At 42.9% G+C, this 202,934-nt stretch overlaps 3 protein-coding genes across 5 annotated transcripts; 1 reads left to right on the forward strand and 2 right to left on the reverse strand.

Moving 5' to 3' along the window:
* Nucleotides 1-27,729: 27,729 nt before the first annotated feature.
* Nucleotides 27,730-194,439, reverse strand: STK38L (serine/threonine kinase 38 like). 3 transcript variants are annotated; one of them, XM_074937138.1, is made up of 14 exons: nucleotides 194,339-194,439; nucleotides 54,277-54,421; nucleotides 52,158-52,209; nucleotides 49,693-49,815; nucleotides 49,166-49,249; nucleotides 41,637-41,760; nucleotides 40,911-41,065; nucleotides 39,851-39,953; nucleotides 38,940-39,001; nucleotides 36,931-37,048; nucleotides 36,344-36,467; nucleotides 33,059-33,154; nucleotides 32,022-32,113; nucleotides 27,730-30,430 (listed from the first exon to the last, which is right to left on the reverse strand). In XM_074937138.1, the coding sequence occupies exons 2-14, from the start codon at nucleotides 54,408-54,410 to the stop codon at nucleotides 30,303-30,305; spliced, it is 1,395 nt and encodes a 464-aa protein (XP_074793239.1). In that variant the 5' UTR covers nucleotides 54,411-54,421; nucleotides 194,339-194,439; the 3' UTR covers nucleotides 27,730-30,302. The 3 variants fall into 3 exon arrangements, with proteins under 3 accessions (XP_074793239.1, XP_074793230.1, XP_074793219.1); XM_074937129.1 differs by lacking the exon at nucleotides 194,339-194,439 and adding an exon at nucleotides 87,684-87,833; XM_074937118.1 differs by lacking the exon at nucleotides 194,339-194,439 and adding an exon at nucleotides 54,593-54,677.
* On the forward strand, nucleotides 155,177-157,755 carry LOC141976261 (phospholipase A and acyltransferase 3-like). Its single transcript, XM_074937164.1, has 3 exons — nucleotides 155,177-155,291; nucleotides 156,780-157,042; nucleotides 157,684-157,755. Exons 1-3 carry the CDS (start codon nucleotides 155,192-155,194, stop codon nucleotides 157,753-157,755), a joined length of 435 nt encoding a protein of 144 aa, XP_074793265.1. The 5' UTR covers nucleotides 155,177-155,191.
* On the reverse strand, nucleotides 185,767-198,314 carry MED21 (mediator complex subunit 21). The gene is made up of 4 exons (XM_074937150.1): nucleotides 198,011-198,314; nucleotides 196,734-196,848; nucleotides 194,339-194,439; nucleotides 185,767-190,478 (listed from the first exon to the last, which is right to left on the reverse strand). The coding sequence occupies exons 1-4, from the start codon at nucleotides 198,050-198,052 to the stop codon at nucleotides 190,302-190,304; spliced, it is 435 nt and encodes a 144-aa protein (XP_074793251.1). The 5' UTR covers nucleotides 198,053-198,314; the 3' UTR covers nucleotides 185,767-190,301.
* Nucleotides 198,315-202,934: the final 4,620 nt, after the last annotated feature.

Here is a 202,934-nt window from a genome sequence, read left to right on the forward strand (position 1 = left end):
CTGGGTCTGGTTCAAACGCATGCTGTTGGGCAGGGCATGGTGTCATAGGAGTCAAGTCTGTTGTTTGCTTTGTGACCCTAGGCAAGTCACTATCGTTACTCTGCCTCAGTTTTCCTAGTTGTAAAATGGTGATAATGATACTGTGTAAAGTGCTTCACAGGATCCAGGTCCATTTCATCCTTAGATCTTGAAGTACTGAGCATCCTTAATGCCCACTAAAATCACTGGGAATTGGGGAAATTCCACAACTTATCCGAATGGACTCTCACTCAAGCTTCCTTGGCTGTGCAACTTCCTGCACTGAGGTTGTTTGCACTTCTACCTATTATTCACACAAGAGGCAATTTACAGGTGTCAGCTCAGCTGGTGTCACCCGACATGCCTTTCTCAGAAATATGGCTGGAGTCCAAAGATTCATGTTCAAATCACAATACCACACTCTTTCCTTGTATGGAGTTTTGCACTAAGTACTCAACACTGTTCATTTTTGTGGTTTCACATGAACAGTCAGGAAAAAGACATGACAACTTTCTTAGTGAAAATCACATGTTAAAGATGTGTAATTGTTTCCTCCTCTTCAGTTTTGTTTGAATTCATGCTGGTCAGCCTTCCAATCACTTTAGCTGTGGGGAGTCCGAGACCTTTTGTTCCACTCACAGGAGAGAGGCAGAGAGAGTGAGAGTCTTTTTGCTGCATTAGATGGAAGAGTAGCTGTAACACCTCCCTAGGTCACGTGTACCTGGAGCTTTCATTGCATAAAACCCTCATAGACTCTGTACTCTGTCAGGAAGTGAGAGCAGGGTTCCCTGGAAAACGGTTGGGTGAAAACTTCTGGTCCTAGACCCTCCTTACAACTTAAGCCCTACTTTAATGCCCGATCCTCCAAACGCTCATATGTATAACTGTATATAGAATTGGACCCTAAGCAGTCAAACCAAGATGTAAGTGGTGAAGATGGCCTTGTATGGGCCTCAGTCCTAGGATAAATTGTGCACATTATGTCAATGTCTGCTGTGTGGATTCATAAAGTATTTTACCATATCCAGTAACAAACACATTTCGCATGTGAAAACTCTGGCCAGTACCATTCAAAATTTTTAAAAGTAACCTTATTTCTCTTATTCATTGTAAAGACTTATCAGTCTTTTACAAATGGGTTTTGCTTCATGCAGAATGCCAGCATCAGGTGTTGTTCCAACAATTAGATTCACATTAACATTATGAAGTTTTGCACAGGAATATTGTCTTTCCCCAACTTCAGCCTTATGTGAAAGAATTAATGAGTACAGGGCAACTAATATAATAATTACACTTTCACGCAACTATCATATACCACCAATTCATTCTGTGTGTTAAATCTGAAACAAAAATATAAGTAATTGCCAATCAATTTATAGTGTTATTAGCTAGGTCTTTGCCCTTTAAAAATAAAAATGACAATTAATTCCATCAGGCAATTTAAAATCTGCTCTTTTGGACAGATCCTCTCAATTATTAATTATTATTTTTCATTTGTATTGCAGTAGCACATAGATGCACCAGCTGAAATTGGGACCCATTGTGCTAGGTGCTGTACATACACATAGTAATTGGAGAAACCATAGAAACATAGGACTGGAAGGGACCTCAAGAGGCCATCAAATACATCCCCCTGTGCTGAGGCAGTTCTTACTCTGAAAAGTTTACAAGCTAAGTGAACAAGACTAACAAAACATAGGAGAAAGAAAGCATGGGGGGCTGAGGCACAGAGAGATTAAGTGATTTGTCAAAGGTCATACAAGAAGTCTGGAAAAACCAGGAATTAAACCCAGATAACGCCAGTCTCAGTCCACTGTCTTAATTATATCACTGTACTTCAGCTACTTGCAGGTATGTTTATGGAGCTTTTGGAACTGAAATAACTGTGTGATTAGTGCACCTTCAAGGTCTGGAATATTCCAAGCCGGCAGAGTTTCAGAGAGTGGGCAATCAGTTGTACCTGGAGCAGGCTGGAAACAAAATCCAAAATGAAGTGGGGCTGGATGTTGTTTATAAATAAAGGACCCATTGCTACGATTATTATTTAATTTTTCTTGCTGTTGTTGTCCAGATATAAAGCCACGGTATTTAAACAGAGCATGATTGGTTTATTAGGATCTGGAGACATAACAAAGGAAAAACAACATTACATTTAAAATACAGGAGGAAATATTCCACTGCCTAGAATCACAAAGTGAAAAGGGAAATGTGAAAAACAGAAAAGGTGTATTTACTTCCAACTAAAGCAGTATACATTACTTATATAAGTACTCTCTCAATTAACTATTAACCCTCAAGAAGCTGAGGACACACACTCAGGTGTGCATGCATGCTAGTAGTTTGTCTGGTACACTGGAAAATGAAAGCATGACAAGGGTTTAAACAAAAGCAGTACTTAAACTTGCTATTGAAGGAATAAATGAGCAAAGAGATTTCTCAGAAAAGGCCATTTGCTTCAAAGGATAGTCTTAAGCAATAGATGACTGGTGGGGTTATGGCTGTCTCTGTCATTTTATAAGCACCTCACAGCTGGTGGCAGTTCTGGTGATTAAATCTTTCCTTTCTATTTGTGCAGTCACAATCAAGAGACTACGCCTGGCTCTCTTAAAAGGCAACTTTCTAAATTAAAGAAAATTACACAACCCTACAAAGGGCTCTCATTGTAGCTTTGCAGCTGATGCTGGAAGGCAGTGTCACATGTAGAAAAGAGAAAACAGCAATGTCTGTATTTGCTATGTAACTGAGGGTGGCCTTTTGGTACGCTGGGAAGCCCACACTCTGAAACAGAATTCTTGCCCTCTCTCCCTGCTTCCATATTTTCCTTTTTAACAACCCCTTTTAAGAAAACAGTTTTGAAAGTTTGGTGTGAAATGCCACTTCCTAAGTTTTACTTTAGAATCTTGGGCTGCCAGACTATTGCTTGTTTGTTCATCTTCACTGCTGCAATAATTTGCTCTTTCATCGTATCTTTCATCGCTGGCTATCAAAATACTTTGCCAGCATTAATGAAACAACCGTGTAAGTAAGTAAGTATTAATTAAGCCATCTATAAAATGAATACAATTAGGTGGAGAATGAATTATTTCCCTGGATCTGTGTGCAAAGCTAACCCCACCCCTCCAGATCAGTGACACCAGAATAAGGTGTGCACTGAGAGTGGAGAATCAAGTGGCGATCACGTTCTGGAAGTTTGCAATGCCAGAGTTCTGTCAGTCAGTTGGGAGTTGGAAAATCCACAGTGGGAGCCATTGTCTTCCAAGTGTGCAAGGGCATTAAGCATATCCTGCTGCACAGAACTGCGACACTCAGTAATCTGTAGGGAATAATGGGTGGATCTGCAGCAATGGACTTTCTGAACTGCAGTGGGACAATAGATGGCATATTCCTATTCTGTCCCATGCTTCAGGGGGATGTGGGGTCCAGGGTGGCCTGGTGCAGGGTTGCTTGCTGCTGCTGGTGCCAGGCCACCTGCTAGCCCCCCAGGCCACCCTGGACCCCACATCTCCCTGAAGCACGGGGTCTCTGCTTGGACCCGTTCTGGGCACCACCAAAAATTATACAAACCTGGCACCCATACTCGTCTGCAAGGTTAGGGGCCCCTCTTGGACAGAAGGTCCTGTCCAAGGCCCTGAGTCAGTTTAAATCCAGACTTTTTATAGCAAAAGCCCTTTCTCTCTTGGTCTCTGGAAAACCCAGTTTGAATCAGAACATACAAACAGTACATACAGGATTAGTATCTAAGTGATTCACCTTAATCACTGCCCATTGTTTTTGATTCCTGGAGGAGTTGAGGTACCCTCCCCGCCCAGAGTTGCATGCAACGTCTGGCCCACGTGTTACATAAACCATTTATAAACTTAATAGAGTCTGTTCTCGAAAGATATTGCATGGATTGCAATATCTGTCACAGGTGTAGGTGTACCTATGGTTCTCCTAGTTTTGCCCTGGCATGGAGTGATAGGGGTAAGGATTCATATCATTCTGCCACTTATGTTAGGCGATATAGGGAGCAGCAGCCATGGAGTTTTCCATGGATCAGAAGGCTGCTGTGAGTGGGATTTCTCAGCATATAGCTTGATAATGCTCTAACATCTGCGTACATTGCCTGAGCAAGCTCATGATATCCTGATGCACTTCCCAATGCACCTCTTGGTCTCTTTGCCTCTCCTGCTGCAATCACTCTCTCCATTGTTGGCCCTTCCTCATGTGACCTCTCCATAGAATCATAGAATCATAGAATATCAGGGTTGGAAGGGACCCCAGAAGGTCATCTAGTCCAACACCCTGCTCGAAGCAGGACCAATTCCCAGTTAAATCATCCCAGCCAGGGCTTTGTCAAGCCTGACCTTAAAAACCTCTAAGGAAGGAGATTCTACCACCTCCCTAGGTAACGCATTCCAGTGTTTCACCACCCTCTTAGTGAAAAAGTTTTTCCTAATATCCAATCTAAACCTCCCCCATTGCAACTTGAGACCATTACTCCTCGTTCTGTCATCTGCTACCATTGAGAACAGTCTAGAGCCATCCTCTTTGGAACCCCCTTTCAGGTAGTTGAAAGCAGCTATCAAATCCCCCCTCATTCTTCTCTTCTGCAGACTAAACAATCCCAGCTCCCTCAGCCTCTCCTCATAAGTCATGTGCTCTAGACCCCTAATCATTTTTGTTGCCCTTCGCTGGACTCTCTCCAATTTATCCACATCCTTCTTGTAGTGTGGGGCCCAAAACTGGACACAGTACTCCAGATGAGGCCTCACCAGTGTCGAATAGAGGGGAACGATCACGTCCCTCGATCTGCTCGCTATGCCCCTACTTATACATCCCAAAATGCCATTGGCCTTCTTGGCAACAAGGGCACACTGTTGACTCATATCCAGCTTCTCGTCCACTGTCACCCCTAGGTCCTTTTCCGCAGAACTGCTGCCTAGCCATTTGGTCCCTAGTCTGTAGTGGTGCATTGGATTCTTCCATCCTAAGTGCAGGACCCTGCACTTATCCTTATTGAACCTCATCAGATTTCTTTTGGCCCAATCCTCCAATTTGTCTAGGTCCTTCTGTATCCTATCCCTCCCCTCCAGCGTATCTACCACTCCTCCCAGTTTAGTATCATCTGCAAATTTGCTGAGAGTGCAATCCACACCATCCTCCAGATCATTTATGAAGATATTGAACAAAACCGGCCCCAGGACCGACCCCTGGGGCACTCCACTTGACACCGGCTGCCAACTAGACATGGAGCCATTTATCACTACCCGTTGAGCCCGACAATCTAGCCAGCTTTCTACCCACCTTATAGTGCATTCATCTAGCCCATACTTCCTTAACTTGCTGACAAGAATACTGTGGGAGACAGTGTCAAAAGCTTTGCTAAAGTCAAGAAACAATACATCCACTGCTTTCCCTTCATCCACAGAACCAGTAATCTCATCATAAAAGGCGATTAGATTAGTCAGGCATGACCTTCCCTTGGTGAATCCATGCTGACTGTTCCTGATCACTTTCCTCTCATGTAAGTGCTTCAGGATTGATTCTTTGAGGACCTGCTCCATGATTTTTCCAGGGACTGAGGTGAGGCTGACTGGCCTGTAGTTCCCAGGATCCTCCTTCTTCCCTTTTTTAAAGATTGGCACTACATTAGCCTTTTTCCAGTCATCCGGGACTTCCCCCGTTCGCCACGAGTTTTCAAAGATAATGGCCAAGGGCTCTGCAATCACAGCCGCCAATTCCTTCAGCACTTGTGTTCATGGTCAGCAGCTGTGGAGGACTGAAATATCTTCTCCGACATATCCTCCCCTGTCTTCATTCTTTTCCTGATGAGGATCATATGTTTGGCAGGTGTGGAGGAGGTACCTCTAAAGGCCACCACAGTAGAGGTTGCTATTTAAAACAGAATAATACAGGATTAGATTTACAGTTCCAATGGAAAGGGAAAGATAAGTCTTGAAACTCCCTTACATTATTCCCATAAATAACTTTAATAAGAAATGCTAAGTGTCACTTTTGCTTTGGAGCACCTTGTTACAGCATCACTCTGCAGCAAAAGTCATGGTGAATATGACCTAGCAGAGGCAGAGGGCTGGTGTCTGTTGCATGGAAGGTTTAGACACTGGGTGCCTCTGGGTTTGAGTATAGGGAAAGTGAAGTGCATATTGCCAATATTTTCATAGGCAGTGGTGATTTTGGCTGATATCTGACTCTTGAGGGTGACAAAGGCACAGAGAACCCCACTGCTACTGATGTCCAGAAGCTCCCGGGCTGATATGCTGCTAGTCAGTTTACTGCAATAGTGCCCACTGAACTCTCACTGAATGGTGTGGGAGGGTTTACTCTTCCAGGGGAAGAAACAAGGCCACCATCCCTAGAAATGTTCAGGAGAAAATTGCAGAGTATCTCCATAAAATTTTAATTGAGATTGCTCAAGAGGAGAAAAGGGACACGCCTATTCAGATAAACAGAGTACTCTATGTGGCCCCCACTGCCTAGCCCAACAAGCCAAAGAAATGAAAAGTGGATGCCACCTCTATCTCTTTCTTCTCCCTTTTATCCAAGCGCAGTACACTGATCTGATGTGGATTGTGAAATCGGATTCTTGGAATTTATTTTCTAAAATTTTACAAATATAATGTGAGCAATCAAAAACCAGTGCTTTGGTTCTCTAAATGCGCAGATGGGATGGACACCATTTTTAAATGGTGAGGGACAGAGAGAGATGAGGTTTCAGGCAATGAAAAAGCAAAACATGCTTATAACGAATAATACATGTACGAACTTACTTGCGCTCCCTTCCCCTTCATCAGTGGGCTTATCAGCACACACCTGGCTTGACTCCAGTGGCATTTCAAGCAGCTCCTGGTTTATTATATGGTTTGTGTCTCCCTCCGGGTCTCCCCCACACCGTTGCTGTATACCTCCATGTCAGGCTCCTGTGAAGCGTCCACAGTCGTAGGCAGGGTGCTGGTGGGGTTACCAGTGATGAGCTGGCAAAAGCTGAAGAACCAGTTCCTTCAGTCGCTCCAGGTCTTTGGCGGCACTTCAGCGGCAGGTCCTTCAGTCGCTCCGGGTCTTTGGCGGCACTGAAGGACCTGCCGCCGAAGTGCCGCCGAAGACCCGGGGCGAGTGAAGTTCCTACCACCGAAGTGCTGCTGAAGACCTGGAGCACCGCTGGGTGAGTACAAATTTAAAAGGAATTCTCAGGGGAGCCTCCCCAGCCGAGAGCTCAGGCGGGCCGGACAGGACAATCCCGCGGGCCGGATGTGGCCTGCGGGCTGGAGTTTGCCCACCCCTTTAACAACTGGTTCTAAACCGGCTTCAAAATTTAACCACCGGTTCGCGCGAACCGGTGCGAACTGGCTCCGGCTCACCACTGGGGGTCACTGCCAAGTATGGCATCCAGTTTGTTATAGAAGCTCTGTGAGGTGACTCTAGATCTGTTGTTGCCCTCTCTCGCCTTCTGATAGGCCTGCCAAAGTGCCTTTCATGCAGCACTGCTTTTCGTCCCTGTCATACCCCGGTTTCAGCATCCCCTGTTCAATCCACATGGAGATCTCTCTATATTTTTGGCTGTTCCTTACCTGTGCTTGCACAGTCTCTTCTCCCCACAGGCTGAGGAGATCCAAGACTACTTGGATCAAGACTACTCCAGGCAGCACATGCAGTAACTCTCTGTGTATGTGAAGCCAGCCTGGTCAGATGCTCACAAAAGGTGGGCTAGTAGTTGTGCTTGCCAAGGTGAGCAATCAGGAAAAGGCATTTCAAAAATATACTGGAGATTCTAAAGGGGGTAGGGGCAGGTTTATGGAGTCTGTGAACCCTGGGCAGTAGAGTTCAAAATTATTACCGGAGCGACCACTGTTGCAGGGGCAGTGGCATTGTGAGACAGCTGCTGGAGGACAGTTAGGGTTGACACAGGTAATGCAGTGGCTGTTCACACTGCATCGATGTAAATAGATTGACTGTGCCTCTGCATCGTTCAAGGAGGTGGTGTTATTGTGTCAAGGTAATGGGGTGCTTACATTGGTGGGAGGCAAATTTAGGTAGACACATGCATAACTAGGTTGAAACAAGTTGACTTAGGTCAACCTAACTTTGTAGTGTAGACCAAGCCTAAGCCAGTAGCAGAGTTAGAAAAGAACCAAGGAGCCTTCACTCCAAGACCTGTGCTCTAAGCACTAGACAGGACTCCCTCTAATCTTTGAGGATTACAAGGCCCAAAGAAAATCCTGTACCTTAAATCTGTCCCTATCCTAAAATGTGTGTGGGGGGGGAGGCAATAATAGCCCTTCTGACACAAGAGCATTGAAAGCTCTTCTGAATGTCTTGTTTTTCCTTTCAAATTGCCAGTTTTTGCTAAGCTAGGCAGCACAAAAATCAGAGGAGAGGTAAATAGTGGTCCAAATTTTTGGTAATCATTTTATACTGGTGTAACTGCGTGTAAGTTGTTGTAATTTACATATCAAGGGAAGGGTGTAAAGGCACAACTGCAGCAACAAAAGCAAACGCTAGGAAGGTGAAAGACTGCATCTCTATTTTGTCTTGTCTACACACAGTTTTTGTATTGATTTAATTATATCAGTTTAGAAACCAATATATTTAAAGCTGTGCACCTCTTCATGTGGATGCCGTGATACGGGTATAAAGGTACCTTAGAGCGGTATAGCTTATTCACTTAAATGTATCCAAATACGCTACACCAATATAAGCATTTTTATACTGGTATATCTGTGTCACACTAGGGGGTCACACCAACTTAATCGTATCAGTTTCTAAACCAATAAATTACATTGGTACAAAAACCTGTTTAGCCCAGTCCTAACACGCTCTTGTTGTTTGCAACCACACCCTTCTTACTCATGCACTCTGTGGTACCCTTAACCATGGAGCTCCTTCTACCTCCTCAAAGTTTAAGTTACAATAAATTTGATTCCCACCATCTTACTGGTGTATAATTTACACCGCCATTTGTCATCCAGCAGTTTGGGCAAAGAAGCTTAGGATGCAGATCGTAGTTGTGAGCCACTCTGATCCTAAATGTAACCAAAAAGCTGTAGGAGTGGCCAGCAAATAGTAATAAAAAGCTGCTGTCTTCTAGGAATTCTTTACAATTAACGTTTATTATTTATTATTATTATTATTCATATCACACAATAGGCTGGGAAAAATCTTCTAATCATTTGTTATTTCAGTTTCGTTGTCCTACAAGAGAGCATGGTTGTCCCAATTTTCAGAGTAAATTTTCTGTAAATTAAAATGAAATATTATTTCTGCTGTGAATGGCTAACTTGGCAATTCTCTACATTCTGCTTTTTCTGTGAGCTCAATCGTTGAAATGTGGGTAAAGGTTCACAAAATGCTACATAAGCTGTAACAATGAACGGGAGACAAAGACTGAATTAGTTCAAACAAAGACGCCTATTGATATAACTGAAGGAGTGTGAAGCATCTCCAGCTGACTTCAACTAGATTTCTTTTTCCCCCAATAAAAATTAAAGTAATTAGCATCATTAATACCATCCAAGAGATTGTCTGATAGAGGGCCAGGGAGAATTAGAGGGGCAGAGGCGTTTATTATGGAGGGGAAAAGGGATATTGTTAAAATGAAAGCCTACTTAATACTTTACATTTCAAATGCTTTAACTATTTTTCCTTCTTTTCTGTATCTTTAATAAAAGGTTTAAAAGACTTTTAATGGTGTGCTTGCATGGAACTTAGCAGACCGAGGTTTCTGTATTCCAAAAGCCCAAACCTTGTTTTGTGTTGTACAGTGATAGGGTTCTATTAAAATCATTAATTATCTCGGCTCATTTATTCCATTGAAATTAACACAAACAATGTGTTCATTTGTGATTCTGGAATTTTTTTTATGAATGTTAATTTCAGGATAGATATTGATGCTTAATGACATGTACTAAAGCCAGTGCATACAAAGCCATACAAAAATATTAGTGAGTGTCTGATGGTCACATTCAAAATTGTTTGTTTCATATAATGGGCACAAAGGTCCTGATTCAAGAAAGTATGAATAAGACTGAAGCACATGCTTGACATTCAGCACATATTTATGTACAGTTCTGAAAATGGGTGGACGTAAGCATGTACTTAAGTGTTTTCATAAATTGGAACCAAAATGAATCCATGTGGCAAAGCTACATTGGTATATCTGTATAAATGACAGATACTAAATCAGTAGAGTTTGGAATATTGGAACAAGTCTCAGAGGTGCCTGGGTTGAGCAGCAGTCTGCCAATCAGTTGATCAAATGAGTGTAATTTGGCTGTAGAACAGGATGCATAAAGTTATTAAGGAATTTAAGGTGTTTAATGGACTAGGATGTCTCAAGGATATAATATGTCACATTGATCTAGAAGCCAGTATGCCTCTAAAATACAGGCACCACAAAGTCTCATTAGCACTGAAAAATAAAGTAAAAGCTAATTATTATCAGACGGTAAAATTAGATGATATTGGGAGAATACAGACACCAACCATCAGTGTAGTCATTGTAATAAAACCCAACAAGTATCTGTAATAAACCCAAAAGATCTGAACCAGGGCATCAAATACAAGCGCTACTTCCACAAGAGCAGTCAGTCTGTACTTCAAAATGTAAGAGTATTTTCAGTTTTGAATACAAGCCAAAGACTGATTCATTAAACAAAACGTTTAACGTATATTATCTGCATTTGTTTTTGTTTTTTTAATGGTGCAACAGCAGCCACCGGAGTGTGTGTATACTAACCATTGGCATGCAATAGGGATATACTTTTTTGTAACTCTTACTTGTCGTGAGACTTAGGTCAAAGAATAAAATCAGTCTCTTACCAATACTCCTGTGTGTCACACTCACTTTTTATTACTATTTTAACCTTCTATTGTGTAAACCTCTCCCTTGCTTGATGCCGTGTGTCATAAATATAAAGGGAAGGGTAAACACATTTAAATCTGAATCTGAATGCTTTTTCATTGTTCAAAAGATCAAACTTCTTAAAAAAACCAAACACACACCTTTGTCTCCAGGCAAATAGACAGAAAACCCGTCTAGTTGCTCTTAGGTAAAACAACTTCAGGTCTGTGAAGACTTGTGAATTTCCCTGCAGGAGATTAACTACCCTGCCTTTAGGTAGAGAAAACTCAAGCTCACAAAAGACAATTCCCTTTTGTCTCTGCTCTGGCCCCCAAGCAAAGAAAAAAACCCTCTAACTGCTTTCAGCTTAAAACCTGCTTTCCAGCAGCCCAAAGGAAAAAAAAATATTTCCTTTTCAAATCTGTGCTTCTGGTTCAAAAAATCTCAAATTGATCTCAAAATGATTTCAAGTTAATCCCACCACTCTGCCACCATGTCAAGGTTCCTTCCCCACTCTGAACTCTAGGGTACAGATGTGGGGACCTACATGAAAACCTCCTAAGCTTACTTTTACCAGTTTAGGTTAAAACTTCCCCAAGGTATAAACTATTTTACCTTTTGCCCTTGGACTTTATCGCTGCCACCACCAAACGTCTAACCAGTATATAATTGGGAAAGAGCCCATTTGGAAACGTCTTTCCCCCCAAAATCCTCCCAAACCTTACACCCCCTTTCCTAAAAAGAAAAGGAGTACTTGTGGAACCTTAGAGACTAACCAATTTATTTGAGCATGAGCTTTCGTGAGCTACAGCTCACTTCATCAGATGCATACTGTGGAAATTGCAGAAGACATTATATACACAGACACCATGAAACAATACCTCCTCCCACCGGTAATAGCTTATCTAAAGTGATCATCAAGTTGGGCCATTTCCAGCACAAATCCAGGTTTTCTCACCCTCCGGCCCCCCGCACACAAACTCACTCTCTTGCTGGTAATAGCCCATCCAAAGTGACCACTCTCTTCACAATGTGTATGATAATCAAGGTGGGCCATTTCCTGCAGAAATCCAGGTTCTCTCACCCCCTCACCCCCCTCCAAAAACCACACACACAAACTCACTCTCCTGCTGGTAATAGCCTATCCAAAGTGACCACTCTCCTTACAACGTGCATGAAAATCAAGGTGGGCCATTTCCAGCACAAATCCAGGTTTTCTCACACCCCCCCCCAACACACACACAAACTCACTCTCCTGCTGGCAATAGCTCATCCAAACTGACCACTCTCCCCACAATGTGCATGACAATCAAGGTGGGCCACTTCCAGCATAAATCCAAGTTTAACCAGAACGTCTGGGGGGGGAGTGGGGTAGGAAAAAACAAGGGGAAATAGGCTACCTTGCATAATGACTTAGCCACTCCCAGTCTCTATTTAAGCCTAAATTAATAGTATCCAATTTGCAAATGAATTCCAATTTAGCAGTTTCTCGCTGGACTCTGGATTTGAAGTTTTTTTGTTGTAAGATAGCGACCTTCATGTCTGTGATTGCGTGACCAGAGAGATTGAAGTGTTCTCCGACTGGTTTATGAATGTTATAATTCTTGACATCTGATTTGTGTCCATTTATTCTTTTACGTAGAGACTGTCCAGTTTGACCAATGTACATGGCAGAGGGGCATTGCTGGCACATGATGGCATATATCACATTGGTGGATGTGCAGGTGAACGAGCCTCTGATAGTGTGGCTGATGTTATTAGGCCCTGTGATGGTGTCCCCTGAATAGATATGTGGGCACGGTTGGCAACGGGCTTTGTTGCAAGGATAGGTTCCAGGGTTAGTGGTTCTGTTGTGTGGTATGTGGTTGTTGGTGAGTATTCGCTTCAGGTTGGGGGGCTGTCTGTAGGCAAGGACTGGCCTGTCTCCCAAGATTTGTGAGAGTGTTGGGTCATCCTTCAGGATAGGTTGTAGATCCTTAATAATGCGTTGGAGGGGTTTTAGTTGGGGGCTGAAGGTGACGGCTAGTAGCGTTCTGTTATTTTCTTTGTTAGGCCTGTCCTGTAGTAGGTGACTTCTGGGAACTCTTCTGGCTCTATCAATCTGTTTCTTCACTTCCGCAGGTGGGTATTGTAGTTGTAAGAATGCTTGATAGAGATCTTGTAGGTGTTTGTCTCTGTCTGAGGGGTTGGAGCAAATGCGGTTGTATCGCAGAGCTTGGCTGTAGACGATGGATCGTGTGGTGTGGTCAGGGTGAAAGCTGGAGGCATGTAGGTAGGAATAGCGGTCAGTAGGTTTCCGGTATAGAGTGGTGTTTATGTGACCATCGTTTATTAGCGCTGTAGTGTCCAGGAAGTGGATCTCTTGTGTGGACTGGACCAGGCTGAGGTTGATGGTGGGATGGAAATTGTTGAAATCATGGTGGAATTCCTCAAGGGCTTCTTTTCCATGGGTCCAGATGAAGATGTCATCAATATAGCGCAAGTAGAGTAGGGGCGTTAGGGGACGAGAGCTGAGGAAGCGTTGTTCTAAATCAGCCATAAAAATGTTGGCATACTGTGGGGCCATGCGGGTACCCATAGCAGTGCCGCTGATCTGAAGGTATACATTGTCCCCAAATGTAAAATAGTTATGGGTAAGGACAAAGTCACAAAGTTCAGCCACCAGGTTAGCCGTGACATTATCGGGGATAGTGTTCTTGACGGCTTGTAGTCCATCTTTGTGTGGAATGTTGGTGTAGAGGGCTTCTACATCCATAGTGGCCAGGATGGTGTTATCAGGAAGATCACCGATGGATTGTAGTTTCCTCAGGAAGTCAGTGGTGTCTCGTAGGTAGCTGGGAGTGCTGGGAGTGTAGGGCCTGAGGAGGGAGTCTACATAGCCAGACAATCCTGCTGTCAGGGTGCCAATGCCTGAGATGATGGGGCGCCCAGGATTTCCAGGTTTATGGATCTTGGGTAGTAGATAGAATATCCCAGGTCGGGGTTCCAGGGGTGTGTCTGTGCAGATTTGATCTTGTGCTTTTTCAGGAAGTTTCTTGAGCAAATGCTGTAGTTGCTTTTGGTAACTCTCAGTGGGATCATAGGGTAATGGCTTGTAGAAAGTGGTGTTGGAGAGCTGCCGAGCAGCCTCTTGTTCATATTCCGACCTATTTATGATGACAACATGGGGAAGGTTTGATAAAAATCCTCACCAATTTGCGTAGGTGAACGCAGACCCAAACCCTTGGATCTTAAGAACAATGAAAAAGCATTCAGATTCTTAAAAGAAGAATTTTAATAGAAGAAAAAGTACAAAGAATCACCTCTGTAAAATCAGGATGGTAAATACCTTACAGGGTAATCAGATTCAAAACATAGAGAATCCCTCTAGGCAAAACCTTAAGTTACAAAAAGACACAAAAACAAGAATCTACATTCCATTCAGCACAGCTTATTTTCTCAGCCATTTAAAGGAATCAGAATCGAACGCATATCTAGCTAGATTACTTACTAAGTTCTAAGACTCCATTCCTGTTCTGTTCCCGGCAAAAGCATCACACAGCCAGAGAGAGAGGCTTTGTTTCTCCCTCCCCCCAACTTTTGAAAGTATCTTGTCTCCTCATTGGTCATTTTGGTCAGGTGCCAGGGAGGTTATCCTAGCTTCTTAACCCTTTACAGGTGAAAGGGTTTTTCCTCTGGCCAGGAGGGATTTTAAATGTGTTTACCCTTCCCTTTATATTTATGACACTGTGTGTCTCAGCATTCAGAGTCTATGCATAGAAACAGAAAGCACTGCATGGTAAATAAGGAAAATCATCATCCCAATACTGTTTATGCCACTTGTTTCCCCATTTAAATGTGTTCATAAGTGGGGGTTGGTTTTCTGGCTGGCCAAGAGTGGCTAGTTCTGAATATAGGAGAGTGAGCCTGGTCCAGTGGTGCAGCAGGAGACCAGTTTATATAAAGAGACAATCATTTTTATTTAGATGCGCTGGATCTTGCGTGCTCTGTCTTTTTAGCTGAGCACATTTCTCTGCTTAAGCACTAGGGCATCTTGAATACAGCTTACAAGTACAATACAGGAGGTGATACCTTATGTAAGCAACAAGCAACTTCTGTTTTACAAATGGCTTACACAAGCTTCTCTTGTTGTTAAAAAAAAAAAGCCCAAAGCCTAGAGCTGTTAAGTCGCAGTGTGCCACTGAGCATAAAAGTATCCATATTACTAGTTATTTACGTAGGTCTCACAGTGTTTGAACAACAATATATGTTAGCTCTTAGGGCAAGAAGAGGGTCCTGTTAAGTTCTGCCTAGCACACAACCCCAGGAGAGTGTACATTCTAGCTTGAGGAGACATACCCACCCTGCCTCTGACTGAGCTACTATGCTAAAAACAGAGATGGAGCCATGGTGTCCCAAGCAGGAGGTGCTAGCCACCTGAGTACATACCTCCAGTCTCAGATGGGATCGTATTCGGGCGACAGACCCCTCTAACCATTCCCATTGCTGAGGCTATGCCTCTATCTTTATCATGCTAGCTCAATTAGAGCTATTGTGAATATATCTCCTTGAGCTGGAATTTGCACCTCCAGCTCAAAGAGTAGGCAGGGCTGTCCCCAATGGGGAGCTGGAGCAGGTTCACACCGGTTCGCGCAAACCAGTTGTTAAATTTAGAAGCCGGTTTAGAACCGGTTGTTAAAGGGTCGGGCAAACTCCAGCCTGCGGAGGGAGACTCCCCCTGAGAAGCCCTTTTTACTCACCCGGCTGCGCTCCGGGTCTTCAGCGGCACTTCAGCGGCAGGTCCCTGAGTGCCGCCGAAGACCCGGAGCGAGTGAAGGACGTGCCACTAAAGTGCCACTGAAGACCCGGAGTGACTGAAGGAACCGGTTCTTCAGATTTTGGCAGCTCATCACTGGCGGTCCCAACCCATACGCAAAATACGCAGCTGCATAGGGCACTAGGAAATTTGAGGCACCACATTTCCTGGTGCCCTGTACAGCTGCATGCTGCTCCAGCCCCTGCCCCGCCTCTTCCCCATGGCCCCTGCCTCTTCCCACCCCTGCTCTGCCCCAGCCCCGCCCCCACTCCACCCCTTCCCCAAAGCCCCCACCCCTGCTCTGCCCCCGCCCTGCCCCCACTGCCCTGAGGACTGCAGCAGGGCTGGACCTGCAGTCACCGGTGGTGGGAAGTGCAGTGACCCGGCCACAGCTGCGCCGCCGGTGAGTGCTGGGGCGTGGTTCCCCCTTACCCCCCAAGTCAGCCCCGCCCCCCCGCGGAGGCCTGGGGCCCCACACACACACCTTATGGGGGGGAGGGAGGGGTTGCGTAGGGCCCCAGAATAGCTAGGGATGGCCCTGAGGGTAGGCATACCCAAAGATGGCTGTACACCACCTTTGTGCTCCCCTGATCCTGTGATTAGTTTAGACAGCTACATGAGATTTATTAAAATATAGGCCGTCAGCTCTGATCTTCTGTAGAAAAAAACATTAAAAAAACACCTTAAGGTCAGGGGCAAGTTCTCTGTGTAAGATGCATATAGCAAAAATAAACCTGTTAAAAACTCTTATCCCTGATGAAAAATTCCTAGAGTATATATGTATACTGAAAACAAAACAAAATAAAACAAAAATAGTAATCCACCACACCAGCATGCCGGCTTTTACAGCAAGGAGAGTTCTGCTGCCGGGACCTTGACGTTTTGTGCATGAAGTCAGACTAGATCATCATAATGACGCCTTCTGGCTTGGAAATCCATGAATCTCTGATAAATTCCTTGCAGGCTGAAAGAAGATGAGCCTGGAAAAGGAGTTTTCCACCCCCATTCCCTCCCCGTCATCTACATTTTGGATGCTATTAGATCAGCTGCTCGATTTGTTATTTTCTAACAAAACAATCACCGAGTGTCAAATTTTCAGTGACATAGGAGCACAATTGACTCGGTACTCCTAAATCAGGTAGGTGCTTTTGAAACCCTAAAGCCCCTCAATTTTCTGGTGCCATTTTGATTTAAAAACAAAGTAAATGTTACACTTTAGTATTATGGAATAGCTTCTCATTCTGGGCAGAAATGGAAGTTTTCTGAATGCCTGTCGCCAGACAAAAGAACCTAATGTCTCTGCATCTGTTGAACTGCATTGAACCAGTTCAAGCAGCAGCCAAGCTGTTATGTGCAGCGCAGCTAGGTTCAGGTGCAGAAGCCTGCTGTGGTTCTGTGAAAGCAGGTCCGGCCAGAGAGGTAGCTGCAGCGGAGCCACCACCGAGAGGTCCAGCAGTGTGCCAAACGCGCGTTGGCGAGGCCACACCGGAGCTATCAGGATTACTCTCACCTTGTCCTGCTGGAACTTCATAAGGACTCTGTGGTTTAATGGCACTGGTGGGAAGGCATACAGTACAGCCCCCGACCACGGGAGCACAAAGGTGTCGGACAAGAAGCCCCTGTTGACCCCGTGAATCGAGCAGAATATGTGCCACTTCCTGTTCTGCCTGGATGCGAACAAGTCCACCTGGGGAGTTCCCCACCTCTGGAAGTTCACGCTGACCACCTCTGGGTAGAGTGACCACTCGTGGCAAGATGAGAAGGTCCTGCTGAAGTGATCTGTCAACATGTTCCTGGCCTTTGGAAGGTACGCTGAAGTCCCACAGCCAGAGAGATACTTGGCAGAAGGCTGACGACCAGGCTCTGCCTTGCTTGTTGATATAAAACATTGCAGAGGTATTGTCCATCAGGATCTGGACCACCTTGCCCTTCAGATGAGGCAGGAAAGCCTGGCAGGCCAAGTGAACCATTCTGAGCTCTCTGACATTTATGTGGAATGAGCAATGGTCTTGTGACAAACAACCTTGCATGCTGAAATCACCCGGGTAGCCTCCCCAACCCAAATCTGAGGCATTGAAGACCAAGGTCACAGACAGGGATGTGGCCGTGAAGGGGACTCCCTTAAACACCGATTCGGGGTTCAGCAACCATTGCAGGTATGACCATGCATGATCCGGCCATCTGACTACGCAGTCCAGGTCGTGCTTGTTGGGGATATAGACCGACGTCAGCCATGCCTACAGGGGTCTGAGGTGGAGCCGCACATGCCACACCACAAAAGTACAGGCTGCCATGTGGCCCAACAATCTCAGGCACGTGTGAGTGGTGGTGAGAGGGTGGGCCCTCACATGCGAGATCAGGTCGAACATAGCTCGGAAAGAGGCTCTGGGAGGAAGGCTCTGGCCTGCATGGAGTCGAGTACCATTCCAATGAACTCTATCTGTTGCAACAGTGTCAGTGTCAATTTCTTTTTGTTTATCAACAGACCCAGATTATGACAGGTGGAATGTAGCAGATCGAGGCTCCTTTGCACCTGGTCCCAAGATCGTCCCTTGATGAGCCAGTTATCGAGGTACAGCTAGACCTGAACCCCTTAATGTCTCAGGTAAGTGTCTACTGGCGCCATACACTTGTAAATACTCTCGGGGACGATGAGAGTCCAAAGTGTAATGGCGTGAATTGGAAATGGCATTGGCCCACCACAAAATGGAGGAACTGTCTGTGTCCTTGGCAGATGGAGATATGACAGTATGCATCCTTCAAGTCAAGGGCAATGTACCAGTCTCCTGGATCCAGGGAGGGGATGATGGAGACTAAGGAGACCATGTGAAACTTCAACTTCTTGAGATATTTGTTGAGGCATCACAGGTCCAGAATGGGTCTTAGGCTCGCTTTCGGGATTAGGAAATAGCAGTAGTTGAACCCTTTCCCCCTCATTCCTTGAGGGACCTCCTCTACCGCCCCCAGCTGTAGGAGGTTCTCCACCTCCTGAATGAGGAGTTGCTCATGAGAAGGGTCCCTGAAGAGGGAAGGGGAAGAGGGGTGGGGGTGGGGTGCTGAGAGGGGTGTAGCCCAAGGATATTATACTGAGAACCCAACAGTCCAAGGTTACTCGTGACAATGCCGACCGGAAGGGGCCCAGGCGGTTGAGGAAAGAATAGGAAGGTGGATCCTGGGATCTGACTGGGGTGCCGACCTTGAGCGCACCATCAGAACGCCTGCATCTGGCCCCCTTGTTGTCTTGCAGGGCTGGACTGTGCAGGTGAATGAGAGGAAGAAGGCTGACAGCGTTTAAACCCTCTGTCTCTTTCTTTCCTCCTGTAGGCACTTTGTCGAGGAGGCCTCCAGGACCTAGGTGGTGGAGGGGGCTGGAATTGTTTTCTTGCCATCTGTGCCATGTGGAGGCCCAGAGAGCGCAGAGTGGCTCTGGAGTCTTTGAGGCCATCCCTCAAAGACTCCCATCAGCTCTGAGAAGAGCCCAGTGCCCTCAAACAGAAGGTCCTGGATGAAGGACAACATTTCCTGGGACAGACCCAAGGATTTTAGCCAAGAGCTGCGCCTCATTACCACAGCCAAGGCAACGACTCTGGCAGATGAATTGGCAGAGTCCCAGGCCATCTGGAGGTAACCTCTTGCCACTGCCTTGCCCTCCTCTAGTATTGTGGCAAACTCCTGGCTGAGGTCCTGTGGCAAAGCCTCCTTAAACTTGTTGAGGGAGTCCCTCAGATTAAAGTTATATTTCTCCAGCCAGGGCTGGTGGTTGGAAACCCGGAACTGGAGACTGGTCATCGAATAAATTTTCCTTCCAAAAAGGGCCAGTCTCTTGGCATCCTTATCCTTATGTGTGGCGCTTGCCTGACCCTGCCTGTCCCTTTCATTGGCTGCAGATACAAGCAGTGACCGAGGGGGCAGTGTGTATAAAGGTATTAAAATCCCTTAGTAGGGACATAATATTTCTTTTCTGCCCATTTGGAGGTTGGCAGCATAGATGAGGGGGTTTGCCATAGCACCTTAGCAATCTTAAGAACCCCCTCATGGACTGGCAGCATGACCCGTTCTGGGGTTGCAGCCGATAGCATGTCGAAGAGGATGTCTGACTGCTCTGCCAGCTCCTCAGCCTCCAGTCTCAGGTTGGAAGACACCTTCTTGAGCAGGGCTTGGGGCTTCTTAAAGTCACCTGGAAGACTGGAATGGGAGGAGTCTGCCACCACCTACTCTAGCAACAAAGATAACAATGGCACCACGGGGGAGGAGACAGAGCACTTTCCCCCTCTGGGGATGGCTCCCTCGGCATTGGCACCTGCTCCTCCAACCCCACGTCAGAGTCCGCACCATGTTCTGAGTCTGGTATTGGCGATGCAGGGGGGTCGCTTGTCTGAAGCAGCTAGGGAGGAGTGGTGCAAATAAGGCACCAGCATCATAGACACACCCCCATGGGTTCCAATAAGGCTGCAGGTGCTGTGCTGGTCTACGGAGGTGAAGGAGATCAGTGCTTTCTCGGCGATGGTCTAAACTTCTGCTTCGACTCAGACCAATCACCTTCTGGGGACCAGGGTGGGGCTGTGGAGGCTTGTGTGTGGTGGCTCACTTTCGGTGTTGGGGACCGGTGCCTGGAAGGCGGCAACCAACAACCCTTCCAAGGAACTGCGACGGGGACTGCTGCCGTGGCGATGAGCAGTGCCGCACCGGCGGAGACTGATGTGTTGAGGGCTGTTTGGGGGATGGGGACCTGTGCTGGGGCATTCGCTGGCGGGAGGCATGCTGGTGCTGGAAATACGGAGGCTGGTGCCTTGAATCGGGCGATCCGTGCCACATTAGTGGAGACCACAAATGCGATGCTGGGGATCTGGGCCATCTGGTAGGTGACAGAGGCTTTGGGGTCGGGGTTTGTGGCTGCGGAGACAGGGAACTACGCCTCTGCTCTGGGGACCAGCAGTGCTCCATTGTCCTTTGAGGTAGCCCCATGGCTGGCTTGCCCTTGGATTGAGGGGCCATAGTCACATCTGCTGCCAGCATAGGTGGTACCGGAAGCCCCATTAGGTCCCTAGCTGCCTGGAAGGCCTCGGGCGTCGAAGGCACTAGTAGGTGCTGGGGTCCCATACCGCTCCCAGGACTTGGATCTCTGGGTGGGCTAGGGGGCCGGCCGGAGCGGTACCCCCTTGTAGCTCCAGGACAGGCTTATGGCCTGAACTGGATCCTTGGTCAACACACCCTTCCCCTCCTTGTTCGGTGCCAGGGTGTCGCTTTGCTTCTTCTGTCGTTTCTTGGGCACCAGCAAGGTGGAATGGTGTCAGGAGGACCCCGCTGCCGGCAGAGCGCGCCGCACCAGTGCCGAGGTATTAGGCGCAAAGTAGGAGCAGGAAGGCTCCTGTGCCAGGCAAAGTGCAGCCTCCATGAGGAGGGCCTTTAGGCGGATGTCCCACTCTTTCCAAGTCCTGGGCCAAAAGTTTTTACAGATTCTGCACTTCTCCTTTATGTGCGACTCTCCCAAGCAGAGGCGACTCGTGGTAGGTGCACGGAGGGCCAAATGACTCTCCTCAGGGTCAACTACCCCCCAGCAGGCAGCCCTGGCAGGGAGAGGAAGGGGCGGGGCCAGAGCTGGAAGGGAAGAGGCCAGGCCGGAGTCTCTTCCAGCCACGCGGCCTGGGATGCTGCCTGGTGCAGCATAGCGTCCAAGCTGCCTGGGAGAGTGCCTGGCTGTGGCAGCAGAGGGCTACCCCCTGCCCAGGCTCCACTTCTGGGGACAACGGCTGAGTGAACCAGAGCGCCCCCCCCCGGTCATGCTCAGAGTCGTCTCCTGTTCCCGGAAGTTGAGTCTGAGCAGGGAGCGAGCCACCACTGCTCCCTGCCCACGCTCCGCTTCTGGGGACAGGAGCCGACTCTGAGCATGCTGGGAAGAGGGCGGGGTGGGGGGGTCTGACTCGCTCAGCCGCTGTCCCGAACATGCCGGGGGGGGGCGGTGCAGTGGGAGGACACCGCCCCCCCACCGCAGGTAACATGTGGTGGGGAGGGGACGGGGAGAGCGCGGGGCCCTGCACTGGGGGCGGGAAGGAATCACTTGCCTTCCCCTTTAGCTGGTGCCCCCCCACCAGTATGGGGAGCCACCAGTCACCTGCTCCCAAGCGCTTTAAGGAGATGTTCTGGAGGTCGCTAACAGGCAAAGGCCTGCTGCAGGTGAGCAGGGTTTGAACCCCGGGGAATGGGGCATGCCCTGTCCTAGGGCAAAGTCCCAGTTGGGACTCTAACTTAGTAACAAACACTTTTAACCATTAATCACTAACTAAGTACTAACAATTATATACAAAGAGACAGCCAATGGGCTGTTAGAAGATACCGCTATCCACTTGTGAAGCAAGAGAAAGGCGCTCTGACCAGCCGTCACGGGTGATAAGAAGGAACTGAGAGGGCATAAGGCTGGCGGCGCCTCATATACTGGCACGAGTGCGGCACTCCAGAGGGCGCCACAGCCAGCCCTACGGATACCCCTAAGGCAAAAAATTCCAACAACTGTGCGTGTGGGAGTGCGCACACCTAGAACGGAATCGACATGAGCAAGCACTCGAAGAAGAATTGTTACCTATGGTAGAGTCTCCAGGACTTTTCAGTGTTAGTACCCTCATTTTAACATGTTGGACAGGCATGAAGTAGAGGCATAAAAATTCAAGGCAGCTCAAACAGCTGCCAATAAATCTATTTGAGAGACAAGAGGAAGGAGGTGATATCTTTTATTGGCCCAACTTTTGCTGGTGAGAGACAAGCTTTTGAACTTACACAGAGCTTCAGGTCTGGGAAATGTACACCCAGTGGCACAGCTAACTACAAGGTGGAATAGATTGTTTAGCATAAATAGTTAACACATATTTCAAGGGACCATTCATGGTGAAGTGGCCCTGTAACTCCCCTCCAGTCACTGGGAGAGGGGAAAGGTGGCTGGGGGAGGGGTTGTTAGTGGGTTATAGATTGTAATAGTAATTTATGGTTTAAATCCATTGTCTCTATTCAGTCCTTGATTTTCAGGGTCTCTAATATCCTGAGACTGACATGGCTACAACCCTGCATACAATAAATCCATTGTCATTTTAAAAAAATTGTTTAACTTGTGCTCAATGGGCCGGATCCTCAGCTAGCGTTAGAATAGAATAGCTCCATTAAGGGCTCTATGCCTATATACACCAGCTGAGGGACTGTCCCAGTTTGTTCAGTATTCATTGCACAGGAAGTTTTGAAATTGCAGGTCTTACTGAAATACCTACTGGTTAGTCTGAGTCACAAGTGACTTCACTGTTTCCTTCTTTTAACACCAGCAGATTAGTTCAGACTCCACATTAATATAACATTAGGTTCAACACTGTTCGAGCAAAATTATTTTATATCAAGCCCTGAATCCCTGAGCTAGTAACAGGGAAAAACTAGCAGCAGGCTTCTAATTAGTTCAATTTAAATAATAATAGGATATTTTGTAATGTATCCAATGTGGGGTTTTTTTTAAGTAAATAAAATTTTCTCTTGGTATTAAAGTACTGTGTAACTGTCTCATTTTTCATAGATCAAGCAAAAATGAACCTCAGAAAATGCCCACTTGCTACTGCTTTTCAGCTGGTGGAACTAAATAAACCTCACAGCTCTTAGATCTCATTTTAATGTGAAAATTTAGTATACAGCAAGCGTAGGACTAATAGTGCCTACTCACCTGTAATCAGGGGCAGGGCCGGCGCTAGGATTTTTGCCACCCCAAGCAAAAAAGATTTTGGCTGTCCCCACTTTTTTTCGTGCCCCCCCCATCCTCCGGCTCTGCCCCAACTCCACCCTTTCCCCAAGTCTTGTAGCCAGTTTACTGAAATACTGTATTTTGTACACATGAATAACATGGCTAATATTTTCAAAACTGCAGAAAACAGCCGGAGGGCAGGTAATGAGGAGGTGCTCCCTCATTACTTTTAGCCCACTGGTTAGCGTATTCACCTGGATGTGGGAGACCCCCAATCCTAGTCCCCTTGCCACTTGAGGGAGAGTCATTGGAGAGAGAGAGAAGAGTGGCATGTGAATGGCTCTGTAGCCTTGTGGTTAGAGCACTTGCACATAATGTAGGAGACCCAGGATCCAGTCCCTCTGCTCCAATGGCTCTAGTCTATTTGCAACAGCTTCAATAGGAGACTGAGGGGAGCCATACATCAGACTATCCCATAGCCCAGTGAGGGCACTCATCTGAGAGGTGGCAGATCCCTGTTCAAAACCCTTCTCCCCCTCAGGTGCAGGGGGACTCGAATCAGGGGTCTCTCATATCCCAGGTGAGTACCCTAACCACTGGGCTAAAAGTTTAGAGGGAGGTCCCACCCACCAGCTTCTTGCAGAGGTGCCTAACTCCAAAGAGAAGCTCCTGGTTGAGAATTGCAAGCAAAGCGAGGCCTGTGTGACACTCTGTACCACAAAATAGCACACTGGAAACCCCCTATTTACCACTGTCATATAATTATGTTTTGTACAAAGTAGGCTTTGTGAGGTATCATTTTAAATGTCTTGATCTGTTGAACATTGATATCCTGTTGGATTGTATGTGCTATCATTGTATGTGAAGTTATGAAGTTTTGCTATCTGTGTGTTACTGGAATATATTGTGAGGTTGGGAACACCCACAATAAGCCTTTAAGGTATGACAGTGGAGTAGCCAGACACGCTGACGGCCCATTAAAGGGAATCCACTCTTCCAACGGCCATCTCAGAAGACTTCTTAGAGAGAACACGTAGACAATAGTGACTGCTTGACCAGTGGGGACTGCCTGATGCCCATGTCAAAAGATCTTTCGAGCAAGCTGGAAGAAGCTATAAAAGAGGGTAAGTGACATCATCACTTGGCCTCTCCCCACTCCCAATTAAACACCAGGAAACAAGTCTGGACTCGGAGAAAAAAGACTTTGAACTGGGGGAGGTGGTCCCATGCCAGGAAAGAGTTCCAGCCTGTGTATTGAAGGTCTGTGACCTGTTTGTACCATCTGTCAGGGTGAGACACTGCTTGATTCAAATCCTATATAGTTTGTAGAATTCAGACTGCGAATTTATTTTTTATTTCTTAGGTAATCAACTTTGGTCTCTACACTTGCTATTTATAATCACTTAAAATCTATCTTTCTGTAGTTAATAAATCTGTTTTATATTTTACCTAAAACAGTCTGTTTTGGTTGAAGTGCTTGGGAAATCTCAGCTCAGTTTACAAAGGCTAGTGTGTGTCCTCTTCACATTGAGGGAGGGGCAGACTGGGTAATGAACTTACATTCTGGGTAATGAACTTACATTCTAGGCTTCTGACCAGTGCAAGACAGTACAGTTCTGGAGTGCAAGGCTGGGGAGCTGGGGGGAATTGGCTGGAGCCTCCCTATTGATGGTTCACAAGTACCTGGGAGATCATTCATGTAACTCAGTTGGGTGTGTCCCTGCTTGTGGATGTCTGTGTAAGTGCAGTACCTGCCAGAGGTTTGTGACTTGACACAGCATCACAGCGTGAGAGGGATACCCCAGGTTGGTGGGGCAGAGGGCTCAGCAGTTCCATGATCCAGTTTGCATCTTGGGGATCCCATCACAGCACCTCCCTGCAGCCTAAACTTAGTTGCTGATCTCTGTGAGAGGGGTGGGACTTAGCACACACCCCTTAGATCAGCATCTCCCAGTGGCTAGTTTGGGCAGCTCACCACCTCGCATGCTGACTTTTGTGAATCGCTTTTTAACACTTTGTCTATCCTGCAGCCAAAAAAAGAAAAAAAAGAAAAAAAAAACCCCACAAAACCCACGGCACCAAGTCTCAGAGCCCAGCTCAACTGACTCAAGCTCACCTTGTGACACTAAAAATGGCAGTGTAGTTATTCTTGCTCGGGCTTAAGCCTGGGCTCTGAGACCCACCTCCCTCACCTGGTATCAGAGCCCGGGCTCTAGCCCAAGCAGGAATGCCTACACAACAATTTTTGGTGCCGCAGTGTGAGCCCAGCTCTGAGACTTGCTGCCACGGGGCTTTATTTTTTCCAGTGTAGACGTACCTTATGTGAATCTCTCTCCATGTTCATTGTCTAGCGGAGTGGTTCTCAACCAGGCTCCCGGGGCCCCCTGCAGGGCCATGAGAAGGTTTCAGGGGGTCCGCCAGGGCCAGTGTTAGACTCGCTGGAGCCTGGGGCAGAAAGCTGACGCTCCACCTCATGGGGCTGGAGCCTGGGACCCAGAACCCCGCCATCTGGGGCTGGAGCCAAAACCTGAGCAACTTAGCTTCGCAGGGCCCCCTGTTGTGTGGAAAACCAGTTGTTATGGCACAGGTAGGCTGTGGCATTCTTATAGCTTGTTGGGGGCACCTTAGAAAGTAAAAGGTTGAGAATCCCTGCTCTAGGGAACTCAGGTACTGGTCTGAAGCTTTGTGAACTGCAGTGTATTCCTGTTAATTTCTAGGCACCTAAAAGTTAGGTGCCATGATGCTCAGTGTCACAAACTCCTTTTGTGCATCCAGGTCCAAGAGACTTTAATAGGGCCAGGATTTCTCCAGCAGTATCCCTCTCAAATCTCGCCTCAACATTACAGCGCTCAATCACCAAGTCTTTACTCAGTCAAAACTCCTCTTGAAATCCAAGGGCCAGATTCTTATCTGTTACAATACTGTAAATGCACAGTAACTTTCGACTCAGGAAGGACTTCAGACCGAAGCTCATATGACCTGATCCTGCCAAGTGCTGAGCAACTGTTAAGGATGCTCTGCATCTCAAGGAATTGCTCAGGACCTTGAAGCATCAAACCCATTGGGCTGATTAATACAAAATATAGGGCAACCTTGAGAGTCTGAGCACTTTCAACTGACTGAAGTCAATGGGAGCTGAGGGTTCTCAGCACTTTGCAGAATTGGGCCCCCAGTGCACTAAAGACTGAGTATAAGATATCTAGTTGGGGAATGTTTGGTACAGGTCTTAAGTAGTCTCAGCGAATAACTTTCTAAAAACATTAAGAGAATCTTTGGAAATAAAAAGAACCCTTTAAAAAAGGGGGAAAGGAATAAATGATAGCTAAAGCAATATGCTAGTTTAGAATAGTCTGAATACTCTAAAAATGCTCTTAAATGCATGATTATTCTTTGCAGGAACTAAATCTCCCAGTAATAGGACTTTTTTTTTTTTAAAAAAAGAAAGGATGATTGCACACATACTATTATATTATTACCGTGTCTCCCCAACTTCACCCCAACTCAGTTCTTTATCTCAACCACATATTATATCATGTCTTTTCACTTGTAAGCTCTTTGTCATTTATTATATTTTTGTTTTGGGCCTACCACAATGGGGCACAACCTAGCTGAAGCTTTTGGGTGCTACAGCAATATAAATGTTAAATAATCACCATCACTCTTGGTCTTCTGATTTCCAAAACCTGGCAATAGGGAGTTGTTAAAATGGTATTTTGTTGTCTGAAGTGTTGCAGTAGCTCTATTGTGAATGGACTTGCAATAAAAAAGTATCTTTGCAGTGTTGTTGTAGCCATGTTGGGCTCTCTCAGATCCTGGGACAAGATAGGGGAGCTTTTTAATTGGACCATCTTCCGTTGGTGGAAGGGACAAGCTATCGAGCTTCATGACCTGAAGAAGAGCTCAGAGAAGCTCAGAAACTTGTCCCTTCCACCCCCAAAAGCATCCCAGTAAAATATATTACATGTAATCATTTGCAATAGTTGCCACAGGGAAGGGAGGTGGTTCTTCCCATAATAAATGGGTGGGACAAGTTCTCCACGACAGACTCAATTTACTAAAATGTGGTCCACACAGGAAAAAGTTTGGGAAGCTACAATAAATAGTAATAACTATTTTTAAACATATGGTTGAAGTCTATGTAATGATAGCAACAGCAGCATGGCTAATTGTTTTGATCGAAGGCAACTGTAGCTTTGACTGGTGTATGATGGAATTCAATATGGGCATGTCCAACACTGAAAGCCTTGAACTGTCTCAGAAGTCCTCTGTCATCCACGCATTTGGAAAGGGAAACAAAATGACATTATGAACTGGGTTAAAAAACAGTGCAACTTTACAAAAGAATGCTACGTTTATTTTCAAATGCTGTAAAAAGCCTCATATAAATCTTTTATAATGCTTCTATGTAACTTTCCCCACCACAACCGATGCAACAGTCCAGGGGAAAAAAAAAAAAAAAAAATTTAGTCTCAGAGAATGAGCTTTTGTAATATGAACAACATTAAAAGGACAAGGTTCAGCATGTTACAATGCTTGAAATTACCCCACACTGTATGCAATGACTTAGGTTTTTAATAATTGACCTATAAAAATAAAATTTACCTAACTCGTCAGCAAGGCAAATTAACAGTGCAAATGCAGTCTCAACAATATTCAATTCTGAATGCTGGCAACATTACTTTGTACTTTTAACCCCTTCTCACACAACAAAATAATCCCCCTGACCATCATTTACTGCCTGTACCTCAGTTAATTAACCCATGCTGATTCAAGAGGGACCCAAGTCCAAAAATTCAGCTTTATTACAATCCAAACTTCCTCCTCAGTTTGGGGGTAGTCAGATACAGGATTTTGGTTCAGGCTCACCTCTATGCAACTGATGATTTAACAGTTTCTCCTGCTGGAATAGGTTAACTTCCCAGAAAAAAACCTTTTATGAATTGTATACCCCATTCCACATTTAACAGAAGTTAACAAAACATAGGCATGGAAATCAAAACTTCACTAGGTTGCAATCATCAAGCCATTTCAGGATCTTTGGTACTCTGAGAATAAGAAAGAAAATGGCACAATGACAAACACTGGCAAAAGAAAAAAAGATAAAATTAACAAGCAAAAAGATATGTTGCACTTCCTTGTTTTTGGAAAGCCAGTGTAGATAAACCTTCTGTTGCCTTTAGATCATTACAGTGTCACAGTTTTGCCTTTAAAAAGAATTCCCACTACCCTTCTAAAAGCAGTATACTAATATTTTCTTTAATTTGACTTGCTGATTAGATTAAAATAATGCCATTTTTTCAGAAAATAAATTCGACTATCATGATAAGGGAGATTATTATGCTAAATATACTGCAGTAAGTCTCCCTAACAGTGTAACTCCTATGTGAGCATTCATTTGATTAGCCATCAGCAGTTTTATATGCAAATTATCTTTAGTGTTATGACTAGGAGAATGTAGCTTTTTCCCTGGTGATAAACCAATTAATATGTACAGACAAGTCAGTGTAGTAGATAGCTTTAAGTTCAATGTATATACTTCTCCTCTCCCCCCATACACAAATAACAAGTTTTTCTGAGTGTTTGCTATTTCCATGAAATCTCCTTAATAAAATTACCTTCAGGTATCTTGGAAAGTTCAATCACATAGGGCACATTTTTTAAAATTTTTATAAAGAATGGCTACTTTCTCTGTATTAACTGTGGTTCTTCAAGATGTGTGGCCCACATGGATTCCACTTCTGGGGTACATGCACCTAATAAGTGTGAGATTAGATTATTTTGAAGAGCAGCGTCTGTTGAGGCCGCATCTGCGTCCTGGATGTTCTGAGGGCATAAGGGCCAGAGAGGGCCCAACCATCCCTCAGGGAAGGTGGTCAGGCTGTGAACACATCTCGAAGAACCACAGTTACTGTAAGACAAGTAACCTTGTTTACGTGATTGTCCACATGTGTGTCACTTCTGGTGCCTCACAAGCCGTGACCTCACTGTCAAGAGATCTACTTGCACTCTGTTTAAACAACAGTTGCAGGACAGCTCTGCCAAAGTGGACATCAGATCTGGAACTCTCTACTAAGGAATAGTACTGAATGAAAATGTGGACTGAGTCCAGGTAGCTGCCCTACATAGCTCAAAAAAAGGGAATGCCACTTAGAGAAGCTGCAGAGGCATGATGGAATGGGCCATGATCTTCAGAAGTGGAGCTACAGAAGTTGATTAATAAGGTTAAGGATGGAACCTGTCCTATGTTGGTATGCTCTCACTGTTGAGCAAGAGGAGTATCATCTTTCTTCCACAGGTGGAGCTACCCTTTTAGGTGTTCTCGGGAGCTCTGTACCAAGGTGAGAGGCTTCTTTGAGGAAAAGAGCAATGTTGTCTCTGGTTGTTTGATGACTGTTAAATTACTCTGTGCATGGGTGCATGTACACCAGGAGAGGAATGCATGTGGACAATCACTCAGACTTTTACAAATATGGTTGATGGTTTTTATACTGTATATTTATATCTAAAACCCACCAGGTCAGCAGTAAAATAATGGTGCTACAACATTAGCCCATGTTGCTTTTTAAAATGATATGTTTTTCTCCTGGGTGGATTAGATGGCTTACAGTACAAACAAAGCCACAGTACACAGAGGCATAATTAACCTTTATACACCCATAGGCAGTGCACTTACAAAGGGATGTATGATCCTTTTATTCCAGTACCTTTGTATAATAAAGTTAACAAAAATATTCAAATATTTAAAAAAAAAAAAAAAGCCAGCTGGCACTGCCAACTAATTCCTGTAGTAGTCTTAGAAATCCTAATCCCGTAGAATTTCCTTGTGAAGTCGATGCGCACCAGAGTCACTGTACTGATATCTACGCCAAGCAGGCCTGGTGATGCAGCTACCTGAGGTTTTTTTTGTTTGTTTTGTTTTTAATTTTGTGGGGTTTTGTTTTGTTTCACAACTTCCCAGCTTTCATGTAGGAAGGGATAGAGCCACGCTGTGTAAGCCCTTCAAACCTCTTGTAGGTATAATTGAGGAAAACCCAGTCTTTGGATTTGTAGTCAGGTTCTGTGGTATTTGGCACTGGAATGTAGAAATCAAAAGGAGAGAATTAAAAACATTAGTATTGCTGGTAAGAGAAGTTGCCACACAATGTCAAGCAAACAATCCTGAAGTTGGTTCTCTCTAGCATCATAAAGACTACAGGTGAAATCCTGGTCCTAGTAAAGTCAATGGAAGTTTTGCCATTAACTTCAGGAGGGCCAGGATATCACCCGGCATCTTTGAGGAAGGAATGCCCTTTATATTGCCTGCCACAGTAAGATACTGATCCACAACTGTGACCACAATTAAAAAACCAACAACTTTTAGGAGTTCACACACACATGGTATCCCACCAGAAACAGCAGCAACAAATCAGACCTTTCCCAACAGGACTGTATCACTCTATATTTACACTCTTCTTCACTACTTAGTGCTTTTGTGATGTTTGTAGAACATTTAGGAGAGCTAACATCTTACTTTATGAACATCTAATATTATTCCAGTGCTGAACATAGAATTGTTCTTGTAAAATAATTACTCAGAATAAATGTTCCTATAGTTCTAAGCCAACATTTTCAGACGTGGTGCTGAAAGTTAGGTTCTCAAGTTCATATTTAGGCGTCAAAAGAATAAGCAACATTTTCTGTGATACTGTGTATCACGAATGCCTATTAAAGTCAATGGGAGTAATAGATCCTCAAAACTTATGAAAATAAATCCATGTAATTTAATTAGCTGCCTAAATATAGACTTAGGTACCTAACTTTAGGCATCCAGGTTTGAAAATTCTGGCATTAAAGGAAGAGGAAAACCAACTTGCCATTATACAGGAGCCATTTCAGAGTTACAGAAAAAAAATTAAGATTTTGGGTAAGTGGGAGGAGCTAGAAAAATAGTAAAGACTGTTTGACGCCAACATACTTAAGCATGCATCTCAACACCCATAAATAGTATAACTGAAGCCAGTGGGAGCTGAGGGAACCCATCACCTTGCAGATTCAGGTCTCATACATTTAAGAATCTCCTGCTATATGCAGACCTAACTTTTTCAAAAGTGCCTATATGACTTACAATGAGAATTAGGTTGCCAAGGATCTAACAGTCCTTAGTACTGCTGCTTGTCTATCGTTTAGATGCTTTTGAAATTTTGCCCACAAAGAATATAACATTTGCTTCTGGCTTAAATTTTAGTGTTACCAAACATCTGAAACCAATTACTGCAATACATTTTACCAGAATTGCGGTGATATTGTCTATATGGTGAAATCCTGTAGCTGCTTACCATTAAGGCAACACACCTTCTCTCTCACACACACACACACACACACCCCCACCCACCCACCTTCACACACACACCCCCACACCTCTTTTCCCCCTAGATTAACTCAATATTAAAAGCTATCTTTTCACACTGCCCGAGAAAGAGGATTAAGGAAGGGGTAAGTTCACAGATTTACATTTTTTTTTTTTATTTAAATGCAATTCACTAACAAAGTTCCAAGATAATCCAAATACAGTGCAGGTCTGAAGTAGCTGGATCAAGATACTGGAAAAATAAATATAATGGAGATAAAATGTATGGTTATATTTTGGGATGTGTTAGATACGACTGCAATTTACAAGGTCTCACCTGGCTGTAAAATATCAGATTCAGGAAATTCATCGAAATTGGAAGTGTCGTCAATACTTTTGATTTCTATAGGAATTGCAGCTGGCCTCTCCCTACACACAAATAAAAGAGAACCGAACAGTAAGAAAGGCTTCATTACCTTTTAATTTTGCTACACGATGACAATATCCCCCTTGTAAACACGAAGGTCAAGATCCTCAGCTGGTGTACAATGTTATACCTCCAATGACTTCAACTGAGCTAAGTGAGCTGTGGGATTGGGTGGGGTGACCATCAAGGAGAAATATGGGCTTTTACATATGAAGGTACAATATTTATAAGACACAGGTTTACCTTGCATCCTGAAAGGATGGTAGCAGCAGCAGTCCCTACTGGCCATATTTTGAGTGCCACTGAAGTCAGTTTTAAAAGAGATGCCCCTGTGTTTCATTCATAGTTGCAGCCTTTTCTCCTTTTCATTCTCTTTCTCCTTGTGATTTCTGTGTATGATTTTTTTGTTTGCTATTTTTATTTGCTGGGGTTTTTTAATTTTCTTTTTTTTCCCCTCCTCAAATGACCTGGTCAGAAGGCTACATGCTACCTGCGGGTGACCACTGGCTGCTCTCGGGGAACTGGCCACATGTATTTTCAAAGCCATGAGCTATACTGGCAGCCTGTTACAGTACGGGTAGCTGTGGGAGCAGGGGGAGAGGTGGGAGGCTTCTAAGGTCTGGCCCACTGCAGCCAGGGGAGCAAACATGCTGGAGGTAGGTGAGTGCAAATCAGGAATCACTCTGCTTTCTCTGCCACCACTGCTTTCTGTCCTGCATCACTGCAAATTAGTCTGGATTCTCTCTAGTTTAGGGAATGTTAAAAGACTGATCAGCTCTATGAATGTCAGTTTCCCTCCTCTGAGAACAAGGCTGGAATTGCTTGTTTTTCCCAAGAGGTACACTTTAAAATAAAAAGCTAATTAAGACAAGTTATTCCTGCCTTTACAGCATATGAAATTATTGCTACCAAGATTTCCATCCAATATACAAAGCACATCTATATACCTGATATGTCCCCAGTCAACTTCTTCAAAAAATGGATGATCCTTTATTTCCTCTACTCCATTACTACCAATTCTATTTTCTGAATCAATACAAAATCTGACGGGGAGAAAAGGAAGAATATTACAATCAATGCAGAAAGGAGCCTACAAAATAAATCATTGTACAATCCTGTAGCAGAAATTTTGTAAAATCCTTTAAAATTGTTTTATCTTTGGATTGTTCCACATCCCATTACACCTAGAAAAATCACAGAAATAAAATGTTGTCCGTCATATTATAAAAGGCACAATGCTACAATGGTAATATCTCATATTTCCCCTCCAGCCCCAGGCTTCTGTGACCAAGTTGCTGCCAGGGCTGGTTATTATTCCAAAGCAGTAACAGGAAGACGTTTAGTTTCCTGGAATTTCCAGTTTCTCCATATGGTCTGGCCCAAGAGAGATACCTTGATTTTAAAGCATCCATTTCTGCTAAGTACGCGCTCTTTTTAACCAACCTCCAAAACCTCCTTATCCGCCCACATTACACAGCAGCACGTTCCACCAGACAAGCAGTCAGTGCTGCGCTGTGATTCAGCCTCCTGGAACTGGTAGCTTAGCCACCAGACAATTGGAGAAGCAAGTGCCTTGTCAAGCATCCATAATGGAGAAAACAACAAGGCCCTTTCAAACAAAGACCCCAGTCCCTCTAGGTTCTAAGCCACCCATTGATCTCATGGGAGTTGAATCCACTCAGCTACTTGCAGATTGGGCCTTCAGCGTGCTACATGACACTGTGCTACCCTCCCATAAACCCCTTTGCTGACGGACAGGCTGCTTTTGTATAAACTGATGTTGCTTCTGAAAGTTGAGTTGTTTAACTACATTCCACTTCTGCTCTCACGTAGTCATCTGTTCCGCACGGAAAGCAGTAGACAATTTGTGCTCAGCAGCAATTGTTGTCCAGCAGATGGAAGATCCTCTCCATTATTTCAGGCAACAGAATTACAAGAGTGTGTGTTCGGCAGTTGCTAACACACTCAGAGCAATTCACTTATAAGAATCAATCTGGGTAACTGGCTATACCTAAATCATCACAACATCCAGATTCATAAAAGATGTTACCTGCCAAACCTTCACAGAAACAAAACTCTTTCTTGCCAGCACAAAGCAAGTTCTGACAGGCATTTCAGTAATGTAACAAGTCAGTCAGGTTATAAATTGACTAAGCCATACTCCCACAAGAGTGATATTCCTGGCTTACATCTGAATGGCACTTGTAGGAAATAATTTCACACCTCAACATTTGAATATATCAAAGTACCCTTCCGCCAAAAAATAAAAAAGCCAACAAAAAATTATTTCTAATCTGATCCTTGAAACCAAATCCCTACAGGTCAATCAATATGAAGTAAGGAATAAACACCACCACCACCACCAAGAAATGGCTTTTGGAAAATGTGATTTTATCCAGACAGCCCAACAACTCTATATTGGGGTTCTCAGGACAAATTACTTGGTGGCCTTGGAGTGCAGCCACCAACTCTTGCTGGTGGCCACTCTCACGCTTTTTCCTAAAATACTTAATTACCTTTAGGAAAAACAAATAAATATGCACATATATACATCCAAATTATTGTAATTTATTCATTGCTAGCTAGTAAGTCAGTTGTGAAAAGTGATATTAACAAACATACAAGTATCATTTACTCAGCCCCAGAAAATGTGGGGGCAAATTAAGCCCTGGTTTGGGGGTCAGGGGGAGCGGGGACCATGGGGATGGGTGGCTGGATGAGGCAGCAGGGGGCCAGAGCCTGAAGCTGAGGGGAGGGGGCTTGGGGACAGCCCAAAGCTGCGCGGACAGAGCCTGGGGCCCACCACCACGCATTCAGTGCTCGGGGCTGGAGCCTGAAGCCCCATGGCCAGAAGGTGAGGAACTCACCAAGTGACTGCTCCTCCACCGTTGTGCCCCAGGTGTCTCCAGAGGAGGGCAGGGTCCAACCCTTGCTGGAGGCCCCAGCAACCAACACTAAGGCAGTGCATCCAGGAGCAATGGGCAGTGGAGGGAAAGAGGCACTGCTTTGCTCCTCTTACCCCCCCATCACAGCCCAGGATGCTGTGGCTACAAGAAAAGCTCACGGTGGCCACATGCAACCACAGTGGCTGCATTTGAGAAATGCTAATTAAGTCAAACTCCATTATATCTGCTGTGTTGTTTTGTTTGGCTCTGAATTGATGTGCTTTACGTGCTGGATGCTGTTCAGTTATTCCAGTTCCCCGATGGATAACAAAAATCAAATTTTCAAAAACATTCTTTTTTTTTCAGATCTGTTCTGTCTCTGTTGCTGGAGACAGACACTCCAAGAGATTTGCAGTTGCATTATTCCTGTTCCCTCATGCAAAGCATTCAGATGAGAATTTGGAACAAAGTTTTGTGAGGTGCAATTGAAAAACTGAAAAACTGAAATATTTACCAAGAACAGATGAAGTGGATAGCGGAAAGGGTGAAGTGGGAGAGGTACCTGGATGGGGTCCTTCAACTTCTCTTTCAACCTAAAACCTTCTCTGTGTCTAAAATTAAAAGATGCTTTGATCTTCCACTTGATTGAATAATTTATCCCAGATAACTGTGGACCATTATTAATAATTTTTATAGTGCTTGTCACAAAAGACTGCTTCTAAAGTTATATCTTTTGAAAGGTAGCTGTAATAAAGACTAATGCAGCCTATGCAGCCCACGCATCTCATGCTTTACAAGACCAAGTATTACACACTAAAATCTATCATCACTGTTCTTTTCCTGCATCCTCATGATCCTCCCTTTATTCCTCCTCTCTCCCCATTTCTTATATTCTTTCAGGGCCCACTCATGCAGTCCTAATACAGACAAAACTTCCATTGAATGGGGGTTCTGTCAGCCTCTGATGAAGTGAGCTGTAGCTCACGAAAGCTTATGCTCAAATAAATTTGTTAGTCTAAGGTGCCACAAGTACTCCTTTTCTTTTTGCGAATACAGACTAACATGGCTGCTACTCTGAAACATATAAATTACTGTAATTCAGGACTTCCCTCCTTAGGGCCTACTCTTGCTCCCATCAACTTCAGTGGTAGCAGAATCTGGCCCAGCGAGCTGAACTTCCATCCCTGTAAAGCTTTGCCTCAGGAAATGGTTGTATGGGGAGAAGGAGAGGAGTTCAGCACCTTTCCACACTGCAGAAATGAGTTTCTCTACACACTGGAAAATGAACATAATGGAAGATGATCATGTCTATGGGTCTGAATGGCCACAAGTATTTTAGTTACTCACCTTAGAATTAAGTCCTTTGCTTTCTCTGAAATGGGTACCTCTGGAGGAAATACCAATGTTTCTTTCCAGTTCATAACTTTCCTATAAGTTTCTTGTGGCGTTTCTGAGCAGAAAGGTGGATACCCTATATACATGGAAAAAAGCTTAATGAGCTTTTCCAGCATTAGAAAAACGTACTTAGGCCCAGTCTGACATAAAACAAAGCCATTTTGCTACCTCTCCCTCAAAAAGTTCTGCATGGCAATGTCAACTAAAAAAATTCTCTCCTTGAAAACTACCAAATACCTTTGGAATTGTAAAATTAAAGGTTAAGGGGACTGAATCTGTAACAATTTTTAACAGTGAGGCTGATCAACCACTGGACCAAACTACTAAGGGAAGTGGTGCATTCTCCATCTCTTAATGTCTTCAGATTAAGAGTGAATGCCCTTCTGGAAGATCTACTTAGTTGAACATGAATTGTTGGGCTCAATAAAAAAAAGTTACTAGATGAAATTCTATGCCCTGTGTTATACAGCAGGTCAGACTCAATCATCTAATGGTCCCTTCTGACCCTAAAATCTATCCCGGGGTTGATAACAACATACCTATTAGCATTTCATACATAATCACTCCCAAAGACCACCAGTCACACAACTTGTTGTACCCAGTCTGCATGAATACTTCCGGAGCAATATAATCTGGGGTCCCAACAGTAGAGTATGCCTGGGGGAAAAAAAGTAGGGGTTGGGTGGGCTCTTTATATGGGTTATACACTCACCATTTTAAAGTTCTGTGAAAAAAACGTATTGGAATGAATATATAGAGTACTGATATTTAGTGGTAAGTCATTTGATAAGTCACAATACATAAAACTCAAAAGAGACTGTTCATTTAGATACACAAGCATAGAACCAAAAATAACTTTGAAGTTAGACTGCGACCCCCGCCCCCCGAAGTGTGACGAGACCATAGTACATACAGACGGAAATATCAACGATTTCTTAGATCACAGTTCTTCATCTACATTTTAGCCTACCGTATTACTAGTAAATTACAAAAGAAGTCAGAAAAAGTGTACAGTCAACATCTGACGCTCCTGAAACACTAACAAACTGTTCTGTATACGAGCGCGTCTGCATTGCAGAATTAACTCAGGCTCTTATGCAGCTGTTTCCCCTAACATGGCTCCCATTCACACACAAAAAAGTGAGGTGTGCTTTGTACCTGAGCTCACTGGCCTATCCTGGGGTACAGGTTAAAGCTAGAGCTGGTCAGGAATTTCCCAACAGATGGAAATTTTGAATGTCACTCATCTCTACTTAAAGCCCAAATGCTAATTACACTCAGGGTGGTAACCTGCCTACTTTGCAGTGAGGACGCGGGCTCAATCACTCAACTGCTGATAGTTTTCCAATGCCTTCCCACAGATCCCCCTCCATGCCCAGAAAGACAGAGACGTTCTCCTATAATTCACTAGGAAACAATCACAGAGCATCTTGTTTTACTGCAGTGCAAAGAACCATGGGATGAGACCTCAGAAGTCCTAGTGCCTCACACAAGCAAGTGCAGTGCCAGTGTTGACTCAGTCTAGTGGACATGGCTTCATGGTTTGGCTGCTCACACCCAAACTGGACCCACCCAGGGGCTCTCGCCCAACTGCCAATCACCCAAGTTAACAGTGCAGTGAAGACACAACCTATAAAATTACAAAACACACAAGCAAATAGGTGTTTTGAAAAACAAATGTGTCAGATATTTTAAACCAGCTCAACCACTAATGTACATTTTATCGAGTCAAGAAATGCCAAAGTTAAGGGTCAGAGAGCAATGTTTGCTTGGCTGTACTGCACACATGCAATGTTTATTATTTTTTCTATTTACAAATGTTTATTAATCTTTTCAAATACAGCAAAGACATACTTTTGTTGTTATTTTATGAGTTTAATATATTACAGTTTGTGATTTACAAAAGCATACAATCAATTATATGAACTCAGTTGTACAATGTGGTTGAGTTACCTTTACTGGTGGACTGTTTTTGAATATCCTTACTTAGGCACTAATCATGCAAACACTTGTTGTTAGCATTAATTCAATGTATGATGATAGCACTTAGAGAACCCAACTGAGAGGGGGGCCCCACTGTGCTAGGTAATATACAAACGTATGTAAGAAGCAATCCCTGCTCTGAAGAGTTTCCAGTCTAAATGACAAGACAAACGAAAGGTGGGAAGGGAAACAAAAGCACAGAGAAGTGAATTGACTTGACAGCAGGTCCAGTGGCAGAGCCAGGAATAAGTGCTCCAAGTGGCAGATCTGTATAAAAGTTTCGATGGCTCCATGCTATGAACATTTATACCAACTGAAGATCTGCCCTCAGGTCTTGTGACTGAATTTGGTGCCTTAACTACTAAACCACACTGCCTCTTGACTACAGTGGAACTACTCACACAAAGTTAAGCACGTTCATGTTTTCATGATCCGGGCCTTTGAGATTTTAAGGCAGCAATTTGAACATTAATGCAGACTTTTAAAGTTTGTCTGTACAAAGAGGTACGTGCAGACAACTTTATTTCTACAAAACGTAAATAGGTTCCACTGCAAAGTGACTCACCAGCTGTCGTCTGTTCTTCTTCCATGTTTCTGCTTTTCTCTTTGAGTTCATATTCTGAAATGCTTAGTTACAAAACAGAGTTATTAGACATTAAAAGATTTGTGAAAGAGTACAAGAAAAAAAAGAAAAACTCAGCCCGATTGATAACATGTCGTTTTTACAAAATAATCTTTTTGTACCTTTACAATGCCCAATTACAGATTTTTATTTTTTTGGTAGAATGGAAGAGGGAAAAGGGAGGTTATGTCAAACAATTCTAAGCTGCCTGGACAGGGAATGTTTAAAGTGCAATAGTAACAATAATGATATTTGATACAATGATCCAAGGATTTCTTAATGTTTTACAACATTAACTAACTGAAGCACAACACCTTTATGTTGGGCCTGGTAATGTATATACACAGATTACTCCTTCCACCAATAAAATACAGGCACCTCTGACCATGGCAGCCATTGAACAGCAAAGCTGGAAGTTAAGAACAAGGAATCCGAATTCAACCACAAGGGGAATTTAGATCAGAAGCATGTAATTAGTTACCTACCATTGAAATGTGACCATGGCAAACAGGATGACACCCTTACCATTATGAAAAGTTTCATGAGATCATTACTGATTCCAACTGATGAGGACATTCTAGCTGAAAGAAAGTTTCCAGAAGTACAGGGTCCGCTAACATTATGGGGGATGGGTTCAATTCAGACTCGGAGAAAAGTGCCACCTACAGAATCACCAACACCATCTCCTTCCTCTAATGCCTAGCTATTCTGTGGAGTCTTCTCCCATTCAAAAAACAACTCAACCCAACCCAGTCTTGCTTATTCTGTGAAACCTAACAGGGTTAAAATTACAGTGTGGAATGGCTGCAGTCTAAAGCCGTTTAACACTTTAACTAGAACACCTTTATACTTACAAAAGTCACTTGGTGGATTGTGTGTGAGGTTCCTGTAGAATTCAGTTCGATGAGCTTTCTTTAAACCAGTGCATAGTCCAAAATCAGATAGCTTCACATGACCCTACAGAATCAAGAGAAGATAAAAACATTATTGGGAAAGTTGAGTGTTAGAGGGAGCAACGCATCTTAATAACATTACCTGCTCACTTCTGCACAAATCTGCAGTTCACGCATTTCTGGATTATTTATCTAGAGGGCATTATAATGACTGAATCTTTATACAGCAAGAAAGAATGATTTTTTCTTAGCAGGGGAATCATTGCCTCTTCTTTGTAATGAATGAACTATGCTTAATTATTCCAAAGAATTTTGGAGTTTTGTTTGTTTATCTGATGCTTGGGGTTAGAGGGAAAAAAATGGAAAAGTACAATACTGTTTACTTAGGAAGTCTCAACTACGATGAAATATACTTTAAAAAGTTTAATATCGTGTTTTAATCCAGTTTTATAGCTAGATTTAGAAAGATACAAGGTGGTCATCAGACTCACGTAAGGTAACAGACTAGTTTAGATTCTTGGCTCTCACCAATAAATCTCCCTTCTGATCAGTTAACAGATAAAAAGCCAAATGAGATACCGGCATCAAAAATTACAATGATCATTTAAAAGAAAAACTGAACATTTATGTAGCGTTATCGTATATTTTGTACTTTATGCTTTTCTTAAAGTAACAGACTGCAACAGCAATTAACGTATGTGAATGTGGTTTTAGCTCGACACTACAGTCTGCAAGTATATGGACATTGTGGGTGGGTCTTTTCTAGCATCTAAGAAGATCCCCATTGTAAACACTTTCAGTAAAGTGAAACAATTTAGTGCTACTTTTGCTATGCTAATTGTATAGATGTTCTACAAGATAAAATATGGGAGGCAGATTCTGATTTCACTCCCACCAGTTTAAACACTAGTGTAATGCTAACGGATACAATGGAGTTATTTCTGATTAACACTCATGTAAGGGAGATTGGCATCAGGCAGTAGAAGTTTAAACTTAAATAGTTTACAAACAAGTTACATGCCTTGGCATCCAGCAAGAGGTTATCTGGTTTAATATCTCTATGGATGAATCCCAGCTGATGAATGGCATCGATGGCCAGCACAGTTTCAGAAATGTAAAATTGTGTTTCCTCTTCTGTTAAAGTGTCTTTCTTCATAAGTAAGGTCATCATATCACCTACCCACAGAGAAAAATGCATTAGAAAGACCAGTGCATTTTAATTACCCAGGATAGCCCTACTGGAAATGTCAGTAGATTCCATTAGAATCCTACAATTGGCTTCTGCAGGTTTCAACTGCACGGAACGGCTAGCCCAATAGACCCATTGTTACTCTGCTTCAAAGCCTGTTTGGCAAATTGGACCTAGCAGGAACCAGCTGAAAATTATTAACTGGATTTTTAAGTAGGGTACTCAGTGAGGTGGAGTCAGTTTAATTACGTATCTTCTAACATATACCACACAGTAATTGTTTTCAGCAATAGCCACTTTCACAGTTATTAGCATCTGTAGAGAACAGCAGAACAGCTGATTACAGGAATTATTTCATCCAAAACCACAACTATGATTACAGATGTTTTAAGGGCTTAAAAAAAATGAAAAAAAAAATGCAGGAATGGTGATATCACTGACACTGGAATTTAACATAGCATAAAAATCCCATTAAGATTGCTTTTGTCATCAACTACATAAAAAAAGAAATAAATACTTTAAGCACTGAGCCACTGAACTCATTGGTTTGCTTTTTACCTCCAGGTAGGAACTCCATGATCAGGTAAAGATTCCTTTTATCCTGAAAACTATAAAACATTTTCACCACCCAAGCACCATCCGCTTCAACCAATATGTCTCTTTCTGCTCTGATATGGGCCACCTACATGCAGATAAACAAATTGTCATTAATATCAAGGACAATTATTACTTTAATATTGAATTGTATATCTAGTTACTGTAACAATCACTGCATTGTTCATGATCTCTGATGAAGAAACTGTTTATACTCCTGTGTCAGGGTGCTGGGCAACAGCAGCTGAGCCAGCACTCTGGTCACTGTAACTAATTAATTACTCTAGAGTAGACCTCATTACGAAGAGCTGTGCCTAACTGATGGGCTGAGGAGAACTAAGAGGCTAATTAGCCCATCAGGCAGATGATACAAAAGGCACAGGAAGGAAGGAAGGAAGGAAGAGAGGGGAAGCAGAAAAAGAGAGAGAGAGAGATGTCCCCTGCCTCCGGAGCTGAGGGTTCCCTAGGACAGTAGGCATAAGGCTGTACAGCATATAAAAGAGTGGTGGAAACACTGTGGTAAATAAACTGCATGGAGTGTTTTTACCAATAAAAGGTCTCTGAGCAGTTTGTGGGCTTGAACAGAGAGGCAGGAACAAGCCGGCCCTGGTACACATCTCTGCACAGAATCTCTGTGAAGCCAACTGTGGAAGAATAACTACATGGCAGTCACGATTTTTTGGAGGCAAACTCCTGATTCAAGAGACCATCTCAAAGCATTCCCAAAGGCAGGATGCTGTTTGTAAAGGGTGTTTCTATTTTATGCATAATATTCAGTAGTTGAACAGAGCTTGTGGAAAATGGAATTTCTTTGGATGTTTTATTGAAACTGGCTATTGGATTTTTTTATTTCAAGAAAGGCATTTTTTTACATATTAAAGTACAAACCCATGTCAAGGTCTGGTCTGTAATGTAACTTTCCCGATTTTGAATTCATAGATACCTACAAATGGCTGGAATGTAATTTGAAAGGCAATGTGAAAGCCTGGTACAAGTATTGGGTAAAGTGTAGGATCTTTTTCTTAAATCATGCAGAAACAGAGGTAAAATGACAGGTAGAGTATTATTATTGACAATAATTATCAGACCTCTCATTTATGTAACCACAGTAAGTGAGCTGATAACTGTTTTGTATAATACGTTCCTTATAGCACGATTGACGATGAATCTTCTCTAATAACAATGGGTTGGTTGCTAAATTAACCACATCTGTAGAAATGAGAGATACATTGGTACTGCCAATTTCAGCAGTTTTTACTTCAGAGCCTGTTTGTCCAGCAGATCATCATCAATACAGGTAAAATACAAGTGCCTGAGCTGCAGCAAAATATCCCAAGTGATATTCTGTTGGTTGAATACAACTTACGAGCAAAACTTTTGAAAAATATTAATCAACTGTTCACAAAATGCAATGAGAAATATCTTAGGCTTTGGGACACTTATCTGAAAACAGTTTACAGAGTAGTACAGGTGGAAAAGCACCTTGACGTGCTATTTTTGTCTGCAGCACTGTCAGTTGGGAGAACTGTGGTGCTGTAAAGGGGGAGCCTTTTAGTGGAGAAGAGGTTTGGTGGAGAAAGACTACATGGTATGATGTAACTCAGCGAGGTTCGCTGGAACTTAGGGATAATGCAGCTAAGCACTGTATCCCACTGTGCACTGAGCGTTCCCTAATTCTTAAAGAAATTGATATATGAAGAGTTGAACAGTAATCCCTGACAGCTGAAGGTTTGTCATGCATCGGATACAAGAAATTATTAAATAGAAGGAAATCATCTTACATGTTTCCAGCTTTCAGAGCTATTTTCACCAAGCAATAGAGAGACCTGAACTTTAATGCAATTTTTTTTACCCCCCTACCTCCCAACTCTACTGGCCAGAAATATTTATGCGATGACAGTAGACTTCACTTTCCTCATTCTGTCACCTACCCGCAGCAGCCTACTCACTTCAAGTTATTTGCCTACCCCTAATTAAGCGATCCCATATTACTACCTTGAAAGTGATTTCTTTCCTCACTCCCTCCTTTGCAGAATAAGGATATTGCATACAATTAAACTTACTTTAAAAACAAATCACGATGATCTCTCCCAATGTCAACATAGTTGAATCTGTGTAGATTTTATTGCATTTATCTTCAATGTGTTGTTCCTATAGAACACATTAGGCAGTGGAACACTGAGCAAATGTAAGCTCCCTACTCCCTGCAGGTATGTCTATACTGCAGCCGTGGGTGTAATTTCTGGCTCCGACAGATGTACCTGCACCTGCTTTGATAGAATTAAAAATTGCAGTGTTGTTGCAGCTACACAGGCAGTGTCACAGGCTAGCTGTCTGAGTGTATAACCCAGGAGAGAGGGTGGGACTGTACTTTGGCTACTAGTCTCTGCCACCACCCGTGTTGCCCATAGCTATTTTTAGCACATTAGCTCAGCCAGAGCTAGCGTGGGTATATCTACCTGAGCCAGAAGTTACACCTCTTGCTGCAGTGTAGACATAACAATTATGTTTAAATGCCACAGGTTATGTTTCAGTCAGGTACCTATTCAATGGAACATCTATTTAAAACAATGGGATGGGCAAAACATATTTGACCAGCAGAGGGCTTAACAACCATATCTCAATTTTCAGTTTGGGCCAAGAAAATTTTGTCAAGAAGCCTATTGCATATAGAGTACTGTCAGAATGCTCTGTACTTAAGCTCCTTCTTTTTTCAGTTTAAACTAGGGCTGTCGAGTGATTGCAAAAATTAATTGCAATTAATTGTATGATTAATCATGCTGTTAAACAATAATAGAATTATTTAAATATTTTTGGATGTTTTCTACATTTTCAAATATATTGATTTCAATTACAACACAGAATGCCAAGTGTACAGTGCTCACTTTATATTATTTATTACAAATATTAGTACTGTAAAAAACAAAATAGCACTTCAGTTCACCTAATACAAGCACCGCAGTGCAATCTCTTTATCTTGAAAGTTCAACTTACAAATGTAGCATTATGTACAAAATATAAATGCATTCAAAAAATAAAACAATGTAAAACTTTAGCGTCTACAAGTCCACTCAGTCCTACTTCTTGTTCAGCCAATCGCTCAAACACGTTTTTTTACATTTGCAGGCGATAACGCTGCCCTCTTCTTGTTTATAATGTCCCCTGAAAGTGAGAACAGGCCTTTACATGGCATTGTTATAGCCGGCACTGCAAGATATTTACATGCTAGATGTGCTAAAGATTCTTATGTCCCTTCATGCTTCAACCACCATTCCAGAGGACATGCGTCCATGCTGACGATGGATTCTGCTTGATAACCATCCAAAGCAGTGTGGACTGACGGATGTTCATTTTCACCATCTGAGTCACATGCCAGCAATTGAAGGTTGATTTTCTTTTTTGATGGTTCACGTTCTCTAGTTTCTGCATCAGAGTGTTGCTCTTTTAAGACTTCTGAAAGTATGCTCCACACCTCGTCCCTCTCAGATTTAGGAAGGCATTTAAGATTCTTAAACCTTGGGTTGAGTGCTGTCGCTACCTTTAGAAATCTTATATTGGAACCTGTTCTATGTTTTGTCAAATCTGCAGTGAAAGTGTTCTTAAATAGACTCATAGACTTTAAGGGCAGAAGGGACCATTATGATAGTCTAGTCTGACCGCCTGCACAATGCAGGCCACAGAATCTCACCCACCCAACTCCTGTAATAAACCCCTAACCTATGTCTGAGCTACTGAAGTCCTCATGTCATGGTTTAAAGCCTTCAAGGTGCAGAGAATCCTCCAGCAAGTGACCCGTGCCCCACACTGCAGAGGAAGGGGAAAACCCCCCAAGGCCTCTTCCAATCTGCCCTGGAGGAAAACTCCTTCCTGACCCCAAATACGGTGACCAGCTAAACCCTGAGCATGTGGGCAAGACTCACCAGCCAGACACCCAGGAAAGAATTCTCTGGAGTAACTCAGATCCCACCCCATCTAACATCCCATCATAGGCCATTGGGCATATTTACCACTAATAGTCAAAGATCAATTAATTGCCAGAATTAGGTTGTCCCATCATACCATCCCCTCCATAAACTTATCAAGCTTAGTCTTGAAGCCAGATATTTCTTTTGCCTCCACTGCTCCCCTTGGAAGGCTGTTCCAGAACTTAACTCCCCTGAAGGTTAGAAATCTTTGTCTAATTTCAAGTCTAAACTTCCTGATGGCCGGTTTATATCCATTTGTAGCCAACATATGCTGGGTCGTCGTCAGAGACTACCACAACACAAAATAGATGTCAGAATGCAGGTAAAACCATGGAGCAGGAGACATACAATTCTCCTCCAAGGAGTTCAGTCACAAATTTAATTAACACATTTTTTTTTAACAAGCATCATCAGCATGGAAGCATGTCCTCTGGAATAGTGGTTGAAGCATGAAGAGGCATATGAATGTTTAGCATATCTGGCATGTAAATACCTTGCAATGCTGGCTACAAAAGTGCCATGCGAATGCCTGTTCTTACTTTCAGGGGACATTGTAAATAAGAAGCAGGGCAGCATTATCTCCCGTAAATTTAAACAAATTTGTTTCTCTTAGCAATTGGATCTGCCATTGAGGAGCTGGCTGGTGAATCTTGCCCATATGCTTAGGGTTTAGATGATCGCCAAATTTGGGATCAGGGAAGGATTTTTCCTCCAGGGCAGATTGGAAGAGGCCCTGGAGGTTTTTCGCCTTCCTCTGTAGCATGGGGCACGGGTCACTTGCTGGAGGATTCCCTGCTCCTTGAAGTCTTTAAACCACGATTTGAGTACTTCAGTAGCTCAGACATAGGTGAGAGGTTTTTCGCAGGAGTGGGTGAGTGAGCTTCTGTGGCCTGCGTTGTGCAGGAGGTCGGACTAGATGATCATAATGGTCCCTTCTGACCTTAGTATCTATGAATCTATGAGAGAAGTAGGACTGAGTGGACTTGTAGGCTCTAAAAGTTTACATTGTTTTGTTATAGAATGCGGTTATGTAACAAAACCGAAAAAAATCTACATTTGTAAGTTGCACTTTCACTTGTATGAGTGAATTGAAAAATACTATTTCTTTTGTCATTTTACAGTGCAAATATTTGTAATAAAAAGTAATATAAAGTGAGCACTGTACACTTTGTATTCTGTTGTAATTGAAATCAGTATATTTGAAAATGTAGAAAAACATCCAAAAATATTTAATAAATTTCAATTGGTATTCTATTGTTTAATCGCGATTAATTTTTTTAATCGTGATTAATTTTTTTGAGTTAATCGCAATTAATCGACAGTCCTCGTTTAAACCGATTTTTTACCAAAAAATGCTAAGGGTTTTGCAAAAAAGTATTAATCAGTTTTTTCCGATTTTCACCCCACTTTTGTATCATTCAAATATATAAAAAATAACTTGTTTTATTAGGAAAATACATTAATCTCATGCAAAATATTGTATTACAATAATACATTAGTCTGTGTGTACATGCAAAGCTGCCCATTGAAGTAAGGCTATGTATTGGTCTAGAAGATACACACAACAAACAAACAGGCAAGCACGTAAGCTCTGAAGTGTGTGCGCATCTGAACATACTTATGAATCTCATGCCTACCATGTACACATTTCAAGTTGTTAGCAGATAATGGTTTAAAGATTTGTCATACTAAAATGGGAAGAAAACAAAAACCTGTATCAGAATATGTTTCAGAAGACAAGGAAGTATTCAAAGTTTTAAATAAGCAGGAGAAAAGGATGAAGTTGAGTATATGTGTTGCAAATGGTGTGGTCCAATTATTAAAATGTAAATATTTATAGGCTAATAGTTCTAAGTCTACAACAGTAAACTGTTTATTCAAATAAACAATTTTATTTGGGGCTTAGAGATATATTGTTTTCTTAAACTCAGAGGTGACATTTTTCAGAGTAACAGCCGTGTTAGTCTGTATTCGCAAAAAGAAAAGGAGTACTTGTGGCACCTTAGAGACTAACCAATTTATTTGAGCATGAGCTTTCGTGAGCTACAGCTCACTTCATCGGATGCATACTGTGGAAATTGCAGAAGACATTATTATATACACAGACACCATGAAACAATACCTCCTCCCACCCCACTCTCCTGCTGGTAACAGCTTATCTAAAGTGATCATCAAGATGGGCCATTTCCAGCACAAATCCAGGTTTCCTCACCCTCCGCCCCCCCACAGACAAACTCACTCTCTTGCTGGTAATAGCCCATCCAAAGTGACCACTCTCTTCACAATGTGTATGATAATCAAGGTGGGCCATTTCCTGCAGAAATGGGGTGAGAAAACCTGTATTTGTGCTGGAAATGGCCCACCTTGATTTTCATGCACGTTGTAAGGAGAGTGGTCACTTTGGATAGGCTATTACCAGCAGGAGAGTGAGTTTGTGTGTGTGGCTTTTGGAGGGAGGTGAGGGGGTGAGAGAACCTGGATTTCTGCAGGAAATGGCCCACCTTGATTATCATACACATTGTGAAGAGAGTGGTCACTTTGGATAGGCTATTACCAGCAAGAGAGTGAGTTTGTGTGTGTGGCTTTTGGAGGGAGGTGAGGGGGTGAGAGAACCTGGATTTCTGCAGGAAATGGCCCACCTTGATTATCATACACATTGTGAAGAGAGTGGTCACTTTGGATGGGCTATTACCAGCAAGAGAGTGAGTTTGTCTGTGGGGGGGGGCGGAGGGTGAGAAAACCTGGATTTGTGCTGGAAATGGCCCATCTTGATGATCACTTTAGATAAGCTATTACCAGCAGGAGAGTGGGGTGGGAGGAGGTATTGTTTCATGGTGTCTGTGTATATAATAATGTCTTCTGCAATTTCCACAGTATGCATCCGATGAAGTGAGCTGTAGCTCACGAAAGCTCATGCTCAAATAAATTGGTTAGTCTCTAAGGTGCCACAAGTACTCCTTTTCTTTTTAGAGGTGACATTGTGTTTTGAGTTCTGTTTTAGTTCTGTACCAAACCACACTGATGTACAGAATTCAAAGCATTAATCTACCGAATACTTTTTTCTCCTGTCTTTCCGTCCACCAAAATAAACCCTGATATTTCACCAGAAAAATTATTAATACTTTTTGGCACTGATTTTCACCTGTTTTTGTTGTTGGGGTAATAAACACTGATAAATTCCCAGGAACAATTAAATAAAATAAAAACTGAAAACGAAGGGCCCTATCTGTACTATAAAATCTGAAGGAAAAGGGCATTGTCCCTGCTTCCAGGAGCTTATAAATACAACACTTTTCAAAATGCCATTATATCATCTTATTTTCTAGCCTTTATTATTATTTGTATTACCATAGTGCCTAGGAGTGCTTGTCATGGATTAGGAGCCCACTGTGCTAGGTGCTGACCAAACTCAGGAAAAACTGATGGTCCCTGCCCCAAAGAATTTACATTCTCAGTAATTTCCTAGCATAAGCAACAAAAACACAAAAGGTATTTACTATAAACCTAGCAGCATTCCATTCCACAAACCTGCTCTTTTTCCAGCATATCAGCTTTTCTCAATATCTTCATTGCATAAATATGACCCGTATCTTTCTTCTGGACGAGGCGTACCTAAATTAAATAGAAAACCATCATTCTAATATACCTCACAAAATTGTTAATTGTAGTATTTTGGAGGATTGAAAATTGTTGGCATTTAAGAGGCATTTGATTTTAAAATTAGGAAAGCACAAGAACGAAAGAAACATGACATAATCCATTTATACACTTTTACACCAAATCGCAAGTTGTCTTTTGAACTTTACTGATCAATAGATTTTAACTCTCTCTTTGGGATGATCAGTATTTTGACAAATTCATAGTCAAATCAAATATCACCTTTAGATCAAGGAAGCTAATTTGTACAGTAAAATCTTATTAGGGCTTGTCTACACTTGCAAATTTTCTGAAATAGCTAATCTAGAATAACTCCCTGTGTGGACACTCTTATTCCAGAATAAATATAACTTTGTCTGATTTAGCTTAACCCATTTCCAAGCAAAGAGGACACATACTTCCCCAAATGCTCCTCTTCCTATAACTTTCAGAGATTCAAAGTCATCTAAGCCAAGCCTAGTCCTCTTCAGTCGCAGGAATTCTGTTTCTTTGCGTGCATGCTGTGACCGACGGAGTTTTTTCTATGGAAACATATCACATGATAATTACAAAGTTTATTGTAAGTTAAGTAACATACATAACTGAAAATATTTTGAAGATATAAAACTATATTTTAGAAAAAAAGTTTTAGACCATAGGAAATGTAATTCTCCATCAGATCTCTGGTCTATCTAGTCCAATATTCTGTCTCTCACATGACTTGCACCAGGTGCTTCAGAGGAAGGTGCAAGAAACCGCACAAAAAGCGGGTGTGAATATTCTGTCCCACAAGGAAGAACTCATCCTAGTAATTAGAGATTGGCTTCCCCCCCAAAAAAAAAAAAAGCTTCAGTTCTCCATGTTTAAGATAATGACATTAGTATTTTATAAACAATTATAGAGAGGGTGGGGAATTTTTCAATGAAATTTTTTTTGTTCAGAAAGTATTGATTCATCAAAACCAATACTTTTTGCAGGAAAAGGTCTGTTAAAATGGGTTTTTTTTTGTTTTTTTACTTGAAAAATTTTAGTTCCATCATCTTAAAAATGGAAAATTCTGGTTTTCCTGTTCAAAATGACTTTTTCTGATTTGCAACTCAAACTAGTTATACTAAAAAAATTAAATGGTTGAAATTGAACAAAATATTTTGAAATAAATGAAACATATTTCAATTGACCCAAAAACAATTTTTTTTTTTAATTTTCAGTTTTCATCCCGATTCAGGACAGAAAATGTTTTCAAAAATCTTCCACAGGACAGGAAAACAGATTCTTTCAGCTCTTACTGCACCTGTAGTCCAGTCCCAGTTGTGTGTTTTTTGTGCTACTTGCGTAAAGGGAGACAGTAAAGAAAAACAAAAACAAAAAACAAAAAAAAAACAAATCACGCAGACAAGTCTGGGGGAAGTTTAGTTACTGGTTTCTGCTATAGATGAGAGAGAGGGAAGACACTTTGTTTAAAGTACATACCACTATACAGTGACCTAAATAAACCCAATTACAACTCTTGAGGTGGAGTGTGAGTGGGAGGACAGATACTAACTGATGGCATTCCAAAGTATTTGTTTCCAGTGAGTCTCCAAAACTTGACCATTCATACACAAGAGGTTGAAATCCGCTACATATGCCACTGGGTAAAATCCACTGGCCCAGAAGACAATTCTACTTTGGGGGCTGGACAGGTGGGAAAAGTCAATAAAAGCAAAAGCACAGGTTCCATGACTTGGACAGGGGGAGAAAAGGCAAAAGGCAGCCATGGGTAGCCTGCTGGGCAGCAGAGATCAATATTTACTATCTACACCAAAATCTACTTTTATTAGCCAGGCAACTGGATGGTCATTAAAGTCCCAATATATTTTAGTATATAAAAGTGTCAAAGGGCTTCATCCTCAGAGATGCTGAGCACCTCACCTTCCAGTGATGTTAACAGGAATTTTAAAGGCGCTGAGACCCATCAGGGTCAGGCAATGAAGTCATACATTTTTATACTATATTTTTATTATCATTTAAAGCCACAAGATGGCATTATATACCCACTTGCTCTCTACTCTCTCTCTCCAAAGAGGTATGTTAAATGCACCAATACAAGAACTGTTTGAGGTAGATTTTATTGTATTCTTATTGCATCACGTAAAGTGCAATACAAGAAACAATGATGTGAATGACCACATCAAGGCAATTTAATGGAGGAAATGTTGAAAGATCCAGTGAGTGTGATTCTCTTCTCACTTACCTTGCTGTGAAGCAGGGCTAACTCCTTTACTGCTATAAAGCTGGTGCAAGGGAAGGAAAAGCTAGGCCCAGTGTTTTAAAAAAACCTAAGGATTTGGTTCAGTGAAAATATAAAGCCACTGTGGCGAATTCAGCCCTCAGGTGAGTACGCGCAAATCCCATTGACTTCAATGGAACTGGTCACATGCCTGAAGTTGGGTACATAGTTAAACACCTTACTGAATGAGGACCTATAACCTAGATCCTCTCTCCTGTGTATTTTGTCTTCTGCCTCTTTCAGCCAAGTGTTTCTGGCCCTTTTTTCTTTCCTTCCCAACTCCTAACTGAATTTCAAACAGATTTGTACCCCAAAAAACAAGTGTTATGTTACATTCTTCTTGGGTGCCTCTATCCTATCGGATGATAAGTACTGAACAGGGGTGTAAGCAACTTTTTTTTTATTAAAAAATTTAAAAGCTTATTAATGGCTTCTATTATAAACACTAAAATATGCTGTTTCTTTATAACAGCAAAACTTATATAATAAAAAAAAATCTCAGTATCATATTGGATAATAAGACTGTTAAGAGTCAACCATATACTCATCGAACACTAGCTTTGAACAGTAACCATGAAAGATAAAGCCCTTCAAATGTATTTCAATTGGTATTACCTCTTCATCCGCCAGGCCTTCTTCTTCCATGGCCACTTCTAGCTTTTTCTGCCTGCACAGGTAGACATACGAGTACACATTTAAAACAAAAACAAAAAAAATCAGACAGTACAAAAATGCCTTTACTTCACAGATCTCCCCTCTTTATCCTTGACACAAACTGGAGAATGGAAGTATAATATTAAAAAGTTGTAATTTTAGAGTGCTCAGCAAACCCATTTCTTGGAAAAGAGATCCTGTATAAAAACAAGTTTCAGAGTAGCAGCCGTGTTAGTCTTATCCGCAAAAAGAAAAGGAGGACTTGTGGCACCTTAGAGACTAACCAATTTATTTGAGCATAAGCTTTCGTGAGCTACAGCTCACTTCATTGGATGCGTTCAGTGGAAAATACAGTGGGGAGATTTAGATACACAGAGAACATGAAACAATGGGTGTTACCAAACACACTGTAACGAGAGTGATCACTTAAGGTGAGCTATTACCGGCAGGAGAGTGGGGGGGAAAAAACCTTTTGTAGTGATAATCAAGGTGGGCCATTTCCAGCAGTTGACAAGAACGTCTGAGGAACAGTGGGGGGTGTGGGGGGGGTGGGCGGAATAAACAAGGGGAAATAGTTTTACTTTGTGTAATGACCCATCCACTCCCAGTCTCTATTCAAGCCTAAGTTAATCGTATCCACTTTGCAAATTAATTCCAATTCAGCAGTCTCTCGTTGGAGTCTGTTTTTGAAGTTTTTTTGTTGAAGAATTGCAACTTTTAGGTCTGTGAGTGAGTGACCAAAGAGACTGAAGTGTTCTCCGACTGGTTTTTGAATGTTATAATTTTTGATGTCTGATTTGTGTCCATTTATTCTTTTACGTAGAGACTGTCCAGTTTGACCAACGTACATGGCAGAGGGGCATTGCTGGCACATATCACATTGGTAGATGTGCAGGTGAATGAGCCTCCGATAGTGTGGCTGATGTGATTAAGCCCTATGATGGTGTCCCCTGAACAGATATGTGGACACAGCTGGCAACGGGCTTTGTTGCAAGGATATCATTTAAAAGAGAACACCATGTACCTATGTCTGTCAACTCTCTAGTCACAGAGCTCCCATTGACTACAGTGGGAGTTCCACAAAAAGGCATACATGACGATATGCCCCAGTCAGCATATGTTAGCTATTATATTTTGACAGCACCAGATGTCTGCATAGAATTTCACATAAAAGATGACAAGGTCTTTGCCCCAAAGAGCAGTCTAAGGCCCCAATCCTGCAAACACTTATGAACATACTCACTCGTGCCTTTACTCACATGTGACCAGACCTGTTGAAGTCAATGGGTCACATGGGTAAGTTTATATATATGTGTAGTGTAGCAGTCCAAATCCTAGATACAAGGGAATAAAGTGATGAGGGTGAAAGTATGAGCCTTTTGAAGTGAATGGGACAATACATGTGAGTAAAGATTTTGAACAACGAGTGCTAGGATGTTAAGTTCTAGGGTTTCATTTTGAGCCCTTCTCTACTCAAAAATCAAGACTTTTCCCCATTTTGAGAAATACAGCAGAATCTCCTAAGTAGGACTCCCCAGTGGACAATCTATCCTCCCAACCGGGAGTGAGAGGCCCAATTAATAGCATACCAACTAAATAAGAAGCGGCTCAAAAGATATTAAAACCTGTTCTTTGGTTGTATAACCTCAATAAAAAAATTTCTGTTACCAAAGAAACAAGTATTCATTATTGTAAAGACTTGGTATTTTGACACTTTAATCAGTAGCTTTACATTGCGATGTAGCTGGAAACTAGGGATGGATGATACGAGAGGTTAAAATGAAGTTGGTTGGGTCTATACTAGTGCTTCTGGAATTATTACCACCCACACTAGTGCAACAGAGAGAGATTTTAACAAATATGCTAGCCCAAACAAGGCCTTAGCCTACGATACATGTACCCTCAAAAGAATGTACCCTCAAATGGTTAATAATTTGGTTAGAAATCAATACAACTTTCTAAGAAAAACTTTGTGCAGGGACTAAAATGACTTTAAAGCAGAGACTTGGTCTGTAGAACCACCACACAAGGCCAGTATAAATAAAAAGCTAAAAAGTGTGAAAGAACCCAGACACAGTACCTGGTTTCTCTCTCTTCATGCTGTAAAATTAGGTTGCTGTAGAAGTTCTCCAGTGTAAGTTTGGCCACAGTCACTCTCTCCCGGGTGTGGTTGCTCATGGGAAAGGATGTTGTAGTCCCTCCAGTCATTGCCATAGTAACATGTACTGAAACAGAGCACATAAAGTTACTCAAAAGAAATGTTTTGTTCCCCCCAGAAAATCAGACGCAATGTGAAATTCATGGGGAACACACCTCCCTTATATGTAAACAAATCCATAAACTACACATTGTAAAGTTAGAGAGACTTAGTAGGGGACAATATGCTACCTACTCACCAAAAAATAACAGAAACCATTCTACTGGCAAAACAAGGAGTGAATCATAGCAGAGAACCATGCTGGCTACAGACAACGAACCCTCATGTACTTGTCCATGCATTAAGAGATTTACCACTCGCTGACTAGAGTCCTGCCCAAAACAAATAAATAAAAATAAAATAAGTCTGGGGCAAGAGAAGAGAAGCCATCCATGTAGCTCTCTAAATGTAATATGTATAGATGGCACAAGAAATTGAAGAAATTAAGATTGAAGAAATGCAAATCCTTAGCAAAAAGAAATGGTGAAAATGACAAACGAGCAAACACCTAGAAAGATAAGCTAAGCCAGGCATAAAAATTTGATTGTAAACTATCTTACATTTAAAACCCATTTAATAGAACTGAATACTGACACTTGGATAATACAGTGTCCAGAAATCATCCCCTCAAAAAGGCAACTTCCTTAGTTTATGGAGAGATTTTTCTTATTATAAAAACAATAAAAAATGGATCATGAAACTCCCCTTACTCCAAATGATCAGACTCTGAGGGAGTTTTCAATCACAAGGCAAATACCTTTCCAGGTAATTTCCTTCAGGCCCATTTACACACCATATTGACAAGTTGGTAAAGAAGAACTGCTTAGGACATTCAGAAAGGTGTTTTCAAGAGACGTTCCTCACATGTGGAAATCACTGCAAGGAAGTGTTTAGGCCTTTTCAGGCTGTGAGTGAATCCTCCTAGACTAGCACACAGCCATTCCAGGTTTATGCCTTAACTACCTGCAGGACAGGGGATGTGGTCACTAAGTGGCAGGACGTGGCTGCTCGGAAACAGTCTGGGGGCTGGTTAAAAAGACCAAAATCCCCACCTCATTCTGCAGACTGGTTTTAGGGCTGGAGTCCCATGAGCTGGGTGGGCTGGAACTCCCCATAGTGGAGGTGAGCAAAGCCAGCTCAGCTCTCTCAGATCCAGGGGAGCAGGGCTGTTAGGAAGCGTTCTTTTCTCCTAGCAGTCATGTTCTAGCCCCGGGTAAAGGCACGCTGGGAAATAAAGCAGTGTATAAGCTCTGCCATTCCCCAAAAGAGAGAGATACCTGGGCGGAAACATTCTGTGCTGATGGCTCCTTCCTAAAAAGCTACTTTGTTTGTATAATCCTTTTGCTTCATAAAGGGATTTTGAGTCAGCCTCCTCTGACAAATACCCGAATCAATGTCTGATCTTTGGATATATATTGTAATGCCCTTTTTTTTTTCTTTTTTTTGGTGAACTGCTAAAAAGTCCCAGACAGAGGTAGGCTTTTAGTTTATAAAATCTATGGACGTGCCTTTTTTTTTGGGTCTGACCTGTCACACACACAATGAGGCAATTTGGGAAGATGGCATATGGTCTTGTTGACTTTTAATTGAATTTTATGTGGCAGTAAGACATTGTCTCTTTGCTAGAAATGTACTTGCTGTGCAGCAAGTAGTGGGGTTTTACAACACTATGCGGATAGTATTATTTTCACTGTGCATTTTGGACTATGCCCATATGCCACTTATGAGAATAAGGTGTGTAGTTATACCTACACAACGGGGATACTGATGCACTAGCAACACAGCAGATTTTACAATCCTGCAGCTACTTCTGAATTTTTTTAATCAACATTTTATCTCCTTTGATTTTCTCCCAGTGAGACCTGCTATCTGTTCAGTTAACCTATTATCATCTTTATTAACTACAGATAAATACCAGACAAACAAAAATACAAGAGGTTATCCTCTCTTACACCAATACCACCAGGTGCGCATACACTCTCTCTCTCTTACGGTAGCAAGTTTTCCAAAAGTCAGAAAACTGATCTACAAAATCTCTAGCCATTTCTATTAATTATATACCGTTTCAAGTCAGTCCGCCGATAGGTGGAAGTCTTGATTAAATATAAGTATACTATATTCCTATCGTGTCCATACACATTGTAAGAGTTTCACTACAGTTCTCTATTGACAAAGACAGTGAAAGGGAAACATAGACCAGGTGATTTTACTGCTGAAGTTCAGTATATGCACACATCCAAACTGAACAATTCCAATTACCTTTCCAGAGCTGAACACAGAGTGATATCAGTGATCAAATTATTTCCAGGAATGATCCAATATGGCAAAAACAGCCTTCTGATCCTTTAGGAATTTTGGCACTGAATGTATTGTTAACCCAGGCTCAAAATAGATTAAACTTTAATTAAGGTATAAAGACTTTTCGGTTGTACCAGCCAGGTATTCATCATTTGCAAGTCTAGTACTCCCAGTTGGCTAAAATAACAATATATTTTTGTTTCCTGTTCATTTGTTTTCTCCATGCTCCTATACACACAAATGCAGACACTACCAAACAGGGAGTCTCAGTCACTTGATTTCATTAAGCCTGATTTTTTTGGCACTAAAGCACTAGACTATAAATAGAATGCTTGATTCTAATTGAGAGTAGTTCTAAAATAAGAAAATACAAAAGAGTTCCTGATTAGTAAATTAGGGATCTCAGAGAAAGCTATTCAACAGATAAGAAGCTTGCCATTACTGTCATAATATAGCATAAAACCACCAAGAAAGGGAGAGAATTACTGTTGCAAGTGTCCATTTCCAAAATCCCATTTGCCTTCCCCCCACCCATGTCAGCCATTTCTCTATGTTGCAATTAATGCTTCCTTCAGACTAAAGTTTAGAACACATTTTGCTTACATTGTGATAGTCACATTCAAGTAGCTAACAGTTCCAGCACTGTAAACAAAATCATCCCCAAACCATCCTCTCAACTAAGGGCCTAATCCTAATGAACTCCTTTGATTCCCATGAGTGAGAGATGAAGGAGCACAGAGGTCTTACAGGAAGTGCACAGCACCTTTCAGAGTTGTGCCCTAAATTTCCACATGCGTACACACACACACACACACACACACACACACACACACACACACACTCAGCTGGGAAGAGGCAAGCAAAATATTTAAATCTGGCCTTTATAAACAACTGATGCGGGCAGAGGGTGGGGTAGAAAAATCAAAGGAAGCCCTACTCAGAATTTTGGCTGAACACTGCATTCACTGATCTCACTATATCAATCAAAATGTTTTGAAAAGGTGCCACCCACATTTCTTGGAAACACCCATAAAAGAGCCATTAATCCACCCAAGATCATGCCATTTACATAATGGAATCATTCTATTCCTGAAGTACCATCAGAGTTGCATTAGGTTTATGGAACTATAAAGAACAGCATTTAAACCAACCAGTCTATTTCGCTTAAAGCCTTCTGGCTGAGAAACCCAAAGCCCTAAGCCCTTTTCAACATGTCTATTACTCTGGGAAAATTGATATATATTATGACTTAGAGACATCACCACAATCTGATCAACATGAACTTTACATTCACTACTAGTAAAAATTGCTTAGACCATACCCTCCACCCTTTTAAATCTAAAATCTTTTCTAATTGGACTGTGAAAGGAAAACTAAAGCACCAATTACTGCCTCTTCAGTCTACTCTCAAATCAGTTGTATGGCTGGATTTAAATCTATGTCAGGCCCCTGCCAAATGTTCCTGAAATCACTGCTCGACTGGCAAAAACCTCAACATAGCACAGTTTCTCCTACACAAATGGCCATGCAAAGCCCCCTGCCCAAAATTTATTCTTCTTCTTCAGAGTGTTGCCATGGACACTGAAATTTTGATTAAACCAAAGCATACTGGAGCATCATAGTGCCTGTGAGATGGAACCACTTGCTATAGGAAGCCAGAAGAGGAAAGATGGAACGATAAAGCAACTTGAGAACGACTGCCCTCTAATGAAACTGACCCTCAGGAAAGTTGGGAGCATTTCCTAGCAACAGAGAAATGAGCACACAAAGCCTGTGTCTCTCATATTCAGAGCACTGCGTCATCTCCAGACTTCAGAGATTCTGATGAGATCGAATTCCGAAAGGCCAGAAGAACTTAAGAGTGAGGTAGCACTAGATCTTGTGGGTAGCTGCCAACTGACAGCAAGCATGGAGATGTTGAGTCCTGAGTCATTGCATGATAATTAGAGCCCCATTTCTACTTACACAAAATAGCTATTTACACTAAAGGTGTGGGTGGCAGAGGGAAGTGGGAAAGATGATCTAGTGGACAGGACACTGGCCTTGGACTTAGACTCAGGAAATGTAGGTTCAAATCCTGGCTCAGCCACAGACTTCCTGTGGGACCTTGGGAAAGTCACTTAATCTACCTTGTGCCTCAGTTCCCCATCTATAAAATGGGGGTAATACTTCCCTATCTCACAGAGGTGTTGTAAAGATAAAATCCATTAATATTATGAAACGTTCAGAAACTACATTGATAGGGCCATTATAAGTACATGGCTAGAGAGAATAACCATGATGACAGATCCTTCTATCAAACCCTTCCGGCTCCTTGTGTTTTGTTTTGAATATTTTTTTATTTCTATCTTTTAATGGGAATTCATGCTTATGAAAAGGTGTTATAAACACTGAAAAGTGAAGACATCTATTCACTCAACAGGCACAGCATGAGCAGAGGAATGATATCTTTCTCAAATATGTTTCTTATATTCAGGGGACACTATAGTCTCCAAGCCCATTCAACCCTTGACATCTCTTGCAGAGGCTGCCAGCAACAGGGCAAATCAGTGAGAGTTGCAGTGGTAGTTTTCTCGTTGTGGATAGCTCTCCAGCAAGAACTGGAATGAGGTTACGAGTCTCATTAAAGATAAACCCTCTGCACAACTTCATTAGATGGTACTATTTGCTACCACTCATCAAATTAAATGGCATTTGAACCAGACAATGCAAATATTCTTCCCAGCCACTACCATTTTTGCAAACTGTATTTATGAAATTTTAAAAGTTAGTTTTTAACTGCTCTGAAAGCCAGGGGGAGTATGTACAAGATGGACATTGTTGCTAAGAGTAAACAATTGACAAATTGGAGCCTCTTGTATTGAACACAAAACTTCCGATTTTCTTCCACAACTTTAACAAACATATACCTACAGTCCTACACAATAAAATGAGTTATTCAGACTACTAGGTCTCTCACACGTTAGTGGGGAAAACTTTTGAAACCTCTTTCTGCTCTTTTGGGTTTAAAATGCAATGCTTATGTATGTAGACCTGAGGATAGGGAATGCCTGTCCCTGTGACAACTATGGCCCTTTATTAAATGGTCAATAAAGACTCATTAATGCAAGCCAATAAGCATTGGCGCTCCTGATTCCTAGAGATCACGGGCCTAGTTCTCTGCTGGTGTAAGCAGTCAAGACTGCATTCAAATCATGGAGCCATATCACTTACATTACACACCTGTGTGTAAGGACAACACTGAGAAATAGTTTCTTGCTTCAAATCATAGCTTCCACAGTGCTCTCAGTGTAGTAAGTTGTCACTTGATCCCAACTTTCTCCTGAAATCAGATATGCCAACTGCAGTTTCAAAGTAGACGGGGGGGATAGAAGGGAAAAGGCAAAGAGGAGTGAAACAGAGTTATGCTGAGGGAGTCATTCAAATGAAAAAGCACACAGTCCAGTAAAACAATTATCTTCAGAAACCCAGTTATCACCACTATATACAACAATGCAGTGTCAGCTCTTCCGACGAAGAAACCACATTACCTTTACTGTTGTACAGTTGCTTGACCAAGGACAAACATAACAGCAGAGCAAAATTGAGCACCAAAACAATGCTGCCTAGTGCTACGTTTTAAAAAAATGCAAAGTGCTATCTATGCAAGTAGCAAGGAGAGGGCAAATTAAGAGCCTCAGAATATGAAAACCAGCTCTGTCCTCTCTAAATTGTTCAAATCCTCTTTAAGAGAGACAGAGGCAGGAGACTAAAAAAGAACCAAACCCACAAAAGCCACAAATAACTGTATGATTCACACCAAAAGGCAGTGGGCAGGGTCAGCTACAATGGATGAGGCAATGAAAGAGTCAGCAGCATGAGGTGATGTGACATGCTAGTGAGACACGGGGGAGGAGAAGCAGTAACCCGGACACCGGAGGCAGCTTCCAAAATATAAAATCAGCCCCCACACTAAAAGGTTACCACTTCTGTCTTAGCTTTAGTAATGCCTGTCAATGAATATCCTAAAGATGAAACTGAGGGCGAAAGAAGTCAGCTTGCATTATCCACCCTGAAGAAAGGTGTCTCTCTGCACTGTCATTTGCCACTTGTGCAGAATTTGGTATTTGTGTTGCTCACCTTTTCACTCTGCACATTCTTTTGCATCTACTCTCTTCTTGCACAGACTTCAAATCTTCATGTACATCAAATTTAATAAAACTTGATCTTCACCAAATCAATGTGTCTTTCTACTAAGGCTTAAAAATCCACTATCATAGCTGCATTACAATCCAGAAACTGGAAAAAACCCACACTGATCCAAAATCTTTGTTGTATTAAATCTCAGAGCAATATGCAGACAAGAAAAATCCCACCTTGGTGGACTAATGTGGACATGTCAAGTATGGAGCAACATTTTGCAAACTGCCTGGGGTAGATAATAAGACTATACCAATGGTGGGCAACCTGCAACCTGTCAGGGTAATCTGCTGGCGGGCTGCAAGACAGTGTTCACATTGACCGTCCGCAGGCACGGCTGCCCGCAGCTCCCAGGGGCCGCGATTCACCGTTCCCGGCCAATGGGAGCTGCGGGAAGTGGCGCAGGCCACAGGGACATGCTGGTCACCGCTTCCCGCAGCTCCCATTGGCTGGAAACGGCCAATCGCGGCCACCGGGAGCTGTGGGCAGCCGTGCCTGCGGACGGTCAATGTAAACACTGTCTGGCGGCCCACCAGCAGATTACCCTGACGGGCTGCAGGTTACCCGCCACTGCTCTATACTATTGAAAAATATGATTTCGCATTTTTGAGTGAAATGAAAGATATAGTACCTGGACCAAAGTCCACTGAAGTCAACGGAAAGACTCCCACTGACTTCAGCGAGCTTTGGATCAGACCCATTAAGAATTAATCTTATTCTAGTGACCTGGGAAATATTAACTGCTAAAGTATTGTTACCCACAAGTTAGTTAGCAGATCAGTATAACTTTTCAAACACTCCCTTGTGGGACACTGAGCAGTATGAAAAAAAATTATATCCCTACATAATTCATGTTTCACGATAGCACCATCCTTCGAAGCCTCTAATTTTGTTTCCCCTTCTACTTTTAAATAGCAACTTTTACAGTCAAGTATAACAAATCAGATGCTTAACACATACACTTTTCCTTCCTTGATAATATTTCCATAAAGGTCCTTATTGATATCTTCGGAATGTGCTTTTACTACCGTCTAAACTTAAGAAAAGGGAAAATGAAACCCAAAACTTCAGTACACAGTAATGAAAGGATTAGTTCACTCCCACTTCCTTTATCCTTACACGTTCATTTACTTTACTTATTTCCCCCATTACCCAGATACTCTACAAGTATCTAGGTGGGGAACAAATATTGAGTAATATGTTCGTCAATCTAGTAGATAAATGTATAACACAATCCAATGGCTGGAAGTTGAAGCTAGACAAATACAGACGGGAAATAAGGCATAAATTTTTGACAGTGAGGGTAATTAACGACTGGAACAACATACCAAGGGTCGTGGTGGATTCTCCATCACTGACAATTTTTAAATCAAGATAGGATGTTATTCTAAAAGATCTGCTCTAGGAATTATTTTGGAGAAGTTCTATGCTTTCTGTTACATAGGAGGTCAGACTAGATGATCACTATGGTCCCTTGGAATCTATGAATCTACAAACCTTTAGTTTGTCATTATTTTCCAATACGTATTAAGCTATCTGTAACCAGGTTCATGAGTTTTACTATCTTGAGCTAGAGAATGAATTACGTTTGTTCTATCTGAGTGAACACCAAGCAACACAGAGTAAAATTAGTTCACTCAGAACAGGCTTTACTATTTAAAAACAAAAAGCACTCAAATGTTTTGGCCATTTTAAGTAATTCTCGCCTGCCTGTGGAATGTCCATAATAAGTCACCCATTATAACCACTTACAGTTAAAACCAGATATAGCTCCATGACTCGTCTGGCCACAGCTAATGCATCAAAACAGTAGACACACCCAACATTTGAACTTTAAGATTGTGAAAAAAAATCTGCAGAAGGTATTCATAGACATGTAGAAATGAGAGATGAAAAAGACCTATTAGATGATTCAATCCATCAGACATTGCAGCTCTGTTAATGGAGACATTAGGAATTCTCAGAATACTGAGAATGAGAGCCTAGAAAACAGCTAGGAATTTAATCAGTTAAATTTATCCAAATGCCCATCTGTTGTGTTCAGCATGGAAAAAGTAACTGTTCTGTGAATAAGGCCATGTCTACACTAGTGAGCTTATAGTGGCACAGCTGTATGGATGCAGTTGCACCACTGTAAGATCGGTCATGTGGCCGCTCTATGTCAACAGGTGAGAGCTCTCCCATCAACATAATAAAACCATCTCCATAAGCAGCAATAGTGCTGTGCCTTAGTCCGGCAAAATTTTCGTCACTCAGGAGTGTGGGTTTTTTTCATACCCCCGAGTGACATAAGTTTTGTCAACATAAGTGGGAGGGTAGACATGGCCTTAGATTTTAGGAAGACTTTAGTAAGCATCTGAAACAATGGGGCAAATTCAGAGGGGATCTGTAAGATAATGTAACTTAGATCCCCTTACATTCAGACAGAATCATATATCCTGTCTACCCAAGTGTAACAGAGGGTTTTATCGAGACTAGGAAAAAAAGGTGCTTTTTAAAAACATTGTGTTAGATACCAGGATTTAAAACATATCTCAATCCCTAGAGTAGCCACAGTTTAACACTGTCACAGTCATGTCAGCAAATTGTATCAACCATGAGCAGCTAAATCTAGGTGAAAAGTGTTACCATCCTACATCTAGCCTACATCAAAAAAAGTTGAGGTTTGTAAATACTCTACATACTCTCACCTGCTTTTCCTCATCTACATGACATACCCTTCATTAAACCACAATCAGCTAACATGGGTTGTGGTGGCAGAAAATTGTATCTATTCTAGGTGTTGATTCAAAAGACCCCTTTTGTTAGCTACATTATTTTAAAAAAACACCTTTTTTCTAGTCAAAACAGGCACAAAGTACAAATGAGTTCTAAGGGAGTTTGCCTGAACTCAGGGAGGGTAAGTAATACCACCTTACTCACTACCTTTTAATTTGGCCCAAGGAAATTAATCTTCTTTTTCATTACAAAACACTACCAGCAATGACAAGGAAATATTTCCAAATATGGAATATAAACTGAATATTGGAGTTCTGTTGCACTTAAGGATTTCCTGCTATTCAACTAAGTACAGCAGCAGTAACCTCCTGAAAACAACAGGCTGTGATTCACTGCTATTCTACTTTCAATGAGCAGCAAGCAGGGGGACTGACAAATGCAAATTCATTTCCCCAACAGGAAAACATACTGGGCGGGTAAAAGCTATGTACAAAAAAAGGTTTATCTTTCACCCAGCTCAAGTAGTAAAGAAACATTTGACTCAAAATACCGCAGTATTTGTTTTGGTTAGCAATGGAGATGGTGGTTACCTAAAGTTTAGAACCACTAAACTACCAATAAGGTCACTTCAGTACCTAAACATTTAACAATACCTACATGCTGCAATTATGGCCTCTATATTCCACTATCAATAGTGGTTCTCTCTATTCCCATGATAACAGTACAATTTTGAGACATCATGTACCCAATATATACAGTCAAAGCTTTATTTGTTCTGCTCAAGTCTTACCAAGCTCAGTCTCTTCAGAGCTTCTCTCTTGACAAACTATTTTCAAAAGAAAGTATTTGCTCTTTGATTGGACAGGGGGCACTAAGATTTCAAAATACTTTGCAAATATTAATGAACATTGCTGTGAAATAGGTCAGGATCATTATCTCCATTCTAGAAAGAAGGAACCTGGGAATGTGGCACCTATGCTGTACCACCACCACGGGTCATAAAGAAGGGCCACCATGACAGGGTATTAGAATAAAAGGTCCTGATTTAAAAGAGGTGCTGAGCACCCATATTTCAGCCGACTATAATGGGAGCTGTATATTCTAGGGAAAATCAGGATGGCATCCTGACTTCCAGTCCTGGACTGTGTTAATGTGTCTCTCTCAAAAGTTACTGTAAGATTTGAAACAACTTTAATTTCGTTTAGAATTTTTGTTATTTTTGGCAAGCAAGGAAAATTATGTAGCATTTTTTCTCGAAGATAAATACGGTTGTGTGCACTGAAACTGCACATGTCACACATCACCTTAGCTTGCAATATTTTTTCTTCCTTGTCATAGGACTCATCTTGGACTCAGCCTGAAGTACAAAATATGAGTGGCCAGACTCCTCTTAGCAGGGTTTGAAAACAGTGAATTGCTCTCTGGCCCAAAGCACTTAAGCGAGTGCTTAATCTTGGGCTGTTGCTTATGTCCAACCCTCTTCAGCAAAACACTTTTTTTAAGCCCCACTGAATTCACTAGGACTTTAAGCACATGCTTAAACATTTTGCTGCAAAATCTGGGCCATGCAATAATGAAGAACAAAGCAAGATCAACTGTTCAGAGGCCTCTCACAAACTTTCTCTGTCTTTCTTAATTACTTATTGCGTTTCTGGTTCTAAGGAAAACTATACCCATTTCTTTTTAGACCCTCCTTCAAAAAGAATGTAACACTTCTCACCATGAATAAACAGTGGAAAAGTATCTAAAGATATATTTTTTCCACAGATGACCTTTCTGAGCCTGTGATACCATCATGGTGAAAAGACATCACCTAACAGAGTGTGGGATTTCTATGTGCAAGACTATAAAAATAATAGTAAAAATAGTAAGAGAAGTGGCTTCTGATAGGCTATTTTCCATAAAAGTCCCATAAAAGTCCCTGATAGGCTATTTTCCATAAAAGTCCATAAAAGACAGTGGAATTCCATTCTACCCATGATTCAACAGAGCCCAAATCTGTTGATCTTCAGGGCATGCTGCAAAGACCATCTATTTTGCTAAGAGTTCAGGGGAGGCAGGAGCACAAGCAGGACTGGAACTTGTGGTCTGAAAAGGGTATTGTTGAGGCTTGATTTTCATTTTTTTGATTCAATATTTCTGGTGTGGAGGGTAAAACAACACTGAATTTATTCTTGTTTCTATGGTTGCATTTTTAACGTATCCAAAGTCTTCCAAGTCTTGGACAGGCACTTTAAAATCATATAAAATAAAATAAATATAATAAATACACATGGTAAATCTATGCTAGCAAAGAAGAAGAGCTCTGAAGGAGAGGCAAAGGAGAAACTGGATGAGTTGTTGTGGCCTGTTTTGTGCAGGTGGTCAGATTAGATGATCTAATGGTCATTTCTGGCTTTAAAATCTATGAATGCAGATAGAACTGTGTTGCTGGGAGCTGGTTCAATGGCCACTGCTGACAGATTCTTTTCTGATTTTGATTTTTGGAGCAGGAGCCAGTCAGTGGATAAAGCAGATGCTGTGCGAAGCAGGAGCCTGCTGAAGAGATGAGACGTGGGACACACACAGATGATTGAAAGTACCTTCCAAGTGCCTGGACCTGGAGCTGTGGAGACGGATGTAGTGGGTAGAGCTCCCCCCCACATAGAGCAAAGTTCAGCCCACCCATGCTGCAGAAGGAAGAAGAAAGATTATTTCAGGAAGGGACCATGAGACTAGCAGCGAGGTCCCTACAGCAATAAAGACAGCTGCAAAAGGAAAACATTTCCATCCTGTTTTAGTATCAGGTAACACTAGAGTATAAAATCAAGTGCAATACTATTCTAATTTTGCACTCTGACAGACAGTAGCACTGTAGCTACACTCAGCATCACAAGAAAAGACACTCTTCAGCAAGAAGGTGTCACAGGCTCAGAAAGGTAAACGGACTCAAACTTTATTTTCAGATCTATTTCAGAGAATCCAAGGGCATCCCCAGCAAGGTGTGTGTTTTACCTCTGAGCTCTCTGATGTCTGGACTGAGATAAATCTTATTCTATTCTATATAGCTTCTTATACTGCTCTCATGACTGTAGTATCTGAGTGCATTAAGTAACATGATAACATCTGCCACACATTTGTTCTCTCATCTTTCCCCCAGGGAGAGAAGTGTGTGCAGTGGAGTGTTTTGTTTTGGCTTTTTCTATACACACACAGACACACATATTACTATGTGTTTATATTGGTACAGACAGGTCAAAAAAGGCAAAGCTATATCCACACTGCAAGAGTGACTGCAGCAAAGCTGCAGCGATGCCAATATAGTACAGATGCTTCCTACGTCGATGGAAGGGGCTTTTCCATCAGCATGGTTAATAGACTTCCCTGAGAATGGGTAGCTATGTTGACGGAAGAATTCTTCCATCAGCCTAGCTGTCTCTACAGTGGGGGTTAGGTTGACCTAAATACAGAGCTTGAGGCACGAAATTTTTCACGGCCTTGAACGACATAGCTAGGTTGATCTAATTTTTAAGTGTACACCTGGCCTTAGAGGGGAAGGTGCTAAGGTTTGTGATGGGCCTTTGTTTCTGTGGGACTTGACTCCAGTCTTGGGCTTGCCTTGGAGACAGCTCAGTCAAATGGATGGCGTTTTCCTTTAAATTAATCTCTACCACTCAATAGTTCAATTAAACTGTTTCCCCGTTAAATGATTGCTGCATGCCAAGGTGTGGGCAAAAGTCTTGGCCACCATTTCAGCATATAAAAAAAATGAGGGAAAAGGAGCAGAGGCTAGCTGCTTGTCTGTTTAGATTACATAAAAGCACCAAGGCTCCATATAAATACAATTAAATACAAATACGATTAAAATGTCAAGTACAAACATGAACACATTGCCCAGTGACCATTAGTTACATTCTGTTTAAACCAACTTTTGCCTGCTCGCTGTGAAGAGGAGAGCGTTAAAAGGCTTTGAAAACATAGTAAGATTAATACATTCCCATGTCCCTCTAGTTCAAACAATATTAACAAGGGAGACCATTCTTTTGATTGATCTCATTGAATAGAAGGTTAATCACATTAAAAATTAGAGACCGTCTCCTAGATGATGTCTTATTGTACCTATGCTCTATGATGCTGATGCTCTATATTGCTCTATATTGTACCTCTCCATATTACTGATGAGCTGTTACATATTATTGATAAATAACTATGGCCACATTTACAAAGCCTAAAAAAGCTTTCTGCCATGTGTTGCTTTGTTCCTGCATGCTGTTCAGAGTCTACACATGGACAAGCCAGATCAAACAGTGGTGTTGACGTGGGGCAGAAGGCTCTTCTATGCATTCGGGGTTGACATTTCTTATGTTTTGATCTGAGCAGTTTGATCATACAACCTAGCGTTTGCTAGCCAGCTTGTCACTAATGAAAGCGATGGCTGGAAGAACATATATGTTTGACTTATGACAACAGCAGGAACATCCAACCCCAAGGGCCTTCTTCAGCTCTTCTTACACATTCCTAATCCTGGCAAATCTCCCATTGTCTTTAATAGGAGATTTACCTGCAAAGGTAGTGCTGAATATGTCATCTACTAGTGATAAAGTTAGACAATCCTTACTGCAAAAACAAAGACATATGCTTGGGTCCTGGCTGCCAATACTAGCATTTAAGAAATGAACAACTGAAAAGTTACCCCTGTTTTAGATGCATATTATGCATGTACAAAGAGAAAGGATGCTTCTGTGGTTAAGACAGAGGAAATTGTATTAAGTAACTTAGAAGATTTGGGTTCTGTTTTCAGCTCTGTCAAGGACTTCCTGTGTGACTTTAGGCAAAACACTTGCGCTGTGCCTTAGGTTCCCCATGTGTAAAATAGGGATACCATTTCTCTGCTTTACAGGAACATTATTAACTAATCCATTTTAGAAGTTCTCTTAAAATAATTTATAGTATTTAAATTGGTTGACCAAAACTCATCTCTCTCTCTTCGGGGGTTGGGTTAAATGTTTTAGCATGTATCCTACAATGGGACCCAAATGGACAAACCCACCAGATCTGACTGTAGTGACTGGAAGCTATTATTAGTATACCTATTCCATCTGAGTCATCATTGTATATATTGATACATATTCGTGTATTTTTTTTTGATAGAGTGAGATAAGCAAGCATGATACTTTACTCTGAAAAGTGTAAATTACATAGGTGCCCCGAGCACAGGATGAGCACTTATTTTGGTTTCATAAAGTGAAATAAAGAAAAGATGACAAAAGGAAAAGAACTACTCCAAATATTAACAATTTAATGCAAGTGACCAGTTAGGTTTGGCAATAACATTTCCCAATGTGGTTATATTTTCCCTTAACTAAAAGCAAAATGTTGCTACTAGGAGTTCAGTAGAAAATATTTAACTGAATGTCTCTCTAATCAACATTTACATATTCTTTTACTCATATGCAAACAAACTGTGTTAGATACTTTAAATCAGCTCTCTTTAAAAATATTGCCAAATGCACGACACCTGGCTATTTTTCAAGTTTCCTTGTAAAGACATATGTGTAACTATATCAGAAATATAATTTGCTGCAAATACGTTTTAAAATGGTGAGACAGAGAGAGAGAGAGAGAGAGCATTTTTATTTCACAACACAGAACAGAGCTAGCACCATTTTCCCTTTATGCATTATGAAGTGACAAGCCACATTACCAAAGAAAAAGAAAACATTAAGGCCGATAGTGTGGAGCTGCTCCAAAATCAGGGTCAAGCCGTATGACTTCTTTATAGTTATGATTATTCCTAGCAGATAAAAAAAAATGAGTGCTAGAATTATAACTTCTACTAAAAACTATTTTAAAAGGGCTCTTGTGATCAGAAGAGTGATTGCATGAAAGCAGCACTTATTTATTCAACAGATCAGCTCCCCATCTATATTCAGAGTCCAATCTGCTTAGTCTAGTGGCAAAAATACATTTTCACTAATATGAAACCATCTTTGCCCTTAGACATCAACACAGCTATAGGAAAGGGAGCTGGATTTTATTCTAACTCATGCATCCTCAGACAGTGGTGTTGGAACAATTTTTATAGTGGGGGTGCTGAAAGCCTTTGAACAAAACTGCAAACCCTCTATATAATGGAAACCACTTCAAGCCGGGAGTACTGCCGCACCCCCAGCATCCCTAGTTCCAGCACCCCCTGTCCTCAGACTAACTAGGGCTACGTCTTCACTACCTGCCGGATCGGTAGTGATCAATCTATCAGGGATCGATTTATCATGTCTTATCTAGACGCGATAAATCAATCCCCGAATTGACACCTGTACTCCACCTTGGCAGGAGGAGTAAGCGGAGTCGACGGGGGAGCAAATAGTGTAGCTGAAGTTGCATATCTTAGTTCGAACCCCCTCCCCAGTGTAGCTTAGGCTTAAGATTCTTAGTGGGGCTATAAAAGCAGAGAGGAAGCTGCTGCGGTGGCAGCTCCCTAGAGGGAAGGGTGTGTCCTCTCCCTTCGTAGCTTGTTGAAAGTTGCAAAGGTCTCTGGTGGTTGTTACCGGAGTGTTCTGAGTCGCTTTGTTCTTGATTTGAATATTCTTTGTGTTAATAAAGTCAGAAAGGTACTTGAACTGAACTACAGTTTGGGGGTTTATTTTACCTCCTCAGCAGCAGATGTTTCATTTCTTTAGAATCTTCCATCCAAAGATCTCAAAGCACATTGCAAATATTAACTAACAGAGCCAAACAGCAGATCCCTTGTATGGGTGGGTCAGTAGTATTATCCACATTTCACTACTCAGGAAACTGACCTGCAGAGGACTAAATCCTGTAGTTACCAGAACTCTATGGATTTCAAACAGGTATAAATTAGGGCAGGATTTGGCCAGAGACACCCCCATCACCCGGGACGGCTGTAGCAGAGCTGGGAATAGAACCCAGATCTCCCAATTCCCAATCCTCTGTCTTCATAGTAAAAAGTCAATACTGGGCATATATACAGTGCTTACCATCTGTAGAGATCAAAGCATTTCACATTGGAGGATAAAGATCTCTATTCTCATTTAATAGATGGGGAAATTGAGATACAGCAAAATTAAGTGAATTAGCCAAAATCATTGTGTGAGCCTAGCGTTCAAGACCCAATCTCTAGTTTTCTTTCCATGTATTTACGTTTTGTATACAGTGCCATAGTCACATGGCCATACTTTGTCCAAGTCATTATACATACATACAACACAGAGCGCCTATTTTAAATCCTGGTAAGAGGAAAGGAAACGTTTTATTTGAAGATCTTTTTAAAAAAAAAATCAAGCAAGCAAAATATGTAATTTATCAAAACTACATACTCAGCAAAGGAGAGTTGAGAAACAATCTCTGTAATTCCGGATGTAACCAGCTGCTCACAACTAAGAATTGAAATAAGGTCAATATTTGAGCCTTTGGGAGAGGCAAGCTATTTCTCTGGAAAGACGTCCACATAGTCTCATAAGGAAATATGTGTTTGAAAATTGAAGATTGTGCACTTAAGGAAAAAGAAACAAAACTAAGTATCTATCGTTGCTCATAAGATTTAGCATTCAAAACTAAGCGAGATAGAAAAAAGCTCTATACAGTTTAAATAAGAGAAGATTGAACAAATAACAAAAAAATCAACTGTTTAAATGAAGACTGAGCCAGATTCTTCACGAGTACAAGCGCATTAATTCCAAGGGAGTCCCATCTGCTTCTACCACTGGTGTCTCTTAGGCTCAGAGGTTTTAGCAGCTGCTATTACGAAGCAGATTCTGATGCTCTTCCAAACACAGTTAAGAACATTCCAACTACATCATGTACCACGTACAGTCTCTGAATTAACAAGATTTTGTTTGCAATTGCAGTGATATTTTATCAAGGTTATACCAACTAAATACCAATGGAAAAAGAAACAGTGTTCAAAATCATTTTTTGGGCAAGTGCAAAGCAGTGCATGTATACTGCAAAGCACAGCTGGGATTTCACAGTGGCCTTGCCATCACTGGCTTTTTTTCCTGGAAAATTTTAATCCAAACTCGCATCAAACAGTTAAATGACTATTTTTAACTTGTACTTCACTTTAGAATATTGGGTAATTTTAAGAGGAACCAGATGGCAACAGATTCAGAACCTGAATGCATAGTTCATGTAATAAACCAGACTGTTTCTCTTCCTTCCCCACTGACTGAAATGGACCTTTGATTTTAGTTTGTTAGAAATTCAACTAAATTGCAAGTACTACAAGTACAATTCAGATCAGTGGTGGGCAACCTGCAGCCAATCAGGATAATCCACTGGCGGGCCGCGAGACAGTTTGTTTAGATTTGCACAGCCGCCCGCATCTCTCAGTGGCCGCAGTTTGCTGTTCCCGGCCAATGGGAGCTGCGGGAAGCGGTGCGGGCCGCAGGGACATGTTGGCCGCCGCTCCCATTGGCCAGGAACGGCGAACCACAGCCACTGGGAGCTGCAGGTGATTGTGCAAATGTAAACAAAATGGCGGCCCCCCAGTGGATTACCCTGATGGGCCACGTGCAGCCCGCAGGTTGCCCACTACTGATTCAGATCGATGTTGGTGGAACTTGATCATTGGATTAAACTCTAACATGGACATTCTTTGGCTGAAATGACAAAAGCTTATTAGCATGATTAATCTTCATGCAGTTGGCTTTGTTAAGCAGATATAGATATACTGAGAAGAACAGAGAGTATGAGTGTCCTGTGAGGAAGGTTTCAGTCCTTTTGAATTTTGGGTGTTTAGTGAACTGCTCCTAAATTCGGTGAATTAATTAATTATGGCTATGAAATTTGCTACTGCAAAAGGCAGCCTGAGGATCTTAAAGGGCAAATAAGAACTGTGTTTCTAACGTAAAAAAAAAAAAGCGGGGGGGGGGGGGACGGGGGGACAGAAAAAGTAATTTTAAAAAAATGTTCCTTTCAAGGCTCTCTTTCTATTTCATACACAAACAAAAAAGATCATTTGAATCCTTTGCATATCGTCTTTTAAAAGTAACATGCAGTCAAAATGCAGATTATTTCCTTTGTCAAAAAGCTCTTGTTCCCTGGCGCAGCCTTCCCCGCCTGGCGGCGTGGTCGGGGCGCACTGAGGACAGTTCGCCCTGGCTGACAGTCGTGTTGGGAGCAGGAGGACCCGTCCCCCTCACAGCCCCCGTACCGCACCTCCTGCGAGGGGGGAAGCAGGGGGCCAAGGGGGAAGGTGCGGCGGCGGTCATCTCCCTCAGCCTCAGGATGCGGCGAAAGTCAATGAGAATTTTGTCACAGATTTTAATGTGAGCAGAACTGGGCCCTATATCAACAGAGCAGACTTTTCTGGGACAGAGTAATGCTCTTTGAGCAACTAACCTGAGCCACACAGGACTTTTGGAGGTATTAGAAATACCTGTTGTTGTTTTTCTCCCCCCCCCCCCAAGTATTTTTAAAATACTTTCTTCTGGTTCTTTAGTAAATACTCATTTAGGGCTTGTCTACACAACTGCTTAAGTCAATGTAACTTACATCACCCAGGGATTTGAAAAAGCCACCCTCTGGGTGACAAACGTGACACTGACTTAAGCGCTGTCCCACCAGTGCTAAGTTGGTGGGAGACGCTCTCCTGCCGACACAGCTTCCGCCTCTTGTTAAGGTGGAGTAATGCCAATGGGAAAGCGCTCTCCTGTCAGCATAGTGCATCTTCACCAGAGGTATTAGAACGTAATCAATGCAGTTTCCCCTTTAAATAATATTGGCTAGCTAAATTTTGCATCATTTAAATAGGAGTTTGAGAAAAAAGGAGATTCCCTTAGCCTCTTCTCCCCTACCCCCCGTCAAACACACAGAATATTATAGTCATTTTTTTTTCGTGGGGAGAAAACCCAAGAAAAAGCATAGGCAGGTGCCGAAGTCAATTGACCATGTGCAAAACAACACTCCATATGTATATGGAAAGTCTACTTATTGTAAGTGACTTCATCTTGTAAATCAGATGCTTTGTTGACAAGATGATCACCACCCTTGAATACAAGGAAGCTGCACCCAAAGTACAAATTCAGTCATTCCAGACAGAAGTCTGACCTGCCATCCAAGACAAATATGGAATTTAATCTGTACTGCACTGAATGGGATTTATTAGTTTGCAATATCTGGAAATCATTTACTTTACCATTAGAAGTGTTACTTAACCAATCTTTCTGCAGTAAAACCCAGCCCTGCTGCCTTGGAAGCAAAGGGCAAGGGGGGAAAAGCATTTAGATTTTCCTCAGTCATTGCAGAATCTCACCCAGCACACGTCAGCTGCAGACAGGGCAGATATATATGCAGTGTAGCTCTCTCCTCTAGTATATTCTAACCACTCTGCATAAGGGTACAACACTTTTTCATCATCCATTGTTCAGCAGCAGCTTTTAAAGATGACATTTTAGAAGGCTATGGCACTGAGATTATGGAGACAAGAAAACATTGTGCTTTTTAGATTAAAGCAGTTCGTGCCCAAACGTTTCCTCTTGCGCCCCCCCCACCGCCATTACCTTTAATGGAATGCGTCCATGTCCCTGCACCCCCACACTGGGAGCAGAGTTGTGCCTGGGCCATTGGCCGAGCCACGGCTAGGAGCAGGGTCAGGGCAGGGGCTGGGAGTGGAGCTGCAGCCAGGGAATGGGGCCAGAGCAGAGCTGGGTGGCGCAGCCTCACTGCCACCAGTGGGGACTGGCTAGCACCCCACTGTGCCCCCCTGGACATTCCTCCACGCCCATCTGGGGGGCATGGCCCACAGTTTGGGGACCACTGGACTAAAGGAATGTCCTCACTCTAGGAACCAGGTGGGGTAGGCAGGGAGGTTAGATTAAAGTGTCACAACTAAGTAACTAAAAAAATGTGGCAGGTATCCAGAGTAGGGACTTGTTACAGAAAAGAGATGTTTTTTGTGTAAAATGAATTGGAAGAGGGTTTAGAGGAAAGCATCCCTTAAGGAATCTGGGGAAGAGGGGGTTCAGAACTCCGAATGTCTGGCACAGATGGGAGCCAAACCCTGCCCCTTTTCCAGCTGCTTTCTCTCTCGTATTAGGGGAAGCCAGTGAGGCTGGCTGGGACCAGGTTGAGAAGGGAGAAGGCTGACGGCAGCCCTCCCAAATAGGTGGAAACGATTAAGGAAATAATGATCACCTGCACTGAATGATTTATTGTTGAGTACTCCCAGATGTTTGAAGTCATCGGTGGGCAACCTGCGGCCTGTCAAGGTAATGTGCTGGTTGGCTGTGAGACAATTTGTTTACATTTGCAAGGCCGCCCGCAACTCCCAGTGGCTGCGGTTTGCCGTTCCCTGCCATTGGGAGCTGCGGGAAGCAGCGGCCAGCATGACCCTGACACCATCAACTTTGACCCAAAATTTCATAGAAAGGCTTCAATGAAATTTTTGAAAAAGAGAAAAAAAACCGAGGAGTACTTGTGGCACTTTAGAGACTAACAAATTTATCTATAAGGTGCCACAAGTACTCCTTGTTCTTTTTGCTGATACAAACTAACACGGCTGCTACTCTGAAACTTGAAAGAGAGAGTGAGTTCCAACAGTTTTTTTAAAAAGCAAAAAACTCTTTCCTTGCAATGTCTGCTACCCAAGAGCTGCAGCATTATTCTAGTGCTTAAAAAACAGAAAGTGAACCTGACTAGAACTGGATTGTAAACAAAAGTGAAACTGGCTATTTTACTTTCATTGCCAGATCTGATAAAAGTAAACAGTATAAATCATGAAAAATAAATTTGATTTTTGAATTGTTATTCAAATTCAAAACATTTTTAAAAATTATTATAAAATTATTGTATCTGGCTAATTATGCACCCTACTTTTTTTTCCCTTTTCCATTTCTGACTCTCCAAATTTTATAAAATCCTTTCAGCCAGCTAGTGGACAATGGTTATAGTGTCATTTGAGGCTAAATGGCACTTCATTATTTTTAAAATTGAAAATATGTGAATATATTTGATTGTATCCCACTCTCTTCCTTGGAAATCACTGATATACTTTTTTTGATGCCCACACTCTGCAAAGACTTACGCAAATACACATTAACTTTAAACCATCTCAATAGGGCCACTGGAACAAACGTCCATGTTTACCAAAACTAAAAAGTAATAGAAAGTCAACCTGAAGTAAAGAGGAAATGTATTAAAATAAAAAATTTTATATAAACAAGCCAAGTCCATTTTATATTATTCATTCCCAATGAGACTAAGTCACATGGTTAAAGTGAAACGAGTGTTTGAAAGACAGGGGTCTTAGACAGTAAGCTCTCAGGGTAGGGGCAGTGTCTCTGAATGTGTTTTAACAGCACCTAACACAATGGGGCTTGATCCCATAGTATAAAATAATAAATCAAGGCATAGTATTTATACCACACTCCTCACTGTGATATCTGAGCATCTTAATAGGAGTAGTAACAGGTCTTGGGTGAAATCCTGCCCCTATCTGAAGTTAGTGGGAGTTTTGCCATTAACTTAATTAGGTCTAGAATTTCACCCCAGGTGTAGCGCTCCCACTGAAGTTATGGGAGATTCATATGCAAAGGGTTTAAAGGATCAAATTGATTAGTAGTTGAAGCTTTTGATACAGACTCCCACGGTATTCTTGCCAGCAAGTTTAAAAAGTATGGATTGGATGAATGGACTATAAGGTGGATAGAAAGCTGGCTAGATTGTTGGGCTCAATGTCTAGTTGGCAGCTGGTATCAAGCAAAGTGCCCCAGGGGTCGGTCCTGGGGCCAGTTTTGTTCAAAATCTTTATTAATGATCTGGATGATCAGGGCCGTCCCTAGACATTTTGGTGCCCTACGCAGCCCCCTTCCCCCTCCCGTGTGTGTGGGGGACTGACCCCAGGCCTCCGTGAGGGGGCAGGAACAGGCTGGAGGGGTGGGGGCAGAGGGAAACCACCCCCCAGCACTCACTGGCAGCGCGGAGTGGGTTGGAGCCGGGTCGCTCCACTTCCCGCCACCCAGTGAGCGCAGGCCGCCCGACCCCTGCTGCAGTCCCCTGGGATGTAGCTCGGGAAAGGGGCGGGGGCTTTGGGGAAGGTGTGGAGAGGGCGCGGGGCTGGAGCGGAGGTGGGAAGAGGCAGGGCAGGGCAGAGCAAGGGCAGAGCAAGGGCAGGGGCTTTGGGGAAGAGGCGGAGCAGGGGTGGGGGCAGCTTTCCTGGCTGGGTCAGGCAGCCGGGGGACCGGGCTGGCCACTGGAGCAGCACACAGCTGCATAGGGCACTAGGAAATTTGGGAAAATTTGGTGCCCCACATTTCCTGGTGCCCTACGCAGCTGCGTAGTTTGCGTATGGGTAAAGACGGCCCTGTGGATGATGGGATTAATTGCACCCTCAGCAAGTTCACAGATGACACTAAGATGGGGGGAGAAGTAGATATGATGGAGGGTAGGGATAGGGTCCAGAGTGACCTAGATAAATTGGAAGATTGGGCCAAAAGAAATCTAATGAGGTTCAACAAGGACAAGTGCAGAGTTCTGCACTTAGGAAGGAAGAATCCCATGCACTGCTACAGGCTGGGGATCGACTGGTTAAGCAGCAGTTCTGCAAAAAAGGACTTGGAGATTATAGTGGACGAGAAGCTGGATACGAGTCAGCAGTGTGCCCTTGTTGCCAAGAAGGCCAACGGCATATTGGGCTGTATTAGTAGAAGCACTGCCAGCAGATTGGAGAAGTGATTATTCCCCCTCTATTTGGCACTGGTGAGGCCACACCTGGAGTACTGCGTCCAGTTTTGGGTCCCCCACTACAGAAGGGATGTGGACAAATTGGAGAGATTCCAGTGGAGGGCAAGAAAAATTATTAGGGGGCTGGGGCACATGACTTACGAAGAGAGGCTGGGGGAACTCGGGTTATTTAGTCTGCAGAAGAGAAGAGTGAGGGGGGGTTGATAGCAGCCTTCAATTACCTGAAGCGGGGTTCCAAAGAGGATGGAGCTCAGATGTTCTCAGTGGTGGCAGATGACAGAACAAGAAGCAATGGTCTCAAGTTGCAGTGGGGAAGGTCTAGGTCGGATATTAGGAAACACTATTTCACTAGGAGGATGGTGAAGCACTGGAATGGGTTACCTAGGGAGGTGGTGGAATCTCCTCTTTTAGAGGTTTTTAAGGCCCGGCTTGACAAAGCCTTAGCTGATGATTTAGTTGGCGCTGGTCCTGCTTCGAGCAGGGGATTGGACTAGATGACCTCCTGAGGTATCTTCCAATCCTAATATTCTATGAAGATATTATAATCCTAAATTGGACAGCTCCATCCCTCTGTATATATTCACACAAGTTTTTGCAAAATTTAAGTAAAAATTTTAATCCCATTAATTTTGTTTTCCTATACAGTGGTTATTACATAAGAACATCCATAGAGAGTCAGACCAATGTCCAATCTAGCCCAATATTCGGTCTTCTGACAGCGGCCAATGCCAGAACCTTCAGATGGAATGAAGAGAATGGGGCAGTTTTGAGTGATCTATCCCATCATCCAGTCCCAGTTTCTCGCAGTTGGAGGTTTACGGACACCTGGAGAATAGTACTGCATCCTTCACTGAACTCACTAACAGCCATTGATGGATCTATGCTCCCTGAATTTATCAAATTTTTTTTGACGCAGTTTATACTTTTGGCCTTCACAACTTCCTCTGGCAATGAGCTCCACAGGTTGGCTGAGTTGTGTGAAGAAGCACTTCCTTATGTTTGTTTTAAACCTGTGCCTTGGGTGACCCCTAGTTCTTGTGTTATGTAAACGAACAAACAACACTTCCCTGTTCACCTTCTCCATACCAGTCTTGAGACTTCTGTCATATCCCTCCTTAGTCATCATTTGTCTAAGCTGAACAGTCCCAGTCTTTTTAATCTCTCCTCGTAGGGAAGCTGTTCCATACCCTCATCATTTTTGTTGCCCTTCTCTGTGCCTTTTCCAATTCTAATCTATACTTTTTGAGATGGGGTGACCAGAACTACATGCTGTATTCAAGGTGTGGGTGTACCATGGATTTATATAGCAGCATGATGATATTTTCTGTTTTATTATCTATCCCTTTCCTAATGGGTCTTAACATCCCGTTAGCTTTTTTTTTTTTGGTAGATGAATATTTTCAGAAAGTGATCCATGATGATTCCAAGATCCCACTCTTGAACAGTAACAGCTAATTTAGACACTATCATTTTGTATGTATAGTTGGGATTTTTTTATTCCCTAATGTACATTACTTTGCACTTATCACTGAATAAGCCACATCACTTGGAATCTTTGCCCAGTCCTGCATTCCTTGCACACCTGGAGCTCCAAATGATGTCCGAGCGTTCCTTCCTGTGCAAGGAATGCACGATCAGGCCCCTTATTGTGCATAATTAGCTGTAATTAGAGCTGACTGTAAAGTAGTCAGTAGGTGCTACAAAAAGCTTTAATTTTTTTAAAGAATTTGTGGAAAATTTTTCAACTTCATTGATTTGTCAATAAAAAAAGACCTCCTGAAAAATCAAAAACATTCAATTCTTTTCCTCTGTCTTTTTTCAGTAACAAAAGGGAAATAAGAGAAAGGGGGGAACGGGGAGAAAAACAGGAGAAGCCAAGATCCTATTTCCTGCACCTCTGAAAACAATTTTAAAAAATCCTGATTATATTGTGGGGTGAGGTGGGGGAGGTTCCTCTCTCCACCCCAGTCAAAAAACTGCAAAAGGTTTCATTTTTAAAAACAGTTGTCATTTTAAAAAGTTTTAAACAAAAAAGAAATCAGATGTTTCAACTACAATGCTTTTTTTTTTTTTTTTTGGCATCAAACATTTCTATTAAGGCACATGTTCTGTCTTTTTAAATCCTTGCTCTCCTACCAGCATAATGTAGAAGAGATATCGTCCAGGTTTAAAGTTTATATAAAGAAAAAAGAGACGGGGGTGGGGAGGGCTGGAGATGCTGCAGCTGGTGGCTCCTACCCTGCACCGGGCTCAGCTGCTAATCCCAGCTGGGGGAGGGGGAGGAGAACAACAGGACTTCCTCTTCCCCTGCAAGGAGTAGTCGGGGCCAGGTCAGACCCACCCTCAGAAAACTCCCTGGCTGCAGGAAGCTCCGCACCCCCCACCCTTTCCTGCACCCATTGCTCTTCAGTCACAAGGGAGGGGATCACTTTACGAGGAGATGCTCCCCAAGCCACCCACCTCCCCTGCATCCAGACCGCCCCATACCCAGAGCCCTCCCCAGAGCCCCCTGCACCTGAACCCCCACTCCACCAAGCCACACCCCCTATATACGGAGCCTCCTGCACCCAGACCCCCCTCCGAGCCCCTCCCCACTGCATCCAGACCCTATGCCCAGTCCACCCCCTGCTGAACCCCCTGCACTCACCCCCTCAACAGATCCTACCCCCCCCCACACACACACCTGGACCACACTGATGAGCCCCCGAATACAGACCCCCACCCCACTGAACTCTAATCAGCTGCATATGTACCTCCCTCACCAAGCCCCACTCCCCCAACACCCAGACACCCCCCACTGAACTCCCCACACCCAGACCCGCCTCTGCTGAGCCCTAGCCACCTTCACCTGAATTCCCCTGCACCGAGAACCCCCCAAATAGCCCCTTTGCATCCAGATCCCCCCTGACCCAGACTGCCCCACACAGAGACTTCTCATCCCACACCTGGATCCCCCCCCACACTCTAAGCCCCTCCACACTTGGATCTTGCCGGGCTGAGCCTACTTGTCCCCTACCTGGATTGGGGGTCAGGGCTGGGCATATCAGAGAGATTCCGCCTCTCTTGCTTACTGATTTGGTGCACCTGGCATGGAGGGGCAGAGTCCCGGGGTACTTCTGGAGCAGGCCTGGCTATTGTGCTGTGCCAAGGTTGGGTGCAGCCTTATTGCCGAGTCTGTTCGGGGGGGAGCAGGGCGGCTCCAGGATGATCTCCCATCTCTGTGCAGCCAGCGGCCTGTGCTCCCCACTGCCACGTTTAAGCCCCCACATTTATTTATTGACAAATAACATTTGCAGAATTTTAAAATATTGTGCGCAGAATTCTTTTTTCCACAGAATTTTTAATTATTTGGCGCAGAATTCCCACAGGAGTATTAACTTAATGATAGTTGTAATATTGTAGTTCAGATGGAGAATACAAGAAATGGGTTACATTTAACTGCAATACTGTCCATTTCTTCTAAGCAGGGACCACTCTAATGTCAGAACTACTGTAAATTCATGTTTTGCTTCTTCCTATCAAGGTCTCCCTAACTTTTCATTATTAATTCAAATATATTTGCAGTAGTGTCCACTAGGAACTGTACAGACACATCAGGATGGTCTCCGTCCAAGGAGATCACAAATTTTATTAATCTTAGTATCACTATTTTACTTCAAGTTTGCCCAATTACTATTCTTAATTATCCAGAATATAATAATCTACGAAGAAACTGCTGGTGGTGTTTTGAACTGTTTGTAATGGGGGAAGACACATGTTGGGTTGTTCTCCAAACTACCCTGTAACTGAGAAACTCTCTCACAACATCCAAACTTTCTATACAGCCATATCTGTTGAGTTGACATGCTCACATAGGAAGTTTTGCAGAAATTCATATTACTATTCTTATATTCTAAAGGAAGTCTCCTTTCCCATCAGCTGAAGCACCTGAATATTTTCTGAGGGAGGAGAGGGAGAATACCACACAAAATTAATGGTATACAGCAGACCTTCATTAAGCCAAATACTTTATAACAAGTTTGCATAGAAAATTAGTCTATCCCATTGCTCAAGAAAGATTTGAGAGCAGAAGTCTTAGTGAGATCACATACTATTAAGACTTACCGATCATTGTACAAATAAGGAATTTACAATGGTTCTTCATTGCTGGGAGGCAACCATGCCTAATGGTTAGAACATAAAAGACCACAAGACTTTACCTTAAATGACACTTAAAACGAGTTCTAAAACGACAACTGTTTGCTTTTTATATATATATATACACACCTGAATGTATGAGAGATTCCCTCCCCTTCCCACAGCACACATTTTAAAGCAGGCTTGCTCTGGCTTTTTTATAAAGATGTAGTAGAAACCAAGAGCCATACTGTGAAGAATTTCAAGTGGTGAAAGGAACAAATTATTTTAAATAGCAAAGGCGAAGCTTAATTTAGCAAGTTTCTTTAGGCACAAGAAAACTTTCGATTTACAGAAGTGAAATACAACAGGTCAGTCATGAGGAACGCTGTGCCAGCTGTTCAATCAGAATGTTTTACCACCACATCTGGGCAACCAAGACAGTGCAAAGAAAACCTAGTGATAAAAGTGTATGTGCAGGATGTTGCAAAAGGGTGACGCTAGTGATGAAAATTCCTTCTTCCTTCCCCTGTTAACTTCTCTGAACAGTGTGAACGCAGCTAAACACACACTGCTTTCTAGGACATGTAGCTGCTGTAAGTCCTGAGATAAAAAACACCAGCCCTAGGAAATAATTCATGCAGAGTGTATTTGCTACACAAACATCTGCAAACTAAGAGTCACAACTGCACTAAATAGTAACTTGGGTTAACAGTTGGCCATTACATGTCTTAGTAACAGCAAACTCTTTCATTGGTGTCCGATTGCTCGGTATCCAGTAGAAAAGCTCATTTTCATCTTTTAAAAATCCCTGACTTTTCAGTGAAAGTTTCCTGTGCTGCGTAAATTACATTTTCAGCACAGAACTACCACTCACACACAGACTTTGTTCTGACTCTTCTGCAACTATGGCTGGTAAAAATGTTCGTACATTATACTAAATCACCACCTTTTGATTGTGTTAGCTTATTCTCCACTCCTGCTTTGCCAAAGCTCTAAGTAACACCAAGCACATGTTGTAGAGCCTAGCAGTGCATCATGCTGGCCTTTAACCTCAAGAAATGGTGTCCGCCTCCAAATGCACCGTTGGTTTGATTTTATCCAAAGAGCTATGAATGAAAGCAGTCTATGTTACTACCACACTACATGCTAAAACTAATTATGTTTTTAGGTGGAACAGACAATTCTTTCACTATTAGACTGATGTTTGGCTCAGGTTGCAGTAACGCCCTGATCACGCTCCAGTGAGCGGAACAGGCTGGGACTAGGTTTCACAACTGTTCATGCTTAAGAAAACATTACTTTGTGAGGTGGGCCTCTTTCTCCCACCCCAATCATATACATCTCAAGAGGGAGGTTTCGACTTGGGATCCACCACTTCTACCTGGCTAGTGTGGCTGGGGCATTTCCTCCTTCCAATACCCTCCCACCTTGCCTTGGCGAGAGAGTCTAGTGGGTAGAATTCTTAAATCTGATGGTTCCTCCTGTCTTCTCTCCTTTGGGGGAAAGTTCAGTGCTGGTTGCGCGATTCCCTTTTAAGGAATGTCCCTGGTTGACTCAGGCAAGAACCAGACTTGCTAGGAGTCAATAGGCACACTTGTGCCTTCCCCTGACATCATCTCCAAGCGCCTAAATGCCATACATGGCAACCAGGGCAGATGGAGTCCCAGAGTCACCCTGGGAAAATTATAGGGGAGCTGTGTGGCCAGGTAAGCTGTATGTGGCCAGCCTGTGGAAAGCCCATCTCTCCTGTAACCTTTCTGCAGGCTCAGATATGCAGAAGTAACTGTAGTAATAAGGGGGCCCTTCCACAGCAGCGTAAGCACTTGCCCACCACAGGGTGGTGTGGTAAGGCTGAGCGAGTTAGTGATGGTAATGTGCTTCGAGGATGAAAGTGCGAGGTAGCAGTAGTATTATAGTAGTGTTACCTGGTGATTGACTCAGACCGTTAGCAACAACATTAAGTTCAGCTCCATTAATTTTCTAAAAATCAGATGTTAATTCAGACGCAGAGCTGCCAGATAACACGAACTAAAGAGTGAAACCTGCGGGAAAGATCAGCCTCATTAAGCAATCCTTCAAAATCACTGGGCTCAATTGCCTCCATGAATTGCATCAGCAGAACCCAAGCTTTGCACTCCTGGCAGCAGAAAGTCCACTCCGATGTAACAGCAAAGGCTTCCATCTGTAACCCCTTCTCCTCTGGTAGGGGCCCAGAATTAGCTCACATAGTTCCTGAATTGGCTGGGTGTCTACCAGCGATTCAGCACATCTCCTGGACAGCTGCCATCTGCTGGGTTACTACAGAATCCCAGATGGAATTTAAAGCCTGAGCATCCCATTGGGTGAAACGTCTTCCCTCACCCTCTGTTGCAGCTGCCTCTAAAGGGGATGTGGGGATGTGCTGCAATTTGCAATTATGGGAGTGAATCTGGCCCATTTAAGTACACTTCTCCTCCACCTTTGTTAGCAGGCCTTCTTCTTTAAGCAACTGATATTTGCTGGTTCCTTGAATTCTCACTTAAAGCAGTTTCACTGTAATCATTTGAAACATGGAGTTCAACATTTTTTTAAAAAATCTATTTTTTCTATAATAGCTTATTTATTAGATTTGAAACTCTGTGGTTTGAATTTACAAGGAGGATATATTTCCCCACAAATTAAGCAGTATCTGTATTAGCTTAAGCATCATTCCACTGCAAAGGCTCAGAAAAAGTTGTCAAGCAAACATTTTATTGTCTGACCACATCTCTCTAATGGGCAGTTTCAGATATTTTAAAACAAGGTTTGATATGGCACGATAGGAAATGATCCAAGTTCATGCATAAAATACAACATTAAATACCACAGTCACTAATTTTAATGCTTCCTGAATTGATCAAAATATTTGTAAGAGGTACACTAACAGCTCAGTTTATTTCTCTATCCTTTGTTTTTCTGTTATTCTTGGAGAAAAGTGTTCTTTTGGAGAGAAGTGTGCAGGTGCAGGAGCACTGGGACTGCCAAAAGTTACTCTTTCAAGCTACAGAGACATCATATTTGCCACATCAGATCAAAGCATCTAATCTTAAGCAATATCCAGAATTCAGTGCTTCAATGGAAGACAAACACCCCTCTCCTCAAACATACACCTTGTCAAGTGTACAGCGCTATATACAGCAGTAGGAACTGATTCTTCCCAGAACTTCAACTGATGCCCTGAACCATGAGATTTGATTACGGTCACTGTTATTTTAAGTTGCATAGCTAAGATGGTTACTGATGATGATGCAGTTATCCAGCCCTTTTAAAAATCCTGCCACAGTGCATCTTAAAGAATTAAACTTCAGTTATTTGTTATTTACCAACTCCATATTTTTATACTACTGTAACAGAATTACTTTTGATGGCAGGTTTTTCTAAATGTAGCTGTACATTAAATGAGTAAGGAATGAGAGACGATTAAGTGATTTTGTGCACAATAATAGTATGTTTGATTACGTCAACTATCATTACCCTACGATACACAAAGCCTCTTCTGGGGGAATAAAACCGAACAATTTACCATATCATTACAGCTTACTCTTTATGTTGATGAATACTGTATTTAAAGTAGTAATTATTATCATCATCATTTACAGGCTTATCAGACATCTGTCATCATACAATTTCAGAAGTTTATCAACCAGCTTCACATTTAAATAATCTCCCTAAATTTGAGAGGGAATAAAGCATGGCCATTAACAAAATAAATATGGACAGAATAAAAAGTTAGGGACAATTTAAAAAAAAAAAACAAAAAAAACCAACCAATCAAATGGGCCCAATCCACCTTGCTGGATAAAACCCATTGGGTTAGACGGTTCATACCCAACTCATGTGTGTGAGAAGGCACACCCCTGCAGTTCACCATTAACTCCAGTGAGCACAGGATCAGACCCTCAGTGATCATCAGTGTAAGGGTAGCACAAGGCCTAAGATGGATGATGTTATCAAGGTCCAGACTGCATACTCCGCTTAGATCACACTATCCCTATTGTATACTTAAACACAGGGGCATGATCCAAAAGTATTCAAAGTCAATAGGAGTTTTCCCATTGACCTCCGTTTTCTTTGGAACAGGCCTCAAAGTGAGAAATATGAGAATACCTATGTGCCATAAATATTTGCTTCCCATATCAACTAAGTTCACATTAACTACTTTTCCTTGAAATAAAAATGTCATTGAAGGTTTGCTTTTAGGGATTTTTGTTTTTAAATTTAACAAGTAATAATATTTAAAATGAACCCACATATAAACACAAAACACAAGATAAAACTATATCCATTATATATGCTACAATAACATGTTTCTCAGGGTTAAATATTTTGGCCAACATTCACCACTAAGAAAGATAATGAAATGTAAAATGTTTAAGTATTTCAGTTACTGCTCTAAATAAAAACAAAACGGATACTGTTTCACCTATTGTACTTCTGGGGTGGAGAGGATGAAATAGTTTAAGATTTCTGCCTGTTCTGAGGCACACATCATAGAGTATGCACAGCAAAACAGAGAGATGTTTTTAGTGTTATATACACTCCCAAACAAGATTTATCCACAGCCTGGGAATTTGCAAAACTGCAGTCAACACTGAAACAGGGTATTTAAAACAAAAGACAAACAAACAAACCAACCACATCAATACTTTACAAACAAGATGACCCACTCATTAGTAAGGAACAAATGAAGAAAATAATCAAAGCTCAATACATCCCACCAACAATCTGAGAATGAAGAAATTGTATCTCTGGTGAAAGAAAGACAGACAGACAGACCTAAATAGTAATACACCCAGAGGCTAAACCTGTTTAAAGACTTATTTATTCCATTCGAGATTTTATCACAGAGATATCGGCATGTAATGCCAATGGAAAGTGACTTTTGGTGTGTATCTGAAATATACTGTTCTAACCCAAAGGTTGATTTGTTTTGGGTTTTTTTAAAACATCAGATGTACAGCATATACAAGACTCTCCTACTCCTGTCTGCATTTTCACTTTTATCCCAATCACTGCCACTGTAGTTCAGTTAAAAATATAAACCAAGCAAAAGGCTGAGCTGGCAAGCTACGGGCCTGATCCAAAACCCACTGAAGTCCACAGAAATGTTCCCACTGACTTCAGTGGGTTTTGGATCAGGCCCTGTGAGCCAGGTTTTCTTTTTTTGAACGGTGTATACGTGTAGAGATTAAACTGGCACATATTTAAAAACAGGACAGAGCACTCCTAAACCAGACTGTGTAATCGACTGCCTCCACACCCCACAGGATCTCATACCTGCCAGACACACCTGAGCCTATTTATTGACTTTTACTGTTTATAGTACTTTATCTAGTCACAGATCTGACTACGTTCATCTCCCATCCCAAAGAGGTCATACCTGCAAAACTACTGTACAGATTTGGGTTCATCTCTCACTATGCTCACTCCAAAGAGCCTGCCCAGTGATAGGCACCCATGAAACACAGATCTTCCCCGTCTCCTAAAGTCTAAGAGACACACCTTCAGCCTTTTGGGGAGCATATCTCAACCATCTGGATGAATTTGAAAGGCAGGTTTTTAAAGCCTTTCACACCGATGAAAAAGGGGGTTCTGCTGTGTATGTGAGTCACACTCATTTAAAAACTGCACCTCAGTTGCAGCCCTGGGGTCTCTACCTAGTCCAGGCTTTGAAGCTGCGGGGGGGGGGGGGGGGGGAGAACGTGAAGAATAAACCTGCCAAGTTAGAAATTGAAAACGTGACATGGGAGAACCCCTTATTGGGAATTGTAACCATCTCTCACTCTCCCCCTGGTGGTGATGAATTTTGAGGTGGCAGATTTGGTAAGAGATTTGAAATCTCCCTTGCCACCTTTTTAGAAATCTCAGCTCATTCAATTTATCCCTCACTCACAACACAGCCTGATACACACACACCCACACTGTGTCCAAGGGGGAGAAAGGAGCGGAGCCAGGCCATTGTCCTTATCTCTCGGAACAAGTACGGATTCCTCTATTACCCTCTCCCTTCGTTAGCGTCTCTCTCCAGCAGCCCCACACAGCTAATACTACCCTCCCTGAGCCTGAAGGGCTATGGCTGCGATTGCTGCCTCACGGTGGTGGGGAAGGTGGGGGGGGGGAGATCCCCAGTTGCCAATGACAGGATCTCTCTCTCTCTCTCTGCACCAAAGACAGAGGCTCCTTCCCCGCCTCCCACCCGCAGCAGCAGCAGCAGCACAGACAGTCGGCGGACGGGCACAGCTCTGCCCGCAGCCGGGGCTGTGCGCAGCACTCACCTCCCTGCGCCGGGCTGCCGGCTCCTGCGTCCCCCCGCTGCCGGCTGCAGCCTCGCTCTGCGCGATCACGTCCCCCGCCTGGGCCGCTCGTGCGAGCAGGGGGAGGGCGGCAGCGGCAGGAGGGACCTAATCGGAGGGCTGTTTACTAGCCCGCTCTCGCGAGAGCTCAGGGCACCAGCCGGGAGGGGAGCGATGGGCTGCGGGGAGGTGGCGGAGGGGGGGGCTGTGACAGCTCCTTGCAGGCTGGAGGCCCCCGTGTGCCCCCAGCGCCCCTCCGCATGCAGCGGGGCCAGCTGCTGCCCGCCTGCAAGGCGCTCCTCCCTGCCACCGTCCCGGCCCCGCGCCTGGAAGCGGCTGGCAGCGGGGGCCGGCTACAAAGTGCCCCCAGCGCTCGGCCACGCCGTGTCCGCAGGACAGTGCCCGGGGGCGGGTCGCGGGTCTCCGGTCGGACAGACTAGCGCCCCGCGGCAGCCGCTCTGAAAGTCACCGTGCGCCGGCCAGCGCCTCCGCTGGGGTCACTCGGCCTGGCGCTCCGTTGCCCTCCACGGGGCCACGCCGGTTTACACGCGCTGAGCAGCGTCCCCACCCCCCCCCCCTTCTTTTAAACTCACCCCCCCACACACACACAGCCTTGTAGTAGCCGCTCTTCTCCGTGGGGCAGTTGGGGGGCATCACGGGCTGGCAAAGGTAGAAAGATCTCAACCTTGGGAGGGAGGTGTCAATAGTGGGGTTCTTTAATTAATATTATGCACACATTACACAATTGTACATTTTTTTAGTGGACCAAATTGTGTGGGGGCGTACAAGCCCTTTAAGTTCATTGGGGTCCTGTACACATTAGTGCTCATGGATGAGGATGTATTTAAGTGCCCCACTGAAAGTGTCAACTGTGTTCGTTTATTTTTATCTCATTGTTATTAATGTAGCAAGAGCAATGTGCTAGGCATGCTACAAGATATTTTTCCTGCCCTATAGATTCTACCGTTCAAGCTGATGTGCATGGACAGAGCCATGTATTCAATCATCAGGCGGTCTCTGCCTGGACACAGGGTCCATCTGTGTGAATCAACATTCAGAAATGTTGTATTTGGTCCATCTGACATGACAAAAGCCTAAAAAAATCACTGCATTTTGATCTTGATATGTTTCTGGAGAGGACTGGAAATGGAGAAGCTGCGCTTTCTGATTTTCAGCAGAGAATGACACCACTCTATCTAGTTGTGGTAGATGAGTAGATATGAAATTTCAGAATTAGCAAGGGAGAAAAATGCTCTCTCTTCAAAAATAAGCAAATACAAAATAGAAGGCTGGTAGATCTGGAGTAGCAGTACTTTCCCAGAGCAGTCCGCTGGGGGCAAAAGTCTTTTTACATCTCTACAAATGATGACAAGAAACAGGAGAGAATAGAAAACATCCCTTTTAGAAAAAAAAATAGTGGATATGGCTATCTATTGTGATCAACTTCCTCTGCTTGTCTGGAAGTTTGGATTTCACCCCCTTGTTCTTTAGCTGCTAAAGCCCTTTAATGTCATCACCTAAACAAAGTTGGGGTTAGCATAAAAGATGAGCACCAGCTGAGACAATGAAAGTTGAAGGAATATTCACAGCATGATGTTACAGTTCCTGACTTGCTGCTACTGTTGTTCCATTGGGTCCTGCCAGCACAGCAGATGGCAAACACTGAACAGTTGTTTTACCAGTGGAAAATTACTGAGTTTTAGGAGGAGGGTGGTGAGGCCTTCTTTAATTAGGAGGAGGGGAAAAAAAAATTTAAAAAAGCTACTAGTCCCTTGCATCACATGTCCATACTCACAAAAGTGAGTAACGTCTAAGTGGTCCCTTTCTCATTTTAGAAAAGCAAAAGTGATGCACTATTTGTTACTTAAAATACATAATGAACAAGCTTTGATGAATTTTAGTTCTCATTAAAAAAGAAAGGTATTTTAAACAAACTTCTGAATCCAACATCAGCCTGACTTAGACAAAGAAATTACTTTTTTCAAGTTTCCTACTTTTACCAGCCTTTCAAAACAGTTATGTTAGACAGTTTTCCATTGCACTCTGGCATGCTTTGTTTTTACTTTGGAATTTCACATTTGCATAAGTGCACCCCTAGAAGTCCTAGGACCTGATCTTGCACTGGGATTGACTCAACTCCAATTAACTTAAATGGGACTTCTAACACAAGTAAAATTAAGCATGTGGGTATTTGCAGGATCCAAGCCATACAACAAGCAAGAAAAAGTATGTTAAAACTCACAAATGCACCACAATGAACCATATAGGAGTCTGTCCTGCAAAATCTTAATGACAGTAGGTCCTACTCACATAAATAGTGTGCAAATTTACAAAGGAGCATATGTGGTTATGCCTCATACCCAGTGTCTCACAATTGAATGTTAATACATATCTTGGGCCTGTTCTTGCAAACTCTTAAGAAAATGGGTAAGTTTACTCACATGAGTAGTCCCAATAACTTTGACATTACTACTCACGTGAGTAAATTTATTCATGCAATTGTTTGCAGGATCACTCCCCTTATTTAGCCAAATAAACCACAAGCTTTTAGGAAGATGTACTTCTTGTCCCACCTTCTGATCTGAACCTGAATATATTATTTAATGTATATCTTTAGATTATCACCTTTAAAATATATTATATATTTTTGTTATCATTCTATTTCTCTAGATGCCTTTAGCAGACACTTGAAAGACAGTCCAACTGAGATCAGCAAGTAACCCACAACAAAAATTGTATTATAAATGCACAGTTCTGACCTCTTATGTCCCATAGTTTGTACTTTCCTGAGAGCACAAAATTTTTTTGTTATATTAATTAAATATAGATACAAGAAAACCATTCTTGTTCATATACACATAGCCTAGGGAACAAAATTAAATCACTCATCTAAACAAAATATCGAGGAAATTACTTTAGTCACCTTTCAAAGTGTCACCGCATATCCTGTCCTGGATGTCTTAGCAATTCACAACAAACCTTCTAAAAAATATAATAAAATAAGATCAATGTTTTGCCAGTTTTAGAAGCAATCCAAAAATGACATTTTTCCTTTGTAAGTGGAGGGAAATGCCTCATTAGATGATTGCTGACTTGGCTTCCACTTCTGCAATAGGATTCAAAGGAACATGACATTGTTGTTCCTGGCACAGGTACATCACATTCCTCATGCTGGAGTTTAAGATGTGACAAATGTGTTTCTTTTTATAAGTGATTACAACTTTTATATACTGAAGTTTACTTAAACATCTTCTCTTAGAATATTATTCTTCCTGAGTTCTCTTTGGATAAGATCCTTTTTGATGATTTATTTAGTGCATGATCTTGTCCTTAAACTAAGATACATATGGATTATGGTACAGAACATGTTACAAAAACAACTACATTATTGTAATGTAATCTTAAGAAGCTCACAGTTCCTCAGGAAATACAGTCAGCATGTGTCTCTTAAAATACTGGAGTTGGGGGAAGAGAGACTTGATTTGGACTCTCAAGTGGACATTGGTGGAATGATGAAAATCTGTATTCAGAAAGAATTTCTTTAATAAAAAACCCAACATTCTTTAGATAAGAAATATTATTTGTAATGAATACCGTTATTCTTTCAGGGCTCTATGCAGCACTGCCCCTATTCACATGTCCGCACTTGTTGCCTCTTTCTTCACCTCTGCCAACTTCTCCTTCCTTAGCACACTCTACATCTTATTAGCTCCATGTTCTTTCCACATCACCCTCTGCACATGGAACAGCATCCATAAACTGCAAGGAACCTCACTCTTTCCCTTACAAAAAAAAAAAAAAATCAGTGCTTTTAGCTTGCCTTCCACCTGCAGCCATCTACATGACTTCATGCTCCCAAAATAAAATAAACTTAAAAAAGGGAACAAGATCTATGCAAAGAGTAAATAAACCAAATGATGCAACTTTCTGTTATATCCTGTTCCCTGCTCCTCTAATATGTCTATTTTAGTTCCTGAAACCCTTACTCACATGAGTTATCCCACTGAAGACAGTGGCCCCTATGTTGTTGCATGAAAGGGGGTCTCCACAGCACCACATCTCCCACTCCAAAACCTACAAGAGCCTCTCCCAAAGGTCCATGAGCCACTTGAAGGAGGAATGGAGATGAGGCTGGCCAGTGGGGAAGAGTATCCATGGCCAAGGAGAGAATATACATTATCCTGCTCCTGGGGCCATGGAAAATTAGTCAAAAAAAGATAATACAGCCTCAGGCTGTGACACCTTTACTGAGGAGACTTACCACTTCCCCACACACACGGATATCCCAGAGAGAGCTGGGATGGCTTCAATGGAGCTGCGCTGCAAGGGAGCTGGTGTGAGGAGACTAGAATTAGTGCCAATGGATGGGTCATCCATGCAGAGAGCCCTAGCCTGCCATGAATCCCAGGGAGCCGACAGTTCTAGCGGCAGGCCCATGCCCATTTCCATAATGAAACAGACAACATAACTATGTGGGGGTGGGGGGGAGATCATCGCAGGGGCTATTTCCTGCACTGGGTGGATTCATCCTAATGCAGCAGTGCCAACCCCAAGAGTTCAAACACCATGAGTCAGAATCCCCATTAAAAAAAAAAAAGAGTAGAAGAAGAAATCATGGTTTCTGGTCAGCGGGGACCGATGTAAGTTATGCAATGTCAGCTACGTGAATAATGTACTTAGTTATTTTTTAAACTTAGTTTAGTTTTTAAACTTCCGCTGCCCATCCATAATGTGGGACTGACAATTACAGGTTGAAAATTCAACCGTAGATTCAGACAAAATGTATACACAAACAAACAGGTCTTGGCTTTCCTGTACGCTTGCTCCACAATCTCCCCCCTCCCACCACACACACACACACACTTTCTTCCACCCAGCTCCCCAGAGCCCTCCTTTCTACCTTGCTCCCACCAGCTCCAAGTACCCTGATAGGCTCCAGCATGATATCTACCCTCTTATCTCCAGCTTGCGTGAATGGTGCTTCTCCTGGGCTCCTATCTTCATTAACACCCCCTCACTGCACTGTGATGGGAGTGGGGAGGGAAACAGTCACTGCTGTACCATGCTGCTTCAGGACTGGTTCCACACAGAAGCCACTTGCAGTACAGGTTGTGTAACCCACACACCTCCTGGGTGTGGTGTTCTGTCCCCTGTAGTGGCACTGAGGCCACTTAGAGATTAATGAGTCTGCTCTACAGTCTTAGCTAACAGCAATATGTTTTTTAGCTCATGCCGTAAAAGCTTGTGCACTAAGCTCCAGGGGTGCCAGTTTCAATACTGCCCACCGACAACCACAGCATCCTCTAGTCATGTGTATGAAGGGGCAAACTGCAGGCAGGAAATTCCTGAGCTGTTGGTGTTTTCTTGCAAGACCCCCCAAAACCACTCTGAAATCATGACACTTGAGACAGTGCTGTAAGTGTTGACACTAATGCCAGTGGTATTAGTCCTATAAACTTTTAGGTCCTAATCCTGCAAAGCAATCTACCCACATGGACCCTTAAACCAGCACACAGTCCCTTTGACTTCAGTGCATGATAGTATCTTAGGGTATGTCTATACTATATGCTGGATCGGCGGGCAGCAATCAATCCAGTGGGGGGTCGATTTACCGTGTCTAGACTAGATGCGATAAATCGACCCCCAAGCGCTCTCCCGTCAACTCCGGTACTCCACCAGACCAAGAGGTGCAGGCGGAGTCGACGGGGGGGGGGGGGGGGAGCGTCAGCAGTCGACTCACTGCAGTGAAGACACTGTAAGTAGACCTAAGTACACCTCTACCCCGATAGAACGCGACCGGATATAACACGAATTCGGATATAACGTGGTAAAGCAGTGCTCCGTGGAGGGCAGGGCTGTGCGCTCCAGTGGATCAAAGCAAGTTTGATATAACGCAGTTTCACCTATATCAGGGTAAGATTTTTTGGCTCCCGAGGACAGCGTTATATTGGGGTAGAGGTGTACATCGACTTCAGCTATGCTATTCACGTAGCTGAAGTTGCATAACTTAGATCGATCCCCCCCCCCAGTGTAGACCAGGCCTTAGACTGTAAGCTCTTGGAAGCAGGATCCTAGTCTTGGATGTCAATAAAATTCCATGCATTTCTATGGTGCTGTAGAAATCATAAATCCTGATTTAACAAAGCTTGTTCTTAGGGCTTAGAGGAACTGGGTCCTTAGCAAGTTGGTTAGTCTCCATGAACACCCCATAAACTGTTGTAGGACTTTTTAAATAAAACATTTCAAAATTAAAGCATAAATGGGACTTTATAAAGTGGGGATGGGAGAATCACAGAATTTCTCAAAATATCCTACATATTACCTTGTAAAGAGCACCTCTTACCCTTCCCGCAGCGACCCTGCACTCACCAGCAGCGGCGGGAAGTGGAGCAGCCTGGCCCTAACCCTCTCTACTCCGACAGCTCCCAGCCACAGTGCTCCGCTTCCCACCACCGGTGAGTCCAGGGGGCAGGGGGGCTGGGGCAAGGGAAGCGGAGCCGCTCCCCTTCCCGCCGCCGGTGAGTGCGGGGGTGATCTTTTCCCCAACCTCCCCGCACTTACCGGCAGCGGGAAGCAGAGTAGAGCAGGCTGGGCCCAGGTTGCTCCGCTTCCTGCCACTGCCAGCGAGTGTGGGGTCGCTAGGGGAAAGAGGTGGAATGGAGGCGGGCCAGGGCGGAGTTGGGGGGAAGGGTAAGAGGTGGGGCGGAGGGGGTTGTCCAGGGCCCCACACCCCTCTAGGGACGACCCTACCCCTTGCAGTGGGCTCAGCCCGCGGCAGGCCGGCTGGGGGATAGGGCTGGTTGCCGGGGCTGGTGCTGCCGCGTATGCAGCATGTAGCTACCTAGGGCACCATGAAATGCCCCAGGCAGCTGCGTATGCCTAAGGATGGCCCCGCCTGATGCTTTGTCCTAGTTTATTTGTCCAGCTGGTCCCAGTTCTTCCACCTAGACCCCAGCTCCTCTGAGATCTGTCTCTCCTCCCACCTGCCCCTTTGCTCCCCACACTGGTTGCTCATTTCAATCTCCTTGTCCAGCTAGTCCCAGTCTATCCTGCCAGCTCCTCATCTGATCTCAGGCGTCCCCAACCCACCCCAAGCCAACAGGCTTCCTGGCTTCCCAGCCCACTCTCTCTTACTGCTCCCAATCCCCGTCTCCTTGCCCAATCCGTCCCAGCCTCCCTCCTGCCACCTAGACCCAGTCTCCTTATCTACCCAGTCCCAGTTTCTCCCCTGCACTCCAGTGCCACAAGACTCCTTTTCCCAGTCTCCTCTGGGTCCCAATTCCCTCCCTCTGGATGGCTTGTGTCCCCACTGCATTAGAATCAGATGGCTTCCTCCTTCATGCCGCCTCAATGCAGCAGGGGAGTCACTGAGAGCACATGAGAGACAGGCCCCCTGCTCTCAGCTCCAGTGCCCACCCTGGGCAGCCATTATAGTGAAAATCTGACTTTGTCCTTTTATCCCTGGGCTGGAGCATGCTCACTTGCTCTGTGGGGATGGTGCATGTGCAGTTTGGTCACTCACAAGACCTGAGAAGGGCTGCTGCACTTGCAGTCTGGTTGGTAGTAGGAGCTGTGAGTGGACAGAAGCTTCAGGGAATTTAGCTGCTAAAACCTAAATCGTCACTAATGAGCATGTTCGAACTGTAACTTTTCAAAGGCTTATAACTTGGCCAAATCTGGGTGGATTTTCACAGAACTAGCAAAAGGCACATCCTGACACAAAAGCCACCCCTTTGCTAAATTTCAAGACCCTGTTCCAAATCACAGGGACAATCGAGCTTCTTAAAGAAAAGTCACCAGAATTTTTCAACATAGGCAAAATAAAGTATTTTTCCCTAACCCCATTCCTGGAAATGGCTGAATTGTTTTGACTGAAATTTTCTAGAAGTAATCAGCTTGAGGCAAACACCAAGCATCTAAAATTTCAGACCAAACTGTTAAAGTATGGCAAAGTATATGGTCTTATAATGGGAAATGCTGGATAATCTTAATAGGCCGTGCTCTCTCACACACACCACACACACACACACACACGCGCGCGCGCAAAGAGAACAGCAGCCCTGCTCAGGCCATGGCAATACAAGCAAACCTTTGAAAAGGAGAAGAGCTAAAAGGAAAGTACTAGACTGGAGGCAGTTTGGCCCTGATCCAGAAAGGTATTTAGGCTCCTAACTTCCATTGAAATCAGTATCTGAAGAAGAATTGAGTGTAAGCTTGACCCTTTCACCAACAGAAGGTGGTCCAATAAAAGATATTACCTCACTAATATCCTGGGACTGACATGGCTACAACACTGCAATTTGAAATCAATGTAAGTAATGAGCCTAAATACCTTTGTGGGTCTGGGCTTTCATGTTGATATTTGGACATATGGCTTTTCTCTTTAAAATTGGAACAAAACCAAAAAAGGTAACATAACAATTGACAGAGGTTTTTCACGTTATTTGCTACTGCTCAATACATTGTTTGGAAGAAGGTTAGTTTAGCTGGCACATTGACAGTGCTGATAAATGAATGGGTTAAGGAAGTGAAGTGAAAGCTTCTATGTAAAAATGCTTGGAATTTTGCAAAGTTTTCTTTTCCCCCCAATCACCAAACAGGGATAGAGAGAAGATTCTTGGCAAGGCAGGGTTAGCTGGAGGCACTTGCTAATCTGTGCCCGAATTCCCAGAATTTCTTCCATGTAAAAGCAGAGCTGAAAGTAGGTGTGATGGGTGACAGTCCTTGTTTCTGGGTCACACGGTTTCATGGAGCCGTCACCAGACCTGAAACAGGATATGTAAATTTTTGTTTTAATGTGTAAGCCCCAGACTTAAAGGGCATATACTAGCAGACTTAGAGGGATGGAAATCGCTGGTCCCACTATCAGGGAAAAGGGGAGCCACTGCAGGCCAGCCTCATTTACATAAATTATAATGTCGCTTCCCCACATTGCTATTGATTTTATATGGAAGGCACTCTGCTATTATGGTGATGGGCAGCAGTACAAAGCCCTAAGATGGATATTTCCACACCAGGTGTTTTCTTGCTTTCCCTGGAATTTGTCCAGGGAAAAAGGGGTAAACAGTGAGGTGGCAAAATTTGCAGATGATACAAAATTACTAAAGATAGTTAAGACCCAGACAAACTGCGAAGAGCTACAAAAGGATCTCTCAAAACTGAGTGATGGGGCAATAAAATGGCAGATGAAATTTAATGTTGAGAAATGCAGAGTAATGCACATTGGAAAGCAGAATCCCAACTGTACATATAAAATGATGGGGTCTAAATTAGCTGTTACCACTCAAGAAAGATCTTGGAGTCATAAATAGTTCTCTGAAAACATCCATTCAATGTGCAGCAGCAGTCAAAAAAGCTAACAGAATGCTGGGAATAATTAAGAAAGGGATAGATAATAGGACAGAAAATATAATGTTGCCTCTATATAAATCCATGGTACGCCCACATCTTGAATACTGTGTGCAGATGTGGTCACCCCATCTCAAAAAAGATATATTGGAATTGGAAAAGGTTCAGAAAAGGGCAACAAAAATTATTAGGGGTATGAAACGGCTTCTGAATGAGGAGAGATTAATAAGACAGACTTTTCAGCTTGGAAAAGAGATGGCTAAGAGGAGATATGATTAAAGTCTATAAAATCATGACTGGTGTAAAGAAAAGTAGTAAACAACACTTCCTTAACACAGGAACGAGGGGTTTTAGGCAGCAGGTTTAAAAAAAAAAAATAAAAGGAAGAATTTCTTCACACAACACACAGTCGACCTGTGGAACTCCTTGCCAGAGGATGTTGTGAAGGCCAAGACCATAACAGGGTTCAAAAAAGAACTAGATAAATTCACGAAGGATAGGTCCATCAGTTGCTATTAGCCAGGATGGGCAAGAATGGTGTCCCTAGCCTCTGTTTGCCAGAAGCTGGGAATGAGTGACAGGGGATGGATCACTTGATGATTACCTGTTCTATTCATTCCGTCTGGGGCCCCTGGCACTGGCCACTGTTGGAAGACAGGATACTGGGCTAGCTGGACCTTTGGACCATTCTTATGTTCTTATGACTATCCTTTTATTCTGTGTTTCTACAGCACCTACCACCATGGGGACCTAGTCCATGACTGGGACTTCTAGGTGCTATGATAATACAAACAACAACTAATGATATGAATGGTAATAGATTGTCACTATGGCTGTACTCATAAAGGGCACAGGAGTTGTGAGAGACATGACCTGGGATAAGTGGGTTATCCTGACTGCTGGCTCTGTATCCAGTTCCCAGAATCTACCACCTGTACAAGGAGAGAGCAGGGGTCTCTATCCCAGAGACCAGGAGCTCTGTTCCAGGGAGCAGAGTGTGATGGGTTGGATCACAGAAACCCCCTTGTGAATTGCCAACTGATGTGCTGAGACTACCTCTAAGCCTATTTTCCCTGGCAGCTTGGGACTTCAGAACCCTGCCTGGTTGTGCCAGACATGCTAGCCTGCTACAAACACAGACCCAGGTCTGAACCATGTCCCCCAAAGGCTGCAGGCTTAACTGAAAACAGCTTAAGAAGTGTTCCTGTCTCCAACACTCAGATACCCAACTCCCAATGGGGTCCAAACCCCAAATAAATCCATTTTACCCTGTATAAAGCTTACACGGGGTAAACTCATAAATTGTTCACCCTCTATAACACTGATAGAAAGATATGCACAGCTGTTTGCCCTACCCCCTCGGTATTAATACATACTCTGGGTTAATTAATAAGTAAAAAGTGATTTTATTAAATACAAAAAGTAGGATTTAAGTGGTTCCAAGTAATAACAGATAGAACAAAGTGAATTACCAAGCAAAATAAAACAAAACACGCAAGTCTAAGCCTAATACAGTAAGAAAACTGAATACAGATAAAATCTCACCCTCAGAGATGTTTCAATAAGCTTCTGTCACAGACTGGATGCCTTTCTAGTCTGGGCACAATCCTTTCCCCTGGTACAGCCCTTGTTCCAGCTCAGGTGGTAGCTAGGGGATTTCTCATGACTGCAGCCCCCTTTGTTCTGTTGCACCCCCTTATACATCTTTTGCACAAGGTGGGAATCCTTTGTCCCTCTCTGGGTTCCCACCCCTCCTGCTAAATGGAAAAGCACCAGGTTAAAGATGGATTCCAGTTCAGGTGACATGATCACATGTCACTGTAAGACTTCATTACCCACTTGCCAGCACACAGGTATACAGGAAGACTTACAAGTAAACAGAGCCATCTACAGTCAATTGTCCTGGTTAATGGGAGCCATGAAGATTCAAAACCACCATTAATGGCCCCCACATTGCATAATTACAATAGGACCTCAGAGTTATATTTCTGATTTCTAGTTTCAAATACAAGAATGATACATACACACAAATAGGATGACCACACTCAGATTATAAGCTTTGTAATGATACCTTACAAGAGACCTTTTGCATGAAGCATATTCCAGTTACATTATATTCACAAAATCATATAGAGTGCAACATCACACAGAGACTCAGTCTAAGGATACGGTTTTGATCTAGGTTCCCCAGATAGAGATCCTGTACTCTGTGTGGTATGATTTTTGAACAACAGGATCAGAGCTTGTGCAGAGCTGATTTCACAGTGAATCCTGACCTGACCAGTGATGCAGAGCTGCCTGTACAGAAATAGGTCAGGTACCTGCACATCCAAGTGGCTCCTGGCAGTGTGGACCTCTTTGCACTGCTGCAGACAGGCAGGAGAGCCATCCCAACTGACTACCACTGAGTCTAAGTGGATCCATCAGTGGTGGCTTAAGGGGGTAGGGATTGCTTTTTGATAGAGTTCTGGACCTCAGCAAGCCAGACAATTAATATACTGGAACTGTACTATGGGCTGTACTCCTGATATGACAAAAGGAGCAAAACCCAATCAGTGTATGTAATTATGCATCTGGTTATATTTTCTCTCCCCACCCCTCACTCCCAAATAAAAGGTATTTGTGGTTCCATGATCCAAAGGATTCCTGATTGTTTGTGTGGGGAAGCAGCACCTGCAATAGCAACTATGGAGGTTTGTTATTAATTTCCCTGAGCCACATGCTGATAACCCACCAGGGGTGCTGGAACAATTTGTATAGCAGGGGTGCTGAGAGCCATTGAACCAAACTGTAAACCCTGTATATAATTGAAACCACTTCAAGCCAGGGAGTACGGTAGCACCCCCAGCATCCCTAGTTCCAGCATCTGTGTAACCCACTGACCAACAGAAAACATTTAAAACCCCCAAATTGGGTCATTCATGACCAAGAGATGGCTTCAGCATCTGATCATCTAGATATGGGAGAGTAAGATCCTCTTCTGTAATCTACAGCAAGAGAGGCTTTCTTCCCTACCTGCCCTTATGCAAGGTGTTGACTGCAACCTTTAATGCCTTGAACCTGTCATCCTGAAAAACCACTTCTCCTCATACAGCTGTCATGACAGCTGAGATCAGCTGTGTCAATCTACTGTTGATGACTAGAATAAATCTTTTTAGGACTAGTGGCAAGGCATTCTGCATTGGGGACTCTCACTAATGGAACTTATTCCCTCTGAGATACACCAGAACTGGAGTCTGGTGCTCTTCAGGGCACGTTGTAAGGTGCACTGATTTAGCCAGGCCTTTTACAAACTATCGGAAGGCAGTAATACGGGGCTTTCTTGCTGCTGGATGCAGCTATTGAGCTGCTGTATATGGTTTGTTAGCCTGCCTAAGATGGTCGCTTTGGTATCTTCAGTATCAACGTATTTGTTTAAATTTGACTGCTGCTAGGCACCTAGAAGCTTCACCAAAGGACATAGAACACATTTTAAAATAAATAGATGTCAAAGCGATGCTCTCAGAGAAATCCCCTGGGTACTCTCTGAAAGCTTCTCTCTGCCTGTCTGTGTTACCATAATATATTTAAAAAGGAGAGAAGAATGCCTCCAGCTTCTCCACAAAGGCTTGTTGAGGAACACCAGCCAGCATTAGCCATCTCCAGTTCCTCACCCTAGAACAAAGGTTCTCAATCTATTTACCATTGTGGGCCGCACATGCAGCTCATTGTGTTATGTGGGCTGCAGCCGCACAATAGATATACTACCTGTATGGCCCTGAGAAGGTCACATGGGCCGCAGCTATGTGCTGATTGAGCCGCAGGTTGAGAACCACTGCTCTAGAAGAATCAATGCCAAGTAGGATTAGTGTCCTGTCACCACTCTGGCTAGTTGGCTGGGACACATTGTTCATCGGAGTCAAAGTGAACACTAAATTTTGTTCTCTTTTTAAAACAGTCTTTATAAGTGTATTCCCTGCTTGGCCTCCACTTCCTATACTGAATTCTAAGCCATGAGATTCACAGGCTACTGGTCACAGGAACTTAGTTCTTTCTCTGACAGGGTAAGCTCACACTACCTCAAACAGCCATCTCCCATTAGTACAGAACTGAATAGGAGAAAAGTAGATGAGCCAATGCAAATCACATACCATTAAACGGACAGCCAAAAGTACGATGATGTGGTACTAATAAATCCAAGAGGATAAGGCTATGTCATTCAGTCTCTACAGTTCAAGTGGATGTATCAGTTTATTAAATAATAGTTGAATAGTAACCATTACTGAAGCAACTTCATGCTTCAAGCTACCACATCAGCTCTAGAGGTTTTCACCCACCTAGTGGGTACATGAAACAGACTTAATAAAATTTGTTAGGGGTTAACGTGACTGTGACTTCATGGTCTTGTTTTTAAATTGCCATCTCCCTCCCCCCACCCCCATTATGCTCAGTCCCATATAAACTTATTTTGACCCAACCAGATAGACACCTGCAGAGCTAGAAATCGTCAAATGCAGTCTGAGCCCTGGTCTACACTAGGAGTTGAGGTCGAATTTAGCAGCATTAAAATCGATTTAACCCTGCACCCATCCACATGACGAAGCCTCCCCCCCCCTTTTTTTTTTTTTTTTACTTAAAGAGCTCTTAAAATCGATTTCTCTACTCCACCCCCAACAAGGGGATTAGCGCTGAAATCGGCCTTGCCAGCTTGAATTTGGGGTACTGTGGACGCAATTAGACGGTATTGGCCTCCAGGAGCTATCCCAGAATGCTCCATTGTGACTGCTTTGGACAGCATTCTCAACTCAGATGCACTGGCCAGGTATACAGGATAAGGCCTGTGAACTTTTGAATCTCATTTCCTGTTTGGCCAGCGTGGCAAGCTGCAGGTGAGTGCAGAGCTCATCAGCAGAGGTGACCATGATGAAGTCCCAGAATCGCAAAAGAGCTCTAGCATGGACCGAACGGGAGGTATGGGATCTGATCGCTGTATGGGGAAAAGAATCTGTGCTATCAGAACTCCGTTCCAGTTTTTGAAATGCCAAAACATTTGTCAAAATCTCCCAGGGCATGAAGGACAGAGGCCATAACAGGGACCCGAAGCAGTGTCACGTGAAACTTAAGGAGCTGAGGCAAGCCTACCAGAAAACCAGCGAGGCAAATGGCCGCTCCGGGTCAGAGCCCCAAACATGCCGCTTCTATGATGAGCTGCATGCCATTTTAGGGGGTTCAGCCACCACTACCCCAACCATGTTGTTTGACTCCTTCAATGGAGATAGAGGCAACACGGAAGCAGGTTTTGGGGACGAGGAAGATGATGATGATGATGAGGTTGTAGATAGCTCACAGCAAGCAAGCGGAGAAACCGGTTTTCCTGACAGCCAGGAACTGTTTCTCACCCTGGACCTGGAGCCAGTACCCCCCGAACCCAAGGCTGCCTCCTGGACCCGCCAGGCAGAGAAGGGACCTCTGGTGAGTGTACCTTTTAAAATAGTATACATGGTTTAAAAGCAAGCGTGTTTAATGATTAATTTGCCCTGGCATTCGCGGCCAGTACAGCTACTGGAAAAGTCTGTTAACCTGTCTGAAGTTGGAGCGGAAATGCTCCAGGGACATCTCCATAAAGCTCTCCTGGATGTACTCCCAAAGCCTTTGCAAAAGGTTTCTGGGGAGGGCAGCCTTATTCTGTCCACCATGGTAGGACACTTTACCACTCCAGGCCAGTAGCATTTACTTGGGAATCACTGTAGAACAAAGCATTGTAGTGGATGTTTGCTGGCATTCAAACAATATCCGTTCTTTATCTCTCTGTGTTATCCTCAGGAGAGTGATCTCATTCATGTCACCTGGTTGAAATAGGGTGCTTTTCTTAAGGGGACATTCAGAGGTGCCCATTCCTGCTGGGCTGTTTTCCTGTGGCTGAACAGAAATGTTCCCCGCTGTTAGCCACAGGGAGGGGGAGGCAAAATGCGACCTTGTAACGAAAGGACATGTGCTATGTATGTAATGTTAACAGCAAGGTTTACCGTGAAAGAGAGTGTACCCATTGTCCTATAAAATGTGTGTCTTTTTAAATACCACTGTCCCTTTTTTTTTTCCTCCACCAGCTGCATGTGTTTCAAGGATCACAGGATCATCTCCTTCCCAGAGGCTAGCTAAGATTAAAAGATGAAAAAAAACGCACTTGCGATGAAATGTTCTCTGAGCTCATGCTGTCCTCCCACACTGACAGAGCACAGACGAATGTGTGGAGGCAGACAATGTCAGAGTGCAGGAAAGCACAAAATGACCAGGAGGAGAGGTGGCAGGCTGAAGAGAGGGCTGAAGCTGATAGGTGACAGCAGCATGTTGAGAGGAGGCAGGAGTCAATGCTGAGGCTGCTGGAGGATCAAACTGATATGCTCCAGCGTATGGTTGAGTGCAGGAAAGGCAGCAGGAACACAGACTGCCACTACAGCCCCTGTGTAACCAACCACCCTCCTCCCCAAGTTCCATAGCCTCCTCACCCAGATGCCCAAGAACGCGGTGGTGGGGCCTCTGGCCACCCAGCCACTCCACCCCAGAGGATTGCCCAAGCAACAGAAGGCTGGCATTCAATAAGTATTAAAGTGCTGTGTGGCCTTGTCCTTCCCTCTTCCACCACCCCTCCCGGTGCTTCCCTCCTCCACCACCCCTCCTGGGCTACGTTGGCAGTTATCCCCCTATTTGTGTGATGAATTAATAAAGAATGTATGAATGTGAAGCAACAATGACTTTATTGCCTCTGCAAGCAGTGATCGAAGGGAGGAGGGGAGGGTGGTTAGCTTACAGGAAAGTAGAGTGAACCAAGGGGGTGGGGGTTTCCATCAATGAGAAACAAACAGAACTTTCACACCATATCCTGGCCAGTCATGAAACTGGTTTTCAAAGCTTCTCTGATGTGCACCGCGCCCTCCTGTGCTCTAACCGCCCTGGTGTCTGGCTGTGCGTAACCAGCGGCCAGGCGATTTGCCTCAACCTCCCACCCTGCCATAAAGTCTCCTCCTAACTCTCACAGATATTGTGGAGCGCACAGCAAGCAGTAATAACAGTGGGAATATTGGTTTCGCTGAGGTCTAACCAAGTCAGTAAACTGCGCCAGCGTGCTTTTAAACATCCAAATGCACCTTCTACCACCATTCTGCACTTGCTCAGCCTGTAGTCGAATAGCTCCTGACTACTGTCCAGGGTGCCTGTGTATGGCTTCCTGAGCCATGGCATTAAGGAGTAGGCTGGGTCCACAAGGATAACTATAGGCATTTCAACATCCCCAATGGTTATTTTCTGGTCTGGGAATAAAGTCCCTTCCTGCAGCTTTTGAAACAGACCAGAGTTCCTGAAGACGTGAGCGTCATGTACCTTTCCCGGCCATCCCACACTGATATTGGTGAAACATCCCTTGTGATCCACCAGTGCTTGCAGCACTATTGAAAAGCACCCCTTGTGGTGTATGTACTCGCCGGCTTGGTGCTCCGGTGCCAAGATAGGGATATGGGTTCCGTCTATGACCCCACCACAGTTAGGGAATCCCATTGCAGCAAAGCCATCCACTATGACCTGCACATTTCCCAGGGTCACTACCCTTGATATCAGCAGATCTTTGATTGCATTGGCTACTTGCATCACAACAGCCCCCATAGTAGATTTGCCCACTCCAAACTGATTCCCAACTGACCAGTAGCTGGTGTTGCAAGCTTCCATAGGGCTATCGCCACTCTCTTCTCAACTGTGAGGGCTGCTCTCATCTTGGTATTCTTGAGCCTCAGGGCAGGGGAAAGCAAGTCAAAGTTCCATGAAAGTGCCCTTACGCATGCGAAAGTTTTGCAGCCATTGGGAATCATCTCAGACCTGCAACACTATGTGGTCCCATCAGTCTGTGCTTGTTTTCCGGGCCCAGAATAGGCGTTCCACCGCGTGAACCATGAGCACCATGATGCCCATATTGCCAGGGCCCGTGCTTTGAGAGAAGTCTGTGTCCATGTCCTCATCACTCTTCACAGTGCTGATGTCGCCTACTCCCCCGGTTTCGCTTTGCCAGGTTCTGGTGCCACATATACTGCTGGATAATGCACGTGGTGTTTAATGTGCTCCTTATTGCCAAAGTGATCTGAGCGGACTCCATGCTTGCTGTGGTATGGTGTCTGCACAGAAAAAAGGCGCGGAACGATTGTCTGCCGTTGCTCTGACGGAGGTAGGGGGCAACTGACGACATGGCTTACAGGGTTGGCTTACAGAGAATTAAAATCAATCAAGGAGAAACAAAAACAACTGTCACACAGAATGGCCCCCTCAAGGATTGAACTCAAAACCCTGGGTTTAGCAGGCCAATGCCCAAGCCACTAAGCTATCTCTCCTCCTGGTGTTTCAGGCAGGACTGAATCTCCATTAAACTTTTCAAGGTGCCCCTGACAGACCTCACTGAAATGATTGTCAGCCATTGATTTCATGGAGGGAGGGAGGAGCAAATGAATACAAAACAAATCTGGTGTATTTCTTGTTTTGCTCCACTCCATCTATCTTTTACATCTTTGGCTGGCAGCAGACGGTGCAATAGGACTGCTAGCCATCCTCATCTCCTGTCTGCTCGGCAGAAGACTGTGCAATAGGACTGCCGGCAGGACTAAGGAGAATGACCTGGTCGAATCACTCCTATTTTAGTTCCTGCACCCATGTCTGCCCAGGCACTCCTGACCGACCTTACTGAGGCAACCAGGAGCACCTCAGACATGATGATGACGGTTATCAGGCCTATTGCACCATCTGCTGCCACAAGGCAATGGGCTGTTGCTGTGTAGCAATGCAGTACTGCGTCTGCCAGCACCCACGAGAGTACGGTGACAGTGACCTGAGCGAGCTCCATGCTTGCCGTGGTATGGTGTCTGCACAGGTAACTCAGGAAAAAAGGCGAGAAACGATTGTCTGCCATTGCTGTCACAGAGGGAGGGCCTGACGACATGTACCCAGAACCACCCGTGACAATGTTTTTGCCCCATTAGGATCTCAACCCAGAATTCCAATGGGCGGCGGAGACTGCGGAAACTGTGGGATAGCTACCCACAGTGCAACGCTCTGGAAGTCGATGCTAGCTTCGGTACTGTGGAAGCACTCTGCTGACTTAATGCACTTAGAGCGTTTTGTGTGGGGACACACAAAATTGTCTATATAAAAACGATTTCTAAAAAAATGACTTCTATAAATTTGACCTAATTTCGTAGTGTAGACATACCCTGAGAGTTGTATATTTTAAAAGCAGCCATGTTCATCTCCCAAGCTTTAAATAAGCTATATGCCTGGGGACTAGCTAGCAGCGTGGATGCCATGTCTTGACACAGTAGTTAACTTATTATTACCACTACTAAATATTCCTAGCTGTGTGCAGATGTCAATGAGGCCAAGGCACAAAACAGAAATAAAAGCAACAAAAGTTGGCATATTAGAAATATTACAAATTGCACATGATTACAGCCTCCATTTCCTTGTGCAAGTTTCTTCCATGCAGGTCATTTTAAAGACATCTCTAAACTAGTCTGATTTCTCTTGGGAGAGGTTGCAGTTAAATAGCAAGTCACCTTTAGGTTACAGGAGTTTTCAAGAGTTAAGGCTCTTTTAGAATCAAAGCCACAAAATCCTCTAAATCCAATTTCATAAGATTCCTCTTTAACGTTCTAGAGACAGTCCATCTGAACAAGCCAGCCATAAAAAGGTAAATAAAAAAACCAAACCACCCCTTCCCCCCACCAATGCTTCTGGAATCTAAAGGGAAACCCTTCCGTAAAGGTGTGGTTAAGGAAGCATCAAGAGATTGGGGTGATGAAGTTCATTACTACCAAAATAAGACATTTTTGGGACATATGTTAAGAGAAGTGGTTCTGTCTGAATGAAGCAATTCAACAAAGATTATCCCATTTGTCTGTTTGCAGCTCAGACTCAATCCCACACTACTGAAGTCAATGGAAGTTTTTTCTGACTTCCTTCACAAAGGATCAGACAGACCATTATGTTTCTGTTTTGTGCAATGAAATGTATGACAACTAGACAGTGAAGCTTTCTGATTGTGTGTTTTACAACTGCAGGGAAGTAATATTGAAGTCAGATTCTGTGTCATTTACTGTAGACTAAAAGAAGACAAGTTTGGCTATATCCTTTGAGTAAATATGGTTTCCCACCACAATATGTTGTGCCTGTTCCATGAAATTTTATCTTACTATTCATGGGGCAGGGGGGAAAGAGAGAGGATTCTTTGGGCATCTGTCATATTGGTTGGTCAGTTTATGTTTTAATGGCAATGTTTTTAATTTAAAATATTCATAATGAATGTTATAAGGAAAAGATAATCGGCACTTTTGCCAAAAAGATAAAGTTGGAAGGAAGAACCACCTAAATGTCTTTTGTTCTAATAGGGTATTACAAACAGCCAAGAGTTTAAAAAAATAGAAATAGCTAGCAGTGTTCTTTTAACTTAAAATTGCATAACTAAAACTTACACCAAAGCTGGTTATGCTAGCATGTGCCTGTCCTTGGGCCAAGATTTATTTAATGTTAACAAAATTTCTTTTCGGTATTGTGTCCTAAATGTGGAGCAAAAAATTAATGATGTTTGAATCATTTGCAAAACCTGGTTACTTTATGTAAAATGTTAATGAGAACAATTAAGTGAAGAAATGAGATACTCTCTGACCTAATTAGCCTTGCTCATGGAACTTTCTCCCTAGCACACTGGCCTCCAGGCTGTGAGTGCAGAACCCACTCTTGACATACAGACTAAGTCAGCTGTTCTTGCCAAATTACGCAGCTCACAGCAAATAAATAAATAAATGAAAAAATAAAAAAATGTCACATTGCACACAGAGCAGGCTCCAAGGCTAAGAAACAAATTTACAACATCCTCTCAGAACTCCATGCCCTACATACAGCATCAAAGGTGGCAGTGTGAATACTTTGGCTTGAATCAATGGATTTTATTTTATTTTTCAGTGGGGGTCATCAGTGCGGATCATCAGTGCAGAGTTACTGTCTGAAAAGAAGGGACCACTGTAGAAGAATATATCAATTCAAAAAAATATTTTCTTCCAACTTCCCTTACATCATTCATCTCTGGGCTGAGGACAGACAGGAGAATTTTCAGCCCCAATGCAAATTTTTGTGACCACAAAGTGAATGAGGAGTGCGAGGGCAGGAAATAAAACCAGGCTTAGAATGGAGTGCCTCCTGCAATGGTAACTACAGAGTCAATACCGTGACTCCCTAATCAATAATTATAACCTACTCCCCTCTTTTTGTCCCCCACATTTAAAGAGGATGCAAAAGATGCATTGGTTTCAATTATTTTTTGTTTATGGCACTGTCTATTACTCATTGAACACTTTGCAAATATTTAGGATAGATGATCCTTACTCAGAGGACAAGTTAGGGGAAGGAAAACAACTATATGTAATTTATATGCGAGTCAACTCTAATCATATTCATAGCCCAGCAAAAGGGGATCTTTAAAACATACTTAACTATGGAAAGACATGTGACTAGAGCCTAGGAAATATGCACAAACGTTTAGAAGGTACAATGCCTAGCAGTATCTTTGATGGATGTTAATGGAAGGAGATTCCTTTCTCTTAGCATAGGAATTATATAAATCATACTTCCTCATTGGCAGGATTTCCCAAAGTTCTAAAGCCTTCTTATTTGGTTCTATGTCACCAGAGGCTGCTCCAAAAATCAAGTAACAGACTGGATTGCAAGAAGATTATTTCACCTTCTCATAGTTATTCTAGCCAGGGTGATTTCTGATTAAAAATGTACAGGAGGTAACAAAAGCCCCAGGAAGGCACAAAGGTACTAGACACATTTGGAGAAAAACTGATTAAGGAGATTTGTTCATGGCTTGAAAAAAGTTAGTTGAGGGAAGGGGTCACTTTAATCTGGGAACTCATGCAAGTTGAACGATGAACCTAGTAAAGGATATTTACCCTAACATTAAGTGCAGGTTTATTATTGAAACATTCAGGTGGTACAAAGACCACATCCCACATTTGATCTTACTGATGGGGAGATGGGATTTCCTGACATTGGGCCAGGTAGTGGCTTTAATCCACAGAGACATCTCACACTGCTGTGAATAACCAATACAGAATTCTTCTCAGAGCTCTGGCCACCTCAAGCTGGAACAAGACACTCTGCTACCCTTTCACGGTATACATTGGATTTTCCTTTCCCCCACACCATACTGACCATTGTCCTCATTGGTGGGAATTATTTTATAAAGATACAACCACAGGTTTGGGGCCTGAGCTGAGAGGTGCAGAGCAGCCAGAACCTCCCACTGAGGCTGATGAAAAGTTACACAGTCAATGAAAAGTGGCTTAGCAAATCTCAGGATCAGGTCCTAACAAGTGAGTTACCTAGCAGTCAGGCAGGCTACATCTACACTGGAGCTGAAAGGTGTGATTTCCAGTTCAAGTAGACATACTTGCACTAGTTTGATCAGAGCTAGCTCACTAAAAATTTGGTGCAGTGGTGGTGGTGTGAGCAGAAGGATGAGCTAGCTGCCCAGGCACAGTCCCATCCAAGACCCTTGGTGTGTACTTGAGGTGGCTAGCCCCTCTTGCTGATCATGCCATCATGACTACAGGCTGTTATTTTTAGCGTGTTAGCTTATTCAGAGCTAGCGCAGGTATGTCTCCTCAGTCCTCAGCTCCAGTGTAGCTGTACCCATGCTGACTGTGGCAGGGGCAGGCCTGGGAAAAGAATCCAGACGTCCTGACTACCAATCTACATACAATCAGTGGTGCTCAGTCTTTTCCATACCATGATCCCGTCTTACACGACACTCCAAATGAATACATAGAGTTAAATATTTGATCTTGTTCAGGGGCTTTTTGCTAAAATTTAGAAGCCGTCATGTGTGTTCTGTCAAGCTCCAAGTGACTTGATCCCCTGTGGGAACAGTACTGAGCATATTTTGGGAAACACATATAGTGGTTATGGATTTTTGGCTAACCCTATCGGTTTCATACATCAGCAACTAAGAAATGCAAGACTCCAGTAAGTTTGTTTTGCACAGGGACTAGAGATCATTTGATTGAACTCTGAACTTCACATAGCAATTCATGACAGAATATTTTATGGTGCCTAAATTTAGCCAGTGTATTTGTGTAATTTGCTCAATTATGTTCTCTAGAAAATGGGGGGAGGGGAGACGGGAGGTGAAATGGTTTGAAATGAAATATGCATTTTCCACTACAGATATTTTCTCCAAGAGATGCAATGTAGCACCCTGCCCAGTAAGGGGTTTTCCCAGACATTCTGCAGTGAGGGACTTACACGAAAACAGCATCACTCAGCTCTCTCTGCTGTCTCTGTGTGAAATATAGATTATCTGCTACTTGTTCTCAAAACTAGAAACAGGCCTGAATCACAAACTGCAGTTACAGATTTGGATCTAAATATCCCTAAAGCTCAGATGTGTTCAGATCCATTGTTCTTGGTCAAGTTCATCTCCATTTTAAAATGAGAAGGCAATGAGACTCAGGGAAGAGAAGTTGGTGTAAGAACTAATTAGTACATTCTAAATAAGACAGAGGGGGGAAAAAAAGGAGAGGACTTCAAAATGGCAAGGCTATCATTACCATTTGAAGAGGCAGCGCAGTAAAGTGGTTACAGCAGGGGACTGGACATCAAGACTATTTGATTCTATCCCTGACTCATTATGTGACCTTGGGCAAGTTGCTTAGCCCTATCTCTGCCTCAATTTGCCTACATGAGAGTACATATAATACTCATAATTAAGGATAAGCTTTAGTCATGGAGGTCACAGATTCCATTACTTCAAAGAACCTCCATGACTTCTTCGGCTTCAGCCCCCCATTGCAGTGGTGGAGGTTGGAGCTGTCAGCCACTGCGGTGGGCAGCTGGAGCTCTCAGTCGTCCCATCCTGCAGGGCTTGGGGTTCAGTCATGTTTCCCACCCCTGGTGGTCAGCCATTCCCCTCCCCTTATTTTTAGTAAAAGTCAGACAGGTCTCGGGTTTCTGTGAATTTTTGTTTATTGCCTGCAACAGAGCCAAAAGTATCGGTAACAATATCTTAATCTTATAATACCTCACAGGGGCACTCCTTTCCAGGAAATGTTTCCTGTCAGAAGGCAGTGAATTCCTTGGCAGATGTAGCACATTAGCAAAATCACCAGATTACCTTCCTTCAGGAGCATTAAACAACAAAATAGGATACCAATGTACATATATCATACTCTATCACAAATGTCTCCAAAACAGAAAATGCCTCCATTATTAGTGAAAATGAAACTCATCAAAATCTCCTGGAGAGAATTTTAGGGTGGGATGTGTTGATCTGAACTGTCGATTGAAGTCTCTCTCCTTTTGATAGTTTTTGCACTAGTCATAGGACTGGAAGGCACCTCTTCGGACATCAAATCCCGTCTCTTTCTGTCACAGGCAACCTTGTCATCTAATCACTTTCATGAACTTATCACAAAGGTACCTAAACATACATCCATGTCAGGAAAAGGTTGAGAAATTTCCCATACATTTTTATAACCAAAAGGACTAGAACTATGGTTACAGTCGTAGGTGAAACAAGAGAAAACAATATCTTTCTGAAGTGGACTCTTGGTAAGCAGGAAATAATCCCTATAGTCCCACCTAATAGGAATGTGTGACCTGTGCTAACACTAGAGGAAACATCCTGTTTGTCAAAAACCCCAAACATGACATCAGCAGCCTGGGTTGTGGTAGCCCTGTTGGTCCCAGGGTATTAGAGAGACAAGGTGGATGAAGTAATCGCTTTTATATATCACCTCACCCACCTTGTCTCTCTTATCAGCCCAGGACAGGCATTGGTGACTGCCAAAAGTTTGTGCTGCAGGAAGGCACACCAATAAATTCTCATGTCACCTTGTCATTGACTTTAACGAGAGAAGGATCAGGCCCCTTTTCTAGTCAGAACGGTGCTCCAAAAGAAGGCCTGTGGTAGAATTATAGATGTTAGATATGGGAAAAGCCTATTAGCGATAACATTTATCTGCCACTTCCTGGGGCTGTGGAGAGGATTAGTTAATATTTGTAAAGCATTTTGAAGATAAAAAGCACTAAGTAAGTATTATTCTTTTCTAAATGGATTCTAGGTATTTGCCTGCATGATCAGCGAAATTTTCTACCGTAACCAAACTTTACTGAAACTAATTTTAAATACTTTTATTGCTTTCTCAGCATTGTGTAAATATTTTATAGCTAATGCAGTCACCTTGTGAAGAACCCCAGGCCACATATGTCAAGGCTACCATACCAACATAAACACCAAACCACCGTAACTCTTCCAAGGTTATAGTAACCCACCCATACCACAGAAGTCAGAGATGGCAAATACATCTTCGATCATCTTGTGCACTCCCTGGTCAGTGATTATTTTCTATTGCTTTATACAGTCTAGGATAAAATATCACACTATGTGGCTTTTGTCTTCCCTTTAGAAATGCATCTACTGTCTCATACAACTCAACTGCCTATTAAAAAGGTTTCCTGCTTTTCAGTCTACATTTTCCTCTGCTTAATTTAGTCCATAACTGCTTATTTCCCCTGGGATTACTGTAAACAATTCACCTCCCTCCTAATGTTTAGCCCCTTCAGATACTCAAAGAGTTGTCAAATTCCCTTTAGCTGCATTCCAGGAACTCTGGAAGTCCCCTTTTAAAAGCAGTGGCTGCAGGAATGCGGTCTTTGTTACAGATTCTTCACTGCTTCCTCACCCCCATTCAATAAAGGGTTGAGAGATTCCACTCCAAAGAAAATCCCCAGGAAAAAAAAAATTTGGTATCCCTAAGGTACAATCAAGATATTTCTGGCCTACTTTTTACATCATAAGCGGGGGTAGGGGAGGGAAAGGGGAGAAATAAACCCAGTTTTTTTCCCCCCCTTGAAGGTTACCTCTAAGTGAGATTTATGTATTTAGTAATATCATCCAGGCTGCTGCAAACTACAGATCTATATATAGTTAAATATATTCAAGTGAGATATTCTGTTTCTAATGCAACCCAGTGGGAATTTCCAGAGGAAGACAGACAAGAGAACAATAGTAGTTACATCTGAGAGTCAGTATCAATACAGAGGTCATATAGTAATAAACTGTTAGTCCACTGTGTTTTCTGCCATATCAGTGCTGAGGGGTGGAAGGTGCATGACTAGGTAATTATACCAAAAAAACCTGCTGTGATTGCAATATTGAAGATGCAGAAGGAATTTACATTGCTTATTCATAGGTCACAAATCCTCAGCCTGTCTCCCTTAGCCTTCCCAGAGTTAGAAAGGATGAAGTCATGAACTTTAGATTTAGAGAGTGTTTTATTATCTATATTGTATACTCCATGGGACAGGGACCAGGTCTTCTTCTGTTTCTTGTACAGAGATTCAGGACTGGTAGTGCTTAACTTATTTACATTTTAGTAAATAAGTTTAGTGCAGTAGATCCCAATTTCAGAACAACAAGTAGAAGATTAACAATAGTGGGAGCTATATATTTAATGACAGGTTTCAGAGTAACAGCCGTGTTAGTCTGTATTCGCAAAAAGAAGAGGAGTACTTGTGGCACCTTAGAGACTAACACATTTATTTGAGCATGAGCTTTCGTGAGCTACAGCTCACTTCATCGGATCCATCCGATGAAGTGAGCTGTAGCTCACGAAAGCTCATGCTCAAATAAATTGGTTAGTCTCTAAGGTGCCACAAGTACTCCTTTTCTTTTTATATATTTAATGTGGTCTTGGCTTGGGAAAGCTATTTTCTAGGAAAAGAGAATTTCCCAGCAATTTTACTACTCAGAAAAAAACATTTCTCTTATTGGATTACACAGTAAGAATAAGTAAATCATGCACATTCCAGACTAGAGAGAGAGAGAGAGAGAGAGAGAGAGAGAGAGAGAATGAACTATAATTTTAAAAGCTTAAACATTTATATAGTGACAGTTCATCCACTAGTGTAAGTTATCAATTGCTGATCTGCAAGTCAAAAATGCTCTGTGCGAAACCCAAACAAGGTTTCAGTCAGTGTTTTCCACCACCTCATAACCTAATCAGCAGAAACTCTGGCAGTCTGAGCTTCATAAAAAACTATGCAGAAGTCAGGTGGTAAGGAAGGTAACAGCTCTTTACTGCTGTAGGCTAGAAATGAAAAAGCAAGGAGAGGCTCCATATGTCAAACAAAAACACAACACAAAACCAAGCCCCAAGCACACCCAGTGGTCTTTGAGAACCTGTGCTTTTTTATTAAACACTAACTGAACATCAGACTTTTAATTGAGGGTTCAGGCAGGGTTCCAGTCCCTGTTCAGAGAATAGCTGGAGAGCAAGGATAGTGCAGTGGTTAGTGCACAAGCCTGGGCCAGGGCAGACCTGGGTTGAATTCCTGTTCCACAACTCACATCATGTGTCATCTTGGGCAACTTGCTTAGGCAGAGATCTTCAAAGCTATTAGGTACCTAATTCTCATAGATTTCAGTGGGATTTGGGTGTCTAAGTAACTTTGAAGATCTGGGCCTCCATTCCCTGCCCCCCATCTGTAAAATGGGATGATAGTACTCCCCTATCTCACAGGGGTGATGTGAAAATAACTATATAAAAAGTTGTGGTGCTGGGAACATTGTAAGTATTATAGATACAATAACAAATAAAGTAGCTCCATTGTATTTGGGAACTGACAAAAACACAGATTAAGCTTTAAAACTTTTTCAGTTCATATCACTGCATCCTTATTTATGCTTTCACGAGCTCCTATAAGATCTTGATCTCTTTCCACAAGTTAATAAATTTAGATACTAAAAGATGAAATTAAGAATTCTTCTTTAACATAAGTTTTAACTTTTGAACGATTGCTTGTCTACATGAAAAACTTTCACTGGTTTAACTCAAGGTGAGTTTTAACTACATAGGTTTAAAACTGATGCAATACGCTGACTGGACACTTATTTCACTTTTAGCCAGGTTTTTTTCAAATTTTAAATAGATTATGAATCAGTTTAAACTAAACTGAATTAAGCCACTCTTAAATTGAATGCAGAGTGTCTACAAAGGCATTTGTACCCGTTTAAGTCAGTTGGAAAATTGACTTAAGCTAAATAGGTGTAACTTGCTCACATAGATACGGCCATAGTTAAAGTCCATAGCACTTTATACATTGGTTCTCAGATGTGGATACATGACTTAGTGCTGTGTTCCACCCCCTGAATCAGGAGATCTGGATACTATTCCTAGCTACGATATTGGGTCTGCATGACCACGGGCAAATCACTCAACATCTCTGGGCCTCAGTTTTCCAATCTCAAAAATGGGGATAATGATCTTTTCCCATTTTCAAGGGGTGAGAACTAAAGTCTGTAAAGTGCGTAGAGATTCTTGGATGGATAGAGCTATAGGAGGTGCAATGCATTGTTGCGGGGGGGGGGAGAAGAGGAAGTCTGCTCTTCTGGATACGTTTTTGCATCTCAGCTACTTTTTCTCACCTAGGGAAGTAAGAATCCTATGTTTGTGACATCTAGACTGTTGCCTTGAGAGTTTCCAAATTTGGTATGAAGACTTGGTGTGCCAAATGTTCACCTTTCAAGCCAATCTGAGTCCATTTTCAAGTGAACCTTCATCAGTTATGGTTTCACATGAAAAGAATGAAAAAAGTCTCAAAACCAAGCAAAAAACTTTGGCTTGTGTAAACAAGGACTTGCACACACAAATATTTGCATGTTTGTGTCCATTTTTGTGGATGTTTCCAGGTGCAACTTAAATGACTATTTGAAAGTTTGGCCATAGATGTGTATCTATCACACTCTTGCAATCTCATTAACATGGCAGGGAAAGCGTAGCAGGGAGAGGCATGTACAAATGACCCTCCTGGAAGGTCAGACATATGAGACAGAGTTAACATAATGTATTCCAGGGCATGGTGTCTTCAGACATTTTTTTAAAAGACTATACAGGGAGCAACTGGAGGGCTTGTTTACTAGATGCTTTGTCTTTACAAGCATTTTAAACAGAAAAAAAAATGCATGTCATGAACCCATCCTTTAGAATATGGGTCAAATTCATTGCAGTCAATGGAGTTGTTCTCCTTTACATCAACAGTGAGTTTGGCTCACAGTAGAAACTAAGGAAAATGACCTTAAATGGATCTATTCCTTACCTGGCAGCAGGGAGGACTTTTGGCTAGAGAAAAGTCTAATGGTGCCCTATTTCCAGATTCCGCCTCAGTTTCCCTGTCTATACTCCATCTGTGGAGCACCTCCTTGCCTGACCCAATAAGGCTGTTCAGAGTGTGCAGGGCAGGTGACTGGATTATATTGCAATTCAGGAATGTAATGGATCACACCAGTAAGGTGGGGAGGAAGGAGATTGGGCTCTCTCATTGGTGGTGGGGAAGTCATCAGCTGGAAGGAGAGAAGACAGGCATACTAAGGGTCAGAAGTTTGTGTCCAAATTCTTGCATAACAGATTTTTGGCAATTAAATATGTGCTTTCCTTTCCTTTGATACATCTTTTAGCACCTTCTGGGCTGTTTGGAATTTAGTCTTTGTTTTTCAGTAACAGGACTGAACAAGCCAAAGTTAGTTTTGTCTTGCAAAATACCTTGGAGCAAATGTGCCATTCAACACACGTAAATAAAGGTGGGTCAGGGGTTGATTCTGCAAACCATTACTAAGTGAGTAGCCTTTGCCCATGTGTATTGTATTGATGGTGCTTCGCTCTAGTTGAATAACTGAAAGCTGCAAATCAAGGTACATTTATAGTTCAAACATTTGATAAGAAATGTTTAATATATAGACATTAATACCCTCTCTGGTTCTAGCCAGTCAGCAGATGCCAGGTAGACCATTGTGGCTTAACAAAGAGGCTCAGTTACAGGAAAATAAGGTTAGTTAATCCAACTTGAAGGCCTGTGAACAGAATTTGTTAGCCTCTTGTCTGCCATAAAAGAAGGGTATACACAGCTAATGGATAGTGAGAAAAGGATCAGCCAGCTGAAGAACTAAGCTTCCACACCATTTGATGGCTGGTTCTCAAATATTTCCTCACCAAAGGAAATACAGGAAGTCAGATTAGATCATCTTTTGGACCCTTCTGGCCTTAAAAACAAAAAACAAACAAAAAAATATGAATGTCTATTGCCTCTAGGGAATCTATTTTTCATGGCCTGCTTTTGGGGCAGCAATGCTACCCTGGGTGAGAGGAAACAGCCAGGGTTACCATGCTACAGCAGCCTTTGCAAGCCAACATTCTCTCCAAGGGGACATGGCTGCCAGCTGAAAGCCACCATTTTTTCTGCTTTATGGTTTGTCAACAGTTGTGGATTACTAATGGTCCTGGGGCCCCCATCCTTTCTCCACTTTTCATCCTCTGTAGTTCAAGCATCTGTGTGCACAAAGGGTGAGATAAAGAGGAGTCAGCCTTCACCCCTGAAATCACTGTAGTGTAATACAGGGTGATATGTCGTGTGATAACAAAATCCAGCAAATATACAAGTAGAAAAGAGCCTAAACGGTTGCATTCGAGACAAAGTACAGCAGAACTTCAGAGTTATGAACACCAAAGTTACTTACTGACCAGTCAACCACACACCTCATTTGTAACTGGAAGTACACAATCAGGCAGCAGCAGAGACCAAAAAAAGCCACACCACACTGTGCAAATACAGTACAGTGTAAACAAACTACTAAAAAAGGGAACGTTTAAAAAGATTTTACAAGGTAAGGAAATGTTTCTGTGCTTGTTTAATTTAATTTTTCTTCCGCATAGTAACGTTTCAAAGCTGTATTAAGTCAATATTCAGTTGGAAATTTTTGAAAGAACCACCATAACATTTTGTTCAGTGTTATGAACAACCTCCATTCCCAAGGTGTTCATAATTCTGAGGTTCTACCGTAGGACATTCAAGGATGTCTCATCAGTACTTTCACTTGCAGATGCTGCCTGCTCCAAAGAATTCCACCTCCTTGATCACCATGATGACACTGCAGACTCAAAGTATCTGCCAGCATCGATCAAAAGTAAGGTCTATGTGCCATTATTGAAGACAACAACCACTGGGCATACTTAGATGGCCAAAATTTTCAGAATGGCTCAGCACCCGTAACTGTGGCCAGGTATTCAAAAGAGCTCAGCATGTTGAGTGTGCATTGGGAGCTGAGCTCTTTTGAAGATATCGTCATAAGCATCACTATGGGAACAGCAGGGTGAGTACTTTTGAAAATCTGGCCTCAGCTGTGGTGCTGAGCACGTGAATATCTGTCCCTGGGCATTGTGGAAAATCTGGCCCTGTTTATGCACAGCCATAAGAATTAACAGAACCTAAAATGGAAGCTCAAGTTGTACAGATTTAGTCCAGACCACCTGAAATGGGCATGTCTTGCCTACTTAGAACATTTCTGTCGGGGCTCTGGGGGCATGGGTCGATGTGGTGGGCTGGGTTTCAAGGGTCTCAACAATGCAGTTCAAGTTCAGTCTAGAGAATCAAAGCCAGGAGCAGCAGTCTGTACACAAAGTGTCACACAGCAGAATCAGGCTGGAGTTGAGGTCAACGAGCCACATCAGGTCAGAGCCAAGTGAATCAGCTGAAGTAGGATCAGTGGAACAGAGGCAGGTTGAGAAGTCAGGAGTGGACCACAAGCAAGGCCAGGTATCAGGAGCAGGGCCATGAACCAGGAGCAAAGCAAGGTATCAGGAGCACACAGCAAGATCTGTTTGCAGCACCAACCTGGGATCCACCTAGTTGCAGACAGCCTCCAAATGTTCCCTCTAGGTCTTAAACAGTGTTCCTGGGCCAGTCAGGGAACACGGTAGACTCTGCCCATCAGGACCAATGCAAGCAGGCAATCCAGTGGTTCTTGAACCTATAGGGCTCATATGATGCTGTTCCCTCCTTTGCCAGAGTGGTCAGGTGATAACGTGGACACAGCAACTGTTCTGGAGCCACTAGAGCTGGGTTCCAGAGCCTCATTTCTCCACCAGCCTCCTCTAAGGTCTTGCTAACACACTAGCTCTCTCTGCTACCCTCTACCAAGCAAAGAGATTCTGTCCTGCTTCAAGGTATATTTCTCTCTCCTCTTCCCCCCGCCCCCCAAAATGTGGTCAGAGTGAGGACCTGAGCACAGAGATAAGAGAAGAGGTTGTCTACATGGGAAACAGAAGACTTCTAAATAAAACCAAAAGGATGAGGACACCAGCTCATTGTTTCTTGAGGACATCAGGAATGCTGCTGACAAAAGTAAAACCCACCTAGTCACTGACCATCTAACAAATCAAAAGCAGCAAATGCAGAGCCAGATGGTGGATCCAGCTGAGTGGGTAGACAGGCTAGTGTAGAAGGAACAGTTCTGAGAACAAGAGAGGGCCAGATGATCAGAAAGTCACTGAGGTTCAAAAGCAGTAGTTGCTCACAGATGTCCAATGTTTTCAGTTATAGTGGCCAGTAACATCTCTAATCAACTGTTTAACATCACGGAGCAAGCAGCTGCACAGACAATAGAAGGTGGAAGTTAGTGTGAAGAGTTCAGCAGTTCAGATTTGAGAATGCTAACATTAATTGTCAAGAAAATAAACAAAATAGATCAATGGCCAGACTAATTGTTGTTTTTGGCCTGCTATAGACAAAGCTATCATTGCTACAGTAAATCAGAATCTATTTCTGCAAAGCTGACAAATAGATGTGGACAATGAAATAAAGATCATGTTCTGCCAAGGAACAAGAGACTGCCCTTTGCAGTAATGTAATGCAATCTGAATGGGTGATAAACCACAGAGACTGTGAGAAACGAAGGCACACACCAACTCCAGACACAACAGATAGTGAGTAAGAAATACCTAGGCAATTTCAGACTTCGCTAGAACAGCTGGTCTGTGTTGCTGAAAGAATCAGTGCTGTCAAGTCACAGTGAAGCACAGGGAAGGGTATAGTTAGTGACTGTAACAAGTAATCAACAGATAAATGCCACATAGTGCTTCTAAGTAGCAGGCAGCACCTAGTGGATGCCACAGACCACTATATAGTTCATGCTACATAAGTGACATTAGGTAAATCTGGCTTGGCAGCAGGAATAAATAGGATAAAACAAGAGTGGCACAGATAAGATGCCACAATGAGATCAGTAGATATTTAATGGTGACACCTTGCCCCCACTAGCAGTTTGATCCTGAGGAGACCTCTTTAAGACTGTGGGCCAGATTCTCAGCTGCTGCAAATCAACATAGCGCTATCAAAATCAATCAGCTGAGAATTTGGCCCATAGACTTCAATTGGACACTGGAGTTACAGCTACTGAGCACCTCTCCAGCTCAGGCCCCATAGAAGCAAAGTGGCCCATCTCAAGGGCTGTATATTAACCATCTGTCTCTTGTGCACATGCAATCCTTGCCAGTCTATGTGACAATAGCAAGTGAGACAACAATACTGTGGCTGCATTCCACTGATATGTCAAAGGAGCCCTCTGTTTCAGTCATATGCATGTTTAGAGGACACATCAGAGAGCATGTGAGCAGAGGTTGCATACTGATGTATGGTTATGGTCTATACATCTGAACTAGGTACATGCTGTGTGTTACATAGTATGTATGAGACATAGCTAGAGCCACATGATAAGTAATAATCTTACGATTAAGTAATAATCCTAGGATGCGCAACATCCCTAATAAATCAAAAGAAGCCTGACATCAGTTTACGTTGCTTAAACTAGTGAGCTGCTCTCACACATTTCTCAGGTAATCAGTGAGAAGACAAACTTCAGATGCGTCAATGTATCCACAGTAATGCGATACAGGTGATTAACACAACCTTCCAAGGAGAGGATTCATTGCTTATTTTATCACATTATACTTAATGAGCTTGGATGTCTGCTTCTGTCATCATGCACAATGGTCCTGTTATGAGGCCACACGCTGCTTTGTGTATCAGGTAGGTATTCACTGTTGCTCTAATCAAAGGGAACTGGCAGAAAAGTACAGCTGAAATTTCATCAACACCCAGTAACTACATCACTATTTCCCCCCTCCCCCCAATATAGAATTGGTGTGTTCTTGTGGGAGGAACTGTGGAACTTGTCCCTTCTGGAAGTCTGTCAGACCCTGGCTTTTGTTAGTCTCAAAGAATGCTGCAAGGCTAGTTTTTTCTAGGGATGTCTTTACCAGATGTGCTTAAGCTAAGGCACTGTTCTATATTTTCCTGTTAGAGTGGATAATAGGGAAAAGGAAGGTCCATATTTTAGGTATAGCATAGTGCAGTATTATTATTAATAAAATAATAAATACTACAATATGAGTCGAAAGCCAGGATCTGAATCTAAACTCCTTCAAATTTCAAGATTCAGCAGGCGGTGTTTTGAATTTGAACTCTGCAGCCAGACCTACCTCAGTTATTTTCGTTTAGGGTCAGATCCAAAACAAGGAGGATCAAGTTCTACCATCTGGATCTAGCCTAAGGCAGCAGCAATCTGGTGACCACAACTGATCACATGAATTTTCAACCACAACGGGGCTGACATCTCACAAGAGCACCACAGAAGTTTTTGGTATCTTTAAGTTGATTTCAAACTCAGCCCTGAACTTAAGCCTTGATTCATCTTTGAACTGAGCACATCCCCAGCCTAAACCTAATCTGGATCCAAACACACTGTCCCCAGCCCACCTCTAAAAGACAGCTGTCATGAAATAGCCAGGTATGGTATAGGTGTCTAGGACAAATATGAATAGCAATCGTTGACTCAAGATTTATTGCTGCAGAAATCTCAAAGGAGGCATTTTCCCTATGGATGAATCACACTTGTCCAGTCAGGCCCATGGCATTATTACACTATTTCCCCACAAACCCTCACCTTGCCAGAACCTTAAAGATACCATAAATACAGAAGCAGCAGGATTTATTCTATTCATCTAAACAAGGAAAGCGAAACATAAGACATGCAGATATACCTTATTAGCTTTGTCTAAAGCAGCTCATTGTGGGGCCTACATTAACGGTTCTCAGCCTACGCTGTCTGCCTGATGGCCAGCAGCCAGGCAATACCCACCACCTACAGCTGTTGTCTACAAAGACACAGCTGACAGCAGCTTGTGACTTGCTGTTCTGTTGCCCTGATCAAGCTGTTCTGAGGCTGACTGAATCTGTGTCACTGCATGCCATGACTATGCCACTTGGTTTAATTAAGATGCTGTCACAATTGAGCTGCCTACAGCCGACAAATTATACCTACCAGTGTGACGTAATCTCAGTGGACACACTACTGAGCTCTGTGTCAGTCTATAGGCTGATACACAGAAATCAATCATGTGTGAGATTATTCCTGTAAGGATAAAGCCACTCACATGTATATACCATAACATTTATGCAACATGGTCCTCCGGCCACCCTTCATTGAACTACCTGTCACATAACACTGACTATGTCATATTGCAACACAAACAGTTTGGAGCCATGAATGCCGCACTGTTTTAGCAGCATCCTTGCCCCTGCTGTCCTCTCCACTGAGAACACTTCTCTCATCCTGGATCTATTATGATGTACACCCTTTGAAGATATCAGTGCCATCACCATGTTGGGGTTGTATTTTAATGTTCGAGTAGGGTTGCTACTGCATGCCTCAATTTTGGCATCACTTATATAGTTTCCCTACTTAGTCCATCTGAAAGCTGGGAACAGAAATTAAGTTGCTGGGTCCTTCCTCTCATTGGTGAAAACTACATTTAGCGTCTAGGTACAAAATGGAGGTGAAGGCACTTCCTCATTTTTCCCACTCTTCCTCTTCCTGCCTGGGTCAGTTTGCACAGTGCTTTGACAATATGAAAGTGCCATGTATCATTTGTTAGAAGTACACGTCATCAACGGTCACTACTAGCACAGGGCCACATAGCACACAGAGCTGACATCCACTGTTTGCTCTCTCGCTCTGCTGCATCCACCCTTGTGACATTTGGGCATATGAGAGAAATTAAAAACAATTACAAATCAGACTGCACCCAATACATCTCAGTGGCTCCCAGGCCGGACCCCAGGGCGAATGAACAATGTTCCTTTGTCCCAGAGCAACGGTAGTGGAGGTCTCCGCTGATCGGCTGTAGTACTGAAAGGTCATGAACACATTTAACAGGTTTCACAGTAACAGCCGTGTTAGTCTGTATTCACAAAAAGAAAAAGAGTACTAGTGGCACCTTAGAGACTAACACATTTATTTGAGCATAAGCTTTTGTCAGCTACAGCTCACTTCATCGGTATGCATCCGATGAAGTGAGCTGTAGCTCACGAAAGCTTATGCTCAAATAAATTGGTTAGTCTCTAAGGTGCCACAAGTACTCCTTTTCTTTTTGCGAACACATTTAAGATCCTGAATAATCTACTCCTCTAAATACATACCACTCTTCCTTGGGCACCATCGTCCCCTTCAATGAGCCTCTAGGTGCTTTACCAGGGCATACGTGATGCGGATTGACACACTGTTACACAGTAGGTTTGCATAGCGAGTGTTTACAGGGGATGGGCTTTGGAGCTGTGATGTTCAATAAATGGCTGCCATAATCTGTTATGAATGAGTAAATAGGGCTTGCCTCATGCAGGGTGTGGTCATATTGACACTATCGCTGCATATATAGCTTCAGGACAAAGGGCACTCTTGTAACAATTGTGTGTAATTGTATATTTGGCAGTTTGAGGTGATAGCATGTGTCCACATGAAGGGACAAGAGTGGCAATGTAACACATGACCCCACAGAGAGGGTGCAGGATGATAGCAGTACAGGCTCCTGCATATGCCTTTGACAGACGTATTGCATAGGGCCTGCTCCAAGTGTGATTGTCTGGAGCCACCCATCCTGGCTCTTGTATTCTTATCAGTGCTTACCTGTAGATCTCTATTTACAGTAGGCCAGCTTGTCAGTTAAGCAACATGCAATATTGTAGATACAGCCATGTACATTAACTGAAAGGAGAGGCCATCCACTGCCCAGTCTCTACACTTTTAACTGTAAAGTTGGCTCCCTACAACTTCTATAGTGTGTTTCAATTCAGATACAGCTAGTTCAAGAGTGGAGCTGGGATCTTCAAAGGAGCCTTAGGCAGGTAGGTCAAATAGCTCTGAGCACCTTAAGTGGAAATTACCTGCACAAAGTCAATGGCATCGGGGCACCTACCTGCCTTAGGCTCCACTGAAGCACCCAGCTTGAGTCACTGTGTTCCTCTTCTTGCCCCCAAATGCACCCTGTGTTCTTTGTGTAGGTCATCTTTGGCCATACATTACAACAGTTTTTTAGATTTATAGCCATGCCACTCAGGACATCCCATAGGTTTGCATCCATCAGCCATGCTTCTTGAAGGAGATCGGCATTAGCTGCAAGGTAGCACTTCCTCCTCTCTCCCAGAGGCTCTTAAAATGAAGTTCTATTCATAGAAATCAACCTCAATCACAATGAGTTACCACCACACTATTACCTGTGTGCACACGCAAATCCAAACCCAAAATTCTGTTACACTTTCCCCCTGTCTCTGCAAACCCATTATAGGTCCTTTTACCTGGGTTGGTTCATACACAAGGCTCTATACTACATCAACCTGCACTCCACAGCTTTTGCATTGTTGAGATTTAGGCCCACCTGTAACATCTCTAGGAGATGGATTTCCTGTTGCTGATGCTGCTTGGCCTGTGTGTTGCCATTGTTGGTCATGGCTCCACTTCAAAAGGATTATTTCCCTCAGCCTGTTTTCCAGATGAAAACAACCACAAGGACAAGTATGTACAGCCAAAGACTCTGTCCAGAGAGCAATAAGCTTTCCTCCCCCACCCTAGCTTATACTTCCTCATTTCTACAAGAACAAATTGAGCCTGGTCCTAGCTAATCCACCTGCTGTAGTGTCACTGATTTTTATGTCTGGTAAAATGATCTAATTCACCTCAGCTGGGGTGATGCAATCATACATCCCACCTGGACAAGTTTCCTGATTTCTTGCACTGAAGTGAGTGGCCTTTGTTCTACTCAGAGGGGAAGACTGTTAACCCTCTCTCTTCCAACTCCTAGAGGGAGCCTCCTGCTTGCGCTAGAAGACAGGAACTGGCTGGCTAATGCTTTCAGCTTCCCACCTTCAGCCTTTCATTCCCAATAAAGAAAAGGAACAAAAATGAAAACTCTGAGTTCACACAGTGTTAAAAGGAAGTCAAATATTCTTCTTATAGTCAGCAAAGCATCTTATGACACATTACTTTTCATGTGCCCTTTGATCTAAAAATAATGTCTATGATTTTAAAAATCATGCCTGCTGTGAGTAGGGTTGCTCTGCTTTAGCTGCTTGCCTTGTTTTCCACAACTTTGCTTTGGTTGACCTTTTATTGGTTCCATTGTGCAATGAAGAATCATACTCAGATTCCTTCACAAAATGGGCACTGTTTATTTAACACACACAAGGTGACTATCACAGGGAGGGGTAGAGATCATGACAGCCGGTCAAAACCATTCAGAAGCTAGCATTCTTCTCCCAGGCAGTTATGCAAACCTCTGTCTCCAGACTTAACCATAGGTGCAGGCTAGAACATTATTAGCAACAATATGGGCAACTGACTTCCCCCCTGTGCCCCTGCTTCCCCTCCCACCCTTTGTCTCTGGATAGGCTCTTTGGGACAGGAACTACTATTGATTTTCACATTGCCTAGTACAATGGGGCCCTGCTCCAAGCTGGGGCCTCTTGGCACTGCCATAATGTTACTAATGCTAGAAAGATGTCATCTATTTCCAAGCATCTATTTCTAGACAACAGGAAATGACACCTGGTGCCAATGTTCCCTCTAATTTTTGACAGGCTGTGTGCGCAAAAAAATTCTTCTGATCAAATTGTTGTGCTTCTGTGCAAATTTTTGTGCGCGCGGTGTTTCGCCATGTGCGCGGGGTTTAGGATCTGTTTGCACACGCACACAGCTTAGAGGGAACAGTGCCTGGTGCTCTAGTTGACCCATCAGTGATCATTAACTTGTTTATACACAGCAGGCTCCATTGCTTAAATGCAAGAAGACAAGTGTACAAATCTAGAGAACAATGAATGAGAGCAACAGTCATTAACACATCAAAGCCGGATAATAAATGCAGGGCAGCTCATCCTATGGAGCTGACTGACTTCATGTATTGTGGAGTTTTTAAAATTTCCCTACCCAACATTTGTCAGAAGAATACTACTCCTGTGGGGCTTAGCTCTGTATGAAGGGAGCCTTTATGGATTAGGCTGCTTTGCACTGTGCTGGTGATCCCAGACATATTTAAAAGCAGCAACTGGGGGAATCCCTGGGTGGGACAAATCCAGCCACCCTTTGCTAAACCCTGCTGTAGGGGATAAGACTGGATGTAGCTGGAGGCTGCTTCACTCTGGGAATTTCTGGGCTGCTGTATGTAAAGGTGGTCCAGTTTAGGATCTGGCCTATACCAAGCGTCAGTGTATGAAACAAAGGATTTATCTGCTGCTATGCTAGTTAGGATTAAAACTTCAGGGCTATCAATCGGACTAGGGCTCTGAACTTCAAGATCCTCATATGGAAGAGGCAATGGATGCTCTGTTTAACGATTAAGTTTAATAACACCCTGGTGAAGTAAGCGGGAAATCTATAGATTTCTGTCACTGGCCACTGAAATGTAGCAATGTTCAGTGTGGAATACAGTCGAAGTTTAACAGTGAACAGCAGTGCTTTACAAGCATTTAGGACAAGAAGTGAAGAATACTCTATTAATTTGAAACTGGGGAGTGGGGATTTGCATGGACAATGAAAAAAAAAAAAAGACCTGATCTGGAATTTAGCCAAGACAGCATAATGAACACCCTTTTCCTTATGGACATTACCAGGGGATTTGTAATGGCTGCAAACAGCCAGTACCCCCATTCAAAGTCTCATCCAAAGGATGGGTCCTGCAGCAGCACAGAACTCTAGAGTGCCATACAGGGGTATTGAGTCTATCCAGACTGACAGGTTTCAGAGTAACAGCCGTGTTAGTCTGTATTCGCAAAAAGAAAAGGAGTACTTGTGGCACCTTAGAGACTAACACATTTATTTGAGCATAAGCTTTCGTGAGCATCCGATGAAGTGAGCTGTAGCTCACGAAAGCTTATGCTCAAATAAATTGGTTAGTCTCTAAGGTGCCACAAGTCCTCCTTTTCTTTTTATCCAGACTGAGACGTTAAGAATGCCAACTGCTGAGTCACCCACCCCACTTCTTGTAGCACGGAGGTAATTCCTGGCAGTCTCCCGTCCAACCCTTCCCCCTGCCCCACCGACCAACCAACCAAGCCTTTTCACCGCCCCCACAGACCAGCCCTGCTTCTCTTGTGCAAACCATTGGGATCTTCTCATACCTCAAGGTAACGTGAAGAAGCTTTTCCCCAGTGCATGGTATTGCACAGTTAGGCACATTTAAGGCATTTTACATTCTCTTTTTATGCATCCATCATTGGCCACAATCCAAAACAGGGTAGCAGGTAGGTGGACCATTGGAATTGCCCTTCTGGAACAGATCAATATAAATGAAACAGCTGCTGGACCCTTTTCCTTAGAAAGCTATCCTCTTAGTAATGATTTCTCATTGCAACTTACTCATGCAGTGGTATTGCTTTAATAAGTCATGAGGACATCAGGACACTGATAATGGCACCAGTTTAATGCATTGTCAAGGGAGGCCCTGTGCGAAACAGGCAGCCAGCTGAGAAAGAATAGAGTTAGGATTGAATCAATTTAATTATATTCCAGCTAACATGCTAGTGCCAGGATGGTCACTTTTAAAACCCATACAAAATAAGCATTATGACCTCTTCACAAATCTCATAGTCTGATTAATTTAGCTTAATCAAGAAGTCACAGAGTCACAGTGGCTGCTTCCTTTTGCTTCTTGGCAAATCATTTGTTGGGTTGGAAAAGACTTTGTTTTGCTACTGATTTGCTTTCTATTGCACAACCTACGAGCTTCATGAAACAAAATGAGTATTTCCTGTGTGCCTGATCCCCAGTCCATTGAACTAAACGAAGACCCTTTGCATTGACCTAAATAGCCTTTGGATCATATTCATTCCCTTCTGCTAGACCAGCGGTGGGCAAACTTTTTGGCCCGAGGGCCACATTGGGGTTGTGAAACATTATGGAGGGCCAGGTAGGGAAGGCTGTACCTCCCCAAACAGACTGGCCCCAATCCCCTCTCCATCCCTCCCACTTCCTGCCGCCTGACTGCCCCCCTCAGAACCTCCCACCCATCCAACCCCCCCTGCTCCTTGTCCCCTGACTGCCCCCTCCCGGGACCCCACCCCCTATCCAATCCTCCCTGCTCCCTGTTCCCTGACTGCCCCAACCCCTATCCACACCCCTGCCCCCTGACAGGCCCTCTGGGACTCCCACGCCTATCCAACCCCCCCCCCCCATTCCCCTTCCCCTGACCGCGCCCTCCCCCCCCAGAACCTCCACCCCATCCAACCTTCCCCTGTTCCCTGTCCCCTGACTGACCCCCTGCCCTTTATCCACCCCACCCACCCGGCTCCCTGCCTTCTTACCATGTCGCTCAGAGCGGCAGAAGCTCACAGCCACGCCGCCTGGCCGGAGCCAGCCATGCCACCGCACTGCCCGGCAGAGTGGCGGGCCAGAGCGCTGGCAGCACGCCGAGCTGAGGCTGCGGGGGAGGGGCCGGGGGCTAGCCTCCCCAGCCGGGAGCTCAAGGATCGGGCAGGACGGTCCCATAGGCCGGATGTGGCCCACGGGCAGGAGTTTGCCCACCCCTGTGCTAGAACAAGATGCATCAACCTTCACCTCCTAAGGTAGAGATAACAAACGATATTGGGGCAGACAGATAGCTTGGAAGGGAGATGAGGAGGAAATTCTTTTCTGCAGGCCATTCTCATGTTTCTTCCTCACTGGCACCTATGCATTTAGAGCCTGTCAGCAAAAGGTTCAGTCATCAATCAGTGATGATATTATTGTGCATTGTATAACAGATGGTTCTGCTTTTGCTGAGTTCTGACTCTGAAATGAACAAGGCTTGAGAAGGAAAAAATTCTTTGAAGAGTCCAGGATAACATGAACAGTCCACGAAATCTGAGACCCTGAATTAGATCATATCAGGTTGCCAAAAAGCAGAGAATTTCATGGAACAAGGAAGACATATCCTTCCTCCTCTCCTCCACTCTCTTCTTTCTCCTCCTTATTTCTTTTGTTCCTTAAACAATAGCAATATCAATTGGTATTAATATCGCTAAACGACTGGCATACACCACCCCCTGTTTGTTCCACTCCCTTTTGGGAGACTGCCTCTGTAACTGTATAAAATAATCGGGCTGGTTTTAAAACAGGAGAAAAGTTAGTGAGATTGTTAACATGGAGAGAGTGTTTTAGATTCAACAGTGATAGAAACAATATAAAAAGACAGATAATTATATTTGAATGCTGTTTTTTCCCCTTTGTATTAAAAGATCAGAATATGTGTTGCTAGTTACATAGCCACTCTGATAGGTGGCTAGTTTGCTTGTGTTCTTACTTAGTACATACCAGGAGACAGATTGCAATGTGGGAGAGGGGCTGTAATAGATTAAAGGAGGCATATTTTAGGACTTTAGTAATTGTCTATTGCAATAGCTCCTGGAAGCCTCCGTCATGGACCAGGAACCCGCTGCACTAGGTACTGTACAAACAGACTAAAAAAGACAAGCATGAGCCAGATTTTGTGCTCAAAAATTTACGAACAATTCCCACTGATTTTAATGGAAACTGTTGGCGCCTATCTGGGGGAAGATCTTGTCCCTGGTAATGTTGTGCAAGCCGCTTGTGGTTTTACACTGCACCTGACCAAGAAGAAAGACTTTCTGTACGTTAGTAGAATGGCAGCAATTCAGACAGGATCACTCAGTTGAGCGGCACAGTGTATTAATCAATGTTTGTATAGTAACTTGATATTCTCAGATAAAAGCCACTGCAGACATGCAAAGTGCTAGGCAGGAAGAGGTGTAATTTTTAGAGGAACATTTTCTTGCCTTATTTTTTTTGTTAACCGTTTCACTGCTGGCTCTCTGAAGCCTCTGTGGTTCTGTGGAGTACAGGGCTGCTCTTTGATGTGCTGACATACCACTGAAATGCCAGCTTTTCAAAAGGATGACCCCATGGGTCAATGCCGGAGGGACAATCTACGCAGCTTACCAGGAACCTTAGTCAGCAGAAAAACAATTGAAGGACTTGTATAAGTAACATCTTTAGTAGGGTCAGATCAGACCATCAATCAGAAGCATTTTTCTCTCTTTTCTGAACCCATGAGAGTCTTCTAGAAGAGTTACCACAGCACCAGAGACTTATGCACCTTAACATTTTACAAAAGCTCTTCTTTGGTCATCAGACTCGAGCAGGCACTTTTAATTCTTCAGGGAATGCTCAACCGAGCAAAACAATATGTCAGACTTCTTCTATGCAATATCTTCCCTTTTGAGGACTGACTGCAGTCTTCCATTGCATTGAAAGCAAGGCAGAAGAGAATAGTTTACAATAATAGTCTGTCACTTTTATATTGCTTTCTACCCAGGTCATCTTTCCTTCTCAAAGCGTTTTACAACTTTGGTTGAATTCAGCCTCGCAGCCACCTTGCAAGGTGGGTAAATAACATATTCTATTTTAGAGATGGGAAAACTGATACAGAGCAGTTAAGCAATTTGTCCAAGCTCACACAGAAAGACCATAGCAGAAATATGACCAAGACCCAGTTTTTTCTTACTCTTAGGCCATATCTACACTGCCCCACAGTTTGGTACTATGGGGATGTGAATAGCAGCGTGCACACCTGACCAAAGTGCTGCACTGTAACTCCCCCGTATGGATGCTGTTGGCACAAACTAAAGGGTTCCTAGTTTGCATTAATGTAGTCCTCTTGAAACAGGATTGCATTCATACCAAGTAGCAGCATATTCGTTTGCACCTGCAGCATCCAGGGGAGTTACAGTGCAGCACTTTGGTACACCAGGCTATTCACACCCCCAAGGTTCGAACTGTGGGGCAGTGGAGACACACCCTCAGTCATGTAATGTAGCCACAAGACTATCTCCCCGACCCCCAATGCCTGTGTCACACCAGTAGGATGCTAGCTGGCCACAGATGGAGTCACATAGGACACACCTCTAGATGGGATTGTCAAAACAATTGGAGTTCCCTTGCCTGAGTAGGAGTCCATTCCAGAGGGACAACAATCTAGTCCAAATCAAGGCCTGCCCTATCATCAGGGAAACAAGGAAAGTTTCTTTAACTAACTGGGAAAAAACCCAACAGTTTTCCATTTCCCCAAGGGAACACTTACCTCCCTAGCCTCAGGACCCCCACTACCGTTTAAATTATGTATTCCACAGATCAGACTAGCTATCGCTGAGGCCTACTGCCTCCCATTTATATCCTGCACTCTCTGGATTATTAACTGCAGCTGCCTCCCTCCAGGGCTGACACTTCTAGACGGTGTTGCGAGTTGGAGCCTGTTTCCAGCTATTTTGTGTACTTATATGGCATCACCATAGTATCCCTCACAATCTTTAATGTATTTATTCTCACAATACCTCTGTAGGTGGGGCACTGCTATTATTCCTATTTTACAGATGAGAAGATGCAAGGCTTGCAGCTGTGAGAATTAGAGGATTGAACCCGGCCTCCCAAGCCCTAAACTACTGACTTAATCATTGGAATGTCTTTCCTTTCATGCTCTGTCTCCAGGACAGACTATTAGCCCCTTCCTGTCCTGGCCCAATATGGAATTTGTACAACCCATCCGATTCCTGATCAGAAGTTCTCTGCCAAATTTTATAACTTGATTTTGCCAGATGCAAGAGATCACTGCACCAGTATTGCACAGTGCTCTGGACCTCAGGAAGTTTTTGGCAAACCATATGAATAAACTGAGCATAGTGTAAGGAGGTCTCTAAAGAGGCTCACTTCTCCCACTTCCATTTCAGGAGAGCCAATCTGAGACCTTGGATCCCCACCATGCACAATGATTCTGCCTGAACTGTCATGTGTTAACTTTCAAACCTGCATGAAGCATGACTGACAAAAAACAGTATTCTGTTTGGAACTGGTTTTCCTGGTTTTCCTGTTTTAAATACAAGTGTGACCTTTAGACTGAGAGACTCTTGCAACGTACAATTATATGAAAGTGAAAACAGTCTTGCAGCCTCTCAGATTGTTTCCTGTTGTTTTTGTGTTCACCAGACTTGTACAGTTGGTAAATCTCTGTGACTTGTTCTGATGCCTAACAGCCATCTTCTACTCCTCCCTTGGGTTTCTCACCTGTCAAAGGCAGCATTTTAGGGGTTCTCACAACAAATTTTCTGGTGGCCTCAGAGTGTGGCCACCAACTCTTGTTGGTGGCCGCTCTGACAATTTTCCCTGTCTAACCTGCTCTTAAAAATCTCCAATGATGGAGATTTCACAGACTTTTGTCCCCTCTCAGTCTTCTCGTCTCCAGACTAAACAAATCCAATTTTTTCAATCTTTCCTCACAGGTCATGTTTTCTAGACCTTTAATCATTTTTGTTGTTCTTCTCTGGACTTTCTCGAATTTGCCCACATCTTACCTGAAATGTGGCTCCCAGAATTGGACACAATACTCCAATTGAGGCCTAATCAGCACGGAGTAAAGCGGAAGAATTACTTCTCATGTCTTGCTTACAACATTCCTGCTAATACATCCCAGAATGATGTTTGCTTTTTTTGCAGCAGTGTTACATTGTTCACTCATATTTAGCTTGTGATCCACTATCACCCCAAGATCTCTTTCCGTAGTACTCCTTCCTAGGCAGTTATTTCCCATTTGTATGTGTGCAACTGATTGTTCCTTCCTAAGTGGAATACTTTGCATTAGTCCTTATTGACTTTCATCCCATTTACTTGAGACCATTTCTCCAGTTTGTCCAGATTATTTTGAACTTTAATCTTATCTTCCAAAGCACTTGCAACCAGTCCCTCTCCCCCTGGCAGCAAGAAGGGGAGGGAGACTGGGACTGAATGCACAAGAAGAGTGGGACCAAGAACTAGTGGGGCACACTGGGAAACAAGGAGCTGGAATTCACTGACAGAACCGGGATGGGCTGGACAAATGGATAGAAGCTGGCCATGAACAAATTCAGGCTGGAAATTAGAAGTTTTCTAACCATCAATCATCTGCAGACTTCTTAAAACAAGTGAAGTAATTGCACTACTTGAAAAGTCTTTTGCAGCTTTATGTATGGCACAGTATTCATTGTGCCTGGCTCCTTTAAGGTATTTTCAGGAAACCTAACATAGCTTTGTAAAATGTGCAGTATTTTCTAAATGTAGGACTTAAGGATAGACATCTGCATATTTCCTCCAAATGTTGGTAGAAAAAAATTTACCCCTCAGAAAAGGAACTAGACAATCTAATTTTATACCTTAGTGAGGAAGTAAAAAATGAAAAGCTTATGCATGAAAGTTTGACACCAGCACGGATATATCAATAATATCCCAGAAAGAGCCTTTCCCGATTCATAATCGGGACTTTGGAACAACTAAGCAGAGATTTAACATGAAACCTAATGCATGCTGGGGCAGGAAACTCTGGGAGTGTCAGTAAGTGTGATGTCTCTCAAAATCTGGGAAGCCTAGACGGACCCGGTATTTCACCAACTATTAGTAGCAGACACATGGCAAAATCTCTGCCCACCTTACTGACAATGTATCCTGGACTAAGTGTGGGGAAAATAGCTTTCCCACAACCCCCCAAAAGTGTGAATAAACACTGTATAACCAATGTCAACATGTGCCTGTATCCAATCTGTGAGCAGCTCCTTGCACAATCTAATACTATTAAGAGAAAGAATAATCTGCATATATCAACCATTTCTGGGTCAGGGAGCTTACATGCATTACATGAGGACCCTGACCTCTGAGCCTTCCCCATGGCCTCTTAGGATCCTCTTCTTGCAGAGGTCTTATAAAAATTACACATTCGTATTATTTAAAGGGGGGGGGGCAGAATCAGGTGTGGCTAATTCGTGCCCTATGCTTCCGATACTGGCAGTGGGTTTGTTGGCATGCACTTTTGTACAACAGAAGCCAGAACTGTTACTAGTGATAAGTTCATAGAGTATAACAGTGATTGATGCTTCTCCTACATTATCACAGTGCTCATCAAGTCTGTTTAAAAAAATAAACTTATCTTTTGTAAACAGTGCAGTTGTAGTTCTGATTGGGTTTTGGCATGAGCTTTGAAATAGGAAAGTCACTTTACAGAAGATAACACTGCACTAATGTAATCAAAGGACAGCTCTCAGAATGATAAAGAGTACAGACTACATTCTCAAAACTTCTCACAGCACAGGTGTCATGTGACTTATTGGGAGTACACAAGTCACCAGACATGTTACTATCACTGAGCACAGGGTGACAACATGTAAAGTCTTTTGTGGACAAAACTTTACATGTATACAAATTGCCCTCAATGGGCTGTCAGTGACCTGAGTATGCACATCAGAACTTCCAACAGAAAACAGAGTATTCAGTTAGTAATTTTCCTATGGAAACAAAGTTCTCCATATTGTTCATTTTGGAGGGGAATTTAGGTTAAAGGGTGAAGACAATGGAACTTTTATTTTAAAGCAGAGAAACAACTAGATTGCATTCAGAAAAATGCTATTGATCGAGTGTCTCAGAAGGTTGCAGGTAAGGTGATACAGGTGTCATTGTACCTGCATACATCAAGTTATACATGCCTGCCAATGTTTGGCAGCTATGAACAGGGACATTTGGGAGAGAAGTAGAGACACATCTTTTAACAATACTGAAATACATTGGACTGGGAAAATTTCTTTGAGAGAGAGAGAGTGGGTAAGTGGTCAATATTTTGCTGAAAAATAGGGACTGACCCTTCTAAAATGTATAACTAAAACTCACCCAATAAAAAGAGTAATCAATATATTAATTAGACAAATTTAGTTTTGGAATCTCAGCAGTGAGCTCAATCAGAATGACATTATTATGAAACAAAAGTGTACAGGGCAGATGATGGAACAATGGAAAAGATGTGTCTCTGCTATGAAGGGCTACTGTGCTCATCATCATGGTATCTGGGTTTGTTACAAATATGTGTAGCCAACAACTGGCACAAACCAACCCACTTCTTTTTCTACTGCGTTCCTCCAATGATTGACACAAGCACACATACACATGCCCATCTGCAGGCCCATGTTAAGAAAACAGAAAACCAGAGTGTACAAATCTCACCCTTTCCCCCTAAAAATTCAGGCACTGATGAACTGTAAGAAGGAACAAATTCCAAAGCTAAGGACCCTCCTTCGCAGGGGCACCGTTTCAGATTTTGGTAGGGGGGGCAACTTTAACTGTGATTCCAGGGGTACTTAGGCACCTGAAAACTCTAGTTTTTTTTGCAGACAGTAACTTAGACACTAACTCACAGGAGGCCTGGATCTAATTCCTATATAAAGAAAGAAAATAAAATAAAGATTAGACCCATTCAGCTCTAACACTAACATGCTCTGACATCTTGTGTCATGTCACTTAAGGGCCACTGGTTAGGTTTAAAATTTTAAGGTATAGTCTTACTCTTGAATACAACAATTAAAACAATTGTGGAAAAATTTAGATTACTTTCTATCATGTAGGCTACTTACTTTTTGCAGTTCGTCAAGCTTAGAATAGATCATTTAACTTTTGGAAACATCCTATTAGGGCATGAGTTTATACTGCACCTACACTGCTCTAGGGGTGTTACCATACTACAAATAATAGACTAGAAACGGACTTTAAACGGGAGCGAAACTGACACTTTCAAGTTACTGTCACAGTATTGCCAACCCCAAATGTTCAAAAATCATGAGTCAGGCTCACCAAAAACCATGAGATTATGTAAAAATAACATATTTAGGGTTCTTTTTAATGGCCTTCTGATTTTTGAGCCTTTACGGTGCACTGGGGTCACATTTTGAAGCTTTCTCCACAGCCACAAGGGCTAGAAACATACTTTCTCTTTAAGAATGAAGGCTAAAATCATCACCTAGCCACTTGACTCCAGGAGCTGGGGCTTTAAGGAAAACAATAATTATCATGAGACTCATGACAAAATCATGAGAGTTGGCAACAAGTTTCACTTCTGTTTAAAGGCTTGTTACTTTCTGGAAGGCTCTTAAGAACAATAATACAGTGACTGACTGGCATTTCTCACAGGATGAACAAGAGGGTGCTGGGCAGTGATGAGCTGCCAAAATCTTAACAACTGGTTCTCTCCTCACCCCACAAAGGGGTCGTGGCCCACCCCTGCCCCCTGGGACTCCTGCCCCATCCAACCCCCCGCGTTCCTTGACGCCCCCCACCAGGACCCCTGCCCCATCCACCCCCCTCCCCTGTCCCCTGACTGCCCTCAGAACCAGGCAGGAGGGTCTCGTGGGCCACTGTAGTCCCACCCCACCCCTAAGAGCCAGAGGGACCTGCTGGGGGTGAGGTGGGGAGTCCCGGTGGTGCTTACCTGGGGCAGCTCCCAGGAAGCATCTGGCAGGTCCCTCTGGCTCCTAGGGGTGGAGTAGCGTATTTGGGGGGGGGAGCAGGGGGAGCGGCCACTCCCCCCACTGATCACATCAAAAGTGGCGCCTTAGGCACCAACTCCGTGGGTGCTCCAGGGCTAGAGCACCCACGGGGAAAATTTGGAGGTGGAGCGGAGGTGAGCTGGGGCCGGGTGGCAGCTCCCCACCCCGCGCCCGGCCCCAGCTCACCTCTGCTCCACCTCCACCTCCTCCCCTGAACACGCCGCCCCACTCTGCTTCTCCGCCCCGTCCCCCCAGCTTCCCGTGAATCAGCTGTTTGGCGGGAAGCTGGGAGGGCTGAGAAGCAGGTGGCGGCTTCACACTCAGGCCGAGGGTGGCCGAGGTGAGCTGGGGTGGGGAGCGGTTCCCCTGCGCCCCCCCCCGGGTTACCTGCTGTGGCGCGAGCGGCCCTCCTCACACCCCCCTGCCCGAGCTCACCTCCACCTCCCTGGGGCTGAGTGCGAAGCCGCCGCCTGCTTCTCAGCCTACCCCGGCTTCCCGCACAAACAGCTGATTCATGGGAAGCCTGGGGGGGCGGAGAAGCAGGGCGGGGCGGCACGTTCGGGAGAGGAGGTGGAGGCGGAGCGGAGGTGAGCTGGGACCGGGGGTGGGGTGGGGCGGGGAGCTGCTGGTGAGGGCTCTGCACCCACCAAATTATTCCCTTGGGTACTCCAGGGCTGGAGCACCCATGGAGTCAGCGCCTAAGGCGCCACTTTTGGCTGGTTAAATTTAGAAGCCCTTTTAGAACCGGTTGTCCCCCACGGAACAACCGGTTCTAAAAGGGCTTCTAAATTTAACAACTGGTTCTAGCGAACCGGTGCGAACCGGCTCCAGCTCACCACTGGTGCTGGGTGTTCCCCTGAGGTACAGAGCGTCACAGCAGCCATTGCTCTACAACCCAGCATAGGGCAGAACCTGCCACTGCTTAGGGATTAAGTGATCTCTCATCTGACTCTCATTCTCTCTCTTTCTACATCCTTCCTGATCTCTATGCTGCTTTTCATGCTGTTAACCATGACATCCTTCCCAAATGCCTGGGACCATTTGCTGGAGTCTCAGAGAACTGGCCTTCTTGGTTTTGCTCCCATCTATCAGAGTTTTTTTTCTGCAGCATGCAGAGAGAAAGGCTGGTCCAGTGGATAGGGAGCTAGCCCTGAGACACCTGGGTTCTGCTTCCCCCATGGACTTCCTGTATGACCTCAGGCCAGTGCCTTAGGGACAGAGTTTCAAAGGTTTTTAGGCACCCAAAGATGCAGTTAGGCATCTAGTGGGGTTTACAAAACACCTAACCTTTTAGGCGCTTTTGAAAATCCCACTAGGTGCCTAAATACCGTTGAAAATCTGGCCTTTAGTCTCTCTGTGCCTCAGTGCCCCATCTATGCAATGGGGATAACAGCACTATTCTACCTCACTGAGGGGCTGTGTGGAGACATAGGTTAGACAGTGTGAGGCGCTCAGATACTATGGTGATGGGGCCACACAAGTACCCCAGGTAGAGGGGGAACTTCTCTGAACCACTGCTATCCCTTTGCCTGATTTTGGCCCCTTCTTTTTACCCATCCCCCTCACAACTCCTTCTTTTCAGAATGTAACCTTGGCTCAGAGGGCTTGGCTGTATTTCTTCTGAGTCCCCTGCATTCTGTTTTCAACCCCCTGGCTCCTGCAGAGGGATTGCAGTTTCACAGGCTCATCTAACAACTTCCAGATCCTAAATCGAATTACAGGTTTCAGAGTAGCAGCCGTGTTAGTCTGTATTCGCAAAAAGAAAAGGAGGACTTGTGGCACCTTAGAGACTAACCAATTTATTTGAGCATAAGCTTTTGTGAGCTACAGCTCACTTCATCGGATGCAGTGAGCTGTAGCTCACGAAAGCTTATGCTCAAATAAATCGGTTAGTCTCTAAGGTGCCACAAGTACTCCTTTTCTTTTTTAAATCGAATTACCAGCCCTTTCTTATCTTAATCACCCTGCCTCTGTTTGTAAACAAAACACTGACTCCCTGCCCCAGAGGCACAAGCTGGGAGCAACCCCTGTCCTTTGACCTCTGTCTGGGGCTAGGACATGTGTAGCCAGCAGAGCTCCTGTACAAAACTGGGGGGGGGGGTACTACCCCCCAAAATGGTGCCCCTGCACTGTGTTTTGAAACTTTTGCACATGAAACCATCTTTTTTTACATGTTTTAGAAGTGCCCAATTTTTCCCACCCCAGAAACCCTATTCTATATAAATCTGCTATGACCATTACTGAGGCAAAACTCCCAGGGAACCCAATGGAAGTTTTGCCTAAGCAATGGCTGAGGAATCAGGCCTAAAATTACAAACCCGGGTGGGGCAAAACCATAAAGTCCAATACAATATCTACTTGATTAGACTGACAACAAGGTGAAATGTACCCATACAAACTGCTAAAGAACCCGCTGATTAAACTGCACACGTAAATGTAAATCAAGAGCTCAGATATCACTTGTTAAACATACGTTTTATCAGCAAAATAGCCAAGTTTTTACTGTTCTGAAATCCACATGGGGCAATGTCAGCTCCAACATTCTGCTGTCCTTCACCCATAGGGATCTAGCATTGCTGACAATAGGAAAGACATGTGTGCACCTTCTTAGAAGAGATGGAAAATACGCATAGGTTCTTTTGTTTGCTAAGGGGTTCCACGGCTAAGGCCTGATCCAAAGAGCATTTAAGGAAAGACTCGGTCATTGATGTCAGTGGGCTTTGAATAAATCCCTAATCACATTGAAGAGTTCTTTAGAAACATATAATTTTCACTCAGAACTATGAAGGGTCCATCCCAACCATTTTACTGTCTGGGAAAGATTTGTTGGTTAGCCCTTTGGATAAACATGTTTAACTAAAGAAAATTAATTAAAGGAAAAACAAATAGGATTGCAGCAGATCACTATTTATCAGGACAGGCTTAGGATACAGACAGACAGCACCTGGCTGAGGAAGTTCCTTCCCCTTATTTAACCACAGCCAAACTATCCTCTCCATCAGACCTTTAAAGTAGAGAGAAGGAGAGGAGAGGAGAGGAGAGGAGAGGAAGTAGGCTGGCAAGATGCACACAGCTGAATATTGAAATAAGATGGAGCGGTGGCCAGGCATAGGGATACAGGAAGACTGTCCCCTCTGACAAGATCAGAGAAGAACTCGCAACTAATTGCGGTGAGATTGTGGGGATGGAAATGAACCCCCAGTACAAAGCTTCTTATGGATTTTGGCAATGTAAGCATTACTTATAAAAAATACCTAATTTTTCTAATAGGTAATAACTTTGGGCAATTTCTTAGGTGCTTTAATAATTAATAATAATTCTTCCTAGTCCCAGAATATCCAAACCACTAGTAGAACAAGCTTTGTTAGTACTTGAAGCTTGGGGAAGATTAATTTAGAAATTCTCCTTTAACGAATGCCAAGAGCTCTTAGGATTTTATTTTCTGACTTTAAAAGAGAAAATAGAAATGAACGGTAAAGCTTCTAAGAAGTAGAGAAAGTATTTAAAGACACGAAGAGGTTTTTATCCCCATCACTGAGCTTAGACAAGATTCCTAAACAGGAAGAGCATGAGGTCAAATAATAGCTCAATCCTACTTTATCTCATAGACCGGGGTGGGCAAACTTTTTGGCCCAAGGGCCACATCTGGGAATAGAAATTGTATGGTGGGCCATGAATGCTCACGAAATTGGAGTTGAGGCGTGGGAGGGGGGTGAGGGCTCTGGTTGGGGGTACGGGCTCCTGGGTAGGGCCAGAAATGAGGCGTTCTGGGTGCAGGAGGGGGCTCTAGGGTGGAGCAGGGGTGGGGCTGGGGATGAGGAGTTTGGGGTATAGAAGGGTGCTTCGGGCTGGGACCAAGGGGTTTGGAGGGCAGGAGGGGGATCAGGGCTGGGGCAGGGGGTTGGGGTGTGGGAAGGGGTACAGGCTCCAGTTGACGGTGCGGGCTCTGGGTGGGGCTGGGGATGAGGGGCTTGGGGTGCAGAAGGGTGCTGCAGCCGGGACTGAGGGGTTCGGAGGGTGGGAGGGGGATCAGGGCTGGGTCGGGGGGGTTGGGGCGTGGAGAGAGGCTCAGGGATGCAGGCTCCTGGCATCACTTACCTCAAGCGGCTCCAGAAGCAGTAGCATATCCCTTCTCCGGCTCCTATGCGGAGGCGCGGCCACGTGGCTCTGCACGTTGCCCCGTCCACAGGCGCCCCCCCTGCAGCTCCCATTGGCTGCAGTTCCCAGCCAATGGGAGCTGCGAGGATGGCACTTGGGGCGGAGGCAGCGTGCAGAGTGGAGCCTCCTGGCTGCCCTTATGCGTAGGAGCCAGAGCGGGGCCATGCCGCTGCTTCTGGGAGCCGCGTGGAGTGGCCCTCGACCCTGCTCCCTGGCTGGAGCGCCGGAGCACCAGAGCAGGGCAAGCCCCAGACCCCGCTCCCCAGGTGGAGCTCGAGGGCCAGATTAAAACGGCTGACAGGCCGTAGTTTGCCCACCCCTGTCATAGACAGTGACAAAGCATGGACTAGGAACCAAGTCATTCCAGACTCATGCAGACATTTTCACAATTACTTTAAAATAATACTTTCAACCGGTTAAGAAGCATGTGAGATGAAGACTATGCACAGAATAATACTGTACGCTCTAGTGACTTTCCCACACCCCAGGAATAACAAATCTGCAATAAAAGTGTCACAGGTGTTGACAAAATACAGACTATCCTGTTCTTTTGTTGTTGTTTTTGTTCTTAAATATAACACAATGCCATGACCACACCTTGTACTTAAAGGTGATCTGCAAAAGAAAAAGCAGATTGGATTTGTGCACAATATATTTTAACATCTTTCTGAAGAAGGCAGGCCTGGTGGGGTAAATATTTAAAATCTATTATTTTCTGTCTGCTTTTACTTCAAAAATAACAGGAATATTAAATCTGACATTTTGGTGCTGTGCAGATGTGAGCATGGCTTTTCCTAGCTCCTAAATGATGAAGTCAGGAAACTGAATCTTTAACAAAGACATATTTTCTTCCACATGTTTATCAAAAGTTTAAGTTAAAGTTAAAGATAAAGATAAAGCAAAGAGTATTAAACATCCTGAATAAATCTTTACTTCACCTCTTAAGTAATCAGGTTAATTCATCTGTGGCAGACCCAGAATTAGAACGCAGGATTACTTGAATCCTGATACTGTATAATGTCTCCTCCTAGGCCCTGTTGATTATCTTACTTGGCATTTGCTCTGGGTTTTTTTTATTTGCATTTCAAGCCTTTTCAAACTAAATATCATCAAACAAAGGCTGAAAAAAGGGGGACAGATGGGCCTAGGCACCATCATCAACAATAAGGATAATCATATTTATTTCTTTAAAGGAACACAACCCTAATTATGATTTTGTCAGAGTTATATGTTTCTCTAACTGTTATAACTTTCATGTGGTTTCACTCTCTCTGTGCCAATGAAGACCTTGATCAGTTTTCTCATGGCCCTATTTGGGGCAAGAGTTTGTATCCTTCTTTGTAACTAAGACCTGTTACCAAAGGTATTATGTGATCCTGGCACTGCCTGTACTGAGGTCAGAGTTCAAGTTCTCTCTTAAGGGCCCAAGTTCTGAAAATTCAAATTCTCATATATAATGAATGAATATTTCCTGGGCAATTGCACAAAAATGAAGAAAGAAAGGAAAAAAAGAGGCAGGTATAAAAATAAACATACGAGACTAATACTGCAGAAAGCATCTCTGGATTGGCAATAAACTTAGATACACTCTAGATTACATGCAGCATGGCTGAAAAATCCTTGTTGTTCTATGCAGCTGACAGCTGTCTTTTTCTGCCTTTCTGCTCAGTGTATGATCAACCAATACCAAGGGTGTATGTTTTTGTAATCAGCGAGACTTCTCTTTATAGTCTGTCTTAGCTTTGGGAAATTTAAGTCTCAAGTCTCAACTAGCATTTGACATTACATCACCCACTGAACCAGACCAAGATGAGAATTCTGGTTGTGAGGAGTCCACTTATTAATAAGAGAAAAGACGTGTCTCTTTGAACACTAGTCTTGTTTGCTTCAGTTGAATTCCTATCACAAGCATGCATTGATATTAGACAAGATTCTCTTGAACTGCCTCCCCTTACCATTAAATTATTTTCGATTCACCGGTCTTATAGATTTCCAGTTCATATGTTTGAGATCAGCTTTTGTTAACATGTAGTTTAGTGGGATACACCCAGCAGAAGTTCCAAGACTAGCAGTAAGCAGCAATTATTACTGCCCTTCACACTCAGTGTACTTTATTCAGACACAAGTATTATAGAAAAGGCATCAGAATGGCTCATAAGTTAATACAGAAGTGTGAATAATACATAAAATACAATTAACTTCCCCTTAAGTCCAAGGTTCTTCAGATCTAGAGTTTTGGTTCCTCTCAATTCAAGACACCAGGATCAGACAGGAAATGTAGATCTCTGTCTATATTTATGTTTGAAGAGGTTCAAATCTGGCTCCAAACATCACCAAACTTTGGCATTATTTGGATATGGGGTTTTGGTTTGGGCCCATCTCTAAATCTGATACCCAACATGTTGTAAACAGATTTTCATTTGACATAGCTTAAAGAGTCACCAAATTATCTTGAAGTTTAATCAGGCCACAAAATGCTTAACATTAGGGATGGGCAAACTAACTCAGGTAAAATAAGAACTGACAAAAAAACCCTTCTCTTGAACCAAACCCAAACTACTTATTGACAATCTCTCTCTCTCTCTTTTTTTTTTTTTTAACTTTTGCACAACTCTGCTCTTCCTACAGTCATTTTGGCTAGATCCAGAATCAGAAACACAAAAATAGTGCAAGACAGGACAATTCTTGGTGTTTCCAACTTGATTGAAACCAAGAGATACTAGAAATCTTACAAGAAAGACTGTTCTTCCAAGATTTCCATCCTGATCTCACACATGCATCCAAAAATCCATTAACATTTGGATCATTTGTATTATTCCTCAAAGTTTATACTTCAGAGGTCTGAGTCTCCCCACACAGGATATGAGTAACTCTCCTTGACTTCAGGGGGATTTACTCATATCCTGTGAGGGGACAAATGGGAGGTAAAAAGTAAAACGATTCAAGAAGGGAAGATGAGAGAGAGAGTGAATGAATTAATACACTATGGATCAGAATCCACAGTTAATGAGACACCAATAGTAAGTGGGATTCAATTATTCCATCAGCTGTGTTTGCATAACTCACTTTGAAGTTAGTGACAATTGTGTGCACATGATTGATACAATGATCAGACCCCTCGTCATTTTAATTTATTTGTATGTTATCTTTCAGTGTGACACTTTCAATATATATAATGTGTGTGTTATATGTATATATAATATATGTATGTGACTGTATATTTATTTATATACATATAAATATAAAAGACAATTAGGATATTTAGGGGTAAAACAGAAAAGCAGTGATTGACCCAAGCCTATACAACACTTCACAAAAAGAGCGTGAGACCCATTTCTCAAAGTTTAAATCATGGATTGCCCATTGCTTGGTGGATTACACCTACTAGGACATTTCCCACATCGTTGAGCAAACAGAACCTTTAACGTATGAGGCTGTACAGCACCCTGTACTGTAAGAAGACTTTCACCAACCTTGCTTACACATTCCAGAGACGGGCACAGGAATTCCTTATTTTTTGACCATGTACATGAGCAAACCACATGGAGTAAACACATAAATAAACACACTGACACTGACAACAAAGTGGCAGCTTCTGTCAACCTGGTCAGGAACTGGAGTAACAGGTTTCAGCAGACCAGGTAAGAGAAGCCGCCAAAACAAACACCTGCCAAAGCTCCTGATGTTGCTGCCACTTCAGGTGCTCTCAAATGTTGCTGTCTCTGCCCTCTTCTGTGGTGGCTGTCATCACATTCTCTCCAATAGTGGGGCAAATGGCACATGCCAAGATGAGGAAAAGCAGTTTCAGTCAGAGGCAAGTCTGGATTCAAAGTTCAGGAATGTTTGCATCTGGCATTTTGCTTCAGCCTCAGATCTTTGTCCCCACAGCAAAGCAGGTCCCTACGTAACACACAGCAGCTGATGCAGAGCTGGAAATAAAGGCTTGGATCCAAAAAAGTTCCTAAGAATGTGCATAAATTTAAGCAAATGAAACTACTCAGATGCTCAAAATAATGTGCGTGCCATTGTGCTTTGCCAAATCAGGGCCTTGGAAAGGAATCGGTACTATGTTCTGCTCATAGGGTACAATCAGAAAGATACAGGGTAACTTCAGCATTGATTGAGAGTGTGTTCTAAGATGTGTGCTCAATAGAGGACAAGGAGAAATTGTGTTTTATGTTGAGGAAAAGCTGGGGATACTAGACAAAGTATTCAGCAAGCTGCCTCCCTACTGCTGATTCCATCCGATACTTGGCACAGAGCTTTTGCAGCTGCTTCGAGAAGGCCCTGGAGGGATAGGGAGAATAGGAATACCACACACAAAACACTGTCCCAAGGCTGAGGGCTGGGTCAAAGCCTTGCAGCTCTGTTTGGCAGGGGTCAATTTGTTGAGTCACTGTCATTTCCTAGCACGTTTCACTTGGCACCCATCCTAGCTGAAGTGAAGAAATCCCAGACTGGTATGGCCCAGGCCCCTGTCAGCAGAAGGAACACATGGAAAAGCAGGGGGAGGGAAAGTGAGAAATTTAAACAATTTCGCTGTTTGCTCCCTTTACCCTTTTTCTCAGCCTCCTGATGAAAAAAGTCCCCTGACCAAAGCATGTCCTAAGGCATGATTACAAACTCCTGACTAACATGTTTCTGGTTTCCCCAGAAGACTCCTGCTTTTGGGTACCCTCTGTTCAGCCCCCAAACAGCTGCCTGAATCTCCTGAATTTATGGAGAGGCAGCTGCTTAGCCAGCATCAAGGAAGCTTTGTGCAATGGAAAATGGCCTTAGGGTACGTCTACACTGCAATCAGAGGTTTGACAGCCTGCATGGGTGACAAAAAGGTTACATACCCAAAGTCCTGGGTTGGCTTGTGCAGCCTGCATTGCTGTAGCTAATTTGCTGTTTTTATTCAAGCTGGCTAGAACAAAGGTAATTTGGGTATGTCTACACGTGCTGCAGTCACAACTCTGATTGCCGTGTAGACGTTCCCCTGGGAAACTATGGAGCAAAAAGGTGTGGAGTGAGCAGCCATAGCCAGACTCTGCATCAGGATAGAGCCAAAGACCTGAGGGGAGCAGGGAAAGCAGATCCTGATGGCAGGAGTAGGTCACTGCAGCTCAGCAAAGACAAGCAACAGAAGCTAGGGTGCAGACGCTTGTGTTGAAAGTAGGGATTTTTCAGCTGGAGTCTGTGCAAAACAGAATGAAGCTGGATGAAAATTGTATATGTGTTTAAAATAAATAAATAGATATCTGTGTTATCCAGTGAGATGTAAAACCAAGGTGTTATGCAGTGTGTGTGTGTGTGTGTGTGTTAAAGATCTCACAAGGCTTTTGAGCCCGCTGCCCAAGGATCAGAGTGTGAATCCAGGTGTCATGGCCAACCTCCCCCCTCGCACTTAAAATTTCAGCTGTGGTTTCAATGATATTTACCTTCCCCACCACATCTCCTTGTGATCCTGTTGTGCTACTCCATGTCCTCCTACTCTGGACAACACAGATTTCTATTTTATTTATTTATTTATTTTTAACACATGCACAATTTTCCTCCAATTTTATTGTGTTTTGGACAGGCTACAATTCCTGAATGAGCAACAGGAGACGTGGGGCTGGGCCTGAACCTGAGAAACATGGGTTCCGTTCCCTGCTCTGCCACAGACTTCCTGTATGGCCTTGGACAAATCACTTAGCTGTCTTAGTCTCCCGTCTGTAGAATGGGGGTAATAGCAGGGGTGTTCTGAGGATAAATACATTAAAGCTTGTGATGGGTTCAGTGATTATGGTCATGGGGACTGGATAGATAGATCATTATGAATCACATGCCCAGTTCTAACCTTTAATGCAAAACTTTGGTGCTTACAGTCTATGGTGGTGGTTTATCTGCATCATTTATACACCACCCAGCTCACCATGACTGAATCTCAGGAGACAGAGCTCTGGAATAACAGGGGATCTTGTGGATGAGGATTGAGGGAGTTTGAACAATATCTGACTGCCTGTCTGTGGCAGAAGCAGCAGTATTATTAATTTCTCATTGTCAGGAGCACAGAACAGAGGTTTAAAGGGAGACGCAATTGTCGGCAGTGGGTGCGATTTGCAAAATGTGTTAGCCACAGTAGTAGCCCCTGTGTGTGTTCTCTGGAATGTTGGTCTGCTTTTTCATTTTGAAAGCCATCCATCATTCAGTTCCTGTTCTCTCTGTTTTCCCCTCATCTTCCCCTACACACCCATTGTACCCTCACCTACTAGAATGTAATTCTTTTTCTAGAATGAGAACAACAATAGGGAGCCATTTAAAAAGACTGGAGTCTGCATTTCTTGGGAGGCCATAAATATGGTAAACCTGGGTAGGTCTGATTCTCAGAAGTGCATGACACCTACAACATCCATTGACTTAAATGGAGGTGTGAATGCCCAGCGCTTCTCAGGATTAGCATTTTGGTGTTTAGCATTAGTTTTCTGACTGGGATGATTTATGGTCTGTTTTGCTTTAATTGTCCGTATCTTATTTATAGGAATATGCACTCAGCGTTGAACATGTACAGTGAATAAGAACCTTGGCTCAGAAACTCAGAGGAATTTAGACACCTCACTTCCATTGACATCAATGAGAATTAGGCACCTTTTGAAGAGCTAGGCCTTTATGGTAAAAAGGGGGATGATACAGACACTTTGCTGTTTAATAACAAAGCAATGTAAACAAATGCTTTGCTTTCTTTTTTATTAGCTTTCTTTTAATTGGTTTCTATTATCTACCTTATCTAGCTAGGTGTTTCTGATGGCTTTACACACTGGTTAAACTCTGTTAAACAGCTGTCCATGTCAAGCCAGCATACCTTCCAGAAATGGCAAGTGGTGGGAAGAACTGTACAGATCCGGATACCTGTGCATTATGGAATGAATCTTGCATCTTCCTTTATAGGTAGGTAAGTCCCACCCCCCAGTAGCAGAACTAGCACAGGGATTTGGAAGTCCACACACGGTTCGTGCACCTTATGTAGCATGGAGCTCAGTTCTTCAGTGCCTCCCTGCATACCAGCTACTACCAAGATCCTCCTGTTCTTTCCCCCACATATAGGGCATGCTAGGATCATCTGACTATTGCATCCTTAGGGCGGAGATGATGGCAGTGGATTGACTCAAAAGCACTTTTGTGGTCTAGTAAGGTGAATTCCTTCCTGCCAGTGTCCCTTAAGAGCTATCAAGGACTCAATAATCAATCTGTGCACTGGAAGGGTGGATCTGGGCCTAGTGGTATAAATACACAAATAGCTAAAGCTATACCCACAGTATACAAAATGACACAATTAAACAATGAGTCAATTTACTCTTGAGAATACCCCTATCTGTTTAACCTCAGAGATGGATAAACATGTGTTGCTTTTTCAGGGAGAGAGACCAAGGGTGAAATTCAGAAAGGATGGGTATAGGGAAGTGTGATGGAGTGTCCACCTCACACAAGCACTGAGTGGACCAGAAGGAGTCAATTAACCTTAGAGATGCTGCACCTTCAGGGGAACCAGGTGCTGATAGAGCCTAATGGCAGATGAGTTGGAAGAGCATTATAAAGCCAGGACGTGAGCAGCAGCAGAGGCTGCAGGGAGGAGATCTGTGGTTACTCCCTCAAGGAAAAAAGGAGTTGGCTATGGACAAGGAGGAGATCCAAGGGGAGAATAAGCCCTGGGGTCCTGCCCTGGGCGAGGAAGTCTTACAAGAAGCCTACAGGGAAGAAGTAGCGATGGAGAGTGTAGGAAGCTCTGGGGGTAAACCCAGAGATAGGCAAGGAGATAGAGAGGTGGGGTAGGAAAGAGCCCAAAAACACAGCAACAGGGTCTGAGACTGAACAGATCTAGTTTGCTAGTCATAGGGTCCCTGGGCTGGAACCCAGAGTAGCAGGCAGGCCCCAGGACTGGAGTTGGAACAGAAGACTGTCTCAGATGGCATATGGACAGCTTGTCTAGTGGGACTTTGTTACCCTGGGGGAAAGGTGTGTGTGTGAGGAGACTGTATGCTGACTGGCTGGAGGGCTGAGTCATGAAGGGGGTGGGTTACAGCGTGAGTAATGTATGGAAAGGGGTGCCAGATGAGGTGAAAACTAATTCACAGATCCAGCCCCAAGGAGGCTAACCTATGGTGACTGTACTCTTCCCCCACTTCACTGGGGGAAGTAAGTTTACACTTTGGAAAGTGGGTGTGAATCAAAGGAAGTCTAAGTTGCTGTCTCGTGTACATTGAGGGAAACGAGGAGAAGACGTAGGGGGGCGGGGAACTAACTTACACAGCCCTTAGCAAACTTAGACTTCCTTAAAGCTCACGGGGCTCGACTCTTTTACTGGTATAAATCAAGTGTACACTGAAATCAGTGTGAAATCAAATGTATACTGAAGTTAAACGTGTGAGGAAAATCAAGACCATAGACTTGATTACCCACTTCCAAATTTATCTCTTGATGTTATATTTAACACTGAAATAATAACTGTCGATAATCTGCAAAAACAACTGTGAGGAAATAAAATGGGGTGAGACTAAACCTCAGACAGAAAAAAAAGGCTGTTAACAGAATGAGGTTATATTGTGTAACTCTTTTTGTGACATAAATGTCCGGTCAGCTCAAACATTAACACAGGCTGACCTTTTCAACCCACTAAGCAGAGGCAGGCATGACAGCAATTCCTGTGGCATGACACTTTCACTGAATGACATAATTCTCTGCTAATTTCTTGAAAAACCTATGATGAAATATACACTAAGACAACTGTTCTGGCCCTTCCAGACCCCTGTGAGTCAGAGACTAATTTTTCCCGTTAGAAACAAATGAAACATCACAGCCGGTTTTCTGAAAGCTGTGACAATTAGAGAGGGATTGGGTTGTTTTTTTTTTATATGGACTTAGACTGTACTGTTTCCATAGTTGGATCTACTTAAATCACTTGAAGTTCTTTTCACCTCCCTTTATTTTGACCAGGTCTGTAGTTAGAGACCTGGGATATTTGTAGTGCTAATGTGTTTTGGAAGGCTAATTTTTCCCTATGTTAGGAATGTTATGATTGCTATACAAGGGGACCAGATGACTCTTGGGTTTGGTAACAGAATAGGGAGTCTCCCTTCTAGGTAACCAGTTGGCCCACATCAGTACTAATCAAAGGTCATTCTCATCTAATGGATACTTGGTGGTCTCTGTGAAATGAATTGGTAGTCTCAGTACAGTGGTCACGTGCCCATATAACAAGCACCATAATAAATGGCACTGATTGGTACCCTGTCAGCATACTCAGCAGCAAAGCCAATGGATGAATAGACACGTAAAGCTATGAACTGCCATTGCACCACCTAAAGATGACCACCTTGAGCTGGAGGAGCTAAGACAGTAGCAGCAAAGGAGGGAAGCTTGCTTGGGCAGTGCTTATGCTGTATCTATTTTGTGGATAAAGAAAGGACTTGAGTTTTCAGAGCTGTCTATCTAGGCAATGCAGAATAAAGCTCCCTAACTATACACATCACCTTCTCACACACATATACCCACACCCACTCAAGAAACCGACACCTTTCCTGCCACCAGGAAATCAACAGGGACTAACGAGAGTCACCCAGATGATGTGTGTTAGCTAAACGTGTTGTAACTTTGACTTTTAAGACAACCCTTTATTATGTGTATCTACCTAGTTGGAGGCAGGGTGGAAAAAAATTAGGTACTGTAAACAATTTTGAATGGATCTGAGAGCCATCAGAAGGACTGTCAGGTATGATCAACCAGAACAACTGAGCAAATCCTTTTGTGAGGGGTATCTATGCTGATAAATCAAACATATCAGAGGACTCCACTAGATATATCTGGCAGAGGACTTGGAAGAAAAGTTAGAGCTCTGAGACCCAGACAGGAGAATATGTCTGCCCAAGAGGATCAAAGGAAAAACTGGATTGTTAGAAATGTAAGGTGTTCTCTTTCCTTTTCATTGAACTAAGATGAGGGATTCTTATCCAGATTACTTTATGCAAAGCTTAACCCCAGATATATTATGCAGATCTTTTCTTTTGTTTTAAAATGCTTCCCTCTATTTTAATAAATCTTTCTTCAATACAGCTAAACAGGTCTTACACAATTGCCTGAGTAATTTTTTGCAGACAACTATGAAAAAAGCTAAAACTCTGAGGAGAGGCCAAGAAAGGAAAAGGGTTCTGAAACCATACCCCACTTGTATGTCTCCATCAACAGGCTATGGGCCAAAGAGATCCTATCCCAGAAGATGTGTCATGTGCAGAGTTGTGGTCAGACTGACACACAGGAAAACACTTAAGGACCAAAGTGGAGACATGAGTTGAAGGGGGACTGGTGACACTGTATGAAAAAGTCAATACGATATTGTAACAGGACTTGCTGGCCCTTTAAGGGAGACTGTTAGCCCAACAAGGCCCGGTTCCCAGGTCAGCCCAGAATGAAGACATTCCAGGAATTCTAGCTTCCAAGCTGATGGGAGCTAGAGACCTGACAGTGAGTCATAGTGGGGAAGGGAGCTGGACTATAAGTTAATTCCCTTTCCATAGTGTGATAGGAAACAGCGAGAGAGTGTGCTGTGTGGTGGTTCTCCCTGCTGAGAAACTCTTGAGGGGAGAAAGGGCTTCGGGGAGGGGATGTGGAGTGGGAAGGAAAATAATGAACTTGAGCTCTGCATCTCCCAACTGGAAAAGGACTTTCTAGAAGAAGCCTATAACCTTAGGAGGCTAGTAATTATAGCCACTGGGTACTCTGGGTGTACTCTGAGGGACGGCCCATGAAGGGAGTGAGGTTGGAGGAGACACCTGCTCTTATCATATAGGCCCTTTGTATTTATTTGAAGGAGGGAGGGAGCTCCCCTATGACTGTGTGGCAACACCTGGAGATGGCGTACTTATATCCTTGCACCAGGAGATGTGAACCCCTGACAGAAGGGGAGAAATTCTTATGGATCCTGGAGAGAGGGTTGTAGCCTGGGGAATGAGTAGCTGAGCGAAAGGTTGCTTTGGTTGGAGTGTGACTGTGTTTTTTTGTTTTGGGTTTTTTTTTTCCTTTTGACTTTTGTTTGCTCTGGAAAGGATGGGGTTTTTGGATTAGCCAGAAAACAAAACTACCCATGAAGAAGGGAACTGAGGCAGCGGATGCATCTCTGCATGGGAGAGGTAAGGTTCCCCATTACAGATGCATTGAACCAGTAAGACAACAAAAACAATGGAAGTATAGAAGAATACAAAAATTGCAAACTGCTGCACAATTTATATCAAAGGTTGTAGGACAAAAATTATTATAATACTGAGTAATTTGAGGAATATATATATTCCAGTGTAATTAAAGATTGTCATAATATTACAGATAGACAATTGGGAAATGTTAAGACTGAATTCTTATTTTATCTCACCCACTGTTCCCTATATTCCTAATCTGGGCAAGATTGTGCTCGTCTTTATGGATTTTTCTAGATTAGGAAAAGAGGATGAAGTTAAATTGGGAGTTAAGTGTCTTAACTCACTCCAATTTTTTCTCCTAATCTAGACAAACTATGTGGCACTCTCTGTAGAGCAAAAAAGGTACTTATGTCAGTTGTTAGCCCAATCTGATCTACTTAACTTGGCTGAAAACCCTGATTAGCACATGCGGACACAACTTCAGACAGTTTTAGCTGGTTGTGCTGTAGTCAAGGTGGGAACACGACTGAATTAAGTTAACTCTGTTGAGGTAACTCAGTAGAAAAAGCACCTTTCTGACTATGGACAGGCCCTTTGTTGGTACACGCTGGTCTTGTGTTGATAATAATTTAAAGATGTGATGTTAAATTATGCTAGCCAGTTTGAGCTAACACATTCTAAAACACTAGTCAAGACTAAGCACATTTTTCTACTCTGGTACATGCTAAACTGGTTGAATTAAAGCCCAGGGGTAGAAGGAGAGAGATCAAACCAACTAACCTCATTTAACATCATACCTAGTTAAATACTAATTAAAACAAGGAGAAGGGAGAATGAGTAAGGTGCAAGGAGCCTTCTCACTCCCTTGAGTGGCCCATGTATGGATCAGGCACACTTGCAGTCCCTGAGTACAGATAAGTTTAAGGACTGCCCCCCATTGGAGTGCCTATGGAGTGAAGCTGGAATATCAGCGCATGGGAAGAATGCTGCATGCTCCAAAAGGTGTAGCAGCAGGTACGTTGATTCTGAACTTCTGGGAGGCATTCTGACTGACACACAACGGTGCCTTAAAGTAAAATGCCTTAAAGTTCACTTCAGGATGACAATGAACTTGGACTCTGCTCAGTGTTTAGAAGAAAACACTTGAAAGTCTTTGCAACCACAAAGACCTGAAAGAAACAATACTCATTCTTGGAATTCAGGAATAATTTTAGCGATAAACAAAAACTGGCTGTAACACCCCACCTCAGCCCTCACTTCAGCTGCAACCAGCTGAGGGGAGAGGAGTAACTGCTTTCTGTGCAATCACATTGTATTCTTGCTGTCAGAAAAGAAAGGAGTATAAAGCCTATCACACAGAAGAGCTCAGAATAATCCAGAAAGAGAGTGAGAACATGGATTGGGTAAGTAACTTTCTTCCCACGTACAGCAGTTGACTCAACTCTCTTACATTATGTCAGCACGGACGTGACATTAAAGCTGAGCTTCAACAGTAAGTGGAGACCATCCTTACCCACTCCCCTTTGTCCAGGACAGCACCCTCTGTGTGAGCCTCCCACAGCTAGTTTAAACAAATCTTGGCCCCCTGCAAAGTGTTTACAGGGCCTCTGGCTGTGTGCAACCCAACTTCCACCTACCCAAATCTGTCCCACCTCCTCTGACAACTCAGGTGGAGGTTTCAGTCCCATGAAGGTCCATGTATACGGGGTGGGAGGAGATAGGAGAATATTGGCTAGAGGCCTTCTGTTAAATAGGACCGGGGGCATCCATGTGATGTGCTCCTGCCAGGGATGTGATAACAAGGGACATATCCTGATTCTCCAGCAGCTTTTGTTCCATGCCTTTGACACTTGAGCATGAGCAGCAAACATGACACTAGCATTACAACTGTCCCTGGTCAGCTGCTGTTTGGCAGCACTGAGTGACTCAGTTCTGGAGCATCTTACCATGTTTTTTGGTTCTGTATGTCAGAGGCATTATTTCTGAGGAAGGACAAAGTTGTGTCAGCACATAGAACATGCTATGTGATTATATGATATCTTGCAATGTCGTGGGGGGATAAAGTGGAAAACAGACCTATGAAAAGTTGGGTGGGGGAGCAGGCAACTGTCCCTGCTGCCCCATAATAACAAATGACCTCCCTGCTATATGGTAACTGCACTGTAACTGAAAAGATGTTCCCTGCCTGAGTCTATAGGAGACAGCCAAATCTACCCCACAGTGCCAAGCCTGAGTAGCTGAGCTCTAGAGAGATCTCCAGGTGGAGAAGAAACCCTCCCCACAAGGCAGTAATAGGCAGTGGTTCTGATCTGAGGAGGCTGCTCCAGCCTATTGGTATGTTAAGCTTGTAGGCTGTCATTGCAAATTTTAGGGTTTTTTTCTGGTCTTGCTTGTAGGCTAGGGGGCTCTTTGGAGAAGCATGCAAGCCTGGCCTAGCAGCAATCAGTCTGCAGCCAACCAGCCTATAGTAAGGTGGGGTGAGTTATGACTCTCTGTCTTAAGGAACAGCCTTCTTTGTCTCTCTCTGTTTGGGGTTCTTGTGTGTTATCATTCTGAAATCTAAGAATGAAAGTAATGTTTCATTGCAACCTTCCAGCAAGAATATTTGTTTTTAATCTAAGTTCTGTGTGTGTACATGGAACATAGACTAACCTCCAAGGTGCTTTGGGCAACCCCTCTACAATGGGGTGGGTAGAACACAGAGGAGCTGTGCAGTAGTGAAAACTCAGAACCGTCTCTTCCTCCCACCCTCACCAGCTCTGCTCTGTGCCATGCATGGGGTGAACATATCTTGTGTAGTCCTCAAATCCATCTGCTCCAGCCAGTGCATTATTTCCAATGCCAAAAGGACTTCCACAGCCATAGTGGCTGGATCTGGATTGTCCCATAGTGAACATACTTCAGATGAGAGCCTCCTCCCCAGGGGGCCAAGTCAGTAGAAGCTGTATGTTGTCAGAAGATGTAAGTTACTTTCCCCTGGGCAGAGGTAGTAGAAGTTGTGCTGAGTAGTCTCCTTTAGGATTCACTGCTCTCTGGATAAGATGGTTGGAACTTGGAACTGAGTTCAGCTTGTCTTAGATGGGAGATGAGTCTCTCTGGATCAAGCCAGGAGAAGCCACATGCACATCTTAAAAATATGGGATTTGCTGGTGATTTTTCTGCATTCTCAGCTGTTGCAGTTTATTATTCTTAAGGTTTAAAGAAAAATATTCTGTTTAGCGAGGATTTAACAACCAATCTTTCTTTCACTTTCAGATACAGGATCTATGGGATCTCCTTACTTCAGCAATAATGCTAGAGCCTGGGGATCTGATTGAATTTCAGAGAATGGGATACCAACACTGGGGCATCTATGTGGGAAAGGGACATGTGGTCCACTTCACATTTCCAGGTAAATAAGAATAAAAAGATGAATCCTTCCATAGATTCATCACATAATCCAAAATTATCATCTGATGTTTTGACCCTTGCATAAAAATGATCTCACTGCAGTTCCCAGTCGGACAGATGTGCACAGCACATGACCCATCATTACAATTTACACTAATTGGTCTGTTGGCATTCTCATCAGATAGATGAAGGCCTGAATGGGTCCTGGAGATTGAACTCTTGTTTCACCCAAGTGATGTCCGCTCTAGGTATGTGGCTAAAGCATACTGAGATTGTTGGGTGGCAAGATGGGGGAAGGACACTTGTGAAAAGGCAATAACCAAAACTGTTCCGTCTACTCTTCCTCCTGCCTGTGATCCTCTGATCTTCAAAGCTGTACGTAGTCTGAGCCTTTCTTGATGCATCTCAGAGTCAGAAGAGCCCTAGCAATTTCTCACACTTAAATCACAAACCAAAAGTCACTGATCAGTCAGAGCTCTGCTAGCCCTTCCTTGGCTCAGCCACAGCTAGAGAAGATTCAGTCTCCACAATAAGCTCCAAGCAGTTTGGGCCCAGAATTTGCTCAGATTGCTCAGATTTGGGCACCAGATCTGACCCTTCCACCTCTCCCTCAACATTTTAGTTCATCAGTAGCGCTTAGTGTCTCAACTCTATCTAGCTAACGTACTCATGTGGCCTCCATTACCACAGTATCTGAGAACCTCACAATCTCTACTATATTTACCCTTCCTTTAAAGTACTATTATCCCCATTTTACAGATGCGAAACTGAGGCAGAGAGAGAGACTGTGCCTCAAGTAAGCCAAATGTATCATGGGAAGTCTAAGGAATAACAGAGTCTTGCATTCAGGTCTCCCAAATCCCAGCTTTCCACCTAACCACCCAATTACCTTTCCTCTTACTTCCAACAGGCGATACTGTATATCTTCGCATATCTCAGTCAGGAGTTGCTCTTCTTGGGCCAACCAAGAGAAGCAGTGCTAAGTATGTCTTTTCTAGATATCACTCTTAGAGCTGGCTGAAATTTTTTGGACAAATATCTTATTCACTGAAAAACAGCTTGGGGTCAACCAAAACTATTTACCAAATTTGGGTCACATTGGAGAAAAGTTTCAGCTTAAACATAATTTTTAAAAAGTTGAAACATTTTGTTTTGACATTTTCTAAACAAAACATTTTGACTTGGTTTTGAAATCTAGCTCATGTTTTTAAAATAACGAAACTAGAGTAAAAAATCTATCCAAAGACTAAACAGAAAGTAATGAAGGAGTTTCATTCTGAATCTAACAAAACGTCTCATTCAGCCCAAAACAAACTTTTTTGGGGGGATTTTTTCGCTCCAGTTCAGCCACTGAACCAAAAAAAAAAAAAAAAAAATCACTTATTTCCGAGGATCTAGTCACTCCTGTCAGATCTGACACTTGCCCTGGGCAAACTGCCAACCCTCTTTCACCTCTCATTAGCTGTCTTTTTTTTTTTTTTTTTAAAAGAGTTGGAAGAGGGATTGAATAATATGCTTAATGGAGAATTCTTCAAAGCCAAAGTGCAAAAGGAGCGTCTGAGGAACGTGGCTCATGTGTCAAGCTATGCTGTAAACAACCAATTAGATAAAAAGCACCCTCCATTACCTCTTCCTCATGTGGTAAAGAGAGCTGAGCACCTGGTGGGGAAGAATATAGACTACAATCTAGTTATGTCTAACTGTGAACATTTTGCCACTATGATGAGATATGGCATTGCTGAATCACAGCAGGTGAGTCTGGTTCCTTCACCTGATCTCCATTTAGAAATGACTCCCTAGGGGCATGATTCTGTTTTGATTTGCATTTGTATTACATCAGTGGAATGATTTCAAGATTGACATCAGGATAACAGAACAGAAGCAGGCCTTAGATATTTATAGAATATAAAGCAATATTGGTACTCTGGTCAAACAAGGAACAAATTAACGTATCTGACTGTTACATAATAGAGACAAGATAGATGAGGTGATATCTTTTATTGGATCAACTTGTATTAGTGAAAGAGACAAGCTTTCCAGCTCCACAGAACTTTTCAGGTGCGACAAACAAACAGAGAAATGCTCTCAAATTGGGTGCAGTGCCTCACTTTGCTTGACCAAATATGGGATAAACCAGGGAGACAAAAGATGACTTTGAAACAGTTCAGTGCCAGTCATTTCTGAACACTTTCTCTGATTTCATGGGACATACCTCCCGTGCTGATCCTGGAATCAGAAAAAAACAAAACCAGCTATGTTTTGCCCTTCCCCACTCACCCCCAATGGGAAAGAGTATAACTGACAGGTCTGTATTAGATACAAAAGTGGTCAATTCTGAGATTCTAGCTCAAGTGAATCTTCATTCTGATTATGAACTTGGCTTTTTGTTTTAGGCAGTTTACTTTGAAGTGGATGAAGGTTTTGTGACGCAGATAAAGAAATGGCTAGCCGAAATCAAGGAGTAGCTTGTGGATCGGTGAGTATGCACTATGGCATTTAAATGGGCACTGACTTCTTAGATAGAGATCAATTGCACCTACATTGATGCAACATACAGCCCATCATACACAAGTACCAAAGGTAAATTATTTACCTATATGTCCCTGAACAACTTTCACATTATTGGTAGGAGGGTCATCTTCCCTACTCACAAAAGGAGAAGATCTGAGCCCCTTCCCGATTAATGGTGGGTTTGTGGAGGAAGGACATGATCCTTTCTCTCAACATAGACTCCACATAACTAAGTCCACTTACACTAACAAAGGAACAGTCTCTCTTCTCCCATAAAATCTCTGCCCTCTTCACACAAATGACGATCAACCTCCCCCAGTGCAGCCCACATGTTCATGAGTGGTGTCCAAGACTCCTTCATACATTACTAAAAAAGGGGAAATTCTCCCTCACTACCTCCCTGAGCATGAATATTGAGTGCAATAATCATCAAATTTGGGGGACTGGAAAAAGCTCTTGGAAGTATGTTAAATGGCCTTGGTTATTTACTCCGGACGCAATGGAAAATTGGATTGCTAGAGAAAGAACCTCTTCTACCTGAAGCAGCATTCAGAGGCTAGGAATAACTGACTTGAAAAAAAACAAGTAAAATACTTACTAATAACCCATGTGCACTCTCCTCCTTCTACTTTGTGGTGCTTTGGTATTCTGTATACTGAACATTTCTAAGAGCTGTGCCTATGTGTCCAGACTAGTGCTGGTCAAAAAAAAAAAAAAAAAGGTAAGTATCATTCACAAAGGCTCAAAAGAAATCAAAATTTAGTTTTGTTTAAAAAACTTTCCTTTTTTTCAATGTATTGATTTTTATTTTTATTTCATTTCAGTAGGGAGAGGGAACATTCTCTTACTTTTTAAAATTTTTCCCCTGGACAAAGGTAGGGGTAGCAGAGAGACAGAGTAATTATATTCCTAACAAAATAACATTCAATGTTTCTGGAATATTTTAACACTTAGTTTTGAAATTTTTCATTGAAAAAACAAAGTTTCATGCACTTTGGTTGAAAAGGCATTTTCTGTTTAAATAACAAGTTTAAATGGAACGTTTTGACCAAGTCTAATAGAGACAACAGCCATTTTGTTCTCCGGTTGTTGCACCCTGTTAATGAGGAAACATGACTATTGTGTTGTCTCTCTCATGGAGACCTTCCTTTCCTTGTTTTCCTTGGCTGAAATAAGTCATGTTGGACTGAAACTATATGGTTGCTATTTGTGTTTCAAAAATGATAATGTGCCTGATTCTGCTCTCAATTAGTTTTACACCAATGGAATATTGTTGACTTTAACTGAGATTATTCTTAAATTTACCATTTGTATTGAGGTAGCCCCTAGGAGTCCCCATCACAGACCAGAACCTTGTTGCGCTAGGTGCTGTACAAACAAAGAACAAAAAGTCAGTCCATTTCCCAAAGAACCTACAATATAAGAGCCAATGAGTAGATACTGACATGGGAACATGAAGAAAGAATGAGATACTACTGCTCAGCATGACAGACAGTGGTCGCAGCTAGAGATGGTAGAAAATGTTTTGATTGAACCGTTTTCCATTGGAAAATGCTGTCTCATGGAAAGCTAAATGTTTTGTGGGAACGTGTAGATTTTGATGGAAAAATTTCAAAATGTTTCATTTTGATGAGGCTTTTTGACTTTTTGTATTACATTGCAATAATCAATGTTATAATGCAATATAAAAAATAGTGTCAATGTTTCTGAAACAAAATATTTCAGAATACTTCATTCCAACAACCTCCTCCCCCCCAAAAGACCTGGAGATTATCTTTTCACCCTTAATTGTGACAAAAACAAATTCTGAAATCTTGAATTTTGCAGAGTTGTATGGGGGCCTCCTCCCAAAGCATGAGGGACAGCATGGGGAGAAAGCACAAAGGTAGCTGTTTGAAAATTTAACAAGTGGGTGATGAAGATTGGCCCCGTAGAGTTGCTCTTGGTTTAGACTGGTGTAGAAGGGAACAAAACCGGTAATCTTAACAGGAGTTTATGCTTATGAATACTGACAGTCCTGGATACTGATGTCCTTTATATATCCTAAGAACAGGGACAATACAGACAACAGTGATAGTCACCTCACTCTACTAATGTATGCCATGCTTGCCTGTGAAGACATTACCTCTCAAAATGAGGGGAGTTTATCCTCTTTGGCCTTTCTACTGAGATCAGAGAAGGGTACCACATATTGCATAGTGGTGTTATTAAATATGTGGCCACTTGGAAATGGCCTGAAACCCACTCATGTCTCACAGCTCACAAAACAAATCTCAGATACTAGAAAATTTACACCACGACTCACATGGGCTGGATGGGAAACCAGCAATCTATACTGGATGTGAAAGCCATGATTTTCCACTGCCAGGCTCCTGAGCTTGTCCTTGGACTGTAATAGCTGTAGGGCTGAGTTATGTTATATGCTCTGTCGGTAAGGTCACTCTGCTAAAATGCAGCCAGTTAGAACTATGGGACTGCTTTTACAAAGATACTTTCACCTACTCTGTTAATGTGTTCTTCCCGTCAAACAGCATGACACTCAACCCTGTGTCTACAGAAAGAAATGCCTTTTGTGCAGGAGTTTCGGAGAGTAAAAAAGGCAGCTAGATACTTTGCAAACCTAAACCTCTTTTCTATTCAATGCTAATCAAATCAAAATAAAAACCTAAATAGTCAAACTCCAGCCATGAAAACCCAGAGCTTCCTGGATAAATCATCAGTTCCAATATGCCTAGACCTAAATGTATTGTCCTGATGTGTCTGAGAGAATCTGCCAGTCATCTGGAGGAGAACTGGCCACAAACTGAGGGGCTGACCAAGCAGAGAAAGAGACATCAAAGACTATATCCTATAGCAAAACACTTTAAGAATCACTTTAAGAATTAAACTGCTTAGTTCAGACCTTCCAGGGAGGGGGCTAATTATTTTGATTGCGATTTGTTGGACATATATTAAAGAGATTGACCAAAACTAATTACAGGAATCTTATTTCATATAAGTTTCACAGGAATATGTGGAATGGAAACCCTGTTTTCCTGCCCATTCTAGTCACAGCACACCACCTGCCTCAACATCGTCAGGTATTTTTACAGGTATCAGAGCAAAGAAGAGTTTGAAGGAGGATTCTGAACAAGGACAATGAAGTGGCTTTGGTCTCCACTTAGTCAGTTCTTCAGGGAAGAGTTTGTGTCTTCCCATTCCATCTGTTTGTACAAAGTCTAGCACAAAGGGGCTTCAATGTCACTGGGACCTTTGGACACTACAATCAGCATATGCACACTCCTGCAAGCACCTAAAAATATGTGCAAATACACTAGAGCCAGTCAGAAAATCAAAAGCTTTCCTGCAGTAAACTCAGTGGGAAAAATCACCATTCCCATTTTTGGAGTGACTGTTTTCCCTTAGAATTTTCATTCTTAATTTAAACCATGTTTCTTTTCAAAATATTGTTTCAAAACTTTTTTTTCCCTTTGGCATAAAATGTCATTTTGGTTTTTGGAAACTGAAAAATTTCAGGTTTCCATTTTCAGTTTTTAGATATACAGGGGTGTCCCCTCGTTTTCTCTTTATCTTCACATACTTTCTTACTTTTGTCTTTCTGGAGAAAGGGAGGGAAGAGTAAAAAAAAAATTAAAAGGTGGAGGAACTTGAAAATCCAAAGCCAGAAATGGAAAAATTTATTTTTTTCAGTTTCCAAAAACTGAACTAAAACAACCTTTTACATCAAAAAGAAATGAACAATGTCACTGCAAAGGGTTGGTCTGAAATGAAACATCAGTGATGCTGAGGCTGCAGAATTTGGCAATTTTAGAAGGTATAACGTTCACCATTTTGCTGCAGAAAAGTGCCCAGCATTTTCCCTCTTTTTGACCTGCTTACAGCTGCCTCTGCTTCCCCATTAATCCCCATTTAATTGAAGGAAATTAGATTACGGTGCATATTTTATCCAATGGAGCCAGGTAGCAGGGAGTAAGGGAGCCCGATTGTACTGAGGGAATGGGGCAGTGTGAAGTGTAGGTTGAAAAGCTGCCTGGATAACAGTATGATAGCCAAGACCTAGGAGCCAACTTGGAGAAGCAGGAGTTGACCTGCTGAAGCAGGATCCACACGCTGCTTCCCTGGCACACATGGGGAGGAGTCTCTGTCCAGGGCAGCTTGGACAACATGGTAGCATCCGAGGAGCAGGAAGTGGAGCTGGACCACCTGAAGAGCACAGTGAACAAAACCATCCTCAGAAATAATCACTCTCAAAAATAATTGATGAATATTATGGCAACGAGTGTTTTCAGTTATGAGCCATGGTTGTACACATTTATGTGAGGTTGGGAGGATGGGAACAAGGGACAATTCATGGTAATGGAATAAATGGAATTTCGTGTTTGGTGCAATGTAATATAGGGCTTGTTGCCACAGAACTTGCTCTAGTTGTACCACTGAGTTCATAGTGCCTGGGTATGGGGAATATGTTAGCTCCTTTCCTGCTGGGTTTAAGGCAGGAAGTGGGTTGGGTACATCCTGGTACCCCTGAGAGGTGCTCTCAGATCTTCTTCCCTTGCAGAAGGGTGGCTACAGGTGGGGTCAGTTTTCTTTTTCTGGGTGGGGTGTGCTTTGACCTCTAGCTCCATTGTTCCTTTTCAATCTCTTTTATTACAAAATGGGAAAACAAATGGACTCTGGATTAAAATAGGGAGAATGAGGCTACAAAGGTGAGAAGATAGATTTGGGGATAGTGCTCAGGCTCAGAACAGCCAGTCCACATCTATGCCCCATACCGGCACCTCTCTGAAGTTATTACTTTGTTCTCCAGAATCTCAACTTTCATTTTTAAAAAAAAATAAATATTTAGCTATTATGTTGGTGAAGAAAATGTCAAAAATGCAAACTGAGGCCAGGTCTACATTACACACTTACACTGGTATAACTATGTCACTCAGGGGCATGAAAAATCCACACCCCTGAGCGACGTAATTATACTGACCTTAACCCCCACCATGTCGACAGGGCTATGTCGGTGGGAGAAGCTCTCCTACCAACATAGCTACTGCCTCTCACACAGGTGGAGTGACTAAGCCAACAGGAGTGTAGCCATCGGAGTGAGTCTGCAAAGAGACTGGATAGCTCTGAAAGGTGTGAACTGCCTCATTCATTACATTATGCTGTAAACTCAGGTGCCCAATGATGATCATTTAAATGTCAATATGGTTAACTATTCCATTCCTCATGCAAGAGCAGAGAGTAGATTACAAATCTGCACCATTTACTATGAATGACATCTCATTTTGGTGCTTTATGTGAGTTGCATTTGGGAGATAACGTAACTTTGTTTTCTCCAGTCAAGAAGGAGCCAAGCATAAAGATCTAGCAGAACCCACAGGCAATTCAAGCCCTACAAAGGGGAGCCAATCTCAAGGAGCTCAGAGAGCACACACAATCATATTTTCAACATCTGCACAATCCACAGTTAGCAGGATCCCATTTTGGTGACTCACATTGAGCTTAGAGGAGTTTAGAAGAATATCACCATTTCCCCCTTGTCTTACCCTGAGAGTGGTGGTTAGATTTTACATGGGAGAAATCAAGAGGTTTGTCATAAACATACAGCTAAGGGTAGCATAAAATCCCTCCTTTACCTGTAAAGGGTTAAGAAGCTCAGATAACCTGGTTGGCACCTGACCAAAAGGACAAATAAAGGGAGAATAGATTCATAGATACTAAGGTCAGAAGGGACCATTATGATCATCTAGTCCGACCTCCTGCACAACGCAGGCCACAGAATCTCACCCACCCACTCCTGCGAAAAACCTCTCACCTATGTCTGAGCTATTGAAGTCCTCAAATCGTGGTTTAAAGACTTCAAGGAGCAGAGAATCCTCCAGCAAGTGACCCGTGCCCCATGCTACAGAGGAAGGCAAAAAACCTCCAGGGCCTCTTCCAATCTGCCCTGGAGGAAAATTCCTTCCCGACTCCAAATATGGTGATCAGCTAAACCCTGAGCATATGGGCAAGATTCACCAGCCAGATAACCAGGAAAGAATTTTCTGTAGTAACTCAGATCCCACCCCATCTAACATCCCATCACAGGCCATTGGGCCTATTTACCATGAATAGTTAAAGATCAATTACCAAAATCATGTTATCGCATCACACCATCTCCTCCATAAACTTATTGAGTTTAATCTTAAAGCCAGATAGGTCTTTTGCCCCCACTGCTTCCCTTGGAAGGCTATTCCAAAACTTCACTCCTCTGATGGTTAGAAACCTTCATCTAATTTCAAGTCTAAACTTCCCAATGACCAGTTTATATCCATTTGTTCTTGTGTCCACATTGGTACTGAGCTTAAATAATTCCTCTCCCTCTCTGGTATTTATCCCTCTGATATATTTATAGAGAGCAATCATATCTCCCCTCAACCTTCTTTTAGTTAGGCTAAACAAGCCAAGCTCCTTGAGTCTCCTTTCATAAGACAGGTTTTCCATTCCTTGGATCATCCTAGTAGCCCTTCTCTGTACCTGTTCCAGTTTGAATTCATCCTTCTTAAACATGGGAGACCAGAACTGCACACAGTATTCCAGGTGAGGTCTCACCAGTGCCTTGTGTAACGGTACTAAAACCTCCTTATCTCTACTGGAAATACCTCGCCTGATGCATCCCAAGACTGCATTAGCTTTTTTCACAGCCATATCACATTGGCGGCTCATAGTCATCCTATGATCAACCAATACTCCGAGGTCCTTCTCCTCCTCCGTTACTTCTAATTGATGCATTCCCAGCTTATAACTAAAATTCTTTTTATTAATCCCTAAATGCATAACCTTACACTTCTCACTATTAAATTTCATCCTATTACTATTACTCCAGTTTACAAGGTCATCCAAATCTTCCTGTATGATTTCCCGGTCCTTCTCTAAATTGGCAATACCTCCCAGCTTTGTATCATCCGCAAACTTTGTTAGCACACTCCCACTTTTTGTGCTGAGGTCAGTAATAAAAAGATTAAATAAGACTGGTCCCCAAACTGATCCCTGAGGAACTCCACTGGTAACCTCCCTCCAGCCTGACAGTTCATCTTTCAGTATGACCCGTTGTAGTCTCCCTGTTAACAAATTCCTTATCCACTTTCAATTTTCATATTGATCCCCATCTTTTCCAATTTAACTAATAATTCCCCATGTGGCACGGTATCAAACGCCTTACTGAAATCTAGGTAAATTAGATCCACTGCGTTTCCTTTATCTAAAAAATCTGTTACTTTCTCAAAGAAGGAGATCAGGTTGGTTTGGCACAATCTACCTTTTGTAAAACCATGTTGTATTTTGTCCCATTTACCATTGACCTCAATGTCCTTAACTACTTTCTCCTTCAAAAATTTTTTCAAGACCTTGCATACTACAGATGTCAAACTAACAGGCCTATAGTTACCCGGATCACTTTTTTTTCCTTTCTTAGAAATAGGAACTATGTTAGCAATTCTCCAATCATATGGTACAACCCCTGAGTTTACAGATTCATTAAAAATTCTTGCTAATGGGCTTGCAATTTCATGTGCCAATTCCTTTAATATTCTTGGATGAAGATTATCTGGGCCCCCCAATTTAGTCCCATTAAGCTGTTCGAGTTTCGCTTCTACCGCAGATATGGTAATATCCACCTCCATATCCTCATTCCCATTTGTCATGCTACCATTATCCCTAAGATCCTCTTTAGCCTTATTAAAAGACTGAGGCAAAGTATTTGTTTAGATATTGGGCCATGCCTAGATTATCCTTGACCTCCACTCCATCCTCAGTGTTTAGTGGTCCCACTTCTTCTTTCTTTGTTTTCTTCTTATTTACATGGCTATAGAACCTTTTACTATTGGTTTTAATTCCCTTTGCAAGGTCCAACTCTACTTGACTTTTAGCCTGTTCTCACCTCAATAAGGTAGCTTTCCTTGCTGATCCCTCCCATCTTCCATTCCCTGTATGCTTTCTGCTTTTTCTTAATCACCTCTCTGAGATGCTTGCTCATCAAGCTTGGTCTACAACTCCTGCCTATGAATTTTTTCCCCTTTCTTGGGATGCAGGCTTCCGATAGCTTCTGCAGCTTTGATTTAAAGTAATCCCAGGCCTCCTCTGCCTTTAGATCCATAAGTTCTTCAGTCCAATCCACTTCCCTAACTAATTTCCTTAATTTTTGAAAGTCAGCCCTTTTGAAATCAAAAACCCTAGTTACAGATTTATTTTTTGTTAATCCTTCCGTTCAGTTTGAACTGAATTAGCTCATGATCACTCGAACCAAGATTGTCCCCTACAATCATTTCTTCTATGAGGTCCTCACTACTCACCAAAACCAAATCTAAAATGGCATCCCCTCTAGTCGGTTCAGCAACTATTTGATGAAGGAACCCATCAGCTATCACATCTAGGAAAATCTGAGCCCTATTGTTATTACTAGCACTCATCCTCCAGTCTATACCTGGGAAGTTAAAGTCTCCCATGATCACGCAGTTTCCATTAGTATTTACTTCATTAAAAACATTAAAGAGGGCTCTATCCATATCCAAATTAGATCCCGGCGGTCTATAGCACACCCCAAGCACTATCCCAGGGGAGGCTCTAATAGTTTTCTTCCCCAATGTAATTTTTACCCAGACAGACTCTGTTTTAGCCATTCCATCGCTTCTTATTTCTCTACATTCTACCTCATCATTGATATACAATGCTACTCCACCACCTTTACCTTTATTTCTGTCTTTCCTAAAGAACACATACCCTTCAATGCCCGTAGTCCAGTCATGACTACTATTCCACCATGTTTCTCTTATCCCTATAATATCTGGTTTCAGTTCCTGCACCAGTAGCTCTAGTTCCTCCATTTTGTTACCTAGGCTCCTCGCACTGGTGTACAAATGACTTAATTTTTGCTGTTTGGCCTCGCTCACATTCTTTACCCTATTAGGCACGGTCATTCTACAGCCAGTATAACCTATTAGACTGGAATCCACACTGCCCTTCCTCCTTATATACATTCTCCTACCCATGGCTGTATCCTTTCTTACTTCATTTTCTTCCCTCACAATGCTAAAATCTGGCATAGAGATTACCTGGACATCTCCCAACCATCTCCCCCAAATTCCTAGTTTAAAGCTCTCTTAATCAGCGTTCATCCTAGAAGTCTATTTCCTTCCCTACTCAGATGAAGTCCATCCCAAGAGAACTGTCCTCTGTCCATGAATGCCTCCCAGTGGCCATACATCCCAAAGCCCTCCTTACAGCACCATTGCCTAAGCCATCTATTGATAGTCATAATCTTGTCACACCTTTGTTGCCCTTCTCTAGGAACAGGCAGAATCCCACTAAAGATCACCTGAGCCTCGATTTCCTTAAGCGTCTTCCCCAGTCTAGCATAGTCTCCCTTAATACTTTCCAACGAGAATCTAGCCGTATCATTTGTTCCCACATGAAGGATAATTAGGGGATTCTTTCCTGCTCCCTTTAGGATCCTTTTCAACCTCAGGTCTACATCCCGTACCTTAGCACCTGGAAGACAGCACACCCTTCTATTCTCTGGATCAGCTCTGGTTACAGGCCTGTCTATTCTTCTCAATAAAGAGTCCCCGATCACATAGACCTGCCTTTTCTTGGTGACGGTGCTATTCTCTAGTCTATCCCCTGTTCCCTCTGGCTGCAAGTTCCTTCCATTCCTATGCTCCCTTGTAATCCTCTTCAACCCATCCTGTATCCTGCTGGGGCTCAAATTTGGTGTAGTCTCCATTGGCTTTTCCCCTTTTCCCATAGGACTAGCCGCTCTTCTCTTCTTCCTTGCCCTTCCACCTTCAGTGACTACCTGCTGAGCCCCTTCTTCATTTTCCAACTCTGCAAACCTGTTCTTAAGCTCTATTTCTCCTTCACTAGCCCATCTTTTCCTCTGCTTGGTTCTTTTAGTCACATGCTTCCTCTGACCACTTCCCTCACCCAGTCTCCCCTCAGAATTCCTCAGTCCGGCTTCCATCTGCAAGTCTGAGCTTTTCCCTTCTGAAACCTCATGTCTTGGCTCCATAATCTGCTCAAACCCCTTTCTAAACTCAACCAGACTTTCCACCTGCATTTCCAAACCTCAGATCTTTTCCTCCATCATCTCTATCAGACGGCATTTCATGCAGACAAAACTCTTACCAGGTACCCCCTCCAGGATCATGTACGTACCGCAGCTTCCACATCCAGTCATCTTTGTTGTGTCTTCCACTACATGAGTCACTCCCACTTCTGCCTCTGTATCGGTCATAGCCTTCCCACCCAAATCCTGTTAATCTGGGAATCACAAACCACACCAAAACACCACCACCCACAGCAAAAAACAAACCCCAAACAAGCACCACAAGACAAACTCCCCTGTTCACAGCTCTGTTTGCTAGCTCCTGTGCCGCTACAGCTGTCTGTGCCGCTGCCTGACTGGCTGGCTACCTTTATAGGACCCCCTAGTCAGAGAAGCCCCGCCCCCTAATCAGGGCTCAGCTTCTCTCCCAGCACAAAGCCCCTACCAGTCTCTACACATACAAATACAAAACCAAATACAAATACCCTCTCCTCCAACAGAAGATACTTTCAAATGTGTGGGGGAAGGTTTTTGTTGTGTGTTTCTTTGTGTTCTCTCCGGGTCAGCGAGGAACCAGGGCAGGGAAAATACATCTCCTAAAGCCATACCAGAAGTAAGCATCTAAGATTACAAATTGTAAGTAATGGGAAGGAAATGCGTTAGCTTATCTTTTGTTTTAGCTTGTGAATTTTCCCTAGGCTAAGAGGGAGGTTTATTCCTGGGTTTTTTTTGTTTTTGGGTTTTTTGCAACTTTAAAGTTTTGCCCAGAGGGGAATTCTCTGTGTTTTGAATCTGATTATCCTGTAAAATTACCTTCCATCCTGATTTTACAGAGGTGCTTCTTTTACTTTTTCTTTATAATAAAGTTCTGCTTTTAAGAACCTGATTGGGGTTTTTAGTGTCCTAAAAACCCAAGGGTCTGGTCTGTGCTCACCTTGTTTACTCTCAAGCCTCCCCAGGAAAGGGGGTGAAAGGCTTTGGGGGATATTTTGAGGGAAACGGGAACTCCAAGTGGTCCTTTTCCTAAATCTTTGTCTAACTCACTTCGTGGTGGCAGCAATGCCATTCCAAGGACAAGGGAGAATTTATACACTGGGGAAGTTTTTAACCTACGTTGGTAGAGATAAGCTTAGGGGGTCTTTCATGCGGGTCCCCACATCTGTACCCTAGAGTTCAGAGTGGGAAGGGAACCCTGACAGGGTTGTAGGAACAATGGAGACATTTCCTCACTCTGTTTTTCCTCCCTTCCAAACTTTTCCCTCCTTACCTCACTCTCTCATCCTTTCAGACTTAAAATGATTTGGTTGTGATCGGGTGGATTGGGCCCAGAGATCCCTTACTGGAGGCTTTAGAGTCCTGCCACACCCATCCCAGGAAAGGAGCAGTGGAGGAGTCCTCTAAGCAGCCTAGAATAGCTGCAAGGGAAGCAGCTAATCAGAAAGGCTGCAGGGAGCAGCTAATCATGGCCCAGGAGGGCCATATAAAAGGACAGTTAGTTCCTTACTGGAGCTTGAGTAGTGCTGGTTGTGCTCCTGGCTGGCTAAAGGGAACTGCAGTACCATGGATAGCTCAGTGCCGGCAGGGACTCGGGCAGCAAGGAAGAGCTTGTGGCTGGCTACTGGGCCTGAACTTAGAGGAGCTCTGAGGTAAGGGTGAAGCTTTGGTGAGGACTGGGCTGTGGGGAGGTGGCCCAGGGAACTGAAAGCAGTGTAGTTAAAGGGACATGGTAGACTGCTATTCTTAGGGTCCCTGGACTGGGACCAGAGTAGTGGGTGAGCCAGTTACCCATAGGCCACTGGGTAACTGGCCTACAATTGGACAGTGAGAAATGCCCAGAAGGGGAGCTGAACTACTTAGTGGCTGAGCTGGAGAGCTGGGGCCAGAGTATACCAAGAGAGTGCCTCCAGGGAGGAAGCCGTGGGGGTCTTGCCCAATACTAGGGCTGGGACTACTTAAAGAGTGTAGACACACTTGACCAGAAGGGGTGCTCATGAGAGGAGCGCCATGCTGTTACAGGCCTCCCTGCTCCCAATAGCACAAATCATTTAACTTTGCCCCATCCCAAAACAAGCACAAATTTATTTTACCCTACTCAGCAAAAAGATCAATTGATTCTGGCATTTCATACTTGAGAAGGAGACTTTTCACTCCTCCAGCCCTGGAGGAAGCAAGGGGGCCAACAACAGCAGATGATCTTCAGTCTCCCAGTGAGGCAGCAACAGAAGTTCTTTATCCTCCCCACAGTCTGCAGGGAGGGGAACAGAAGGAGCCTGTGAATGGGCATGAGTTACTGCAGAATGGGGACCACAGGACCATATATAGAGCAGGGGAAGAAAGGAGCTCTTCCTACTACATGTGCTGAGGACCAGGCAGTCTGTCCTGCTTGGCTGCTTCTCCCCAGGAGGCATGGAGAATGGGGAAAGACAGCCTGTCACTTGGAAACTTCTCCTTAGACCCAGAGGAGAATTTGACTCTGCAATCTAGAGGCAAACCCCAAAGAGTTAACAGGTCTGAGCATAGCAGATTCTCTCTCTATCCTGTGAAGGTGCCAGAAACTGTTTAGTCCAACGGCCATTAAACAGAGATGAGGAACAGCAGGAGAATGTGTTTTAAGGAAGGGGAAGCCCTTTAATTTCTGGTCCCCAGCCAGGTAGAGTCCAGACCATACAAAATGCAGACATTAAAATAATCTGTCTTACAGGTCAATTTGATCATATCACTCCCCGCTTTCAATCCCTCCACTGTCTGCCTATCAGCTATCCCTTAAAAATGAATGAACACCTGTTGCAGGCCTCTGTATAAATCTCCCTCCCTGCTGTAGAATCCCTTGTTGAGCTCCACATTGCTTCCTGCCCCTTCAGCTCCACCACTGATCACACTTGCCTGTTTGTCAGCTGCTGAGACAATCACCTCTATGCTTCCTTCATGTGACTCTATTCATGGTTTTACCTTCCTGAATTCTTCCTCCTGGCCTCTCCATTTTTAAGTCCTACATAAGATCCCATGGCTGTTGTGCTGCCTATAATGAGTCTTGTTGATTTGTTTGGAAAAATCCCTCTTGCTGTTCTCCCGCCTGGACCTCTGTCTACTTCTGTCCAACCTTAAATTGGGACCTCCTCAGTGTAAGGACTGGCGCCTCTTGTCCATCTGGAAAGTAACTAGCACATCATTGGCATTACCACAAACCAGTAACAGGACTGTGTGTTGGACAGAGAGAAAAAACTAATATTTGTTATGATTACTGTGGAAGAGGACAAGATGGCTCTGTCCTCCTAGTCACATGCTCTGTCCTCATTAGCAAGATCAATTGATTAATCTGTCCTTTAGTCAATGGGAAATACCCTTCCATCCCCACATATATTTGTAAAATTTGAGGTATCCAGATCACTACTGATCAAAGGTCATTTTCATTTAATGAATGGTCAATGGCCTATCTGACATGAGTTGGTGGTCTCAGTCCAGTGGATATATGACCACAAAGCAAAACCACCACAGTACAGTAAATGGCACTACTTGCTTTTTTCTGCTGAGAATGCTAACCAGGGTGCCAAAAGTTGAATGGACATGGAGAATGGCAGAGTACCACAGTCCCCATAGAGATGGTCCCTCCAGGTTAGGGTTAATGAACACTAGCAGAGAAGGAAGCTTGCATTGCCACTGGTCGCACTGTATCCATTTTGTGGCTAAAGAGAGAACTTGAGGTTTTTGGAGCTGTCAATCTGGAAGCTATTTCAAGCTTTAAATTCACTTGCACGTTAACGAGAAAAATAAGACTTGCTACAGAGAACAATGTATCATACTTAAGAGGATAAATAGCAAGATTCTGTGAAATAGGAAATAAAAATAAACACAAAGATCTTACCCAAGGAAAATTACTCTGCATAGGTCCAAGGATATTTACTCCACTTTTGTATAATCAGTTAAACAATTTTCCACTACACTTGTTCAGATTTATCCAATCAATTTTAGGTTTCTTTGGGAATCATGTGGCTTGAAGGCAAATGTGAGACAAACAAAAGGAATACTTGGTGTATGTAATTTGTCTGAGTAGCAGAGAATAGTTCATTGTCCTCTCCATCTAACTCGGAAGGTAAATGTCTCTTGTTATAAAAGCTGTACAGAAGGCCTTACGCTCCTACTTTCAGTTTAAAAAAACTAGACAAAACTTGAACTCACTGGAGCCTCCTACTAAATTTGCAATGGACATGTAATACCAGAGAGAAAACGTCAGGTTTTAAACATAGTAACTGTGCTCAGCTTGTTCTACTGAATGCCTTAGTGCTTATGATTAAGGCTACGATTTGGTCATGGATTCCATGATTAGTTTAAGAGATACTGGTGATTTCTTCAGCTTCAGCCCTGTGCAGCAGGATTTGGGCTTCCATGATTTATTGTTTATTGCCCACGACCTGTCTGTAATTTTTAATAAAAATACCCCTGCCAAAATCATAGCCTTACTCATGATTAATTCAAGGAACCTGTCATTTAGAAATTCATAAATCATGCCAGTAAACGTCTTAATAAAGAGAAGCAATTGTGAACTGGCAAGTTCACAGTTAACTGCTAAGATGCAATTGCCACACCTCAGCGTCAGATGTTATCTACAGAAACTAACCACAAGTTCCCTTTATAAGGCAGTGGCTGCAAACTGTTTAACTTCAAATCTTTTCTTGAGAAAAAGAAAAGTTATGTTATTGCAGATTTTTATTCAGGCTGGGATCAAGTGTAAAAGTTATACACGCTACAAAATAATCTTTCTTCCTGTGAATGAAGTGCTAATCCTTTCCATGTATTAAATCCAATGGGCCAAATTAATCAAATAGGTAATTCTACTGGTATCATTTTATAGGGATGGATTTGATACTTTAATGGAAAGGGCCTAATCCAAAGCATATAGAAGCCAATGGCCTTCGGATGAAGCCTAGAATAACGTTACACCTCAGAAGATTAAAAATGACCTATTAAGGAAAATGCAGTAATACGATTAGAAAGAAGAAAGGTAACATAAAGAATATTGAAGATTACTTGGATTCCACAGTTACTTTTGATACACTAGTGACCTCTAAAAATAAGGTTGAGTCCACTTTTGTATAAATAAACTTACTACCAGCCCAGATGTCAGGTTGATGTCAGGAGAGGAGTCACACCCCTAGACAGGCCAATGGCCATCCTCCTGTGTTAGGGAGGCTGTCACTGGTTAATTCCCAGTGCTGCTTTCAAGTGCACTGGGCAACTAGGGACTACCTATGAAGGAACAGTAGTAGGTGAAGGTGGTTCTCTTCTCATCTCACCTTTGACTGCTATAAAATGGTTTCAGTGGGAGCAAGATTGGCCCATAGTTAAATTAATTTCTGTCCAGAACGATTCTAATGCATAAGTAGAATTATAGTTTGCACTCTTCAGTGCATTGAAACAATTCAAGAATTTTCATTCTGCTTCTCTATAAATGGAGTTTCACTCAGTCCAGCTTCACTTATGGCCTGAGCCAGGAGTCTTTCCAATGACTTCAATGTTTACTTCACGTGGCTTTAGAGAAGGCTCATAAACAGGTCCCAATATACATTCTGTTGTAACACAAAGAGTATGTCAACACTTCACACTAAGTCTGGGTCTTTGGGATCTGAGTTTATGAGTTTATCAGTGTTTCCAGGCCCGTGCATAACCATCCACACTGCATTGTAAACCTGGGTTTACAATTGCTGAACCTGGATCTGATTGCACTGTGGACAGTCAGATGTAGTGGTCAGAACAAGAGTCAGGTCAAGTCAGGTACCAGAGAGTAAGAGTCCAAGACAGGCTAGAGGACAAACTGAGAGTCAGGCAGAGAGTAGCCGACTTTCTAATCGCACAAAACCCAACATCCTAGCCCCACTCCTTTCCTGAGGCCCTGCCCCCCGCTCAATACATTCCCCCTCCCTCAGTGGCTTGTTCTCCCCACACCCACTCACTTTCACTGGGCTGGGGTTGGCGTGTGGGGGGGGTGAGGGTTCCAGCTGCGGGTGTGTGTTCTGGGATGGGACTGGGGATGAGGGGTTTGTGGTGCAGGAGGGAGCTCCAGGCTGGGGGGTGGGGCAGAGGGGTTCAGGATGTGGGAGGGGGCTCTGGGCTGGGGCAGGGGATTGGGGTGCAGGTGGGGTAAGGGCTCCATCTTGGGGTGCAGGCTCTGGGTTTGGGGTAGGACTCAGGGTTGGGGCAGGGGGTTGGGGCTTGGGATTGGGGAGCAGGCTTACCTCGGGTGGCTCCCAGTCAGCGGCACAGTGCGGGGGGGGGGGCGGCTAAGGCAGGCTTCCAGCTTGTCCTGGCTCCATGCTGCACCCCGGAAGTGGCCAACAGGTCCAGCTCTTAGGCAGAGGCCAATGGGAGTGCGGAACTGGTGCTTGGGGCGAGGGCAGAGCGCGCGGATCCCTGTGGCCCACCCACCTAGGAGTCAGACCTACTGGTCGCTTCCGGGGTGCAGCGTGGTCCCAGGACAGGTAGGGACTAGCCTGCCTTAGTTCCACAGAACCGCCAACTGGACTTTTAACGGGAGGTAGGCAGGCAGGGTCTGGTTATCAGGAGGTCTGAGTCAGACAGGCCAGAGCAGGACTGGCTCTAGGCACCAGGAAAGCAAGCACATGCTTGGAGCGGCACAATTCCAGGGGCGGCATTGCGGCCACCCTTTTTTTTTTTTTTTTTGCTTGGGCAGTTGCGCTCTAGGAGCTTGGGGTGGCAAATTTTTTGCTTGGGGCAGGCAGGGTCCAGTTACCAGGAGGTCAGTGCCCTGGAAGGAAAGATGGAAGGGGGCATGGGCGGCGGGTATAACAGGCCAGGGAAGGCTAAGCCTTCCCTGGCGCAGCTGCCGTTGACCCGCCACTGGACACCTGGGCCATGGTGGCGCTGCCTCTTTCCCTTGGCCCCCACCCCCTGCTGCTGCCTGCCTGCTGCTGCTCGCCGCGTCCCTCCTCCTCGGGGATGGGGGAGTGAGGAGGGAACATGGCGAGCCAGCGGAGGGTACGGGAGTGAGGCGGCTTGCTCAGCCAGGCGCTGGTGCTGGCTGGAGGTGGGCCGGGCTCACAGGGCTGGCCCAGCGCTGCGGGCGGCCTGGCATGACTAGGGTGGGCAGGCCACAGGGCTCCTCCAGTTGCAGGGAGGCCCCTCAGGGCTCCTCCTGTTACAGGGGGGTTTGAGGCTCCAGCATGCGGGGGGTGGGGCCTCAGGTGGAAAGAGCGTGGCCAGCAGGCTAGCCTCCCCAAAGTGGGGGTTCCCCCCCACACATGAAGGGGGGATTGGGCTCAAACCTGAGTCACAGCCTGGGCTTAGTGTGCAGTGTAGACATACTCTAAAGGAGAGGTTACTCACAGTCTGCAGTAACTGGAGTTCTTTGAAATATGTTCCCCTATGTGTGTTCTACTTCTGGTGCACAGGTGCTTTTGTAAGAGATATTTTTGGTAATAGTGCCCGTTCAGCCCACACATGTGCTAGAGGCCTACTCATGCCCTCAGCTGAGAATATACAGGGCTGCACAGGCAAACTGCCCTCAGTTCCTTCTCCATGCCAAAATTCTACAAAGGAAACTCTGAAGCAGAGGGGAAGGTAGTGGAGCACCTATAGGAGGACACATCTCGAAGAATCCAAGTTACTGCACAAGCTGACTTTTCCTCCTTGTTCAAGTAGCATCTCCGTGGGTGTTCAACTTTGTGACTTCTGAGCAGTATCCTCAGCTGGAGGGGGCAGTTTCAGAGCTGAGTTCCATACTGAAGACAAGACTGCATTCCCAAGCACAGCATCTGAGCTAGAAGGATGAACGAACCACCACTTGCTTGGAAAAGGCATGTATCAAAGTCCAAGTTGCAACCTCGCAAATCTCAACAATGGGAATGTTTGAGTATTGCCCTAGAGGCAAAGAGAGACCTCATGGAATGGGTTAACAGGTAAAAGGAGGCTGTATATCAGCAGCTACATAACAGGGAAATAATGCATCTAGAAATTCCTCTCAAAAGCCTCTGGATGGAGATTGTGGAGCCTTTGAATTGCTGATGGATCGAAACGAACAGTTTGGGAGACTTTCTAAATGATCTGGTTCTGACCAAATAAAGGGTATGGAATGTCGCATCCTCCCTGGTCTGACGTGGCTTCTGGGAGATAGGTGACTTGATGTGAAATTCCGATGACATGTTAAGTAGACACTCAGGTTGTGGACGTAATTAAACTTTTGTCCTTGAAAAACACTGTAAAGGAAAGGGTCCATCTTTAAAGTTACAATTCCCCTGACTCTTCAAGCAGAAGTGACGGCCACCAAGAATGCCATTGTCATGGATATGTAAAGAATGGAACAGGTGGCATCAGTTTGAAGAGGGGTGTCATAAGACAATTGAGTATGACGTTTAAATCCCATTCTTGGGTGGGTTCTCAAAAATATTCCTCAACCCTTTAATGAATCTCATTATGGAGGGATAAGCAAACACTAAGAACCCCTCACACCAGGAATAAAAGGCTGTCGTAGCTATCAAGTGAACCCTGATGGAATTCCTAGATAATCGTGACATCTTTAATTCCAGCAGATAGTCAAGGAGACCAGAGAGACCAGAAGAATAAGTGGACAAAAGATGTCACTGGTCACACAGTGGTGAAATCTTTTTAGTTTCTGCAGTACTGTAGAAGTAGACCTTTTTCTACTGTTTAACACCTGCTGTACCTCTGCAGAACAAGATGTCTATTCCCAGGAACCACTGAGTAACCAAGCCTTGAGCTGAAGAATCCCCAGGTTGGGATGGAGCATGTGACCGGCATCTTGAGAGGGAAGGCTGGGAATGCACAGAAGATTCATTGCTGGACAAACAGCAAGGTGAATCAGATAAGGATACCAGGCCTGTTTAGGCTACACTGGAACTATTAACATGATCTTGGATTTGTCTTGCTTGATCTTGTTTACTACCCTCAATATCACGGGCATCGGAGGAAATGCATACAGAAGGCCCTTTGTCAAGGAATGAGGAAACCATTTCCCAGTGAGTGAGGGCCCAACATCCCTCTTGAGCAAAATTGATTGTAGTTTGTGTTGGTAATGGAGGCAAACATATCCACTTGTGGAAATTCCCAAGTCAGAAATAAGTGAGTGAGAGTCCAGGAGTCCAATTCCATAGGGGAAGGAAAGACAGAGAAGGGGCGGTTTTGGGTCATTGCAAAACTGTAAGTATCATAAAACTCTCCTTTGCCCATGCCAGCCCTTTCAGAACCTGACCTCTCCCTCCCTCCTTTTCCCTCTGCTCCATGCAGCTCAGGGACTGTCACTGCCAGAGCGCTGGCTGAGAAATGTACAGACACAGTGGCTGCTTATTAATACTCTTTTTTGTTTTCTTTGATAGCTTCCACTAAATGCTTTACAGTTGTTCATGGTATTTCAATAAAATCATTGATTTACAGCCATGTGTTGCTTGAGGAACATGTCAGGGTGAACGGGGGTATACGTGTTGGGGGACCTGGCTTCAGGCATGTACTATTGCAGCAAGAGGGGATATTTCGGGGGAGGGGGTGTATATATTGTAACTTACCAGCCTGGGATTCCAGTTCTTGCCACAGCTTGGGGTCCTCTTCTGGTTCCTTGTGGAGATGCTTCCTCAATTAGGGCTGCCGAGTAGAGGTAGCAAATAATATGCTCCTCTTTCTCCAGGTCTCCTGGGGCTTCCTCCAGGATTTCTTTCAAGGTCCCTGCTGCCTCCTTGCCTTGCCCCTCAGTGGTGTCTCATCATATGATGAGGCCAGTGGGGTTGAGAGTCACTTCAGACTCTGTATTTGCAGCCCTGGATGTCACCTGGTCTAAATCATTGTAGTATTAGCATGTGCTAGATCTCTTCCCCAAGCTGTTGTTGGAGTGCTTCACCCTCCTGTAAACAAGCCTGAGGTGCTTCATGTGCTCCCGGCATGAAGATGGAGTCTAGTGAATGCCCACCTCCTCCAGTCTCCATGAAATCTCCCGGTACAGGTGTATGTTCCTGCCACTCTAGGTGAAGTCACAGAGGATGATTTATCCTGACCACACACTCATCTGCACCCAAGTATGCTCCAGAGACCAAGCAGCAGCTCTTGGAATATGATCCATGATCACCAGTGCTGATCAAGTCTTCACAGGAGAACTTATCTTAAGAGCTCAGTGCAGGTTGCTGCTACTGCTGGCACTGGGGGATCAGGGACCTTTATACCTGTGGGTAAGGGTCAATGCATTGTGGGAATGGCCCTGGAGAACTATTAGTACCTATGACCTAGTACACACCCCTTGCCCCCATCCATACTGCACTGTAGAATGGGTACAGAGCCATGCCACAGTAGAGGCATGTACATACCCACATCCTTCATATGTGCTAGTTTTCCTGCACTATGCTGACGTCCAGAAACATGTTTCAGGGCTTCAGATGTGGACAATATGGGTTTGTGGCACAACACGCATGTAACCATGTACAGTCACAAGTGTAGCTGCAGCCTTAGAGGAACTTGGAGTCCTAGTCACACAGTCAGTACTGATGAAGCACAGAGCCTCGCCTGTACCCAAATCAGGCTGTGAGGTCTCCAATACAGCCTTATGCTTAAGAGACTGAGTCTTTATTGAAGTGAACTTATTAGAGGAGAATGAATCTTCTTTTAATGAGACTTTCCACGCTCCTCCAAAGATCTCCTTGGCGTAGGTCAGGGCAAACATGCAGATGCGGAGGGGGCACTATGTATACTGAAAGACTCATGGCCGGGGGGGGGGTCTCCTGGCCTGGATCCTAGGCTGGATGGAAAGAATGCTGCATCATTAAGAACTTAAGTTTTAGTTCCCATTTCTTCCTAGCTCTGCTTTTAAATGCTGAGCAGGTGCTACCCTTTTCAGGAATGTACATTTTCCCTAAGCAGTGGGTACACCAGGAACGTCCATCACTAGTTGCAATAGCTTCCCGGCTCATGAAGCAATGTTTGAAGCCTGGAGATCCTGGCATACCCTAGGATGATGGGGATCTCTAAAATAAATTAAAAAACCTAAGGGGGAAGGGATTATAAAATGAAACCCCTCTACAAAATGATTTAAGTATAAGAATAAAGTAAAGAACTAGACTGAGGAACAAGCCTTGACTAGTATACACACTAAACGCTCCATCTCAGGACAAGGCAGTTGAGAAGGGTGGCTCGCTCACACAGTGCGGTATATCCTTGGTATGGGGCACACGGTAATGTAGAGTCATACATGGGCCAAATGGGTATTGCCACCACCAATCTCCAATCAAAGGTACATGGGGTACATGTGCACCTGAAATGGAGCACCCATTGTGACACTACCTGAAGAACAGCAATTTACTGCGCAGCAAGCCAGGGCATGAATCTACAGGGAGCCAGCTTGCCCTGCAGTAACAGTGTATGTGGATGCTACTGCAGTACACTGAAAGTCTTGGATCCTCACTTGGCACAGTACACTTTCAAATAGTAATATGCTAAACTGCATTCAAGGTCTTTCACTGCACTGTAGCAGTGTCCCCACAAGGAGTGCAGCAAGTTGGTGCGCTGTAGATTCAGATCCTGGCTTGCCGTGCAGTATTTTGCCACATAGATAAGCCCATAGATGTGTTTGACAATTTTACCCTAAGTCCCATGCTGCAAATTAAAATGAAGTGTGATTCTAATAGACTACATCATTTTATGTTCAAACTCTGTGATCTTGTGATAAAATCTAACAGCCTAATAAAGTTAGATTTTTCCATTGTGATGTTTCCTTTCCTATCATTTTATACTGTATCTCTTTAGGGGTGAATCACACACACAGAGCCATAGGACCCAATCCATAAACAGTTACACACATGCTTAGCTTTATGCAGATGTGTGGTCTCAATGAATTCAAGTGTTTACAGGATGGGGTCCTTAGTCCTCTGCATCTTACATTTTCGTATCGCTGAGTAGTCTATAACGGGGTGGCTTGTAATTGCAGAACTCATGTAGCACCATAACCACCTCACTTGCATGATTTTAAATACTGTTTACTAGGAGCCTGACAGGAGTTTATTACTGTTTTTGAAACAATGCTGAGTGAAAATGGTGCATTGAAAACACTCATTGCCAAATGCAGTCTGAGAACTCTCCTTTGAGTCCTATGTTCAGTACACACATACAATGCTCGCTGGGGCGTGAGAAGATGTTTATCTAACTGTAGAATCTTGAAAATGTCCAGATATCAAAATTAATGTGCTAACTTATCTATCAATATAAATGCTTTAAATAAAGTTGGTGGCAGGCACACACAAAAAATAATAATTTACACTTTTCAGATACCTGTGAGAAAAAGTGAGAGAACTTTACACAAAGACATCTTATCCACTTCAGCTATAACAAACAGCAGTCATATCACCTCCCTCCTCAAACTCTTCCACTGGCTTCCCACCCTCTTCAGAATTCAAGTCAAAATTACCCTCATTTTTAAAACCTCACATGTTCTTGCTCCCATAGAGCAGAATTGTTCAATGGACTATCAGCATTCTAAAGAGAGCAGGATTTGTCCCTTTCTCTCTCTCCCCTCCCTTCCCATTCCTTTTGCTTCAGCAGCTGCCTCCTCTGCCTCATTCCACAATTTTACTACTATGTGGGTGCAAGAACCTCCTTCTCTGCAGCTCCTGGCATCCGTGATGATCTTCCTGTGCCTCATCCTCATTATTTTTCAATCTTTTTAAATCTCAGCTGGAAACAGTTTTTTTCCCCCTCTCTTGTTTCTGTCCTTTATGCTGTGATTCAGGAAAACAGTGAATAATAACATGCTAAATTTAAATGTGCTGAAAGTGACAGCATGTGCTTAAGTGCTTTCCTGACTGGGGGCCCCTATTTCCATTTTTATTCTGTAGGCGTACGGGGTCTTTTAGCTGCAGGACAGGGCCTGGAGCCAGAAATCCAGGGTTATGTTCTCAGCTCTTCCACAGATGACCATAGTAAAGCTGGCCACATCACTGTCTCAATTTCCCCATATATAAAATGGGAACAATATTTTTTTTCTGTTGTACCTATTATTAAATCTTTGAAATATTTTCAGCTACACCGGTGTAAATCCAAAGTAACTCCAGTGTAACTGGCAGTAGAAGCTGGTACCCTCAGGTTTAAAGCACTATTACAAACACAAAATGTTATGTAAATCTGTGTATTTATCAAGTTTTTGTATATTAAAAGTATGAAGAGAATAGAATCAATTTCAGTAGACAAAATGCTATATAATTACTATTACTTGATTACCATATCCTTTTCCAAACTTGGTAAGCAATATTTACTCCTTAAGTAAGTAAGTATCAAGCCTGTCAACAGAGGAAAAGCTGATGCAGAGGAAGTCATGTTTATATAAACATTGAACTGTGCTGTATGAATGTTAATTATAAAGAGAGATTCAGGAGAAGCCCAGCCCTGATACTGGTGCAGTCTAACAGTTCACAGAATAGACAGCCCTTTTGGAGTTGGAGCTGGAGCTAGACATGAATCTATATAATAAATCGGTACAGAATGCTGCATTTATCTCTCACACTAGTGAAACTAAGAAATGAAAAATCCCATAATTTCCCACCAAACAGACAGACCCTACAATTCTTCTTGCATCCACTGCATGCGGAATTGAATGCTGTACTAGTTTGTGATGCTGGTTCCAAAAAATTGGAAGTTGTTATATGGCTTTCTGGGATTCAAATACTCACACTAAAGTGTGCATGGCTCTCAAATTAAATATTCATTATGAGGACAGACAGACACACTAAGACAGCCAAAAATTTCCCAAACACCAGTTCCATAAATATTCCCAATTTGAAAATGAGTGCAATACAAGCAAATTAAACAAACACTAGATAACATAACTGGAGCACGAGGAATACTCATTTGTAATATAAACCTAATATTTTTATCCCCCATTGATGCTGGAGCAGATTCACAGAAGTTAGAGATGAAAATATCTGATTAGATTATCAAGGACATGATCCATAGCCCATTGAAGTCAATGGGATAATGTCCATTAAAATTCAATATATTTATAGTCCTTTTTTCCAGTCTAAATTTAGATATCTGGAGTGACAGGGCTTCCATTGTTTCATATGTAAATAGATTTAACAAACTAATGTGTATATGCATAATTTATTTCCCTTTAGGGCACAGTAGTGATCTGGAGGTGACTGTAGTGAAGTCTCTTTGTCTGGAGCACTGACTAGCGATCATCTGGTAGGAGCAGGTGGGTGTATTCCACGACTGATTTTCTGTAATCACAGGATGCAGATCCTGCACGCCATGTTCTCTGAAGGCTTCAGATAAAGCATCAACCTCACCATCACCACTTTAGTGTGGAATTTCATACTCCACATTAGACCAGCTCTATGATGAATGGGTTTCTATGCAGCTTCTTACGAGACCTTTGACAGCACCCTGAGGGTCATCACTAGGAATGAGACTGATATTAATCCTCTTATCTATTCCATTGCTTTGCCTATGGGAAAAAATAACCTTTGACTGAATAGTACAGTAGGGAAAACTCTACTACCAGCACTGTACAACACCAACATAGCTCCTCTACTTCTTCATTCCTCCTTTCCTCTTTCATACGCATTAAGAGCTATCAAACCTCATCTGATGCGAATATGCCTCTGAGTAATTGTTCCGATTAGTGCTTGGAACACTTCTTATTGCAAATAAGCCACCCACCTCAATGTCTGCGAATAATAGAGGGCTGAAAATACAGAAGCGATGTTAATTCACACTATTTAAAAGTACTTTTCCTGCTGAATTCACCCCTCTCTAATTTGGTAACTTATTTTGCTGAAACTGAATGGGCACTGTGAGGAGTACCTGTCCTCTTAGCATAGATGTTTATAGTAAAGAATCTGAGATTTCAAGCAGCCATTTTTTATTCAACTGATTGCAATTTCTTTGCTAGTGGGCGCAGTGGCGTCTCAGAATGAAACGCTCTTGCTCAGTTGAAGTGGTTTGAATTATTATTCATTGGAATCTTCCATTAAGTGCTGTGTCATCTTTCTTCAAAGCACAATTTGTTCACTGGGAAGTATTCCTTGTCAAGCCCAATACGCAAAGCTATTGTACACCACTTGCTCAACATTTTTGTTTGTTTGTTTTCTTTCCATGACACTCTGTCTTCATTTATTCTGGCTTCTGTGGACAAAATGAGTTCTGTTTGCTCGAGGCCAAAAGAGATTTCAGATTTTTCTAATACTTGCTGTTTCCCCTGGTGTTTTTGAGTAGATTCGGAGCAGGGTAGATAAAAATCAATGATTTCTTTTAAATAAAACAAATCTGATTTTTAATTTTTTTTTAAATCAGATTTTTTTGGTAAAATTCTTTTTGAGGAAAAAAACCTATCTAAAGATAAAGATACATTATAGCTCAAAGATATCTCATTATGGAATAAGGGATTATAAATTCTAATTCTATAGTATGAGACAATATATTAATATAGTATTTAAGAAAAGTTTTGTAAATGAGTTCCAATAGTTCATGGCTTAGGGACTCAGTTTTATGGGGTTCCAGGGGCTTCTGTATAGATTATTTAGGTTAATCTTTCTATCTACCCACCCAATGGGACTCAGTGCTAAGTCTAGAAGATATCATCAGAGATGCTTAGTTTTGCAGTTCTCAAACTGTGGATTTGTGTTTCCAGAGATAACATGCTTGTTAACAGCAAAAATGTTTTTAAATAAATAAAGAAAATATGGAGGTGAGAAACAACAGACCTCGTCCCTCTGCAAATTTGTGTACACAGAGTCAATCCCTTACCTCTCTCTAAAAAGTGCAAACTTTCAAAAAGTTCAATGAATAGAAGATTGTTGGGGGCAGAATAGATCTGGACAAGGAGAAGTCTGGAGATAAATGTGAGAAGTGAGGGACAGGCAGTAGAAACAAAAAAGTGAAACTGTTTGAGCAGCATATTCCAGAAGTTTTGAGGTCTTTCTGAGTGTAGCCTTCATTGATTTGAGATCTACCATACGATTCTCTCACTAGAAGGAAAAACCTATAATGGCAGCAGGCCGTAAGAGAGACCCAGCTTGGGAATATTTTAATGAAATTCTCTACCTGTGGGTAAGAGAGGCATGCATGCAAAATGCAAACAGTGCAACAAAGAAATGCAAGGCCTGGTTGCCCAAATGAAACAACATCATGAAAAGTGTTCCTTCTCAGGAGGAAGCTGTGTTGAAGATGATGAATGGAACATGTCTGAACATGCAAGATCTGCAGGTTGGTAAATTTTTTTATTTCATACTTCTTAAGGACTGCCTGTCTTCCTTCTGGACTATTCTTGAATTCTCACGTTTGAGCAAAAAAATATAGTTGTTACTCTATGGTACTATCATTTTAGATGCAGTTGTGACAAGAAATAAATAGCTGAAATAGGCAGATCTTTCTTTTACAATTTCACCTTTAAAGTAGTACTGAGTGTCTGTGAATGCAATGAGTAATACTAAATGAGCAGTGTGGTAATAATAATTAAATAACTGCATTGACTTATTTTGTTTAGAAGAATCCATCCTCAACCCACAGGATTCTGAAGACTAGCCACCTTCAAGGTTACCATCATTTTCTATAGTTTCAGAGTTATCTGCCAATGATAGTGTTTCAGTCAGATCATGTATGTCACATAGCTACAGTATATCACTTATAGCAAAAAGAAAAAAAAAACCTCCATCATCCAGGATGAACCATAGATAAGTTTGTGATAAGAACCAGCAGATTACAAAGAGAGGAAATTGATGAAATAATTGCCCGGTTTGTTTATGCAACAAACTCTCCTTTCCGTAAAATTGAGAACCCACACTTCATTAACATGGTTCAGTCATTAAGACCAGGATACAGTCCACCCAACAGATGTCGCAGGCAAATTGCTGGATAAAGTGTATGAAAGAGAAATTGAGCCATGTGCAAAAGATCTAGAGGGTGAAATTGTTAACCTGAGTCTTGGTGGGTGGAGCAATGTCCACAATGATCCTGTTGGATGTGTGTGACCACAGAAGAAGGGAATGTCTTCCTTACAGAAACAATTGACACATCAGGAAATGCACACACAGCAGAATGCTTACAAGAAATAGCAGTAAAAGCTATAACAAACTGAAAAAAAATTTCAAGTGTCTAGACAATGCTGCAAATGTATCCAAGATGAGAAGAAATTTAAAAAAAAAGAGTCCCAAGCTAACATCATACGGTTGCAGTGCTCATTTGATGCACCTCCTAGCCAAAGACTTCAGTGTTCCAGAAATAAAGGCTAATGTTGAAATTGGAAAATACTTCCGTAACAACCACTTTGCAGCAGCTAACTCTCCCACAAGACATGCGATGGAACTCAGTAGTGGACTGTTTTGAGCACTATATCAAGAACTGGCCTATTCTGATGACAGTTTGTGAACAAAATTGTCAAAAAATAGATGGCCCTGACCCAGCCAAAGTTCTCAACATTGGGCTTACGAGAAATGTTGAACACATGCTGAACATCCTGAAGCCTATTTCTGTAGCCTTGAACAAAATACAAGGAAATAGCTGTTTTATTGTGGCTGCTGTTGAAATTTGGAAGGAACTGAGTGAGATCTTAAAAACAGAAATATGTAATGACAGAGTTAAATTACAAGCATTAAAAAAAAAAAAAACAAATAGGACAAGCACTATCTCCAGCTCATTTTCTTGCAAATATTCTCAATACTCGGTACCAGGGCCAAACCTTAACTGCTGAAGAGGAGGAGTTGGCTAGGACATGGACATCCAGCAATCATCCCTCTATAATGCCAACTATAAAACTTCGGAGCTAAGGGTGAACCATTCAAGAAATATGTTTGCTGATGATGTTTTAAAGAAAGTCACACCAGTGAACGGGTGGAAGTCACTTAAGCACTTGAATTCAGAGACTGTTGAAGTGATAATCTCACTTTTAACAGCAGTACCTTCTTCTCTTGGTGTAGAAAGTATATTTTCTTCCTTTGGACTAATTCATTCTAAACTGAGAAATCATTTGGGACCTGAAAAAGCAGGAAAGCTTGTTTTTCTTTTCCAGATTATGAACAAACAGGAAACTGAAAGTGAAGATGATTGAGTTAGCTGCAGAAGCCAATATTTTAAGTTTCTCATGTTGACCTGACTGATATAGTCAAGTTAATTCTTGTGGTTTTTCTTTTTTTAATATTTCATTTAAGTATTTTAGTTAACAATTTTAACAAAAACAATCCTGATTTAAAAAAACTTGACCGTTTAACTACGTTCAAAAATTCATATGCTTGTTTTGTTAAAATTTTATATGTTAGCTGTTGAATACATAATGTTATTGTTTTAGTTAAATAAAACAATTTAAATGTCTGCCTAGTGATGTTCTCCTCCTAATATGGCATGGCAAGAAAATCTTCCAAATATTAATGATTAACCTGGTGAATTGGAGATAGTTCATCTCCCAATGCCTTCATAAATATCTATTTCAATTACTTTTGGTAAAGGAAGTAATCAAACATTCATTTTCTGATATAGTTGTAAAACTAATCTGAAAAGTTGTCAAAATAAAACACTTAAAAATGAAACCTACATCTGAGTTGTGGAAAATATATATTAAGGTTATAACAACCATCAAGAATACACTTTTATGTAGAAATCCATGATTTAAATCACTAGTCAGGAAGACTCAATTTAATCATGATTTAAATCAATTTGATTTAAATCAAATCCACCCTCATTCTGAGCCATTTGGTGGAGGTAATAAAGATCTCAGATAGAATACAGTGCCTTCTCGCAAGCCTTGCGAGGAGCAGACACAGATAATGAAGCAGATCTAAACTGTAGTCTCAGAAACCATAAGCCAAATAAAGAGAACCCAACTTCTTGGTTTTTTATATTTCTTTTTTTTTTTTTTTTTGAGGGGGGGTGGCATCTTTGAAGCATAGCTTAGTTTACTACTAAGCCTCAGCACAGCTGGTACTGGGGGGGTTGACATGTGGTTGCAAGATGTCCTCATGACCATCAGAATAAGGCAGCTAAAGACAAAGGGAGTTAGTTTTCAAATACGCCTCATTACGGTAGCCTAAAGATGAAGATGTACAACTTCTATGCTTAAAGGCTCAAGAAGACAAAGTGTAATTCATAGAATCTTTTACTATTCCTAGACACCATGGTGATGGATACATTACATATGTAAGCAGTCACCCTCCACTTCCAGATGGCTTCCACTACTTCCTTTCTTCCCCTCAAGGTGCCTCTGAGCTGCACCAATGGCTTTCCTTTGTCTCTACTACCAAATTGAGACCATGACAAACCACAAGAATCGTTAGTGCTATCACTTTTCTTTCCCCTTTTCTCACCCCCCCCACCCACAATTATGAGCAAAATTACTCCTTACACACTTACATTTTGTGGGTTTTTGGGGGTTGGAAGGAAGGGGAGAAATCCACTGCACAGCCTTAGCCCCCCAACACACCTTTATGCAAGCATTTACATGCTTTCAAGCTCTACCTTGTCCTGAACATAACCAGTACATTTGGTTGTGCTAGTTTTAATCCACTTTCCATCAGCACTGAAACAAAATGCTGTCTATGAAAGCACTGCCATAACATATTATTACTTGCTATATGAATCATCCTTATTTCCCCCATTCTGTGCTGCAGACCTGTCTATAACTCAGACCGGACAACAGAAGCAAGGGGGAGCAGGTTGAGCTGCTAGGTTGTAGTTAAAGCACAGGTGAAAGTTTGCATTGTGGGACTCATGCACATCAGTATGTGACCCACCCATGCTGAGTAACAAATGGAAGGGTGTTTTAGAGGTTATAACTGAAAAACAATCACCCCCTTTAAAAAGAAAGCATTCAACCAATTTCCTTGCTTTGTTTGTTTTATTTTTATTATATTGTCCATAAGCAAATGTTGACATTTTAATAGAAATGCTGAACTAGACATCAAGGGGACACACAAACAGTGTGCATGCCCTACTTGACACCAGCATAAGAGTTAAAGTTCTTCAGATGCAGAACAGAAATAGCTGCTCTGACACTAGTACGCACTTTAACATAAAGGTGGCTGGCACATTAACATACTAGAGTAAGCAGCAAGCATGAAGAAAATGCTACACTAAGGCAACGTTTTAAACAAGGAAATCTGGAATCCTAGCAGTAGCAACTTCCTAATATTCAAACAAAAAGAGCACAAAACTGAAGTATACGAGGATGGTGTAACTCTATAGTAATCATGCAAAGAGAACTTCTGAATGGTTAAGAAATATTGAGCTTGGGTTTACTTCTGACAAGTTAACAGCTGACAAGACAGATATTAGTGCCATTGTGCAACTAGAGAGATTAAAATGTAGGTAGGGAATCCATTTGAGTGCTATTTAATCTATCTCTACTCTGTTGAACTCCTATAGCAATATATTAATCCTCAAAACTCCTGTGAGATTGGGAAATTTTCTCCATCTTACAGATGAGAAAACAGACAGCTAGCTTCAAGTGTTCACTAATTTTGGTACCTCACTTTCAGGTCACACAACTTGAGACACGAGCATGTTTTTTTAGATATACTGAGCACAGCTCCCAGGACTTCAATTGCAGTTGGTGTCTGACATGTATTTTAAAAAAGAAAAGAGTTAGACCCTCAGAGTCAGCACCCAAAATTAGTACATAGTTGTGACAGACTGAACTCTAGTGATTTACCAAGAGACAAAAGAAACCTATGGCACAGCTGGGACCACAGCATGGGCCCCACTTCTATATGAAGTAATAAACCATGTTTCCCTTCTTCCTTGTATGTACGTATTGCAGGAGTTTCACAATAGCAGGTGAAGTTTAGGATTTAATCACACGTAAATGACATTTCCATTTTAGCAACAACTAGCAGTACTTACCACTTCGTAAGTAATTATATTGTGAAAGTCCTCTTTAGAACAGCAGACTGTTACAGTGGTAAGTGTACAAGGTGTGTCCCATGACCTACTCGACTCTTCTTTTTACAGCACAATTTAATGGGTGTATGGCTCCTTGAATGCATTGCCAGTGGTAGGTTGCCAAAAAACAAGTTCAAATTGTTTCAGATCAGCTGAACACAATAGAAGCGTAACAATTCCATGTACATCAGGGAAATTTGCCCAGTACATACAGATAAACAATCTGAATCAGGCAAATAAGTAGACTATATGCACACAGACTCCGAGAAAAGCCAGTCTATCTTCAAGGCCAAAGTAAAACTTTTAGACTGCTAAGGGAGAAGCATGTACTCCAGTACTATGCCACAAAGTTCAAATATTGATCCAAACATCCCTAAAAGCTTATGGGGTTTGAAGTGAGCCCAATTTTCTATATTTTTAATTCACACCATTGGGGCACAATTTTTTTCAGTATGGAAGAACTCTTGAATATCTCAGGGACTATCCCTTTCATATTTACACTCACTCAACGTCCATGCAGTGGCTACAGCAACTGCTTACACAAAAGAGCAATATTAGAAAAGACGTTAGCTTCAGCTCTTCCATCGCTGGCTTCTATCCCTACTGGACACCTTTTGTTTCTTCTCCAATTCCTCTGATGCAACTACAACCAGCAGCTCCTCTCAGTAGCATCTACTTTTACAGGCACAGGCTTTGCCACGAGAAACCTGGCATCTGTAGAAGCAACCAGAAGCAAAGGGGTAGAGCCAATTCCATAAGACCTGCTAGCAGCCTGCAGGGAACCAGCAAGTGCATCAAGAACCACTACTGCTCCACAGTCCCATTTGTGAACCACAAATTTGACAGACACCTGATCTTGGCTTTGGCTCTCTTTCTAAGTATTAACAGGATGCAGCTGGCAAGAAAACTGCATACTAGCTTGCAGCCAAAGAAGATAAAATACAGTCAAAGAATAAGTTTGTCAAAGTGTCACAGCAGAAATGGTAATTAAACAGAATATATAGCAATGCAAGAGGTGAGCACTCGAACAACCTCAGAATGCACAGTACTTTGCTCATAGAACTCTGCACAGTGAAGCACAATTTCCTGTAAAAGCCTCACAATAAAATAAGACACCCTAATCTTGAAGATTTAGAGAGGGAGGTTACCAAAAATATGCTGAGAAAGAATTTTCCCTTATTGCCCAGTAGGAATATACAAATTTACATTGTGAAGATGACAGCTCATCAGATACAAATCTATGCATAAGAGAAGCTAAACTTACCAAAAAAAGGAGTATTTTGAAATAAAGGAAACACGTTAAATGTGCAGTGCTGGAGCAACACAAACACCAATTCTTAGTTTATAAATGCTTTCCATGCCAAACTTGAGACTATATAACAAGACTTTTAGGCTTTGACAAGTGATATGCTTTTACCATAATCAGTGCACTCAAAATATTTACACAACAGTATGGCTCAATATTATTGTAAGTGTTTGATACAGAACTTTGTTTTCAAAAATATGATTTTATTCACAATCTAATAGTTCACTTTTGCAGCAAAATGCTGCCCCCTGCTGCTATGAATCTGGAACAGGTTGGCTATGAGTACCACTTCTGGTCTTCAGCTGTGATTGAGCAATATCTGCTAGGGCACTCTGTATCTTTTCTAGTAGCATATCCCCACGATAAACAACCTCTTCCAGACGGGCAGCTGCTTCATGGTTTTCCTCCTCTAACCGATACAGACTAGCAGCCTTTAAATACAAAAGAAAAATTAGGGGATTGTGATCACCACATAAGGCAGTTTTCTCTTCAAGGGAATGGGTGGAGAAGTTGTCCATGCCTGTGATGAAGAATAGTAAGATACCCATCTTTAGCTCCTACATCAGTCATTCTCTGCTGGAGTACAAGAATATCATTTACCCATTATAAGTTTGCCATCTAAAAATGCACTCCTTGCCTGGAGATTAAATTCATCAACAAAAATAGATGTTTTGTATCTCATATTGCCAATTTTAGATGAACTCAACTACAGCTTTCTTAACAAACAAAAACCAGAACCTTTGTCCCTACTCAAAAGAGATGAGTAAGGTGTAACACTTTCAGATCTCATGGTGTTAATTAGCAGGGTGGATAAAAATCAATGATTATTTTTTTAAATTAAAAAAGGATTTTTTTATTTAAATCTGATTTTGAGGAAAAAACTTATCTAAAGATAGCTCATCATGGAATAGGGATTACAAATTCTAATTCTATAGTATGAAACAATATATTCATGTAATGTTTAAGAAAAGTTTTGTAAATGAGTTCCAATAGTTCATTGATTAGGACCTTATGGGGTTCCACAGGCTTCTGTATAGATTATTTAGGTTAAACTTTCTACCTACCCAATGGGACTCAATGCTCAGTCTAGAGGATACGATCAGAGATGCTTACTTTTGCAGTTCTCAAACTGTGAATTTGTGTCTCCAGAGGTAACATGCTTGTTAACAGCAAAAGCATTTTTAAATAAATAAATAAATATATGGAGTGAGAAACAACAAACCTCAGCCCTATTGTCCCTCTACAAATCTGTGTACAGAGTCAATCCCTTACCTCTCTCTACAAGTGCAAACTTTCAAAAAGTTCAATGAATAGAAGATTGCTGGGGGCGGAATAGATCTGGACAAGGAAAAGAAGTCTGGAGATAAATGTGAGAAACGAGGCATGTACTGCTTGTTTTCTTAAAATATTACATGTTTGCTGTTGAAGAAAAAATCCAGAATACTTAACGATGTTGTTTTAGTTAAATAGAACAATTTAAAATGTCTGTCTGGTGATGTTCTCCTCCTAATACAGCATGGCAAGAAAATCCTCCAAATATTAATGATTAACTTGGTGAATTGGAGATAATTCACCTCCCAATTTACCTTTGGTAAATGAAATAACCAAACAATCATTCCTTTTCTGATATAGCTGTAAAACTAATATACAAAGTTTTCAAAATAAATCACTGTTTAAAAATGTATAGTGTGCACCTTCTAAAAATGAAACCTAAATCTCTGAGTTGTGAAGAATATGGATTAAGATTATAACAACCAACAAGAATGCACTTTTACGGAGAAAACCATGATTAAATCGAGTCTTCCTGATTAGTGATTTAAATCAAATCCACCCTGTTAATTAGTTTGTACTACATTCCCCAACAAGCTCATCTTTGGAACTGCACAGCCAGTGCCTCCAGTGAGGGCCATGAGACATATACACGTGGAGGACAATGGGAATTAGAATCCAACCATTTGTTCAACAATTTAACTGTAAATCGTATGACATGTGACAGTAGCTAAAATATGGGCATTTATACTAAAGACACGGCAATGGACTAGCTATCTGAACAGAAAAGTGAAAAAAGGTCATGTCTTGGGAGAACAAACATGGCAGCCCCATCTATACATTTAGGATACTGTTGGTGGCACACTGAACAAGAGATGCCACTAAGGGTTACCTGATTAACAGCGAACATGCTACTGTTGTGAGATTTACGCTGCTAGCATGCTACAGACTGTTCAAAGCTCAAACTGACCTGATCAGCCACTCACATGTTCACAGAAACCAGACCAATCAGTGATGTCATGATCATCTTCGAACTCGGACAATCCTCATCATTTAGGATAAATTCATGAAATCAGGTTTCAAGTCCCGCTACATTTTAAGTTACGCATTAGTGTCAATAAATTCAGTCTTTTTGTATTGCACCTTTAGAAGCTCCACTGTTTTTCAGAGGTAAGCATTCAGCCAATTTCATCCATCCCTATAACATAGCCCATAAGGGTGGATGGTGACATTTGTTTGCAACAACACACCAATTTAAGAATGGAAGTAAAGAACAAACAAAAAGCCACATCCAATTGGAAGTGTAACCATAGGACAATTTGACCAGGACTAAACATCTACCCTTGCACAAAGGGGCCATGGAATCTAATCATCACAGGCACTGGTCAAGGTCTTTTTTGAAAATGTAAATGCAGTGGCCCCTAAAAATCAGGCATAGACACTGCTGCAATATCAGCTCAGAGGAAAGCATGCTGTCTACTGGGTCATCAAAACCAGTTTCTGTAGTGCCTTGGTTTTCCCAACACAAGTGTCATTAGGGTCAGACATGGCTCAGCTATGAAACATGACAACATCATAATCTGTGGTATGTCTGCAGAGAAGACTAAAAAACTATTCAGGTTATTTATATGGACTGTGAAATTACACTGATGCTATATGGTCTGAGTTTTTAAATGTAACTAATATGTTTAGTCACTACTATAACTAGAGATCTAGCAGAATATAGCACTTTTGTTCAATATCCTATTTATGCTTCTCCAGTTTAGACATGTCTAATCTCTTTTAGAATCTGCAGCTATCCTCTGCAACTCTGAGACTATCAACTCATCTCCAAGAACTGAAAATACAAAATTTACTCTTCCCGTCTTAAAATTGCTTCAATGTAGCATAGGGAGTTAGGGCTCATCTTTGTACACATACTTACACAAAGTAATTTTAAAAAACACTCAAACTAGGGCTAGGAAGGGCAAGACAGGTGGGCCAAGCAAGACTTGTAGAAAGAGATGAGCATTGGAGTAAACTACGTTGGGAGGTAGGACTGATTGCTGGAGAGACCCTAGCACAGGGGTTCTCAAACTGGGGGTTGTGATCCCTCAGGGGGTCACGAGGTTATTACATGGGGGGGTCGCAAGTTGTCAGCCTCCACCCCAAATCTCGCTTCACCTCCAGCATTGGTAATAGTGTTAAATATAAAAAAAAAGTGTTTTTAAATTGGGTGGGGGGATTTGCACTCAGAGGCTTGCTGTGTGAAAGGGGTCACCAGTACAGAAGTTTGAGAACCGCTGCCCTAGGAGGAGGCACATGGGCCCTTCTGAGGGAAAAAGGTTTGGGGAAGCAAGTTTGATCTGCTGACCTGCAGGAAGGTTTCCTTGTGGAGCCAAGAAGTGGAAAGAACTGTAACATTTCAGAAATACTGAAAGTCCTTTAAAAAATGAGTGGTCTAGACACAAAGCGGTAGTACCATGTCAGATACAGCAGTTTAAGTAAACTCGCTTGGGACATGCTCTTATAGAGATTGGATGAAACCTGCTTTGAGAGCCAGAAAACTTGCAAGTTTCTTTTAATAATAGAAAAACAAAAAGGTATATTAAAACAGTTGTGTGTTTAAATAAACTGAAAAAAGCCACATGGCTCTTAAAAGTAGTTTCAGATGGTGGTGGAGAGGTCAGTTTCTTTAGGAGCCCCGTGAAAAGAAAAAATTAATTTAATATAGCTCAGAGTTCCAAGGTTTAAGTCTTCCCATCCCGCTTCAAGTTTTAAATTATTCAATGTAATATTTCCAATAAATTAAGCTGTTGATTACAGGTACTTTTTTCTTTTCTTTTCTTTGGGGGGGGGGGGGGGGGGGGAGGGGCAGAACAAAATATTCCCTCAAACTTTTTTTTTTTTTTTTTTTAAAGGGAACTAAGATTATATCCTTTATGCCACCTGTGATTTTGGGCTGGAATATTCAGAGGGGATTAAGAGGGTGGAGATTTTTTTGCTGTGTTTCAAGTGTTTTAGATTTTAGTGATATTCTTACCTGCAAAGCTGCTGTTGATTCTTCACTAGGTAATGAATCTATTAAAACATCAATATCCTTAGCAGTTCGTGCAATCAATGCCGCAAACAACTGAGCATATTCTATAAAAACAAAAATCAGATTATCTATTACAATTTAATTTACCTTTTTAGAGGAGAGCTGTGATAAACTTAGTGCTCACTGAAGGTACAAGTCACCTAGAATTTTACTCTGAATTTCAGAAGATTTACACTGATTTCTAACTCCAATGTATTCTTAAATTTTAAAAACTCTTTCCTGTATTAAAGACAGTGATAATACCTTCCATCTCAAACAAATCTAGTACATGTTAACGTTCTAAGATTGATTCTGATCCTAGCTTAAACAATCTAACAAATGGCATTGGAATGGCTGCCTTATTTTGCAAAAGGGACAGCTAACTCTTAAGCCAGATACTCCATTCTAGCAGCATATCAAACATTCCAGTTACAACGTGTTACATATTCTGGAGCATCGAGATAGTCTAATGTTTCAATTCTTTCCTTGAATTTGGTCATTGTGCTTGTTAAAAAAAATTAGGATAATGCGAATAAATCTGAAATTTATGAAATGTTTACACCAACTTGGTAACAGACCAAGAGAAGGATTCTTAATATGGTTGCTTATAGATTTACCACTACAACAATTAACGTTACCACTTAAACTTAAAATGCTCTTACTTTGTTAATGTACAAATTCACCTGAAAAGCTTAGTTATCACTTTGTTAGTGACAGGATTTTAATTTAACTTCTAAATAACATGAAAATGTGTGGAGTACTTTCAAAAAGAATATTGCTAGTTTAAAGTCAATTCTGAATGAAAATGTTTTAAGTCACATTACAAGTAAAAACACCAGGTTACTATAGCTGAAAGATTAAGAGGGAGAGCTGTATTTCCTCAGCTTACTTTGTACATTTGCCATACTTTTAGTTATATTCACTGTTTTCCCTGTTTGTGTAGATCTCTCAGAGCTGCATGGGAGAGAAAATTTTAATATAGGAAATGGACTATAAAATTCAAGGATAGGTGTAGTAAGCTATATTTTCAAACTTAATTGTATTTCAAAATGACAATGTTTACTTAAACGTGTACTGTGCCATCACCATATATCACCTTGATATAGAAATATTGAAGTTTTACAGATTGTACTTAAGCTTTCAAAGATGATCAGTACCTGAAGATAAGAAACTTACAGGGAGACTGATCTGCCAAGAAAATTTTGACTTGCTTAGAACCTGGACTTTAACCTGAACAGTTACAATATGCTGAAATACAATTTGCCTTGTCTAGAGTTTAAGACCGTTAGATCAAGCCAGCTTACATGATCTAATGCCTTTAAACCTTAAACAAAAACTTGGGCTCCTGAATCATCACTTACTACATACCAGTATCTGTGATTGGACCAGCTGCCACTAGAAAGGGAACAAGCGAAAGCTCTGCTTTTTGCACCTTTAACTAGCTCCTCACAGAGGTCTCCAATATCAGATGGCAAGCCCTTATAGGCCACTGTAGGACTGGTTGACAGTCTTCCAGAACTGCAACAGAGCATCATTTGTGCACTGTGCTAGCCTCAGTTGAGATTCCTGAGGTCAGGCCTAATCTGATGCAAGACATGTGTAAAATAAAGGGGACTAAAGAGCCATTTAGGCATATAATGTGTCTTAACTATAAAGCCACATTTAAAAATTCTCAAAACATTAGGGCCATTCTGAGCATATAAATAAATATTTTCTAAATATAACATATCTGTATGACTGAACTTTCTTCCCAGCTTGATTTGTTTTTCCATCTGAAGTATGATATTAGATCACATATTTGCTTTATCTTTAGAAAAATGACCAGAATTAATCTGTAAAAAAGTACAGATAGAAAAGAGTTTTTGGTAAACTAATATGGATGTTAACTTTTATAACTGCAGACACTAGCGAGAGAAGGTATTATTCCAAAAACATTAAAAGCAAAAACAGATTGATAGCTAGATAAGCTTTATACTCAAACTAATGTAAAATTTCATAAGACTAGTTCATACTTGGTTTGGCTTTTAGAAACAGAAGTTTCCTGAACACTGACTAAGAATCTCCTCATAACCGTGATCCTTATAAAAATGACTGATGTTTGAATTACTAAATCTATATAAAACAAGGACCACGAGACACACACATTTCTGTGCTTAGCTTTGTCAAAAAATATTTCGCGTCTCAATCAATTCACTTCCCTACAGAATGTGCAATTATCCATAACTTCGCCTGAATCATTACAACCGTTACAACATCTGAAGAAAGTTTCTTACGCCTGAAATTACTTAATTCTAAATTGACACTACCTATTTTACTAGAGAGTAATCATGTTTAGTTAACGGACACAGATAAAACTGACCTTCTGTAGGATTAGCTGGCTGGTCTTTGTTTATCGCTGTCTGAATGTTACTGAAGGAGGCAGGTGGGCCACATTGCTGCAATACCCCAATCGCATTACAAAACTGATCTGCAAGCTATAGACAAGATGAAATATATTTACACAATCATACTATCATTTTAGTCTGCATTTACACTAAAGATAGTCAGTTTAAACTTTTTGCCCCATCAACCATTTCACAGAATTGCACTTCAGTAAATGGAAATGGTTAATCCAAGATTGTGGTAAAGATCCCAATCCTGCCTTTCATGCAAGCGGATGTCTCCGATTGCACTGGGACCCCATGCCAATGCATGTGTCCACTCCCACAGATCAACTAGCAGGACCAGGGATTCATTAAGATGCTACCATTAGCATACTCAAGTCCAGGACAAAAATTTAGTTCCTAAATCCTGGCCTTTAGCAGCTCAGCCCACTGCAGAGATAACATGCTTTCTCCCATTCCCCTGGCCACATGGATAGGCGCTACCCAGTTACTGAGCCTGGTGAAATTAAGTGGGAAGATTATTGCGATCAGAAATAGACAGGGTGTAGTGCCATAAAATAACAGGGTTGGAAGGGACCTCAGGAGGTCCTCTAGTCCAACCCCCTGCTCAAAGCAGGGCCAATCCCCAATTTTTGTCCCAGATCCCTAAATGGCCCCTTCAAGGATTGAACTCACAACCCTGAGCTTAGCAGGCCAATTCTCAAACCACTGAGCTATCTGGGAGCAACTCCCTGGAAAAGCAGCCCCCCCCCGCAGGTCGGAAAGGGGAAAAGCCCCCCGACTCCACACAGCCCCACGAACGGGCTGCTCTGGCCATTCCGCACGCCAGCAACAGCGCCGAGTCCCCCCCCGGCCCCGCTCTGGACGGCGCGAGCTCCGTGCTGGCGGGGACAGGCTAGCTCCGGGGCGGCGCGAGCTTAGCTAGGCGCCCGCCCCGCCCCCCACAAGGGGAGGGGGCGCGAGAGCAGCCAAGAACGCTTAAAAGCCCAACGGCCTCGGCGGGTTTTTGTTTGTTTGTTTTTAAACCGACGCCACTGTCATCCCCGCCCCCGCTCCGGCCAGCGCTGAGGCGGTGGGAAGGAGCAGACGCCTCAGGTTTGCTACCCCGCCCCCGCGGGGCCCAGAATCCCTCCCCCCAGGGCCCGGGAAAGGCTCGGAGGCGGCCGGGGAGATGGAGGGACCGACGCTCGCTCCCCCCAGCAGGGCGGGAACCGACTCGGCCTAACCCCGATCTGAGCCGCTCCAGCCTCACCGAGTTCACCGCGTCCTGCAGCTGCGTGAGCCGATCCGCCATGACGCTGCCCGAGCGCCCATCCCGATTCCCTCCTGCCTACTGGACAGAACCTAAGCGGGGCCGGGCCGGGCAGCCAATGGGCGCACTTGGTGTTGGACGGTTGCCCTTGAGGGGGGAGGGGGAAATGGGCGGGGCTTTGCGTTGTTCTCTTTCGGGTCCGACCCTCGACGGGAGCCACGAGGATGCCTTGGCTGCTGCGGGGTGCGCGCCCCCTGCTGGCTGAGAGGCGACTCGGCAGCTGCCGGGGCCGCCCTCCGGAGTGAAAGGCCAAGGGCGGGGCCCAGGGTCCACGGAAGTAAATGGAAAGAGTCCCGTTGACTTCAGTGGGCGTTGGAGGAAGGGGCGGGGCATCCTTTGGGGGGGAGGAAGGGCGGGGTCTGAGTGTGCAGAGCAATAAACAGCATCATGTGCTATAAATAGGGACGGAAAGAAGCTGGCCCAGGATTGTTTTAAATCCCGCCCCCCAGGAATCACAATGTATTAAACCTTTTTTCCAAGACTGGGTTGTAACTGTAAGCGTTTGGACACAAGCAAGACTCTCAGGTCCCGATTCCCTTAGTGACAAATGCAATGCTTTGTGATGCACAATTTGGCCCATTCTGCTGTTTTAGTGAAGACCATGAGTGTTGATGAAGCCCCCCCCCACCTGCTCTAGGCCACCAGGTAACTCAGGAGGGTGGAAGACCATGAGTGTCGAAGAAGCCGCCCTACTCTGGGCCCAGGCTAACCTGAACACTTCTCCCTCCTAAAGGCTGCTGTGTTATGCCTTGCGTTTGCTTTTGTTTTGTTGCATAGTTTGTTTTATCCTTTTTGGTGATTCTTTGCAAGTGTTACACAAATAAAACTCTTCTGCTTCAAAAAAAAAAAAAAAGTCTTGAGCTAGGATGGAAGCAAAATTGTAGCTCTTCTATTGATGCACAGGTTTGTCATTAATTTGCAGTGTTACCAACTCTCAAGCCCAGGCTTCAGTAGTCCAGTAAACACACCAGACTCTCAGATTAAAAAAAAAAAAAAAAAAAAAAGGTTTCTACTCTTCATACTCCCAGAGAAAAGTTGGGAAATGGAATGATTCAGAAAGCACAAGGCAAATTAAAAACTCCATATTCATTATTTTTAAAATAATCTCATGATTTTTGTATTATTAGGGTTGGCAAAACTGCTTGAGCATGTTGTTGATAAACTCTTAGTCGACTAGGGCAATCATAGTTGTGCAAGTAGGTACAGAATCATAGGCCTGGTCTATACAAGAAAATTAGATCAGTTTAACAACATGGATTAGGTGTAAAAAGTCCACACCTCTGAGCAGCATGTAATTAAATCAACCTAAATCCCCCTGTAGCCAGCACTAGGTCAAGCAAAGAATTCTTTCATGAACCTAACTATCACTTTTTAGGGAGGTGGATTGCTTATGTCCATGGGAGAATCCTTCCCATTGGTGTAGGTAGTGTCTACACCAAACCACTACAGTGGCACAGTTGTAGCATTTATTTAAGTGTACACAAGCCCTTAGAAGTTGGGGATGGAAGTGACATGTTAGGGCCAATGTAAGATTCTTTGCTACTGTGTCAAGGTTCCTCCCCCACTCTGAACTCTAGGGTACAGATGTGGGGTCCTGCATGAAAAACCTCCTAAGCTTATCTTTACCAGCTTAGGTCAAAACTTCCCCAAGGTACAAAATATTCCACCCTTTGTCCTTGGATTGGCCGCTACCACCACCAAACAAATACTGGTTACTAGGGAAGAGCTGTTTGGACACGTCTTTCCCCCCAAAATACTTCCCAAAACCTTGCACCCCACTTTCTGGACAAGGTTTGGTAAAAAGCCTCACCAATTTGCCTAGGTGACTACAGACCCAGACCCTTGGATCCTAAGAACAATGAACAATCCTCCCAACACTTGCACCCCCCCTTTCCTGGGAAATGTTGGATAAAAAGCCTCACCAATTTGCATAGGTGACCACAGACCCAAACCGTTGGATCTGAGAACAATGAAAAAGCATTCAGTTTTCTTACAAGAAGACTTTTAATAAAAATAGAAGTAATTAGAAATAAGAAATCCCCCCTGTAAAATCAGGATGATAGATACCTTACAGGGTAATTAGATTCAAAACATAGAGAACCCCTCTAGGCAAAACCTTAAGTTACAAAAAAGATACACAGACAGAAATAGTTATTCTATTCAGCACAATTCTTTTCTCAGCCATTTAAAGAAATCATAATCTAACAAGTACCTAGCTAGATTACTTACTAAAAGTTTTAAGACTCCATTCCTGGTCTATCCCCGGCAAAGACAGAATATAGACAGACAGACACACAGACCCTTTGTTTCTCTCCCTCCTCCCAGCTTTTGAAAGTATCTTGTCTCCTCATTGGTCATTTTGGTCAGGTGCCAGCGAGGTTACCTTTAGCTTCTTAACCCTTTACACATGAGAGGAGATTTCCTCTGGCCAGGACGGATTTTAAAGGGGTTTACCCTTCCCTTTATATTTATGACATACTGTATAATTACTTGTGTGTTTTCCAGTCTAGTTTCAGAGGTCTCATGTAATGTTGTTTCCACCTCTTTCCTTGGGAGATGTTTCTATAGCCTATACATTTTACTAAATAAGAAACTTTTCTTGATATTCAGTTTACATTTTATCTATTTTAATTTCTTCTCGTACTCCCACTTTTACTCTGTTGAACTATTATAAACAATTCTTTACCAGCCTCGGAGTTTACTCCCTTCAAATATTTGTAGAGTGCTATCACAAATCCTCCTTGGTTGTCACTCAAGCAACACAGCTTCAACATTTTCCCTCATAAATCAGTCACTCTGGCTCCACAATCATTTTCTTCTTTTCTGAACTCCCTTCAAACTATCAATATCTTTCTGGTAATGAGGTGCACAGAACTGAACACAAATATTCAGCGCAAAACTACAATGACCTTGTTTGCTTCCACATTACCTTGTCTAACTTGTCTAATTTGCAGTCTGCCTTCACTAGCTACTCTGTGCAAAAGCATATAGCAGAAAAAAGTGCTGTACCTTAAATGCAAAGCTATCATTCCCAACTGAGACTGAGGAGAAATGTTGTATCTACAAATAATATTGAATACCCAGCAGCCTCTATGAGTAGAAAAATTTTTGGAATAATACTACATGTTCTAATGACCTGAGCAAAAGACTGGGCCCCAGAAATTCCTGATTTTGAACCTGCGTGCTAACCCTTAGTCCCAGATCCTCAACAGTATTTAGGCATCTCACTTCCATTGATTTCAATGACAGTTAAGCATCTAACTACCTCCTGGGCCTCACTCCCTCTGTGGCTTTAGGCAAATAATTCTGGGCCTGATCCAGTGTCCATTGAAGTCAGTGGAAAGACTCCTGTTGACTTCAGTGGGCATTTGGTTAGACTCATAGGCCAGCATTTTTAAACTTTAAGCTGAGCCCCTCCTCTGAGTTACAATTTTTGGCCATGCCCCCCCGGCCCACACAAAAATAAACACATGCAAGGCTGGGTGCCCTGCTGAGGTGACTCGGTGGTGGGCGGTGGTCCTCTCACCCCAAACCCCACTGCGTGGGGCTGGCCCAAGCCCCACAGCACAGGGCTGGTGTTCCACTCCCCCACCCTGAACGTTCCTGCATGCCCCCCTAGTTTCAAAACCTCTTCCACAGGCCCTGACCCAGCAAAGTAGTTAAGCACATGCTCTGCTTTAACCATGTGAGCATGCTTAACTACTTTGCTGGATCCTGGACTTAATCTCTCTCCCTAAATTTCCCCTTCTTTGAAATGGGGATGATAATGCCTAACTCACAGGGGGATTATGAGGATTAATTAAGTGGTATGTCTTATTTATATATTATCTGACTTTAAATGAATTTGGTTTAAAGCAAGGATGATTGAAGTTAGGATTCCTGTCAAGACTTTTTATCGTATTTGTATTATAGTTCATTTTTCAATAAAGAAAAAAATACATAAAATAAATGAGAAAAAGAAATTTTGGGTTCCACAATATAGAAAAATGTTGCATTTGTAATGTTTCAAAAGAATCTGTTAACCTGTTTTAATTTAAATTTTGATCTTTTTTAACACTGTTACAGTCTGATGAAAAATATCTGGATTCTAGATATCTTTTAAAAAATCTATTACTTTCTTGACAGTGAAATAAAGAAAATTGCTACTGACTTATGTATGACTTAGGCCCAGCTCCTCAGAGGTACTGAAATCAATGGGAGTTTGGTGCCTAAATACCTTTGAGGATCTAGGCCTTACTTCTGTAAAAAAGATGGGCCTGATCCTCCTTTCACTTACACCATTGTTAAATAGAAATGCTAATAATTTCCACATGCCATGTGCTTTGAATGGGAAAAAATAAGGAAACTATCAAAACAAAGTACTGATATTACAGAGTAGTTCTTTTAGTTAATGTACATAAGTACAGGTTAGACACACATTTCTCAGGGATGGCCTAGGTATACTTAATCCTGCCTCAGTGCAGGAAGCTGGACTAGAGGAGTTCTTGAGGTTCCTTCCTGCCCTACACTTCTACGATTTTATCAGTTCTGAGAAAGGGCTGTCAAGGAAAAGCAAGCATACACTGATGGCTTTCTTATTTTAAGTCAGGTTAGCAGATAAAAGATACCAAAGATACCAATTCATATTTGAACTTTAACTTTGTCTTGGCCATTCAGCAGTTGGCCATGCCAGATCCAATTGCCATTAAAAGTCAGTGGGACTTAAGCACACTAAGGAACAAATGTTTTCTGAGCACTGACAGACATGGGCTAGTGGGTTTGAGTACTGGGCTATGAATAAGAAATTACTTAGGCTATGGCTACACTAGAGAGCTTACAGCAGCGCAGCTGTGCCACTGTAAGCTCTCTAGTGTAGCCACTCTAA

Source organism: Natator depressus, chromosome 1 (assembly GCF_965152275.1).
Source record: "Natator depressus isolate rNatDep1 chromosome 1, rNatDep2.hap1, whole genome shotgun sequence".
In the NCBI taxonomy this organism is placed as follows: Eukaryota; Metazoa; Chordata; order Testudines; family Cheloniidae; genus Natator; species Natator depressus.

Excerpts from the sequence above, each read along its gene's own strand:
- STK38L (XM_074937118.1), bottom strand. The coding sequence starts at position 54,653 with ATGGTTCTCTGCTATGATTCACTCCTTGTTTTGCCAGTAGAATGGTTT. Across the intron at positions 54,422-54,592 it reads ATGGTTTCTGTTATTTTTTG|TACATGTTACTATGGCAATG; the intron begins GTGAGTAGGTAG and ends GCTCTGTTTCAG. Across the intron at positions 39,954-40,910 it reads ACCTCTTGCTGGATGCCAAG|GGTCATGTGAAGCTATCTGA; the intron begins GCATGTAACTTG and ends TTGATTCTGTAG.
- LOC141976261 (XM_074937164.1), top strand. The coding sequence starts at position 155,192 with ATGCTAGAGCCTGGGGATCTGATTGAATTTCAGAGAATGGGATACCAA. Across the intron at positions 155,292-156,779 it reads GGTCCACTTCACATTTCCAG|AGTTGGAAGAGGGATTGAAT; the intron begins GTAAATAAGAAT and ends TTTTTTTAAAAG. Across the intron at positions 157,043-157,683 it reads GCATTGCTGAATCACAGCAG|GCAGTTTACTTTGAAGTGGA; the intron begins GTGAGTCTGGTT and ends TTTTTGTTTTAG.
- MED21 (XM_074937150.1), bottom strand. The coding sequence starts at position 198,052 with ATGGCGGATCGGCTCACGCAGCTGCAGGACGCGGTGAACTCG. Across the intron at positions 196,849-198,010 it reads TGCAGGACGCGGTGAACTCG|CTTGCAGATCAGTTTTGTAA; the intron begins GTGAGGCTGGAG and ends TCTTGTCTATAG. Across the intron at positions 194,440-196,733 it reads GCCAGCTAATCCTACAGAAG|AATATGCTCAGTTGTTTGCG; the intron begins GTCAGTTTTATC and ends TTGTTTTTATAG.